This window comes from Dryobates pubescens, chromosome 11, assembly GCF_014839835.1.
Source record: "Dryobates pubescens isolate bDryPub1 chromosome 11, bDryPub1.pri, whole genome shotgun sequence".
NCBI lineage: Eukaryota > Metazoa > Chordata > Aves > Piciformes > Picidae > Dryobates > Dryobates pubescens.
The window spans coordinates 151,129-432,560 of NC_071622.1; the positions used below are offsets into that span (position 1 = coordinate 151,129).

Here is a 281,432-nt window from a genome sequence, read left to right on the forward strand (position 1 = left end):
AAGGTGGTGCTGGGCCAGGCCACGTGTGTTAAGGTTTTAGTGACTCGTAATAAAGTGAGGGACTCGCAGCTGGTATTTTGCCTTTGCCAGGCAACTTCTGACCCCCTGTAGCACAAAGAGTAAGGCTGATGATGTTGAGTTTCCCTCGGAAGGCAGTGCTTTGCTGGCTGCTGCTTGGATGACAAATTACTGTATCTAGATCACCGTATGAAAATGCTCCTTGGCCACTGTGCTCTCTCTGCCCGCTGCCCCTCAGTCGCTCACCTCTGGAGCTGAAAGGTTCATTGCATCAGTAGTCAGGTTTGTTCTGCTCACCTCTGTCCAGCTGTCTCTCTACCATGCGAGTGATCTTTAAACGGTTTCCAGCTTATGTCTGTATACAGCAACGAGCACTTAGAGCTGTGCCACGAGAAGAGAAACCTTACCAGGTGAAAGAGTTTTTCTCCAACGGTGCATTCTTTATATCAGAGCTGCGTCGCACCACCTCCTTGCCCACAGTGTGCTGGAAAGTAGAATCAAGTCAAATAAATGCCTTTTTAATTGTATCCTCTAGTATTCTAGCTGTAGGACAGTACTGTATGATACTTCTGTGAATGTAAGATACCCTGTACCCGCTTATGATATGTAGTAGTGACTGTGCTATACTGGAGCTGTTTTTAATAATGTTATTCTAGAGGTTTTTTTCCAGACAATGATTGAAAAAAGCTAATAAAAAGCACCAGGTACCACATCAGTAGCAGAACTTGCTGGGTTTCTTGCTGGGTTTTTCTTTGTTTCTCTTTTCCCTTTTTCTTTTTTACTTTATTTGGAAGGAAGAGTGAGTTGAGAGTCTAATGTGTATAATTTCGTTCAAATGACTGCAGAAGCTGGAAAGGCTGTTGCTGCTATTGATGCCCTAGTGAATTGCTGTTGGTTATCTTTTTATATAAATATATATATAATTTGAATTTTTGGAAACTAGCTGTGATGTCAACTTTGGAAAAAAAAAAGTATCCCACTTGTAGTGTGAGTTGGCATTGTACAGAAATTAACAGCCATATTGGTCTAGAAATGTTAAACTTAATTTTTTTTTCCATTTGTACAGGGGTAAGGCACTGTATTAAATATGTATGGTCTTATTTACATGGGTTTGATTACAGAACTAATAAAGTATTCTCTAAATAACGCTCCCGGGGTCCTCTCGTGATTAGCACAGCGCTGCGGGCTGCAGGCAGGCCACCCAAGCACCATGCACCGAGCCCGGAGCGTGCCCTGCAGCTGGGAGAAACAGACTCCTTCCTGTTTCACCTGGCCCTTCCCATCTTCTCCTCCAGTGCAGCTCCCTGGGGACACTGCTCTCTAGCTCTGGAAGGAGGCTGTCAGTTGTGATGGCAAGTCGATCCATCTCCAGCGTACTGGTGAGCTGCCTGGTGGTGGAGGTTTGTGCTTGCTTTTGTAGAGAAGAGCTTCTCATCAGAGCCCAGGGTGAACCCAGCTGGATGCTATCATTTTTGCTGGTGGGTGACTGCAGGTGCTGGCTGCACAGCAAGGGGCTGCTCAAGCAAGAGGTTTGCTTGATGTGAGCCTTCCCACGGACACGGGAGGCTTCCTTGTGCTCTTGCCGAGCTGCTCCCTTTCCACCTTGGCAAGCAGCACACAGATGCTTATCACAGTTACTGACTTGTGCCTCTCAGCACGGGGCTGTACCAGGGGCTAAGCATCCTGGCCTGCAGTTTTGGGGCTGAAGGCATCCCTGGCTCTCTGCCAGAGGGGGAGGGTAAGAGGCACCAGAGAGAACACCAGAAACCTCATGTTTGGTCTGAGAAGTAATATTCCTGCCTTGAGAGAAGAGGCTGGCTTGCACTCACCTCAGTGCAGGGGAAAGAGCCAGCTGAGGGTGGGGGTGTCGCTGCCAGCCCCATGGTGGTTCAGAGCAGGCAGAGCTGCTCATGCTTGGCTGGGTGGGAAGCAGTGATTTGGCAGCACCAGAGGAGCTGGAGCCCTCTCCTGTCAAGGCTGGTTCTTTCGGGGGGGGTTAGAACTGCAGCAATACAGAATGCTGTAATCCTGAAACGGAGCAGTGGACAGGAGTAACCTCTGAGTAGGTAACACCACAGGTTAATGGCCTTTTCTACAGGAACTGTACCAGCACAGCTGTGGTAAGGGCTTGGGGTGAGGAGGATGAAGGCTGTGGAACTATTTTGATCTATACGTGTGCTGTGAAAGTGCGTTATGCTGCTCTTCGCCTGTTTTGAGGTTGTCTTCTGCCTGCTTCATACAGGAAAGACTCCCTAAACATGGGAAATGTTTCACTGGACTCTCCTCTTTCTGAGGAAATGCTGCTAAAGGACTAAGCTTGAGTTCTCCAGTAAAAATGTAGAGAAGTCAAATCACAGAATGTTAGGGGTTGGAAGGGATCTCAAAGGTCATCCAGCCCAACCCTCCTGCTGAGCAGGATCACCGAGTGCGGATCACTCAAGATCTCACAGCCAGCTCTGGGAATGTACCAATTTGTTGGTGGTTTCTTGTGCTGAGCAGAACAAGCAGGCTCTTTCTGCAGAAACTTAATTAAAAGCCAGTGCCGGAGCACTCAGTGCATCCAGATAACCCGGGCTTGATGTGTGCCTCTCCAAAACGGCCCTGAAACACCCTGGCTGCCGCGGAGGCCAGGTTTGAGCTTTCAGTCACTGACCTTAGTTCATTGCATGTTCTGACGTTTAACCAGCAACCTTGCTCCTGCCCATTTATGCTGGGATAGATCTGGCTGGTTTGGTTTGAGTGGGATTTGGGGTGTAATCTCCCTCTCTTTTTTTTATTTATTCTAGGACTCTGGTCATCACAAACAATTGTGCTGAGCCTCCCATAAATTAGGGACCTGTTTTGTTTGGGGAACTGACCGTTTGGGGGCTTTCTTAACAATGATCAGTCTGAAAGAAAAACCTCAAATACCACAAAACAAACCTAACGGGATTTTTGTTTGCTGCTTTTCTCAAGGGTGGGAGCTCAACTGGTCAATGTGTGACTGGGGCCGGCTCCAGCACACACACACCCCCCCACCCCACCCCCCCTCTGTTCAGGCTGGCCTCCTGCTGGGACGCGGGAGGGGAGGGACTCTGGGCTTGTTTTCGAACAGCCAGTTAAGTAAAGCTGTGTATTCAGCGCTGTTCAGCTCCAGCCCAGCTCTCTGGAAATCCTGTGCACGCTGGCTTGTCTTCATTTATTTTAGTCAATTAAACGATGGACTTCCCAGCCTGAAAAGATCCCTCTGGTGCTGGCAGCAAGTGGGGAGGTGGGAAGGGCTGGGGCTGTCTTGCCTTTGGTGTCTCAGCTCACTGAGAATCCTTTGGTGCTGCTGCTCCGCAGGGACCTTCAGACAAGCCTTCCCTTTCATGCTGGGGCTTGACTCGTGTATCTGGGGAGCTGTGGCCCCATCCTGCTTTGGGACAGAAACCTCGGCGGCAGCTTTTCTGAGCCTTGGGCAGGCGCCTGCTTGCCCAGCTACCCCTGGATGGATTGGGTCAGCTGCCTGCCTTCCTCCTCTCGGCTGTGGTGGGTACATGACAGCCCCCTGCCTGCTACTGCCAACCACCCGTAGCTGCCTTCCTCTCTGGCTATGTTGCCCTGGACTTAGCCTTGTTTCTTTGCACCAGGGCCCAGACAGCTGCCCCTCCCAGATAGACTTCTGCAGCAGGACAGCCCATGATGAAGCAGCAGTTTATTGCAGCAGCTGTGTTCAGTCACGGTAAGTGTCCTCTCCCCATAGTGGGAGCAGGGAAGCCCAGACACATGTCCTTCTACACCCCTCAGGTGTCCTTGTCCTACCATCATGCACAGGGACAGTGGGGTGGTGAGGGTTTGCCAGGCTGCACGTTGGCAGCTGTGTGGGTGTATTGACTGACTGGGGGACACACCTTAGAATCATAGAATCAATAAGGTTGGAAAAGACCTCAAAGATCATCAAGTCCACCTTCACTCCTAGTAAGCATCCCAGCCCCATGCCAGCCCTGCCAAGGCGTGAGAAAGGTCCCACCCTATGCCCCCATGCCCCCTATGGTCTGTCCCATTCCCCCACCCTCCCCAGCCTGTTGCCGTGGTCTGGCAGGGCCCTTTCCCTGTTTCCCCCCCACCCGAGACTCACCAGGACCACCCTCACCGTGGAGCATGTGCTGCCTGCAGAGCGCACCCCCTTGTCTCCTGCCCCTCTAGAAGTGGTCAGAGCTGACTCCGGGCAGGTCCCAGCAGTGCTGTCTTCTCGCTGAGCAGCCCAACATTCTTGTGCTGTGGCAATAAGGAAGGGCTGCCTGTATCCCCAAATCCCTCCCTCCCTGTGCTGCCCTGCAGCCTTGGCCAGCCCAAGCCCCATCCCTGTCAGCTGGAGCTCTTTAATCTTTCCCATTTGGCAAATCTCTGGACTTTAGTTCTGAAGCTTTAATTCTGAGGCAATGTTGTGGCCAAGTCACAGTCCCTATTCACACTACAGAAAGGTGCTCCTAGGCACATCATGCCAGCAGCTGCCTCCCAAATACGGCATTTTCCTGGCCAAAGCTTCACACCTCTCTTCCTCAGCACCCTCAGCCTGTCAGTGCCTTGAGGGGGGGCTCCAGCCCATAAACCCCTCAGGAAACCCCAAGTTCAGAAAGACAAGGTGCAAGGTGGTGATGGGCAACATTAATTGTGCCAGGTTCCCATGCATCCCCTGGGGGATGTGGCTGCTGTTGCCCCATCTGCCCCAAAATCCAGGGAGGGAGGGAGGGAGGGGAAGAAAAAGCCTCCTATAAACTTTCTACAATAGTCACAATGATGTGCTCTGACCTGGCCCTGGTAGCTGTACATCGTGTGGCCGGGCAGGGCCTGGAAAGCTGAAGTGTGTGGCTGAGAGGGGCTGGGCATGCCCAGAGGCTGCTCAGCTGTGGGATGCTCTGCCAGCACTCCTCACCCCTGCTCTGTTAGCTTCTTTTTTTCCCCCAGTCAGATAAGGCTATGCAATTAGTGTCTGTACTCCCTGCTGCGTTCCCTCCTGCCAGATGATGGAGGGGGCTGAGCTCTGGGCTGCCACAGGGCACCAGCAATCTGGGATGCAGAAGGGCTTGAAGGCTCTCTGGAGGAGAGCTTGGCTCTGCAGGGCTGCTGTCCTCTAGGCCAGCCTGCACTGGGGAGGTCTCCCCACAACTGCTGCTTCTGGGGGAGGATCTGGGGGGCAGCAGCAATGCTCCTGCTTAGCTGGAGCCTGCAAACACAAACCATGGCCTCATAGCAGGGATCACTGCTTGCAACCAGGAAACACATTTATTTTCAGGTGGGTCCCTCTCAAACAGCCTCCCCTTTGCTCCCACTGCCAGCCCTGTCCAGCCTTTGCTATACCTTGACACACACCCCCCGCCACTACTGTAACTTCAGGATAGCTATGCTGGGTGCTCCCAGGGTATGCTAGCACAGCATAGGGCTGGGTACCACCATGGCACATCCAAACCATGCTGCAGCTGTGGAGAGGTGTTGCACTGGCTAGGCCAAGCTCTGGAGAAGCACTTAACCTCCCTCTGCTGCACTCAAGCATGACAGGATGTTGATGGAGGTGCCCGTGAAGATGTTGGTGGCCCTATCGTGTGCACTGGGCACTCCTGGCCAAGCTGGGGAGAGCTGAGGAGCAAAGTAGGATGCCAAGGCACGGATGGGAGTGGCAGGGGCTGAGCCAGCATGTCCCCAGCCCCAGCTCACGCACGGGAGAGGCGCACAGGGTAGGTGACCATGTTGAAGCTGTCCCAGGCAAAGAGCTGCCGCTCGGTGGGGTTGTAGTCCACCATGCTGAGGTAGCGGAAGCGATTCTGGAAGGGGATGCTGAGGGCCCGGCTGGCACCAGTGGCTGTGTCATAAGCGAAGTTGATGGTAGCATTGGGTGCCGAGTAGCTGCTGACGGTGTAGAGAGTGCCACAGATGACAAAGGAGTTGGCCACCCCCCGCTTGCGGATGTTGGTCTCCCAGGTCTGCTGGATGTCCAGCGTCTTGGGATTCAGCTTGGAGAGGACGATGGCTCCTCTGGCCTTCTCCGTGCTGTAGATCACCCAGAGCCCCGTCTCGTCCACCGCCAGATCGATGTCAGTGTAGCCGCCCCAGGCGTAAGGGTACTGCCCGTGGTAGCCAGCGCCGGGGATCTCTCTCCTCGGCCGTGACAGCCTCTTCCGCAGGTCGTATGCGGACCACGGCTCGGGAGCGGCGCGGCTGGAAGAAGAACCCCCCCGCGGTAGATGACGGCCCCCGTGCTCTCCAGGGTGCCGCGGCAAGATGTGCACCTTGTCGGGGGTAGCCGCGGGCCAGTTGCTCGGCTGCCTCGTACTGGAAGAGCTGCCGGACTTCCGTGCCCACCGCGTCCACGCGCCAGGTGGTCTCTCGGGTGAAGGGGGGCACGGGCTCGGGGTCCTTCATCCACACGCCATACTTTCCGGCGATGGACTCTGCCCGGCCGAAGACGGTCGGCTCCCCTACCCACACCAGCTCGCCGCAGCCTGCTCGGGGCGAGGAGGGGAGAGAAGGGGGGGGGGGGGGGGGGGGGGGATGTCACAGCTCGGCACGGCCCGGCTAGCCCCGCGCAGGGCCCCGTGGGGTGCGTGAGCCGGAGCACGGAGCCGCCCGGCCGTGCCCGTGGCGGTACCTGAGTCCTCGCCTCCCGGGCGGCCGGTCTCCTCCAGGAGCCGGGACACAGGCACCTCGGTCCTCTCCGACTGCAGCTCCTGGTAGGCGAGGGGCTGCGGGTCCCATCGGGGGGCTGTAGCAGGGCCAGGAGCAGCGTGAACAGGGGCTGAGCCAGCCCCACTCAGCTCTGTGCCTGCTTTCATCGCCATCGGGGGCTCCGCGCCAAATTATTGCCCCACAAAGCGCCAATGCCTTGGTCAGAAGCCCGGTGCCCCATCCCACTGTGTCAGGGCATATCCGTGACATGCTGACGGGGACCTCGCTTCGCAGCTGCTAACGCTGGTGCCCTCCCGGTGGTGAGGTTTAATACTTGCTGGCAAGAAACTCTAACCACCACCCCCCCCTAGATTAGTCTGGTCCCCTGCATGGCCCCTCTGCTGCGGGGCAAGTGATGGGATAGGGAGTACTCCAGTGGCAAGCCCTGATTTAGGGATCGGGGGGGGGGGGGTTAGCGCAATGGGTTGCGACACCTCACACCCCCGCACCCGGGTAGGGCCGATCTCTACAGCAGGTGAGCATCCCGCCGGGGTCCCCAGGAGCCGGGAACAGCAGTACGTAGTGACCAGCAAAAAGGGATTTAAACAGCGCCTGAAAGAGATGCGGCGGCGGGGACTCGGTGCCCCCGGCACTTACCTTTGCCAGGCGCCCGCGGTGGGTCGCGACCGGGCCCCTCCCCGCCGGGGAGGCAGCGGTTGGCCCGCAGCCGTGTGATCTCCTGGGCGCTGCTCTCCAGCCGCCTGCCTAGCTCCTCTTTTTCCCTCTCCAGCCTCCCCTTCTCCTCCTCCAGCCGGGACTTGGCCCGCAGCAACTCGCTGTAGGCAGCTTCCAGTCGAGAGGCTGAAGCTGTTTGCTGGGGATCCCATGCGTCCCCCGCCTCCTTTCCCCGCGGCCCCGAGCTCCCCATGCCCCGCTCCCAGCTCTCCAGCCGGCTCAGGCGGGCGGCAAGGGAAGCCAGCTCCGCCCGCAGCTCCAGCACGCCACCGGCATCGGGGCAGGCGGCCTCGACGGGGCTGGCTACCGAGAATGAGTAGGTGCAGCGGCCGTTGCTGTCATCGGCACGCCGGAGAAAAGCCTTCTCACCCCGGCAGCCCAGGGTCAACACCCCCCAGAAAAGCAGCAAAGCCCCCAGCATGACCTCGTACCGGCCGTGCCCTCGGCGCCTCCGCTCCGCCGCACGTCGGGCGCTGCCGCCCGCATTTATAGGACGGGCAGGAGGACGGCGGGGAGAGGGTCGGGGCAGCAGGGGGTGGGGGAACGGGACGGACGAGCCGGAACTTTCTAGATGCCTGCGGCGACGGCGGCTTTAGCCCAGTGGCAGCCGGCACAACACCCCTCACCCCCCCTGCAGCCCGCGGCCGCCGCTAGAGGCTTTGCTACCGGGGCCGTCTGCCAGGGGCGATGCCGGGGGCCGAGACGGCCGGGCTTTCCCTGCCAGCAGCGGGGAGCCGAGCTGGGAGCGCTGCCAGCGCCCGCGCTCCCGAGGCGGCGTGCCGCCGAGCTTCGGCTGCGGCCCCCGGCCGGCAGAGCCGCGGCTCCCGCCCCGGGACCAGCCCCGCCCCCCGGCATCGGTAGCTCGGCACTCGGCGCGGCGGGCGGAGCGCCGAGGCGGTCGATGAGACAGCTGCCTGGCCGCTGCCGCTGCACCGGCCATTTCCCGCCGGCCCGGCCCGAGGCGCAGCCCGGTAAGGGGGCTGCGGAGGGGGCTGTACCGCCGCAGGGGTGGGGGGCACCGGCAGTGTTTGCTAGTGGGGCGGACGGGAACGGCGAGGCCGGGCGAAAGCGCAGGCGCCGGGTACCGGCTGTTCTGCCATCACCCCTCTCCTGACATCCCTCCTCCCTGGGGCCGTTACGTGACCCCGTCCTGGGCCTATTTCGTTCTTCCTCCCTTCTTCTTCGCCTCACCCCTCCGAGTCTACCGGTGCGGGGCTCCGGCCGCCAGCGGGGCCCGCCGAGCACTCCCCGCGTTCTCCCGGGCCCCGGCGAGGCGGGACGCGCGTTTCGGGCTCCGAGCATCGAGGTGAGCCGGTCGTTGCCTGCACCTCCCCTGCAGGCTTTTCCTCCCGGGCAAGAAGCCGCATCTCCCGCAGGCAGAGACTATGCCCCCGAAATTCAAGCGGCACCTGAACGACGAGGAGGTGACGGGCTCGGTGAAGAGCGAGCGGGTGAGTGCCGGCGGGGCCGGCCCCGGTGCCGGGGGCCGCAGCGAGCCCTTGCTGACGTAGGGGTGCCCAGGGTAGGTGCCTGTAGCGGGCAGGTGAGTATTAAGATGCTTTGGGGACACTAAGGCTACTGGCATTGTCTCTTGTGCCATTCACTGCCGGGCTGGTGTGGGCTAAGCTCCATCTCCCTTTGCTGAAGCTGTCAGCCATGGCCCAGAAGCCCAAGAGAGTCACTGTTGATAGCAATATTTGATTAGTGAGGGGACTGTCTGTGCAGCAAGCCTGGTCTGTGTTTTAAAACAACCCACATTAGGAGATATGGCTGTTTTGAGAACCTGTTCCGGTTCCTTTTGGCTGCCTCTATGGCCTTGAGGTCCCCAGCGTGTTTCAGTCTCCTGCCTCTGCGCAGAGCTTGGCCTGGGCTCTCCTCCCCATGCAGCAGCTGAAGGACTCATGTGAAGTTACTCTGTGCTTCACACTGAAGTTTTCTCCTGTCACCAAGGTCTCCCGATGTTTCAGACTTTGCAATAGGGGTCAGGGTGATACAGTTGCTTGTTTCAGACCAGGTTTGTCCTGGGACCGTACTGTGCTAACCCCAAGCTTAGGCTGTAGTCCAAAGTGTTGTGACAACTCAGGATGGCTGTCAGGGAGAGGAAGGATCCTCTGTTGCCCAGAGCGATTTGCTCATCCCTTGAGGGAGCTGATGGCTGCAATGATTGCATGGTCTCCTGGCTTGCTTAAGTTGATTGAGCAAATGTGACAAGGTTGGAAAAGTAGGTAAGCTTCAAAATAAGAGCACGGTGCTTACAGGTGGGAGCCTGAGTTTATGCACAAGGGAAACAGCAGCTGCTGATATGCTTCTGTGCCTACCCATTTAAGGTGCCACTTCCCTTTCTTGAATCTTTTTAACCCTAAGTAGGTGTTACTGGAAGCCCTCAGCTTGGCTAGGAAATTTGTGCTGCCCTGGTATGAGGAATGAACTCTACTAACATCCAAAACTTTGAGGCTGAAGTGAGGTTGTGGGGTTGCTCTTGAAAATCATCCCTCGGATCATCTGATGGGGTGTCGTGAGGAGCCCTTTGGCACAAAGCAGAGGACCCACCAGCCCACTCTGCTTTACAGCCCAGCCATAGCCTTTGCCTAAGTTGGGGGTTTGGAAGAGCTGACTGCCCTGGATGTGCCATGCCTGCAGCCTGGTGTGTTTCTTTGCAGTTATCCTTCTTACACTTGCTGCTGTTGCAGCTGGAGAAACCAAATCCTCCAAGTCAGGAGTGGATCTGAATTCCCACACGGATGGGGTGCCCCAGGGTGGCTGCAGGCAATGCTGACGCATTTGGAGCAGCTGCTGTTGACAGAGCACAGTGCTGGGGGTCGTCCCTTGAGCAGAGAGGGCTTTTTTTCCACAGCTGGCCTGCACAGGGGCTCTGTCTACAGCTTTAAGAGCCTGGATGGGGCACTTGGTGCCATGGTTTAGTTGATTAGATAGTGTTGGATGATAGGTTGGATCTCAAAGGTCTTTTCCAACCTGGTTAATTCTATTCTATTGTATTCTTCCAAGGCAGGAGTCTGCTCTGCAGACACATTTGGCCCCTCCTGCGTCACAGGGAGTCGAATTTGTCCCTGGAACGGGGATCTGAGCCTGCGCAGGCAGCTGGCCGCTGACACAAACCCAGTTTGGCTCAGTGGCAGAGGCATGGTTGTCCCCGGCTGGAGCTGCAGGCCTGTGCTCTACAGGGGTGATAGCAGTGGTACGGAGACAGCCAGCTTAGCCCTTGGTCACGAGCAGAGAGAAGCAGCATGGCTCCAGACACCCAGGAACTGTGGCTGATCCTCCCCCAAGGAGGGCTTACATGTAGCCTGTAGCTGGAGGATGCTGGCTGCATCCTGAGGCCTGGAAACAGGTATGCAGGGGTGGCTGCTCACTGATGAGCTGCTCTGTGTTTTTCAGAGGAACCTGTTGGAGGAGGATTCAGATGAAGAGGAAGACTTTTTCTTGTGAGTTTCTGAATGGCTGTTGCAGGGAATGCAATGTGTTAACTGCCTGCTGCTCTGAGGCTGGAGGTGTCCAGTACCATACAGAGGGGGGCTTGGGAATCAAAGGCTTTGATTCCTTTGGGATGATCTCCCAGAGACTTGGCATTGAGTATGAATTCAGACTCACCAGGTGTGACTTCTCTAAGGTGGGATGGCTCACGTACCCTGAGACATAGGAGGGACTGCTGGGAGGCATGAGAGCAATCCTCTGTCCACCAGGCATTGATTCTCTCCTGCATATCTTTTGAAGTCTGGTTTAAAAACATCTTTTTGTTGTGCCTTCCATCCTGATTGCTTTCTCCTCTGCTTGCAGGAGAGGGCCTTCTGGACCAAGATTCGGACCCAGAAATGACAAGATCAGGCAGTAAGTTGTTGTTCCTCAGTGTCACAGAGATGTGAGCTCCTGCTGCTGTCTTACTATTTCTGTGTGGTTCTGAATATGAACATGGCTTGGCCTTGCTTGCTTTTAATTGATATTTCCTACCCTATGGCCCAGATAAGGGAAATCTCAGATTTGAATCAAGCTGTCAACAAACTGTGCATTAATAAGAGCTAAAGGGATAGGATTGTTTCACAGTAGCTTGGTGGAGTTTCTGAAGCCCTTGCTGTATGCTGCTGCTGACCTGTTGTGTGTTTTTTGTAAGGCTTTTTCCAGAGCATCAACCCTGAATTCTAACCTTTGCCAGCATCATTTTTGTTGTTGTTTGTTTTCTTGCTTCTTTTCTTCATCCTGTAAACTTGCTCCTCAGTGTTTCAAGAACCCAAGTGGTCAGGAGCATACCAGAAACATGCTTCGGGCAACAGCTGGCCTTTTGGACTCCTCTTCTCCAGATAAAAGCCTGATAAAAGTGACCTGGAGATGAGCAGTGACTCAGTGGGGTCAAAGCAGCTGGAAAACAGGAAGCTATTACAGCTGGAGGAGGATTGCTGACTGTATTAGGGCAAGAAGGAAGGAGTGGATGCTCTGGATCCTTCTCCCATCAAGTCACTTCCTGGGTGATGCTAGTTCTAGGCCCCAGTTTGTCCTGCCTCTTCCTACGAGTGATGTGATGGTGGTACCTCATGGAAAGGGGGGTGGATATTCACAGCCCCTAGTTTGCATTGCAGTGTTTCCTTTGCTGACCTCTGCAGAGCCAGAAGAGGGGTCTGTGTGGGGACCAGTGACCAGGCACTGCTCAGTGTTGCTCCTCAGCAGGGATTTTTCTCATGCCAGGAAGAAGCCAGCGCAGCTCTGAGATGACTCATGGCCAACGTCAGCGTCGGGCAGTGCTTGCTTCTGTGCCCACTTGCCACCTTACCTTGAGGGGCAAAGTGCACTGCAGTTAGTGAGGCAGTGCTCAGTCACTGCTTTTTCAGAGGCCTTCTGCTCCCTCCAGGGTGTGAGGGTGATGTTGGTGGAGGCACGCTGGTCTTCAGAGTAGGTCAGTGGGGATAAAGCCTCTCTTCTAGGGCAGGGCCATGCTTATCTGGCATGAATAAGAAGCATGAGAATTGGTTTTATGAGTGGGGTCCTGCTTCCATAAAAAGATGGAGAGGGGGTAACATCCTTCATCCTCCTCTGCCAGAAAGTAATTTCAGAGTGTCTTCTGCCTTCCCTGTGTAGTGAGAGGAAACAGGAGTTCTGTTCCTGCTGTCTTGGCCAGGCAGAAGGGAGTGGGGGCTTAGGTAGAGGACAGCACCACAGCTGTGAAGGGGAGAAAACCAAAAAGAGTTCACTGGGGAGCTGGCAGGCTCACAGGTGTGATGTGACAAATGCCAGCACGTGTAAGACTTGCCTGTTGCCAGGGATTGCCTGGCTGGAGTGGGCCTGGAATGGGATATGTCACTTGAGGCAGCGTGTGGCTACATCTGTCCAGTCTTTAGAGCACCTCTTACAAACCAGTCTCTATTTTCTGCTCTCATTAATGTCCATTGCTTTGCTTTATAAGCACTTGCAGCATTCAGCCCTCACTTCTTGTCTTGGAACTGCTCAAACCAGCCCTTGTGCTGCATGGATTGATGCCTGGTCTTGTAACCATGTAGCTTGCTCTGCTTTCAGCAAAGGAGAAAAAAGCTTGGGTTGCTGCTGAAACACTGTAAGGAAAAGACGTTTTAAGGAGGAATTTGAATATTTGGATTGCAGAGGCATGGTTGGGCAACCCTAGAAGGACTGTAGCTGTATGGGAGTGGAGGAACGAGGTGTGAAGAGAGGCGTAGAAGGAAACTGGATGGAGGATTGGGTGGAGGAAAAAGTGATAGGATTATGGGAGCAAAAGTGCAGAACATGTTGAATGTGAGGGGCAAGGCTGGAAACTTTTACTAGTTGTCCTTGCTAGCAAAAGGGTCAGGGTGGAGAGTATGGCAGCAGAGACCCTCCAGGCTGGCAAAGCTGCAGAAAGAGGTGGTGAGGGAACACTGCAAACCTCGTAGGGAAAAGAGGGGAGTTAGAGCCAGTAACAGCGACAGGAGGATTCATGGCAGACCTCTCCATGCTGTGTTTGTTCAGGCTCTGTTGTCCCAATAGCTGTTCAATCAGGAGGGATGCTCCTGTGGTAATTAAGTGGCAACATGGGATCCCTTAGGCTCCCTCTGAGACCTCCCTGCCCCTGAAAGGTAGCTTTTAACAGGCTTTTATCCACTTCCCCAAAGTTAGAAAGAGCAGGTAAAGGACAGAGAGCTGATACCTCTTCGGTGCCTTCACTTCCAAGCTTCATGAGAACTCCTCAACGTGTGTTGTGAGAGCTCTTAGTGCCTTTTCCAAGGAAGGTGAAATGCTCATCATCCACCTGGGTGTCTTTAGAATAGGAGCCTCTCATCACAGACCATCTTTTCAAACCCGCTATTAACATCACCCCCTTTTATGCGCTGCTTGACTGCCTTTGCTGCTGGTATTTCTGCTTTCAGGCAGCAGTGCTGCTTGATGTGGGTTTCTGCTTGCAGCGAGGATGAGGCTTGGCATGCTGCTGTGGTTCCTGGGGAGCCACGTCTTGGTCCCTGTGATTCCCTGGCGGTGCTGCTGAGGGTGGCCAGCACCCCTGGCCTCAGGGCATGGCCCCAGTGTCTCTGTCTGGCTGCAAGCCCCACATTATGTCCCAAGGAGGGGGAAGGTTTGGGGGATGGATTGAAGCTTCCCAGGGCCTGATCATTCGTTGCAAGGGTCTGGTTGTGCAGTGGACCCCAGCCATAGTCCAGGACTCCTTTGATACCAAAAGCATGTTGTTGGGCCCTGTCTGGTATAGTCTTTCCAATGAGGCTTAGGCTGCTGTCTTCCTCTCAACTGGGAGGAAACAGCAACCTAAACCCAGGGATTTGTGTCATGGTTCAGTGCTGATACCCTGTTCCTGAGGAGAGCAGGGCTGTCTGCTGGGCAGCCCCTCTGCAGAGGGCTGTGCCTTGGGGAGCAGAGTGCTGGCACTGTCTGTCTGGCTTGGCTCCCCATCCTGTTCCCTCTTCCCTGGGTTACTGCCACAGCGAGGGGTGCTTGGGTGTAATTTGCACCAAAATACACAGCACTATTAATACCACTGGGGTGGAAAATCCAAGTGTGTCATCCTGGCTGTAAACAGCCAGCTTGGAGACAAGCAGCAGCCTTGAGCAGCACATCCCATGGTCTGTGCAGGGCCTGTTTACAACATCTGAAGAATGCAGCACTGTTGTTAGCCCAACACCATGGCCAGCCCAGGGAGTTTTTCAGCAGCTAATTCCATGCAGCCAAAATGGAAAGGCTTATTCCTCCCGCTCTGGGCCCAGCAAAGCACAAGTTAGTTAAGAGGAGTCTAAACCTAGCTGAGCACCGCTGTGTCTCTTGTTGCTTTGCCAGTGTACACTTGCTGTCCTTGCTAAAAGCATCATGTTTGCAGCAATTAGTAAGGAGGAGGGTCACAGGAGATATATTTGATGCTTTTGCCTTGCTCCCTTTCCTGGCAGGTATCTATTCTACTTTATTTCTTCTCTTGGAAATCTGGCAGGGGTGAAGCAGATGAGATGTGTGTGTCAAAAGCCAATAGCTCCCTAACAGGAAAAACACTTTGCACTGGAGGATTCATTCTCTCTTGCTACATAAATGAGAAGATACCCTCTTCTCGATGCACCTTGAGTTTGCAGCCTCCAGCATGTGAAACCAGGGGGAAATTTTGAAGCTGCTGGCTAATGTGTAGGCTGGGCATCTTTCACCCCATCCTGGAGAGGCATTTTTCCCTCCCCCCAGGTTTTTCTGTCACATCAGATACCAAAAAGTGTTGGGGTGCTCAAATGTGTCTGTGTTCCGTGGGCACCTCAACACATGCAAGAGTTTAAGCCTTGGTTCATCTCTGTTCCCATTCCCCGTCGGTGAGATGTTCTCTTGGGGATGGATCACAGCACGCCCAGGCTATGGGCAGGCAGCAAAGGTGTGCCACATCTTGCCAGCAGCTCAGGTGAGATGCTTAAGCAGGCTGGGTCTGTGCTCCATATGCTGGTGCACACTAGAGCTGCCTGAAGTTGCATACCTGCCTGCTCTGCCTTAAACTCTTGAAAGTGCCCTGGGGTGCGGCAGCATGTCCAGGCTCTGACCTGTGCTGGTGGGGACGTGGAAGGCTTTGCATTACGCTGCACGTTCCTAGATACCTCGTAGCCTTGCGCGCTCCTGCTCCTTAGTCGTTACAAGGTAACTTGGTTACAAATCTGTTGTGGGAAGAAATCTCTTTGTTTTGGAGCCAGCAAACGGTTATAGAAACATTTACAAACTGCAAATGGCCTTCTGCCTGTGCAACTGCTGTCTGAGGCCTGAGTTTTGCCAAGCTGGCTCCAGTGGGACAGCAGATGTCTCTGCTTTTCCTCTCTTGCCCCAAGCCACAGCCGTGTTGTTGGCATCTCTGAGCTGGGACTTGTCTGCTGTGCTGAGGTGAGGAAAGCCCCTCGCAGAGCATGACTCTTCCTCGCCTACTGCCCCAAGGAGGGGCCACAGGACCGCACACGTCCTGCCTGGGGTGGACGCTTTGTTCCACAGGGTACTTCCACCTGTGCCCAGGCAGCATCTGCTTGAGTCCTCAGTGCCACCTTCTGCACCTTCCCCATGGTGGTAGCTCTGCTGCTCACCTCCTAACTTGTAAAACAAATGGATCAGAAGAGGCTTGTGGGCATGGGGCACATTCCTGCCGAGAGACACTGGGGATTATCTGTGCCTTTTTCCTCCAGATAAACTCCTAGCAGGCAGCTGCCCTCAGCGTGGAAGGCAGGAGCTGCCCCCACAGGGCGCAGATGAGTGCAGGGAGACCCCACTCCCATGTACCCTGTGATGCAGCCCAGGGAAGCAGGTTCCTTCCCTGCAGGATCCTAAATGAAGCAAATGTTCACATGCACTGCGGCAGTCCAGCGTGTGCCAGACAAGGGCTGCTGGGTCAGAAACTGCCTTCAGAGGGGCTGCCTGGTGTTGCAGCTCCAGAAGCTGCAGTGTAGTGAGCCCGACCTGAGATGCTAAGATGGGAAGCCCCTTCATCTTCAAATGCCTGGACCACTTCCTAGAGCTTTTAAGGGAGAAGAAAGCCTTTTCTTTCAGTGCCTTCCCTTGCCTCATTTTGGAATGCTCAATGTGAGCAGGGCATCTGCTTCTCCACTGGGACCACTGTTGCTTGGTGCAGCTGCTTCTTGTGTGTGTGTCTCGGTGCAAGTGTCTGCTCCATGAGAGGCACATACCTGCTATGGAGACAAGCTCACAATGACTTATTTCTCCTGTGTCTCTAATGAATGAATCAGAGGCATGGTGGCTAGGACAGGGCCTCGTCCTCACTCTGCAGGGCCCCATTGATTTGCCGTAGGCAAATTGCCCTCTCGCTGCCTCGGTTTCCTGGGCCATGGTGGGGGATGTGCTGTCCTGGTTGTACCAAGTACTCTGAGCACAGGTACTAGATAATGACTGTAAGTGGTGCAGCTGTGTCTGGGGTTCCTGTGAAAGCCTGATTAGGCAAATAACAGCATTGATCTCTTGCATCTGTGAGATGGCAGTGGGGAGGAGAAGGGTTTGTGTGGGTCCAGATAGGAAGATGATGTGACTGGATAATCTGGGGAATGGGATAGTATGGATCCTAAGCAGGCACCCACGAAAGATGAGGGGGTAGCAACCCTTCTTCCCTCTGGGGACACCAGTACCACGCTGTCAATAGGAGCTGCGTGGTTTTGGTAACAGAGAGAGCAGCCAGAACTCATTTGTGCTTATATTTAGCAAGTGCAGGATGCATTTTTATATGCTTCAAGTGCTTAAATGTGTTTTAATCAAGGCAACCTAAGTTGTCAAACCTGAGGCTTAGGCAGAGCGAGTGGCCTGGGAGCTATTTCTGTTCTGTTGCCCTGTGTGTAGCATTGCCTCCAAGATGCTGCTGTTGCCATTTGCTTTCTGGGAACAGTATGTCTTGAGCAATGTATTGTCTCCCTAGGGCCCCAAGAAATGTCTTACTTCTATCTTCAGGAAAATAAAAGTGTGTTAGCTCCAAAGTACACACCAGAATGGAGCAGTATTTTTCCACCAGGAGAATTTTTCTCTCTTACCAATGTGGAGTGAATAAATGCATTTATAATAACCCCGTGGGTATGATTTAGGCTACTGTTCACTGAAACAACTACCCACAGAGTTGCATAACCTGTGAGGAGATGGTTTGTAATAGATGGTTTAGTTCATATCAGCCATTTCTTTACTGACCTTTTGATGCCCCTGGAAAAGGGGGTTTCATTCAGCAGCTTTGTTCCTGGAGTGGGGAACATACCTTGCTTTGATTTCACTCCACTGCAAAGGTGCAGTGCAAGATTCTGTGATATCTGGAAAAGATAAGGTGCAGCTTTTATATGATTTTTTTTCCCTTTGTGAGCTCTGCCCATTGCCCACTGACAGCAATCAGGTGGCATTTGTGTGTTAATGCTTCTGCTGACTCCCCAGCACTCTCCTCGAGCCCCATGTGTTCTCTCGCCCTACCTGGGACTGCCAGAGACCCACCCCAGGTGATGCCATCCCTATGGCTTTCTCATCATTCCACCAACCTTCCTCCACTCTGTCCCTCACTGCTGCTCTCTTTGTTTTTTGTCATAAGCTCTCCATTCCTGCCAGGCTGGGCAGCCCTGAGTGGGGACTGATGCTGCAGCATAGCTGGTGGTGCTCACCCCTGCTCCTCACACTGCATTTGCTCTGCTCTAGTGTCCAGAACCAGGTGGATGAAGTCATTGATGTTATGCAGGAGAACATCACAAAGGTGATCGAACGAGGCGAGCGGCTGGATGACCTGCAGGATAAATCAGGTGTGACACTAAGTGCAGCTCCGCTGCCTCATTCCCCTGGTTGTCTTCTTCACTGCTCCACCAGGTGACCTGCTTTCAGCTCAGAAAGTGCCTAATCACAGACCTGGGCTTGTATTTCTGTCCTTACTGGGAGCACTTGCCCAGCCTTGGGTGCAGAACTGATTTTTCTGCCGACGCTGTCCTCTTCCCACCTCGGCCTCCCGCTGCTGGGTGCAGAGCAGCAGCTCGGGGGCGCTGGGTGCTGTGCTGCAGTCGGTCGTTCAAGCAGAGGTAGGTTGGTCTGTGTCTGAGCAGCCACGAGCACTGCAGCTCCCTGCTGGCACGCCTGGCAGACCCTGTGCTCAGAGGACAGCCAGCACAAAGGGGGCTCAGAGGGACTGGCAGGCCTGTGCATGCTGCGGCACACCGCTGTGGCTTTGATGAATCACACTGTGGCTGGGTTTATTGCCTGGAGCTCCGTGGGTGCTCTGCCGGTGCCGCTGAATCGCCTCCTGTCTTTCCTCCACAGAAAGTCTATCAGACAACGCCACAGCCTTCAGCAACAGAGCCAAGCAGCTGCGCAGACAGATGTGGTGGCGAGGCTGCAAGGTGAGCAAGAGCAGGAACAGGCAGGGCTGGCTGTGTGGAAGGGTGGCTACCTGCCCTCCCTAGGAGGGAATGGAGGGGCTTTACTTCCTGGTTGAAAAGGCTGGAAGGCAAAGGTCAAAGCAGCTACCCATGACACCCTGTGTCATGCTCCTCTGTGCTCCTCTTGCAGATGAAGGCAATCATAGCATTGGTGGCAGTCATTGTCCTGCTTGTGATCATTGGTGAGTAGCTCCAGATCACCCCAGCCATGTCTGGCATTGAAATACTTGTGGCACCCCGCACCATGAGCACCACTGTGGTGCTGTTGTCCCCAGGGGAGAGTACCTGAGCCACTCCTGTTGGACCCTGGTCTGCCTTAGAGTCCTAAATGGTGCCTGTAGACCACTCCATGCTGCTGTTCTGCAAGGTTTAAACACAGAGGGGCAGGCTCAAACCAAATTCTACTGACTGGGGCCAAAGAAAGCCAACGTTGCCCTGCCCTGATAGCATTGCACTGATTCAGGGTTGGCACTGACTGATCCTGAGGCTGGTGGGAGTAGATGGAAGAGTTCCAGACCAGAGCAATATCTCCCAAAGGCCTCTCCACATACATCAATCATCTTGCAATGGGTCTGCCCTCTGCAAACACTCCTCCCTGAAGTTCACAGGCTGCTTAATTTTCAGGAAGTAACTGTTGTGGCCTTGTTGGTCACTTTCCCTGCCATCTGCCCTTTCTGGTCTGTCTGGAGCTCCCCAGAGCAGAGATTTTGCTGCTGTTCTGAGCACACAGGTGGTAATGACCAGAGTCTGTTTCTTCCAGGCAGGAGTAATTCAGGCCTCTGCCTGCAGAACGATGTGCTCCAGCGTTCTAGGCAGCCCAGCACAGCTCTTCTGTGCCACTGGCTCCGGAGGGTATTTTCTCCCACCAGCTGTGGCTGGGGGGCACCTCTGTAACTGTTCTCATTTATTTTGGCAAACTCCTCGTGGTCTGTTGTCCTGCTGACACACAGCCTGCAGCAGGAGAGGCAGAGCTGGCAGAGAGAGAGACTGATGGAAAATCCCATCTGGTTTAGTTTTGGGAAGCTGGAAGGAGATGCAGATGGCAGGAAACGTTGTCTAGCAGCTGCAGGCAGCAGATTTCATTAGCATGGGCTTGGCAACACGCTTGCCCTCCCCTGCTGGGTTCATTCATTACAGAATGGGGAGATGTCTGCGTGGGGATGGTGTTGCTTGTGAAGGTGTATGGCTGAGAGCTTGTTTCTTTGTTTTTTCTAGTACCAATAGTCTTGAAGTACCACACCTGATGGGGCAGCTGGAGGCTTTGGTGGAGCTGGCACTGGGATAACCAAACTGCTGTGTAATTTAAGTGAGATATCTGTATATAGCTTGAAGTTGTTTTGCTCCAGGAAGCCAGGAGGCAGCAGCAAGTAGCCAGTTCTGAAAGTGTTTTAAGAACTGCCAAATGATTGTTACTTTTGTTTTTCTGGTTGAGTACCTGCTCCTGCAGCCAGAAATTTTTTTATAACAGAGGATTCCATTCCCAAACTGCCTGTTGTGTGGGATTTTGAGTCTCTTGTTTGGAGCTGGCTACTTGCCACTACAGTTTATCTGTATATATGGTCTAATATTTAATAAAAATACTACTACCATTTAAGCAGTTCCCTGCTGCCTGCTGTGGAATGCAGCAGGGACTCTGTCCTTTCAAAGCAAAGGAGAGGAGCAGCATAGCATTATCTTACAGGGAACAGACCCTTACAAGGGTGGTCTTCTCTTATTGAAAAAAAAGATAATGAAAAAGATTAGGTTTTGCAGTGCAGAAGACTTTCTGGTCCTGCCATGGGAATGCACAGGCTCAGTGTTTTCAGTATTGCTGCTTACAGCTGTAACTAAAGACATTCCAGTAAACCTATTTTTGACTGTACACCTGGAGTTCCTGCATGTCTTAATCATGTAGTGGAGGTCATTCAGGGCTCTCTGCTGCCAGGAGTCCCTGGGAAAGGGCTGTTGCAGTGTTTTCTTCACCATAAGGAAGAACTGTGTGTAAAGCCCAGCGATCAGCCCAGTGATACAAGAGACACAGCAGGGGGGCAGCAACTCTCCTGAAACCAGTCCAGGGTAAACAAGCCCAGTTCATACTCGGAACCCTTCCCCTGGCTCTGGTGGTTGTGGTCCTGCATGTCAGCCCTTTTCACTTCCTTGCAATCCAGTGGGCTGGGGGTTGTGCCCAGACAGATGCACTGCAGTGCTTGGGGAGGTGTAGGAGCCCCTGTGTTTGACTGAACAAGAGCTGAGCTCCTGCATCCATGGGTGAGGTTGTTGCATTTTAGCTGCCTCCATCCTTGGTCTTGGGTGCTGATGGCATTTCTGTCTGCTTCTCATTTTTGGGACCCTTGTTCCTTCCAGCCCCGAGTGTGGGACTTGAGCTGAGTCAAGACCAGGCTCTCCTGCTTCTTTTTGCTGTCTCTGATCTGATGAGAGAGAATTGTCCTGCTTAGTGTGTGTCTGAAGTAATGATGGAGAGGGGAAACGGTGCCCCAGAGAATTCCCTGTGCCATGTTCCACCCTCCTCTTCCAAACCTGCCCCCGGGATCTTGTACATAGTTTCCACCTGAGTGACTCTGTGGCTCCATGCAGAGAAGGGGATTAAAGCTGAGCACAGCAGGCTGGAGGGTGGGATGTGATTACAAGCTCTTCTTGCCCAACTGGAATGCAAACAGGGCTTTTCCCCTCTGCTGGCCCTGCTCTCTCCAGGTGGGAATTAGAAGGCCAAGCTGGGATTTTCCTCTTGGAAGTGTGACCTGGTTTTAAGATGATGAAGCCAATGTAAGGGATGAAAATCATCCTGCCTATACCTTTGGCTACTCTCCACTGGCAAAAGAACACAGAAGGTGGATGATGAGGGACAGGGTTAATTGCACTGAGCCTGCAGAAGGCCCATGCTGAGCCTGCTCTGGGCTGCCTGCTCGGGAAAGCTACACTCTCGCTGCTGGAGAGTCCTGTGAGTACATCTGCCTTTCGCTCCCAGTCCCACCTTGCTGCTGCCAGCCACAGAAGGACCTTGGTGCTGCAGCAGCATGTCGGGATTTCAGATCCCTGCTGGCATCAGGTCTGAGCAGCAGAAGTTAGTTTTGCAGTAGCTTGCTAGCTGGCTTTAAAGCTGGGCCGAGACCCTTGGAAAATGGATGCTGGTAGGATGAAGGCTTCATGTGCTGAAGAACTGTTACAGCTGCCAAATTTGGGGCTTGGTGCTGTGCCCTCCAGAGCCCTGTCCTTGCTTGCTTTGGTAGACCTCAGTTAGCAGCATGTCCTCAGGGAGAGCTTCCAGATACTGTTAAACTCCCTTCAGTGCAGGCACTGGTGTACCACCCTGAGAAGTGCCACTGTTACCACCATGACAGGAATGTGCTGCTTCCAACAGGCACAAACTTTTCTAGTTGACCTAGATCCATGGGAAATGAGGTGGCAAGGTTACTGCCCCTGACCCTCTGTGTCTTGTGCCTGCCTGGGACTCATGCTTCAGTAGCAGCAGGACTGGGCCAGGCCTGCTCCTGCTTTCCTCAACACCTTTGCCAGTGTGCTTTTGCAGCGTCTTCCATGGAGGTTGGGGCGCAAACAGTTGGACTTGAGATGCAGGGCAGGGAAAGCTACTGTGGCCAAAGCCTTCAGTGCACTTCAGGTTGCCAGAATGAGTTGATCAGGTTTAGGTCAACAAATGCTGGGGTTGTCCTGAGTACAGACCTCATGGGACCATCTCTGGCTATGAAAGACAGCAGCAAATCAACAGTCCTGGTCAGTAACTTTACAGTAATAGAATTTTACTGAGCAAGGGCTGGAGCACCTCTCCTGTGAGGACAGGCTGAGGGAGTTGGGCCTGTTCAGCCTGGAGAAGGGGAGGCTCTGGGGAGACCTTATAGTGGTGCTCCAGTGCCTGAAGGGGACTACAGGAAAGCTGGAGAGGGACTTTTTATAAGGGCCTCTGGTTACAGTGGCAATGGTTTTAAGCTAGAGAAGGGTAAAGTTAGATTAGACGTAAGGAAGAAACTCTTTACCATGAGGGTGGTGAGACATGGGAATGGGCTGCCCAGAGAAGTTGTGGATTCCTCATCCCTGGAAGTTTTTAAGACCAGGCTGGATGAGCCTTTGAGCAACCTGGTTGAGTGGGAGAGTCTCTGCCCATGGCAGGGGGATTGGAACTGGATGATCTTCCAACATATAAACCATGCCATGATTTTCATTCAAGGCTGAAAAGGCCATTACAGTGTCTGCTCTCGGGTGTACTACAGAGCAGTCCTTCTTTATGCTTCTTCAAGAAGCCATCATCTTTAGATTGCAGCCTGTGCCATCCCAGCCTGGACTGGAGGCCAAGAGAACTGTAGTGAGTGGCGAGGATTGTTGTTTTTATGGACTGTCTGTGTGCTTTGGAGTTGGTTTTTATTTAGATGTTGTGAAGGAGATTTTACAGCAAAAACACTTCTTTCACCCAAGTGCATGGTCTGTTTTCTCCATTCCCTCTTTGTAGCAGATAGACCTCTTCATTAGCTGCTGTTTTCCACATGATTGCATTTTTACAGGGAGCAGCATGTTTTGGCTGGAGCTGTGTTCCTCCCGCAGGGCTGGTTCCTCCTCCGAGGCTTGCTGGTACGACCCACGAGGGGAGACCGAAGGGTTCTCACGCCCAAGGGCAGAGGGCTGCAGGTGGGCAGAAGCATTTCCTTTCCCAAATCTGGGAACTGGGCGGACCAGAGGGGAAGAAGTCCACCCTGGGGAGTCCCCTTGGAGGAGCTTCTGGGGGGGTAACTGTGTGGGAGGAGGCAGCACAGGTAGCACAGCCAGAGCTCCCAGGGGCCCACTGTTTCTTACGGCAGTACTCCCCGTCGCTGCTTGGGTGCGGAGCAGCGGACGTCCCTGCCTCATTCCATTAGAGCACCACACTGGCAGCAGGGCCCATCTCTTGCCTCTCGAGTCCAGGTCTTGCTGCAGCTGCCAGCTGGACCTGCAAACTTCATTGCTCCCACAACAGAAATCTGGTGTCAAGAAGTGCAAAGGCTTGCCAGAGGTCGGGGAGTGAATAGCGGCAGGTCTTGGAGCACAATCTGTTGCCTAATTCCCCCGACAACGTGTGATTCCACTTCAGGGAAAACAGAGCGCGGCCCTCCAGCCCTGGCTGCCAACCGCTGGGGAAGTAAACAGGGAGGCGGCCAGCGGGGACACGGCCACCCCCCGCCCCGCTGGAGGAGCCAGCGCCTGCAGGCGGCGAGCGGCGGCAGGGCTGCCTCAGGCGCCGAGGAGCGCAGGCGCTGCCTGCGGCGGCTGACGGGGACAGAGGGGCAGGGCCGGGCCCCGCCCTCGCAACCGCCACGGCGACCCGCGCTCCTCTCGCGAGACTGCCCGGCACGGCCCCGAGCCGCCCGGCCCCGCACCGCCCCTCCCGCGGCACAACGGAAGTCCCGCCTCTATCGGGCAGAAGCAGCAGCCGCAGCCTTCCTATTGGCTGTGCGTTGCGGCGCGCGGTGCCGCCGGCGGCGCTGATTGGCAGCTCTGCGCGCGGGCGTGGGCGCGGGGTTGGGATGGCGGTGCCTGCCCGGCGGAGCCTGGTGTTCGTGACGGGCAACACCAAGAAGCTGGAGGAGGTAGGAGCTGGGGCAGTCGTGGCCTGGCCTGGCCCGGCCCGGCCCGGCTCGGCGGGGCCGGGGCCTGATAGTCGAGTTTCCCTCCGTTTTCCCGCTGCAGGTCACTCAGATCCTCGGAGACTCCTCTCCCTACACTCTGGTAGCGAAAAAAATTGACCGTAAGTTGGCGGCGGGACCTTGGGGGAACACTGGGCGCGACCCACTCCGGTTGTCGTTTTTCTCAGTGCCGGCCTTTGTGTCCGCAGTGCCCGAGTACCAGGGTGAGCCGGATGAGATCTCCGTGCAGAAGTGCCGCGAAGCCGCCCGGCAGGTCGCTTGCTTTCTCTTTTCCCTCTTCCCGCCAGTCAGAGCAGTGGTGTGCGCGGGACGACCGCAGCCCCGGCGGGTTGGGGGGCGGCTGGGGGCCTTGAGGCTTCTGACCTGGCCCTGGGGAGTGTTAGGATACCTCTGTGACTGGCCTGGCCTCTCTGCAGACCTGTCACTGGGCTTTTTCTGGTGTGTGCTGGGTGAGAGTGAGCTCTCGTTGGTGACACCGTGTTCAGGCAGTCCGGGTGCTGATCCTTTGGCCTCTTCTCGAGCAGCAGGAGGACACGGCACCTCCTTCAGACCAGCCCCAGTGGCAGAGAGACTGTTTTTCTGTCTGCTGGAGCTTCAGGGAGATCACCTTTCAGAGCTGTCTCTGGGATGGGAGCCTTAGAAGAACTAAGTGAGGGCTGGAACTCAAGGAAAACGCAGGACAGAGGCTTTCCCATTCCTTTCCCCTGGGAGGGCAGGGAGTGTTGAGCTCTGTCTGTTCATTTTTCTCCATGAGAGAGTTTTCTTATTGTTCTTTAGCTGGCCTGGGGGGAGCATGGTTAGGTTGTGTCTGTGGATTGCCTCTGAAGTAAAGAGCTGTAAGAGCTGGTGAACTTTTGTGATATTTCTGTTATCATGGCAACATGAGACTACAATAGAGCAAGACAACAGGGTTGGAGGCATTGCCTTCCTGTAGGTCTAATGTTTCCATTTCTTGGGCTTTTGCTGTAGGTTCAGGGACCTGTTATAGTAGAAGACACCTGCTTGTGCTTCAATGCCCTGGGGGGTCTTCCAGGGCCATACATGTAAGTAGGAAGGCACTTGTTTCACCTTTTGTGTCAGGAGTGCAGGCTGGCAGGGTGTGCTTCATGGGGCATTCTCCCTGTGCCGGGAGCGATAGGGTCCGGGAGTGATCGCTGGTCTGTTCCCTCAGCTTCATCATGCACCCCAGGACCTGGATTTCACACAGAATCACAGAACAGTAGGGACCTTGAAAGATCATCTGGTCCAACCCCCCTGCCAGGGCAGGATCACCTAGAGTAGGTCACACAGGAATGCATCCAGGTGGGTTTTGAATGTCTCCAGAGAAGGAGACTCCACACAAACTCTCTGGGCAGCCTGTTCCAGTGTTTTGCCACCCATCAGTGAAAAAGATTTAACTCTTCAAGCCCTGAGGTAGGTACAGGACAAGAGAGAGATCTGAATTGCTACCTCTGGCTCCCAATCTCTGGTGCCTGCTCTTGCAGCTAGCTGGGGAACCTGGGCTCACAGCATGCTTGGTGTAGCTAAGGCACTGTGTGTTTAAGCAGGACTCTGGGGTGAGCGCTTTGTAGTCAGTAACAAGATTATTGTTACAGTGTAACTCCTCTAATAAAATATTTCCTTGGCTCCTGGAATTAACTTTTGGTGTGATTAATATTTCCCAATTCTATCTGCTGAGGTAAGCAGAGACATGAAAGCTTTAAGTGAAGAAGCTGGCACTAGAGCTGAGTGTAAGGTGTGAACGAGTTGAGAAACGTGCTTCAGCACGTCAGTGCCCACAGCTGACAACTGGGTTATGTACACAGACCCCAGTACTGCAGCAGATTAAATACTCCTCTGCTGTTGTCACTGTGTGCTGTTCAGCTGAAGAGCCAAGGCTGTCATTGTTGGTAAACTGGTAAATAGTCCAGCATGAAGTACTTTGACAGCACATTTAAAAGGGACTTAAAAGGCTATGAAAACGTAGGCAATAAAAGCCTCAAGGATGCCTGCATTTCTGAGAAATAATAGAAAAAAATTAATCTTTCCTCTATTCTTCCTCTTCAGAAAATGGTTCCTGGAAAAACTCCAGCCAGAAGGTACTGCCTGCTGTACTGCTCTGCACATAACTCTGCTCTTTGCAGGTGGAACCCAGGCTGGGCTCTGCTGAGCATGCTTGCCCACTGCCCATTTCACATCTGTTCCCTTCCTGTCTGTTCCCTCGTGTGCTCACATTGTTTTGTTTCTGTGTTGTTTTCCCTCAGTAGCTTCAGCATCATGCCTGGATTTCCAGGCTCCTTGCCTCTGCAGGCTGGTGGCAGGGCCCGTGGAAACTTTTTATCTGTCAGTGTGACCTGGAAGACCCGCTGCTCCCTCTGGCTTCTGTGCAAGCCCTTCACTAATACTTGCCTGCCCTGGTGTGCAGTGACTGCCTTTCATCCCAGGGTTCTGAGTGTGACTGCAGCGCTACACTGGCATCATGAGCATAAGTTACACTAGCTCAGAGTAGGCATTACTCCTCTGTGGTGGCACTTGCTTGTTTCCTTCCACTCCTAAATTAATAGCAGGATGCTGCAGCTTCTGCTGTGTTAGGTCTGCAGCCCTGGCTTCAAGTCATGGGAGAGACTGGGCCAAACGAATCCTTGGTCCCCAGCTTTGTCACCTCCTGTAGCGAGCTCTTCCTGTCCCTTCTGCGGGAGCGCCGAGGGCTCCCCGCTCCGGCTGTGGGTGGGCGTGCTGCGCTCCGAGGGGACGGCCCTAACGCCCAGGTCCTTTCTGTGTCGCTCAGGCTTGTACAAGCTGCTGGCTGGCTTTGAAGACAAATCTGCCTACGCTCTCTGTACCTTTGCATTCAGCACTGGAAACCCGGAGGAGCCAGTGAAGCTGTTCAAAGGCCAGACTCACGTAGGTGGTGTGCTTGGGGGAGGGAACATACTGAGAGGAGGGCAGTAATGTTAATTTCAGAATGGTGTTGGCTCTCTTGAGGACAATTTTAGTGCCCCCTGGGTCACTGAATGCCCTCAGAGCTTGGGAACAGACAGAGGGAGAGTACAGCTGGTGGGTGATGAATGCTGCAGCCCTTTCCCCAGCTGTATGTACCAAACTCTGCACATTACCTCAGGCTTTTCAGCCCCCTTGTCTTCCCATGTGACTGTGAGGGAAGTGCTGCAAACCAGAGCTTACTGAGCTTTTTTGCTTTCTTGTGGCAGGGGCTGATAGTGGAGCCCAGAGGCCCCCGAGATTTTGGCTGGGATCCCTGCTTTCAGCCAGATGGCTACAACCAGACGTAAGTGGTGCTGTACCTACAGCTCTTCACCTAAGGAAAGCTAGGGTCGAGGTTGTGTGTGGGGAGGAACTGGCTTATGAGAGGATGGCAGGCAGAAAACAACCTCCTGTGGTGGGTTATAGGGAACTTCTGGATCAGGATGGGAGCTGCTGGCTTTGCCAGTGGGTCCCTACAGACACCCCTGCTGCAGCTGAGCGGGGAGACAGTGAGCAGAGGGGAGCCCTTGGTGACTGGAGGGCATGTGCTGCAGTATGTTTGCTGCTGAAACTTGTGGTTTCTCTTCCCCTCCAGCTACGCTGAACTGCCCAAGGCAGTGAAGAACTCAATCTCACACCGTTACAGAGCACTGAGTGAACTCTCTGCCTTCTTTCTTCAGAGCAACTCATCAGAGCCCTGCTCTGGCCCCAGCTAGCCTTCCTGGGCTGCGAACATGTTGTCCATATCACATACAGCCCTGGGAGAGCTCACATCTGCTGTGGGCTGCCATTAAAGCTGCTCCTTCTGAAGCAAGCCACTGATGCCTTTTTTGTGCCTGCACCCCCTCTCCCCCCCTTATTTTTGTTGCTTCATAAATGCTGTGCAGCCCAGCAGGCCTGGATTATTTAGGCTGCACGTTTGTGCCGCAAGGAGGGGGCCTTCCAGGGGCTGCTGTGCTTGGTAGGGCTCTGGCCTGGACCTGTGCAGACATTCCCTGCATCAGTTTTCTCTTGGGGAATCACAGAATCATTTAGGTTGGAAAAGACCTTTAAGATCATAAAGTCCAACCATTAACCTCGCACTTCCAAGTCACCACTAAACTGAGTGCTGCATCTGCATGGCTTTTAAATTCCTCCAAGGATGGTGACCACCACTTTCCTGGGCAGCCTGTTCCACGGCTTGACAAGCCTTTGGGTGAAACTTTTCTTAATATGGAATCTAAACTTCCTCTGATGCAACTCAAAGCAGTTTCTTCTTGTCCTGTTGCTTGTTAACTTGGGAGAAGAGGCCAGCACCCATCTCGCCAGCACCCCTCCTTTCAGGTAGTTGCAGAGCAAGAAGGTCTCCCCTCAGCCTCCTCTTCCCCAGGCTAAACAACCCCAGTTTCCTCAGGCACTCCTCACAGGACTTGTTTTCCAGACCTTTCCCCAGCTTTGCTCCAGCACCTCAATGCCCTTCTTCTAGTGAGGGGCCTGAAACTGAGCTCAGTATTCAAAGTGTGGTCTCACCAGTGTTGAGTACAGGGGGCAATCGCCTCCCTGCTCTTGCTGTCCACACCATTCCTGCTCTTTACCTTGGCCACCTGGGCACAGTGCTGGCTCATGTTCAGCCGGCTGTTGACAAGTATTCCCAGGTCTTTCTCTGCCGGGCAGCTTTCCAACTACTTCCCCAAGCCAGTAGCGTAGCGCAGCTTGTGAGCTCAGCGCTTGGCCCTGCTGAACCTCACTGGCCTCGGCTCATCGGTGCGGCCCAGAAACAGCAGAGCTCTGAGTCCAACAGAGTACCGAGACCCGAGCTGCCGGTACGCCCGCGGTGGCGGTGTCCCAGCGGACTGGTTCGCTCTCCGCCGGGCCCGGCAGGGGCTGCCGCTGGTGAGTGGTGCCGTGGGCGCGTGAGGCGGGCAGCCAATGGAAAGCGGCCGGGGGCAGAGGCAGCCAGTCGGCTGTGGGGCCGCGACATCCAATGGGTGCGCTGCGCAGCCGTGTGACGTCATCTGGCGGCGCCGTTCCACGTGCGGCGGGAGCGGCCGTGGGGCCGAGGTGGGCGCACCATGGAGCTGCTGCCCCGCAGCCCCGGCGACTTCGGATCGGCCCGGTACTGGGATCGGTTTTTCCGGCAGCGCGGGCAGCGCCCCTTCGAGTGGTACGGAGCTTTTCCGGAGCTCTGCCCCGTCCTGCACAAGTACGTCAGGCCCTGCGACAAGGTGAGCCCCGGGCCAGACTCCTGGGGGGAGAGCTCTGTGCTGCCGTGTCCCGGCTTAAAGTGCCGTCGTGTGCTGACACAGACCATGCGAAAACCCCGGTGTACCGCAGGAGAGACCCGCGCGTTGCCCTGAGACGAGGAGCTCTGGAAGCTCTGTGTGGAAAGTTAATCTTGGGGTCCTGCAGGGTGGGTTTGCTGGTGCCATGGGTGTGGTTTTCACAGAGGGTTCATGGCCGTGGCCAGCACTTGCTTGTAAAATGCTTTGTTGCACATTTTGAGGGTGTTCTCACCATCACATGCCTGTTGTGCTGTTCCCCAGGTTCTGGTGGTGGGCTGTGGGAACTCGGAGCTGAGTGAGCAGATGTACGATGTGGGGATGTGTGAGGGTATTGTGAACATTGACATCAGCGACGCAGTGATCCGTCAGATGCGAGAGCGGAGCGGCAGCAAGAGGCCCAAGATGAGCTACCTGGTGATGGATGTGTTCCAGATGGACTTCCCTGATGCCGAGTTTCAGGTGGTGTTGGACAAAGGCACACTGGATGCCATCCTCACGGATGAAGAGGAGGCTACTCTAGCCAAGGTGGACAAGATGTTTGCTGAGATCAGCCGGGTCCTGCAGGTGGGAGGGCGCTACCTCTGTGTCTCCTTGGCTCAAGCCCACGTGCTGAAGAAAGCAGTGGAATACTTCTCCCAGGAAGGCTGGGTCGTGCGTGTTCATCAGGTAGCCAGCAGCGGAGACAAGCAGCAGTTTGTCCTGCCTATCTTTGTCTACGTCATGACAAAGTTCAGGAAAATCCCAGGCTCGGCACCACGGATCCTGGAGATCTGCCCAGATGAGCAGCAGAAGCCGATGCGGGTGGAGAGCACGGAGCAGCTGGTGGCAGCAGTGAGGGACAGGCAGCATTATGCCCTGCTCCGCAGCCAGCTGAGTGGAACGCCCTGTGGGGAGCAGGTTGCCCTGGACCTGTGTGACAGAGAGAGCGGCAGGCCTCGCTACACACTGCACGTTGTTGACAGTCCCTCAGAGAAACCTTCCCGTGACAATCACTTTGCCATCTTCATCAGTGAGTAGAGCCTCTGCTGGCTGCAGTAGGATAGCGCCCTGCCCAGGAGCTGCAAAATGGCCACGGGTCCTGGCCCTGCTGACACAGAGCTGGAGACAGGAGTATCCTGCCTGGGTTGATGTTTTAGTTGTGGCTTTTTAGTGGGATGTGCTTGCCTGGTGGTGCAAAAGTTTGCTGGCTGAGCAGGTGCCCCTCTGGCAGCAGAGGGATGCTAGCTGCCCTGCCTCCAAGGTGGTGGCTTCCTGCCTTGATGCTGGTCACAGCCACCACAGTATGTCCTTGCAAAAAGAGCCCAGCAGGTGCAGCTGGAAAGGCTTTGCTGGTCTATGCAGGTGTCCTGACTTTCCAGGGTCAGGCTGCTTGGGGCTGCACTTCAGTTTTGTGCTTGCACCTCATGGCATTTGCCTCTGCCAGCAGCACTTAGCACAGCCTGGAGACGGGTTGTAAGGCTGTTGGCTACCTTCTTATAAGATGTGGCTTGTCCAGGCTCCCCAGAATGGGGAATGCCTTGGCTGTCATGATGGCTGCAAAGCACAGCTAAGGCACACAGAGTGGTACCTGCTTGTGATGTCTGCCATTTCTTACAGCTCCTCTCTTGGAAGCTGGGGTGGCACTGGGACTGGCACTGGCCCAGGCTGATGACAGCTCCTTCTGCAGTCCCACAGGGCAGAGAAACCGAGTGGCTCTTTGGGATGGAGGAAGGGCGGAAGCAGCTGGCCAGCAGCGCAGGCTTCAGGCGCCTGGTCACCGTGGCCCTGCACAGGGAACAGCACTACGAGGGCATGGCTGGCATCCAGGCGGAGCTGTCGGCGAAGGTGATGGAGCTGGCCCCGCCAGGCCTCCCTGCCCAGCAGCAGGTGAGCCCCACACGCTGCTCAGCTTCCTGAGGCTAGGGCCAGGCTGGCTGCCAACAGTGAATCCCTCTTCTCCAAGAGAGATGTAGCTGTAGTGTGTGAGCTGGCTCCCTGGGTGGGGAGGACACTGGTGTCAGCTGTAGCTCCTCAGTTTTCCCTCCAGCTGGCTGCCTTGGCTTGGAGGCAGGATTTGGGGTGTCTGTACGGCATGATTCAGTGTGAGGTTACTGCCCTGGAAAACCCAGCATCCCAGGAAAACCAGGCACTCTGAAACCCTGGGAGATCCAGCTCCTTCTTAGTCCTGCTTTTAACTTCTCCTGTTGCTTTTGTCTCCACCTTCCCACCCCAACTCCCCAAACCTGAACTCTTGCAAAAAGTCTTGGGGTGTTTGCTTGCTGTCCCCAGCACATATCATGGGAGGGAATCTGGTGTCCCACATGCTGCAGCTGCTTACAGCACATCTGTCTGCTCCTGCTTTGTGTCCACTTGTCCCAGCTCTTTAGCCGTGACAGGGACAGCAGGAGTGCCAGGGTCTGTTCCTGTGGCCTTTCCTTCCTCACACGGGCCCCTGTCCTCTCTGCAGGTGCCCTTCCTGTCCGTGGGAGGGGACATCGGGGTGCGGGCGGTGCGGCACCGTGGCAGCAGCCCCCTGAGCGGGGACTACGTGGTGGAGGACGTGAGGGGGGATGGCAGCTGCCACTTCCGGCGCCTCATCTTCCTCCGCAGCAGGAACGTGGTGCAGTCAGAGGCTCGACTGCTGCCCTCCCTGCCTCTCCAAGGTACATGGGACAAGGGAGAAGGAGCAGGGGCCAAGGATGACATTTTGGGGTGGCAGAGAGTGAGACCAATACACAAAGGAGATAAAAGTCCTGTTGAGACCTGCCAGCCTTGTCCCGGAGGAGCTCTAGAGCTGTTTTTACACTCTGCTGCTTGCTTTATGAGTGGGACAGAAGCTGGGAGTGTCTAGTCCCCAGAAAGCACACACCCCTGTCTCCCACCTTGCCCCTTAACAGCCAGTGTCTCCTGTTGTGTAGGCCAGAAGAAGCGGAGGAAGGACAAGAAGAAGCCCAGCCCTGCTGAGCCACCTGCGGCCGTCGACAAGAGCTACCTGTGCTGTGAGCACCACAAGGCCATGGTTGCTGGGCTCTGCCTGCTGGGGGGCCCCGACCCCCTCCCAGGTGAAGAGGCCAGTGGTGGGAGGCTGTGCTGAGGGCAGGCACCCCAGCACCTGGGGCAGGGTTTTCCTGGCCAAGTGGCCCCATGCAGCGTTCTGCAATAGCTTGGGGCTGGCAGGTGGGAGCAGGGCTGTCTTGGTGGCTCACTGGGTGCTCTCCCTTGGCAGGAACCCCTCTGGCGGTGCTGGTGGTGGGGCTCGGCGGGGGCAGCCTGCCTCTCTTCATCCACGACTACTTCTCACAGGCCCACGTGGCCGTGGTGGAGATTGACCCTTCCATGCTGGAGGTGGCTACAGGCTGGTTTGGCTTCTCCCCGGGTGACCGGCTGCAGGTGCATGTCTCGGATGGCCTGGACTACGTGGCCAAGCTGGCAGCTGAAGGTACCATCTTGTAGAGCATCCTGGGTGCCCTGCTGAGCCCAGTGGGTGACATGCTGGGCACCAGAGTCCTGGGCTGCTTTCACCCTCTGCTTCCCATTCCTGCTCATGTCCTGCCATGTGTGGCAAGCTCCAGCCTCCCCAGGCCTGTCTTTGCAAGCATGTGCAGGGGAGCTGAGGTTTTGCCTCTCACAGTGCTGAGGGCTGCAGCTGTCAGTGTTCCATGGAAAGACAAACCCTAGGAGAGAGAAGCAGCTGTAACACGGCAGAGGGGGCATCTGGAACCACCCCCCCCATTCATTGCTTCCCCACAGGGAGTGGCTCATCTCTGTCCCATGGGTTAACAAATCTCTGTGCTCCCTCCTGCAGCCCCAGCCCAGTATGATGCCATCATGTTTGATGTGGACAGCAAAGACCTCACAGTGGGGATGAGCTGCCCGCCCCCAGCCTTTGTGGAAAAGCCCTTCCTGCAGAAAGTTAAAACCATTCTCAAGCCAGAAGGTAGGAGGGGGGATCTGTCCATGCCCCTGCAGGCAGGCTGGCTGGTCCTGTGTGGGGTTTGAGTTATGAGGCAGTGCCACCATTCCTAACCCTGGACAACAGGAGCTGTGGCCAGGAGTGCTGCACGGCATCTGCCGCTCCTGGCAGCCCCGGATGGCCATTGTGACCTCAGGGAGCAGGGTGGGGCAGGTGGCCTGTGGCACTGCTGGCTCGGGCAGGCTGAGACGTCCCAGGGTGCCCAGAAGGGTTGTGGGAAGGCAGAGGGTGTAGGCGGTATCTGGGAACAGATCGTGTGGCCACCCACGACTCTGATGGTGGCAAGGACGTGGAGCTGGGCCAAGGGCACTGGGGGGGTGCTGGTACTCCTCGTGCTGCCACAGGAGAGTTTGCAGCAGGGTGGCACAGATTCTGCTGCGTTCCCGCAGGGAAGCAGGGAGCAGAACAATGTGTGCAGGCTGATTGAACTCCCATCTGTCTTGCCCCGCTGCAGGAGTGTTTCTGCTCAACCTGGTGTGCCGTGATGCCCAGCTGAAAGAGTCTGTCCTGGGCACCCTCAGGGAGGTCTTCCCCCTGCTCTACGCGCGCCGCATTGCAGGAGAAGTCAACGAGATCCTGTTCTGCCAGCCCAGCCCTGAGGCCCATCGGGACACTGCAGAGCTGGGGGCTCGTGCCCAGGCACTTGAAGGGGCCCTGCGGCAGCCTGGGTGCCCCTGGGACAGCTCCTACGTGCTGGCAGACATGCTGCAAGCCATCCAGATCCTCTGAGAGGGGCCCTGATACTGCTTGATGAGCGCTGTCCCTGTGTGGGTGCTGTGCCCCACAGCAGAGGGGTGCCCATGGCTGAGACTGCTGCCCTGGACGGGCTGGCAGTGTCCTGGGTCTGCCTGAAGGACGTGACTGGTGTGAAGAGCTGCTCCCTGCAGTGTGGCTTCCCAGGCAGGGCTCTGGGGGTGTGGGAGGCTGTGCATCCCAAGGGGTTACATAGAGTGGTGCGGGGAAGATGATGTGGGACTAACAGTACTTGGGTTTGGGTCTGTCCTCATTGCTTTCCCATTGTGGGAAAAGCATCCCTCCAGCCATCCCCTTCCTCTCAGCTCCTTCCCTCTGGTGCTGCCTCTCCCTGCATCTCCAGCATTCCTGGTCACAGGTCTCGGCAGAGCTCCAGCCCTGCCCCAGGCCTGGTTATGGATGCATGTGGGCTGAGAGCTGTGAAAATAAAAGTGGTCAGGGCTACTCTGAGCCCCCCAGTGCTTTGCTAGGTATATGTCTGGTATCCCTGGAAAAAAGAACAGTCGCCTCCCCTCCTTGGGACAGGCAGCTGCCTCTTGTACTCTGCTAGCCCCTCCCCATTTGCCTTCCTGAACTGGACTTCTCCATGTGCTTTCCCCTCTTCATCTCTCCAGTTGTGGCCCCTGTGAGCTGGGACCTGTAGTCCCCTGGTGGCACCCCAAGTCTTTTTCCCCTGTCCCCCTAGGCCAGCAGCAACCCAGCCCTGGGTACACCAGTCATCACCACAAAAAAGCAGCAGGAAAATGCCTGTTGGGGTGTTCCCACGGCTCCCCGTTCCTGCCCAGCCAGGCTTTCTGTCTCCTGAGGGTTTCAAAGCTCGGTTTCTCCCTGCGAGGTTTAGCTGAAGAGTTGACCCGTGTGTCCTGGCCTGTTACAGAGTAGCCCAACCACTTTGTTCCCATGTTCATCAGAAGTCATTCTGGGAGGCCTTGTCTTTCTCCCTTGCAACAGCTGGTACCAAACCGAGTCAGACATTGTACCAGAGCTTGCAGCCATCAAGGTGACAACCCGCTCAAGGACCATGACACTTTGCCATTGATCCTGCACCTTCACTCCTTGCTGCCTTCTGCTGCCAGCACCCTGAGCAAGGACATCTTTCTGGTAGCTGCTGCTCAGAGCAAACCTTCCCCAGCCACTTTTCCACAATGGAGGGTGGTAACACCACACTCAAAGCAGCTCCCTGAGGGATCTGACCTAGATGTTGACCTGGAGGCAACAGCAGCCACTGGAGGCATCGCTGCTGGAGTTGTCTTGCCAGCTTTGCAGCTTGTGCACCCTGTCCCATCAGGGTGTCGGTGAGCTGCTGCTCCTCATCCTGTGCCTCCTCAGCAGGACCCAGGTCTCCCTGACCTGCAGAAAACAGCCTTGTTCAGAAATTCAAGCGAGATTATGCATTAGCCAGAGGGTCTGCAGTTCCCCATGAAAAGGGTATCCCAAGGGCTCTTAGCCCTGAGCTGGTGGGGAACTGCTCTGTTCAGATTCCTTCTCTGCCTTACTCCCCTTCCCACAGAGGCACAAATCAGTGCCCTCCTTTCTCCCTGAGCTGACCCCCTTCTACACAGAGGGAGCAGAAGCCTTTTTAAAACGTGTTTCTGATGGTTCCTAGGCACAGGAGGGGAGAGCTGGCTCGCTCCCTCCCTCAGCTAAAGGATGGCAGTGTGGGCGCATGCCCTCTATATCACGCTCAGCACCCAGTGCTCAGGGCAGCACGTGGTTGCTGGTCAGCTGGACAGCCAAGGCTCCAGCTGGGTGGAAGTCTGCCTGCCCCCTTCAGCACTTTCTAAAGCTCCTTTGTGATGAGCATGTTTTTGAAAGGTGGCTATTATCCATTCACCGTACTGATGGCAAACTTCTCAACTGGAGCAGCAGTGCTGCATTTAGTCTATTTTTACCTTAGTCTTCAGTTCTCAGTTCCAGTGGCACAGGTTTGTATGTGTGCCCTTTATTTCTTCCCCAGGAGCTCATACAAAGGCTGTGTTCATCCCTGCCTTGTCCAGTCTTGCCTTTCTGTTGTGCTTCCTGATCGCTGCTCACGCCAGATCCTGGTAGACAAACAAAAGCCATCTATGAGCCATAATGTAAGGATGAAATCTGCCTCGCTGCAGCTGTCCTTGCAGCTACTGGCAGCCTGAGCTGGGTCTGGGAAGAGGTTTCAGCTAACAAATTGGCAAATTCAGGAGTGCTGCGAACACCTGAAAGCCTCTGCAGGTAAAATGCTCTCAGGCTGGAATAACTGATGTAAATATTTCTCTTCTGGCAGCCAAAACGTGCAGCTCATGTTTGGCAGCTGTGTTTCTGTTGAGTGCTTTGGCAATATACTCCTGTTTACATCCTTTACTTCTCACTTCCTGCCTTTGCAGGCTAGGCATGCTGTAAGTGGCAGGGTAGAAACAAGCACTGCTGTCACTTAGCAACCTCTGCTGGCTTCCAGATGTTGATTATTTTTTCCTTTCTGTATTTCCCAGCACAAAAAGAGATTTCTGTGTATCTCATTGCATGGTTTGGGTGTGAGGCTGTAGCCAGCTGGGGATGCTTCGGTTGGGTCCAGCCTGAATTCCTTCCAGAGCATTCTACCTGTGTCCTGCTACTGCTGCAGTGAGTCACAGGTGGTTCAGCCCTGAGTTTTGTGATCTCAGGTGGAGGGATGCAGCTGGTCATGCCTAGCCATGGAGACTCTTTGACCCAAGGTGACTGTGGCCAAGGATGGTGCTGCTGTGGGGGACCCTGTATGCACCCTGCATTGTATAATCCCCTTGGGTGTCACAGGTCTCTGCTTAGCAGGGCTGGAAGTGGCTAGGCTCACAGAAAGAGGATGGAGGGGGACAGGGGACATGCTGTTACCAGCTAAAGGTACATCCAGCAGCTGGGGGAGATGTTGTAGTAATAAAAGCCGCAGAAACTGAGTGCTGGGGCTGAGTCCTTCCCTGGGAAGAGCTCTATCAGGTTGAGCCTGGCCATGCTGGCTGGGGTTTCTGCTGCCACCTGGGCATGGCAGGGTCATAGCACAGCAAGGGCTGCAACAGCCACATCTTGGAAGGTGGAAGTGTCTGGGAATTGTTTTGTGCACGAAATTTTCTCTCAAGGAAGCATGTGCTTTGCCTGGCTTTGTGACCAAGGAAGCAGGAGAGCTGCCAGGCTGCAGGGAAGGGAGTATGGCTCTTTCCTGGGTGCTCAGGGCCACAAGGAAACATCTCTGTGGACTGCAATGCAGCATGGTGGGTTTTTTTCTACCCTGCAACTGGATGCACTGAATAAAAGGATGCAGCTAGAGGTCACAGGGCAGGAAAGAGGCCACCATGCTGGACAAGACAGGGAGCTGAGTGTCACTGTCTTGCAATCTGTGAGTCAGCAGCGCCACAGGCTTCAGAGAAGAGGCAGAAAGTGCCTCCTCTTTACAGGGGAATATGCTGCAGCCGCTGCTAATCACAGCTCTGCAGCCATTCTGGCTTTCTTTCACTGGCTTTAATTTTGTTTCTTACAGCTCCAAGATCTAAGTTCTCCTCCTGGCAGTTACACAGGCATAATGCTGACCAGCACCTTCATGCCAGCGCTGCGGAGCCAGGTGCTGCTGAGAGCCTGGGAGCTCCCCTGTGTACAGGGCTCCTTGCCCACACCTCCTCCTGCTTTGTGCTGCTCAGCTGCCTGAAAAGCTCTGCAGGGTTCCGGGTTTGTATCTGAAGCAAGAAGGAGGTGAGAGAAGTGCCTGGAGGGAAGAAGATCATGCATGAAGGAGCCTGCCTCTGTAAAACGTGTCCAGCAGGGAGGACAGAGCTCCCCTGGGGCCCTGCCTGCTCTCCTGGCAAGGCAGTATGCCTGGTGTTTCACTGCAGCCATCTGCACATTTCCTCTCTGGCAGCTTACATAGAACCCATTTTTCATGAAGGGAATGGCACTGGTGTGTGTTTGTAAAGCAGCCTTGGGACCTGATCCAACCGGCGTCAGTTTGAGCATCACACTGCTTGGTTAGGAAGAAATGCCTCTGGATGAGTTTGTGGGATCAGATGCTACAGCTGCACCCTGAACCAGACTGGTTTTGCCATATATTTTTCTGGAAGTCAGGGAAGGACAAAGTTGCTGTCCGTAGGCTTCATCTGCAATGCACTGGAGGCTTTGGCAGGGCTGAGGGCCCCAGGCAGGCTGTGTTGGAGCTGGTGACATCTGGAAGTGAGCAGAGCTGTGCTGATGGAGACAGTGATGCCAGTGTGCCACCCTGGGGAGCAGGGCACCCTTCCTGCTGTGCTGGGGAGAGGTGGTTGGCAAAGGTCTTCTCTCCTTGCTGAGTCTGTCACGTGGCTAAAGTAAATGATAAATACCGTGAGACACAACTGAGTGCAAGGTAAAAATAGAGCATGTTTAGCTGGCTAACCAGTGAGCAATGGAGCTCTGTGCTCCTGAGGATCATGCCTCATGCTCCCCAGGAAAATAGTTTCTTGCATGACTATGACACTGGTCTAGATCTTTCTTTTCAGGGTTATTCATTGCAAGAAGCTTTGCAGTGGTCTCTGTTAGTACTACCCCACTTTCCTTTAATGTGGCCACTCTGAATCTTTGCAAATTCAGAAAGCCAGGCTGGGCTCTGCATGGGGTTTTGGAACAAGGTGAAGTCAGAAAAAGCAGAGACCTGAAGATATGCTCAGATGCCTTTCCTCTCTTCACTGCTCTCTTGGAACTGTTGGAAAAACAAGCATCCTTGTGATACCACAAGCAAGCATAATGAAAATGTTCATGCTTTACCAGGAGGTGGGAAATCCTTACTTGGCTGCTCATGGCTTTCTGCTGTGAGGGAGAGTGGATTTTTGCAAGTGATGGAGTCAGAGGGTGAGTGTGGTCACTTCATGGCTCTAACTCAGCTTCAGCAGACCAAAAAGCATGGTTTGGAAACTTCCCAGACTCGTGGGAGTATCAAACTTTTCCTAATCATAGATGTTTCCTTGCTGTATTTTTTTTTTTAATTATGGAAGCCAACAAAGCTGCAATTTAAAGACCTCGTGAAAAGCATAGTTCCCTAGGTCATCAATCTGAAGGTGTGCACAGTGCTGCTCCTGAGGCACTGTGCCTTCTTAAATCCTCGTTTGTAGGGATGTGATCCTATTGCCAGGCTGCTCTTCTACCAATCTGAATTTTTCCAGTGGGGCAGCACAAAGTGCTCCAACACTCGGGTGGATTTGGCCAGCACACGGAGCTGTTCCTCCTAACTTCCAGCCTCTATGGAAAACCATGAACTGGAAGAAGGCCAGGCAGCTACTCTAGTGCCTCCTGGCATAGCCTATTCACTCAGGAGTGGAGAAAAAAACAATCATGCTGGTAATTGGCATAATTATGTCAATAGCCCCCAGGCTCCATCTAGATAGGAATGACTGTAAGGCTTTTCCCAGAGGGGGTGGTGCTGTGGAGGCGATCTAACTGCAGAGCCACTGCTAGAGAAACCTTCTCTGTGTTATACCAATTTAAAAACAGTTTAGCCACTCCGCAAGCTGCGCTCTTGTTTCCTGGGTTAGAAGTCAGTCTGCTGTAGAGAGTAATTTTTTAGAATTGAGAGCTCTAGCCAAGAAGTTTTGATAATCCTCCAGGTTGTTAGTAGCTGTCAGTCTGCGGGATGTTCGCAGTTCCCTTTTGTTTTGCTGTTCATGCTGAGTCAGGCTGGTGTCTGGTTTAATACAGAGGATAACTTTTATCACTGCAGTACTCCAAAGCTTCTGTTTTGGATAATTTTTCCTGTTGTGATTGCTGCCAGTAATCACAGGTAAGTCTCATCTCTGTTGTGGTGCCTATGCCTTTAGCTCAGCCTCAGTGTGCATTTTTAATTGAACCCATTTCAGTACTATGGCTCGGACCTTGTTACTGCTTCCCAGCCTGTTCCTCAGCCCCTCACATGCTACCAGCCTTGCTGGACCCAGCTTCTATGGCCTGCCCTGAGATGGTTTTGGTGAACTGCCTGTCTGACCATGGCAGCACTCCTGCCTGTGGCTGAACATTGGTGCCGCTTGCCAGTGTCCCTCATGTGCTGCAGGGATGGCTTCTGATGCTGTTCCCGTCATGGGGCCCAGCTCTTCCACGTGTGATAAACAGATATGGGAGGTAATTTTGCTTTAGCTAATTAGGGTATAGGCGAGCGGGAAGAATGTGAGGCTCCACCCCCGGGGTGGAAGTGGAGGGCATTTTGCGATCAGGTAAGGGACAACTGCATAGCAGTACTCAGGTCAGAAGTTTGAACCTGAGGCTTCAGCAACTGACCACCGGAGAGACCCCCCATCTGCCATGCAGCGACGGGAACTGAGGCTGCAGTGGCCAAATTCATGTTGTGGGGCAGGAGTGCTTCGTTCTTGGATCCGATCAGGATGTTGCGCGGGAAGGGGTTCTGTGACAAGGACGGCCCCCAGTAGGGGAAGGAAAAGTGTACGTAGGTCGGAGGGTGGCCCAGGCAGGTGCGGCCCTGCACTGGAGCTCACAGGATGCATTGCAGCCCTGCTCGCCAGGGGGACAGGGCGGGTGGCTGGGCTTGGCGCTCTCGGAGGAGATGGGCAGCGCAGGGGAAGTGTGGGCAGGTGTGTGGATGCGATGGAGGCGCGGCCCTCGCCGCCGAAGCGGCACGTGGGCCGGCGTGTCCACGCGTAGGGACGACGAGCCCGTTCGGCTGCTCAGGCACCGCGCCTGAGGGCTCCCCGAAAGCTTCAAGTCTGTGTCGGTGACCGGGTGGAGGCTCTGCCGGTGCCGGGCCGCCCACACCACGGACCCCCGGAGCTCCCGACCCGCTCGCACCGGCCGGGACCGCAGCGAGGAGGGGCGGGGCCTCACCGCCGAGTCCCCACCCCTGGCTGGGGGTGGGGCACATGCGCAGTGCGCGGCCCCTACCTGTCAACGGCGGAAAGGCGGGGAGGGGACGACGCGGCGGGATGGAGGGGCTCATCCCGCTCGTCAACCGGCTGCAGGATGCGTTCGCGGCGCTGGGCCAGAGCTGCCTGCTGGACCTGCCGCAGATTGCGGTGGTGGGCGGGCAGAGCGCCGGCAAGAGCTCGGTGCTAGAGAACTGCGTCTCCAGGTGAGGCGGCGGGCGCGACACCCTCCGCAGCCCCACCGGCGGCGCTCACCGTTCCGGCGGCTGCTCCCCGCTTCTAACGCTCTCCGCGCGCCCCCCTCCGCGCCGCATCCCCGTAGCGGCGACGGGAGGCCGGTGGCAAGGGGGAAACGGGGTGGGGTAAACGGAGAGGGGAAACGGGGCGGGGGGACGGGTTTCCGACTCCGTGCTGCCCGGGGATGCTTAGTGCGCTCCGCGGTGCCGCGGGGGCGGCGGGGCGGGCCCTGGCCCGGCGGCGTCCTTGATCTGCGTGCTGCAGAGAAGCCGCCGCAACTCCCTTGTGAGCACGGCCGTGTGCCCGGTGCGGGTGTCTTAACTGGTGTTTGGGCAAGGAATACGTTTGGAGCCCCAGATTCTCGCTGCAGTGCGCTTTGTGGATCTGTTCGGTTAACGGTTCTCAAACCTTCGCTGCACGCAGTTCTAATGTGCATATAGAGGTGCTAGCATCTTCCCTAAAAGTAAGGAAGGAGAGGAAGCCGGGCGACTGGGGTGGTGCTTTGGGTGGACAGACTATGTCCCTGACGATCTCCTGAGGTTAAACATGAGCTTCACTTGCTGCTTCGTAAAGTTCCTGCGGCGTTTGCTGCAGACGGCGTGCGGGCTGCTGGAGGGAGCGGGGGGGATTTCAGAGCGTAGCTGCAATCGCGAGGCAGCACGCAGGATCCGAAGGGCTGCCCTGTATCAGCAGCTGGGGAGCTTTCATACGCAGAGGTCTTCGTTAAAGGTGATATTAAATGCTGTGTCTCACCACAAGCTGGCCCGTGTGTCAGAGTGCAATAGCTCTGGATGTGCAGTATAAAAATCCCACACGGTTCTTTATCTCCAGGATTTACTGTGTTAAATGTCAGTGCTTCCTCCTCTTTCTACTTGAAGACTGTAGCTGATTACTGATGTTGACAGAACTGCCAGTCTCTCGAGCTTAAAAAGCACAAGCGAGAACCTCGGAAAACACGATTGGTCATCAGATTATTACCGTTTTCTTTAAACAACCCTTTAAAAAGTATTTTTGCAACCTTTTGACTCTTTGATCTGTGTATCCACAAAACTCTGAAAGCTGAGGAGGAAAAGCGTCTCTGTGAGGATATTTTGGTCCTTGTGGCAAGCTTTGTCGGGTGCAGCACCCACCTGTGATCACGGCTAAATGTGATGGGCTGTGAGCTGGTGTCTTTGTCTGGATCCAGCTGCTCTGATAGAAGATCTTACTTCTGCCGGATGCTTGTGCTTGCTCCCCTGATTGAGGCATCTGCTCCATCTGATTCGCAGGTGGAGCTGCTCCCTCCCGTGCAGCCCTCTCCCACCTCAGCCACCTGGAGCAAAACGAGAAAATGAGCAATTTGTCCTGATCTGGTCTGTTTGAACAAGAGGCTCCAACCAGCTGCATAAGTGAGATGTGCATATTTCTAGGAAGAATTATGGAGAAAAGCTAAGAACAATGACATTTTTTTTCACCAATGTAGTTAGCACCATGCAGCCTGCAAACACTGCGAGAGAGTCCCTTCAGCGAAGAGCTTACAGACTGCTGTGGAGCACCACAGTGTTTCTGTCACAGGGGATCTGAGATTTGGATTTTTCCAACTCTCTCTCTGAGTTCCACATCGTGGTTTTGCACAGCAACATTTTAAGATACAGAATCAGCTTATCTGTGGTACCTCCCTGCTTGCAAGTTGGGAGCCTGTTGCAAATGTGACATTAAAATGCCTAACTTCAGACCTATTCCATGAGAGCTGAGCAACTGTTTTAACTTGTGCCTTTCCTCCTGAGTAGGTATGTGTGGTTAGCAGATGTGTACTTGCCAAGCTGCAAGAACTTGATTGTGAATCCTCTGAACCAGATTAATAAATACCCAGGAGATCAGAGGAGCATTTTGCTTGTTGAATCAGCCTGTGGCTCTTCTGAGTAAGCCACAGGGCATTCCTCTTTGCACAGGATAATGAAGCTACTCGCTGCAAACAAGAAGTTTGTTATATCTGCATCTGTCCTCTGTGTTAAGGGCACATTTCATGATGTGTGTGAGTAACCCCAGGGTGAACACTGACTAATAGCAACACAGCTTTGAAACTGACATCAAAATAAAATGGTCCTAGCATTGCTCTGGAGTTTGAGCTTTAATCCTACTTTTTGTATTTGGGTTTTTGTGTGTTTTGTTGTTGTTGTTACTGTGTTGGCATTTTTTTACCACACAAATCATTGTCATTGGTAGATGTTGAACTCGGTATTCAAGATCTCTTCTCTTCAGGAATATCTGTAATTAGTAAGAGGAAGGCATGCTGTCCTCTATGTGGATGCCAGGGTCTTGCTACAAGCATGCTGTTGGCTGATAACCTGAATAATTGTTAGTGGTGCTCTAGTGAAGTTACTTAGGTTCTCCTTAACTTTAGGATCAGATTGCTGCCTGTAGCTTCTAGACCATTGTACTCATTTCAGCCCTTCACAGGGCCTTTCTTTGTGCAAGGAGGACTTTTTTCCCCCACTTTGATAGAGGAAACCTGTTTTCTAGCCTGCAGGTGGTATCAGAGTTGAGCTTCTTTATAGAGCCAAGCAGCCCAGGAAACATGTTGGACTATAGTGTTACCAACCAGCTATGCTAGAGTTTTCCAGAAGGGTTGTGGCTTGGGCATCATTCTGTAGGCTGGCAAATGGTTCTGGAAGTAGGATCCAAATCCTGTTATTGCTGAAGCTAGTGAATGACACAGCCATCGCTCTCCCCCGGGTGGCACCAAGCCTTGTTCAGGTGCACATAGCATCCTTAATTACCTAGAATACTGAGTGAATATCACAGAATCAACCAGGTTGGAAAAGACCTCAGAGATCATCAAGTCCAACCTGTTGCCTAATACCTCATGACAACTAAACCAGAGCTCCAAGTGCCACATCAAATCCTTTTTTGAACACCTCTAGGGATGGTAACTCCATCACCTCCCTGGGCAGCACATCCCAAGGGCAAATTACTCTTTCTGGGAAGAACAGTCTCCTCACCTCCAGCCTAAACCTCCCCTGGTGCAGCTTGAGACCTTGTCCTCTTGTTCTGGTGCTGGTTGCCTGGGAGAAGAGGCCAGCCCCTGCCTGTCTACAACCTCCCTTCAGGTTGTTGTATTTGTTGGTGCTGGTGTTGCATGAGGACGCGTGTTTGCCTTCTCCAGGAGCTGTGTGACATCCAGAACTATTTGTGGCAGTGTAGGCTGGCTTGGAATAAGGCTGGAGCGAGGCAGTGTCAACCCTCCCGAGGTAGCTCTTGTTGCTGCTATTTGGATTGGCATCTGCTAAGGTATTTAGAGTTTGCTCTTCCCTTACTGTTCCTCTGTGTGTAAGGAGATTGCTTCTTTTCATAGTCGAGGACTGTTTGAAGAGTTTCCTCTGAGGATTCTGGTTACATTTAAATGGAAAGAGATTCCAGAGAGCACCTGAGGACAGCACTCACTTCCCTTTATGGGTTAGACCTTCATGTGTTCTGTTCCAAACTGGAACTCATGGCACTTGTTTGAGGAAATTGTATTGTCTGAAGAGCAAACATTCTTACCTGCTTCTCTTTGTAATGGAAGTAAACGTGCCCTTAAAAATATTGAGCCCATGTTTGAAGGAAAGGATCTAATGCAACCTTCTAGTAGGAGTGGGTGGGAGAGAGATTGAGAAGCCCAGAGGGGAGGCAAATATCTAATCCTAACAGATTCCAGCTGGAGACGGGTACTTCTGGTTTTACTCCTTTGCCACAGATAAGTACAGGACCAGGACCTTGTATGTTGTTTGTCCTTTTCCAGCGTCTTGTCATTTGATAATAATAGGGTTGCTTAAAAGAAAGCTAATGGCAGGAAGCACTCACTTGGGAGAGAAAGCATTTTCCATTATTTCATGTATGCAAAACAGCTTTTAAGGTAATGAAAGGCACAGATGGCAACCCTCCTTGTCAGGGTCTCCTTCTCCAGATTTTAATCAGAACCTTATTTTATCCTTAAAAATAGAAAGAAATTAATAATTCGATTTCAAAACTGAAAGCTCTTTAGTTCCTACTCTGCTTAATACTGTCTAAACTGCACGTGGCCCAATAACTGCTTTAGAGGAGATCTGAACTCTCGATTGTAAGCCTGTCAGTCAGAATTAACCACGCACTTTCATTTTGAGAGCCTGAGAGCTAGTTTTGTAATACAGCTTTGCAGCTTTTTATCTGAGATGCTTTTGATAATCTTATGGCCACTGCATGCCATTTATCATGACATATGTGCTGATTTATTTTTTGTCTGTTTCTAAATGGTAGTTCCCTGTGTGCTCAGCTCATTCTTCTTTTGCTTGAGATGGCGGTTGTGAAAAGACTGTGTTGAGTCATTGGGGGAAGAAAAAGGACTCTGAATCTGGCTGCTGAAGCAGAGGATTAGTCCAAAGAAAGTAGACAGCTCCTTAGCTTGTCTGTTTCCTGGGGGAGACATAGTTAAAACTGATGCAGATATTTTATTCTTTTAGTCACTAGTCACCTCCAGAAAAACTCTTTTACAGTAAATTCTCCTCTTTTGTGAAGGAGGCACGAAACAGCTAAGCAGTTGGAGATGCAGGCTGAAATGTGGTGCTGTGCATTCTTAAGGATCTTCTGGAAATGAGAATCAGCCACTCCTTTTCCTGACTGATTAAGCCATTGTGCAGCTGTATCGAGTGTATCAGTGTATTTATCAAAGTTCTCTGGTGCACTGAAGGCAAGAATTGTTTCTCAGTGCTCTGTTAAATAGGAATAGCAGCAAATACCTCATTTGGGTTTCTTCCCCACATACTCTCTTGCATTTGGAGGCTGCAGAACAAACTTTAGGTAATGTAACAGGCAATTTTCTCCTTATTCAACTTGATTTTAATTTTATATGCACAGTGTCAATCTGTGTTAGAATTACATAGAATAAACCAGGTTGGAAGAGACCTTCAAGATCATCGCATCCAACCCATCAACCAATCCAACCCACCGAAACAACTAACCCATGGCACCAAGCACCCCAAACTTGCACAATTAGATGGGGTATCAATGCCCTAGTTTTGTCCTTCAGTGTAACTCACTTGTGGGGTTTAAGTTCATTTTTATATCAAGTCTTGAAAGCTGCTACATGCAAAGCAAAGCCAATGTGTAGTTAAAAGCAGGCATGCAAACAAGTGTGCTGACTTCTTAGAGTTTTGCCTTTCCCTCCATGTAAAGTGCCTGACCTGGCATCTAAGTTCAGTGTACCAAGCACTTTACAGAGATGTTAACTCAGCCTTTTTGTAAAGGAAGTGTACCTGTGAAATACCTCTGCCTATAGTCTTAATATGACTTGGACATACTGTGTATGGTGGTTGTAGTGATTTAGCGAACACAAGCTTCGCATGTGGAGTCTGACACCTAGACTCAAAAGCCTGCAAAAAGCAGCCCTCAGAAAAGTCCAGGCTGGTCTAGAGTGCCTTCTGAGCAATCAGTGCTACAGCTTCAGTGCCGGTTGTTATTGGCAATCCATCGAGGTACTGCAGACGGCTGCACACCTCTGACAATGTTCAAAGATGAGTAGTCATCTGCTGAGAGGTTTGTGTGGGTATTTTTTGTTTCTTTTCAGACCATAGGTATCCCCTTTACATAAACTTCTGCAATTCTTAATCCAGAGACCCTTCTGAAAATCCAACAGCTTGTCAGACCCTGGTCTCTTATAAAATGTTATAAATCCCAGTGCTCACTGCCTGCAGGAAGGAGCCTGTGCATGGGATTTTGTGGTGCAGAAAGCAACAGATAACAAGCACCATTGTTGCCTTGCTGTTTCCTGACCACCGCTGCTCCCGCCGCGGCTTTGGGCTCAAGTTACTTGCTTTTATAGAGGAAACAGAAACCAAGGCCTTCCAGTTTTGATAAATAGAAGTTAACAGTATGACTGCTTGGAAAGTCACTTGTAAGCATAGGGAGTGATGCTGCTGTGGCTTGCAGCAGAGAGGTAAGGACACTTCTCTGCCACCGCTTTACTGTATGGTCTCAGACTGGTTTGTAAACCTCACCTGCTTCCCTAATCACATGGCTAAGACTTGAGTCTTGGCTCTCTTGTAACTGAGTATATTCCTTTAAGTTGTGTGTATTCCTAAAGGAAGATGCTAGCATATATTCTTAATAAAATCCAGGGGTTATAGTCTGAAACTTGTTGTTAGGCATTCCTCTTCTTTGTGTGATGGCTGCTTTAGATATCTACAGGGCATTAAAACTGAGTGTCGGGTTCTGCTTTGAGCAGCTGAGATGCAGCAGTGTTTCCTCTTCCCCCAAAGTAGTTTAGCTTGTGCCTGTCACGTTGTGGGTAAGATCTTGACGTCTGCCTGTCACAGAGCTGTAGGACTACAGCTTAGTCATTGAGGGGTTGTGTTTGTGACTTGTTATCCATCAGCTGATCAGTGAGCAAACTGATGATATTCTTCTAAGTATTGACGGGTTTCTTAAACAGCGTCTGCCTAGACTGAAAGCACAGAGGAGCAGAATCCATTTTTGCCTTTTGTTTTGTTTTGTTGTTTTTTAAACAGTAAAGCACAATATAGGCCTTGTAGTAAATAGAAGCTTGTTAACTACCCTTGTTTGCTATGCTCATATGTAATGGGCTATTGGGAATCCCTTCAATGCTGTGTGTCTGCAGTGTAAAGCCTGAAGTGCAAATATGCTGAGAACAGGAAGTGAGCATTATTTAACTGTGACCTTGCATCTTTTTCTTCAACAAGTTGCACTGAGATGAACAAGGCAGCATTATTGAACTAGAGGGGAGCAAAATCCCATTTAACTGCATGCTGGGCTTTGATGTACTGCCAAGTACTGTTGTCTGTGATAGTCTCTGGGATGCAAGGGAGACTGTAGCTGTAGATAAGAGAGGTTTTCAACTGAAGTATCTGGCAATAATATCAGCTTTTATGATTTGTGTAACTTATGCTTTTAGTTCAGTACCTGGCTTGGTATTTCTGCATCCCAGTTCCCGTGCGAAATAACCAAGATTTCATTCTTCAGCAGTGCAGGAGACTTACTCTCAGCTCTGTTTTCCACTCTCAGAGATAATATTATCAAAGCTGGATATAATCGCAAGCACACAGTATTTTGTTTACTATTTATGGTGCAGATACTAAAAGATGTACACATATATTCAGTGGTACTTAGCTGTAGAGGATACTCTAGGATGGTCTGTGTGTAACTCACCTGCAGAGACTTGTCAGGGCTCTGTGTATTGAGCATGAGAACCACTGCAAGACATCTCTAGCCTCTGCTGCACAACAGTGAATGAAGTTGGCTATGTTCCAGAGCTGTTTATCAGCAAAGCTGTAGAATTTTTTAGCATAATCCATCTGAGGCAGTGTTGTGTCCTTGTGTGCTCACCTGTTAGTTTGTTCTGCTGCTAAACAAATGTTGACAGAGCATCCCCAAAGTCTGTCAGGTCCAGGGAACAGGCTGAAAAAGCTTAAGCTGACACCTCCAGCCTTAGGACTTTATTAGTGTCCTGGGAAATAGCAGCATACAACGCTGCTTTGGTCAGACTTCTAGTACAGAACAATTCTTAGGGTAATCAGTTTCTGGTGAGTTGAGAGATGTGAGATCAAAGCTGATACTAAATGTCAATGTTTAGCCTAACAGACCTTAGGTTGTCCTGGACAATACAATCAATTGTACATACTACAGGCTCAAAGAAGGGTGAACAGATAGGTAGAAGAGAATGAGGTGGCAAGAAAAGAAAAGTTGAGAGACTTGGGTTAGTTCTTTTGGAAACGTTCCTCTTCTGCTTTTCCTACACTAGCTGTCTGTCTGTAAATCCAGGCTCTGGGCTGAGAGGGACCTGGGGGTGCTGGTCGACGGTACACTGAACATGAGCCTGCAGTATGCCCAGGCAGCTAAGAGGGCCAATGGCATCCTGGCCTGCATCAGGAACAGTGTGGCCAGCAGGAGCAGGGAGGTCATTCTGCCCCTGTACACTGCACTGGTTAGGCCACACCTCGAGTCCTGTGTCCAGTTCTGGGCCCCTCAGTTTAGGAAGGAGGTTGACTTGCTGGAACGAGTCCAGAGAAGGGCAACAAAGTTGGTGAGGGGTTTGGAACATAAGCCCTACGAGGAGAGGCTGAGGGAGCTGGGGTTGCTTAGCCTGGAGAAGAGGAGACTCAGGGGGGACCTTATTACTCCCTACAACTACCTGAAGGGAGGTTGTAGACAGACGGATGTTGGTCTCTTCTCCCAGGCAGCCAGCACCAGAACAAGAGGACACAGTCTCAGGCTGTGCCAGGGGAGGTTCAGGCTGGATGTTAGGAAAAAGTTCTATACAGAGAGAGTGATTGCACATTGGAATGGGCTGCCTGGGGAGGTGGTGGAGTCCCCATCACTGGAGGTTTTCAGGAGAAGACTTGATGGGGTGCTGGGTGCCGTGGGTTAGTTGTTTGGGTGGTGTTGGATTGGTTGATGGGTTGGACGCGATGATCTTGAAGGTCTCTTCCAACCTGGTTTATTCTATGTATATTCTATGTATTGCAGTTTTCATTGTGTTTACATCCTGGAGGGAGCAGCAGAATTGGATGCATTTGTATTCCAGCTCTGCAATGGTCTGAAATGTATTGTGCCAAGAAAGGAAATTGTTTGACACCTGGTCCGCCGTAAAACAGGGAAATGTATTTTCACAATGCTGCTGAAGAGGCAAAGTGTTTTGGACTGGACTGGGATGTGGCATAGCTGAGCTTATTCTATACCATTGCTCGGAAAGTCTGTGCTCAGGACTATGATTTAGGAGGAAGGGCAGGAACTTATTTTGTCTGGGGTTTGATGACAACAGGGAAATTTGCCACATCTAAATGTTCTGCGGTGACAGAGTATCCAGTTCAAGTAATTATACAGTAGTTCACGTGGTGCAGCTGATGCCTGCAGTGTTAGGGACATGTTTGGCTTCCCATCCTTGCAATCAGATTTTAATTTTGTTTTAAATTCAGTTTATATTTGATTATATTATAAAGAAAACCTCTTTACTCACATACTTTCTAAAGAATCGTTGTTAATAGTATTTGACAGCTGTAGTTAGCCACCCCCCACCCTCCCCAATTATAGCACTGACAACAATTTAAAGTGAATGAAGATTTTTTTATTGTTCATTTCTTATTGAGGTACAAAATCTTGCTGCATTAGTATTCATCCTGAGGATGGATAGGCTTTTGGGCACCAGCGTCCTATGCAAATTAGTCCTTTCCTAAGAGCAAATGTATCTTGATGAGGGAGAATACAGTTGTCCTGCAAAGTGTGTTTTACTCTTTTCAGCACACAAATTCTGTGAATTGTTGGGTTTTGGGTTGTTTGGGTTTTGTGTGTGTGTGTTTTGTGGTTTCTTCCTCTCCAGCCCCCTGCTTGGAATTGATGGAGAGCACTGTTGGGCAGGAAATAGCAGAAGCTTTTGTAAAATCTTGAAAGAGAGAGAGGAAAAAGGGCATTTTCACAAATGGCATTAGGACGATGCAGCAAAGGTTTGGATGCCTGCCAGGGAGGACAGATGCATCGTGCATGCAGTGCCGACGAGCCTGCGCTGGGCAGCTTCCCCTGCTGTTCATACAGCCAGCCTACAGCCCCAGCACAATCACTGCAAACAGAGCACTCTTCATCCCACCACTGGGGTGGTTTTCCCTGGCACGTTTCCAGAGCTGGATGTGGCAGGTTTTTAGCATTACAAGCATTACTGAGACTTTAAACCTTTCTATCACATGAGAAGTATCTTTAATATCCGGAAGTGCTTGCCTTTTTCTGTGCAGAAACATGATGTGAGGTGCTGTCAAAATAGGACACTAGATTTAGGGTCCTAATAATGGTCTGTTCCTTCTTCAACTTCTGTTCAATGTCCCCTACTTTGGAGAACCTGTTGACTCCAGTCATGCTCAATAGACGGCTTCACTGCTGGGACTGGAGTAACCTTGGCGCTGATTTTCTGATAGCCCTTTAATATTTACTCTAATGAGGGAGATGTACTGCTGAGCAGAACTGATGCTGCTACTTGAAGAAAGTACCTTCCAGATACGAGAGAAGTATGACAGTGACTTTTACGACTGCTCTTCTCCAGTCTTCCGCATGAAGAGCAAATCTCAGGCTTTGCTTTCTCGCCTTAGCGGTGCTCTGAAATCGCTGCCATCTCATTTGGAGTTCTTCAAGGGCTTTAAAAAAATACCTTATTTCTCACCTTCAGAGTCAGTACTCACCACATTCCCATGGTGAGATCTGCTTCAGTTTGTTTATTTGTTGCATTTTCCTCTGGAATTTTGTATAGTTGGTTTCAAGTCTATAAAGGAGTAGCAAAGCGGAGAACCCAAGAGACATCTTAGGCTCTTAAGTTGCGGTGCTGTGTAAGATTATTTCTTAATTCTTCTTACTGACTCGATTTGTTTGCTTAGGTGGAAATGATGGGTAACTGGGATGTCACTGCTTTGGCTGATCAGTTCCAGCAGTTCAGAAATGGTGGTGAAGGACACTGCTGGGCTAGAAAATGACTTTCAAAGACACCAAGTTTATCCACTGTACATGAAAGGAAGAGGTAGTTTGCAATCCTGGGATGTCTGAATGCTCAGTTTCTCACCCCTAAGAACATACCCAAACTGCAAGGGCTGCAATGTGTAGTTTACTGCTCTTGAGTAGTGGACTGTATCTTGATTCAGCAGGTTAATTAAAATGTCCCAGTGGAGGCCAGGGACAAGCAGAGTCTCTCAGGGATCAGTTCTGGGACCAGGCTTGTTCAGCATCTTTGTGGGTGCCATGGACAGTGGCATTGAGTGCACCCTCAGCAAGTTTGCTGATGACACCAAGCTGTGTGATGCAGCAGACATGCTGGAGGGAAGGGATCCATCCAGAGGGACCTGGACAGGCTGGAGAGGTGGGCACAAGCCAACCTCATGAGGTTCAACGAGACCAAGTGCAGGGTCCTGCATCTGGGTCGAGGCAATCCCAGGCACAAACACAGCCTGGGCAGGGACTGGCTGGAAAGCAGCCCTGAGGAGAGAGACTTGGGGGTGCTGGTGGACAAGAAGCTCAACAGGAGCTCTCAGTGTGCACTTGCAGCCTAGAAAGTCAATCAGAGCCTGGGCTGCAGCAAGAGAAGAGTGGCCAGCAGGGCCAGGGAGGTGATTCTCCCCCTCTGCTCAGCTCTGGGGAGACCCCACCTGGAGTACTGCCTCCAGTTCTGGAGCCCCTATTACAAGAGGGATCTGGAGGTGCTGGAAGGTGTCCAGAGAAGGGCCAGGAGGATGAGCAGAGGGCTGGAGCACCTCTCCTATGAGGACAGACTGAAGGAGTTGGGGCTGTTCAGTCTGGAGAAGAGAAGGCTCCAAGGTGACCTAATTGTGGCCTTCCAGTACCCGAAGGGGGCTACAAGAAGGCTGGGGAGGGACTTCTTAAGATATCAGGTAGTGATAGGACTAGGGAGAATGGAATGAAGCTGGAGGTGGGGAGATTCAGGCTGGAGGTGAGGAGGAAGTTCTTCCCCATGAGAGTGGTGAAGCCCTGGAATGGGTTGTCCGGGGAGGTGATTTGGGCCCTGTCCCTGGAGGTGTTTAAGCCCAGGCTGGATGAGGCTCTGGCCAGGCTGATCTAGTGTGGGGTGTCCCTGCCCATGGCAGGGGGGTTGGAACTGGATGATCCTTGTGGTCCCTTCCAATCCTGACTGATTCTATGATCTCTCAGCTGGAGGAAGATTTACCTTCAGCTGAGATCAGACTTAATTGGAGGACTCGAACTAAGCACAGAAGAGTCCTGAGAAAGATGCCAGCATCTGTGCTGTGTGGTTTACAAAAAATCTCTGGGAAGATACCGAGTTTTAGGAGATCACTAAAAAGCCACAATCTCTGAATGCATTTAGCTTGCCTAGTAGTCCTAATTAAGAAGGCCATTGATCTTCAGTAAATATGATTAATTATTTTAGTACATCTTCATGTAAGCCCAGTTGTGTTAGGCTGACATTTTGCAGCCCTGAACAAAGCTGTGGGAGACTCTCCTGACTGACAGACACTGTGCCAAAACAAAAACCATTTGCCCTTCCGTAACTGATGAGGAGGTGAGGGATCAAGTACTGACTGGTAATAACAATTGAACTCTGTGCTTGGAGCTAATGAGGAAGAGCATCTATAGCCAAACAGCAATGTGATGTAGGAAGTGATTTCTACTACTGCATTACTGGAAAAGAAAAAGGTATGTGATTGAGAACACCCAAGCACAACAGAGATAGTGCCATAAAGCTTTTGTGACTCCTTAAAAATGTGTCCTGGGATTATCTTCGTGCTGTCATCTGGAGGGTGGAGGAATTGTGGTTCCAAATGCACTAAGGAAGAATAAACACAGTGGGGTAGTGTCAGTAATGACAACCCTGCTTTGAGAAAGTAGCTGACACAAATTTAACCCTGAAGAAAGCCTCTGCCTAAATGCAAAGTACACTTCCCATCACTCAGCCAGACTTTGTCCTGACAAACAAGTGTGGGGAAGGATCTGCTGCTGGATCCTCTGTGATGTTGGTGACTACATCGAGAGCAGGTGAGACGGAAAGAACTTGTCTGTCAACATAAGGCTTCAGATGTATAATTTTAGCATTAAGAGTTCTTTAGTTATAAATTAACTGATTTTGGTTTGTGGGTTTTAGAAAGTGAACTTGAGGAAAGAGTTCAGAAATTACCAATGTCTGTCCTTTGTAGGGTCACACTGGACCATGCCTTTCCCTCTTTTGCTCTTCTGTAGCGCTTTGCTCTTCCCTGTTCTGGTCTTTTGTGGCACTTTTCTTGGAGGCTTAAATATGGTAAGTACAAGAAAAGTGAAAGCCTTCTGCAGCACTTCTGTCTGGTGTCCATTTGCCCCTGGACTGGAAGATGCTTGGCTGTGTCGCCATGTGTAGGTGTTCCCTGTGAAACAGTGTTCTGTGGCACGAGATATGGCTGTCAGCTGCCAGCCTGAGCTACAAGGACTCCATGTGTGCCAGGCTGCACTTGCATAAAACAATAAACACTGCGTTGGAACAAAGCCCAGGAAAACTGTTGACTTTTGACACAATTGCTTCCTGTAGCAATGGAAGCTGCAGTCCTTGGCAAATCTTGGGAATAAAGGCTTGTGTGGCAGTGTTGTTCACAGGAGCAGCCTGTGGAATATGACCTTCCTGCACTTGATGGAAGGTTAGTGGAAAAGGTTTTGTAAGGAACATTGCCAGTGCTATTAGGCAAAACAGGGTAGACTTAGATGGGTTATTTGTGCTCTTCTGTAAGAGAATGGTGGCTTTCTTACCCTGAGCCACTCTTGTTTCTATCTGTTGTGGAAAATGGGGAGGCTTGTTTCCCACTCTTTAATTAGTGCAGCTACTGTGTCATCATTGACATTTTCTTCCATTATTTGACTTCCTGGATTCCTCTCATGAATGAATTAGTGATATCAGTATTATTGCCAGTTAATCACCATTTATCCTGTATAATACTGACCACGTTACTGATGACAGTGGGGAGCATTTCTCAGTGCTTTCCTGACAAAGGAAAGCAGATTTACTCTTTGGAAATTTTAATTAAGGTTTAAGTAGTGGATGCCTCGTTGCTCTTTGCGCAAACTGAAGATTGTTTTGTTTTGTCTGATTTTATTATTTTATTTTTTTAACATAGTAAGTATTGTTAGTGTGCTGGAGCTCCTAAATGAAAATCCCTCCCCTACCTGGAAAATCCCCCTTGGAATACATTATGTTTATATGTTGGTTGTTTGGGGTATGTTGTTTTCTTTGTACACTGTAGTCCTGCATTACAAGGAGACAGCTACCGAAGGAGCCTCTGTATAGTTTGCTTTTCAGCATTTCACTATGGTTAATGCCCTTTCTGAAAGTTGAAAGGGTGTCCTCATCTCTTCCCATTAATGACTTGCCTAGTTACTTTTTCAGCTTACAGCTTCCCGAGCCTCAGAGTGGGTGATATGGTAAAGGAAGGACAGTACACAGAGACATCAGCTTCCTTATTGGTTTTTTTCTTGCACTGGACTTGTCTGCTGTAGCACAGCTCAGAGCCTAACTGCCTTGTTATAATGAACTACTAAGGTGTTGGTATAGCCATTGAGAACTTTCACCTCCTCTGATAGCAGTTTTTGAGATGGGTTTTAGCAGGTCACATTCAAATTTGTAGCTGTTGAAAGAAAATGTTTTAGTAGATTCTGTGATGCTGATTCTGTGATCCTGTGGTACTTATCCTGATCTCTGATGCTGGCAATGAGCTGTACTGGAGCATGAAGACAGGATCATTTATATAATTAACATGTGAGTAGTTTTGTAGTTTTTAGGGTAAAAATTATTTGGCAGTGAAAATATTTTGCTCTTGAAAATATGTAGTGGCATTCTAACAATGAATGCATCCTAAAGTTGAAGAGTTTTTGAAGTGCTGTGCTGGAAGACGTGGCTCCTTGCACCTTGCTTGCGTGTGTTGTACTCAGTACTGGCTGGGCAGGCTCTGCCGCCGGGCTGCGGGCTGTGCTGTCACGGCCGGCCTGTGTAGCTGTCCGCAGAGTATTCTCTGCTGAAAATGCTCTGGGAATTCAGATGTAAAAAGTACTTTGATTCTTTATGTAGGATGCATGTCTTTTAGAGAAGCATATCTTAACTCCCAGCTTTATTCCTGCTCAGTTTCGTTCTTGTCTGCTCCACCTTGGAGTTGCTAAGTGGCCTTGCAGTGGTGCACACAAGTGCTTCACGAGCTCACCCCCCCAGCACAGCAGACAGCCCTTTGTCTCCTTCGTTGGTGTCTTTGTGTGCAAATTGTCAGGCGTGTCCTTTTTACTGGATGGATTCCTTTGCAGCCGCTTCGACTCTGATGTGCTTTTCCTCACAACTTTCCTAAACACATCTGTACAAACTGACCAAAAGGTTTGGAAAAGCAAAGGCATGAAACCTGTCCTTTAAAGAACATGTAGTGTGCCAAGCATTGAGGGGCATCATCCTTTTGGTCATAAAGAACCTTGCTAATTCACCTCTGTTCAGACCTATAAAATCTCATGCTGCTGAAGCCCCTCCCTCCCTCCCCTAGTTTTTTAACACCTCTTTCTTTAAGGATTTTTTTATTCAGGTAGATGTTTTAGGGAAAAATGAGGGTATGGTTTTATTGGCACCACAAATAAACTCTTTGTAGAAGTTTTCCATATCAAGGGGAGGGGGAAACGATCTGTGTCCTGTCTTGTGGGTGTCAAAGCAACATTTCTTTAGAAGCAGCTGTACAGCATTTAATCTGATTCCCTTACTGTAATGTGTTACAATGTTGTTTTTCCTGCAAAAGTGCAAGTTATGTCTCAGACATGAACTCCTTGACCCCCTTTTATTCTTATCCCTTGTAATTTTTTCCTTTTCAGGACTGTGGATCTGAAGCCTTACCATCTTCTGCTGCACACTCCGCAGTTTGCCCTCTCCCCAAGCGGCAGCCTCTCTCTGCTGCTTGCTGGAGCAGACCGTGGCCTTTCTGATAAGAGGTCCCTTTGCCACAGCAGGTATCACCTGCCATCAAGGTTTACTGTGCCGTAAGAGAACGTCAGGAAGGAAAATTGTTGTCCTGTGTCTCTTTCTAATGTTGCTGTTGAGGAAAGGTCATTGTGGCTTAAGTAGGAGTTGTGTTAGTGCAGTGCTCTTATCTCTGAATGTTACTTCATCTGAAGCACAAAATCAATACATCTTTGACTCCCTGAAGAAGGATTTTACTACCTCATGTGATACTGTGGAGTTTGATTTGTGTGATCAGTTTATTTTGAATGGCAATTCCTTTTAGCTTCTTGACAGAAAAAATATGTTTTTTCTAACTAAGATCTGAAATGTTTGAAAATCAAAGCCTGAAGCTGCCATCTCAATAGGTGCTTCCTGCATCCTGGCCTACTGTCATTTCAGTGCATACAGAGAGAGATGTTTTCATTAAAATGTTTTCCCTCTTCCCCATCAGAAAAGATCAGTAGGCAGCATTTCCCTGAGACACAGGCTCCTCTCTGTTGGTAACTATTGCAGTTGTGACAGACCTCTTGAAGGCCTGTGGCATCTCTAAGCTAGTTCTTGTGTCTTTTTCCTTGCTCAAGTGTTGTCAAGCATCACAGCAGATATAAATCAGTATGTGGGATTTTAATGTTTTTCATTGTCTTTGTTTCAGAGATAGCTTGAGTTCCCAATTAACAGTGCTTTTGCCTACAGATCTGTATTAGAGTATAGAATGTAATGAGCCAGCTTGTGTTTGAGCAGCCTCTCCTCTTTAGCTTTAGCATGAGCATGCAACCCAATCGCCCTGTAAGTACACATTAACAAGTGCTGAGAAGGTGAGACATTTTATCTGGAGATTAACATTATTTCATTCAGAATGCTGAGGACTTCGGGGGTGGTGTAGGGCACTGCTGACAGCCACTCTTGTTCCTCAGAGCCTTCTTTCTCGTGTGCTATTTTTTTTTTGTTCGGTTGGGAAAAAAGTCTTCAGATCTTGTGTGGTGGATAGGGTTGGCACGTTTCTCCTTTGCAGGCTGCTGTCACTTGTTACCTCTTTGGTAGCTGTGGCAGGAGGTCTACTGTTGTCACATTCCTGAGCCTGTCTTGACCTGGGACTCCTCAGATCTAATATCCTCTGACTTGCAGAAATAACAGCCTGGGGTCTGATGAAATATTTGCTTGCTTTATTTTCATAGATGTACCCTCTGGGCTTGCTTTAATCCTTGTAGATTTGTGTGCTGCCTTAAAGGAATTGCTGAAGTCAGGCATCTGTTAAATAGCACAAGGTCAGCATGAAGATATGCAAGGATAATAGCTAAGATATAGTTGCTCAAGTGACCTGAGGAGACCCATCTCAGCAGTTCTGCCTGAAAGGCAGACAGGGCTGTACCTTTCTTCCTTTGACTCTTTTGTCCTTCTCTCCATGCCTCCCAAACATACTGCACATTCCTGCCTTGCTTTAAAGTGCTTGTGAATCTGTTTACCTTTGAATTTTATTCTTCTGAAGATGCTTATTTGAAGGGACCACACTTAAAAGCCTCCCACTGAACCTCATGTCTAGTTGTGTAAGAGTTTAATAGGTATAGCAACTGGAGAAGACCCTGGGGAAAAAATGTCCATTATTTTGCGTTGGATTTCTGATCATTGGTTTTGCAGCTAAGGATTTTTCAGGGTTTCAGTTTCACAGAGTCTTTGAAGGCATGGAAAAGATGATGTGGTGCATAATGAGTTGCTATCTTTCGATTGTTTTCTGGTCCAAGGACACTCCCTCCTGGTATCCCAGAGTACTTCTGGGATCCAGCATTTTCTCACTAATGTCTCCGTGGTTGTGTTGCTAGAAGGGGTATTTGTGGATCTGAACAGGCAGAAGCTGAGTGTGAAAGTGTAGCTGCAGAGTGCTGGCAGTTTGATTTGCCCAGAGCTTTGGTGTGCTGTGTGAGAGTGCTTGTGGCCATATCCCCTGCAAATCAAGTACAGGACAAGGACTCAGCTATTTAGAGAGCCCTAGGAGTGTGGGCATGGCTTCAGGTACTCTAATGGTGCAAGGGGAGATTTGGAAATGTTCCATAGGATGGGCATGAAGAAAAGGAATTGGTAATGCCCCAGACAGTAATGTAGTTCTGATACATATTTGTCTCATGACTTGCTGCTCTCCCAAACCAAAACGAACAGCCTGACCTTCTACTAGTGTCTGAATCCATCCCCACCAGTTTTCCATTTTCATTCCAGCTGAAGGCGTAAGGGAGATTCCAAACTGGCCCAATACCTTATGTAACTGGAGAGTGCTTTCTGGGGAGTAACATTTTTTTGTAATGTTTCTAGGGATTTTCTTCCACGAGGTTCTGGAATTGTAACAAGACGACCGTTGGTCCTGCAACTCATCACTGCCAAAACAGGTAACCTCTCTCTCCCTTTGCTTTGGTGGCTTGACAAAGTGCTGATGTACTTCACCAGGAGGAAAAAAAAACATTTCTAGGAAAACTGAAGTGATGTGAAGAAAGGTGCAACGAGACTGTCTAGAACCTTCAGAGGCCTGCTGCTTCCAAACTGCGTGCTTAGGCTCAGCTAATCTCATTTTCCTTTCTGGGGAAACAGTAAAATCTGAATCCGAGAGCACACTGTAAATGTAATCCAAGATCAAACTTGAAGCAGTGGAGCAACATGATTACATGCAAAGTGTTTTAGAAATTAGCTTGGATTTATTAATGTTTTGGTGAGCTTTACAGTTGTATTAGTTAAGGCACCAAACCTGCCATACTTCTACCTTTAGCTTGTGCTCCAGTGCACACAGGTTTTATTCCACACAGCTTGGTTTTGTGACTTGTCTTTTGTGGTTGGGCTCACTGCACTAAGTAGAGCAGAAGGTAGACTGTGGGAGAGCAAGGCTTCTGTGTATTAGGGGTGCAGCTTGGAACCATCTTCTCTGGTCCTGTTACTGACACCAAGGAGCAGAGGCTGCTCCCTGCTTGCCCCAACATCCCTTCAGGTAGTCGTACAGAGCAATGAGGACTCCCCTCAGCCTCCTCTTCTCCAGGCTCAACACCCCCAGCTCCCTCAGCCCCTCCTCTCAGGTCATGCAAATTCACCAATTTACACTCGTCCAACAGGCACTTGATCTGCTGTTGTGTGGCTCATCTCCCCAGCATACATAAAAGCAGCTATGGTTCCCTGTTTGTTTTTTGGTTGTTTTGCTTCTGAACCACTGTAAGCAACAAGATCACCGCTTTACTATTGGCTTCTACTTAAAACAGTAAAAAAGTGAACTAACATCCAAACCAGCATTTAAAAACCACAAAGTGCTCTTTAAATTACCAACCATGATGAAGCTGGGGAAGAAACAAAATCGAAGTTGCCTGTAGAGCTTCAGTCTGTGCCTCTGTGCGAAGTGTAATTAAGTTTCTGTGTGCATTTGTTTTTCTCCTGAAAGGCCTCTTTGTTTTTCAGTAGGAAGGTAGACTTTGGCCTGCCTGGGCTCTGCTTTCTTTTCTTTTTTTTCTTTTCTTTTTTTCTTTTCTTTTTTTTCTTTTCTTTTTTCTTTTCTTTTTTCTTTTCTTTTTTCTTTTCTTTTTTCTTTTCTTTTTTCTTTTCCTTTTTTTCTTTTCTTTTTTCTTTTCTTTTTTCTTTTCTTTTTTCTTTTCTTTTTTCTTTTCTTTTTTCTTTTCTTTTTTTCTTTTCTTTTTTCTTTTCTTTTTTCTTTTCTTTTTTCTTTTCTTTTTTCTTTTCTTTTTTCTTTTCTTTTTTCTTTTCTTTTTTCTTTTCTTTTTTCTTTTCTTTTTTCTTTTCTTTTTTCTTTTCTTTTTTCTTTTCTTTTTCTTTTCTTTTTTCTTTTCTTTTTTCTTTTCTTTTTTCTTTTCTTTTTTCTTTTCTTTTTTCTTTTCTTTTTTTCTTTTCTTTTTTTCTTTTCTTTTTTCTTTTCTTTTTTCTTTTCTTTTTTGTTTTCTTTTTTCTTTTGTTTTTTCTTTTCTTTTTTCTTTTCTTTTTTCTTTTCTTTTTTCTTTGCTTTTTTCTTTTCTTTTTTCTTTTCTTTTTTCTTTTCTTTTTTCTTTTCTTTTTTCTTTTCTTTTTTCTTTTCTTTTTTCTTTTCTTTTTTCTTTTCTTTTTTCTTTTCTTTTTTTCTTTTCTTTTTTCTTTTCTTTTTTCTTTTCTTTTTTTCTTTTCTTTTTTTCTTTTCTTTTTTCTTTTCTTTTTTCTTTTCTTTTTTCTTTTCTTTTTTCTTTTCTTTTTTCTTTTCTTTTTTCTTTTCTTTTTTCTTTTCTATTTTCTTTTCTTTTTTTTCTTTTCTTTTTTCTTTTCTTTTTTGTTTTCTTTTTTCTTTTCTTTTTTTTCTTTTCTTTTTTTTCTTTTCTTTTTTTTTTTCTTTTCTTTTTTCCTTTTCTTTTTTCCTTTTCTTTTTTTCTTTTACCACCCAAACAACTAACCCACGGCACCTAGCACCCCATCCGGTCTCCTCCTGAACACCTCCAGTGATGGGGACTCCACCACCTCCCCAGGCAGCCCATTCCAATGTGCAATCACTCTCTCTGTATAGAACTTTTTCCTAACATCCAGCCTGAACCTCCCCTGGCACAGCCTGAGACTGTGTCCTCTTGTTCTGGTGCTGGCTGCCTGGGAGAAGAGACCAACATCCGTCTGTCTACAACCTCCCTTCAGGTAGTTGTAGAGAGTAATAAGGTCCCCCCTGAGTCTCCTCTTCTCCAGGCTAAGCAACCCCAGCTCCCTCAGCCTCTCCTCGTAGGGCTTATGTTCCAAACCCCTCACCAACTTTGTTGCTCTTCTCTGGACTCGTTCCAGCAAGTCAACCTCCTTCCTAAACTGAGGGGCTCAGAACTGGACACAGGACTCGAGGTGTGGCCTAACCAGTGCAGTGTACAGGGGCAGAATGACCTCCCTGCTCCTGCTGGCCACACTGTTCCTGATGCAGGCCAGGATGCCATTGGCCCTCTTAGCTGCCTGGGCACACTGCAGGCTCATGTTCAGTCTACCGTCGACCAGCACCCCCAGGTCCCTCTCTGCCTGGCCACTCTCCAGCCACTCTGACCCCAGCCTGTAGCACTGCATGGGGTTGCTGTGGCCAATGTGCAGCCCCTGGCACTTGGATGTGTTCAATCTCATGCCGTTGGACTCTGCCCATCTGCCCAGCCTGTCGAGGTCCCTCTGCAGAGCCCCTCTACCCTCCAGCAGATCAACTCCTGCCCCCAGCTTGGTGTCGTCAGCAAATTTACTGATGATGGACTCGATGTCCTCATCCAGATCATCAATAAAGATGTTAAAGAGCATGGGGCCCAGTACTGATCCCTGGGGCACACCACTGGTGACTGGCTGCCAGCTGGATGTGGCACTATTCACTACCACTCTCTGGGCTCAGCCTCCAGCCAGTTCCTAACCCATCGCAGTGTGCTCCCATCCAAGCCATGGGCTGACAGCTTGGCCAGGAGTTTGCTGTGGGGGACGGTGTCAAAGGCCTTGCTGAGGTCCAGGTAGACTACATCCACAGCCTGCCCCGCATCCACCAGGCAGGTCACCTGATCTGTCTCTGACAGAGCATGCAGAAATGCAGGAGTAAGGTCTAACTATGAAGAATCTTTTGTTTTGGAGCTGGAAAAAACAGATGAAGAGTGAAGCTTTATGCTTCATTCCTAACAAAATGGCTGAAGTGCAGGGACATGTGAATTACTGAGTGAGCTCTTGCATTCTGACCTCCAGTGGTTAGAATCACAGAATTGGAAGAAGTTCTATACAGAGAGAGTGATTGCCCATTGGAATGGGCTGCCTGGGGAGGTGGTGGAGTCACCATCATTGAAGGTGTTCAGGAGGAGACTTGATGGGGTGCTTGGTGCCATGGTTTAGTTGATTAGGTGGTGTTGGATTGGTTGATGGGTTGGACGTGATGAACTTGAAGGTCTCTTCCGACCTGGTTTATTCTATGTGATGTAATTCTATGTAATGAATTGTCAGGGCTGGAAGGCACCCCAAGGATCATCCACTTCCAACCCCCCTACCATGGATAGGGACATCTCACACTACCTCAGGTTTCTCAGAGCCACATCCAGCCTGGCCTTAAAAACTTCCAGTGATGAGGCTTCCACCACCTCCCTGGGCAACCTGTGCCAGTCTCTCACCACCCTCATGGGGAAGAATTTCTTCCTAATGTCTAACCTAAGTCTTCCCCTCCTTTAGCTTGGATCCGTTCTCCCCAATCCTATCACTCCCTGACATCCTAAAAAGTCCCTCCCCATCTTTATTGGAGCCCCCTGCAGATACTGGAAGGCCACAATGAGGTCTCCTGGAAGCCTTTTCCTCTCCAGATTGAACAACCCTAACTCCCTCAGTTTGTCCTCATAGCAGAGCAGCTTCAGCCCTCTGCTCATCCTCCTGGCCCTTCTCTGCACATGTTCCATCACCTCCATAAATACTTACTCTTAGACAGCCATCCCAAGCTCATCCCAACTGCTCTGTACTGCTCTCTTTTCTCAACTCATTGCTCCCCCTTGGTTAAGGGACATCTCCCTTTCTGGGATCTTCCCCATCAACACATTTGCACAGTAGGTTTCCATATAGGTGCCTTCTAAGCTGAAAAGAATTGCTTCATTACAACGTACAAAGTTCTAGAGAGCTGAGAGCTTCAGCCTGGTTTTGTGTTTCCTGAATGTCATGGCACTTTTCTTCCTTTGGGAAATGCTGTGTATTCCTTGTTTGGGATTAGATGCCATGACCTTTAAAATGCAAGCTTTAATTATTTTGTTACTTTCTTTAAACTTTGTTCTGCTTTTGGTGGTGAAATTCCAAATAAATTTTATCTTTTAAGCCAACTTTTTCCTCTCTGAGCTAATTTTAAAAATGAAAATAAAGAAAACTGCTCGGAGAATGCAGTGTTCTTTTACAGGAAGCAGATGCTGGACTGATTTTTATCATGTCTGTAATTATCAAAAATGTTATAGAAAGGAATTAAAGAACTGCATCAGGTTCTTGCTGCTGTAGCAAGATTAACTGATCTCTAATCCCAGCATCTTTCCTGACTCTTTAAAAGAGTGGCTGTTCTTAATCTGATAGTGTTCCTTGGGAGAGCTTTCTGCTCAGGCATGCAGGGATGACTGCAAGATAGTTCAGCAACATTTTGGAACTGGCTGGGAATCCTTTTGGAATGTGAATTTGATTGACAGAGGCGGTTCAATCTTCATTTACCTTGGAGTCGTGGCACTGAGGGATAGAGATTGGCAGCTGGGGCATTTATGCACACGCAACTAAGAGGAAACTTTGACCACTCATGATTAGGGTTGGATGTGTTACAGAAGGGTACAGAGGATTTGGGTTTGAGGAGATATGACACATCCAGGTGGAGAGCTGCTACTCCTCTGGATATGCAGCAAGCAAACAATTCAGTACTAAGAAACTGATCTGATGGAGTGGAGTGGTATTCGTTTCAGAATTTTGTTTGCTTCCTCTTTGAAAGGACTATGTAATTAGCACAAAGCTAATTGTAGTGACCTGCTGACCTTCTTTAATCACTAACACATTTGGCTGAGAAAGGCACCGTTCCTCCGTGGCTTCGTGCCATTTGCACTTCCACATCCATGTAAATACTGTGCTCTGCTGAAAGCCTGAAGGCAAAGGATTTCATTAAATGTTGGAACTGACAAGTCAGTCCTTAGTAGACTTTGGTTTTCATCCAAGTTTGATAGTGTGAGATATACCTAAGTGGAATATATGTCACTATTCAAAATATGGAGGTTAAAAATAGTTTACAGTTCTCTGAAGGACTCTGACTTGTTCTTGACTATCCTACTTCGAGTCTCCTGTGGGACTGCCTAGCTGCATTTCAAAGGAAATTGTAAGTGTGGCCTGTATTCAATAAATTACTGCACTGGTTAGAGGAGAGATGTTGGGGGGGGGGCGGGAAGAAAAACCTTAAATCTCTATCTTTTAAATATTCTGAGGCTCTAAGGTGGCTTTCTTCTTGCAGTGAGAGGCTGAAAAAAGTAGTTCATTGGCAGTCCTGTAGGCAAGGGTCAGCAATATTTCATTCTCACTCTTTATCTTGTTCTCAATTCAATTGCTCCTGTTCCACTGAAGAAAAATGGTGCAGAGGATACCTTGCTGGAAGAGAGAATTGAACCAAATGAGCCTGCAGTCTTTGTTCTGTAATAAACAGACCTCAGTTCTAGTACAGCAGCCGTGTTTCCAACTAAAAAGCCACCACTGAAAACAAATTCACATCTGACATCAAACCTGCTTAACAATACAAGTGCAGCTTCATATTCATCTCTGGTCACTGCATTTGGCTCCAGGCAATTCCACAGCACCAGGAATGTCTTGAGTCAAGTCCAAGAAGACTTCTGTGCCTTAGCTAGTCTGAGAAGGAGCTCAGAGTAGAGGAGGGTTTTGGAGAAAATAGTCCCATTTGGGAAGATGCAATTCGGTGACCTCTTAGAAGGTACGGGTGTGGGCAGGATGCTGCTAGCTGGGTGGCTGTCTGGAGAGGAGCTTCAGGCTTTACAGGGCATATGAGGTAGCTGTGATGAAGCAGCTTAGCCATTCGGAGGATGTACATGGTGGGAGTTCCACCTGCTCTTTGTGTGGGGGAGATGTTGGGTGTGAGGACAGTTTATTTTGTGGGAGTCTGGTGCTTGACTTCAGGTGAAAGATGTGCTGATTCTGTCAGTATTTGCTGCTGTGTAAGACAGAGGGAGCTTGCTCTGCCTGACCAGACAGCACTTCTTTTCAGTGCTGAACTGTTGTGATATTTCTGCCAGGCACAAGTGAGTGTGGAGTGCTGGCCTCTCACTTTCTTACTCGTGATTTCTTTGCAGGAGGAGGAGTCCACTGAGCATTCTGTAGTTGTGGTTCTAGAAGGACTTTTTCCCCTGTGTAACTTTAAGATGTAAGTGTTGGCACACAGCTGACCCAGGACAAGAATTTTAAGGCTGCATTAATTGTTCAGTAGTCTTGGAGCAAGATAGCTGCATTCTGTGTCAGTTAGCTTAGTTCCTTTTCAGGAGAAGTTCAGCTGGTGAGCTGTGGTGGTTTCTTGCTTTGTGTTGGCATGCCTGAATTTATATGTTAAAACCTATTTCTTAAACATTTCAAGTTTTTGTTTCACAAGTTTCAGTATGCTCCTTAGCTCTTTGATCAGCAAGATCAAATACTCTTTGTAGGAGTCAATCAATACTCAAAATCATGCTGCTTTGGGAAGGTAACGACTTGAAATACCTGAGAAGGTCTAGAGAGGTGATTTTTTGTTTGGTTGATTTGCTGTTTGGTGTCTCTGTTTCCACACATTCAATATAACCTGAGGCAACCAGGTTTTCCTCTTGCTGTGCTTTCTTCTGCCCATGGAATTGAAATAATTATCTAGATTTCTTGAGGCTGGGTGATGTGCTTGTCAATGACAACAAAAACCTACTTAGGTTTTGGCTGAAGCCTTCTGTAGGTCTTCTGGATGTTAAAAATACATATCCCGCTATATAAGTTCTGTTACTTGTTAAAGTATCTTGGCTCTAGGAGGGTTTTTTCCTCCTGTTATTTTTGGAGGAACTTCAGATTTTTTTCCATGGTCTTGCATTAGTTTCTTTGCTAACAAAGTGGCAGATTAACAGTTTTTGAGAATCATTCTTGAGATGAAGGTTTTTGAGATGAACGAACCACATGTGCAGTACCCACATTTGTTTCAGTTCGCTTCAGTAGAACTCCAAGTGGAATAAGTCACCATAAGTCACCATAAGACATTCTGACTGGGGTTTTTTCCCCTGAAGTCTTGCAGATGCTCTCTTGTGCTGAAGTGTTGAGCTTTAAGGTTAGTACCTTTTTGCTGTGAGACTACTTGACTCCTTAAGCATAGCCATCTTTTATTGCCATCTGGTGGCAAAACCAATCCTCTGACATAAAATGAAAAAAATATGGTTTCTAATTTCAGCTAACAAATGAGTTTAGAGACTCCATCAGCAGGAGGGCATTTGGAGATCTTCAAGGACAGACTAGAAAGGTGCCACAGTGCCAGTGGTTAGGGAGAGATCGAGCACTTTGCAGGGAAGAAGAAGGAAGACAGTGGCTGCTGTTTTCTAGCTCCCAGTCTGGCAGTTATTCAGATGATGGACAGGGATGCTGTGGAGACCAGTAAAGATGTGGGAGGTGTGTACCCCAAAAGATAAGAAGTGACATCATCATGGGGGAAAGGTGGTGAGTGGTGACACTTCCTGACACAGTGAAAGACTCATCACCTGAGTAGGACTGATGTGCTGGAAGAGGGATAGTGCTTCTGCTTTGAAACCTGAATTTCAGCTGTTAATGTAAGGCTGCAGAGACTGCAGATCTTCCTTGCTGCTGTTTGTCTCTCTGATTGTACTAGGAACAGTGCCTGGAGTAACCTGAGCTGGTGAGCAGGGACTGCTGAGGTCTGGCAGCACAGGTTTGAGGGCTCAGCCAGTTCTGTGTCAGTGCCCTCTAACAGGGTGTGGGACAAGTGGATCATACCCATGGATACTTTTACAAGTTTTACAAGTGGTTTTGCCTGGTTTGCTCCCATGGTCCTTGGCTAGTGCTCAGTGGCATCAGGGCAGAAGGAATTCCCTCATTGAAAGACAAGTGACAGAAGAATCAAAGTTCACTTTTGGGAAAAATAAATCTGCAATCAGCTATTAGCTAACAATCTAAAAGGTGCTTAAGATGAATAGCAGCCAAGACAAATTCATCGAGGGGAAAAAACCCCTTCACAGAATCACAGAGCTGTTGAGGCTGGAACAGACCTCTGAGATCATCCAGCCCAGCCCGTGACCTAACACCACCACCCCAACCAGACCATGGCACTGAGTGCCACATCCAATCTTGCCATAGACACCTCCAGGGATGGCAACTCCACCACCTCCCTTAGGCAGCCCATCCCAGTGTCTCATTGCCCTTTCCATCAGGAGGTGCTTCCTAAGATCCAGCCTAACCCTCCCCTGGCACAGCTTTGTATCAGTATAATTTATTTTTTTATAACAGAGTAGCAGGCTTGTGACTGAGGGCATGACAGGTGTCTTACCTTGGGGGCAGTAAGAGTTTTTAAATGATATTTTGTTTTTGTAATGTAATAAAGGATCTCAGGAAACATGGTCCAGAGAGGACTCCTGTAAGGTGGATGCAAGTTGCTTACAGAGTGAGAGGGAGATCCCTCCAGATTGAGTTCAGTATTTTGTACTGCTGACAGGATGACAGAGCAGAGTGTATTAAACTGGTATTTGGCAAATGCAACCAAGACTGTGAAATACTGGAGGGCAGAACTGGAATCCAAATTACTTGCCAAGGAAGAGAAATTCCCCCAAAGAAGCTAAAAACTGAGCTGGGGTAAGAGCTAGTATTTGACTGGCTAGTATTTGGCTGGCTTTCAGGAAAGGACCTGGGGCTCTCCTTGGGTCTCTGACTGAACAGAAGTAAATATTGTATGATACCTGCATCAACAGAAGTGCTGTTGTGAAGCTAGGGTGGGGCCAGACCCTCTGCAGTGGTGCCCAGTGATAGGGCAAGGGGCACTGAGCACAAACTAGAACACTGGGATTTCCACATGAAGGAAAGCTTCTTTACTTTGAGGGTGCTGGAGCACTGCAGCAAGCTGCCCAGAGAGGCTGCTCTGGAGGCTTTCAAAACCTGTCTGGATGTGATCCTGTGGAATATGTTTTGGTGACCCTGCTGTAGGAGGGGGGTTGGATTGGATGATCTCCACGGGTCACTTCCAGCATCCCGTGCTGGGATTCTGTGATATTAGAGCTCAGCCAAAGCACAGCTATAGCTAGAAAAGCATTTACTTAAGCGTGGTTTGGGTTTAGAGTACAAGTGTTGAGGAAGTGAGAAGCTGTTAAAAACATGAGTGTTTTTAAGTGATTTTATTTTCATTATGAACTAGTAGAAATGCACAGAGCTCCTTTGTTTAAAGCATGAGTAACCTGGGCTGTTAGTTTTTGGGAACAAGTGCTGGTCATCTTTTATGATACAGAACTTGAATTAATTTTCTTCAATGTAGTGAAAGGCAAATGCAATGGGATGAAAACTCAGAATCCGATCCACAGTCAGCTCCTTAGTCTGTTACTGTAAATGGTATCCATGTGAATCTTTCAGGTTGTTCCAGCAGATGACATGCTGAAGATGAAAGCAGTAAATCATATTCCCTTCAGCCTGATTTTTGACCCTTTCCAGTTGTAGGCTGGCGGTCATCCGTGCAGTTTTACCTATAGCATGTGCTGACATCCTTTTGTGCACACACATCTGAAGAATACAAGGGGCTTGAAAGTGGATGCCCAAGTCTAAAAGCTCATAAAACACAGTTCCTATTGACATTTTTCACAGAGTATGCTGAGTTTCTACACTGCAAAGGAAGGAAATTTACTGATTTCGATGAAGTTCGTCAGGAAATCGAAGTCGAAACGGATAGAGTAACAGGCATGAACAAAGGCATTTCTTCAGTGCCTATTAATTTGAGAATATATTCTCCACATGGTAGGTGAATTATTCTATTTTATATTTCTGTCATGTGGCTCTGTCTGTCTAGCTGTCTCCATTGGTATATGTTCTTACTGCTCAATCAGAAGTTTTCAGGAATGAAAAAAAAGGAAGGTGACTTGAACCAGAAGCAGAAAAATCTTTGATTTTCTTCTGCATTATGAAAGCAGGATATGGTGGAGAGGTGAGCTGGGCAGAGCGCAGCCTCTCTGTCCTGTCGGTATTCTCATTTAAAAGTGCTTGCACCCTGCATCAGGAGGGAGCCAGTCTCTGCCCTAGTCCATACATCATGAGGTAGTAACTCACTAGTAAGGACAAAGCACAGGAGATGGGATACTTAGTGGCAAAGCTTCAGATGGATTCCCTGATCAGTGATGTGGAAAGCCATTATGTCTCCTTGCCCTACTGGATGTTTACTGTTTGCTGTCACTAAAAATACATTCAGACAGTAATGGTGTTTGAAGCTGCTTTCTGTCACAGACCCCCCAGCACAGATCAAAGTTTCTTCCTCTGGTTGCCATCTCCCCAGCTTAATGACAGCAAGCTAGAGAAAATGTTTTGCATCGAATCTGTCTTGGATACAGGAGCAAAGTGCTATGTTTGACTGAAGCACTTCTATTTTTCTAACCACTTCATCTGATGTCTTCACTGCAAATCAAATGACAGAGTAAAATAAGAGGAGAGCTAATTAAAGAGATGCTGAACTTCCCTTTGATATACCATAAACAGCCTTGTCTCTAAACGTATGCCCCTGAGCTCTGCTATACAGATGTGGCATAGCTAACTGCAGAGGAGCTGAACTAAATGCCCAGCCTCAAAGCTTGTTTGTTGAAAGTGCTGACTCTAGGAGAAAAGGAAAATCTCCTGCCTAACATTTCTCTTTGTTTTATTAGACTCAGTCTTCTAGTTCAGCAACTGTTGCCTGTGTTAGCCAAATCCCAAGTACACTTCTGGTGTTTCATTTCCAGGAATCACATTTTTCTGCTGTGTCTGAAGCCCTGGTACCCAGTACTGGCTGAACAAGCTGGGATGCTTCTCGTTGGCATTGTGGCCTGTACCGAGTCAATCGTACTGAAGCAGAACAGGGGCTTGTTAATGGAGAAACCTTTTCATATTTCTTACTTTACAAAATAAAAAAAAAAAAAAAAACAAACCCCAACAACCCCCCCAAAACTGAACACCACAAACAAACCAGAAAAGCCCCCAAGCCACTAAGATAGTCCAAACCCCTTATGAACACTTCTGCTCTGAGGTAGGCTGGATAGCGAATTTTTACAATGTCTTCATTGGAGACACTGTTGGAAGCATGGCCAGAGAAGGTCTGCTCTGGCTGTAGGAGGAATGGTCTGTTGTCTGTGCTCAGAAAGCCACCTTCATTTCTCTAAGGACATTCTCCTATCCGGTTATAATGTTTAAAACACGAAATGGTGCTAATGAGTCCCGAGGCGAGAGGCCAGCAGTGGAACAAGTGTCATTTTCAGATGATATTTATGAATCTCTAAAGGTAATGATGTGGGATTTGATGTGGCAAAGGCTAGTCTGCAGCCAGACCTCTTTGGACATGTCTGGCGTGCGAGCTGGTTTCCTGATCCTGTGTTTTCCATGCAGTATTAAGCCTGACTCTTATCGACCTGCCGGGGATCACTAAAGTGCCAGTAGGGGATCAGCCTCCAGACATCGAGCAGCAGATCAGAGACATGATCATGCAGTTCATCTCTCGAGAAAACTGTCTGATACTGGCTGTGACTCCTGCTAACACTGATCTGGCCAACTCAGATGCACTGAAGTTAGCTAAGGAAGTGGACCCTCAAGGTAAGCATGATTGGATGTGACCACTTTTCGTTCTCTGGTGCAATACCATAAGTGGAAGCAATAGACTAACTCTTTCATGTAGTACACAATGTAGGTGTGTGTATGTACATTCTCACGCAGCCTTCAGCATCCCAGTAACTGTTTGTTATGGCAGCATTGTTCAGGTAACAATGCTGTAAAGCTGTTGGTAAATTTTTGTCACTGTCTCATTAGAATTTTCTGTAGTACCTAGCAAAAGGGACTGTGGTGCTGATGGGATTTCTGAACACTTGCACCATGAATTTGACACGATCCTATCGTGGGAATGCTGAGCCCTGCTGAAGAGATCTGGCGAGCACATTTCAGCCATGATCTCTTCCAGCCATACTGTAACTTGTGTTTGCAGCTGGTGCTGTGTGAGGCAAGCTTTGGAGAACATCACATATCTGTTGTGACATAACTGCAAGAAGTGATTGTTCCTCCTGAACAGAAATGATTCTTCACTATCTTTTCCTCCTGTCTCCACCCTGGAGGCCTTAGGACCATCGGTGTGATCACAAAACTGGATCTGATGGATGAAGGGACAGATGCAAGAGAAATTCTAGAGAACAAACTACTCCCTCTCCGCAGAGGTGAGAATGGTCAAGTGCTATATTCTTTGCAGTCTGGAAGGTGGTTTGGATAAGGGTGATGCTTGGGAGTCCTGGAGGTGCATCAAAGTCTATGCTGGACTCTGTGACTTCCTAGCTGGTTATCATTACCTGTTCAGCGAATGTACAAGGCAGCTGTACTATAAATACCCTGCAAGTACAATAATGGTTTTTTTGGACCTGGAAAACCTGCATGTTCCAGAGGAAGCAAGAAATGTCAGCACAAATTGTTAACCAGGGTTCTCTTCTGTGCCATGTTGCTGTTGCTTGTACTGGAAGAAACTTTCTGGTTTCTTGCACATGACAGAAGCATCACACCTTTGGTCATTTCACTGTAAACCAAGTTTTGAGCCCTTCCAGAATTGTTCCATGTGATTGTTCTGGCAGCTACTGCCACATACTGTTAACAAAATCAAGAATTCTTGAATCTAATTGTAATTTATTGGTGAGATCGCCATCTCCTCCCACAAAGCACCTTGGCTCAGCAAGTGAGAAGAATTTTTTTCCTGTATTTTGCTAGTGCTATATAATTTATCTGTGCAGACCTGTGTGTTTGGTTTTGCTTTGGAATTTTTATTTGTTTGTTTGTTTTTGAAGTGGTTTCTTCAGGGTACACCAAAGTTTGTTCCATTTCTGTATTTGAGTTGGTGGTTTAAAAGGAACTACACGTAAACATGATGAAAAGTCTAGACACTGTTAAGGTCATTGCAGTCCTTGTAAACAGCATCTGAAATGCTTATATGGTTTGAACCAAGGCAGTCTAGTGCTGTTCAGTGTGAATTCAGTAGCTTCATTAACTTAGCCATTGGTTTTGTATTGGTTTAGGTTATATTGGTGTTGTAAACAGAAGCCAGAAGGACATTGATGGGAAGAAGGACATAAAGGCAGCTCTTCTAGCAGAAAGGAAATTCTTTCTTTCCCATTCAGCATATAGACACATGGCAGATCGGATGGGGACACCATACCTCCAAAAAGTTCTAAACCAGGTAAAACTTGAAGGCTGGTGAGATGCAGCTTCTATAATCACAGAATTGTCATGGTTGAAAGGCACCCTGAGGATCATCCAGTTCCAACCCCCCTGCCATAGGCAGGGACACCTCATACTACAACAGGTTGCTCACAGCCACATCCAGCCTGGCCTGCAAAACCTCCAGGGATGAGGCTCCCTGGGCAACCTGTGCCAGTCTCTCACCACCCTCATGGGGAACAACTTCTTCCTGACATCCAATCTGAATCTACCCATTTCTGGTTTTGCTCCACCCCCCCGCAGTCCTATCACTTCCTGACACCCTCAAAAATCCCTCCCCAGTTTTCTTGTAGCCACCTTCAGATTCTGGAAGGCCACAAGATGGTCTCCTGGGAGCCTTCTCCTCTCCAGACTGAACAGCCCCAGCTCCCTCAGTCTGTCTCCTGCTCCAGCCCTCTGCTCACCCTCGTGGCCCTTCTCTGGACAGGAGAAGGGTAGATGTAAAATCGTTATTAAAATGGATTTTGGTCAGTGAACCTCAGTTACTCTTTCTTGCTTTTGACCTCCTTAATTTTCACAAAGTAATAAGAAGGCTGTGTGTTACATGTAGCATACAAACACTTACTGTGAGATGTAGTTTGTGACTATTACTGACAGTTCTGGACTCCTCTCTTCCCTTAAATACTGATTATGAACATAAAATTTAAGATTTGCCACCCTCCTGGCAGCCTGCAATCTGACCTCTTAATTATTACTTCTTTTTTTTTTTTTTTTTCCCTACTATAACAGAAATTTCAGAATTCAAAGTTAGATATTGCAGGGGAAAGAAGAAGACATTCTTAGAAATCTTATACCTGAGGATTCCCTGTGTGCCTGTGCTTTCCAAAATGTACACTTCATTGTAGTTTTTAATAGAAACAACCTACTGTGTACTACTGGGATAAATGACAAACATATTAATCAGAAGGCTTTGTTCAGCCAACCTTCAGTTTTGCCCAAACCATTAGTTAATTTCTGTGAGTCCATACCAAATTGTGTCATATCACAGCTTCCTTCAGCAGAAATGGGCTTATTTCCCAGTTATTCGGAGCAGGAACCCATGGAATCAAAGAATGTTAGGGGCTGGAAGGGACCTTGAAAGATCATCCAGTCCAACCCCCCTGCCAGAGCAGGAGTACCTAGAGCAGATCACACAGAAACACATCCAGGTGGGTTTTGAATATTTCCAGGGAGGGAGACTCCACAGCCTGTTCCAGTGCTCTGTCACCTTCACATCCTCCTTTGTCATATCTTCCTCTGGAGACTCAGGGGTCTGGGTAAGTTTACTGTCCTACAACAGACTTGGAGGAGCATATCATTCTCCTCATCACTTTGGCTATCTTTGTGTCTTTGGCTATCACTCTTTTTGTAGTGCCCTCCCTTAGCTGGGATAGCATTCATCCCTAATGGTGATGCCTCTTGGCAGGTTTAAAGAGGAGAAGATCAAGCCATGCCTTCCCCTCTAAAATTACTGGTAGTGCTATGATCTTTACTGTATTTTTAAAACTTGGTTTATCAGCTGAGCAGTGCTCTTGGCCTTCCTACAAATCAAACTTTATAGTGCTTTTTTTCCAGTTTGCTGTCAAATTGCAAATGGACAAAGACCAGGTCAGCCTGGCTTTGTCCATGTTGGACAGCAGCTGGGAACAACAGAGAAGTTTATTAAGGTAGGAAATTAAGTGGCTGGCCTGCTTAATTTCTTACTGAAGTGACTTGCAGCTGCAACTTGACAGCCAGGTTATGGCATGCTCTGGACTCGCTCAGAGGAATGCTAATGCCATTTATTGGTGCCTCAGAACTGAAGTCTTCAGCAGGATGCAGGAAAAGTGCTTATGCCCTGCAATTTTTTTCTGTGGATGGTTTACCTCCTTTTATTTCTTGAAAGTTTAATCCATATGTCATAGTTATGAGACTGAAGCATGAGCTGCATATACCTTTGGACTCTCTTATCTGTCCTGACTTAGAATCATCAAATGGCTTGGGTTGGAATGAATCTCAAAGATCATCCAGTTTCAACTCAATACCCTTCACCAGGCCATGCCACTCAAGGCCCCGTCCAACCCACCCTCAAACTCCTCCAAAGAGGGGGCACCCACAGCCTACCTGTGCAACCTGCTTCAATGTCTCACCACCCTCACTGCAAAGAATTTCTCCCTAATAGCCAGTCTAAATCCATTTCACAATGATGCACTTGATAGCTGCACCATTAAGGTTAGCTCATGCAGAGAATTTATCCTATTTGTTCTATTTAATGACCTTCATATTAGCAGAGATTTTTTTGTACAAATGCAGAGAAGCAACAGAAGCCTGGCACACAACTTGGGGGTGAACACAGCCTTAAGTTGGGTTATGTACTGCTAACTTTTTTAATGAGGAGTTCTTTAAATTTACATATTTCAATCTGAACTGTTGGTCTGTTGTTGGTATTACCATGTGTAGAGTATTAAATGTGGAGAGATCTGCTTGACTTTCATCCCCGAGACGTTAACCCCTTGCTAGTGTTTGCGGTTTCAGGTAGTAGTTCCTCTTCCGTGTATCCACAAGGTGGTGCTCCAGGGAAAACCCAGCTGCTGATTTTTGTGCCTGTCTCTGCTGAACATCTCTTGGTTTGAGTTTACATAAGACATTGGTATATGGCATTCATCGTTTATAGCTTGTCTGACTGGGGATAGAATAAGGTTTCCAGCATAGTGTAAGAAATCTGCCTTGGTTTTAATTAAAGAACAGGTACAGTGCATGAGAAATTATGGCACAGGAAAGACATTGGTATTGTTGCTGAAACACATTGCAACATGTATGTGCAAAACTAAGTTAAGCATAAGTCTAGCTAGCTTTTTACTGCTCTTCTTCAGGTGGGTTAGTATTATTTTGTTGTTGGTTTTGTAACAGGGCTCAGTGAGTCAGAGGGTGAAGGAGTAAAAAAAGTCTCTTTATAATGTGTATTAAAAAATGATAGTGTTGCTCTTTAACAGCCTCCAATGCTTCAAAGATCAAAAGGAACTACAGTGGTAAACTAGCAGAGGTCATGGCTGGTATGCTTGGCAGTCAGAAAGAAATGGCTGTGCTCTTGCTTTCATCTTTACTAAAAGTAAAAGGACTTTTACTTACTTTTTAGCAACTTACCAATCATATTCGGGACACCCTGCCGGCCTTCAGAAGCAAACTCCAGGGCCAGCTGCTTTCTATAGAGCATGAAGTAGAGGTATACAAAAACTTCAGACCAGAAGATCCAACCAGAAAAACGAAAGCCTTACTGCAGTGAGTGTCCACTCTCTCATCTGCTTCTCTATTTTGTATAAGTTTCTTTTGTCTCTCTCTCTTTTTCTTTCTTCCCGATGAGTGTAAATGTAAAAGTTAGGATACGCTTAAGGATTCTGTGCTCGATGTTCCAGAATGCTTTATTTACTTTACAATTTCAGCAGAGTTTTCCCTATAATAATTTTAGTAATCTTAGAAAAGAGAGAAAGCAAAACAGAAAAAGGTACAAAGATGGGCAACAGAAGTGATCAAAGGTAAGAAACACCTTCTGATACTATAGACACATTCTTTGACCTACCAAACATCTCCAAGGGGAAGAGATTCTGTTAGAAGTCTGGGAGCAGAATTGAGAATGCTTCTTTTTCCAGGACAAAAACCTGACTCTCCAAAAGAACTCAAAGATGGTGAGATAAGAGTTAATCATAGATGATAGTCCTTTGTGTGATGTGCCCCTAATCCACAGAGCCCTTTGCTGCAGGAGCTGATAATCTTGTGCTTTCAGAAAGCAGCTAGGCAGATTCATGGGATGAGAAAGACATTCAAGGTTAGTAAGTGCAAGGACAAATTCCTGCTGCATGGAATCCACAAATAGCAATTTATTGAGGCCAAGGGAGTGTTCTGGGGAAATATAACTGTGTGCTTGCTCTGCTGTTGGTGTCTGTTGTGAAATGGTGTTTCACTGCAGTCCAGCCATTTTTATGTGCAAGTGTATTGGGGTGAGCAACAACCTCTTCCTTGCTGTTTGCCTCTTAGCACTCGCTAGCATTGAAACAGGTGTGTGATGTGATGTGCCACCTGTGCTTCTGTGAAAGCTGACCTGGCAGATACTGACCCTTTGGGCTCAAGAAGTCATGGACTTGAATACTGTTGTTTGTCAGAGGAATTGCAGCTATTTCTGGAGCCACGTTGTTACCACAAGCACTGACCTCGAAAGCTTTGTCACTGCTGAAGCCACTGCCCAGTTTGAGACTCATCCACAAAATAAGTCTGTCTGATGAGACTGATAACACTCTTGTAGAGTGATGGAACAGAGATGGCTGTTCATCAGCCTTTGAATGCAGTGGGTGTGGAATTAGCACCCTTTCTTTATTGTGGTTTTAGCACTAAGGGGAAAAGACAGTGTTGACATTTGAGGTTGAAGCCCAGTTACCACCTGCTGCTTTGCTTCATGCCACTTCCTTATTTGGTCTATTTCCAGAGATGTTTGGTACACAGTATTGTGTATGTTTTGTTCCCTTCCACCTGAAAGGGCTGACATTTTCTCTCTCTTTGTTGTTGTGTTTAAATTGTAGCCATCTGCAGCCACTTCGACGTTCATCTGTGATTAAAATTTACCTCTTGAGAGAGGAAGCATATAAAGGAAGAGAGAGAGGGATGTAAAGTGTACCTGTCTCTTCTCTCTATTTTCACATTCCTGCTTTGAATGATTTCCTAAGTTTTCAGCCTCCTTTGTGCTCTGGCATCAATGGTGATAGCACTGGATTGTGAAAATACTGAAGTTCTGGTCAGGATTCCTTTTCCTTTTATTAGGAGTCCGATCACCTGTACTGGAGAGGCTTTTGTGAGCCATTTGAAGACTCTTGATTTACTTCTTGTTTTTGTGACAGCTGTGTCCAAAAGAGGATGCACAAGTCTGTCCCTTATGACTTCATTTCAGATATTTTGGTTGCAAAACCAGAGTGATACTAACTTTGACTATTCCATGTCAATATAACACAGATAGATGTTTGTTTTGTTTGGGTTTGGGTTGGTTTTTTTTTGTTTGCTTGGGGTTTTTTTGTCACTCAGCATATTTGGTGACTTAATTGCTTGAAGCACATATATGAAATGTTGTGAATTGTTAGGTGTTGCTGGTATCTCATGCGTGTTCTACTACTGTGGCATGTTAGAAAGGAAAAAGAATTGAATTCTGTTCTAAGCAAAGTCATCTTTCTCAATGCTTCTCTGCGTAGTTTTTTCCCCAATTGCTTCATTGTAAGTAGGTGCTACAGGAAAAAAATCTTTTGTCAGTAAAAAGTTCTCACTTTCTGTTTTTCTTTTGGGGTGTGTAAAGTAACATAGCCTGAACCCTTTCCTCTGATTCTTGGGAACAAGTTCCATAATACATATATACCCCCAAACATAGTATCATAGAATCAGGGTTGGAAGGGTACCACAAGGATCATCCAGTTCCAACCCCCCCTGCCATGGGCAGGGACACCCCACACTAGATCAGCCTGGCCAGAGCCTCATCCAGCCTGGGCTTAAACACCTCCAGGGATGGGACCCCAACCACCTCCCTGGACAAACCATTCCAGGGCTTCAGCACTCTCATGGTGAAGAACTTCCTCCTCACCTCCAGCCTGAATCTCCCCACCCCCAGCTTCATTCCATTCCCCCTGTCCTATCACTGCCTGATATCCTGAGAAGTCCCTCTCCAGCCTTCCTGTAGGCTTCATCCTGCTACATCTGCTACATCCTACATCTGCTTCACCTCACCCCATGTGATCTGAAGTTTCTGCAATCCTTTTAAAAAATTAATTGTTGTTACAGATTCTTTTGTCAGTTCTTGCACAAGTTTTAACAGGCACCACCACTCACATAGTACTGAAGCCAGAGTTGGTAACTGATGTACTTAAATGGTTGTGTATGTTTGTTTTTCTCCCCTCCTGTGACATTTAGGATGGTACAGCAGTTTTCAGTGGACTTTGAGAAAAGAATTGAAGGATCAGGAGATCAGGTTGATACATTGGAACTGTCAGGAGGTGCCAAAATCAATCGTATTTTCCATGAGCGTTTTCCTTTTGAACTAGTGAAGGTATTTATCCAGCTTGCTGGTGTGCTTTGTGTTTTATTTGTATGCTCTTATATTCATGCTGATGTCAAGGTAAGGTCTGATTGGAAGAACCTGCTCTTAACTGTGGAAGAAATTACATGAAGTTATGATTGAAACTTTTGACTTAACTTCCAGGTTTGGATATTGAGATATCCATGCTAAGAATGCTGAAATGTAGGGATGAGAATATAATTATAGTCCGAGTTCTTACTATTTTCCATAATTCCTTATTGGCTTATGACAAATAGCATCTTCCTTCTTGTTAGGCGAGGCAGGCAAACAACTGCAATTGGTAAATTTTAAGTTGCTGTATTCAAGAAGCTAGTGCCCAGTAAAATTAGAGTTATGGAAGGGGCCATTTTCTGTGCTTTCTGCTTCCTGTGTTCAATGCATTAGGTCAAAGTCAGCTTTCAGCCCTACCCTTTCACAGTGGGAGGTGAAGCAGAAGCAAATTTGGAGTTTTGAGAAAACATGTCTTCTCTTGATATATCTCTTCTTGCTTATTTGTCTTCTGGGTTACAGAACAGAGTCCTAGTGGAGTGTGAACTAATGAAACCTGGTTTCCTATGAGTCTGTGTTACATATTCCTCAATTTTTCTTTCCATGTGCACTGTGCTGTGTGTCTGGTCCCCATATTTGTACACTTTTTCTAAGCTTTCTTTCCTATGGCTGGTTCCAGGGTCTAGATGTGGTAGGTCAGCTGGTAGTCCAAGGGAACAGCTGACAGGTGGGTAGTGACCCTTCTGCTTGTGACAACACTAACTACTCTTCCAGCTAGCTGGCTTGCAAGAAGTGCACAGAAAAGCTGCATCACTGCCTAACTGAAACCACTCCTCTCTTAGACTTGTTTGAAAAATAGTAGAATGAGAGGGGAGACTGAACAGACCGTAATCACAGGAGTAAACAGGCCGTAATCACAGAAGTTGAAACACTTTAGGAAATTTGGTTTAAAAAAATCCCCAAAACCAAAAAAAAGTTGCATCTTCCAAATCCTGTTTCTGGCTTACTTTATGAACTCTGCAGAACTGTTGCAGCTGCTGGTCTATCTGGAATGGAAGGCTGCATCACGTTCGACAGCCCTACTGCTGCACGTACCCTTGCCAGTTGCGCTTGTCTGTCTCCCAGTCACATCGGAGAGGTGATGTTAACGTGCCTCCTCTGACTCGGTGCCCTGTGCTTTCCTATCTCTAGATGGAGTTCAACGAGAAGGAGCTGCGCAGAGAAATCAGCTATGCCATCAAGAACATACATGGTATCAGGCAAGTGCCGCCACGTTCCCAAGCCCACCCCCAGTGTGTGTCCTTTGTAACCTGCGTGCATGCTGGCAATCGATGGCTGGACCAGGTTCCTGACTGTCCTGGTTGTGAGCCACCAGCTGCCCAGGGCAAGAGGGCAGAAAAGATATCTGTTTCTCTCCCAAGGACTAAATATTGGGAATATAGTTTAGGGGTGAACCTTGCAAGGCAGGGTCCTGGGTTGGCCTTGGTGATCCTGAGGGTCTTCTCCAGCCTGAATGTTTCTGTGATTCTGTGATAAGAGTGCTGCACGCGGATGGGACGTTCCAGTGGAAATCCTATTTGCAAACATGTACAACAGAATTCAGGCAGAAGGAACACATTCACAGCCTAGACTCAGTCCTTCACTGGGGCCTACCAGCCAAAGCTTTCCAGAGCCTTCCTGAAACCTGCACCCCCCTCAGCCCAAGAGCAGACAGCACTGCCCTCCCTTACAGTCAGGCCCTCTGCAGGCTTAGTTGTGGCATAGCTGGAAATTCCCTGCCAGCCCACAAGCCATGTCCCCCCAGACCATGAGATAATGACGTGTGCTCTTCCCCAGGTGGAGAGAGGAGGGAGATGCTGGCTGTACGCTCCCTTAAATAGATGGATACCATGAAGGGGAGTAGAGTAACAGTGCAGTGTTTGATCTTTTCCGGTCACTGATGGAAAGGTCTTGATGAGCAATTTATGGTAGTGCACTGATAGTTTGGGGCATGTTTTCATAATTTGCTTTCTAATATAACTTATCTGCCAGGATAGACCTTTGCATGCACTGTTTGGACAAGTAAGGTTTATTTGTTTAGAACTGGTTCTGTGAGGTTTCTGTTGTACTGGTTCACATATATCCTGCAGTGATCAAATGAAATTTTCCATGTAGGAGTCTGATTAACACAGCTATAGGATTCTTGTGCAAGGGATTGTACGTGGGCTGGTGCAGCTGCCGCTCGTCCTTTCTCTAAGGTTCGATATGCTGCTGAAGGGGCTTTACTGCATTGTATCAGTACTGTTTAGATGTCTCACAGTCATCTTTAAGTAGTAAGGCATGCTCCTACTTTGATATTCGTACTGCAAATGGTGCTGTTTATTAGAGAAAGCAGCAAACTTAGCTCTGTGGAAGTCTGCTTGTGTAGGGATTGTCGCCTGGCTGTAAGCCTCTGAAAATGGAGATATGAGCAATTCAGTAAAAACAATCTTCCTTGCTGAATGTTTTTATTGCTGTCTTACATGTTCTTTTATGTCCACAGAACGGGCTTGTTTACTCCAGATATGGCATTTGAGGCCATTGTTAAAAAACAGATAGTCAAGCTGAAAGGACCTTGCCTAAAAAGTGTGGATCTGGTGATGCAAGAGTTAATCAACACTGTCAAGAAGTGCACCAAAAAGGTAATGTAACTAAAATGTAGTGGTATGGTCGATAATATAAAGCCTGCCTTACACTTGATGGTATTACAAGAGATTTCTGATCTCTGCTCAGGGTGTAGGGTGGCCTAATGGTAGCAAATACAGGATCAGTTCTGAGGTGTAAGCACAGGTATGCTGAAGTTGCTGAGAAATTTCCTGTCGCATCCCTTGTGTTCTGACTCAGGCAGAATTTTTTGGTACCAGTGAGCAGGTGAAGGAGCCATTTCTAAAGACAAGAACGGCTGACAATAGTTTTTTTTTTTGTCAGGGCAGCAGATTCTTTGCAGTATTTTGAGCGGTTTCCAGATTTTTTTACTTCTGTCAGAATTTGGAAAGCGTGCCACTAGAAGTAACTGTCCAGATTTCCCCCCCCCCCCCAGTATTACTTGCCAAACTTACCACTGTTTAGCAGTTTAAGTACTGTTACCCAGATGTAAAGATGTTGCCACGAGGTGGAGCCTTCAAAGTACTAGAAACGTTTTCTTTGTTTAAAGCCTCACTCTGGAATTAGGCACAGTAGAAGAGAGAAGCATGGGAAAACCTCACCCAAGGCTGATAAACTGTGTTTCAGATGTCCAAAGTGTCTTTTCCTTGGTGTTCACAGCAACAATCCGAGGGCTTAGGTCTCCAGTTTTTCTGGGAAATGACTATTAACAGCAAGTAAGGATTGCCTTGTAGAGTGGCCAACCTTTAGCCCAAGCTTCACAAGCATTGCTTTCTTCCAGAGAGGAAAGCTGGAGGCTTCTCTGTTTGTATTCTACTGAAGCCACCCTGCAAGTGTAAATTTCTATTAATTTTGCTTTTCAGTTGGCAACATATCCAAGATTGTGTGAGGAAACAGAAAGAATTGTTGCTGGTTACATTCGTGAAAGAGAAGAGAAGACCAAGGATCAGGTGAGAATAAGTAGGTGACCTAACTGCCTGGGGAAGTCTGCAAGAGGAAAGTTCTTATGTACAAAGTGCAGTAAGGGAATAAAAGATTCAATCCCACCCTTTAACTGCAGCGAGGCCCACAAGCAATTGAACTGGAACATTTGTGGGAGTGACAAACTTTCCTTCAAGCTTAAAAGTGTTAAACCCACCCCCCCACTCACCCCACCCCCCCAAACAATGCAGACAAACTTGTTTAGAACATTCATCACCCAGCTAAGTGCTCCAAATCCAGGAAACTTCAAAGCTTAGATTATGTGAGAAAATCCACTGGAAGTGGAAACAGGAGTTGTTGTCTGGAGAGTGCAGAGTGTGGGGAAGAAGAGCTAGGCAGAGCTCCTGAGTGGTTTTGGACTTCTGTCTCTCTACCCATTTCCCTGTGCAAGCTTGGGGACTGTGTCCTGCTTCTTTTCCTTTAACATACACTGTGCCTGAAGTCTTCAACAGCTTTCCATAAAATCGTATTTGCTGGGCTTGTACTTGCAGGGAGTTCTACTTTGCACACTCAGTTATTTAAAAAATTGGAAGAGCCATTTCCCAGCGCAATGTGCAAAATACTGGCTTCCTGAAATGCCAAGACCTGGCCAAATAGGTTATTGACATGTATCCACATCATTAATTACACTTTTGGCAGTTATCATTAGTAAATCAAAACACCAGTGAGATTTTTGGAGGTAGGAGCTAGACCCAAATCCCAACTATCTTTTGCTTTGAGCAAGACGTGTGATATCTCCTGGAAATGATGGAGAATCTGGGAGGGATTCTGTGTTTGAGGAGCTGTGCAGAAACAACTATATACACTTTGTAGGGATTAAATGGTAACAATAGGTTTCTTCCTTGCTCCCTGCTGGCAAACGGAAGTCTGAAAAAGTGGAGAAGTGCAGTCTCATGCATGTTCAAGAGGCTGTTTAAGAGTGGGAGTGAATTTCAGTGTTTTGGCAAGTTCTTTGCTGAGTTAAACTATCAAGTTTGAGTCAAAATGTGCCTCTGAGCTATTGAAGGACTGGCAAGTGCTAAGTACATCAGCCATTCATTCTGTTACTTCATTGACTAGCCCATTTCTCAAGCCAGAAGTATGCACCAGGGTAGCTGCCTGTATGTGGACTGTAGACTTTCTGGGCCAGAGCTGGCTTGCCTGTCACTTTTTTGTGTATTGCCTAAAATAAGGGCACCTAAATTTTCTTTACAGTTCACATTTCTTGCTGTGAATAGAAATATATTAACTTGTGAAATGTGGAGCTATGTTATATGTAATTGAACTCTCTCTGCCCATGTACGATTGATCTTAATGAAGTGGGCAAGGGCCAAGGTAGTGAAAAATGAGGTCTGTCAGGAAAAAAAAGATACGAAGGGGAAATAACTCTTCTGTATTCTAGCATATCAAACAAGCACATGAACAGAAGTGGTGGCATTTTGAAACTATTGATTGTTTTGGCTTGAATGATTACGAAAGCAATATTCAATAATGCAGAAAACTTAGAAGTTCTGTTCTGTTCTCCCTTCCTTTTCCTCAAATTCTCTCTCCCACCTTTCCCATTCTTTTTTTCTCCTGTTTTCTCCAATAGGTGCTGTTGCTGATTGATATCCAGGTTTCTTACATCAACACCAACCATGAAGACTTCATTGGCTTTGCAAAGTATGTATATAGAGGCTTTGTTATAAACACACTGTCTGTTGGGGTTGGTTTGGGATTTTTTTTGTTTTTATTTTGGGGTTGGGTTTTTTGTTTGGTTGGTTTTTTTCTCCTTGTTTTAGTTAAGCTGAAAACACAAGTCCTGAAATGTGACAGTGTAGATGCTGGCTGTGAAGTCCCAAACATGTAGGATCATGTTCTCTCTCGATATACACAATGTTTAAACTCTGTCCCACTTGTAGGGCACTCTCTACTCCAGTTCACAACCCTGGTTTCACTGAAGCTAAAGCTTACATCTTGGTCTGGAATCACATTCCTATTGGGAAGCAGCTCTGGCAAGCTGGTGCCCTCACTATATGTTTTAGGACCACAGAAACGTATAACATTGGTGGTCTCTCCACATTGTTGCTAGGGCAGATTTGGGGAGCTGTGATTCTGTGTGAGAGAGTTTTGCTCAGAGTAAGGGATGTCACTGAATTGTTATTGTGCCTGCTGTTTGGCTGTAGAGAATAATAGTAGCTGAATGCCCTGAGGGCCTAGTTTGACGTTCTCCTCTGTTAATTGAAACGGCTGTGAGAATGTTCTCCAGTGCGTTCTCCCTCAGCTTCCAGCAATTGTGCCTTAGGGACTTCATACCAACATTTTGACACCAGTAAAAACATTAAAGATGTCTTCACTCTTTGAAGAATAAATGTTCCTTCAGTCATGTTTATGCGTTATTTGTCGTAACCGTGTTTGGAAACACAACAGGTTTCATCCATGTGGGATTCTAGCAACAAAGTTTGGCACTACAGTGCATATTATGCCATGGCCCATTCTAGCTGGCTCTGTGAAGGAAGGTCTCCTCCTTTGTCAGGATGCCTTGAAGGCTTCAAACATGGAGTTCAGTAAGCTGAGAGGGAAGAAGGCAAAGCCAGTTTGTTTGTGTTTGATTTGAGCAACTTTCTCTAGGATTGTTTGCAGGTCCTAGATAGCTTTATCAGTTCACTTGACAAATGGCAGGATGTTGTAGGAATGGTAGCTGGCCTTCTAGGGGTCAAGATAACAAGCTGCCTGCTATTTACTTCTCTTCATCCTTTTCTGACAGGAAAAAGCCTACTAAAACCACTCCATATATATTCATGATGTGTGTTGTGACCTGAAGAAGTCACATAGTGCAGCCTCCTGCTCATGGGAGGATCAATGCTGAGTTCAGACCAGGTTACTCAGGCCTTTGTCCAATCAGATCTGAAAAACTCTAAAACTGGAGATTCTCCAACCTGTCTGTGCAGCCTGTCCCAGTGCTTGCTTCTCCTCAAGCCTTTGCCTTGTCAATATGGAACCTTGTACATTTTATAGCCTTGGGTTCTGGAGTGCCAGGCATACCTGGAGCTGTTCCATTGTTCCTACCCTGGTAAAATCCCACTTGTAGATGTCGCTGCTGGGCCCCATGGTCAAGTCTGTGGTCCTCACTGCTGTCTTTGCCAAGGAGTTGTGATGCCTGAGTTCAATTTGTTGGGAAAGCTGCTTCCTCTTTTGCCAACTGAGATCCAGACATCCCAGCTGCTTTGCACAGGGCATAAGCAGGTACAGTGTGATGTGAATTGAATTGAGAAGGATTTAAGGATGCAAATATTTAGAACAACTTTGCATAGTTATGAAATGGTGAAATCTTGGAATAATAATGTCTGTCTCATTTAGCAGAGTGAGTAGTAAAATGTTGGGATTTGGTTTGTTTCCAGCTGTAGTCACTTAGACAGGTGCTTCAATGCAGGTAACGAGTAATTTCTATTTAGAAGGGTAAATAGAGGACCGGTTGCTGGGCTGTTGTAAAAGGCATGAGTGTCTCAGTATGATGCTAGTGTTCTAATTAGCTTTCCTAAGGCAATAAAAGAAAAAAGAAAACCAAACAAGCCAAAATGACCAAAGAAACACCCCCAAAATCCCCAACCCCTGCTACCACAACCAAACCAGAAGAATGTCAGTTGTTTCCTGAAGCTGCCCCATGTGTGTTTCTCAGGCAGACTGGAATGGGTGAGGGGTCAGTGCTGTGTGTTCTGTGTGCATGTTACTTCATCAGGATTTATGCACCAAAGCTTATGCAACTCAGACAGGCATGAGAGACATGTGGTGTTATTTGGTCAGAAGGATCTGGATGATTGAGAGCTAAGCCCAGTGAACAGGCACATGGAATAAACATCCTTGTGGATTTTCTCACAGGCAGCATGTGGACTGCTGGTTTGATAGAGTATGGTCCAGAGGGCAAGATCAGAGTTGGAAAAAGCGCTGAGTTAGGTGCTTCATCAGTTCTTTGGACCAGCAGCTGTGCACAAATGAGTTGCAGGATTGACCCATGGGCTGGGATCCAAGCACGTATTTTTTGGTTACCCTTTGAGAGCCACATTTGTAGCTGATCTAGTATACATGCCTTTTTTCCTTCAGTTCAGTGCCTGCTGAAATGGTCTAAACTAACCCAAACAACACTTCTGTCACCAGTGGCCACTCTTGTGGCCGAGTAGCCAAAGCCTGCTTTCTGAACACTTTTCTCCTTTCCAACAATATTTTAATCTCGGCCCAACACTTACAAACCACGAGATAATGCAAATGCTTTTAGAGTTAATGGCAGCTCACACGTTTTTAAGGCCAGAATGTGTTCTGTTTCAGTAACTAGTATTACCAATGTTCAAGAATTGAACAAAATACTTTAAATATGGTTAGATTTCAAATATACTCTGTTCTTATATGATTGCAGCTTTGTGGTGGCTTCATCTGTTGGTTATATTTACACCCTCAAAATGTGTATAAACATTAGAATAATCTCCACGACAAACTGTCAAGACAAAGCTATTAAGAAGCTTCCTACAGGGGAGGATTTTGTTGTTCTGAGCCAATAAGAGAAATGGTTTGTTTTTTGAATATTTATAGAGGTTAATGTTTCCAAAGTTACCCCCATAAGCCATAATTTCTTTTTGCTTTTAGTAACCTTTACCAATCCACGTAGAATGTTGTTGTTACTCTGGTTTTCTCTGCTGGATTCAGAAGTAACTGTTGCTGCTAAAACCTGTTCCTCGGGAACTGGCTTAGTTGGAGTTTCTTCAGCGTAACTCTTCTCCTCTGCTTCCCTTAGTGCCCAACAAAGAAGCAGTCAGGTTAACAAAAGTGCAGTGGGAAATCAGGTAGGCACCTAACAGAGAATGGATGCTGGCATGTGCAAGTTAATCCAAGCTGTTTGGTTTTCTTGGCTGCATTTATTTGTTGTGAGTGTATCATTCACTTTTTCTGCTTCAAACATCTATAAAAAGCATCATCATTGCCTCCTTTTACCAAAGTTTTCAGAGCCACCTGACTTCCACTGGTGCCATCACTTATCATTTAATATTTCTGCTACTGCTTGCACTGCTGGGGAGAGTCTCTCCTCCCATGCCACTTGGTGCATTGAATCTTTTTTCACGTGACACGTCACTGCATTTTGTCATTAACTGCAAACTTGTGAATTTCAGAAGCCAAACTGCTGGTGAGTACTTGCTTGTGTGTGCTTTCTCATAGCCATTTACTAGCTTTCAGTGTTCACAGCTTAAGAGGCAATCCAGCAAGCAAAAGTGAATTTGCCTTTACCTCTCTTCTGCAAACTTCTGGTTGACTTCACAAAGGTGTTGAACCCAGCTTAACCGGTTGTTGCCCTCAGAATAATTAGCATTTTCACTGAGATGTGTTAATGAAATTATTTGTGTGTTTCTTTCTGTCACAAAAAACCTGGGACTGATTCTGTGAGATGCTAAGTGCTCCTGAGCTCTGCTTCTTGCTTTGCTTTCGTATGAGCCAGAGGTGCTTCGTACTTTACAGGATCAGTCTTCTGTTTTCGTATGAGATGAAAGTAATGAAAATGCTACAACTTTGAGGGTTTCTGCTCGCTGTGAGGGTTTTGCAAAGTCTGAAACAGAAAGAAAACATTATGGAATTAGTATGTAATTTAAAAGGAAAAAAAGAATTTGACTAAAACCAAGACAATAAAATTTTGTACGAGTAATTACTGTTATTGAACATCTTTCTGAGGTGCAGTTTGGTCAAACAGTGCTCAGGAGGTGAAAGGTTTTCAAATGTGATCACTGAGCTAAGATCCTGCAGGTCTTGTCCCCCAGATAAACCTGACATTTCAGAGTCTCTTGTTCTGATGTTGTAAATGAGAGTGCTAGCTTTGTTTGTAAACTTAGTCATCTTTGGGGATAGAAATCCAACTTCTTCCCCCCTCCAAGAGATGGCTAATTATTTTTGAGATGTTGAAATAATCCGTCAGCTTCTTGGATGTGGTGGTCCCCTGCAGCCTGACCACTGCAAGTGGCATTTTTGGTGTAATGTATAGTTTGGACCAAAATGAAAAAAAGAAAAAACAAACAAACAAAACCCCAACAAAACACCAAAGCTGATAAATCTAACCACAGAAATTCCTTCAAAGAATAGCTTCTCCCTGCCAAGGAGAGATTTCCTCCTTATCTAGCTGTGCTGGAACATGTGTCAAACACAACAGCCAGCATCACTTTGGAGTGTCCCAGAGAAGGGAAGTCAACCAATTATCTGACTCCCCAAAAATGCACAAGTGAAATGAATGATATTTTAATTAAGTGACTGTGTTGTCTGTACAGCAGTTGAGACAAAGCTTGGTGTTTTAAAATTAATGCTGCAACTCGATTGATTTTTGCATCAAGGACTTTGCTGAACCTTTTATTCTGAAGACTGTAAACCTTTGTTTGTAAATTAATTGTTTGGAGTTGAAAAGAATGAGAAAATGTTTCTGAAATAAAACTTCATTTTTGCAATTTGCTATTGCAGGGAACCAATCTACCGCCTTCAAGGCAAATTGTACGAGCTAAGTTCTGTAAGCTTTATTGTTGCTTTTTCATTTAGCTTCTCAGAGGGCCAAGTTTGTCTCTAACTCATTGGTTTGTTCAATACTCGCTACTAAACTAGTTAATGTTAAACTGTCCTGTCTATAACACTTCTCAACAAAGTGTAATTGCAGTTCATCACTTAACTGCTACTAACTTGCTGTTACAAGTATGAACTAGTGTCACTTAAAATGTAGAAAACTCACTATTTTTATAATTTACTGAATTTTTCAAACTAAAATGACTAATTGGTGTTTATTTTATTATACAACTGGAAAGCAGTTTCTATCTGGTTTCGGTGCCTCTATGCATAGTAAACCTCTTTTGGCAAGGTGAGCAAACAGGTTTCTGGTAATCCAAGGGAAGCATTAGCTCTGTGGGTAAATGAACGTGCTGTTTATGGGTGCAGGTACTGTTCTTGCTATGTTGCTTATATAAAGGAATTACTTCTGATAGAAAAATAAGTGAGTTTATTAATACAACTTAGAAGCATTCAAAGGCATTTTAGTATTCTTCTCATAGCACCAGGACAGTCAGTGTGGCTTGGACAGACTCTTTGCTAACCCTTCCACTTCATGAGTAAATAAATATGTGAATGCCTTTAATATTACTAATTAGAATTAATTGTCTAAACAGCAGTTAATTTGATAACAAGTTACTCCTGGTTCAGTGATGGCTAGGTGTGAGCAGTAAATCTCTGTACCATGTGCATTCTTTCCTAATCTCTGTGATGAGAGCCTACAAACTTTTCCAGCCTGGCACATCACCAGGTTACACTGGTTACCATTTCAAACGAAGTTCAACGATGCTTACGCTCAACAAAGGAAAAGGGACTAGGCAGCATTGACTCTGACAGCAGCCAAATTCAGTCTCTGGGGAGGTCAAGATCATGAACTTTCCCCCACACAGGGGGATGCTCATTTACGATTCATTGCTTTTCTTTTTCGTAGCTTGCTTTATCTGGCATGATGCAGATAACCATTTCCCTGGATCTCAGAATTAAGATGGGTGCAGCAAAATTGCATTTTTGGAAGAAGTGTAATGCCAGTTCCTCTTAACATGTTTTGCTCCTTTTCCCTCTCACTTTTCCACTCCTCTAATTTATCCTCTCATGCTTAATCTTTGGCCTTTTCTTTTGTTTGTTTCTTTTTCCTTTGCTACCGCCTGAGGTTTTGACCTGACTCCACAAAGTTTCTTTTTAAGCCGCAGGTTAGTCTGTCTTCTAATTTGCTTGCAATGACCAGTGTGATGCTTGGTTTTACACAGCACACTAGCAAGATCTGGTTCCTGAAAGCTGACCCATCCTTAACTGTGTATTTGGTGTGCTAAGATTTGTTTTGGTGACTAAAATTTAGTGATTGAAACTCCCTTTCATGATAAATCTTTGCAGATGAAAGTGTCATTGCTCTGTGTGCCTGATACTCTGTGAGAATGCAAAATATTCAACTTAGAGATTATATATAATTTATACAAAATTCTGGTTTGTGTTTTCCTTCTGTGGCAAAATCATCTCCTGTGCTTGAAGTAGCTCCTGTAATTGGAGAAAGGCCTTAATCTGAACTGTGATTTTTCAAGTCACTGTCCAAGGGATCTGAGGGTTTGAGTTCCAGCCTCTATTACAGTGTGACACCATCAATCTGATTCACTTGTCTGGACACAAGCAGCATCCAGACCCCATCAGTTGGCCTGAACTATAGTGCCAGTAAGTAATTTCCCCCTAGTAACTCCTTTTCTCTTTTTAGTCATGCTTGGGAGCATACTTTGCTGCTACTTTTTCTTCAAAGACACTTAGATCCCATTACCTTGCATGACCCAAGGGAAAAAGATGTTTACAGAATTTTTTTCAACTATGGTGATGGGAATTTTGCCATGGTCAGTGAGATGGTTATGAAAAAATCCTGACAAGGCTGTTCTACAGAGAAATGTCAGAATGTTTGCCCATGGCCAATCACACGAGGCTAAATTGTGACGTATCCTTGAATGAAACATGCAGCTGTTGACTTTTCACCTTCCCAAGATGAGAGAAGTATTCTGTTCTCAGTGGCCTTTAATTATACTTACCTTTTAGGCTATGATTTCTTCATGATTTACCTAATCATCCCAGTCTTTGTTTAACTACATTTGGAAGCATGTTGCAGGTTTTCACTACTAGGTACTTTGCTTCAGTAAAAAATAATTTTTTCTTTAAAGGAGATGTGTTTAGGTCTTAAGCCACTATCATTATTTTTAAGTTATGTGCTATATTGCACAGTGATTTATTGTGCATTGGGGAAGCAATGTCACAAGATCTTGGCTGAGTTCAGTATCAAACAGATCTGATCTGTTTCTGCTCTGACATTTGTCAAATCCCAGTGAAATACTGTATGAGGATTCTGCTCTAATCTGCTGTTCCTTGTTAGCCTCTGTAATGCAAGGTCTTCATATTTGAACCCAAAGAGCTTGTAAGGATGCCTCACAGAGTAATCTTTGCAATTTTGATTCTCTCAATCTGCTTACTATTTGGTTGTTAGGGGAGTGGTTAGAAGGTAGAGTAGTGCTGGGGGTTGTGTTGTGTTCAAAAGTATTTCAGTGGAGTTATGTAGCACAGTTTGAGCTGTGTTAACTCAGCAAATGCTGCTGCTTATATTATTGTGGAAGTAGCTGGTCTCACGATGTTGACATTTGTGCTTTTGCCTGCCTAGTCATTTTCACTTCTCGCTCACCTTCCTAGAAATTATCTTTCAGGTACTTCTTTTAAAGAAATTCATCACTTTCTGATTCTCGGATGTATTTCTTTTACAAATACCTTACTTGATTTACTGGCGCAAGTCATGTAGCAATGCATAATATGGACTTACTGTGTCAGATCCTGCTTTCCTGTTTATCCCTGAAGTGCTGGAGAATAACAACAACAGATATGATTTGGGTTTTGTGCAGCTGAACTATCAGACAGTGACTTCCTTCTCAGTAGTTCGTGTACATTCATACCCTCTAGGTTTCATTTTTCACCAGGTTAGGTGTCGGGGCCCTGAAGGAAGGAACTGTGTCATCTCTTCTTCATCCTGTGCATGGGGTCTGACTGCCGGCTGGAATATTGTCTTCACTAGCTTCTGGCAGTGCCCATGGTTTTCACCTTCCTGAAGCTCATAACTCATGTCACTACTATCCGGTTTGCACTGAGTGACATTTAGAAATGTGATAGAAAATAGCGGAATGAATGTCTTCAGTGCAAGCCAGCCAGTAAATGAGCTACTGACAAGACTACTGAAATGCACTGCTTTCATTTTCCAAGCTGAAGTGCCATACAACATAGCTAACACAACAGATTTACAAACCCAACCCCCTCTCCCCACTGGAGATTTTTGAACTTGAAAATCTCTTTGAAAACCCTTATTGCTTACTGTCCATGGAAGGACATTTATTTCTAGATTAGAGCTTGAGCTTATTTTTGAGAAACTGGCTGGAGTCTGAGATGTAATCCAGCTTCTCTGGAAAGTACAACTGTGTTGCTTATTCTCACTTTGTTTTGCTCTTAAACCTTGGTCTAATATCTCTTTTCCCCCCTTGATCCCCACACTGATACTGAGTAGTTTCAAAGTGTAACTTTTTGTGTGGTTAACAACATGCCTGGGAAACAGGAACAATCCAGTGAAAAGGACATGAGGTTTACCACACACTAAGATCATCTTCTCCCTCTTGATGTCCCCTGGAACTGCTTCCAAGTATTTTGGATAATTGTGATCTGTTGTAGTGCCCAGGACATTGCAGTGAACACGGTACCCTGTTTGCCCAGGGGAATGTAGACAAACTGGTCTAGGCGTTTGCATGTGAAAAATATCAAGATACTGTTAGAACTTGATGCCCTGCTTTGTCCTGCCGTGTTCTGTGGGAATGACAGGTGGATCTAATCCTCAGCACATAGGATTGTTGAGGGAAGAACTTCCTTTACAAAACAGTGACCCATGTTTGTATTAGCAAGTCAGCTTGTTCCCATCCACACCCTGGGATGGTTATGCATCTATGGGGAGATGTCCTGGACTGGAGCAAGACAGCCTTCTGGAGCTACACTAGAAGTATTGAAAGCTTCATGGCACTTTAAATGGCTTGTATAGTTTAAACTCTTGACTTGGTCTGTTGTGAGACCTCTTTCACAAATGCATTCTTGTCAATTTGAGAGAATTTGACCTGCATTAACAAGCTGCAAAGTCTGTGGTAATGATGAGGGAAGCACTGAACAGAACAAGTAGGGATACTGTTTCTCTTCCCGTTTAGGTGCTCATCACCTGTAAGGTTCTTAAGCATGCTACTAGAGTGTTTCTTACTGGTTTGCTTCTAGAAACCACCTCTTAAACCCCACTGTGACATCTGCCTTCAAATCTTTTCCCCACTTTAAGATGTGTGTGCAGACCAGTTTTCAGTGTTGTGCTGGCCTGGCTGCCTGTGCTTCCACGTGGATTAAGTGCTTTAGAGGGGCCAGCACAGCATTTTCAGTTGCAGACAGCATGGTTCAAGAGCATCCTCTCACAGCCCCTAGTTTCAGTTTCTTTGTAACATGGGAATAACCGCCTTGGCACATTTGTTGTGAAGCATTTTGTCTACTGTACAAAGGTAGCTCACTTTGAGTGTTTGAGGAACTTTAATTTTCTGAATTTTTCCTAAAATTCCTTCCATTTGCATAGTTCAGAGCAGAAAAAAAACCGAAACCAGCTTGGTTCCACAACGTATTCTGTGCCAGCAGCTGCCTGAAAACCAGTACATTGGCTGTGTATGCATGCTGCTTGTTTCCTTCAATAGACATTGTAAAGTAAAACCAGGATTTGATGAGCAATCAGGTTCATGTCAGCTTGCACTTGGACAAGCATTCCATGGCTATCTGGACTCACTAATGCCCCCTCTCCACTTCTGTCTTCCTACTCCCCCCCCGAACATAAATACTGAAAGTAGTGACACACTTCTGCAGAAACCTTTGTGTTACAGGCTGTGCTACACCCTTGAGTCTCTCCACAGGAGTCATGTCCAGTTTTCTCATAGCTTACTGAGTCTTCAGAGCCAAGCTAGTGCTTTCTTAGTGATTTGCTTACAGGCTGAAACCCCAGAGTCTGTTTTTGGACCATGAGGGGTTTTCTCACCCTGCTGGCCTGATCAGTAGTGAGTGGGGAAATGGTACTTTGGATTCTGTGCTTTGCCAGTGCTTTAACCAACTTTTCAGGAGCAACTTCTGATCTCTTTCTTTGGTCCAGTTATAAAATATAACTTAAACTCTTGCTCTGTGCAGTATCAAAGTTGTTTTTTTTCAGGGAGCTTACATGACTGTGCATGCTGAATGGGAGTGAATTTCAGTTCTGGAACTTTTGTAGATAACAAGGAATAGATACAGAGCAATGCTTTTCACTGGCTGGCTGCTGATTTTGGAGTTACCAGTCTGGTAAAGCCCTGGGAGAGGAATGTCACAGTCTCGTATGCTTCTCTAAAAGCAAGAGGAGGCTCATGGTTGATCACACAAATCTGTGCTTGTGTGAGTTGCTGAGAGAGTTCTGAAGGGGTTCTCTAAGCACTTCTTCCATCTCAATGCTTCTTAGGCAAGTAAAGGGTGTTGCTGTGGGGAGAAATGGAATGGCTGAGGTTCCCTGCATCTGTGTGATAGGAAGGGAAATTGAAAGATTCTTTATGATGCATAAACTGGTTCTCATGACCATTTGCTCTTCTTCATGTCTGAAGTTGTCATTCGCCTTCAGTTTTCTTTTGCTCCCCTTTGTCTTAGCGTGCTGTAGCCTCCTGGCTAGTTATAGGTATGCTGTTTCCCTCGGTTCTTTCATCTTTGGCTTGTATCTATTTTATAAAGTCCCACTTTACTCATTTTCCCCCTGATTTTTATTGGTGTCCTAGGTGTTGATTTTTCCCCCCTCTTTTAATCTCTTCTACCCTGTAAGAGGGAAATAGCTCTCCTGTATCTCTCCTTACCACGTCCTGTCTGAATTTCAAATTAACTGCAGAAGATCTCTCCACTTTGTAACTCGATTCAACCCCTTCTGAAAATTCCCTGTGCATGCCAGAAGACACTCACTTTGCCTGAATCGAGATGCTTTTCCTAGTATCCAGATGTACACGTGCCCTTAACAATTGGGCTAGAACAGAGTAGTCATGTATAAAGTTTATGGACTTTTACAATGTGTTATTACACAGCAAATGAATATCTCCAAATTTAGATGATCCATATCACCCTCATACTTGCTTTTAAGTACATCATGATACTACTTAGGCTTGTCTCTTTCTCCACCTTTTCTTTTTTTCTTGACTGAAAACACTATATTCACTTGTTTGTTTTGTTTTCTTGAATGCTAGGAACCAACAAAAGCCTTTGGTTTTGCCAGAGACTGAAAATATGCACTTGTTCTTTGGTTTATTTAGCAAGTCTTTCTTTAAAAGAATGAATGCAGGAGCAGAATTATGCCAAGTGTGTAAGGAGCTAAACTTGTGTCTGACTGCACCTCTGCACAGGTGATCCGGAAAGGCTGGCTGACCATCAACAATATTGGCATCATGAAAGGAGGATCCAAGGAATACTGGTTCGTTCTGACTGCAGAAAGCTTGTCCTGGTATAAAGATGATGAGGTAAGGATTGGAGGAATTTTTCCTACTGTGGAAAAAAAACACTCCAGCATTTATTCAGTCTTATGATTTCACCTTAAAACATGGAATCAGCTTGTGGAGACGTGAACTGAAAGAATGTTTTAAGGTATTACCTGTGTTCTTTAAATTCTCTGGGTTTGGTTTAGGAGGAATGCTCAGAAACTTCTGTTGAAGTGTTCGTATCATAAATACAAGATATTTGTGTGGAGGTATTTTTGTTTGGGTTTTTGTTTGTTTTATTTTTTCCTCTCTTCCTGTGGTTTTCACATATTGGTATTTAAAAAAGGAAGAAAGAATTAAAACAAAAAAGCTGTTTTGGAATGTTCTGGTTGTAGTTCTATGCCTGTTTGAGCTACTCTTGCACAGCTAATGGAAGTAAGCTGATCATAACTTGTCTAGGTAGTTACTTCTAAAAGTAACTACAGGGATCGATTTGATGGTAACAACTGCTCTCTGTCCTCACATTCTGAGAGGATGAAAAGCCTGTCTGCAGATTCTGTAGGTATGGATTTTCAAATTTGATAAAACACCTTGGTAAGAAATGTCACTGCACATCAGCAAAGCTGTGGTGAGTGGCAAGAGGACTGGAAAAAGCGTTTCTATGATAAGCAGGACATCCAGGTTGCTCATTTTATTGGATATGTTTTTAGGTAGCTTTTCCATTCTGATTTGCTCTACGATTTGATTATTCTGTCTTGGGAAAGAGTTCACAAAGTTGTGTTGGGTTTTTTTAATTATTTTTTATCTGGGTCTTCGGCAATAGCTCTTGGAACATTAGTGAACTGTTTGAGATACTTTCTGAAGATGGTCAAAGCCACAGCTTGACCATCAGGTTAATCAAAAGACCAGTGACTTGTTTCAGAAACAGAGCTACTGGCTTCTGAAAATAGAGAAGCAAATATTTGATCTCCTGGCTGAATTCCAGTTTTTGTAATTACACTTTTCTCCTTAAAACGTTCTCCTCTCTTTCAGCTTGGTTTGGTAGTTGTCACATCCTGTTCTCAGATGATTACTGAAATGGCTGCATGCTGTTGTATTTCCACCCTAGTAAGATATGAAGTCTTCAGTGATGTGTGAGGTGATACCCATGTTTATGTGTCTGGGCTGTGCCTGGGCTCAGAACGGCTGTGCACGCCGTGAGGTCGTAAGGAGTTCAGATCTGTGCCTCCCGCTCGGGCTGGTCACTGCTGCAGTCTTTGCACAGTAGCAAGAGCCTCTCCATTGCAGCTGGGGAAGATGCGGAGAATCAGGTCTCACCTTTGATCTCCTGCCACAGAGAGGAGTTCTTTCCCCCTGCACCTCTAGCCCTGAACAACAAAGGTTGTAGCAGCTATGTGTACCAGTGAGCTCTGGCAAAGTACTTCACAAAGCCAGAGCGCTAGCTAGGAGCTTTAGGGCTGTGTAGGCTGTGTACCCCCTCTAGTGTAAGCTGAGCCCATTTTCCGTAGTCCGGAATTTACTCTGAGAAAATCACTCTCTGAATGCGAGTGGTTGCATGCTAGTGCCATTAAAAGGGTGTAAATGATTTCCCTGACTTGTGAGCTGCAGCTTTTTCAAGCGAAGGGTCCACAGTGGAGTGCATTTTGAAGCAAGTTACTTTGGTAAAAGATTTCAGAATTTATTGGGTGATATCAGGATCACAAAAGAAATGATTTGTTTCTGGGTTTTGTTGCTGCTTAAAGATACAAAAGTATTTTGTTCTGGGATGGGAATCAGTAATTAAGAATGCTTTTTAGCCTTGTGATTATGGAAATACCAAGTTGATGGTTGAACAGCCTGGGTAAGGCATTGTTTAGTATTAGTGGCATATATACTAATCTGAGTCAATTGCTGGTCCTGCATTCAGTTGCTTGCATTCGTAGGTTTGTTGTGTGACCAGTACATGACTTTGTCCTTTTCCACTTGCTTCAAATCAAGCAAAGTGTGCACCACTTTGAGGCTATTGTAAATGAGTGCAAATATAGCACGTGCATCCACCTCACAAATGACAGCTTTTCCTTTGGAGCGTATTCCCTGTACTACTAACTAAAATAGCATAAGGCATGCCTACACGAAACCAAAGATCAAATCTAAGCATATTAGCTCTTGGTTGTTGCTCCTTTGGTAGGTAGCGCAAAAAGCTGTCAGCTTTCGTGCTGAGGCTCATTTGAGAGTCCACATCCAAGTTGGAAGTTTGCAATAGGATAAGACGGACTTTGGGAGTGTGGAATGCCACGCTGGCTTGGGAATCCAAAAGCTCCTTGTTGGGAAAGTGCTGCAGCATTGTTACTACAGGGCATGGCCAAAGTACATTGTGGGTTTTTTCTAGTGGTGGTTTTTTCTTTGTTTGTTTGTTTTGATTTTTCTTTTTTATTATTTATTATTATTTCACTGACATTGTTGGTGTTGGCCAAGTTGGGTTCTAGAACTTCTAAAACTTTGAAATTTACATTTATTAGGAAAATTCTCTTTAGTGTTATTCCCAAATGTAATACTTTCATTCTGTGTCAGTAGGGAAGGATGTTGTTGTCAGCATCCAGTGGTAGATGCAGTCTGTATTATAATTTCACAGTTCATTCCCAAGTATAAAAATAAATAAATCTGTGTGGTTTGGGAAGGAGATATGAAAACAAGTGAGGAAGTGAGAGAATGGAAAGGTGAGAAGTTATTCTAAGGTCTAACTTTGTGTCTGATGGTAGAATTAATTTGCCACACAACAAGCTGCTCTCGGTTCCTGTGGCCAGCAGGGATGCTGGTGATTTCTACACCGACAATAACCTAATAACGCAGGTTGCTTGACTTGTGCCTGGGAAGTCAGTGGGAGGACGAAACACACAGTGGTGCCGCAAGGCTGCGTACGAACAAAACTGGTGTTAGCGAGTGAATGAGAACAACTAGGAAAAGAGTACTATAGCAAGCACAGTAAAAATTTCAGCAGTGGGTTTTATTGTCTTTTATAGGCAGTGTTGATTTGACTCTAGGTGGGTTGCAGTACGCGGCTTGGTTACTGACCGGCCGTCTGGGATCCAGAGTGACTCTTGGCTGGAGCTGCTGGTGAAGATGCTCTGGTGTCTCAGAGCGCTTTCCCACTGGCGGCTGTCCCTCAGGCTGGGTTGTCATGCGACTGCCTGTCTGTGCCTGCTGTACAGGTGAGAGGATGTTCTGCACAGCAAGTGTAGACAGGCAGACACATGACAACTCCGTCCAGCCAGTCCCTTGGAGCCGTCACCGCTGGTGTGCAACAGTTTGTACCATTCCAGTTTGGGGGGGGGGCTTTGAGAGGGGAACACACATAACAGAATTAAACTTTAAAACATTGGGAGCTGCAGAACAAGAACAGAACTTGATTTTATTTGGAAAATAAGCACTTTGTTACATCGGTTCTCATCGTGCCGACATGTGTCGGAGACGCGATTTCACCACACCGGTCACATCGAACATTTGGAAAACGAAAGGGTGGAAGTCATGGTTTATTTTATATGCAACTCATACAGGGTTGTGCCTGCATACTGTACTCACTCACAGCAGTCTAGCCAGATGTTTCTGCTCTTCTTGGAAGCACAGAAATACTGGAGTTCAAGATAAAGGATATGTTTACACAGTACATATTTTCTAGGAGCAGATAAGTACAATAATCTCGCATGTTAGAAATAAAAGTCAGTCTGTGTAAATGGAGGAAGCCATGTGCACATTCGCCAGTTGAAAGGAACATGCTGGAAAGAAAACTGGTTGCATTTTGTATCTTTTTTTTTGCTGATGTGTTAAAGCTATGCACTTTCAGTGATACTGTAGTGCTTTGCTTTGCATGTTATTTAAGGTTAGCTGTCTCTCGAAATCTGTACTTTCTATGGAAACAAAACAACTTTGTAAAGCTTCAGTAATGTTTCAGTTAAACAGAGGCTATGCTACAGATCAAAAAGTTTGTGAATAGCGCCATGCTGCTTCGCTAAACTTTCCTGTTTATAAAATAATGCACAGGGACTGTACTGCAGTCTAGCAGTGACATTTGCAACATCACTGAGCTGCTGCTTCAGAAAGTATGAAACACGTTGGAAGCTTAAAGGGGGGGCGGGGGGGTGGGGGGTAATCATTGCAATACTTTTCCATGCAGATTAAATGATTCAGTGTTATAAGGGTGTTTTAATATCACCATTGCTCGCTAGTGCCTCCATAGGTAAGCAATAAAGTTGTGCATTCAAACCCTTCTCAAGCATAGCCTATACAGAATAGTAGCAAAAGACATTCCAGCCTGAAAACTGATTATAAAAGGGATGCATTTACCAAAAGGCTAAGGGGGGGGGGGGGTGGGGGGTTTGTGTGGAGGTTTTAAATGTGACCCCTAATAAATGAATATGTAATTATTCCAGCGTTCTACCAATAATCATTAATTTTACCTAAATAAAAATACACATTTTAGCTCCTATACAGTCAAAGTGTACAAAATAAGTTTATTCTATGAAGAATTTTTTTCTTGTATCTAACAAGCTGGAATAAGACATCTTAAAAGAATGAAGGAAGCACGGAAGATGACTAGCGAATTCAGACATGAAAAGCATTAATTGTGAAGCATTAAATATTCTTGCTTTAACTTTGTGATATGCTCAATTGTTGCAGCTTTAAGTGAAATTTGCAGTGCATGCTTTATGTTGGCATGTCTTCCTACCCGCCTGACCATTTTGCTTTTCTTTAAAAGTGGCAAATCAGAGGTACTTCTAAAACTTGTTTTATATATTTTGCCAAACGGAATGGCTGCGTGTAGTTGTTAAAACAAAGACCTTTAATCTGCGAGAAAATCAGCTTCTATGTTCTGTATCCTTGAAATAGCAAAGAGATGTGCAGTAAAATCCATTGGCAACCCGTGCGGTATAGAAGGGTCGGGGCAACAAAAGCGTGCATTTTAATTAATAGGTTTTCTATTAACAACTGTCAGGGAAATTAGTCTGGGAGTAAAAGTTGTAAGTGGAAAGATTGTGTGGTCTTTCTAGTAACTGCACGAGGAGAACTCATCAGAGTATCAACAAAGAGCTTTAAATCTTGCACTGAGGCAAATTTATTTTGGCTACCACTAGCTGAATGATTTTGGGTGCTGCATCTGCTCAGTCAATTCATCGAGTCGGTAAAGGGCTTGAGAATGTTTCCAAATACTTGTAGCAACAAAAGAACACTCTTGTGATTGCCAATAATGTATTTACAGAAACCTATGCTAAGGATCTGACTTTAAATATTGGTGGCTTGGAAACAGAGTTCAGAATTGTATTCTCTCCAGCTGTGATCAGGACTTTGTATTTAAGGGCAGGTTGTTATTTTTAGATACTCTCTTGCAGAGCAGCCTAAACTGCAGTGCTGAGGTACAGTAGCATTATTCAGGAAAGTTTCATTCTGAACTCTGGCATTTCCTGTCGTTTTGTAGCTTTCATCCTGACCCATAAGGGGTGGTGGTGGTTGTTGTTTGGTTTTCTTTTAAATTTTTTTTTTAATTACAGTCTAAGCAGCAAAGTCTTTTGCAAGTCAAAGTAAAATTAAATTCTTGATTAAAATGTATCAAGTTAAAACATAAGCACTCTAAGATTTGGGGTTATATATTTTCCAATCTGCTTAACAGATTTTGATTAAGAGATTATAATAATAATAATATTAATTAAACAGTCTATTTAGAAGTTTGGAAATTTTATGTAACTATTTTGGATGTTAATATATTTGCCACCTAGCAGTGGCACTTGGGTGGTCTGCAGACAAGTCTGTGGACGCACGGTGATAGTACAGGAAAGAGGACAAGGAGTGTGGAGAGGGTAGCAGTGGCTTTCAGTCTTCCGAAAGCACAGATGTGTTAAATAAGGCTGGAAATGGTAATATAGAAGATAACATGCAACTTAATGACAAAGCAGGGAAATGTCAAATTACATGGGGTTTTTAAAGTAACTGAGTTTTTTTCTTACATGTGGATGCTTATTTGTTCTATATTTGTTTCTGAAAAATTACTTTCCCCCTCCCCCCTTTTACATTATAAGAATATATAGAAAAAGTTAGAAATATTTTTCTTTCTCATCCTCTTATAATTCTGTTGGGTATTCTAAAATCATGCTTCCTAAAGGTAAAAGAAAATCCATTGTATTGAAGCACCCAGCTATTTAAATGTTCATATTGACCTTAATTTGCTTTTCCCGTTTTCGTGCATTCTCTGCTAATACGAGCTTCATACGACAGGCTTAGGCAATGAGCTAGTCCTGGTTCTACAGAGCTCTCTCACCATGATTTAGCATACACTGGACCATTGCAGAAGTAATATTTATTTCTTTGTGTTGTGGGTTTGGGTTTTTTGGTGGTCGTTCTTAGTTTGATTTTTTTTTTTTTTCCCCCTTGAAATATTTTTACACAGCTCTCCTGTTTGCTGACATGCATATTTAAAGCCTCTTGGTTTATAGCTATGGAACTCTTCTGTATGGTTATGGTCAATCAGAACTTGTTTCAACCAGCTCTGTTTGAAGGACCAGAGAATCATTTAATTCACTTTGAAAATGTTTTGATTATGGAGCTGAAGCAGATATGCTTCCTTATTCACTCCTAACAATACAGGCTTTCTTTCCCTATCTGTTGCTTTGCATGCTGCATTCCCCCCCCACACCCTCCCTCCCGCCTCCTTTCCAAGCCCCATGCCAAGGGGGCCTCCTAGATCTCAGCCTTACAGTCTAAAAATGCAACTTTGAGGAGTCATGGGTATATGGGAGGGGAATCACTTCCTAAATCCAGAAAGGTCATTTAAAATAAAGATTAATGCAAATAGTGGACTAGAGATAAGAGAAGCACTGGCTCCGTGTGTTTTCATTGTCTTTGCTTATTTAGCAGAAGTTAACGCAAGCTATCTTCAGCAGTATTTTCACTGAGAGCTTCTTACAGCCTGGATAACAGCAATTCCTTTCTTAATTTCTAAATGAGAGTTATAAAAGTAGCTATGCAGGTAAGCACTGGTTAGACAACAGTATTTGCAAACAGTCATGTCCCCCTTGAAATCATCACTGAGTGATTTTCTTAACGAGATTTGGAAACTTTTCCTACTCCTGAAGAAAAATCTAAGGCACAAAACTTTCCAGATTTGCTATGCCTGAAGCAGCAATCACAATTACAGACAGACTGAGAAATGGTAATGCAAGTTTGAATCCCATTCCATTCCTTTAACTTCTTCCTCTCTCTTCAGGTTTTCTATTAACAACTGCCTTGAGTTGTGTGTTCTAACTCCATGTTAAAGCAGAAGGATTCCATCTACTCATACTACTATGCTACTGCTGATTTCATCCTAAAGATAATCTTCCACAGACTAGAGGAAGAGAGGATGAATAACCTCTAAGTGTATTTATACATTAACAAAGAATTCTAGAAGTCAAAATAGGTAAGTTTTGATGGGAGGCTAAAGGAAATGCCTGCGCTAGTTCTTGCGTTGTAGGCTTTCAAGACAGCCGCTATAGGCACAGTCACACAAGTGCTATGCAACCATCTCCCCCCCATAGGACTTCTATTGACTATTGAAGGAGCAATGGAAAAGCTAATAATAAGTATTTGTCAAAAATAAACCGTACAGCTCCAAGGCTGTATAAAAAATACAGCATGCATTCTACAGAACTGACTGGTTATAATGATGGTGGCTGCATGTTGATGCTAATTCTTTTTATAGCATAGCTATTCAAAGCCTTCCTGGCAGTAATCAGCACCATATAGATGGCTTTTTTGCCTGGTTGCAGTAGTTTGTTACTAGTGTTAACTTCGGGGGAGCTGACTCTGTAGCTCGGCTGGTATCAAATTGCAGTCCAGGCTTTTTGTATTATTTTGTCCGTGGGGATTTCATTCAGCCTGAGGGGTTTTTTCCCCTACCAGGACAACTGGAAATTCACCAAAGCAAACTTCTGCATTCGTTTACAAATTCCATTTTTATCAGTGGGATTCAGGACAAAGTCACTTAGCATTTTGAATGTTAGAAGAAATATCAGAGATCCAAAGTATGCAGCAATCAATCGCTGCTGATCGCTTCTATGCCACGGCCAGCCAGGTATCGTGATGGAAAGCTGTTTGTTCTGGTCTATTTACTGTTTGGGGTTATTTTTAGTTTTTTCCATCACATTCTGAACTTTCAGAGGCAATTTTTTCCTGACAGTTAAAGAATTGGCATTCTACACGGCAGAAGCCTAGCACGGAATGATCAAAGTTTTCCTATGGTTTCCCTCCCATTCTTCATCAGCACATACAGCATAGCTTTCTTGCAAAGAAGTTTCAGCTGCATATAAAAAAATCTAAGTACAGCTCTCCCCAGAGTGATATAATAGATTTTTACAATAATTTAAGATAATATTCATGCATTCTTTTATATTATTTTATTACCTTAAGAGAAAATAATTTCTCAAAATTGATCTTCAGGATCTACTCAGAATACATACTTCTAGCAAGCCTATTCTGCTTAAAAAAACCCATAAATATACTCCTTAAATATTTATACTGATTGCTTCAAGTTAAAAAAATTAATATTAAATTTACCTTGATAGTTTGTGGGGGAAAAAAAAGCTTTATTTTAAATTTAAAAAATAAAAAAGAAAAAAATAAATAAAATTAAAAAGCAGTGAGCGACTACCTCTACTCTTGAACACTTCTCTAGGTAGGATACCTCTAGGCAATATACCTCTCTCGTTTCTTGCATAGGTTTTAGTAAACCATCAGAGCTCCATCTTTCTTGCAGTGATGACTGGAGGAAGGGGGGAGGGGAGTCACCTAGGTTCGCCAGGTCATAGGCCAGGTGTTCTTCCAAAGTAGGCCTTACCAGAATGTCTTCCCCGCTTTATTCTGAAGTCCTCCTTTTTCACAGTGTCCCTTAGCGTTTCTTATTCCCTAGTGTGCAAAACCTGTGAAGAAAAATACTGTATATGAGATCTGAAAGGAGCAATGACTGTCTTCTCCTTGGCAATAGCGACTCGCGTCCCCAATAGTCCATGCCGCCGCTCTCCCTTGCCCAGTCTAACCAATGTGCAGACTACTGTACAACAGCATTGTCCTGAACAGGTAGTCTGAACACTGGGGCGACGGAGCAGGATCTCCGGACGCGTCTATTTATTTATTTTAAATCCTCTTTTAGTCTCGGGGAAGAACTGCCTTCCTGCATCACGAGTTGTGCTCGGCTCTCCCTCACACTCTGCAGCACTCACTGAAACACACTGAAGTGCTGTGATTTCCAGTCTTGACGTGGCACATTTGCAGCAGACTGGGGATCTGGCAATGAATTTAGGACCAGGAAAAGGGGGAGGGCTGGGCCTGAGAGTCCATATATGGGATGATGTCACCCTGGGGAGGTTTGGGTATGCACTGTGCCGCTGGTGAGACCGCTAGAATTGCCTGCTCTCAGACATGGGTCTGTGTATAAAATGGTACCAGATGTTTTAGTGTAATGTTAAGCAGTCATTTCATCTTCAGGCCAGATTTTTTTCTTCAACTGGGCAGGAAGTGGGCCCCAGTATGGAAAAGCTGTAAAAAGTCAAGATGTACAGTTTCACTGCAGCCAACGGAGAGCGAGCTAATGTAGGCGCAGGATCTGCTGGTTTGTGAAGGCTGAAAAACTGAATTTATAGAAAGGGTTCTGCTCAGGAAGCTATTGCAATAAGCCAGTGCTTATTTTCTTTCTTTTTAATGACTCTAGTTGTGCTTTTCTGTTTTGGCATTTCAGACCAAGAAAAGGGCAAATAGGTTCATTTTTTCTTGGAACTGTCAGCAGCATGCAGGCTGCCGAGACTTGAACAGTAATTAGAGTTACTTCCTGAAAGTGAAGCCCCCATGAAAAGTCTGGAGAAATGTTCTTTGTCATAGCCTCTACATGAGTAATTAGTTCCACATGTGGCCTTCCTATTTCCCTTCAGCTATTTTGGCTGGCTGGTTGAATACTTTGCTATAGCTCAAGACTTAAAGAAGCTTTAAAGTTTTCATTTCAAGTATCCACTGTGAAAATAGCTATTTCTGGTGTCATAATAAATTGCTTCTGGTAGATCAGTGCTATTAGGCCTGGCATTGTTTTTCACTGGTAACCCTGCTGGTCCCATTTTCCTTTTAATGGTGCTTGGTGGAATTATCCTGCTGAATTTTATCTTTGATGTTTACCAGATCTATTGAATTTTGCCAAGTATGACTTTACCGTAGATTTTAAGATATTCTCCCCACAGGCAGCTCTCCTTGTCCTCCTGTAGTTCTTTTCCTTTGTTACTCATGATGTGGAATCAAAGTGTTGCCTTAGCCCATGGTCTGAACCCACAGCTAACATCCATTTAGGTCTTCTGAAGCCAAACCTGGAGGTGTCTGTGCCTAGGTCTGTATACACACTGTATGGAATTGTCGCTAGTAGCTTTATTTTATCTCTGCCTAGAAGTCTGGGGCAAATGTCTGAGGCAAATGGAAGTATATTCTGCAAGGTAGATCTCCAGCAACTCCCTCGGCAGGAATGGGTGTAGGTCTAAATGTGTGCTGTGAGCTCTGGTGATCTAAATAACTTCTGTGCGATTTGGTTCTTCCTAGACGACAGCAGGTTCTGTGAGAGCCATAGCTCCTAGAGGCACACACAGGGCAGGTTACAGAACTGTAACTTCAGGGCGGATGAATGCAATAAAGTTGGATGCCAAAGAAGCTGGATTCAGAGTCTCAGGCCAATGAAAAGCAAAAGTGACCTTCAGGCTGCTTTGCAGTGGTGGCAGGCCAAGTGCTGTGTGTCTGTTTCAGATTGCACATCCGATTCTACCATTTGGATTACAGTAGGCTAGTGTGTGTCCAAGAAGTGGTGGGGGTTCTTTTTTTCATTGGCTAAGGCAGAGGTTTGAAGAAGCTGGAGAAAGAAGTTTAGCAGCTCTCTTAGACACGGCCGCACCATGTCAGTGTGAATTGGTGGGCAAGAGCTTCCGGAGGTAGAGCCCTTGCAACGGAGAAAGGAGAATGCACCAGCAAAAGCCAGGAGGGCTTCCAGTCCTGCATGTGTAGGAGCTGCCTTTGTTATAGTCCCATTTGGCACTTGCCTGTGGAAGAAGAATATGATTTTGGAAATACTGAGTAGTGTGAGATGTGTTTTTGAGCAGGACCCTCAGTAGAATTGGTCAGATTTTCCTCAGAGAGGAACTGTCAGGGATGAATGGCTGTGCGCGCCACCGAGAGCAAGAAATGTCTTGTGCAGACAAGATAGTGGTTCAGGGATCTCCTTTCCATGCCAGCAGAAGGTGAGGAAGGCTGAGTAAAAGAGGGAATATGTAAATGAGTCAAGCCAGTTTAGGGCCTGAGGGAAGTGAAGTTTTCGACCTTACTGATGTGTGCAGCAGCATTATCTGGGGAATTGTTCCCGAGGTGGTTAAACACAAACAGAATGTCTCACCACAGCATGGCCTGGAAACTCGTTCCCTGTAAGTTTTGTTTCCTGGCAAAAGCAGATCTTCAGAGGAACAGTGTACAAGAACAGGGCGTTTGGGTAGTTCTGGGAGCCCAGGAAGATGCTAAAGCCTTGTCAGTGAGGACCTCTAATACAATGCAAAACTATTCAGAACTCTTATGTACGTTTTCTTTTTCTTCTCAGGGCTTCTCAGCTAGCTGCACTCATCTGTGTTAGACATTTAGGTCCAATCGCTCCCTTTCCACTTGATCATTGTTTGGAAAGGAATAGACCCAAAAAGCAGTCAGTGTCTCCATTCCTTCTGATAGATACCAAGGTCAGGCCAGACTTGAACTATTTGAAACCTTCCACTAAATAGCTCCCTAGTTATAAGTGCAGGACTGAAAAGTGCTTCTGCTCAGCTTCTGAGGCTCTCATGTAGCTGTAGTTCCTTAACTGGTGGCCTACTTTCATCAGTGCAGTAGTCTTGACTCAGAGAGTTGATAACAATAATGAGAGCTTATCGTAAGTGCCTTCCAAAGGTGGTGATAAGCTTTCATTCCTCATGAATTTATCATCTTGCTTATGTATCTGTCATGCCTATGAACTCGGTCTAATAATTAAGCCTGAAATATTTGATTTTTAACTTGGTGGAAACTAAGGATTTGGAAAAGTCCATCTTCTTCATTAACTGCTGTTTGGAGAGCTACCATGAAGTAAGAAAATGGCTGCATTTCTGCTTGACGGTTTTCTTTTCCTGGCAGACAGCAGTGTAATGCCAGACCATCCTTCATACTCAGCGTGATGGGCATCTTTGAAATGGTAATGCAGCGCGATGGCTAGCATGGGAGCTGTAGGCTTCACCTTGTTTGTAAGGCATTCTAGGCTGCTTTTAGACCAGTGAAGTGCCTGAAATGCTGCTAATGTGCTTTGTTGTTGTTACTGCAGAAAGTGTCTGGGCAACTCTAAATTCGGTATTGCTGTTTTTCAGAAGCTCTAGATGCAATCCAGGAAATTACAGAGCAGTAAGCAGGATGTCTGCTGCTGATAAATGAGTTGAAATAATATCAGACAATTGAACATAGTTATTTTTGAAATGCTGCAAGAGAAGGTTGTCTGCCATGATTTGGTTTAGGTTTTTGTGCACACTCAGCAGTAAAGGTTAACCCTTTTCAGCACTCAGTAAGCTAAATTGTGATTTAAGAGGACTAGAAACAGGTAGGCACAAGACACAAGGAACAGTACAGACAGGCTGTCACTGGCATCATAGCAAAAAACCCAACACTTGGAAAACTACCTGCAGGGGCTGATTTTGGAGCTGAGTGAACAAAGCGAGCAGAGAATTAAATGCCAATGAGAGTCAAGTAATGCAAAGTAGTAGTCTTTATTTGTAGAAAGCCCCCTGAGTTACACTGTGAAGTTAAGTTCACTTTTCTCCAGAATGCTTGGGATATGGATGCAAAAGAGGGAGAGAAGAGGTGAGGGTGGAGAAAGCATCAACACGTGAGATGAAAGTAACTAATTTCTTCTTGCTTCTATATTTTTTTGGCTTTCTGTTAATCAGTGCATATCACTGATGGTTGGGCAAGGTCTAATGCAGTCTTGCAATCCTGACTCACGAAGTTTTAACACCCCCACACTCCCCACCCCACCCCCAAAAAAAGTAAAAATGAAAAGTGTTCATTTTGACAATTTTATTGCTTCTGGCCAACGCACAGAGGAATGATCTGTGCCTGCAGGCAGCTGTGCCCGTTGTTAGAAGAGCCTATTTTTGAAGTGTGCTGCTGGTTTTTGAGCTTGTACCATCATTCTCCTCTATGGATTGCATTCATGATGTCTGAAATAATTGCAAATTGCAATTGATCAGCGCTGCCTGAAGCCCTCCTTTGGTTGGGCACCCTTGTATGAAGGTTGTAATGGTTGCTGAGCCATGTATGTGCACAGTTTTGGGAGCAGTCTTGCCGTGGTGCTGCAGGTAATAATTTGCTCTTCTATGTGCTGGATAATGTTCCAGCCTAATGTCCCTCAGTTGTGAGTTCCTGTGAGTAAAACATAATGGACAGGTGAAAACTATAGGCTTTAAGCACTATCTTCCCTGTTCCAACTCCTTTCTGTTCCCCTATCCCTTTTTCACTTACCCGCTTCTGTCCTTTCCCTCCTCATTAGACATAAAACTTGGATAATTTTGTATATTTACTTTCCCACCTACTCTGGAGCCTTTCTGTCCCCAGTCTCACTTTTCTGCTCTGCATATGTGCTTTACCTCACACTTTGAGATGGTGGGAGAGAAATGACTGGGGAGAAAGCAGAGCTGAAAAGCATCAGTCCAGCTATTTTGTGCATAACAGTGTTGAAATTCCTCACAAGTTTGGGAGCCTGTGTTTCTTACTGCCTTTCTAGCCAGTGGTCAAAGTTGACCAATGTATAATTGGAAATGTTGGAAATTAACCAGAGTACCATAAAGCAGGAATTTTCATACATGAGTGACTTTTGTGCTCGCTGTATATTTTCCAGCTTACATTTTTTGCATGCACTCATGCATGTATGTGAACATCTGAACTGATTTTTGGACAATGAGTTGGTTTTAAGGAGCCATGTGTGCTTAGCACAGTGGTAACAAGTGATTGTAATGTCGGGCAACAATCAGATTGCATAGAGATTATTTCATTCCTGCTAAAACAAATAGCTGCCTTGTTGGATTGTTGTGGCCTAATGGGAGGTATCCTCTCTGCCTGTCATGTTTTTCTTCAGGAAAAGAACAGGATATGGAATAGCTTTGACATTTCCTTAGTCATTGCTTACTCATACACAACACACAATTAGTGGAGATGCAAAATTAGCTGAGCTAAGTTAATTTTCAGAGTGGTGGTGAAGAGCATGATATGCCCTGGATTAACACTGTCTTCTTTCTCGACTGCTGTGCTCTCCTCAGACTTTGTTTTAGCCCTGAAGCACATTAGTGTTAAGCTTTTAGACCCTTTATAAAACCCAGATGTGCAGATGAACCAAGTGTTCTTTTTCCCCACTCAGACTCGAATGATTCAGTCAGGTTACCACATCACTGAAAATCATTGCTTCTCTCACAGAAGATGTCACTTCTGCTATGAAGTGATTGTAGTATTCAGCAAAGCAAAGTAAGTGGACAATAAAAGGGGATGAAGCATTTGAGTGAGTGTGAGGCCATGTTGTTTACTGCTTAACCAAAGCAGAAATATAGAATGGATAAACTTGCAATGTTTTTTATTTCCTTTTTCATTCCTTTCTAGAGAGGGAAAAAAAAAGAAGTGCTGGAAAATAGAGCTGCCTGGGCAACCAGAAGTGTGTAGGTTACAGAAGTTTCTAGCTTAAAATCTAGTTTAAAATGGGTTTAAACTGATAGTTTTGTCTAATTAGAATTTGGGGATTGGTTACCCCTCCAACATATTTTTATGAACATTCTTCTGCCCAGATGAGAGATGAGTTTGTTGTTACTTTTGTGTTGGGGGGGTTGTGGTTTTTTTTCCTCTGGCAAAATGTTGTGTTGCAGCTATTTCTATGTTTCAGTAACATAATACACTCTGGGGGCAGATCTTGGAGATCTTTGGCTCTAATGAATACCAGTCACGTGAGGGCAAACACATGATTTATTGCTCGAGTATATTTTCAATAGTAATGCCTGGAGAATTTTTTAGCTGGGGGAGGGAAGAGAAGGATGCAGTTGAAAGAAATTAGTGGCAAAGTGATGTTAACTCTCACCTCTGTTCAGGCCTGTGGTTTGCAATGCCAACATTGTGAATGATCCCAAAACATAAACATCCATCCTTTTCACATTTAAGAGCAGTCTCCAGGGAGCTGTGTTGTAGAAGCAGATTTTAAAATGCACACCAGCAATATTGCTCAGGGCCTCTAAAACTGAAAGCCATTTCTTCTAGTATTTATTGTCTTTGGCAGGACTCTTATCCTCTCTTTATATTAACTGCTGCATGAAGTGTCCTCTTTGTCTTGCCAAAACTTCTGTTCATGATATAAGTTTTTCATAGGTTGACTTGCTTTTGATAAAGGCTTAACAATAACAAGCCAGGTTCTTGAATGTGAAACTGAGAGTCGCTTTCCTGAGGCTGAATATTGAAGTCTGTCCTTTGTGCTGTGCAGAAATGTGTGGTCTCAAAAGAGGCGACTGTCAAAGAGCCTCAGCGTAATTGTATTGCTCCAGCTCCAAGGAACGCTCCGAGTGCACCCATGCAACAGAACCATTCATCCTCCTTTACGACTGAGCTCTAAATCACATTGCCAAAGATTAGTAAGTTGTGTCCAAGGAGCAGTCATGTTATATTTTGTCTGGCTTTTCCTGTAGGTTCTGAAGATTTAATCACCTGCTTTTGCTATCTGACTTGAGTATGTAGGGATGAATATTCCAATTAGAATTGAGGGCCAACATCCAGGCGGTTTGATTGTTTTAAAATTTTGAGGTGTCCTGTGAGATCTGATTTCCACAAAATGGTCATGGGAACTGATGCTCCCAGGCATAACTTACAGACTGGATTTTGTAGGGAAGTTGCTTCTTGACAACGTGTGAAACATTAGAGTCAACAAATAAACGTTAGGAGTCAAGAAACAAACATAATTTTTTATTACAGTACCCTGATGTTTACAGTTGTTCTTTTTATCAGTGTCTTCCAGGAAGAGAGGTTTCCAAAGGGCTCATTATCACTCTCCTGTATATTCCACTTAACAAGAACAAGAAGTTATGTGTCACCTGAGCATCTGTAGCTAAAAATATGATTCTGTCCTGCATTCATGGCAGCATGTGTTGGTTGTGGTTAGTCAGTTAAGCAAGCTGTGGTTTATCAGTTGAAAACTCTGACAAAACTGAGGTGCTAATGGATTTTTCTGTCTGTTATTTACTTCATTTGGTTGCTTTTACAAATAAAGTTGTAGTGCTTTGCCTTAGCTGTAGCTTTACATGCAATACAAGCAGAGGTGTGTTTATTGTGGCTTCACTGATGTCATCTTAGCACTTGGGAAAAGCTGTCTTCTAGAACCTGCAAGCCATGGTGCCGGCCAGGTAGGTATTTCTGACTATTGAACGTCACCCCACTGTCTAAATTTACTGCAGCTACAAAGCAGTAGTTGAGTAAAACATACCCCGTTCAGGCATGTTGTATTCATGGTACAGTTTCCTTTTCTCAAATGACAAAGCATTTTCAGATGTTTGTCTAAGTTCTAGAGAAACTAAACAAGTTACTGAGATAGTTTGTGAGATGGAGCTGTGGGAGAGAGCCTATGAAAAGCCTTTTAAGAGTAAATTGGTTCAGGTCCCTTTCTTCCTGGATCTTCTTAATCATAGGGAATGCTTTAAAACTGTTTGCTATGACAGACACCTCAATTGATGGCTCTTGGCTCACACTCTTCAGAACTCAAGAAATTCTTTCCCCTCCTCATTATGATCTGAAGAGCAACAACTTTTGCAAGGTAGAACCCAGGAATAGTGTTCCTTCTTTGAAGTCCCTTTTTCCACTTCAGGATTGTTTTCTGCTGGATCTTTCATGACTCCTCTCTTCCCATCCATGTTCTTGCTAGGCTGATCTCTACTCTATAATCTCTCACTGACAATAACTACATATTGATCTGTTCTTTTCATGGAAGTCTCCATAGCTTCATTCCAGGTCTTCCTCTGATGGAAAGACCTTTCCTTGGCCATACAGAATTTCCCCCTCTGCTGTCCAACTGAGTACTTCATCCTAAGAGAGCAAACACTTCACAGGAGTGTTTTGTGTATGACACTTCAGTCTCTTGAGGATCTGATCTTGATTTAAAAACAAACTCCTCAAAACCAGCAACAAGCTTTCCATCCACACCTCTCGCAGGGTGCTGCTGTAATGTGCTGTAACGCCTGAGATCAACTCCCCTGTGCTGTTGCTGACAGTTCATGTACCTGCAGTGGTTTCCTTTGTTGCTTTAGAGACTTGTACCCGATCTGTGAATCTTGGTACCTTCTGAAGATTGCCTAGAGTTTTGGGATGAAGTAGACAACTACGTCCTTCATTCCCTAGTGGACCTTCTGGCATCTGACCTTCTGTCATCTTTTAATCCATTTATGAGGTGTGTTTATTGAATGTGTCTCTTCCTAAAGCCTTACAAAAGCTTTTATGGTTGAGCAATGAACCAAAGCGTTGCCTTGTGTTGGGAATTGTATGGGGAATGCAGAAAAGGCAGAAGCAGCAGCAACATTTTATAGCTATTAATGTGGCTTAGAATATTATTCACAGATGATATGCTTGTAGGGTGAGACCTGAAAAAGCAGTTAAGTGGGCAAGTCTGAGAGAGACCCAGGAAAGTCGTGAGTATAGATGCTTGAAACAAAGATGCCTAAGTACACTGCTGAAAAATCTCTGCAGCCAGGCAGGTTTCACCAACCTGACCGAGCTGAGTATCTTTACTGCAGAAAAAGTGCACTTAATGGTGTCTGTATATATATATATATAAAAGAAAATAGACTTCAGAGCACAATGTTATTTTGCAGTAGTTTCTCATCTAGGATCTGTTCTGGAGTATTTCAACAAGGCTTTTAATTGTTACTAGATGTGTTGGTCTTCTATGTATCTTGTAGAAGTTCAACCATTTCAGCTTTTTGTGACCTGTAATACATGTCAGGTGGTTACATGGAGGAAATTGCACAGCACCATCAGTCTCGCAGCACTCACCATCCAGGTTGCAACCAAAGCACGTTGTGCAAGCTGTTTGCATTCAGTTCTGATCCCCAATTTTCAGTTATCTCCACAAATTCAGAGTATCAGACACCTGTGTTGTGTACTTGTATACAGAGGAAGAAGGTGGTTAGACTGTGTGCCTCATAGATCAGGCCTGGCTGAGAAAAAACAGGGAGATGTACTGGGTTATTCCACAGCTTCCCTCTACAGGTGGACCTGTGTGCTTCTTGGAATGTGGAGATCACTGAACAAAGAAAGTATTCAACAATAGATTCAACAATAAAAATTAGCAAACTGGAAGGAGTTGTCAAGGATCTGAAGATCCTCTGAAAGCAAATTCAGTTTGGAAAACTGGAAACTTGGAAGAGAAATAATAGGGGAGTGCAAGGGAATAATCAGTGAAAAGGTTTACTTATGCAAATTTGGCTTTGTTTGGAAATGAACTTATTGTGAGGACTCTGGGATTAGAAGGTGTCCCAAGCCTTCAGTACTTGCTGCTCTGTTAGCAACCTGATGTAGCTGGATTTCAGGGTCAGCAGGTTGAACAGAACTATAGACTTGTGTGGGGATGCAAGACCTGTTACTAGACTCGAGTGCAGAGGACGCTGTACAGACTGCTAGGTTAGCAAGTACAAAAATCAGCAATTACATCCATCCATCATATATTCATGTGCTTCACCTGGGGATTTTGTTTTGTTGTGTGTGGTTGGTTGGTTTTGCTTGGTTGCTTTTTTCTTTTCAGTTTTCTGCTGACTGCTTCTTTCCCTAGGTAATGTTGTTGTTGTTGTTGTTGAATCAGCAAAACTTCCTTTTCTTCTTTTAACTTGTCAGAGAATTCTCAGTCCACAAGTCTCCATCAAAATGAGACGTTCATAACAGGTGACCTTTGTGTTCCTGATTTTTGTGAACAGGCACATAAATACACGGTGGTGAGCACCACTGAAAATAGAGCCTGTGTCTGTCAGGTAGTATATGCTCAGCCCATGCTTGTGCACTTCCTCTCAGTGAAAAAATACTGCCCTGATTTTCCTAAGTTTTGCTAAACTCAGTCTTAGCTTCTACCTTGCAGCTATGGCATACTCAAGTGTCTTGTCTTTGCAAGAAGGTATGTGCTGTTCTGCTGTGCTAACCAAGTAATGCATCTTGGGCCCATCCTCTCCTACTTGGGTTTTACCTTGAAGAGGAAAAAGGGAAGGTGCTCCAATTTTTCTGCTGTTTCAGTTTTGCATCTCACTTATGCCTCCCTTAGAACAGATTTTAAAGGGAAGGAAATACAAACAATTGTGAACTTGTGGTAACAGCAAATGCTTCTGATAAACAGCAGCTCATCATTCATTCTCTTCCATTGACATGTAAATCCCTTGGGAGTATCTATGGAAAGAAGGAGCTTTCTGCTTTGTAAACCTCTCTTGGTATCGATAGAAACATGGCATGCTTGCCTTGGTGTTTGCATGTCACCAGGAACCACTGAGAAAGAAGGGGGGAAAAAGCGTAGGCTATGAGGAGTAGAAAGAAAAGATATGTGTTATGTAAACAGAGTCAGAAGCAGCTTGGCAGTAATTGTTTGAATCAGCAAGGAAAGCTGAAAATATAATGGTTATGGAGACTTCCTGGCAGAAGTAGTATTTATTGGCTGGGTTTAGTGTAGCACGGAGCACAGCTACTAGGTAAAAGTTGTTAGCAGTGGAAAACTCTGTACATTGGGAACAGGCATAAAATGCAACAAGCTGTGTGGCGTGGACCAGACTTAATATGCCTGAAAACAGAAAACACTGCGGCAGGTTCACACAGACACAGCCAGCATCCTTGGAAGGTGCATATTTTAAACATCCTGATTTGTTAGCTAGCTCCAGGGGTGCTTCTTAGGAGTAATTTACCCTAACGAGATAGAGCACAGAGGTATTGCAGCATTTTCGTGCACAGAGTGTCTCCTGACTCCTGTGCTGACAAGATTCTGAAAGTAGACTTCAGATCTGAATTTGTGGGAGGGATTTCTTCGTTGACTGCCTATGAAACATTGCATGAAGGAAAATAGAAGCCATATGCAATTCACTACACAGATCTGTTTTTCATTTAAATCTTTTCCTGTATTGTATTTTCTGCTAGTAGAAGGGAGAGAAGCAAACTGCTGGATGAAGCTTAAAATAAAAGGCAGTGTGGGGTTTGGTCGCTTTCTGTTTTTAACCTGATTTAAAAATGTGTTTGCTCAGTAGTATAATTTCACATAGGAGTCCACAGAAGGAGAACAATCTGTATGAAGTACGCTGGAACATCTGGTGTGTGAAGTCTTAGTGGGCTGAACCGATAAGGTATCAACCGAAGTGCCAGGCTGCTGAGTTAATAGAGCTGTACCTTTCCAGCAGTGGCATCATAATGTACAAGTTTTGATGAGCTCTGCATGCAGAACTTAAAGACGTAGTAGTCTCTAATACCCTTCAAAACAATCCTTGATCCAGTGTGGAGTTGTGGAAAATTTCACCATGTCTGAAAACAGTCCAGTAGTCTCAGGGTTTGGGGTTTTCTTTTTTTTTCCCTTTCCTTTTTTTTCCTTCCTTTTCCCCTAGTTTTGAACAAAAGTTCAGTTTTTAAAAGTTCACTGAGTCTCTTTAGCACCGAGGCAGTCTCTTGGTTTTTAGCACAGAGCCTGGGAAAAGAAGCGCCTCAGGACAAATAACACAGAATACAGCACTTTTTAAAAAGGGGAAAAAAAATAAAGCTGAGCTTTTTAATGTATTGGATATGTTATACTTCAAGATCAGTCTGTGAATGAAGGACTTAACTGGCTTGAAAGGGAAGTCGTGAAGATGATCTGCCTCTTGGACTCTTTGGAAGCGGTACAAAATGGAGCTCTTCAGCGATAATTACCAGGTGCTCAGCAGCCTGTGTGTGCGCACGGCAAACCTCTCATTTGTGCAGTGCTTTCAAGCCGTGCTATCCAGCACTGCAAACAGCCTGGTAAGGAATCTCTTTCGTTTGCTCAGGGTAGTAGTGAAGATGAAGCAAAGGAGAGGGATCCCTAGATCCACTTTTCTTAGATTTCCAAGGCTCACATTGTCTCGATCTGCTCGCAGGATAACCACACCACCATAAAGGAACACTGCACGCCTTTGAAACTCTTTCTGCACCTCCCATTTGCTGCACAGATTAAGGAAGGTTGAAGCACCAGATTCAGCTGCTAGATGTCTTTAAAGAGACTTTCAGTACTTTAATGTAACTACTATAAGATTGTTAAAACCACTTCCGAGCACTAGGAATGTGTGGCTCGAATGGCAGCACACTTTTTATGCGATGGAAAGCTGCACCGAGAGGCACTGGGCTCACAAAAGCCATCAGAGGGACTTTTAGAAAGCCTCAGCAGATTGCATGCTGATGATGCTGCTGTCATGCAGTTGGTTGCAATCTGGCTTGATTTAATTACCAGCAAAGACCTGAAGGCACACAAGGGCATGGCCGAAAAGCAAGTCAGAGACACTGTTGAATGTTTTTGCTGCTTTGTCAGTGTCGCACTCAGAGTATTTGAATTCTGAGCAGGAAGAGAAGTGGGAATGTGAGTCAATGGAATGTAACTCTGAATTCCTGCTCTTTCTAACGTTGATTGCAGGAGAGAATTGTTTCCACCTCAAAAAAGATGTTAATAAGAAATACCTAATTCCTGTATTTGCCTTTTTTCTTTCCCTTCCCTTTTATTTATTTCTAAAACACACTGAGATTCCTGCCCTGTCAGTGTAGGTGCAGCATAGTGTGGGGTCGGTGCAGCCAAAGCCTCATAGAAAACCATGCATGGGGGGTGGGGGGGAAGGATACTTTAATTTGTGCAGTAATAAAGTGCCAAGTGGAGATGTAATTATTGCATCCTAGTGACTTTTAGACAAAGCATGTAAGATCTTATTTTGATTGCTATATAATAACCTGTAAGCATTCTGCTCCTCAAAAAGCCCTAATTAAAGCACTCTAACAGAATTATGTTAACCCTTGGGGTACCTCATTCCCATTCAATGTTCTCTGCTTGTGCCTTTAAGTTGTAAGCACTTCAAAGTATTGATCGTCTCTGGGTGCATCCAAATCTCAGTGTAGAGGATGTGAATCTGAGTCACTGAATTCAGATCCCACTGTAACAAAAATATTCACCGCCAATACTATGAGCATTTGGCTTGTGTCCTGTTCCACAAAATCTCTTTGGGCTTTAGAAGTTTTCTTTTGGGCTCCTTAGTTTTGCAGGGATGAGAAATGTTTTGTTTTTCACATTGGGTGAATCACTTTGGTCTGATGTCTTCCAGGTAGCTAGAGAGAAACATGTTTTTCTGTGGAAAATTTAACTGTTTGAATGCATTTGAATTATCTGAAATGTTATTTATATGCTTTCCACCTGTTGAGAATTATTTGTGGTGTGCTTTTAGCTTTCATTCATCATCCAAGCCTCTGTTTTGAAACTTCATATTTGGCATGCTCTGAGGTATTGAAAAGCTGTTGCCTTGACTGGGAAAACCAATCATGGCCATTAAAAACAAACAGGCAAACAAAAAAAACCCCAACAAACCAAACCAACACATTCTGGGTGGTGACCTTCCCTTCTTCACTTTGAAGATTCACCAGGCATTTGATTACATAGTCAGCACGCTGCTATTTTGGAAGTCTCAGTTATGGTTATGTGCATTCAGTTCCAGGGCTGTTGGTGTTTTGCTCATTCAGAAAAGGGCTTACAGAAAATTTCCTGTGAAAGATTGCAAGCTTGTATGAATCTCCATGTAATGTGACTCTTTGTTTTTATGACTACAGTTTGTCTGCTTATTACACCATTTCCTTTCCCGTTTTAAGTACTGCACATATCTTGCAATTGTAACAGCATCGTAACACAGGACTTGAAACAAACATTGGAGTTGCTCAGTCATAGGAGACAGAGTAATTTATAAAGGCAGTATTTAATGACATGAAAAGGAGTGACCATAATAGACTGTCAGGTGTCTCTGCTTACACAGCCTGCTCAGAAACTGCAATGCCACTGTCCTCCCAACAACCACATCATCCCTGCAAGTTACCTTGTTCTTAAAGCAAACTGGGTCAGTGAAGAACTCAGCTCTCACTGCAGCTGGTGCTCCAAAGGGATGGTGTAGCCCATTGTGAGGTCTGTGTAAGTCTCTTCTCCTAAGACTGAGATGGTGCTCTGCATGTCCACGTACAGTGCTTCATGTAAGGAGAAATCAGTGAGGTCTGGTTTGCATTGGTCTGTTTTTTTCACAAGTTGTTAGTTTTCATTGTGGTATAGACTTGAGGATTTAAAGACACAATGATAATGATTCCTTTCACAGGAGATGATGCAGAGAAAGCATTAGCTCAAGAAAGATAGGATGGAAGGAAGCTTCGTAATTCACCAATGTTGAAATATTTAGAAGTATTAAATGTGTTTATTGATGCTAACAAGTTGGGAATAAGCAGTATGATTGCAGTGAAAATTGAATCAAGATTTTTGTCTATGTCCCCTACTTGTATGACCTTGAGCAAATTCTTTCTGCTTTGGTTTCCCTTTTCTGTAAAGCCTTCAGAAGAAGACTGTGTTATAGTGCAACACAAAGTGCTTGGCTGGAGCTGCAGTGAAACAGTAACAAAAACAGGTAGTAGGGACTGTTTGGAGATATGCAAGATGTGCTAAGTATGCAGTGGGAGATGGATTGTGTATAAGTTATCTTCTTTAGGCTCTAAGATTGAATTCTGTCCCACAAAATCTCCTGTGGTGTCCCCTTTATGGTGGCTCCCAGAAATCCTTCAAATGGCTAAAGGAAGGAATAACCCTCTTGACCAGGATGTTGCCTCAGTCTTAGGAGAAGAGGTTTACAGTTTGGACACAGCCTGGTCTTGGAATATAATCTGTCACTGATTCTGGACCTTTCCATCTGTAAATGTTGTCTCGGACTGGTTTGGCCCTCAATGAAGTGGATTCAGTGGACTATTCTTTGTCATGTGGCCTGTAGGCTGTATTTTTGAATCTGTCTTGTTGAAAACATGTTGCTTGTGACACCTCTCACGCAATCTACTGAACCGACTCTGCCAAGCTAATTTTGTTCCCTTCTCGGAACTGGAGAGGTGTTTCCCTGTCCAGGAGGCGAGGAATGACTTCCTCCAGGTCTCAGTAGTTCTTTCCCTTCTAGCTATCTTTATCATACTACCGTCATCATTTATCAGTCTCTTACTCCAGGGACCTTCAAGTCCTTCCCCCAGTGATTTTTTTTTCCTCTTTCACTGTCTTATCTGCAAGGCACAGTCTCCTGAGAATTGCCATCCATAAGATGTAATACCTCAATTCTTTCTGCGCCCGGTCCCTTTACTCCCCAGCACCAATTTAACCATTTCTGCACTCTTCTCCTTCATGTCCAGCATGTGTCAGTCACATCAAAGTTTAGTGGTGTTTAGCCCTGTTGCTTTAGTTATGCTTCACCAGGATTTTACCGAATCTTCCTTGCCTGTAGCATTACTCCAGCTCTCAAGGATGACTACCCTGACTCTTGTTATTCCTTTCAAACTTTTCTGTCCTCCCCACAGATATCTCACCAATACATTCAAGGGGTTTAATAGTTCATTCACTGTGCATAGAAATAAAAAGCACCACCAGAAGGATTGTTCAAGACAAAGTAACTACTAATGTGCCAAAAAGGTTTGGGTTGTTGTGGTTTTTTCTCAGATGAGATTGAGTTACCAGTAGATTGTTTTCAATAAGAAATAACTGATCTAAACAAAGAATGTTTCTCTCAGGACTTTGGTTTATGTGGTGTCTCAAGTCGCTCAAATGTGATGGACTTGAACATTCTGCTGGGGATCTCTTTATTTATCTTTTTTTTTTTTTTTCTTGTTGTTTTGTTGGTTTTCACTCAATTGATCACAGAAGAAAAGTAGTTTGCAGCCAGTCTGTCATAATCCAAGACCTTGATATACCACATGTAGTTGAGTTTGGAGAGGAGAACCTGTGGAAATCATTCCTGGCTTGTTCACCTAATTGCAGCTGCAGTCTCATCTCCCACAGAATCTCCTTTTACACTGAGGTTACATTTATCATCACTACCTATCATAATTCCAGTATTTTAGAATAATTAATAGAAATGTCTGCTAAAGGCCAAAAAATGCATGGGAAATTCCTTTTAAATGGTATATGTGGATGTAATTAAAGAAAAACATTCTCTAGAGCCAGGAAGTCAGAAATGAGGCTTTACTTTATGGTATCGATGGTAACATCAGGGAGAGCTATTAAACATATGCCCAATTTATGGTCTTCTGTGAAGAATCAGATATTTTACACCATGCTCCATGCTTTATGAAGGCGTTGGTGATTCATTCTTTCAATGCAGCTCTGCTGATAGATGTGATTTTTGTTCTCTTTTATTGCGTATCTGAACTTGCCTCTCTGACCAAGTCTATTGGAGACAGAGCCCATGGTCTGTTGTGCAGTGTATCCTGACACCTTACTGTAGGTAAATCACAACTGATTTGCCTGTGTTTACCCACATTTGGACTCTCTGTCCTAAGGTAATTTTGTGACTTAATTTGCAGTAATAATGTTACACCTGATGTGAGGTCAAAAGAAGTGTGGATCCTAAGTGGAGGAAACTGAAATTGTTTGTGTGTCTCCTCAGAGTAAATGTTATTGGTCTCATCTTGTGCTTAGTTTCCAGGTTAATATTTCTGTGAAGAAAGGGAAAGTGATGTCTGTGTTCTAAAACAGCAGAAAAGATGCTGACAAAATACTGTCAGGTGGAAGGAGATTGGAGAAGCGTGCATAAAGTTTTTCTCAGCATCTTTTTTTGATGCTTTTCCTTTACTGTACTGACATAGACTCCACTTTCCCTTTCTTGGGAAGGAAGACTGGGTGAAGGAGCAGTGGAGACTCGTGTGGAAGAGGTGGCACTGCAAGTCTTAGTAGATGTTGGTAGAAGACCATAAGGAGCCTAAATAATATTGTTGGCCTGACAAAAATCTACGTGTGACACCTTTGACGATAAAAATTCAACTTGTTAATAGCAGCTAAGTTCTCCAAGGGTTTGGGGCACAAATGCAGGTGTTGGACCCTGAAAGAGCATTCAAAGGTTGGAGTAGGTGTGCCTGAAGACCTTGTTAGCTGATTAAGAAATGAAGACGTTGATGTTTAGTTGATCCTGCAGCCTTGGCTAGGTGGCTGCTTAGTAATGAACAATGCCAGTTCTGTCTTGCATTGTGTGGAAACACAGATCATCAAAATTCACACTTTGTGCCTGTTGTACCTGAAGATGTTTACCTTGAACTGGTTTGAGCATGTGAAGGTCATTGCATGAACACTCTGATCAGGCAATTAAAGGTTAGCCCTAAGAAGCCCTTTCTATATTTTCATTACTGTTCAAACTGATTTGCTAATATTGTTCTGAACAATGTTGATTTTAAATCAAAGCTGGTGCTCGGGGATTTTGTTGGAAAATCCTGCTTTCCTGTCCTATAATAATCTCTTAGAGGCTTTGAAAATGAATTGCTTTGTTATTACTTTTCAGCAAAGAAGTTACATATTGAGGCCATTGCTAAAGCACAGTTATGCATATTAACAGCAATCTGTACTTGCTTCCACACTGCTTTTGTGATAAAATCCCATTTAACCTGAAAATGCTGCATTCTAGTTTCTATTGTGACCCACTGCATGCCAGGTTTTGAAAATTCCTGAATGAATTGCACTTTTGGAGACCTGCTTACCTGCTTCCAGTAGAAATGAGAACCTCAGCTTACCTGAAGCATTTAGTCTGTTTAGTGAAAACCATGAATTTGTTGAGGGATAACCTCCTTCTGAACTCTGCCCCAGCATCTTCCCAGTGTCAAAGGGAAAGTCTAAGCGTTTCTGCAAGTGCTGTATAGCATGGAAAGCAGCTAGAAGAGATGGGTATTCAGGGAAATACCACACCTCTGTTTGTGTTCTGCTCAGTGCTGACTTAATTATTTGTCATTTGGATTCTCATTTTACTGCTTTCTTCTGCTCGCTGCCCTGCTAACTCACATAGCTGGGAGGGTAAAACAGTAAGAGCTGTTGAATGAGCTGGATTTAGGTGAGTACCTGAAATCGTGGGACACATGTGACCTTTGGAGATGTGGCAGAGATCCCCAGCTGAGTTGGCAGGATTTTCCTCCATGAGCTGTCAAAGTGGAATTAATGGGACCTGGTAATATAGGACCATTCAGTGTAGTTTTATGGTTGGTTTTCAAAATGGAGCCCTGGTTTACTGATCAGTGTTTTTAGCTGCCTAAGAAATCTGCTTGGGGGCTATGGAGTAAAAGTATCTTATCTGTATTAATCCAGTGCCACCTGCTGAGCCAGCAACTGCACTGTCCACTGTCTCTTTCCTGATTGTAGAGTTGTGTTGAGCCAAGCTGATACTCTGATAGTGTAACTCAGGTGTGAAAACTACTGCCTCTGAAGCCATGCTTCTGGAAATGTGTAAGAGGCATTTTCTGGTTTGTGTTTTCAAGTTATATTGCTTAAATTTTGTGTCTTCTCCTGCAACTAAGAACTTCTCCTTTACTTATACATCATCACATTCTCCAGTAGCTTTAAAGGCAAGACAGAGCTTATTTTATGCATTACTGTTTTCCTTATATTCTTTGTGGGGCTGCAATTAAAATGTTGTTTGCTATAGGTTGCCCTTCAACCCCCACCCCCACACTTCTTAATTGTTCACTTGGAGCTCAGAGAACATAGTTCATTGTTAGGAAGAAAGAGAATTATTCAGACAGCTTGGTCAATCAGTGTGCAGCTTGTTTTAATTTTTACACTGCCTCTATTGTGTGGAAAATATGACTTACATGATAGTGCAACCATGAACCGAAAATGTGACAATGCTTCATCCATACAATAAGGGAGTTTCAGACATGGCCTGTGTACTTTTGAATGATGCTGTAACGTAAACTGTTGCAGCGTTCTTTAGGTGTATGCTGTACACCTATCACAAGCAAGAAACGGACATGAAAGGAACATTGTTTGCCAAGTCAAGCACTCAGAAGCTAGGAAATGCTGGATTTATGGTTGTTTGTGCAAATGTAAGTCTCCACTCTTGTATGTGCTTTCAGCAGGAGAAAGCATGCAGATGGTGTGTGAGTGAGCAGGAGCCTGTGGAAAAGCAGTGCACAATCACGTAATCAGATACTTAATCACAATGCATGTGCATCTGGAGCGGAATTAAGGTTGTGTGTGCAGCCATAAATCTGACATCCTCTGGCTCTCAGGTACTTGATGTTGAAAGAATTTAATTGACGTTGCAGCATGTGTTGGTTATAGGTATGATTTCCTAACTCTGTAAGTAAAAGGCTGAAGTACTTCATGCAACTGTTAAGGTTGGCTGCAGCCCTAAAGATGGAAGTTCAGGGTGAGGGGCTGAACTTCACATCTGGTTCAGCTCTTCAGTAACACAGCATGAGCTACTTCAGGCTGGAGCAGCACAGTGCTGGGGACATCAGTTATGCTTGCCCCAGTAATTAACCCACTGCAACTGCAATCACTCTCCCTGCCTTTTGGACCTTCAGCACTGCAATGGAGGAGCCTTAGGGATTAGCGGTGGTGGCTGGCAGAGTGAGAGAGTTGTCTCTGTGCAGTGGCAATTAATTGCCAGATTCAGGTATGGTGGCCATGAGGAGTGCCAAACCCAATCTCCTGGCCTTCTGAATGAAAAGAAGTGGAGCAGAATTTTGTGTGTTGGGGGGGGAGGAAAAAAAGCTCATAGCTTGAGGAGGTGGTTTTTGGTTTCTTTTTTTCTACTATGTATTATCAAAAGCCTACTACAAACTGCAGAGATTTGAGAGATCTTCAAATATATATCCGCAAGATGGATTCATAGCGGGAAATGTGAGGGAGTTAAAATATTTCAGATTACTATCCTCTGCTAAATTTCAGATGGTGTGCCCAGATTGACTACTTTACAGTGCATTAAGACTTTTGGAAAAGGGTAAGTGGTTGTAAGATGGTTCCAGTTCAACTGACCTTCAGTGAATAGTTCATCAAACCTGGTGGGTAATTGCTCAAAAATGTCACAGCCATCTTGCACAAGGCAAGCCACCCCAAAACAACCTGCCGCTGTCCAGCTGTTCCTGCCAGCAGCTAACTGCTTTTGGAAAAGCTTTGTAAACCGGGCACAGTTCAGCTCCCTTGTCATCCTGCCTTGACAGCTACATCACAACACAGAACTGCCTTGTGCTCTTGGAGTGCAAGTGGCATCTGAGCATCCAGTGCTGTACTTGGGTCAGAAAGCTGCAGTCCAGTGAGTGGATTCTTGGCCTCCGACCCCTTGCTTTTTAATACATCACCTCAGTTCTGTTGCTCTCGTGTGGAAGTGCGCTGATCAGAAGTGTAATGTGAAACTGATTTTGCAAAACAATAAATTGCAGAGAGCTTGAGGAAACAGGTGGCTTTGGTTAGTAAATGGCACATAAAACACAAAACATCAGTAAATGGAAGTCTTGGCCCCAGGAGAGGAGAAGTGGTGTTTTAGCCCCCTTGCTTTCCCCATTCTGGTGATTGGCTTAAGCCGGCTCGCCTTTGGCCCCAAAGGAGGCTGTTGTAGCAGCCTGGAATAGCCAGAGACTGCAGGAGCCCAGTCACAACCTTCCTGTCCGCGCTTGCTGAGGGCTGTAAATAGCAAGTTACAGCAGCAAGGAGCTCGAGCTGCACATGGGAGTCCCTCAGATGCGGGGAGGGATTTCCCAGGGTGTGAGATTTGCCAGCTCTGTGACCCTGTTAGCAGCCAGTGGCATGATCTGCTATGTTATCTGGACTCCTTTGAGGCTGTACAGCACTCCTCTTCCTCGTGCTGGCATATTGTTCACAAAGACAAATGGAATCATACCAACAAAAACTGAAGCCAGCAACAAAAACCCAAAGCAAGAACCAGAAAACTCCGAGGAAAAATGAAACATTTAAAAAAATGCTTCCTTTGCAATTTGCACTGAATAACTTTCCATAAACTCAGACTGACTGTGGTAAGAAAGCGTAGCTGGTACGGAGTGAAGCTCCCCAGTTTGCTGCATGTGGTAAGGAGGATGGTTGCTTCAGCCCTTACTGTACCAGAGATGTATAAATGTAAATTGTGTGTTCTGAACTGGAGCTCTCTTTAATGTTGACTTCTAGCTGTGTTGCAGCTAAAGCCGTGCCCAGATCCAAGGCTGCAGACGCTCACACACAATTAATCTCACAAATTTATGAATGCCAGAGCATGCAGCAAAACGAAAACAACTGGAGGAATGTATAAGGAGAAGAATTGGACTGTATCCAGACGTGCATGTGTAAAACATCACCAGCTGACTCCTCCCCCATATCCTGTCTGAAGAGAGGAATTTTTGCAAAAATAAGCTGGGGTTATTTGAAAGAAGTTGTGGTGTTTGAATGAAATCTAATAGGCAGGATTACTGGTAATTAGGTACATTCTTGGGGTTTTTTGGTTTGGTTTGGTTCCTCCCCCCCCCACCCAGTTCTTTTAGTATCATCGAATTTAGCAGACGCATTGCCAGTTCCAGTGCTGGAGCTGGGGATTTCACTGCACGGATTGGAGCTGCAGGGGAGAAGAGGAGAGTCACGAGGGGTTTATGAGTCTGTGTGGTGTGCACTCTAAATCTGATGATTAGCCACAGTCAGTTGTCTATCAGGATATTTGTGTAGCGAAGGCTGGTTGAGAGGCAGAGGGACACTTGAAATATCTTACATAGAGAGACTTTACTAAACTGGCAAACAACAGCAGCAAAGCAGAAACGGCCCTTCCCCGTGTTGTATTTGCAGAGTGGAGTAGAATGAGAGTGACAAACATTCTCTTCCCTGGATTTTGTGACACGGCCGGCTCGCGGTGGCAGAGGACTCGCAGTGTACGCAGTTAGGGACAGTGTCTTTCCTCTCAGCCACAACTGTCTACTTTCTGACAGATCTGCAGTTACAGCAGGGAAGGGAAGAAACAGGGAAGGGAAGGAGAAAAGTCTAGCCTGGAAAAGTCAACTTTTGCTTTGTTGATTGTTACCTTTTTAAAGAAGCTAAACTCACCATTCCCCTTTGATGCACTTCTCACATTCTTCCTCTTCCCTAAACATCATTGCCCACCTTTAAATACTTGTGTGCTTTCTCAGCACAAGCTTTTCCTAGACATTTTGCAACACTTATTTTTTTCCCCAAATTAAAATAGCAGGAACCTTGGCTGAGTTTCACAAAACACCCTCACAGGCTTGCTCTACTGTCTTATGTTTACTTTGGTTCTATACCCAAATAAGTTGAGAAAAAAGAAAGAAATAGTACTGAATCTCCTTAAAAGCTGCAATTGATACTTACTGTGGGGAAGACTCGTAATGTTCTGATTCTTGTTCTAGTCCTTGCTCACACAGCAGTGTCCCTGAAGCCAAGGACATGAAAATAAGAAATTCTTTGGGGTTTGGACCACGAGGCTCTAGCCACCTCCCTCCACAAAAGCCTTTATCACAGAAGCACTCTCTGCCGATTTCTTTTCACCAAACCTTGGTTTGCATTTCAACCTTTGTTTTAGCTCTGCTTAAAAGGGAGTTGAAGCAATATTATAATTTGGCTTCTGCTGAAGAAATGGGTTAGAAATTTAGGCTTTCTGTGCCTCAAGTAGTTTGGCTTTTTTTACCCCTTCTCCCCTCCCCCTCTAATGGAAGAGGGACATGCTAAGCTGTCCAGGCAGACTCATATATTTGCCAGAGATGTAAATTCTTGCACTTAAACTGAACAAGCACAGAGGCACAATACTGCTTTTACACCAGGTATGATATTGCCAGACACGAATCTGATTTCACAGAATACATTTTTGGGCTTGGTGTCACAGTGTTTCCACCAGAATCGAGTGAGAGCTATTTTTGAGGAATAGCAATAGTCCTTGGATAAAGAACCCCAGAGGTTCATCTCAAAATGCTTCATAGTTGGAAAGACTCTTAACAAAAATAAATTAATGCAGAGTTGCCACAGGTTGTCGTGTTGGTTCGCTGAAGCTGCAGCAGCTGTGGAGGTGAGATGGAGTTGCCTTGGCAACAGCACATATTGTATAACAGTACCACACCACCATCAAACCAGGGAGGTGAGAAGCAGTTTAAAAGCCTTACTAAAGTTTTACGATATGTCTGCTACGTTTGCAGCCTTGTGGTTGGCTGAGCTTACCCAGCTCAGCCTTCCTGGAGCCCAGAAAGCTCAGCTGCTGAATGCTGGTCAGTGAAGAAAGGGGAGGGAAAAAGTACTAATTTGTGTTGTTTAGGGTTTGTTTTTTCCTAAGTGCTAAAGTTAAGCTGTCTCTGTTTAACTGTTCCTGTTGATTATGCTCACAGTGCAGAGTTACTGCTGTACGTAAATGCATTTTTCTCTCCTTTTTGTACCGAGGGTGACTGGTTCTTTCCTCTGCACAGCTTTTGGTAATGAAAGCAGGCGATACTTAGAAAAATCAATTAAAACTTGGCAAAGAAAGTCCCTAAACATGTAATTAGCCTTGGTTGCATTGCAAATTTTGGGCAAAATCCCTAAAGCGCTCCAACGGTGAGGCCTCATCTTTTGTGACAACACCTGGGTGCTGTGCTCTTTCCCATTTGCTTGGTTTCCAACCCTTTGTGCTTCCCACAGCTATTCAGTTTAACAGAATATGTAATCACCTCCAACCACATTACTCACGAGGGATATCTGTTGCATGCCCCACCCTGTAAAACATACATTGAATAAGAGAACTTAGAATCTGTTCCTCCAAAAGATCTTCAAGGCTCTGCTCAGCACTTCTGTACTAACAAGCATGTGTCTTGGTGGAGTGATTGGTCTGGGAAAATGTTCACCTGAACCATTTCACTTCTTTTTTGGTGAATTTTGACAAAGATTCAGAGCACCTTGAGTCTTTTCTTGGAGTGGTAGTTAGGTGACTTTAGCTAGAAACCAGGCAAACCCAGTGACTAAGTTATTTCATGCTTCTAAACTTATATTTGAAAACAAAACAAAAACCCCAGGATCAAAGCCCTGGTATCAACCTTGCAAGCAGCAAGAGGAGCAAATGTTGTGAAAACTGCAAATCACAGCCACCTGGTGAAAGAAGGGAGTCCCACGTGACTTACAGAACTGCCTTAGCTGCAATGTCCAAAAAGCAAACTTGCAAGAGGCTGCCCAAAGCACTAGTTAATAATTACTGCATACAGCTTGGAGTTGGCCTGGGTCCTGCTGTGCTGTTGGATCCTCTCATGGGTTCATACATACCACAGTGGTTATTGAATGCTTTTCCAAGGTCTATTGTATGTTCTTCCCCGTGGGACTTGGTGCCTCTAGTGTTGAGCTGTGGAACTATTTAACAAAGCTGTGTCAGCAGCAGGTATGGGAGCGTTTCTGCAGGGATCTCAGGCCCTCTGTGGCTTCAGCTGCTTTTAAGTGTGACACAGATCTGATGCCTGGAACCTGCTCTAGCTTCAGAATATTTTGTGGAAGTGATTTGAGTTGACAGAGTGACTTGCTGCTTCTATTCTTTAGAATCAGAGGGTGTTCAAAAGGCATTTCTCTTGCTCATGTGTATTTTTGAGGACTGCCTTGCACATTCAGTGTCCTGGTGAGCCAGGAGAGGCTGAAGGTGTGTCCTTGGGCACAGTTTGCTCAACTGTCATACTTGGAGCAAGGGCAGGCTGGATTGTGACTGTTCGTTGAGAGCTGTTGTGGAAATGAAAGCACTGCAATCTCACCTTACAGCTACCTGTGCTGAAAGTCAGGGCTCACTAACTTGAGTCCAGCTTCTTGGAAACAAGTCTGTGCTGCTTCCAGATCTGGCTCAGTATCTTTGTTCAGTCTCTCCCTGTGCAGGACGATACCACACTGACATTAATCACTTTGGCAGGCTTCCTGCATTTCCTTCTGGGTGTCCTTAACACAGGTGACCCTTTATTCAATGTTCTTGCATTGGTCACTTTAGCAAACGACAGTTGATGTTTGGGAATTTTGAAGACTAGGAAGAAGAATCTTTCCTCAGTCTAGACTTCAAAGCCTGTTGAACTATTTATCCTAAGCACTACTTTGTTCCTAGCAGAGGTAGTTTTGTTGTGTAGTTGCACAGCTTGACACTCCATACTTAAGTGAGGCTGCGTGGAGGCAAGTCTTAAAACAGTTATGGGTTTGTAAATAATCCTCAGTTTTTCCTAACGTGATATGATTTTGCAGCCTTTGAAGTAGTGTCTAGCTGCAACATGAGAGGAAAGAGCATGTTACTGGAAGACTGCCAGATGACCTCCAAACTTCTAGTCAACATGATAAGAATTGTTAGCCCTTGGGGCATGAAGTATTTTTACAGTGCTAGTTCAAAATATTCTCTGGAGGCTCCCACAATGATGATCATGGTTCTGTCACTAGTCTTGAGTTTCACAGAATCACAGAATTGTCAGGGCTGGAAGGGACCTCAAGAATCAGCCAGCTCCAGCTCCCCTGCCATGGGCAGGGACACCTCACACCACAGCAGGTTGCTCACAGCCACATCCAGCTTGGCTGCAAACACCTCCAGGGATGAGGCTTCCACCACCTCCCTGGGCAACCTGTGCCAATCTCTCACCACCCTCATGGAGAACAACTTCTTCCTAACATCCAATCTGAATTTTCTCAGTTCTAGTTTTCCTCCATCCCCCCCGACTCCTATCACTCCCTGACACCCTCAAAAATCCCTCCCCAGCTTTCTTGTAGCCTCCTTCTGTGCTCATAGGAGAGCTGCTCCAGCCCTCTGCTCATCCTCGTGGCCCTTCTCTGGACACCTTCCAGCACCTCCAGATGTTTCCTGTAACAGGGGCTCCAGAATTGGATGCAATGCTCCAGGTGGGCCCTCAGCAGAGCAGTGTAGATTTTAGCAGTAGGCTGACCATATCTGCATCTCTCAGGCCTGCCTAATGCCTTTTGCTCCTGTTGCATCTTAGACCCACGTGTTTGTGTATTTTTACCAGGCGCTGGGATATGACTGAGTTCTACTGAGCTATTTCACTTGATTAACCACAAGTATCAGACCTAGTAACTGTAGCATTTTTTGGCTGAAATGTTTTGTGACGTGCTTGTTTGGGTTGCTTGGGTGAGCAAGTTAGCCTATTACCCAGTTGTTTTGAACAAATAGTTTGACTTGGGGAAGAGATTTTCTGTTAACCAAGGCAACCAAATTACTGCCTTGGCACTCAGAACATGACGTACATAGCAGAGCAAAAACTATTGGGACAGGGATCAGAAAACTGATTAGTACATCCCACTGTTGTCACACAGGTTTCTGTGTTCTGGACAGGAGCAGATTTGGGTTTTGTTTGTTTGTTTGTTTTTGTTTTCCATACAGCTTGGCTATTTTTGAATTGTTGATAACTGTCCGTTGGGGAATGGGGCAGTAGATGCTCTCCTTTGTCACTCTTTTCCATTTGTTTAGGGATTATCTTACTCAGATCCTTAAACTGGTGTTTGAATTCGGTCTGTGTCACTAACAGCAAGTGAGAGAGGATGATATTTGAACACTCTTGTTTTGCTGAGACCACAGCTGCAATCCTGTGTCCAGTTCTGGGCTCCCCAGTTCAAGAGAGACAGAGACCTGCTGGAGAGAGTCCAAGGGAGAGCCAGGAGGATGCTTAGGGGACTTGAGCATCTCCCCTGTGAAGAGACTGAGGGCCCTGGGGCTGTTTAGTCTGGAGAGGAGAAGGCTGAGAGGGATCTGATCAATGTCTATCCATATCTGAGGGGTGGGGAACAAGCTCTTTTGGTGGTGCACAGCAATAAGCCAAGGACCAATGGATACAAACTGGAACAGAGAAGGTTTCAGCTCAACATGAGGAGAAACTTCTTCGCAGTGAGGGTGACAGAGCCCTGGAGCAGGCTGCCCAGGGGGGTTGTGGAGCCTCCTTCTCTGGAGACTTTCCAGCCCCACCTGGAGGCATTCCTGGGTGGACTGCCCTGGGTGATGCTGCGCTGGCAGGGGGCTGGACTGGGTGATCTCTGGAGGTTCCTTCCACCCTCTCATGTTCTGTGATTCTGTGAATGCTTTCTTTTGCATCAATGTCCTTTCTCTGCCAGTGCTGAGGGTGCAGACTGCCATCTGCCCATGCAGTAGATAAGAGCTGTTGTATCATCCACTAGTTCCCTTGTATTTGAGGTCTTGCTGTCTGTAGAGATGGTTGTCATCAGCACTGGAGTTAACATCCCCTCTCCTTGAGAAAGTCAATATGTATCAGTTAGGATCCATAGCTCATGGGATTGAGGTGTAATGACCATCTTGGCATATCTAAGTGGAGTAGAATGAGAGTAGTCCTGAAGCCTTCTGCCTCTGGAACAGCAATTATGCTCTGGCTGCCACCACTGAAGCTTCCATAGGTGCAAGTGGGAACAGCCAGGCAATTAGTGAGTATGCAGCCCTTAACTCTGCCAGCAGTGGTATAATACCTACCGTAGAACAGATGTGCAGTGAAGTGCTGTGTGTGCCCTGGGGATGGAGATGAGTATGGATGTGTGTGCAGCCTGTCTGCAAGAGCTTTGACTGTGCTGCCTGGCTTCTGGGGATCCTGAAGAGTGCCCATGGTGGTCTTGGTTAGGGAAGTTTTCCCAGTGGTAAATGAGTATTGCTAGGGAAGTGCTGTCACGGAACACACCTGTTGAACTGATTGCAAAAATGTGAGGCCCCAGCAAAATTAACACAGGGAAACAGGGACTAGAAAGAAAGCATTTAACTATGAGTTGGGGGTCTGTTAAAGTCAAATTTGTCATTTTCCCATCCATAGAGTCACTTAGTAAGGCAGAGATACTACACACGGCATGGGGATGGTAAAAAGATCATCCTAGCAGATCACAATGGCTCCACCCTGAAAAGGAGAGTTTTGCAAGTAGGAATGTTCTTCTTTGATGTGACAGTGTAGGAGGAGTTGTTGTGGATGAGATAGGTGACAGGACTGGGTACAGGATCTCTTCTGGGTTTCGGTATTTGTATAGCTTCTACTCAGCCCTCGGCTATTAACAAAAGTCATGAAAACAGAATCAGCATGAGTAGCTTTTATGTGGTACATCATCTTTTATGAGGGGCATCCCACGTGCTAATCTGTGTTTCTAAGCAGATCTACTGTGCTGCCTGTTTATCCAAATGTTTTGGTTTTGGTTTCCCCCTTTTGCATTGCCCTTCTAATTTTATTAGCTCTCTCTTGTTAGCCAGGTAAACTCAGGGTAGCGTTCAAATGTCCTGCAAGACAGAATAGCCTGGTAACTAAAACAGAAGTGAAAAGCTGTGATTCTCTTCCTGTTTCTGCTGTTTATCTTGTTGTTAAACTCACTGCACGGAGATGCTGGCAGTGTAAAATCAAGCTTGAATCTGTGATTTTGTTATGTTAGATGTAGACAAAACCTAGTGACCGAGCTAAGGAAAGCAAAATCTCTTCTTTTGACATTGTGTATTTGACAGCATGTTGAAAAGCAGTAATTCCTGAATCAGGTCAGTGTGTCAGGAAAGGAGCAAGTGCTGGATGCTAAAAAGGAGCTAAATGGAATGAACTGCTTCAGTCCCCACGGCAGACAGCTGGCCAGCATTTGGCCCACTCTCTGATGTTAGGAAACATTATTTGCCCTGCATCAGTCCTCTTTTTCTTTTCTAATGCAGCTGGGGGCATCCATAGGAAAGGATTCATGGAATCACACCAAATTCTTAGTCTCAATGCATCAGGGGATGTCCTAGCTTAAGTGTGTGCTTTGTTTGGAAACCTTTGTTTATCAGCCTTCACAAAGGACATGCAAGAGTCAGTCACCTCTTTGATTCCATCTTCTGTTTATGTTGGAAGAAACAATATTCATGAACATAGACAATTATTTTTAAAGCTACAGAATGGTAGTTGAGTGCTTAGAGGTAGAAACTTGTCCTGCTGCCCATACTATTGGTTGTGTTCGTTTCAAATGAAAACATCAGATCAATGTCTCTGATTGCAGACCCTCTCACCCATAAAATATCCTGGATCTTTCCTGTAAGATTCCTGTTTAGTAATGAATGTTTAGAGAGCGTGCTTAGAACCTCTGTGCAATGCATAAAGGGAAAAGTGAATAGTGCCTAAGCATCTAAATGCTGGTGCTCAACAGTGGGTTAAAAATGCTGCACGGTTTTGGTAACTTAAAAGTCCTGAAGGGTGGGTGGAGTGTCTAGGGGACAGGGGTTTACTAACCCTTCGTTGTGCAGCTGAAATGCAAGAAGACTGAAGTAATGACCAGCAAGAAAGTGGATTCTTGGGAAGCTGTGTTTGATGAAGCCTGTTTAAAAACCTCTTCTGAGCAAAAGAGATGTGGTGTTTTCAGCTGCAGGAGGAGCAAGGATTTAAACTGTTTCCCAACCACTAGCTGCTTCTTGTAAATACTGCAGAAAAAGCAAGAACAGCTTTAAAGAGTTAGGAAAGCTCATTAGCAACCGGTTGCCAAAATAGCTGTTCCTACATACCGAAGTTAGAATAATCATCTTAAATGAAGGATGGCTTTTACATCTGGTTTGGAATCTGGAAATAAGTCGATACAGACACACTCAGTGGACAGTTTAATTGCTGTAATAAATTTGCAGTAAACCTTGTGGAAATAATATTGTCTTTTTTCACTGTGAAGATGTGTGCATCGTAAAGAGAAGCTTGCTTCCTCCTCTGTCCCGTTGTTGACAACTACACATTTTCAGTTAGATTTTTGTAATGGATAGCTACACAGAAGAAATCCCAGCTCTGTGAAAAGCTGTGGAAAATGTAGGCACCCACAGAGGTGGTCAGTAAGCTGTGCTGGTAACAACAGGGACCCTTGGAAGAAAGGCCTTTTTATTATGCTTTTCCAAAATAGCCTCTGAAGATTCCACACGAGTGCTTTGTGGGAGAGCATTCCACACTGTGGGAGCAGAACAAGTGCCTTTAGGCATCTGAGGTCAAAATGTGACAAGGACTTCAAACATTTGTACTTGGGTTTCTCCCTGCTGATGAAGAAAATGCTTCAACAGTTTAGGAAAAGATTATACAGCAAGTTTAATCATCCAGCCCTTACTTTAAGTGTTGGGGCAAGTCACGTGAGATGGAGGATTTAAAGCTCTCTAATATTTCCATGGTGACCTTCTTTGCTGTGTGCAGTGCACATGTTCCCATAGCCTTCATGTAAGACATGTGAAACGATGCTTTTCTGCAGATTATTTGCTGCTGAGATGATGGACCAACACCCCACCCTAGCAAATGGAAAAGACGAGTAGCTACTCCTGGGCTAGGCTGGGACCCAGTCAGAAGGGGATAAAGGAAGCTGTGCTATGCTGTTTCCCAGAGCCTTGACCCCTTTGTTTTTTGGAGCAGAGCCAGCTGCTGACCTCTTCTCTGTAAGATGAAGGTGGCTGCATGCATCGAGTCTCCTGCTTAGCTGGGCTTGCTGTTGCTTGTGGAAAGCAGAGGCCCATCTTCTCTGAGTTTGGTTTGTGCTGGCAGCTTATTCTGCAGACTAACAGCTCTCATGCTGGGCAAGTGTGGGATGCTGTTGCCTTTCAGCCCTGCACTGGTAAGTAGTTCACAGGATGTTATAGTTGCACCATTCCTAGTAAACTGAGCTCTTTAGTTCTGTCATTAGAGCCTTTGTCTCATGCCTCTGTCTCAAGCACCTCTGCCAAGGCCTAACATACTGCTCTGAGCACCTTCCTGAGGAGCAGGGCACGGGAGCTGGGACTTCAAAATAAAGTTCAAAATAAAGAAGGAGCTAGCAGATACAAGTAGGCCACAATTGCCTACAGTGGCCACAATTGCCTGCACTGAAGCAGAGCAGAGAAGAAAGGAGAATGTGCTTAAACCAGCAAAGCATCTCTGAGTTAGGCTGTGTTTGGTGAAGACTGCCTGTCCTCTTAACAGCAAAGGTGCTAGCTGCAGTGTGAGTGGGAGTAGGGCTTACTGCCAAGTACCTCATGTGCTTTTAAAGTCAGGTTTGCTTTCTGTGCATGCAGTGTAATCTAGATAAGAGGCTTACACACACCGGTCGTGGAGTTTTCACGCTTGTGACTTTAATGACTCCAAACTGAGGCACTTGAGGGAGCTGAAACAATGGGAGGGCGGTTATTGAACTTAGCACTTTCTTTAACTTCACTGTAATCACTCTTACTGCTGCTTAGGCTTTTTAGTGAAGAGTGATGTAGAAGAGGATTGACTACCAGAGCTTTCTCAGCATTGTTTGTCAAAAGGTCTCCCCTCAACAAAGCAGCAGGCCAGCTTTATGTATGGTGTCCTTCGCTTAGGTAAAACACCTCCAATACAGAATGTCAAGTCCTGTACTGTGAATCATCACAGTGATCACTGAAAGTCACAGCGATGATGTTTGTCCTAGCTGGCTCCAGGAACGATCAGAACATCTCTCTCCCTATTTGGTGGCACCAATAAATGTGCTTTTGATATGAAAGATGATGCTTTCCCAGTTATCTTCTATCTGACTTCCTAAGCAGGAATGTAAAGATATGTCAGTTTTCCAGATTCTGCGAAGGATTTCCACTAGGTCTTTGTTAAATCAATTAAGTAATAATCTTGAATCTGTACTGAAAATTTCTAGTGTCTCCTGTTTATTCTCATGTGCCATTTGAGAGTCAGTCCACAGACATTTTACGTACATAGAATACATACATAGAATAAACCAGGTTGGAAGAGACCTTCAAGATCACCGCGTCCAACCCATCAACCAATCCAACACCACCCAAACAACTAACCCACGGCACCAAGCACCCCATCAAGTCTCCTCCTGAAAACCTCCAGTGATGGCGACTCCACCACCTCCCCAGGCAGCCCATTCCAATGGGCAATCACTCTTTCTGTTTTAGATACCTGTGGAGCAGTTCCTTGCATAACCCTTTCCTAATCTTACTCCAACCTCTACAGCCTCTAGTCCATGTCCATGTGTTGTCAGTCGGTCTTTCTGCAATCTCATTTTTATCTTTGAGATACTCTGAACTGCTTTAAAGTCCTCCTTCCTAGTTTCTTCTCCTCCACACCCCCACCTCCCTTTTAGGATATGGATAAATAGGGAACAAGTGTTGTAATTCTGTAATTAACAGGTTGGTTGTTTTGGGTTTGGTTTGTGTTCTGTTTGTTAGGTGTTTTTCCCCCTTAAAGACAGTGCAGGTTCGTTGTGGATGCGTGTGTGAGGGCAGTGTGGATTTTCTTTGTGAGATATGTTGAGAATTTATAACCTAATTCAAATTAATTAGATATGTGTTTTTATAAAACTGGCATCAGTCAATTTTGTGCTAAATGATCCTAATAATGAAGGTCTTTTCAGCTGTGTTTAAGCTCAGGGAATTTAGAACCTAGTGGTAATTAGAGTCCAATCATTTTAGATGAAGAGGCATACCCTGTTGCCAGGGTAACATCTCCTCCTTTTCATTGAGCATAACAGAAGTTCCATGCTGTGCTTCTCTTGGAGATGATCTGGTGTCCTGAGGGGTGTCCTAGTGTTCTGGAGGGGGCTGGCCTTGTGGGTATGTCTCCTGAAAGTATCAGAGGCTGCTGCTTTGGCATCTTTGCTTACCTTCTTAGGAGGAGGTGGTGTCTGTTTGGTAAGACTGCACCACATGGTTTGGGTCAAGCAGTGGCCCTCGCTGCAGGAAGTCCCCAGAGGCAGTGGTCTTTCTCCACGCACAATCCGTGGCTGAGGTCATCTTTGCATTTCAGTGGTTTGTATCTTCAAAAACACTTCTTGCACCAAATGTCCTCAGCAGCAGATGTGAAGGGTGAGCAGGGAACTGAAAAGAACTGGAAGGAAAGCAAGGGGAGTTGGGGTTCACCTGTAAAGACTCTGCAGCTGCCAAATGAATTTGATTTTGAAATCTCAGCTTTGTGTTCTGAGACTGAAGTGTGTTTTTCCCTTGGCTGAATTAGGTTCTCTCTCTCTCCATTTCTGAAGTGCAATTTCAGGGCAGATTGAAATGTATTTGAAGTATTCTGTTTCCATTAGGGAATGTGAATTTCCTCTAACTGTAAATTTTCCAGGCTTCTAACACTTGGGTTCAGTAGGACTTTTTATTTATTTATTTATTTATTTATTTTTACTTCAAAGAGGTTGTGGAGTCTCCTCCTCTGGAGACTTTCAAAGCCAACCTGGATGTATTCCTGTGTGGCCTGCCCTGGGTGATCCTTCTTCAGCTGGGGGCTTGGACTGGGTGATCTCTGGAGGTCCCTTCCAACCTCTGACATTCTGTGATTCTACAATTTTTATTCATAGTTGTTGTTAGTTATGGCAGTAGTCGTGTCATGTATTTTATTCAAACATAACTGCATTTAGCCTGCCCTATTGATATGGGTTCCACCACCCCCCCAAGTCGTCCCCCCCCCCCCAGGAAATTACTAGTAATTATATTGTTTGCTAGTGTGTAATTATCCTTATTTCAAGCTGTTTCAATGTGTTAGGTTATTAAATGTTTCACCCGAGTCTACGCTGCCAGCCAATGCAGCTGTGATGACCTTGGGAGTATTCTCAAAGGGAAGAGAGTTCAGTGACACGAATGGATTGTGAAGGGAAGCTGTGGTGGTTTGAAAGGAAAGGCTCTGCTTTCCCTCCCCCACTGAGAAAGAGACCACGGCTAAACCCAGTTGGAGAAATGAGATTATATTTTACAAGGAAACAGATTATATGTAACACAACAAATACAGGTATTTTACAGTATATACAGGAATATACAGCCAATGAACTCAACCAGAAACCAGACCCCCCACAGAGGGGGCTTCCCCCTGTGCCCCCTTCACCCCCCTACCTCCCTTCTCCCCCAAAGAGGTAGAAGAAGAGACGAGGACGGTTAACAGGGCAGGAAAGGAATAAAGGCCTTGCACAGGGAGTTAGTATCTTATCTTAGTTGGCCAGAATCCCAGAAGCAGATCCAGCCAAGAGGGACAGCGAAGGAAGGAAGACTGAGAGAAAGTTCCCAGCTCCCCCGGGTCCAATCTGACCTCCCACAATCCTTGGCCAATGAAATTCGTTTAGAATACCAAAATATTTTACAAACATTTAGCCAGTGTGCCCCTTTCTTAAAGGCACAGCGTCAAACGGCCACAATCCACCCCTTCTAAACAATTTCATTGGTCGTTCACACTGTCCATCCAATCGGAAACAATATTTGCAGTTCGTGAGTAAAGTTCATAGTCCGTTCCGGCTATACTCAGATGTAGACAATTCATAAGTCCAAAAAAGTCAGGAAATAAGAGAATGGAAACCAGCTTGTCTCTCCGCAGACGAAGTGAAGAAAAGGCAAACAGGAACACAGGGACTCTCAGTTGACTCAGGGCTCTCAGGGTTCGTGCACTGTAGATTCCTCAGGGATTCTTCCTTTGGGCGCGTTGTAGCTGTACAGCAGTCTGAAATTAAGCTCTTTCAGCTAACGTTAAATTTCTTTGTGGAATACACTGAATTTGACCATTCTCCTGCATTACCCAATAAGTGTGACCCGGACCTTCTGCTGAAACCACCCCTCGGACAGGTTTAGCCTCTCCTGAGGGTGAAAATACCCAAACAGTTTTACCTAACAGATTCTTTTCTCTAACAACAGGAACTCTATCACCTTCTACTCTCCGTAGCAGATCAGAATGTGCAGGTCCAGCTCGGTTCACTGAACCTCTACTATTCACCAGCCAGGTTGCTTGTGCTAAATGTTTCTCCCAGTTTTTCAAAGATCCACCTCCCATGGCTTTGAGAGTGGTCTTCAACAAACCGTTGTAGCGTTCAATCTTCCCTGCAGCTGGTGCATAGTAAGGAATGTGGAAAATCCACTCAATACCGTGCTCTTTTGCCCAGCTCTTTACAAGGTTGTTCTTGAAATGAGTTCCGTTGTCTGACTCAATCCTCTCTGGAGTTCCGTGTCTCCACAGGATCTGTCTCTCCAGACCCAGAATGGTGTTGCATGCAGTTGCATGTGGTAAGTGCAGAATGGATTGGAGAAAATCAGATTGCCAAACAGAATGTTTCAGTAGCTGGTAGGTAGACTTGGAATATTTTTAATGAACATTTTATTTCAGTATTTTTGAGGCGGGGGGGAACTGGCCGGAAAGGTTTCCTTTGTACCACAGTTCTAAAATTGTCTTGCATGGGCAACTTTGCAACATGCTCTCCTCCCTCCTTCCTAGCTTTGGGTGGCTTGAGCACAACGTGGGTGGGGAAAATGTTTGACTACAATGTTCTCCATTGCTTTAGAACACAATTCAAGATTATTTCTGTTGATATTAGGGACCAGGGGCAAGGGCTTGGACTGGATGGTCTTTGGAGGTCCTTTCTGGCCCCTAACCTTCTGTGATCAATTCTGTGTAACTGTGTCTAAAGTTGACTCATGGACTACTAATGAGACTGCTTATGCTAGTAAGGTTTAGCTGCATGAATTCAGTTTTCAGAATCAATCTTAGGATGAATTTATATGTGGAAAATTCAAAACTTGGGAGTTGCAGCACATGGTAGCTTGTTTCATGATTCTGGATCCCTTACTGGAGTTTGTACCTCTATTGCTGAGTTAGTTATCTTCTTTTCAGTTGGACTTCGGTTGCCACCGTGGCTCTTTCACATTGGAACACTCTCAGTGTGTCACTGTTAGAAAACAGTTGGGATTCATTTTTTCCAGCAGCAGTTCCTTGTTGAGTGCAGTATCTGTAAAAGCTAAAGACATTAAGGAGTGGTGGAGTCTATCTTTCAGAGCACAAGCACGGAGCAATACGAGTGTTTTGACATCGTGTTTAAAGAAAGGGAAAAAAAAGAAATCATGGAATTTGGTTTCCTGCCCAGAACTTTGACTGTCTGGGAATTCAGAGCTATATGTCAATGTTATGTAGAATTGGTGTAGGTGCTTTGGAGTGCTTCTTTCTAACAGTGGCCTGCAAGTCTAGGGCCAGTGAGTTGATAGTCTTGCAATTACTTGGAGGCAGGAGTGGGGAAGACCTTCAGGAAGTGCTGTGTTTCCTAATGAAATACCTCCCTTTTTTCCAGACAAGTAGAGGTGTTCTCTTTCTCATCTGTAATACAACTGTGTACTATAAACACTGAGTGTCTCTGCAGGCGTGTTTCAACTTTGAGATGTCAGTATGCCTCTTTTCTTGTCTTCTGTGTTTGTAAGGCAGCCATTACCTCTTGCATTGCCATTGCTCGTTTATCCCTTCTGAAACTCCTGGAGGCTTTCTAAGATTTGTACATTTAATAGGTTCTTTGAAACAACTGAGGATAGCTGCATCCAGTTCTGGAGCCCCTATTACAAGAAAGATCTGGAAGTGCTGGAAGGTGTCCAGAGAAGGGCCATGAGGATCAGCAGAGAGGGCAGGAGCTGCTCTGCTATGGAGACAGACTGAGGGAGTTGGGGTTGTTCAGTCTGGAGAGGAGAAGGCTCCCAGAGACCTAATTGTGGCCTTCCAGTATCTGCAGGGGGCTACAAGAAAGCTGGGGAGGGACTTTTGAGGGCATCAAGGAGTGGGGGGGATGGAGCAGAACTAGAAATGGGTGGATTCAGATTGGAGGTTAGGAAGAAGTTGTTCCCCCTGAGGGTGGTGAGAGACTGGCAAAGGTTGCCCAGGGAGGTGATGGCAGCCTCATCCCTGGAGTTGTTTGCAGCCAGACTGGATGTGGCTGTGAGCAACCTGCTGTAGTGTGAGGTGTCCCTGGCCATGGCAGGGGGTTGGAACTGGCTGAGCCTTGAGGTCCCTTCCAGCCCTGACAATTCTGTGATTCTATGTATGGACAGTTCTGCAGGAGGGAAAAAAAAAAAGAACATGATGAAGATAGTTCTTGCAGCTATTTTGATTGTTGGTTCATTTTACTTCTTAGGAAAGAGCTCCTTCCCTAATTGTATTCTTGGAGAGTCCAACTGACAGTACCATAGCAGAGATGATTAAGTGACTGCAGGTGTTTGTCATCCCAGCACAACTTCTCGTCTACACAATGGTGTAATCCACTTGTATTTTCCGCCTTAAGAGAGCAGTGTGGAACTAAAGAGGGTGTTAGATATGAATCAGACTAATACTTGATTGCAAGTGTCCCAGCAAGGGAGAACTGGAATTCTTGAAGGATGATGTTATTTTGTACACAGAAGACATGACATCTTTTTAAATGTCACAGCAAGACAAGGTTTGGGCTTAGTTTGGTTTGGAAGACACACAAAGTAGAAAGACCATTACAAATATTTTGAAATTATTAGTGAGGATGTTAGAACACAACTGCAATATTCTTAATCTAGCAGCTACCGAAGACCTCCCCCACCATGCAGGACCAAGGGCAATGCCGCCTTCTCCCAGGTGCTGCCACTCTTGAGAGATACTCTCATTGCCCTGTTTGTGTGCTCATTGCTCCAAGCAGCTCCTTAGGGTCTCTGGTTGACTGAGACTTCGTGGCTGCATTGAATCTGGCAGCCAGCAGCATCCCAGATGTTACCTCCTGACTCCAGCACCCCCTTCCCTCTGGTGCCTCTCGCGCTGCACAGTGGCAGTCCTGCTTTGTTCATAGCTCTTGGCTGCGGCAGTGCACAATCTGGCTCCTAGCAGAAGCCTCTGGTTGTCACCTCCCATTTAGTGAAGCTAATACCACATGACTGAAGATTTCCTTTAAGTTTATGCTTGCAGAGCATTCCACTAGCCTGTTTCTTAGCTATGTGCTCTGCTCTAGCTGGCTGCAAAGCATCGCTTTGGATAATCTGGACATAAACATTGTCTGCCTTGGGCCTTCTGTGGCAGTGTTTGGCAGTCTCTCCAACTTGGGCATATGGGCACTGTCCCGTCACTCTGATTCTGCAAGGACACAAGGGTGATCATGTATGGAACTAACAAAGGTGATCTGGCAGTACATGAATCAAGTTCTGCCATCACACAAAAGGGTGGTGATGACATTGGACCAGCTGTGGTTATTTCTGGCTGCGGATGGCTCTTCCCTTCCAGAGGTGCTGCTCTAAGATTCCCCAGACTGTGGTACCTCCATCTGAGTTCATCATCTGCCATGGTATTTAAAGGGAACCTGTGGCCAAGGCAGTAGAATTTGTCACTCTGTTTCACATGTTGTATAAGGTAAAGCATAAGCTCGACTTACTTTTCTCTTAGAGTGATAGTGGAACCTACTGGTGACATACCCTGAGAAGTAATTTCTGTCTTTAGATGGCTACAGTCTAGAGACAACTTAAGCTTGGTTTGAGGAAAAACTTTGGACATAAGCTTTGGGAGTGTTTCAGTCTAGGATAGTTTCATGGAAACAGTCTTCCTGATGGATGTTTCTAGGGAGGCTTCAATCTAATAGCTATTAGTTTCCCAGGATGGAGGGCTGGAGGTTTTCTTGCACATCACCATAATTATTTTAGGATATACTTTGCCAGATTCTGAGATACATTTCAAAACCTGCTCCCTTGAAGATTTGATGGCATGTGTCACATAGTGGTTGATGGTAACGTTCTTTATATGAAGTAGAGATTGCTTTTATTGCCGTGACCCTTTCATACCTGCCCAGGTCACAGGAAAATCTCTGGGAGTCATGGTCAGGCCATAGATCAAGCAGGCAGGTGCTATTGGTTTTAAGCTGAGGGAGAGTAGAATTAGACTGGATCTTAAGAAGAACTTCTTCAGTATGAGGGTGGTGAGACTCTGGAATAGATTGCCCAGGGAGGCTGTGGATGCATCCTTTCTGGGGGTGTTCAAGGCCAGGTTGGATGAGGCTTTGAGCAACTGAGTCTAGTTGAGAGGTGTCCCTGCCTATGGCAGGGAGGTTGGAGCAGATGATCTCTGAGGTCCCTTCCAACCTGAGCCATTCTAGGAAATAGTGCTTGATGATTATGGTGTATTCAATTTTATTTATTACAGGAACAGCCCCAGGGCTACTTCTTTTGCCAAAAATACCCAGAAATGTTGTTGTGACAGAGCAAGCAGGTGGTTCTCTCACTCTTTTGTCACAATTCAACAGTTTGTGTTTGATGAAATTAAGAAGCCAGAGTATATTTATACATATTATGTAGAGCAAGGAGGGGGGATATCTCGAGACAGTCGTCTCAGAAGTTAATGTTTCCACGATCCAAGTATCGTAGCTTGCTTTAATTAAATCAGGAAGGAAGAAGAAAGCTGAAATGTACCTTTGAAAAATTGTTGCAATGAAAACTTTTGAAAGGGGGGGGGGGAAGTCTTGACACCAGGAGCTCTGTCATAGCAGAGCTCCTCTCGGATGTCTGGGAAAAGCCTTACACTTCTGGGATGCTTTCCAAAATATTTTCAGTGACCATTGCCACAGGCCTGAACTTCTTAATGCAGTTTGCAGTAACCTCCACCACAGTGAAACTGATGACTGTCTGAAAGCTCTTAATGATAACAAGCAAGGAGGGCAGCAGAAATGCCATAAACTAATTTGTGTTGTGTATGTTTTGTTGCATCTTCAGGAGTTTTGCAGAGACAGATGTGCTGCTTCAGGACGACCCTACTGAAAGGGTTTTTACATGATTATGTAATGGCATATTCATCACTTTGATTTCAGTAAGAAGCATTTCTTTCCCCACACACGTGTGTGCAAGCACAGAGGATCTGTGGTCTCTCCAGATACTTCACTTGGTACCCAAAGAAAAGCATCTCCTGCTTTCCACCCTTGGAGCTTTCCTAGAGTTCACTTCATAGGAACTGAAATGCATTCAATAGCTGGAAGAGTTCAAGAAGAGCTTTCCCAGCAGAAAACAATGGTCCTGTCGCAAAAGTCTCTCTGCTTCATGCACCTACCAAGGAATTTCAGGAGGCTTATTAATGAGAGGCTCTCTTGTTGTGTGCACAGTAAGGGAGTCCAGGAAGCTGCAAATGCAGTTAAACTTACTGTTGTCTTTGTTTAATCTTAACTTGGTATTCCTAATGCAAAAGATCATTAGAACTGGAGAGGTTCATCCACCCAGACCATCACCATCTCAAGACTGAAATCTGAGCTGCACTTCTATTCAGAGAATAGATTCCAGGAGTTAGGTTTTTCCTTCAAATGAAACAATGCTCCCCACAGCACACAGGTGTGTGCGTGCACGTCTTCCTGGAGGGATCTTTATGCACACACACACAAATGTAATAAGCAACTGTACAAATGGAAACCCATACCCGACCGAAAAGCCAGATGTCCCAGGCACTCTAACACAATCTTGGCTACCCATGGTTTACATCAAGATACAGATCAAGGTGTGGAACCAGTTACCTTACGGTGATGTGCCGCTGGCACAGACACGCTGCACAAAGCCTCTCTTCCTGCGCTCTCGCTCCCACAAACCACTGTGATTGTTGGATGATTCACAGCAGGTGAGGAACAACAGTTAAAACCTTGAGCTCCAGTAGAGGAAAACCAAGCTGTCAGAGGCAGGCTTCACTGCAAGGGATAAAAAGACAGAAGGTTCCCCTTTACCTTTGGAGCTAGATGGACCCAGCAGAATTTGTCCAGACTGTCAACTGGTTCATCAGTGGGGGCTTTCTCTCAGTTTCCAATGCCAGCACTTCAGTTCAGAGGAATTGCTGGCTTCTTTCCCAGACAAGATTTCCCAAATTCAAACTGACCTTTCAAGATCCTAACTAATAGGAGCTAAACAGAGATTTCCTCTTCATCAGGCACTTTCTCAGATTGATCCTTTTACTGACAGCATGTCCCCACAGCACAAACCAGTGAAAGACCAGCCCTTCCACTTGTGATAATAAACACCCTTTGGAAGAGGAGCAGTCTTACAGCATGGTGAATTTGTTATACATGCCAGAAACTATTACCCTTCTGTTTGATGCATTAATTAGATAAAGGCACAGGGAGGACTGGTGAAATAACTCACTTTTCCCCTTCTTACTAACTTTTTAAATCCAGGCATTTGAGCTCTTCACTGATGCAATGGGATGCCTGCTCAGCCACCCCTCATTCTTGAGGCAAATGAGAGATGGGCAATGGGAAAGCTCTTTATCTGGGTGCCACAATGTGGGGACTGCTGCGCAGGCAGCAACTCGGTGAAGTTAGCTTGATGCAGCAGGTTTGTTAGCTCGCACTTAAGGGTCAGGTTGATTGCTTATTACAGCACTCTCCAGGAAGTGGGGAGTCTGGTGGTTCATCATTGTATGCTGTGCCTGTCCTCTCCTCCAGGCAAGGAGGAGAGATTCAGGGCTGCCCAGGTCTGGGCAGGTGGATTGTGAAGTTCTGCTCTGGTGTTTGCCGTATGAGCAGCTTCAGCACCTTATAACCCCCTCTCAATTAAAGCTGTACATTTGTTCTGCAAAATAACTAGGAGACAGATCCTGTATTGGTCCCCCTTGTGAAGGCCTGAAGTGTAGAAGGATAGTGGACTCCTTTCAAGAAAGACACCAGTGACCATTTCTTGAAAGGATCAAGTATTTCAAACAGGAGGAGCAGCTGAGGGAACTGAGCTTCTTCAGTCTGGAGAAAAGGAGGCTGTGGGGAGACCTTCTCATTCTTCATTCTCTACCTGAAAGGAGGCTGTGGCAAGATGGGAATCAGTCTCTTAGCCTTAGCAACGGGTGATGGGAAGAGAGGAAATGGCCTCAAGTTGCACCAAGGGAGGTTTAGATTGGGTATTAGAAAGGTATTACTGAAAGGGTTTTCAAACACTGGAACAGGCTCCCCATGGAGGTGGTTGAACCCCATCCCTGCAGTTGTTTAGAAGACACGGAGATGTCATGCTGAGAGCTGTGGTTTTAGCACCAGAATTGGGAGAGTTAGATAATGATTGAATTGGATGATCTTAAAGGTCTCTTGCAACCAAAACGATTCTATGGTAAGTACAGGGTTGTGAAGTCTTGAAGTTCTGTTCCTGAAGAACTTTGGGCAGGAGAAGGGTGCAGAAACAAATATAATATCAGTTCTTGAAAGAGAAGAACACAAGAATGTTGTGAATTTAACATGAATGGCTGATTCAGCATTAGCATCAGGTTTACTCTCATGTCTGAATGCAGAAGAAACAGCAGAGACCAAACATGCCTCTTGAATATTTTGTTTTAATAATATACTGGGAGAAAAGGTACTACAAGACTGGGGGGGAAATTGCAAGTGGCAGGCGTACACATAATTTCCTAGAAAGGATATTACAAATGCAACATAGAAAAAGATAAGAATTCAAACCTGAAATCTCCATGTAGGAGCTGACTGTGGGAGTCTGGGGCAGTAGTGCATAAGTGGAAGGAACACGGTCTTCTCATCTGCAACTTATTAGGTATTCTTTTACTATACTTTTCATTACAATCTTAGAATGTTTAAGCATGCCTCCCCCCCCACTAAAGCAGCTCCTTCTTCATTTTATAGGCAGCTTAGAGTTGGGTTTTTCTACAGCTGTACCATGAGCACACATTACAAAGTCGTCTGTATGAAAATAAATGGCTTTGTTTTTCTTCAAACATTTGCAATACTGTGCAAGTATCTCATGGGTCAGCGCTAGGCCTGGATCACTAATGTGGGTGCAAACACAGAGCAGGGCAGTGTCGGCCTGAAGATCTAGTTCAGAATGCCAACCTTCTTGTCTGCTGTTCCCGAGCTGTAATTCAAAGCCCTCTCTCCTTGGCTTATGATTTTGAAGTAGTTCAGTATTTTGCCTCATCAATGCCTAATACTCTTAAAGCCTAATGCCAATGGGAGAAGCATTTCATGGAGCTCTGTATTGCTATCAGTGTGCAGTAGTTGCTCTTGAGAGAGTAACTTTCCCAGTGTGCCCTGGACTTCCAGTTGGGACTCTGATTTCTTTGAACTTGTGGTCCCCACAGTAAGCAGAGGCAGATTTTGTTTGGTGTCATGACACCCCAGCTGGAAACTGGTGTTCTAAGAAGGAGGTGGTGTTTGCTCAGTTCCCTGTGATGTAACTGACAGTGCCATTAGGCTAAGGTTTGGGCTCAAGCTTGCCTCTCAGAATCTGAGCATCATATGCTTGAATTGTCCTGCATGAATTTTGCTTCTATTCTTCAGGATACCAAATGGGGAGTAAAGTTTGTCCCGCATGGAGCTGTTGTACAGCAGTGACAAATAAAAGTAAGAATCACCTTTGGTAACTAGAAGGAGCTGAAATAATGTAACAACCTCTTGTCTTTGAAGCTAAGGAATTCTGTTCCCCTTCTAAAGCTGTAAGCTAACATAATTTCTAAAGTTTCCTTCTTCTCTTGCTCTGATGGATCCTATAAAATTCCAAAAGCAGAGAGTGATTTCTGCCTCTGGCTGAAAATGAAGTTCATTAGCTTGAAAGTGGTGGCTGAGACCTTGCTGAGGGGGAAGGGGACTCCTCTTGTATTTTCTGCATCCCTTGTGCCATTTGGGACTTGAGCAGTATTTATTTTTAGTCCATTTAAACACTGCAGAAGGAAGGGTCAGTTGTAATATGGCATATTTACATCATGCTGTCAGATCCTGGCAGCTTGCTTGCCTGCCAGAGAACAGAACTAGTCCATTAAGGATGTGAGTGCTACTTATACCCAGGAGTGGTGAAACGTCGTCTGGAGGGTGGGAAGGCCTCCCCAGGCTAGCAAGTGGTTTGTTTTTCTAAGGTGCATTATGGGGAAATTTTTTTTTCATATGTCATAGAGCTAGGAATGGACCTTGCTACCTCCTGCTTTTAACTTCTCTGCTCTGTACAGAAAAAAGAGAGGCAAGGCCTCTACAGGAGATCAGCATGTGCTGGTTTTCCCCTTGTGTCATGCTGAAGTTCTCTGCCCCATTATAAAAATAAAAATCTATAAATAAAAAAGAACAAATGCTGAGGGGTACAAACTGGACCCACAGTTATGTGCATGTCATCACTTGCAGAAGTGTGCCTAGCCCCATTCCTCCCAGGCTTCATACGTTCCCTGTTTCTTATGCTGTCAGCCTCTCAGTTTGGGAAACAGGCACAGACAGCCTGGAGTGGAGCTTTGTGTGCCCTGCCGTAACAAAACATTGAATTAGCTGTAGCTGAAATGATTTTGGGCTTATCTTAAAAGGGCTCCATTTAAATTTTACCCTCCTCTTTGTTTAAAAAAGAAAAAAAGACAAGAAAAAGCAAGCTGGTAAGGATTTTGCCATGCTTTAGTGCCACAGTATTACCCTCTCCTGGAATGAAGCAGTATTCAGGTCTGATCTCTCGTGTGTGCCATGCTGTCTCTGTCAGCTTCAAGCACAGGCACCCTATGATTTCCCTTTCTTGGAAACTGCTCTGTCTCAGCATGTGGGTAGAAGGCCATGTAAACAAATACCAACCACTTCTTAGCCTCCAGTAGGCATTTCCTTTTTCCTGGTGGCTACAGAAGAAACACTTTCTCACAGCTTGGCATCAAACATTTATAAAACTTTCCTGCTTGTGCAATTTTTGTTTCAACAATCAGATTCTTGGTGCAGATTTTTCATCAGTTTCCTTTTGTACTCCTCATGGTTGCTTGGTGTGTCAGTAAATAGTGTCTGTCCAGGCAAACACTTCATCAGAATCTGCTTAAGTTTCTGGTATTTGAATAGTGAATCACTGCGAGGCTGTTCTGTAACAGTGAAAGCTAAGTTTGAAAGAATAAAAATGAAGCTCGTGTGTTTTTCTTTCTTTGTTCTGGTGGAATAAATAACCTGGATATGTCTGCTCAAAAGATTTTGTTTGTTTTGTATAACCTGTCTTAAATGTTTAAAATAGAAACCCCAGTGCCTTACCTGACCACGCAGACCAGCTTTCACCTGAAAAAAACCCCTACTGTCAATACAAAGTGTAACATCCCCTGAAGCCACGCGGCTTTCCCTGCGCCTGTCGCCTGCCACAGCAGCGAAGGTAACACGTTGTTACCTGCGAGACGCCGCCAGGACATATGTTTATCATAGCAATAAAAATCAGTACTGGGGGACAGTGTACTTCTCATTTTTATACATCAATATCTGATTGATAGGTTTTATAGTTTCATTTTCTACTATTTGTGTATCTTTAAACTGGTGAATTGTAATTTGTGTAGTTTTTATTTACCTCGGTGGTAATACTGAATGGGGGGCAGTGTGCACCCCCTTCAGGGAGAGCCCCAGCAGTCCAGACCATGTCTGCCCTGGAGGCAGAAGAGAGATATGAACTGTGAATACTTACAGCCTGGGAAGGATCTGGGCTCCTTCATTGGAGTTGTTAGGTGAGAGAGTGAAAGACTGTCTGTATGCGTGACCTCTGATGGGTAACAATTTCTAGCGCAGCTGAGCTAGAGGCAGTTTGAAAGTCCATCAGGGCTCTTCTTGTGTCAGTACTCCCACACTGGATTTGGTAACTTCAGTGTTCAACAAAACAAGTCAGCAGAAGCCATGCTTTTCCAGAAGGGCCTTTGAAATATCTCTTTCCTCTGCTAAGGCCTCTTTCGAAGCTCTCTAGGAAAGGGAGCTGTTGTTGGACACATCACTGTGTTTTTATAGCTTCACTCGCAGATATATTCTCATCCAGTTTGCTTTTGCAATCTGCTGAAGCTTAGCCAAGTTGAATTGCATCTGCCCTTGCAGTACACACATCTCACTCTAGCTAGGACTTCATCCAGTTCTGTGCAGTGGAAGTTACTTTTGTGTATTTCTTCTAGGAAATATGTACTGAGAAAAATGAGCCTCAGTTTGGTTTGTTACTTTTGCCCCGTTTCATCGCCAGGGGAGGTTTAGGTTGGATGCTAGGAAGAAATTCTATACAGAGAGAGTGATTGCCCATTGGAATGTGCTGCCTGGGGAGGTGGTGGAGTCACCATCACTGGAGGTGTTCAGGAGGAGACTTGATGGGGTGCTTGGTGCCATGGGTTAGTTGATTAGGTGGTGTTGGATTGGTTGATGGGTTGGACGTGATGATCTTGAAGGTCTCTCCCAACCTGGTTATTATTATCATTATCATAATCATTATTATTATCATTATTATTATCATTATTATTATCATCACAGGCACATTTCTTCCTTGAGTCAGGGTTCTCCAGTAAGTGCAGTGGGTGCTAGGCTTCACAGCTAGGTCTGGTGATGGCTGGACAGACACACTGCACAAATTCCAGGGCATAAAAGCCCTCCTCACTTCACTGCTGCTAAGGTAATGGACCCAACCTTAACAGCACTCTACTGGCCTTCGGAAGCTGTTAAACTCTGCGCTGGCTTAGTTGCCTTGTCAGCAGTTTCACTGTGATGTGAAACACCAGAAGGGGTGTGAGGATGTTGCCCCTCTTGTCTTTGGGTCGTACCAGGGGCATTTTCAGAACAAAATGTTTTGGCATCATACAGTAGCTTAAAAGTGTTACTAGTCCTTAATTTGGAACGACATGCAGCAAAAAGCCTGGAAGAGGTGAAACTGTAGTGACTGTGCTGTGAATAAGAATGTGCTGTAAATGAGAGTTGTGAGGAAAATGCTAAAGAAGCTGCCTAGAGCAAGAACAAATCTGTGATTCCTGCTGTCTGCAGGAACAAGCTGGTTAGAAGCTGGGTTTGTTTGTGTAAGGTATGTATAAAATCTCAGTGGTGGTGTTATTTCAATTGATCAGTGTGATTGTTGTATGTTCCACCGTAGGAATGAAGACTTCTCCCTGGGATCATCCGATGCCACCCTTAATTAGTAACAGTAATTTAGTTTGAGATTGCTTTTCTGTCCTAATTTGCAGCAGCTGCTATGCAGACATGGTGAAAGTGTTCTGTATCGATCAGATGCTTCTAGTGTTTGCTTTGTGTCATTATAAGTCTGACCTTTCTCTTAGGATTCAGAGGAGTGAAGATAATAGATGTAGCTGCTTGGGGGTGTTTGAGATGGAATGCTTTTAGTTAGGAAATGTTTTAAAAGGGTCAGTGAAAAACAACTGGAATTGAGGTCTCATTTCTGTTGCAGGTCTGTCTGTGAGAGATAAGCAGACATTTCGACTTTGGGCATTCTCTTATGATCATAAACTTACTGAAAGCATTGCCAAGTAATGAGAGCTTGCTGGGATCCTTGAGACTTCTCACATGCTGTTGTTTTAATCTCTTTTTTTCCTTTTTTTTCCCTAGGAAAAAGAGAAGAAATACATGCTGCCCTTGGACAACCTGAAAGTGCGTGACGTTGAGAAGAGCTTCATGTCTAGCAAACACATCTTTGCCTTGTTTAACACGGAGCAGAGGTGAGGGAAGATGCTGCTCTGCAGATACTGCAGTAAACCTGGTTCTAAGCTGGACATTTGAATAACTGGGAGTGCAGTTCTGGTATTTCCACTGTGTTGAGTGAACAGAGACCTTGATACTCTTGATGTATCTGCTGCTTTGTTGTTGCATAACCGCAGGATGAAAGGTTAGTGTCCTTCTAGGCTCTTGTGGGGTGAAAGAGCTCTGTGATTAGTCACCTAGGTCTTTTTAGTCATCTAGTTCTTCTGTATGACTGAACTATCATCTCCTGATCCAAGTGTTGTTTTCTTTGGCAGTCACCTAGGCTTACCAAAACAGTAATGACTCCTGTACCTTGTGACTAGATTCAGTTGCTGTAAATCACCAAATTGTCATTGCATTTCACTTTCTCCAGTGGAATATCTTGCCTGGCTGTAATCTTGGGAGTCTTTCTGTTGTTTGGGTTTAAATACTGCTGAATGGAGAACAAATGAGATTCCTTTGCGTCACTTATTAGTAGAACCTTTGCTTTGTAGCATTTGTCTCATGCTTTTCCTTTCAGGCTCCATCCTCTGATTTAAGTGGTGTGGTACTCTGTGGCAGCCTGCTCCTGCTGCACAGCCAATTCAGATTACTGGGCACAAATAAGCCAAGAAAACACGACAGCACTTAAAGCCATACAAGGGACCTGTAAAGCAGTTTGTGGTTGGGCTTTTTTTTAACTGAATAGGAGAGTGGCATTTGCAGGTGTCTCAGTGGAACTGTATTTCAGCAGATAAGGTGCTTAAAGACTCTTTTTTCAGGAAAATAAGTTAAGCTAATTATAGTAATATCAGGGATCCCCCCAGGTGCCCTTGTTGTCTTCATCTCTTCTGCTGGATCCCTTCACACCTGCGACCCCTTGCATCACCAAAGCTTGACAATACATTCTGATGTTGTTCAAGAGGATGAAGGCTGGATGTGGCTCCCTGCAGGCCAGCTGTTGTTGCTTCTGAACTGGCTAGAAACAGTCAATAGTCCTTTCAGAAGCAAGGACTGCCCCTCCCTCCTGCAAAGCAAAAGCAAAGCACAGGATTTCTGGGTTGTCAAGTTTCTACTGGCCCCAGAAACATGAGGACACAATGTGAGTCTTGCTCTGAACCACCCCAGGAAGGCTTTGCCTGCATCTGCTGACATCTCAGCTAGCCTACATGTGGACATTGTCTGCCAGGAGATGCCCTTTGGAAGTATGTCACACACATTCTTGCTGGGAATAAGATTTCAGACACTTGGCTGCTTGCATTTTGGGAACGCAGCAAAAACTTTTGAATACCTTTTCTTGTTTTCAAAAACATAAATTATCTTCAGATGCTGTATGGAAATCAGTGTGGTTCTGACTGCTCTGCTGTAGATGTATGAAATGTGCCAATGCTGCATCATACATCAGTCAAGAGAGATGGCTTTGTCCTGGCAGCTTGATATCAGCTGTCCATATGAAGCTCTTTCCATGAGAAATGTCTTAATTTGAGCTCATCGTTACTGACTTCCAGTAACCACTGAGCTCTGTGCAAATGCAAGAGAAGCCTGCATTTGCATGGGCAAGTTTGAGTTGTGTTTGGGCTGTATTTGGGTGCACATCCACATCCTCACTGGATCCTCATACAGAGGGGACTGCGCAGATTTCAACATCAGATGTCTGAAATGTTTGCCGTGTCTGTAGTAACCCTGCCCATGTGGGCTGGGAGAAGACCCTGCAGCATTTGCAAGCTGCTCTAAAAACATCTTTATGTCTACATGGGCATGTCAGGACGTGACAGCACAGTGATAACAAAATATGTTGGAAGAGGCTGTTTATGGAGACAGACTTCCACCTTTAAAGGAGGCAGAAGTTGGTCTTGAAATGTTTATCAGATTCTAATGACAAAGTCAATTTCTCTGTTGCCAGAAACCAGCTGATTTTTGATGTTCTTAAAAACCTGCCTCTGGCACAAATTGGTGAAAACCAATCTAGTATCACTTTCCACTGGTCTCCTGAATCCATAGATTGTGTCAGCAGAAGCAGGATATTTGGGCTTGAGTAAAGTGGCCTGGCCCTCAGCTATGGACTGTGGTCCCTGTCCCAGATTCTTAGGGAAAGTGGAAGAGGGTATCAGCAATAGGAAATCTTGTTGGTTTGCTTTCTGTTAACCCATTGATTTCTGGTGTTTGAATCGGGGGCCATGAGAATATGGCTTGCTTTGCAAAATTAATGTGAAAATGAACTTCATTTCTGGTTAGGGCTTTTTGTTGCTGGTCGGTTGGGAAGTTTTTGGTAGTTTTGTTTGGGTGGGTGGGTTTTTGTACTTGGGTGGTGGTGGGTTTTTTGTTTTGTTGGGGTTTTTTTTAGGGTGAGTAGTTGGGGGGGTTAATTAAAAACACCTTAGCAACTGAGAGAAAAATTAACTTTCTTGTTCTGAGTTTGCCCACTGAGGGTTCTGGTTATGGAACCATTTTGCTGTTTAAGATGTAGGTCATTAAAGAACAAAGGCACAATCATCTGTTCCAGCTCCCACCATAGCATGCAGATTATTCTGTATCTTTCCCCCCCCCCCCCCCACTTTCCATAATCTGCCGCTTTTTTACTGGTTTTTGTCATTGGCTGTGCAAACTTTCTTAATGTTCAATTAAAGGTTTTTTGTTTTCAAGCAAAATCCCTTTAGGAGAAGAATTTTAATAAGCTTGTTCTCCTTTTCCTTCCCTTCGCTGCATAGGTATTTGCTACAGCCATATGGTTCTGATCCTCTACATTTCAATAGTTTCCTGGATTATGCACTGCATTTTTTCCATTTATGAAAACCTTTCCAGTTCTGAAATACAGTTACCAGGAAAACGCTCATTTCGCTGCATGGAAGGAAAAACCATCTTGAGCTAGCTGAGGCTGGGGGATAGATGCCGAAGGAAACTAACAGTATCTGTCAGTTTGATTTACTGCAGAAGTCAACAGTGCTCTGACAGGAATCAAATGTGACTTGGTAATGCATAGTAAATGGAGACTGTGACGATTGATTTCACAGCGAAGATAAATTCTCATGAAATGAACGTAATTGCATGCTTATGAAAAGGCTGCATTGTGAAACAATCAAATTCTTTTCCTGTTACTTTCTAATTAAAATTAAAGGGAATAAAACAACAAACAACAACAATCTCCCCCCTCCCCCCCCCAAAGCCAACAACAACAAAACCCCAAAACAACCTAGGGGAAAAAAAAAGAAGGAAAACTCTCGGTGTGAAACAGAGATAGCGCTGCTTGAAGAACGGGAGGGTGAGGTTTCTTTTTCAGCAAACTGATTTATCTAAAGCCTTTTTCCTGGGCTCAGCTGCTGAATGGAATTCTGCACTTTCCTTACTTTGGACAGCACTAGATAGTAACCCAAAATAGGTTACAGTGAGTGCCCTTTGACTCCTGGATCATTTTTTACCGTGCCCATATACACAGGTCTGTCTTTAAGAACTAAAGTTGAGCTGTATGATCCAGCAGGATGTGTCTAAAGTTCAGGCTGTCAGGGAAGTGAGGGCTCTTTTGTGCTGATCATCCTTTTCTCCTCCACAGCTGACTTCTGGTAAGTCTTTTAGACCAGCAAAGAGAGCAAATACATTCAAAGTATATGAAAACAGTTCTGCCATAGGAAAAAGCCTACTGTTTGCAGTGCTGCTGTAGAACTGAATGTGAAGTTGTGTAGATGTAGCCACTGGTTGACTTCCTTAGGTAGAGCTAAGAAAGGAGAGAGGGTTTTGTCAGCTCCTGTGCTTACCTACCCTAGATCAACCTGTGATGTCCTCCTTGATGAATGGGTAAGACTCCTGGGGGGAGTTAAAAACCAAACCAAACAAATTCTGCCCATCCCAGAAAGTTTACTTTCCTTCTAGGGTTTCATTCCCAACACTTTGCCTATTCCCCATGTATTTACTGCAAAAATAATTTGCTAATTGGTGCTTCTTTTTCTCTTAGGTAGGTAGGTGGTGTAGTCTGGGGCAGGAATCGTAATGTTGGCCGTGCCTGCCTGTAGAAGCTATGCAGCAGTCCCATCTCTCCACACTGGAGAAGACCAACCAGTCACTGTTTGTCTTGACTTTGCCCCATGGGCAACAGGATCCAGGCTGCACTGCTTTACTACATACATCCTGTGCTGTTCCGAAGTAATCCTTTGCAGCAGAGTAGTTGCACTTGCCTGATTTCTTAGTCAGTAAATGATAGTACGGTATTGCAACTCTAAATATCAGTCTTCTTCTAAGTAAAGGAGAGTTGATAGGTAAAAACTCTCTTCTTTAGCTTCAAGCAGATAAAAAGCTTCCTTTCTATATCTTCTCCAGATCGAGAGAGGTTAATTCTTTCTCTTCTGTGGGATAAGCATTTCTTACTAGGTAAAGGTTTTGGGGGCCATAAAATGGTAGTAGGCTGAAATGCTGAGGTAGTGAATTTTCAGACCTTTCTTACCGATACTGGAAGTAGCAACTGTACAGAGAGTTACCTGATGGAGAGTCCTGTATCAGCAGTCTTTTGCAGGAAGCTCTCTTCCTTTTCAGACTATTCCTTTCCTTAGAGCCAAAAGAAACAGAACCAGTGTGTGACATGCTCACTTCCTTGCAGGGGAAGATCCCACCAGGTCTCCCTGTCTTTTACTTTCTTGCCCAACCAGGATCCAAATGAGACTGAATAATGGTGCTGCTTTCCTCCTCTCTATGGTTCTATATGACAGGGGGATGTGAGGAGCAAATTCAAAGCACTGTTCCTGTTTGCCTTCACAAGAATCCTCAGGTTCCTGAGAGCTAAATACCTCTCAGTAATCATGAAGCAATGTGACAGAATTTGCCATCCTTGCATGAGAGCTTACAGTCTGAGGCAGGCTCATTGTAGAAACAGATCCTTAATCTGAGAAACAGATGAATGTCAAGAGGAGAGCAACCAAAAGGAATTTTTGAGGGCACACAATAGGACTGGAAATAGAACTGCCAGATGATAAATTTTAGCTACTGGCTCCAGAGTACACTCTGTCAGGAATCACATTGCACAAGAAACTGTCTTGTCTAGCAGGACCCAGAAAAGTAACTTATGTCTGCTAAGTGAAAGCATTTCTTCTGGGTGCATGCTGTTGGCTGAGTCTTGCTGTAGAAGGGGATGGAGCACAAATCTTCCCTGGGATTCCAAGTGCACTAGAGCTCTAAGTACTGAATTCCTTCATGTGGACAACAACTGGTTAACTGCTACCCATGTATAAGGGAAATTGGGCAAGAGCCAAAACTAAGGGAACTAGTGAAAGGAGACCAGGTCAGAGGAGGTGTTGGATGGAAGCCAGGCTAGAGGAGTGAGCCTAAGATGAAATGTATGTTTAGTTACTGTTTGTGAATTACTCAGAAAGCTAAGCCCCAGGAAGAGCTGGACTGTAAGCTATTCAGAGCCCTCTCTGTTAGAAATGGAAGAATCAGAATCTATTTAATTAAAACCCCCCACAAATTTAATCCAGAAAAAATCTGCTAGTGTTTGTTTACAAACTTGTAAGAAGCTGGTGAGGACAATATTTAAGAATAGGAAAAATGTGCAAGCCCAAGGAACAAATGGCCTTTATCCCCCAAATCCCTTCCATTAAATTAGAAAAGAAAAGAAAAGAAAAGAAAAGAAAAGAAAAGAAAAGAAAAGAAAAGAAAAGAAAAGAAAAGAAAAAGAAGTGGTGGGGTTTTGTGTGTGTGGTTTCTGTTTTAATATTTCCTTTTTAGCATTATTGCCAAGGGTTCTTTCTATTGTAAATAAAAAACACTATGGTGGGTAGGTGGTTCAGGTGTAGAGGATTAGAACTGGTTCTCAGGGGAACGAAAGAGCAGTGCCAAGCCCATCCCATCAGTATGATAATTGCACCTAAATGATGGGGTGGGATCTGAAACATTACTGACACCTACCCAAGGCAGGGAGTAGGTCTGGAAAACTTGACTCAGTGTGCAGGGCAGCTTCACTGTGCAAGGCCTGGGTCCCATTGCCCCATCCAGAGAAGCAGAGGGCTGGAGCAGGAGGCTGTGCTCCCTCTGTGTGTGATGAAGCACTGACGGCTGTCAGCAGCTTTTGCGTCTGTGTGGCCCCAAGGCAGGTTCCAAACAGGCTTCCACCCCTCACCACAAAAACGACCAAACTTTCTTCTCCAGGGAGTTATGGAATATTTTAGTGCCAGTTACTGTTACTGCTGCAGATTTTGGCCTATGTGATGTTAGTTTTGGCTGCAGCTCTGTTCTGGATCACATGCAGAACTCCAGATACGATACTTCATTGTCCAGCCTCGGCTCTACACTTCTCAGCATCTCTTCTGTTCACTTGCACCTTAGGATTGTGGGGGTTATGTGTGTGAACTTGAAAAGATCCGTCTACTTCTGGGAGGCCACTCACATGAGCTAGGTGGTAAAATCCTGAAGTGCAGTTATTTCATGACAGTGTCTCTGAGATTGTCACTTTGGCTTTCCTAGATAGTAAGAAAAAGTCCTGAGAGAGGTGTGTAATTACCTGTAATTAGCATTCCCACCGGGCTGATATGCCGTGGCAGAAAACCTTAGTCACTGCTAACTCGGAGCAGATGCAATTTGCCTTTCTTTAAAATATATGATTTGCAGAGCTTCTAGGAGAGCTTTCTCACAGGGCAATACTGAAAGCAGCCATTTTGGCATTGCAGGTGTCTGTGATGGGAGACAAAGACAGCTTGAATAAGCAAAGGGTCTGTGTCCACTGAGATGTTCTAGATCCAACTCAGCCAAAAAGCTGTCTGCGTATAGTTGTGTGTGGCTGTGCACAGACATTGTCTGGGTTTGAGGAGAGATTGAGGGAGCTGGGGTTGCTTAGTCTGGAGAGGAGGAGACTCAGGGGTGACCTTATTGCTCTCTACAACTACCTGAAGGGGGGTTGTAGTGAGGCAAAGGTTGGTCTCTTCTCCCAGGCAACCAGTACCAGAACAAGAGGACACAGTCTCAGGCTGTGTCAGGGGAGGTTTAGGCTGGAGGTTAGGAGGAAGTTTTACACAGAGAGAGTGATTGCCCATTGGAATGGGCTGCCTGAGGAGGTGGTGGGGTCGCCGTCGCTGGGGGTGTTCAGGGCGAGGCTTGACAGGGTGCTTGGTTGTATGGTTTAGTTGATTGGATAGTGTTGGATGATAGGTTGGACATGATGATCTCGAAGGTCTCTTCCAACCTGGTTAATTCTATTCTATTCTATTCTATTCTACAGTGCTTGCCCTTAAAATCTTCCAGGTTTGCTGGAGTTAAATATCTAACCTTGATGGTATTAAGGAAGTGCAGGACATACTATAGCTCTCGAGGTCCAGCAGCTGAGTGTGCTCAGATAGCAAGCAGTTCTGATGTGCAGGACCTACTGGTGTTGCCTCCCCAGTAGCTGGCAACTAGAAAGCTCTTTGTCGGTGATTTTCAGTCGTGTGCTATTTGCCTGTTGCCTCCTGGGCTCTATATTTCTGGTAGTTTATGCACAATTAAACCTTCTCTCTGCAATGTTGACAGCCCAGGCTTCAGGACCCAGAGGGACAGGAATCTCAGTAAGGCACAGCTGGGCTCAGTCTCCAGACCTGCCTGACACTTCCCCTTTTTTGTACACTTCCATATTCCTTACTCCATTCCTGTGTTTTCATGTTAGGTTTCTTCTGTCCTGGGAAGGGCTTAAAGAAACACATATGGACAATGTAAAGGTCATTTCTGCATTAGAAAGCTCATGGTAGGCTCTGAAATATATGAGGGAAAGGAATCCAGCATGCTGGAAACAAAGGTGATGATAATGAAGTGAAGAAGGTGCTAGATAAGCAGAGTTACAGCTGAGTGTCCTGAGGGAGGAACCATTTCAGAACTGGAAATGCTTTTAGTCCAATTGCCTGTTTGTCCCCATACACAATTCTGTTGGGGTTTGGGCTTTCTTCTTGTTACTGAGGTTACAGTTTGGTTGTTTGGTTGGGGGTTGGTTTGTTCTTTCCCCCTGGAATGCAGCTCTTGAGGTTTATTTACCTGGAGTATAACAAAATCTGCAGATAAGTAATGCTAACCTTTTGTATGATGCTAATTTCCAGTCTTGCCACTGCAGACACATTTTCAGGTGCCGTGCAGGCTGTTAAATGATGGTGAGACTCTCAGGGAGGAAGCAGCACAGGTAGATGTGGTACATGCCTGCAGCTTTGCATGTGGCGTCCCTGCTCATGTGTTCACATTTTAGAGATGTTAAACACTCACTTTGTTCTGCTCTGGTGAGACCTTACCTGCACTACTGTGTCCAGGTCTGGAACCCTCAATAGAGGAAGGACATGGACCTGATGGAGAGGGTCAGTTCCTGGAGGGGACTACAGGGAAGATGGAGGAAGACTGTTTGCAAAGGCCTGCAGGGACAGGATGAGGAGCAATGGCTTCAAACTAGAGAAGGGCAGATTTAGGTTGGAGATTAAGGAGGAAGTTCTTTACCATGAGGGTAGTGGAACACTGGAACAGGTTGCTCAGGGAGGTGGTGGAGGGTCCTTCCCTGGTGAGGCCTTCAAGGTGAGGCTGGGCAGGGCTCTGGGCAACCTGATCTAGTGGAGGATGTCCCTGCTGAGTGCAGGGGGATGGACTGGATGAGCTTTGGATGTCCTATGACCCAAATCGTTCTGTGATTCTATGATGCAAGGGAAATACTGCACACAAGCTGTACTTCTAGGCATGTTCCCATTTGCTGTTCTGTACTGTATCTGTTTCATTTCTGCAGCCCTTTACATTTAAAGATGTCTGAATATCAACAAGATCTGTATTGCAGAGTTCATCTTTTTGCTTCTTGGTATCCTGTATTATATCATTCTCTTTGATGGATAACATCCCACTTAGATGTTGCAGAGATGACAATGAGAACATGCCTTCACTGTCTCCCATATGGAGTAAGTAGGTGAGGATTGACTAGTAACTGTTTCTGTGCTGATACCTTCAGCAAGAAGAGTGGGAGTGAGAACAACCCAGAAAATGTGAACTGTTTTCAGGAAGGGTTTTACAGCTTTCCATGGACTCCAGCAGACTCCTAACGAGTAAACCATGCTAATGTGTTGGTGCCACCAGTCACAGGAAAAGGACAGCCTCTTTCCAGAAATTACTCTGGCTTTTTTTTTCCCTTCAAAAAATTCTTGTGCCTATGAGCTTCTCTGGAAGAAAGAATGGCAAAGGAAGTATAGAAGCAAGGAATCTAATTTGGGAGGCAAGCATCCATTTTCCTGCCCTGCTGTAAGCTCCTCAAGTTCTGGCTCAGTGTGTGTGTGTCCTTCAGTTCCTCACTTATGCTGAAATGTGTCTCTGGTGATGGTGGTGGGGGAAGATTAGCTACGCAGAATAGTGGAGCTCTCGGATACTGCAGGTAAGAAGCCTTGCAGAGCTGCTGACATCAGCTGCTTGGCCATAAGCTGTCTGTCCCTAGACCTATGAAAAGCCTTGACAGGGAGACAGGAACACAGGGCTGTGGGAGGTGGTGGAAGCCTCATGCCTCGAGGTTTTGAAGGCCAGGCTGGATGTGGCTGAGAGCAACCTGATCTAGTGTGAGGTGTCCCTGCCCATGGCAGGGAGGTTGGAACTGGATGATCCCTGAGGTCCCTTCCAACCCTGGCAATTTGTGATGCTGTGACCACTAGCCCCCATGTGCGCAAGATCCCTTTCTGGCTGAGATCCCTTTTTGTACAGCTATGCTTCATGCAGCAAGTCACAAAATGCCAAAAGGTTTAATATATAACATGACAGTCCTGAGAAAATGCTTTCACAAGCTGCTGTCATGTTGGTTTGCACTTGTAGATAAGTCTTTCTGGAACTTCCCTTTAGTTATGTTTCACAGCATTTATTTGCTCTATTGTTATTTTTAGTCATCTTTCCTCAGAGCACCCTTTTACCATTGCAGTTTCCTAGTTCTTCAGAGTTATAGCTGCTTACTTAACTTAGCCAAAAATCTTATCTCACTGTTTCTTCTAACAATATTTCCCCCCCCCGCCCCCCGCCAAGTTTCATTTCACTTCTCTTTATTTCTTTGAGTTCTTTGTTTTGTTTAGTAAACGTGGACTTGGAGTTCCAAAATGTTGCAAACTGAATCAAATTCAAGTGGTCTGTCACCAGTTTAAGAGAATGGCATCTGAAGACCTTGTCCAGGCAATTATTTGCCTTAAGGCAGGATCAGTACATTTGGAGTCAGGGGAGAAAAAGGTTTAATTTTGCATCTCTTGTCAATAAAAAAGTTAAAAATCTGCAGAGCTTTCAATCATTCATACTGTCAATGGCTTAGCCTAGACTGTGAGACCTGACCCTCTAGTGTCTCTTTGTCCCTTTGTGGGCTGGCCTGGGAAGGAAGCACAAGTGTGCTGGCTGCCCTGAGCAGCACTGCAGCATGTTCTGGTGGCATCTTCCATCTGAATGCTTGCAAGGAACAGTGAGAGCTGGGTTCTCAGCACACCTGCCTGGCTGCTCAGAGGCAGCCACTGAAATTGGTGAGAATGGCATCAGCAATGAAAGGAAATATGAGTATGTCCTTTATTCTTTGCAGTTTTGAATGCAGTCCATAAGCCTGCTAGAAATACCTGATGTGCCTCTGGTCAGGGGTGGCTGTGCTCTGATTGTTACGCTGTGATTTGATAGCTGATAATGTAATGATTAGGTGTCCCCCTTCTCCACAGCTTGCTAAGGAAAGAAAGCAGTCTGATGGTGATGGAAGAGTGATTCTTGTGTAGCTGTTAAGATCTAACAAAATGTGGTTTCCTAACCTTTGTCAGCTAAGCTTGTGGACTTTCTCCTGGAAGTGCTGTTAGCTGACACCTTGATAGCTGTCTGGTCTGTACATAGAATTTGAATTCAGAAACTAATGGCTAAACCATAAGGGGAAAAACCTGTTCTGCTCATTGGAGAGCTTAGAAGTGCCACCTTCCTACAGGCATATTTTCCCTCCTTTCTCTCTTCTCCCATGAAGTGATTCCCTCTATCTATCTATGTGAGTTATCTGTGAGAGGTGCAATTTAAACGCATCCCAATTTTCTTGCTATGGCAGCAGGCATCAGAGGTGTGTTTTGCTTGTTTAAAACACCTGATTGTCCTTGTTCACTTTCCCCTGGTGATGCATGAAAGCTACAAAGGGTATCAAATGCAACAAAAGGATTTGGCATGGGAAGAAGTTGCATAATTTATTCTTTTGCTACTGATTGGTTCCAGCGATCAGTCACAAGACGTGAGGTTTTACTGGCGTGTCTTAATGTGTTTGTCCTCTGCACCATACCAGCCTTTATTATCCTAAGAGCCCTCCATTTTGGCCAGAGCTGGACAACTTGCTTTCATGTTGTTTCCTGGTGCTTTCAGATGGTTATTCTTTCCAGAGCGGTGAGACAGAGCATTCTGAGACATTTTGAAGGGCTCCATGTAATGATGAAACAAGCACCTGTCCCACAAAAGCTCTTGTCCGACACGATCACCAAGTCATTTGTGATCCCTGAGGATTTTAATCTCAAGTGCTGTGTGCATGGTAGAGAGCAGCCAAATGCTGCATTTACAGTGTGGTGCTCTTTGTTCTAGGAATGTTTACAAGGATTACCGCTTCCTCGAGCTCGCCTGCGACTCTCAAGAGGAGGTGGATAGCTGGAAGGCCTCTCTGCTGCGAGCTGGTGTCTATCCTGATAAATCTGCAGTAAGTGAACTGCTCAGTGCTGCTCCAGTAGCTGCTCCTTGTGAGTCAGAACAAACCCTCAGGTCGTCTGGGTACAGACAAGCGTCTGCAGACAGCTCAAGAAATGGCAGCCTTGCCCTTCTACCCTTCTCTAGTACCTTTGAAATACTCCTGGTGAAATATTTTAGGATCAACTAGCATATCAAGACTCAATATAAAAAAACAAACCCAAACTAAAATAAACCAAACAACCCCCCCAGAAAAACCCAAGCCCAACCAAAAACCACCACCACCAAGAACAAAACCAACAAAAAACCTCAAACGACCAACTCTCCCCCAAAAATCCAGACCTTTCAAAATGTTTTTCACTAGATCTGAGCAGCTTGGGGTTTCATGAGCCTCATTGTTTCTGTTACCATCTTCTAGGGTAAGGATGTGCCTTGAAGAGTTTGTTGCCTTAAGCTTTGCATGGCAGAAGGGGCAGAAGCCTTCCAGGCGATCGTGTATATTTATTTTCTTGATCTGTGGCAGGGGTTTTGTGTATGAAACACATGCCAAACCTTTCCAAAGGCAATTTCATTCAGCTAATCATCATGCAGAGCAAACTGAACAGGAAACAGCAAAAAGGCCTCTATTAATTTAGCAGAAAGGACAGAAGCTGAGAACCTGAATATGCCAAACAACTAAGCCCAAAAAATATGAAAAGGTAATGTTGGTATTTAATATCAAGTAAAGGTTTGAGGAGCTGCATCCATGGAGAAGACTTGAAGAGCAAAATTCCCTGTCATATGGAAGTTTCTTTTGACAGTTTTTGTAATGCATGCTTCACCATTCCTTAAGTCTGCTGATCCACTAGATTCCTTCAGCAGGAGATCTGTTCTGAGGGATGATGCTTGGGCCTTATGGAACTGGCTGCTCTTCCTGCTTGTTTGTTATGGGAAGGGTTCCTTGAGTCAAGCTGTCTCCTGTCTCTTCATCTGCCTTGAGTTTCCCTTAGACTTGTGATACCTCCATGGCTTCCAGTGTGATTCTGTCTGCATCTCCTCTGGCTGCTCTTTAAGCAAACAGCCCTTAGCTTCCACTCACCATATGGAATTTCAAGGCTACCATCAGAAGATAAATCGGAGAGTCCTTGAACTTCTGCATTCCCCTATTGCTCAAGGAATAAACAGTGATGATGTTGATGATGTTTTAAGAATACTTCACACACTAATTAAACAGGGGACCTATCAGATGTCTAAGACTTTACCTTTTTAAATAATAAAAAATTGGGTGCCTCTCCAGTATGTTGCCTGTCCAGGTAGATCAGTTCCTACCCGAGGCCATCAGAAGGCATTATGCAAGGATAAGTTATGAGAGGTTACCTAATTAATAACTAGGAACAACATTCTGTGGTGTTGGTTTCTTTTCTTGCTCGGGTTTTGATAATGAAAGCCTGTTGCTGCCTCTGGTTTGACCTTGTGTTCTGTGGCATGTTTCTCTCATTCGTGTATCTGTCACTTTATCTTCAAACAAGACAGACTGGTTGGATTTCTAAACTTCTGTCTTTCTGTTTCTCCCTTGCTCCCCCTCCCCCCCCCCCCCAAAGTATTTTGTATTCAAAATATGTTTATAAAGAATTGGTTTTGTTTAAAGTTGGTCTGTCAAAGGAGTCCTAGATACAAGATAAGAGACTTCCTTGAAAGTCAGAAGTAGAAGGGATTTAAAATTCAGTTCTCCTTGGAGCTGGAATTCTCTTTACATTGCAAAAAGAGTGAATATTGTTGTTCCCAACCCCTGGAGTTTGACATTGACCCAGCAGTCAATCAAGCTGTTCAGGAAAGATGCTTGGTGCCCCTCTAGTCTTGCAAAGCACTTTGTTCTTACAGGACTAGGGTTCCAAATGTGGCCTGTAAGTCTGATATTCAAGAACTGAGTTCTGCAGAGTGAAGGCTCCAGGTCCCAGGGTACCTTGAAAGCTATAGTGGAACTTAAATAAAAATCAGCAGAATTTCATTAGAATCTTGTTCCTTCTCAGTTTCCTACCTCCCTCTTTACAATATGTGATAGCTTCAGAACACCTCCTCCAGCCTTTTATTCTCCTTCAGAGATTGAGAGACCATGTTTCAGTGTAAGAGACTGCCAGGAAATGGCAGCAGCTTGCATTTACTTCAGTGCTTCCCCACAACTTTGCAATCCTGCAGTTAAAAAGGCAAAGAGGAACTGCAGTCCCTTCCAGACAGACCTTCTTGCTCTTTTTCATGTGCAAGTCACAGCTGGTGACTTTGAGTATGCAAGGTCTTGGCCCCAGGGTTAGAAAAATTACTGCTTAGAAATGAAAAATAGATGACCAGTGCTGTAAAGCTGGAGTAGGGCAGTGGTGAGGCTGCCTGCTTCTGTAACTGCCAGAGCACCGTGAGCAGCCTGCAATCTGGAAGCCAAGCTGTGTGCTTTCAGCCACACTTCTGCTGCCCACGTACAAGGACACTGATGTAAAACCCAACACAGTTGCCCCTAGCTATGTTCCTCTGCAGTGGCAGGAAAAGTAGGGATTTGTCACAGAATTAAAGAGATTTCTTCTGAATTCTCACCAGGGGCGAATCTCTCAACTAAGAAATATTAATTTTGCTGTTGGGTTTTTTTAGTAGTGCCGCTTAAAATCGCGTGAGCACAGTAATAATGGAGCTCAGTGCTTGCTGCTGCTGCTGTGAAGTCTGTGTTACTAATTTAATCCTGTAAGCTAAGTCCAAGGTTGCAGATCCTTAATTTATCTTTTTCTTTTTTTTTTTTTTCCTAAACTAATCTCATTAATTTATTAGAATTAAAGACCAGCTATCAGTCCATTCCTCCCTTTGTTTTGCCTGCCTTCCCTGCCCCTCCATGCACGGGGAGGCATACTCACATCCATACATTCCACTGTCTTTAATCACCCCTCAGTGCTGCTCCACGAGCCCCAGACTTCTTTTACCGTTTGCCAAGTCACCTCCTTCCCCCAGGAGATTTGCTTTTGTCAAGGTGTGGGATTTGACAGCTACCCAGATAGCAAGGAATCTGTGTTTTCATTCTCCCAATGCACATGCAAGTCAGCTTGCTTGATACAAATCACACTGTGGCCAGTTCACTTTGGAACGGGATATCCATTTGCCAGCTGACTTTCCTGCTGGCTCTCTGCACTGATGCATCCAAAACCCTCCTTTTTAAAAATGGCTACAACTTTGTGACTAACTTTTCCAGCCTCTATTTCTCAGCTGCAGGCTGGTGTTTACTTTGGCTGACTTCCCACTGTATAATATACACCGCTCAAGCCAGCTCATGGCAAAACTCACAATTAAGGAAAAAAAAGAGCAGCACAGATGTTTGCCATAACTTGCTTTGCACACTTCACCTTGCTAGCACCATCCATGCTTTTCCCTCTCTCACCTAGTGCCATCCCCTCTTCCTTTTTATTGTTAACCTAAAAGTTCAATATTTGCTTTTTAAAAAGCACTGGCTCGTGGAACTTTCCCTGCATTGGGACGCTGTGGGGAGTGGCTGTCCTGCAAGGGTGAGCAGACACGTTCAGCGCCTTGCTTTGCGTACTGCAACTTACCAGTGCACCAAAATCCCTCTGGCTCCCATCCCAACCCTCAGTTATTTCAGGCCTCATTTTCTTCTCCCTTGCGTTAGTGTCCACTGACTTCCCAGGAGCTGCTCCTGATTTACAGAAAGGAAGCAAAAGTGGAATGGGAATGTTTGTATAGAGAGGAAATTTTGGAAGGCAGTGAGAATTTACAACTTTGCCCAACGTTTTAAATCCTTTGTGAGCGTTGTGTGCTCCCCTGGAAGCTGTCTAACTAAAAGATTCAGTGAATGTTCTTTGAGTCAGCTCCTCCTTTGGCCTGAGCTGTTTCCAGAACTGTGTGACTGAGGCTGAATGCATGCAAAATTAACGTATCTAATGTTTCTTCTTTTTCTCTCTCTTTCCTCCCTGCTGCAAAGGGGAACAACAGAGTAAGTTGCCTTTCACAAAATCCTTTCGTATCCTGTCTCAAAGGTTTTGTCAGGAAAGTTGGTTTGGCTCTTAGCTCACACAGCCATTGCCTGCATCCCCTGAACAGCAAACCCTATTAAAATGTAGGTGCAACAGCATCTTCTAGAAACCTCTTACTGGCCCTTTCTTTTAATTTCAGGGGAGGAGATGTGTTCAGTGTTGCTGAGTGTTGTTTCTTTAAGGTGGTTCAGCATACTATAAAATGATATTGGGACCCAGGATTATGAAGGTATAATAATAAAGGCCTTCTGAGGAAGGGTTACTACAGTCTGATGAAACTCATTACAGCTGGATTTTTTGACCATACATCAAAGCTTGTATTAATGGGCAGTTATAAAAACCCAGCACTAAAGCCTTAAATAACAGATTTGCTGGTGTTGTTGGCTAAGCTGAACTAGATCAGTGTACTGGCTTTGAAGGTGCCTTAAAATGGATGGAGGAGGGTGGGGTCAACATTTGACTTGGCTTCTAGACCCTTGATGTGTTCCAGCTGGACAGCAGCAGAAGGGTGTGGGGTGTGGAGAGAGAGAACTGAAATATGCATGCTTGGGTTTTTTCTGAAAGTAAGCAGCACATAAAAAGAGTTTTGCTGATGTTGTTCTGATAAACTAACAATCAAACAGTTCCCAGGGTTAGAGCTTCTCAATGCCACTTTTACTGAGCTTAAGAATGGAAATTGCACATCCCACACTTTGGAATATGATGCAGAGAGAGTTTGTCATACCATGGAAAGAAGTTCTACAGCTTTTGTGCTGCCTTTTCCCCCCCTTCTTCCTGTTTTGGTATATTAACCCTTAAGAAGATATATCTGGAGCATCAAGATACCTCAGAGCCAGTGTTTAAATTAGACGCTGAATAACTGCCTGGAGCATCTTATTGTGAGCTTGAAGCATTTCTTGGGTGTTTGGGAAAGAGTCACATAGATTTTAAATGTCCTGAAGGTTGTGGAATTTTGTCTGCTTTTAATTTTTGTATTTCTAAGACTTTGGGACCACTTCTGTCTTCATAGTAACCATGCTCAGAAGCACCAAAAACCTTTCGTTTGGTTGGCTTGCCTGAGAAAAGGGTCTCTTAGTGTTGGGCAGGGTGGTGTTAAAAGAAGTGGTGTATTGATGGCATGGAAAGAGGGACTTTACACAGGAGGCAGTGTGAAATGTAAATGTTGACTGTGTACACTAAAATGTCAAGGTAGTGTTCAGAACATTGCTTTATGATATGCTGACTTAAGGCTTTGCTGCTGCAGCGGGTGCTGAGCTGATCTCCAGAGGAAAGACATTAGACTGTAGATGCTCTGTCAAGGGAAGTGGGCATAGATGGGGCACCAAAGAGCTATTGGGGCTGGCAGAAACAGGAAGGCAGGAGTCTGTTCTCCAGAGACTGGAGCTGTGATGTGCTCCAGGGAGGATGCAACTGACATAGCACCTGACATAGAGTTAGTTGCCTCCATAAGGCAGGATACCCATAAGTAAGTGTAGGGGGAACCTGTGATGTGTGAGGGCTGGGGAAGCTGCTAGCTCTTCTTTCACTCTGAGCAAAGGGCAATTCTTACTGTAGGTTCAAAAATGTTTTCCCTCTGGGCTAGGCTGTCAGCCAGAAGGTAACTCCAAAAGAAATCTCCAGAAAGCCATTCTGATCCTTGGACCTAGTTCCTTGTAAGGATTCTTGTATCTTCCTCTGTGCCATCGTCCCCCACTTCTCTTTCAGATAAGTCACTCATGCTGGATTTTGGAGCTTACATTACCCCTTTTAGACAGAATTAACCTGCAGCTGCCTGCTGACATTTCTGTACCTAGTGATGTGGAAAATGAAATGATTAAACTTGAGAGCTGAGAAGACTTCTTTTAAGAAGAGGTTGGGGGAAGAGAGAAATGACAGATTAAGGAGGAGGATGGCTTCTCTTATGCAGCTTTATGCTGCAAAGCTGCATAATCTTTCCTTACTGTCCTGGTTCACATTTACTGGGTAGCTAGCAGAGGTGGAACCCCTCCTGCTACTGCTGCCCAGGGTGGCATTTGTACCGTGCATCACACTCTACATAAAGGTCCTCTACCTACCCATCCACTCAGAGTGTGGCTGCTTTTTATCTCTACCTTCAGCTTTACACTCTTAGATTTGCAAAAGTAAAAAGAAACATTGGACTAATGAGTTCCTAAGAAGGAGGGGAAGGGAAGTGAAGAGGGTTTATAATCATCAGCAGACTACTAGTCATTTTTAATTTTGCTTTTTATTGTTTCACAGTCATTAATTGAGATTTCTCACACAGCTAAAGATGAATAGATCTATAAAAGGGTTTGTTGGATAAAATCTGTAAAAGGGTCGTGTGGAATGAGGTAATGGAGACCTACCTCATTCAGCAAGCACATGTTGGCAAGCCTCTTCTTACTAATATTAAACCTGAACTCCACTCTGCAGTCTTGCACAGAGGAAGAGAGGAATATTCCACAGAGCAGTGCAGCCTCAGCCCAGATACTGAAGAGAGAAGAGTTGAACGCTGCCTAGTGTCTGAAGCCACCATTGTGGTTTTTCTTCCTCCCCTGTTCATCTGCATCACTCTCATTTTAAAAAAAAAAGGTAATAAAACCCCTCCTCCCCACAGCAGCCCTCCGGAGCCTGCTGCTTGAAAACCACAGCAAACCCTGCGACGCTCTCCTGAGGGCCAGCTTCAGTGCGCTGCTAACTCTGCCAGGTTAGAAGATTAGACAGAAGTTGTATCCTCAGGCTGTTTGGATATCAAATCCCTAGGCACCCAAGCAGCAGAACAACAGGAACAAACCCCAGCCCACACAGCGACACTTCTTAGCATAAAAAACTCGCCTGTCTTGTGTCATCCTGAAGCCCTGGGTCAGCCAATCACCTCTGCCCAATCTGGAGCATCCAGCACTGATGCTGAGCTCAGATTTGAGAAAATTCACCATGTAAAACAAAAAATCCGATCACTTCTTGTGGATAAAGTGACTACAAAGTTCCTGTCTTCTAATTATTCCTTATATGGTAGTTAGGTTATGGCTGGACTTAATGATGTCTTTTCCAATCTTAATTTCACTACTCTGCTTGCTGACAGACTGCAAAAGATGCAGAACTGAGGTGTGGGGATTCTGTACTTGCATCTCAGGTAGCAGAGTTGTCCCAGTGCAGATAAGACTGCACATGGGAACGTGCACTGGAGATCAAGTCAGTTCATTTAATTTAGTTTGAATTTTCTCTTGAGGAAGACAGAATTCCCTTTGAAAGGAGAAGGAAAAGATTTCTGTGCCAGGTCAGCTTGCATGTTAGCCCTTAAAATACTCTTTGCTGACATATTAATTGCTTAGATTGAAGTCTTTCTTTTTTTCATTTTTTTCTTTTCTGAGGGAGGGTCATTTTGCTAAACCCAGATTCCAGATCAGCTCCTTCATTAGGAGGACCAGATGTCCTCCTGTCTCTTGAGACAGTCCTGGAAAATGGGAACTTAGTTAAGTCAGGATACTCACTCTACCTACATACATGAGAAGAGCTCTGCTGGTGAATCTGCTTCACGGTTAGCTATGAACATGTCCTGCAGATACAGTGCCAGGAGCCTCATGTGCCTCTGTGTTGAAATAAGGCTCTGAAGCTTTCTTTTTCAGACTCAGCCATGTTACTGAAGGCTCTTCATTTAGCTCCCAGACATAAACTCTGAGTCAGCCAGTCACCGGCTGTGCTGATGCTCTACAAGTGTCCCAGCCAGATTCAAACTGAAAGTGTTTCTGCTCGGGGGGTGCTGGAGGCTGTGTTGGAGTTAAGTTCTTAAACTAGAAAATGCGAAGCCTCCTTTGGGTTTGTTGCACAGCAGCAAGCTGAAAAGCAAACTGCTGATCTGTCAGAGGGTGAAACAGTGTAGACAGAAGTGTGAACTGTGCAGCCTCTGGGTTTGCTTTCTTTTCCCTTCTTGTTTTGTTAAAAAACCCTCAACAAACCAACCAGCTAATATCTTTTAGACAAGCAAGGACTGCAGGAAAAGAAGAACCTGCTTCAGATATGACTAAAATGGGCTGCAGGCCAACTGGGTTTAAAAATTAACTTTCACACGAAGTGTTACATTTTTATTTATGTATTTTTTTAAGTGGAAAGATGCCATAGTTGTATAGACAGTGCTCCAGCCATTGCTCTGAACAGAGCTGAGCTTGACAGCGCAGCCACAGTGCTGAGGGGCAGCGCGAGGAGGCAGGGAGCATGCGCACGCACGCTGGGTGTCCGACATACAGGGAGGAAAGGAAATGGCAGGCAGCTTTTCAGACCCTTGCTTGCTAACCTCACTGTTTGTTTGCAAGGCTGTGAACAAATATTTCAGATAAAATCCCTTGTCTTGTTCTCCTAGATATTCGCTGGTTCAAAGAACTGGATGCAACCCTTGAACCCAAATATTCCCTAAGAAACAGATCCCTGGTTTATATTCTTGTAAGAGTCAAATATTTACTGGCAAGAGAGAGTTAAAAAAGTGCTGGGGAGGGGGTGGGGGAAGGCATTCATGATATTGCATCAGTTGTGCTGACTGTAACAAGATGCAGGCTAAGGGACTGAATGATTTCAAAACCAGTCCCGGCAAAGCTGGCAACTGCCTGTGGCAGGGGTCGGGGGTTCAGTGGCTGTCCCAGGGCTTGACGTTTCTGCTCTTCAGTGGCACTGCTGACATTAAGCAAACTCCAGGAAGCTTAGAAAGGAGCAAACATCTTTTATTTCTGAGCTGTGTTCATGGTGGGCTCTTGACTGTGAGCTGTGTTCATGGTGGGCTCTTGACTGTGCTTTTGGCAAGCCATCCACATATTGAAAATATTGTAAAGCTCTTTGTTCTTTTTGGTGCAGCTGATTTTTGAACCACTAATACCTGCAGCCTGTGCCTCCAGGTCTCAGAATGGCAGCAGCTGGGAAGGTCTGATTGCTACAGGGCAGCAGTATGGAGTTATCCATGAGGGGCATCTGGCAGAAGGGGAAAAAGTCACAGGTGGCACGAGGCTTCGAGACGATCCTGAGATGCCTCCCTTGTCTCCTAAGGCAGTAATTGCGCAAAGACCTACTCCCAAGCAGTACAAGGGAGTAAATAAAAATCTGAAACACTTTTTTTTTCTGCCAAAAACATCACCAGACTCACCCTTCCATAGCATTTACAGTGTAACAGGAAATGTAGTCATTGGACATGAGGGTGGAGAGCAGCTGGTGTATGGCCAGACACTTCATTCTTCTGATTTATATGGGAAAACAAAATGATCAGGAGAAACTGAATGCTGTTTGATTCCATTTTGGAGAAAACCTAACATATGTGATCTCTAGTCTGACACATAGTTCATCCTGAATTACTTTAGCCTTTCCTACCTATCACTTTTTCATGGAAATAGGCCATGATTGGTCAGAGTGGCTGGAGAGCTGCCAAACAGAGAGGGACCTGGGGGTGCTGATTGACACTCGCCTAAACATGAGCCAGCAGTGTGCCCAGGGGGCCAAGAGGGCCAAGGGCATCCTGGCCTGCATTAGGAATAGTGTGGCCAGCAGGAGCAGGGAGGTCATTGTGCCCCTGTACTCTGCATTGGTTAGGCTGCACCTTGAGTCCTGTGTCCAGTTCTGGGCCCCTCAGTTTAAGAAGGACATCGAGACACTTGAAGGTGTCCAGAGAAGGGCAACAAGGCTGGGGAGAGGCCTTGAGCACAGCCCTGTGAGGAGAGGCTGAGGGAGCTGGGGTTGTTTAGCCTGGAGAAGAGAAGGATCAGAGGTGACCTCATTGCCCTTTACAACTACCTGAAAGGTGATTGTAGACAGGACGGGATTGGTCTCTTCTCCCAGGCAACCAGCACCAGAACAAGGGGACACAGTCTCAAGCTGTGCCAGGGGAGGTTTAGACTCGAGGTGAGGAAAAGGTTCTTCACTGAGCGAGTCGTTCGTCATTGGGATGTGCTGCCCAGGGAGGTGGTGGAGTCACCGTCCCTGGAGGTGTTCAAGGGGAGATTGGACGTGGCACTTGGTGCCATGGTCTAGTCGTGAGGTCTGTTGGGACAGGTTGGACTTGATGATCCTTGGGGTCTCTTCCAACCTTTGTGATACTGTGATACTGTGTGATACTATAACCGCTTCCCACGTGCCGAGTCAGACTCGGGTCCTGCTCTGTGCATGAAATCCTCCATTCTGAAGCTTCTTTCTTCACTCCTGTAACTCTCCTCCTGTGATCCCTTGTGCCTCTGTTCTGTGGTCACCCCTCTGCTTCTGCCCCCCCTGCTTCCCAGCTTCATTGTGGCCTTTGTCCTTCTGTTTGTTGTTGTGTGACACCTGATATTCCACGTGCACTGATCTGGCAGAACTGGGGTTTCCCACTCTGGACGTTGTGTGGTGTTCAGTCAGTGTGCTTCTGTGGTGACTTGAATGCCTTTGCTCCTAAGACTCCTGTTCTTGCAGTTGAGAAACAAGTGATCTTACTCCATTTCCTTTGCATTCTTTCCCTTTTAAACTCACCCTCTGCTTTTGGTCTTTTATAACCAAGTTACTTCTAATTCAAAGAGAGAATTCTATGTCATTGATGGTGCTGCTAAGCTAAAATAACATATGTTAAGTGATTTGGGTAGGTGTAAGCTCTGGGTTGGGTAGACACAAAATTACCATGAGCTGTTTGACACTGAGTGTAAGGCCCATACCAGACCCTTTACAAAGCAGTAGCTCAAACTTTCCAGTCACATTTGTTGCACAGTGTTATCTTGATCTGTCCAACACCTGAAGTTTCTGTACTGGGTGGCAGCATACCCAAGGGCATGTAGGGAAGTCTGCTAAAGACACTAACATAGAGCATGGAAGAGACAATTGACATTAGCTTTATGCAGTGTAATTTGGCTTTCATCTGTATTGTGGTTTAAAACTTGACTTTATCTGCAGACCTACATATTCACCAGTGGAACCAGGAACCTCCATATAGTGAACAGAAGCCTTTTCACTCACAGCTGGCCCTAGCTGTGTTCTACAAACAGTGTGTACAATTAGTCTGTAGTTGCTCAGGGCCATGGTCTGGAAACAACTGCTTTACCACAGTTCTAAATTAGAGTCATTGAAGGTTATCTGGCTGATTCTGAGTGCATCTTCTAAGGAACACTGAGGGATATTGCCCTTAGCTCTGCTGTGCAGACAGTGAGCAGAATGGCAGGGGCCACCCTTTTATCTGCTTCTGCAGCAGCATGCAGTCAGGCATCCTCAAATCACTCAGCCTGTCTTTTGCACCACCTGTAACCTGAGATGTGGCTGCAAAGACTCAAGAGATGTGAAGTTTTCCTGCCAGCTCTGTGCAGGGATTTCTATGGTCACAGTTCCTTGCTGTTCCTCAGCTGAGGGCTTTGATGTTAGTTTCAGTCTGACTCTATGAACAGTGACACCAGCAGGCAGCCTCGGATGTGTTGGTGTCTAGAGCTGTGGGGTTACATATGGTCCAGAGCTGGTATGCTTATTTGAGGGTCAAAGTATGTCTCTATATGTACATACAAGTAATCCCTGTACCATCATTTGTGGGACTTCCTCCCTTCTAGAGCAATGGCTTCAGCCTAAGGACTCACTGCAGATTAAAATGTTGACGTTAAGGCTATCAGTGAGCAGAATGTTCAGCACTGTCTGCAGTCCTTAGCACCGTCTGTGTTGCCCTTGGTACTGTGACAATCAAGGCTTCTGCTTCAGGAAGCTCATCCTTCACCTGTCTTCAACAGTGAAAGCATCACCTCTCCCTGCGTGCTCCCGGTTACACGCTGCCCTGCAGCATGCTGCTCTTCACCCGGTGAGTGAACACACATGATCAGAAATGGCTTTATGGTAGCAATGCAGCTCATGGGCAGTTTGGAAGATGGGCATGGTGGAGGCAATGGCATCAACTTCCAGAGTCAGAATTTGCACTCCTCATGAGTGGGTGTGTTGCTCTTAGTGCTGTATGGGATTCTTGAACCATTGTTTTCCCCGTGCTTTCTCTAGTCTGATTAGTGTCCAGCTAAAATGAAGTTCTCCTTTCCTAGAGCCAGCGCTGGCAGGGTCTGACTGGGGCTGTCGTTTCTACCCCATGGTGTATTTCTTTTATTTAGTTCCATCTCATTTGCACAGTTTCTTTTGTAAGGCACAGCATGATGCCTTTCCAGCAGCTGGGTTTAATAGTGTGAATAGATACTATTTGTCTAGAAGCTGCAGTCATGGACCAGGATCCTACTTTGCAAACTTAGAGTGAAAAGATGGTTCCTTGCAGTCAAAGGAAGGCATGAGAGAGTCGATGAATAATTTATGGAGCAGTGCCCTGTGTGTGTGATTTGTGAACGATTTGTCACCATCCCCTGAGTGACTCTGGGAATGGAGACCCTTGAGGCAAACTACCTGCTTGTCACTGCTCTGACTAGCAGAGGCCATGGCATCCAGGATTATGTTGTTCCTAATGAATTCCCTAATGAAGGAGCATGATTTCTTTCGTGGGAGCTCTCTGTTCAGGGCTAGAAAGCAGTGTTGTGAGTGGCTTGGAGTAGGTTTGGCAAGATGTCTTCAGATGTCTGTCTTTGACATCTTTTGAGTATGCAGTGATTTCTTTCTGCCTGTCTTTTAAGAACAAATGGTGAATATCCTCCTGTTGTGCTTGTTTACCAGACTCTCTTCAACTGATCTCTCAGTCTGAGTCTGTGCCCTTACCTGGTCCTTGAAGTGTGACTGGGAATTTGCTCAAGTGGTTTGTTGGGTCACTTGGTCAAGAATCAGTAATCCTTGTGAACTGACCCAGATGTAAGCATGATTATGAAGTTCTCCATCCTTCCACTTCAAGGATTTTACCCAAGACAGAGTGAGAGTGTGTGTGTCTTGAAGGGGTTTTCTTTAGTCTATACAAGTACCAACATTCTCCTATCAAAATGTAGATCTTTCTGGTGTGATCCACTGGGGAACCACAGGTGTTTCTAGGAATCTGTGCTTGTTCCTTCCAAATGTGCATCTCTTGACTGGAGACTACTTCACTCTCCTTTTGTAGACAGTTGGTCCTTGGTTCTGAGTGCCAGCTTCCTGGGTAATTGCCTGTGGGCAGCGTTACAGTAAAGCAAGACAACTACAATGGGGCACTTAAACACGCATCTGCTCTCTGGAAAGGCTCAAGAACTGCCATGAAAGATAAAAGGATGGAACACTACTCGGTGTGCCCTGTTCCCCTTTTGTGTGTCGGTGGGTTTTCAGGCAAAGCCATTCCTGCCTGTGCTCTTTCTGGTCGAATCTGCTGTTTTGGATGCTGGAGTGGCTTACCTGACCTGAAAGCTGCTCCTGTTTTAAAGCAGTTACTTGCAGCTGCAGTTTGCCTGTGCAAAGCTCTTGTTTCTTCAGTGCTGGTGGGCTTTAAGCTGCTCTTTCATAACTTTTTATAAAACATATTCCATCATATACAGAAGAGCAGTAAGCTGTCCACCAGAATTTACAGATAGTCACAAATACCTGAAAGATTGTCCCAAATATCCTGTTCCTTCCAGATTTAATCCCCAAATGACAATAGAAAAACATAGTTCAATGATCAATGGTATCCTTTTCTGCTGAGCATTTTGGTAAAAACACTGCTTTACTATGGTAACTCCACAGCCCCTTGGGAAGGGCTTTTCAGCTCTTTGCTTTGACAACTTTCTGGCTATATCCTGGAAAATTTCTGGAGTCTGCTATGGATCCATAGCAAGAGAAAATATGGGGAGCAGAATAAACTAAAACACACCACATTCAGTATGAAAAGGAATAGCTTTGAGCAGGGGAGGCTTCCAGTGCAAATTGAAATGTCCACATTCACACTTAACAAGATGAAAACTCCTTGGAGAGTGAGGTAGAATTACTGAGGAGTTGGTACCAGTTTTCCACTCCATCCTACTGGGCATGTGTGAAAGCTAAGTGGCTTTGCTGCAGAACCTCAGCTCTGCTTGACACAGAAAGCTTTTGTTAATGTTCATACCTGCAATCTCCAGCAGCAGAAGTTTTTTGAGTCAGCCCAAGTTGAAGCATCACAACATTCAGATCTGGTCATCTGTTTTGCAGCCACTGTCATGTCTCTTATTTTTATGAACTTACTTCACTGAGCTCATGGTCTCTCTGCCTGAACACAGCTAGCCAACACACGAGAGGCTTCCAAAGTGTTGTGCTAATTAACAAAAAAAGAGAGAGAGAGAAAGAAAAATAAATGAAATTAAAGAAAAAGCCCCTAACAGCCGAGGCAGCTCTCCATGACCAGTTCCATCCATGCCCCCTTTGGACAGGGTACCATGTCTTGCACAGCCTGCCGTGTGCCCGATAAGGTGTTCCAGAGGGGCCGCGCCTGCAGCCAGCTTTCCTTTCAGTTTCTTTGGGTGTAGCACAGCAGCATCTTTAGGTATAAAAGATGCTGCATGGATTGAAATCCAAGCAGTTATACACCTTGAGAATATGACTGCTTGTAGCCAACAGAGAAGCACTCTCCAGTGCAGTGTTCTCTGCACAGCTCTCCCCAGTGTGTGTTAGCCACGCCGTACAAGAGCTGCAGTGAGGCAGACTCTGCAAGCAGCCACGGCAGCTTTGTACTGGGTTTTGGGTTTCCCAAAGAGAGCTGTGCACAGTAGGTCGTTCTGCTGCCAAAGGTTTTATCCCGTGGACTGAGTATCGTAAGGGAACAGACACCACCGTCTTCATGTGTTTTTAGACATGTTATTTACTGGGGTTTCCCTGAAGAAAGCTGCAGGATTCTTTCCTTATGAGTCACTAACCAAGTGATTGTTTTTATATAAACTTCCCTTCAGCTGGGCAGAGTTGGAACACAGTGTCTTCTGCTCCTTCTGGCATCTGACTTTTCATTTCTTTTAACGGTTGTTCCTGGAGCCAACAGGATGGTTTGAACCCCATGGCCTCCCCTGCACCCTTTCTGAGCTCCATATTCTTGAGAATCCCTGGTCCAGCCGGTTGAAGTGCTGGTGGCAATGGCTATTTGTGTGTCATTCCACTGCTGAGCTTTCTACCTTGCAGTGCTTTTTCAACTCTGCCCCTTGTGTGTGGCATAGGGACAGTGTGCTGTTGATGTTAGCCAAACTGGAGTTTGCTTTTCATGTGCTGGAACTAAACCAAAAGGTTGATGCTTGGCTTCAGTGGCATAAAGGTAAAAGCTGTAAGGTGCTTTGTTCCATGGTGGAAATCGCTGATGCTGGAAAGACACATGCCCTGAATCCTCTCCCACTCTCTTTCAGTGGCTGCAGCAGGTATTGCCAGCCAAGTGGTGCAGTCACTTTTAATTACCTCCTTCCACTGTTTTTGATTTGAAGCCCAACTGATGGCGCCAGGGGCTGAACCGCGGGGAGATCTCCAGGCAGCTCCTGCCTGTGTCAGGCAATCTTGCCAGGCAGATGTTCTACAGCCCATTGCACTTCTTTGACATGTTCTTGTCTTCATTATTACATCATTATTATTATTTTAGCCTAAGATGGTAGTGAAGTTGGAATCCAGTATCTGTAGTGCACTTGTGCATGTGAAGTGCCAGGTTGTGCTCACCAATTTCTCTTTCGCTCCCTGGCCTCACTTCATATTTCTACTCTGCTTATCCATGTAGTCACGTGTGTAGCCATGTGTGTCCAAAGACACGTGTGTTTGACCTCCCAGGTAACAACACATGCTGCATATACAGATGTGTTAAAATGCATGGCATCATTGTAAACCAAGAAGCATGCAGAGTTCTTGGAGTCTTTTTCACAGCCCGGGACTGGGGTTCTTTATTTTCACAGGAACAGGAACGGTTTAGCTGGAATGAAAATGTTCATTGCACTGCGTCGTTAGCTACAGGCAATCCTCACTTCAAGCCTAGTTCATTTTTCATGCTAAACCTCTAATAGTGTGACTATTAATCAACATGCAGGATGAACTTCTGGGGCTGAGAGCTCGTCTGCATGCCTGTAATTTAAGCTGAACTCTTTTTTTTTCTTTTTCCCTTATGAAAGGAAGGTAGCCAGGAAATAAATTATATTTTAAAGAGTTCACCTCCCTCTCACCCCCATCTACCATTCCCCTTCTGATAAACACCCCAAAAGTTTTCACTAGACAAATAATGAGATTTAGCTGGAGTAGCAGATCCTCAGATGTGTCACTTGATCCTGCAATAATTCTGCACAGCAACCTTCCGTTAGCTGAGGTTCGTCACTGACACAGTGATTGTCCCAGGTGTGGTATTTAGTACCAAGTGTCCATTCCAACTTGCTTTTAGCAATGTAAATGTTGATTTTAGGAACTCAGATATTTGCTTCCCTTCTCTACTGCATGGAAGCTGTAACCAGCAGCCCACACGATAATGGTCAGCTGTTTACCTGCCTCTTCATCTGCCAGCTCTTCCCACACAAGGGTCATGCCCTCTTGCCATGCCGGATGAAGGCTTCTAAAAGTGTGACAGAAGGGAACAAGTCAAGCCATGAGAGCAGCTTGCTGTACTGACAGGGACAATTTCTGTTTGCCCCTCCTCCACTCTTTATGGCCAGGCCCCTACATACCAGCTTGCAGAAGGTGAAGATTCAGAGGTCTGATCCTCCGGTTCAGAGAGAGGAATCACACTGGGACTGCCACTTCGCTACTCAGGTCTGAGCATGCTCCCTGAATCACTCTGCACAGACCTGTGGAACATGCAGTCATCTCCAGCCTCCACTAAGAAAGTGCTACAACAGTCTCCATGCCTAGTGGCTTCTTAAGAAAAATCTTTTCCAAAGGCCACAGTGCTGTTTTCCCAGGCCTGGTAAGCAGCAGAAGCAGCTTTGGGTCAATCAGCATGGGCATGGGAGTTTTCAGAGACTGCTAACCAGGTATCTTTGCTCTTTCCTCCCAGATACACTCCCCAGCTTAATGGGAGAGCTGATGCAGAGCCTTTTCCAGCTTGGAGGCAGGGGAATAGAGTTTGGAACATGGACAAGGACCTTGTAGGGCAGGAAGGAAGAGAGCCATATAGTTCATGTAAGATGCAGAGCTATTTCAGTTTAACTGTTGAGGGCTCTCAAAGACTGCAGTACTCTACCCTGTAAAGACTGAAATGGGGTTTCAGTTTGTGATAAAATCCTCCTGTTCTGGGCATGCAGTTTAATTTTACCCTGCAGGAAATAAGGAAGCAGCCTGGGGAAAAAAGGAAATGTGCCTTTCACCAGAAGGCAATAGCAGGGGTACCATACCAGTATAGTCTCTACTGGATGTGCACTGCTCATAACAGAGACCATTTGCCCTTTTCATGGCCACATTACAGCAGTGTCTCAGAATTATCCAAGGCTCAGTTAGAGGTGTTTGAACTTTCTTTGTCTTGTTATTGCTAGCTGATGAGCTCCCAGTCCCACACAGCAGCAGTCATTAGTCTGTCAGCATATAACTATTATTTTATCCTGTTTCTGTTTTTCCAATCCTTGAAGTCATCCATGTCTTCCAGGACACTGTTCAGTCCCTTGTTGTGTTGACAGTACCTCACAATTTTGTGTCATGGGCAGAAGCAAAGCATTTTCTCCTTTGACTTTATCAGCTATCCCATAATACAGCCTGTGATTCCAGGCCATGGTCTTTGCTCCCCGCCACCTTTGCTGCTGGCCTGGCCACTGACTGGCTTTCCTTTTCAGGGCTTTCAGGTTCAGTTCTCATTCCTCTTCCAATCGTAAATTGTGTTCTCTCAGGCCATCTGGTCTGTTAGTAAGCCTTCAGTTTCTCCAGCCCTGGTCATTCATGGCTGATGTGAAGCATGGTTCACATGGGTGTAGGTTTTCCTGCCAATAAGCATTGCCCCTGCACACGGTACCTGCGTGTGGCTGCGACAGCTGGAGGTGTTGGTAGGCATTTGAATTCAGACTGTGCTGGGTTACACTGAGGTGTGTCTCTGTCAAAGCCCAGAGAGTATGAGGCACAAATGAGAATTGTTTAATGTGGAATATGTACTTATCAATTGAACCAAAAAAGGTCTGCAGCCTCTCAGATGCCTTGTCAACGCTTCATGTCTCGGATTGTGTGCTGTCCACAAATGGTGGTGTTAACCTTTTCTAGTCCACGCTGGACACGTGAAAAATCAGTGCTTTGTTGTGTTTGCATGGGATCTTTGTTCTCTGTGATTAATGGTCCACTAACAGTGTCCAACACAAGTTCAGTGCAGTGCACAAAGTGTCTTTGATGCCAGACATTCTACAGTGCTGTGCAGAAACTAAAGCTAATAGTTGTAAGCCTCAGAGGGCTGGAATGTTTTCAATTTACTTTCAAACAAATGACTTTATTGTGCCATTTTCACATGGGAGTAAATTCCACAGCTTTAGTGCCACATTAGGCAAAACTTTTTTACCTGCTGATTTCTGTTTATACTTGGAGAAAAGAAATTAACCTTGGTTAGAGATTGGCAGGAATAGGACAGGACTATTAAACTTGGTGGGAATTTTGCCAGGGGCTTTGCTGGGAGCAAAGTGGGATGCAGGAGTACAGGATGTAGTTGAAGGATGATTTGTGGTGCAGAGCAGAGTTCAGGAATTCCATGTGCCTAAAAATCAAACTCATGAAGAGCACCTGTAGGAAAAGATTTAAAACTTGTTTTGCCACTCCTGAACTGTAAGAAAGTAGTTGCTGTAGTCTGAGTAAATGCTGGTGGATGTCGGGAGGAAGATTCCTAGTGGCCGCAGCTGGAGATAGACAAGGCCCAGCTCCTGATAGTAACAATTCTCAAGTAAGTAATGGGCACCTGTACCAGTAAAGGAGTGACATCTCTTGACCTCAGGGAGAGAAAGGGTCTTGGAACTCGCTGCATTGCTGTTGTAATGGTAAAGGTTTTCTGCCCAAGGCAGGGAAGTTTTGGAAGAATGAGTCTTTAGTGCTTATAGGATGGTCCAGTACCATGGCTCTGTGAAAACATAAACCACTTGCAAAATGCCTAAGCAGGGAACATGGATCCATTCAGCATTGCTCCACATGGGAGACTCTCTGATGCTCTAAGGGCCTCTAAGTCTTTTGGTAGCTGTAGTGGAACACCCATTCCAGCAACGCCTTTTGATTAAAACCTGAATGTGCTTTAATTACTAACAGAACCAAAGCCACTAGATTTATTTTTTAACTAACTGCTCACTAGGTCTTTTTTAATATTGCATCTGTTTTACAAGGCGTTTGTTTCATGCCTGTTCCGTGGGTCTATTGCTTTGTAAATCCATCAGCAATCAAGAGATGGGCTGGGTTTTGGTGTGGCTGATGTCTGCACTTTCACTCTGCCCATCTACACATCACCAGTATGTTTTGTTACATGTCACTGCATGGCAATCCAAAAGGAAAAACAATAAACATGTAATGCTTAGGTAAATACAACTCTAGAAACTGGACAAATAAATCCACTGGCCTGAAAATGGCAGTAGAGCCTTTTGTCTTCCTCTGAGGTTTCTAATCACTGTCTGGTCTTTCCCAAAACAACAGCTCATCTCTGTGCAGTGACCTCCCAGAAAACCTCACCTCGGCTGCAAAATGAACAATGTAAGTGGTGCAAGCAGTTCTGCAGTGTCCTCAAAGCCCTGCAGCCATTGCTGCTGCTGCAGCCTCTGGAGGAAGATACACCTAAGGCTTCTGTAGACTGTCAAGAACGATAGTGGGGAAAGGCCCAAAAGCTACTTCCTCATTAACTTGTGAGGCAGGGTCAGCCTGTTGAGGTGGTTCCTCCTCACTTGGTAGCTGTTGTCCTTTTTTTTTAAAAAAAAAAAGAAAAAAACACCCAACATAAAATGTATGTTGACCACTACTGAAAAGAAGCCACCACGGGTACAGAGCACCACAGCTTTGCAGAGCCAAATGCCACCAGGAGTCAACACTGACTTCAGGAGCATTACTCGGCAGCACAAAGGCAATGCCAGTTCCTTCCAAGGTCATGCCTGTATGTGGTTTAGTTCCATGAGCAGAACCATTGTATTACAAATATGGTTTTTTCTATGAAGTCTAAGATGTGCTTTAGGAGTCGTTGTACAGCCTCTCCCCATGTAGCCGGGAGGAAACCAGTGTGGGAGTGGGCAGGATCACTTTGCCAGGCTGAATGTTCCTGGGCAGCAGCTCTTCATCGTGTCCCAGCAGCAGGTGACCAGCTGCCCTCTTCAAATGGGAAACATAACTGTGGTAAGGGAACATTACCAGGGCCTGAGCTGTGTTGGCTTTCCAGACTGGGTAGAGTCAGGAGCAATTATACGCTGATGCCTAAGACCCTTCAGACTCTAACCAAGCTGCTTCCTGCCCATCGGGAAAGGCAAGCTCTTCCCTTGCAGAATGTTGTGGGAAAAGAGAGGAGGAGGGAAGATGTTGCTTCAGTGGAAGCATCTCATCTCCTTTGTCTCCCAAATGCCTGTCTACAGTGCTTAAAGGTGGCTTCCTGGGGGACAGCGATTTGGCAGGCAGACTGGCAGGGAACATGTGCTCTGAAGCCAGAGTGTCTCAAGTGAAATGATACCAGGCAGGTCTTAATAATCCATGAGTCTTAATATGGCCATAAGGTTATAAATTCAGGGATTTTGACCTCAAAGTCACTGAGTATGTTTTAAAATAGCTCACCCATCCTCATTTTATCACTTCATATACTCTGACTCAATTCTGGAACCTGGGTCTGTCCCATCTAGCAGGGGAATGCTGTAATTAAGATCAGTTTTGAAAGGCTGTTCTCTCTTAGCTTACGGCAGAATAAGGCTTTATGTATTTTGCAGGAGATTATAAACAATTCCTTGGCTAAAATTAGCAGCAAAAAGGGAGCCCCAGTTCTTTCCTGCACTGTGGTTTGTACCACAAAGACTTAGTGTTTTTAGATCATGACAGAGCTCTCTAAAAACCTTGAAAGCATATTATGGATGTGTCACTTTGGCTCGGTTGAGAATAGTCTCACCTCTAAGCCATGAGTTCAAGTTCCATGCCTGCCCTTGGACTTAGCCATCTCACAATAATTTTATTACAGAAAACATTTTAAAATAGAACCATAAGGGAAGAAGAGTGAAACTGTTGTATCTGTGAGGCACTAAGTCACTGGGGATGATAAGTTAAAGCACTGCTCTTACCAGCCAGCTTTGCTCAGCAGACATAAACCCTCTAAGAGAGAAGGGCTAGTCCTAGTGGTGTGGCAGAATTTTCTCCTCTTGACAAAAACTCTTCTAATCCTGGACACTGTGTGCACAGCTGAGTGTTACCTGTCTGAAACAAGTTCCATTTTCATCGTGCTACCACAGGCATGGGGTTCCTTGATTGCTGCGCAAGAGCTGAAAAATGAGTCTCAACTTTACCGTTTGCTGATGACCAACAACAGAAGTGAAAATGCCACAGGTAATTAAAGTTAATCTGTGAAAATATCTAACTGAAGTGCGAGGTTAGGGTTGTGTGTGGCAACAGTAAAGCCATGTGACCTTACCTGCAGAGGTAAACTCCATATTGTGTCTGCTTGGACCTCCGGCTGGATGTCCTTTAACTTCCCCATAGAGAGGAGAACAGAGTGACCTAGAACATGAGGTGTTTGTTAGTTGGTTACAGACGTGTGCTGTCGTACCAGAATCTCACCTTCTCTTAAATACAATTTGCTTTCATTTTAGGGAGGGGAAAGCAAAAATCTTTCATTGTCTACTGACTTTGTAGAACACTTGGGGAGGTTTTGGCTTATTTATACAGAACAGAAGCCTTGTCATAAAGCAATACCTAACTTTATTTGGCCCAGGATTAGGGGCAGCACACAACTGCTCACAACTGATTTCTTCTCCTGAAAATAATTTTTCCCAATAATTCTCAGTTTCCATTCTGATGACATGAATCCAAAATGCTCCTGGATGGACTTTCCTTTGTAACACTTCAGTAAAGCTCTTGGTGCTTTCAGATCTGTTTTGAGGCTCTTCTACAAATAGAATAGAATAGAATTAACTAGGTTGGAAAAGACCGTCAAGATCATCAAGTCCAACCCATCACCCAAGACCATGTAGTCAACTAAACCATGGCACCAAGTGCCTCATCCAGGCTCTTCCTGAACACCTCCAATGTTGGTGACTCCACCACCTCCCTGGGCAGCACATTCCAATGGCCAATTACTCTTTCTGGGAAGAACTTCTTCCTAACATCCAGCCTGAACTTCCCCTGGCACAGCTTGAGAGTGTGTCCTCTTGTTCTGGTGCTGGGTGCCTGGGAGAAGAGACCAACCCCCACCTGGCTACAACCTCCCTTCAGGTATGAATGTTGCTGTTCAAATGTTTGCTGCAAACTTCCAGTAGTTTTAAAAGGGGAGTATGGCTGATGGGTGATCTTTGGTGCTCTACTGGGGTAAGAGTACCTACCTGGATTTGTAGACCACTGCCACCCTGCTTGAGGGAGGGCTTATGGAAAACCCATTAATGTGTATGAGAGCTTTGAATCTTAGGACCAAAATCACCAAATGAAATGTGTCCAAGGTATGTTTGGCATATGACTAACAGCTGAGGAAGGTAGATTGGTCTGTGTAAGATGCTGGTGGTTCCTGTATGTTCACTTGCTAAATTAGATTAAATGCATTCCTGTGATTAATTATTTTCAGATAAACAGTTACTGCTACAGAGACTGTGAGAAGTAGGGCAAGAGCTGGTGGACATAATCCCATCTCGGGGCAGGAATGTTGGCCCACATAGTCACGTCTGGGATGCGGGTGGGGTGCCCTGTGCAAGACCTGGGATTCAAGGTGAGGGTCTGTCAAAACTCGGGGTAAAGGGTGGGCTAACCAGATAGTGTAGAGGGGAAGGCATCCACAAGACAGATGTCTGCACTAAGATGTGGCTCATGCTGGGAGAAAAAGATTGAGAATCCTTCCTGTAGAGCCTGGCTTAGCAGTGCTGCTGGAATACGAGGCAGAGGGGAAAGGAAATGGTGCCGCTCCAGAGCACAGGGATCCAACTGTGTGAAATCAGTGTGGGTGCCATTAAAATGCCATCTTCCTCTCCCTTCCCCTTTCCTTCCTCCCTCCCTCCCTCTCTGCTGTCAGCCTGGCTGAGGAAAAGTCAAATAATGTACGACTGTGTTCCTTGGCATCACAACTGCGATTTCCCTTTAGGGGCTTCAAACTTGAGAATGGGAGGTTTTAAATCTTGCTGATTCGTGCTGTTCCAGCAAGCATATGTGTGAGCAGAAAGAACAATGCCAGTTCAAAGCAGAAATCACAAGTGAGAAATCATTGCTGCTAAATCAGGTGTTGCAGAGGCCAGTGGAAAAATCAGACACTAAGAAAAGTAGGAAATGGCTTTGTTTAGAGCTGGGAAGGTTAACGAGAAGGAATTAAAGTGCTCTCTGTGTATTCGGCCCCTAAGGATTCGAGCTAAGTTAGAGGGATTTATTTACTGATTATCCAGACTACACAACTGGCAATAAGATTAAGTGAGGAATTTGGGAACACGCTGACATTTCTGATTTGCATCATTTACTGTGGAGATCATTTGTCGGTGCTGCGCTGAGCTTGTGGTGAACCAGGGCTTAGTCTGGCCCAGCAGAGATGGATCTGGTACTTCTCATGGCTTGAGGGACATGGGGGTGAGAACAGTTGAATGTCCTCTCTGCCTCTCGGAGAGGAAACATCCAGTTTGTCCAGGTGCTTATCAGAGGAGAATTTCAGAGTATTTTCCTAGACATCATTAATTATGGGCAAGAGTGCAGTTCCAGGTGACACATTACATTAGATCAACTAAAGGCAAGGCTCTCATTTACAGAGCCTCTGCACTGGACGCTGTGCAGAGCTCCCCTGCTGCAAGGCAGGGACGCATGCTGCCCTTCTCCTCTTGCACTCAGTGCCTCGGAACCAGGCTGCTGAGTACCCAAATGTTACCATCTCAGCTGGAAGGAATGAAGGGGGACCACTGAATAGTGGTTCAGTACAAGAGCTAGGGAAAGATGGAACTTTTTTATCCTTTATTCTGGGTGCCTACCTTTAAAATGGTCATATTTTGTGAAAACCATCCAACTCTTGTGTATTCTACACATGGACAGGTGACATCACAAGGTGTGCTTTAAACAGGTAAACTTGGGCAGTGTGTTTCACCAAGCCACTGTCCATGCACTGAGCACTTACTCGCCCTATTTTGATCTCATAAAATACGACAATTCCTTGTCCCTATAAGGGACAGCCAAGACTTCTGCACTGTTGCTGGAATCAGGAAGGTATTGTTAGTGACTCTCTTGCCTGGTTACTGCAAAGTAAAAGTCCTCAACAGTGATCAGTTCTGCCAGTGTTTCATCTAAGAATGGTTTTGGTAAGGAGGTAGATAACTGAGATGAAAGGCAAGGTGTTATTTCAGCCTTCATGATGACTCTTCATACTTCTCTGATCAGCATCACGGATGACTAATTCTCCTGTTTTCATCATCTTTGGTAGAAGCTCCAAGGCTTCTGTTTGTTTCCTTTCTTAGGGGAATGGCATACCACAGCCAGCAACTTTAATCCTTTAATCTTCAGATGTCCAGTTGAGGCCTCCACCCATTGATTACCTCCTCTCACAGAAACTGATCCTGGTCCCTTCACAAATGATGTCCCTTGCTGGATCAGACTGTTGTCTCTGGGAATGTAGTTCATCCATTTGCTAAAAAGAGCACCATAAATTTCAGCCTGAACGTATTCTGGGCTAATCATCACATTTCAACTCTTCATCATCGTGACTCACCATTATTTGAGACTTCCTGATCTCTGCTGGCCTCCTTCTCTGAAATAATGGCAAATATCACACCAATAACATCTCACATCCAAGATTAATTTTTTTCCTAATATGCTCTTATAAATATGGGGCACTTCATGGGTTGTTATGACAAGGAAATTCTTTGACTGAGAAGTTTGCAAATTCCAAAGTACTATTTGTTTTATAAACAAAGGTGCTGTTTTCTTTATGCCAGCTTCTTTCTGCTTTCCCTTGTCCAGCAGTCTGTTCTGAAAGGCATGAAGCAGCTGTTGGCCCTGAATCAAAACTTGCAGCGCAGGGAGTGTTATATAAAAGTCCTTTGTGTGAGAGATGTACATGGCAGCAAATGGTGGAACTGGAGTATGGATTCTCTGAGGGGAGATGGCCAGCCATGACAATGGTTTCTCTTTTATTTGATTTTTGCAACAAGTAGGAGATATTGCAGTGTCTGCCTTTTCAGAAACACCTTTTCTCTTGCAGTGTTGTGAGACTGTCATTTCATGCCACCCTGCTGGATGGAAGGGCTCTAAGAGGTTGTTTAGTTCTTCCCCTGCCTCAAGGAATGATCTCTGTAGGGATCTCTGCTATCCCTGAGGAATCTTGGCCTAGTCTTTGGAGGAGATTCTGCAGCTCTCCTTGTCCATCTGTTTCTGTGATTCACTTTTCCTACCATATAACACCAGCCATACATTTGTTTGACATCTTTTCCTACCTGCAAAGACATTAATCTTTCACCTTCCACAGGTGGTTTCTTCTGAACTCACCAGTCCCAACTGATCTTAGCTTTTCTTTTCACCCCGAGCATCATCTGCTACAGTTTCCCTTCAAAAGGTGCCACAAATGTCTCCTTGTGTGAATAAGCAGAATAGGATGCACAATCCTTGTACTGATTTCTTAACAGCAAGACATTGTTGACCAGTGCTCTGTTTACATTGCACTGCAGCCACAGTCTTTCCTCTGCTCTTTAAGTGGCTACCCTCATGCTGTATGTTTATAACTGACTTACTCCTGACCAAGTTGAGTATTTTCTATTCATAATTAATTTAATCTAGATTTTTAAATCTATTTATCCAAATCTTTGTGAATGCTGATCCTGCCATCTAACATATTTACTTCCCTTTCTAGTTTCTTCTCATCTGTAAATGTAATAAGCACAGACTATAATCCACCATCCTGAGAATTAAGGCATTCATAAGCACGTTAAAAATTACAGCCCATATCAAAGTCATCTTGATAGCGTTTTCCAGTTGGGCAGTGAACCACTGGCAGCTTTTCTATGGAAGTGAGCATCCAACCAGTAACTGCAGGAGAGCTCACTTCCACAGTGAGAATGTCACTTGAGGCTGTGTCAAAAAGCTCTACTGAAGGCTGAAAAGTGTGACATCTAATGGTAATACCTTACCCATAAGATCGGACTCCCTGCTCTAAAGAGAGATTGGACTGATTCGATGTGACTAGCTGGCAACCTGTTAAGAACTATTATGACAAAAGTAACTCCAAATGTGTCAGAGTTCTGGTGATACTTTCCTTTCTGTCTCATAGTTCCAAAACAGCTTCTTGGGTGAGGAAGGCAGGGGGAGAGCCTCACATGGGGTTTGGATGTTTGGGGTGGTTGGAGCTATGCAAATATCTGAGGAGCAGGGTGTAATTCAGCAGAAGGTTTTAGCTAATAGTCTGTACTGTACAATGTCTGCAACCACAAAGGAGAATCTAAGCAGATGACTGTTTAAACTAATCCAGAGAGTTAAATACTTCTCAGTTAAACTCAGCCTGGCTATATCTTTCTTCTCCGTGGGTATGAAGTGAGAGACACCGTGTGTGTATGGGAAGATGAATTGTAACCTCTGCTTAGAGCGCTGCCAGGCTGCTAATGAAAGCTCAGGAGCTGAAAGGGGCAGGCTGTGGGTGGCTCAGTAAGGCAACAGCAGTACAAAGTCAGGAGATGCTGAAAGCATGGAAGAGTGTGGCAGAGTCACCCTCTGCGAGGCAAAAGGACGGCGTCCAAGCTACCCGGGAAGTGTTCTTTTTCCGCTGCTTGCTTTGTTGTAAATACACAAAAGTAATCTATTGTCATTTAGTTGTGGTTCCTTCCAGTAAGAAAACCTCACTGTGGGAAGCCATCATGTGGTTTCAGCAGTCCTCTGGCAAAAGGCACGCTATGTACAGCTGAGTGGCTTAGCTAAACTGTATGAGCTGCATGAAGCTGCAGTTAGGAAAGTGTATCAAGAAATCAGATGTAATGATTCAGGAAAAAGCAGAGGGCATCAGGGCAGCTGCAGTCTGCTGAGTGTTGGTGCATTGCAGGGAAAAAACATACTTGGAGAGGAATAGATAAAGCAGATTATAAATTCTGCAGCTGTGAATGAAAACAGAGTCTGGAAGGAATGCTTCACTTTCAGGTGGTGCTGGTTGTTAGGAACTTGCATCTGTAGATCAAAGATGCAAAGGCAGCTTTTAAATGGTTGGTTTCTCACTGCAGCCATGGACTTGCTCTTAGCATACAGAGCACTGCTTTGCTGCTGCTTTGACTTTTACCCTCTAGTCAGCCACCTTCCAGTCCGTTTCCTCTCATCATTTTTAATGGAATGCCTTTTTGATTACAGAAAATTGCTTGATACACTGCTGTCATGAAAATGCTAGACAAACGCTCCTTCTTGGAACTGACATCAGGAATGTTATACAAGGCATTCTTAAATATGCTGGCAGCTGCCCTGAATGTAATGAAATCATGGAAATTAGAAGCATTGCACTCTCTGTGTGGCCAGCCCAGGACTGGCTGCAGTATGTTACCAGTTTTACTGTCAATTTCAGAAGGAATCACTTCTGAATTCTTCCTGGAATGTTCTTCAACATGATTACAGTTCCCACAATCAAGGATATTTGCCTGATAGTGTGAGGTACTGGTCCTTTTTTCTTCTTTTTTGACTGTACACAGTCCCTCATGCCTGCATCCCTGTGTGCCACACTGAGCCGTCCCTCTTGCAGCAGAGAGCTTATGGTCTTCAGAAGCCTGGTAACTGGTAGAAAAGCAAATGTAGGGTGAGACCCTGTTCCCACTGCAGCCAGCAGGGAAGTCCCCACGAACTTAAGTGGCTTGGATTTCACATACAGCTTTTAGTCTTCACTCGTGTGGCACCCATTAATCCTTAATACATTTGTAAAACAGAAGGTATCTAAATGCAGGATAGATAGAGGGGCAGCAATTATGCAGGCTGTGTTTCACTAGCACCTCTCCATGCAAGGATCACAAAGCTTAAGGTGAGACCTGCTGCAGAGCATAAGGAATAGGAATTACTGCAATTCTTCTCAAGTGCAGAGAAGGTAGAAGGGAAGGACCCTCTCTCTGTAGCAATGTATGTGTAGGTATAAATGGAAGCATCCTCCTGGTTTCTCTTACCTTCCCTTCATTTGTGGTGGGGTTTTTTTTATAGCCACCCCTTCACCATAGCTTTGGTCAATTTTCATCAGATATTCAGAATTTGAATTTTCCAGGATGAATCTTCTTTCCATTACCTGGTTTTTGGCTGTCTAGAGTCTTCTATAATTTCTTTGTTGGAGGCATAAGAAAGTTTCTAAAGCTGCAGTTGTGTTAATTTGTTGTTGTAGTAGTAATAATAATAATATTCCATTCCTGGCAAAAACTAGCAGCATTATTAAGCAAGAGTCAGCTGAGCAAAAACTTAGCCCAGATTCACTTGCTATTGCCAATACTTGCTGTTAGAACTAGCAAGTCTGGCTCAAGGATGAGGAGCACTGAAGGGATGGTGGCCACCAGACACCTACTTCCTATTTCCAGCTTCTTCATTCTCCTTTTCTGTTCCTCATGAATGTTCTGTAGAGGATTGGTCAGAGAGATGCAAGAGCTTTGCTGCTCATTCTGGTTTGCATTTATTCACTGCAATGTATTTGTACAACGCTTTCTAGGATGCAGAGTGGCAAGGACTCGGGCTGAGGGCTGGCTTGCACCAAAGGCAGAGTCACTGAGATCCTCAGTGAGGAGAGCAGCTGTTTTGAAAGGGTGCCCTGGAGATGGGGTAGGGCATCTACATCCCCGGGGTCACCCTGTGATGCCAAGTTCCACTGGGCAGCCTCACTCTCAGCTGTTGCTGTTGGCACAGTGCAGAGACAGCTTACAAAAGAGAGCCTGGTAACATGTGTAGGTGTACTGCAGAGCACAGAAATCTGTTAGAAGCAGACTTCCATCTGCATGATGTGATGCAAACAAGATGGTTTCTGGCATGAAAAGCCTTCAGTTGAGACATCAAATCATTAAGAATCCCATAATAAATTACTGTAAGCTCAGGGAAGACTGATCTTTTTCTATTTCAGAGACAATACATCAACAATATGCAGGCAGCTCTCTTGCAGCTTCAAAGAGGCAGAGTCCTGCAGTAGTGTCCCCTGTCTGTAAATATCACCTGTGAGCCTGTATGTAAAAGGTTAAATGTTTGCAGACTGTTACCCTTTGCCTTAAAGATCAGAGACAAATTACTATTTTTACTTTGCATTCTCTTGATGAGAATAATGATAAACATCTGTCACTCTGCTGCTTAGCCAGCTAGGACTCTTACTGCAATCTGTAATTTTAAACAGTAAAGAGGAAAACAAAAACAAAAAAAGGAAAGAAAAGGGAGAAAAACCCATGGACAAACTGCACTTTCTATACACAGTGAAAAGAAAAGAAAGAGAGAGAAATCCCATGCAGGGGAGCTGGGAAGGGGACATTTTCAGAGTGCAGTTCCTTGGCTGAAACCTGTGGGCAGATGATAGATGTTTGATTTTCCATTCATTTGGTATTTTGTAGGGGAAACTACAGTTGGTTTCTTTTCAGACATGGAGGCTAAGGGAAATACTCCATCTGCATGCTGTGACATTTTGGCATGTGCAGTTTATTAACAGAACGATTAGGGCTGATGTGGCAGTGTGTCTACTGGTGTTACAGGATGGAGAATGCTGTTTCCATCCAGAGCTCTTTCAGTGTCCTCCCCAGTCCCAACGTTTTAAGGAAAAGCCTCTGCAGTGACATGTTTGGGTGTCTGGCTCTAATGGTCTCTTCTCTAGTGGGGTAGCTGCTGGTTTCAGCTGCTGCAGAGATCTGTGGAGCACCAGTTGTGCAAATTGCAGCTAAACACTATGTTGTAAAGGGAGCTGTGCTGACAGGGGTCTGGCTGGTATCTAAGCATTTCTGGTTTCTGTGTTACTCACTTTTTGCAAGCGCTTTCTCTTTGTGTTGCGTTGCCAGGTACCAAGAGAACAGGTTCAGATTTTACAGCTGGTGCTAACATGGCTTTGGTGGTCATTTTCAGGGAGGTGTATTATATGTCAGCTTAGGGAAAGAGCATTGTTCTTTGTGCTTTCCAGGCTGAAATTTCATTCTTTTGCATCTTCAAGCCTCAGAAAGCAGCTTGATTTTCACTGAAAGGCTCCTTTCCTTTTTTCAGGTTTTCTTATATTTATACAGGCCAGAGCAGAGCAAAGTATTTACCTTTTTAGCTTCCAGTTAAAGTTCCTGCTATTTTCTTTAATTAGGTCAGCTGTTTACATACAAAGAAGGGTTTTTTTCTGTCCAATTAAAAAGAGACCTCTCATGTGTAATCCAGCCTGTTATGCCAAGCTTTGAGCACTGGAACCAAGGATGCTTTTGCTGTTATGCTTCATAAACCCTTTGTTTACGTAGGTGCTGCTCACCTCTAACAAACTTGGAGGCCAAACTGTGGAATTTGTCACAACTGACTCAGTCTTAAATAACAAGGATGGGTTTTAGCCATAGTGGGGTAAAAGTCAAAATCCATATTTGTGGTGCTGCTTTCCTGCATGGGTCAGGCTGGCTGAGTCTGAGTGGTAGAAGATTTGGTAACGAGTATTGCAGTAAGTGATCTGAGAGAATTTCTTGGGCTTTCATTTGCCACCTTGGTCTGAAAAGTCTCTTTAATACAAAATCTGTGTGCAAATGTGTAATGTACTTTGTCAATTTCATATTGCATGAACCTCCAGAAGTGCAGATTTCATGACACTAAACAGGACAGTGCTTCACATTTTAACTTCCAGACATTCTTTGTGTGAATTACATTGCCGGATTGCTCAGTGTAAATCCAGATTCCCTCCCAGTATACTTCCAGTTTATTGTAGTCTGAAAGTCTTGACTTTTCTTCCCTTCTTTTTCCTGTGTAGACTGAAAATGAGGAGAATGGCCAAGCAGACAATTTTTCAATGGATCCCCAGCTGGAGAGACAGGTGGAGACGATTCGAAATCTTGTGGACTCCTACATGTCTATTATCAACAAATGTATCCGAGACCTGATACCCAAAACAATCATGCACCTCATGATCAACAACGTAGGTACCAGCCAGGGTTCTAACTTGTTTTAACAGACCTGTGTAATCCCTTCCTCTCAAATGCAGGATTCTTGAATATAGCAGCAGCAGCACCTTCTGAAGGGAAGAACATGCTCCCACTAATGCCACATTTGCAGACAAAATATCTTCCAAGGTAGTAGAAGGTTCTGCAGCCTTCTGAAAGGCTGGCACACTGCCTCAAGTGCCTACTCCAAGATGACAAAGATTGAGTTTAATTATATCCTAATCAGAATATGTTAGCTTTTAAAGGGAAATCAAGGATGATTTTGTTGTTGTTTTCATCCTGTCTTGCTTTTGATGTAACAGGAATGAGGAGTTGGGAGAGCAGCAGAGCAGGGCTATGCTTGCTTGATCTTCACTCTGCACCTGCTTCTCATGGTGTCCTAAAGCAGTTCCTACTTTATTTGGGTTTCTCTATATTTTCAGGTTACTATTTTCAAGGCATAATGTTGTTTAGCTAAGCAGATGTGGTGGTTTGATTTAGTGCGTGTGCCTTTCTTACGTATGAAGATGAAAGAAATGGCTTTGAGATATCACTGGTTTATCACTGTGCTAGGATCTCAGCCTTCACCTCCTGGCAGAGGTCTGAATGGGCCTTGCTGAAAGCTAAGCCTCATATTAATGCTACTGCTACCATATGCATTAACAGTGGAGAGCACAGCTCCTGTTAGCTGTGGGGAGCACCTTTTCTGCCAGGTCATCAAACCCATCAGTCCTTACAATACACAGTAACACAAATCTGGGTAGGGGTAGCATTTGCTTTTAACTCAGGGATGCCTCTAGCCTTTGCCTGATGGATTTCATTAGCACTGTGGAATTTGTGTGGCACTTAAGATTTAGGTGGTTGGGCAGGAAATTTCCTGGTACATATAACATGAGAACAAGAGAGATTCCATTGACTTCTTTAGGCACAGGGGAGTCAGCCTCCCAGTCCTGCTCTGCTCATGGGTACCTTTTTACCAATGAACATGGACTCATGGGTGAGGACTTCCACAAAAGAACATGGGAGCAGTGGAACCGTTCCTTTTGTCCTGAAGTCAGCCAGGCACTCGACTTTATAAGGGTGAGCATGTTTGCTCTGCTCTTTCCAGATCACAGCTAGCAGCTTGCTGCTTTGACTTTGCACAGCTTCAGGCTGGACTTTAGTTCTCATTTCATAAACTGCAGAGTTCAGTGAGGAGTTCCTTTTGAAAGCTGACATTAAATTTTCTGCCACTCACCTCCTCATATGGAATAGCTTAAGAGTCTCTGAAGTGTGTGCTTTACTCAGAAGCAGAATACTGTAAGATTTTCTACTTTCAGTCTCATCAGCTGTTAGTTACATCATCAAAGTCTGTCATGCTGGCTGACCATGGTACACAGAAACAACAGACTTACAACATCACCCACCTTTCAGCTGACCTCATAGTCCCTAGCTCACCAGCATGCCCAAATACAGCTTGGATGTCCACCTTCATCCTAGACTTCCAATCTGTGGCAAAGAATCAAAACATGTTAAAGGGTTGTGAAGAGTGAGACTACAAATTTTAACACACTTTGTTCTGTGCAACATAGGCAGTAAAGTAGCAAAGCAGAAAAAACTGCTCAAATGTTTAGATTTTAAAATCGGTGCTACTAAGAAAGAGAAAGAAATGCTTGGACTGAGACTGCTGAGCCACAACTAAGTGGTGTGCAAATTGCTGCAAAGCAGTGGAGTTGTGATGAACAGTGGGTCCTGCTCAGCTGTGTGTGTTTTCCTTGGAGTCTTCAGAAGTCCAACCCATCCATCAGCAGTTCAGTGAAAACACCCTCCCTCTGCATCAGCATATTCTGTACTTGCTGCTGCCCCATCACGTTGCCTCCAAAATGCTGGAAACAAATCGATCCCAAAGAGTTTGTTTCCATGACAACCATAACCTCCCAAGTACTCCTAGAACTTACTTTCTACTTTGTGGGCCTGCAAATGAGCACTTACAGTTCAAGGGAAGTATCAGATTCAAACTCAGTACACAGAAAATTAGATGCTGTCCCTGAGCATACTTTGAGGCCTAAGCCTAGACTGCTGTATTCCAAATGCATCTCTTATTCTGCCCTTAGGGTGGATGTTGATTACCTTAAAAGAAAATACATTTACCACACAGACCTGCATTGAGTTACCATTAGCAATTCAAATATGCCCAAACAAAACACACATTTCTGGGTGCCCAGGTATCACAGACCATACCCGAAGGGTGGCCTTAAGCTAGACAGTGTGTGCCCCTTAAGCTGATAGTAATCTTGGCTGAGTAGAAAAACTCCAAAGTACTTGTTACTACTGAGCTTAAGGGATGGGTTGTGTTTGCATTTGAGACAGTGATGTACATTGTAGTCTGCTCACTGAGGACTGACGTTTCCAGCCCATCTCACTCCACTCCAGAGGGACAGGGCAGGCTTTTGGGGCATTGGTGTTTCAGATGCTTGCTGTGGTTCAGGTTTGACTGCAGGTCTGTGAAGGAAAATGTTTGAAACTGTTCCCCTGAAGCTTTCTGTTTTCTAGAAAGGAGCAGAGGTGTGAGTAAATGTCACTTTCCCTTCTTTTTCCAAGCTGAAGAAAGTGACTGTTGCGGAAGATCTTCCCCTGTCTGGTACAGTGCATCTGACTGCAGAAGGCAGGAGGTTGATCCCAGAACCATCCTTAACACATCAGCCTTTCCCTTCCAGAAGAATGGAGGGAGTTACTTGAGTCTCCTGCTAATGGCAGACAGTGATCTCTCTTGATAATTGCCACAGGCTGATTATTTTCAAACAGATATTTGTGGTTTAACAATGCCTTTACAATCAGCTCTGGCCTTAATCTAATTTTAGGATGATGACTTTTTTTTTGAAGTGTTGCCATTGAAATGCACATTTCATCGAGTAGAATGTGATGCTGTTTAACTATGATATCTGTTTTTAATGTGGAGTGTTTGGCAGTCATGAGGAAAGTAGTGTACTCTGGCTCTTGATCAGTACCATCTACTGGAAAACAGCATGAGACTCATGGAAAAGTTTTGCAGGCTTTGCTGAGAATTTGTGCATCTCCTGTCATACGTGAATGGGAAATGACAGCCGAGCCCAGACAATGTGGTTTTGTTTCCCTGTAACGTCTGTCCTGGGCTTCTTTTCATTGCTAGGTGACCATCAAGGGTCCCATGCCTGGGCAGCTTGACTGCTCCTATTGACCTTGTCTGAACAAAAACATTGCCACAGTCTAAATGTTAGGATTTCAGTTGATGGTACTGAACTAGCACAAGCCCATCTGCAAATGGAGCTCAGGTTTATGTAATCAGGATCTTGAGAATGTATTATGGTTAGTATCTCCAGCTCTAAAAAACTTTATAGAGCAAAAAGCCAGGTGAGAAAGAGATCAGAACAGCAATGAAAGTCTCAAATGCAAGGTTTTAGTAGGTCAGCAGTTGGTTTATTTGCCACTGCCTTATTTAATCAGAGTACTTCTAGCTTTTTATCTCTCTAATGTAGCCCAGGTTTCCATAACCAGGGCAAGCATAGCAGGAAATCAATACAGTAAATCAGATTACTTGGAGACTTCTCCCTTCAGTTTGAAAGCCTGTGGATGGGATATTTAGAATCTGACAGCGTTTTTGGAGATGAAAGATGCCATCTGCAGTAAAGTAAACTGTTGCTATGAAAATAATTGGCAGAGGTGTTATAATGCTGGGAAATTCCCAGGAGAATTTAGTATCTGATGGAAAAGCTAATAGCCTGCACTTACCCCTCAGTCAGCCATTCAGAACTGGACCAAAATGCCAGCTGGCTCCTGGGAGTGGTTGGGAAGCCTGTGTCAAATGAACTGTAAGCATAGATGTCACCTTACAGCTTGAGACCTTAACTCCAACCATTTAAAGTGTTTCAAAGACAGAGCAAAAGAAGGGCACAGTGCATTATGGAGCTATTGCACAAGCCCATCTTATCCTCATGATGCGAGTCCTTGGCTCCTGGTGTGGCTTTGTAACTGCGTTGAGCCCGTCTGCTTGGAGGCGGCTGCTAAAAGGTCCTCTCTATCCATTTCCAGCTGCTCTGCCCAGCTGTGTCTGCCAGCCTTTCCCTCAGCTGCAGCTAGACCTCAGCATGCTCCACCATCAGCTCCGTCCAAGTTCAGCATTTTCAGGTCCCTGATCTGACCTAACAAAAACTGCATGACCAGCAGAACTGATGTGGCAGTAGGACAGACCAATTAAGTTGAGAGAATGTCTTTCCTGGTTCCATGCATCTCACACTCGGTTTGCTCAGCAGTGTATTTTCAGGAGGCTTTTATTGTTGTTCATTTGTTTGCTGGAGTTTTGTTTTGTCTGATGAAACAGGTGAAGGAATTTATCAATGCAGAGCTCTTGGCTCACTTGTATTCTTCTGAGGACCAGAACACTCTGATGGAGGAGTCCGCCGAGCAGGCGCAGAGGCGCGATGAGATGCTCCGCATGTACCAAGCGCTGAAGGAAGCCCTAGCAATCATCGGGGACATCAGCACCAGCACTGTCTCCACCCCTGCACCCCCTCCCGTCGATGACTCCTGGCTTCAGCAGGCCCGCAGGTAAGGGTCCCCAGATCTCTATTGCAAGGAAATCCAGGACAGGCAGATGTTGGCAGCAGCAGCAGCTCCCTCCCTGCCCGTCTGTGGGAGCGGTACCTCTTCTTTGCCTCAATTTTTTCTAGCAGGACAGAATGTCTTCCAGACAGCTGGCCTGCAGAGCTGGCAGAAGGAGTTAGGGAGCAGCATAGTCTTCCTCTGTTCCAGAATGGGGTAGTTGGTGATCTGCTTAGCCACTTGGATCCCCACAAGTCCATGGGACCGGATGGGATCCATCCCAGGGTGCTGAGAGAGCTGGCAGATGTGCTGGCCAAGCCGCTCTCCATCATTTTTCAGCAGTCCTGGCTCACTGGAGAGATCCCAGATGACTGGAAGCTGCCAACGTGGTGCCCATCCACAAGAAGGGCCGGTTGGATGAGCCAGGGAATTATAGACCTGTCAGCCTGACCTCAGTGCCAGGCAAGATCATGGAACAGGGCATCTTGAGTGCAGTCACACAGCACTTGGAGGATGGCCAAGGGATCAGGCCCAGCCAGCATGGGTTTAGGAAGGGCAGGTCCTGCCTGACCAACCTGATCTCCTTCTATGATCAGGTGACTGCCTGGTGGATGTGGGGCAGGCTGTGGATGTAGTCTACCTGGACCTCAGCAAGGCCTTTGACACCGTCCCCCACAGCAAACTCCTGGCCAAGCTGTCAGCCCATGGCTTGGATGGGAGCACACTGCGATGGGTTAGGAACTGGCTGGAGGCTGAGCCCAGAGAGTGGTGGTGAATGGTGCCACAGCCAGCTGGCAGCCAGTCACCAGTGGTGTGCCCCAGGGATCAGTGCTGGGCCCCATGCTCTTTAACATCTTTATTGATGATCTGGATGAGGACATCGAGTCCATCATCAGTAAATTTGCTGACGACACCAAGCTGGGGGCAGGAGTTGATCTGCTGGAGGGTAGAGAGGCTCTGCAGAGGGACCTGGACAGGCTGGGCAGATGGGCAGAGTCCAACGGCATGAGATTTAACACATCCAAGTGCCGGGTTCTGCACATTGGCCACAGCAACCCCATGCAGAGCTACAGGCTGGGGTCAGAGTGGCTGGAGAGCAGTCAGGCTGAGAGGGACCTGGGGGTGCTGGTTGACGGTAGACTGAACATGAGCCTGCAGTGTGCCCAGGCAGCTAAGAGGGCCAATGGCATCCTGGCCTGCATCAGGAACAGTGGGGCCAGCAGGAGCAGGGAGGTCATTCTGCCCCTGTACACTGCACTGGTTAGGCCACACCTCGAGTACTGTGTGCAGTTCTGGGCCCCTCAGTTTAGGAAGGAGGTTGACTTGCTGGAGCGTGTCCAGAAAAGGGCAACAAGGTTGGTGAGGGGCTTGGAGCACAGCCCTGTGAGGAGAGGCTGAGGGAGCTGGGGTTGCTTAGTCTGGAGAAGAGGAGACTCAGGGGTGACCTTATTACTCTCTACAACTACCTGAAGGGGGGTTGTAGACAGGCAGAGGTTGGTCTCTTCTCCCAGGCAACCAGTACCAGAACAAGAGGACACAGTCTCAGGCTGTGTCAGGGGAGGTTTAGGCTGGAGGTTAGGAGGAAGTTTTACACAGAGAGAGTGATTGCCCACTGGAATGGGCTGCCTGAGGAGGTGGTGGGGTCGCCGTCGCTGGGGGTGTTCAGGGCGAGGCTTGACAGGATGCTTGGTTGTATGGTTTAGTTGATTGGGTAGTGTTGGATGATAGGTTGGACACGATGATCTCGAAGGTCTCTTCCAACCTGGTTAATTCTATCCTATTCTATTCTATTCTATTCTATTCTAGATCTTTACTGACACCTGAAGGGGCTATGTGAAGGCTGCAGAGGGACTGTTTGCAAAGGCTTGTGGTGATAGGATCAGGGCAATGGTTTTAAATTAGAGAAGAGTGGATTTAGATTGGAGGTTAGGAGGAGGTTCTTTACCATGAGGGTAGTTGAACACTGGAACAGGTTGCCCAGGGAGGTAGTTGAGGCCCTTGGACACGTTCAAGGTCAGGCTCGACAGGGCTCTGGGCAGCCTGACCTAATGGAGGATGTCCCTTCTCACTACAAGGGAGTTGGACTAGATGATGTTTGGAGGTTCCTTCCAACACAAACTCTATGATACTATGGCATTGGTGAGTGAAAGCAAAACATTTCCCACATATATTCTATGGATACACATGTGAACAACAGACAGGATATTTGCCTTGCAGAAGGCATCCAAAGGGTTTATAGCTTGCCCCATCCTTCATAAGCAGCTGCTCCTGCCACCCCAATTGTGCATCCACGAGGCCTCTTCTTTCAAGCAATTACAAGAATTCATTATCTCAGCTCCATGTCCTAGAATATCCACTCAACATTGTTAGAACTCTGATCCTTTACATTTACTTCTTTGCTTGAGTGTTTATTTCTATCATGAGGCTGGAGGAAAGGTAAGTGTGATGCTCTGACACTGACAGCAAAGGAAAACACCAAGAACAGAGGATTGTCATAGCCACAAAAAGGGGTTAATTTCTGATTTTATATTTTGAAGAACACCCAGAAGCTGACTTGAACTTCTGAATGTCTTACATCTCTGCTGTTTCGCTAGATCACCACCTCCAAGTCCCTCAACTCCGAGGAGGCCTACGTTAAACAATCCCCCAACCAGACCTTTATCTGGCCGAGGACCTGCTCCTGCCATCCCATCTCCTGGCCCTCAGTCAGGGGCGCCCCCAGTCCCATTCCGCCCAGGACCACTGCCTCCATTTCCCGGCGGTGGCGAAGCCCTTGGAGGACCTCCTCAGGTTCCCTCTCGGCCGACCCGGGCTCCTCCCAGCGTCCCCAGGTAAGCTCTGATCTCCCTGGCGGCAGGCATGGTTCTCTCCCCCCAGCACTACAGACAGGTCCTGCACTGGCTTGGGAAGCTGAGCACCATGGCTGAGCAAGTCTCTGCAACAAAGCAAAACTGCACTCCCTGCAGAGAGGCAAAGACATTTTGGGGAATCAGGTTTTAGCACAGACAGGAGCTGGGGGCAGGGAACAGAAAGAGCTTTTATGGGGGAAAAAACAATTCTGGTTCCTTCCAGTCAGTTTGAAGACACAAGATTTCTTACATTGAGAATCCCTCCTCTGGCTGTGTCCTACCCACACTGGGGTTCACAGACACAGAGAGGTCATCTACCCCACCACCAAGGCTGGGGCAAGGGTACAGCTCCTCACTTCTGCTGTTCTGACTCCTCAGCAGCAGGAGGAATGTCTCTTCTGGGAGCCAGCAACACCAATCCTCTAGAACTAGTGTGACGGGCTGATAGCATTCTGAGTTGTATTCCACAGTGCACGACACTTGCATTCAGCTGACAAGAGTCCCCAGCTGGCTAACAGTGTCGCTCACACGGCACAAAGCGATCAGCTAAGGAACAGGAGTTTTGTGGCCACATCATTTCCTTTTCTTCCCTTTCCATTTATCAGTACTTTCTAAAGTAGCTCTGTATTATTTTGTGTGGCATGAACTGCTTTTTAATATAAGTTGTCATGAAAAAAAGTCCTTAATATTTCTTTTCACGCTCATACATATAACCATTCATATAAAAATAATTTATGTATATCTATGTACGAAAGCCTCCAAATCAGAGGGCTTTGGTAGCTTCCTCACTTGGGAGATGCAGATTAGGCAATGCTGGAACAAAGGGGTTTCTCCATTCCAAATTAACTGTTACATTAAAGTTAGTCACAGTTTGCAAAAACAAAGAAACAATGCCCAATCCTCAGCAGTTAAACAGAAAGGAAAGGAAAACGTGCACATCGTCAGCTTGGGAAATGGCAATGAGAAGAGAACCTGTGGGGAAAATCTTCCTTTTGGAGGGGGGAGATCTGCTGCCGCTGTCAGCAAGTTAAACCCGAGGCTCGGTTTCTAGCGTAGTTACTCTGTAACACGGGGAATAAATCAGAAAGGTCTATCAGAGGAATGAAGTGTTCCTAGGTATTTGCTGTAGATGGCATCAGTGCCCAGCCATGAAGTGTGCTCTTTCACCTTGGTGGGTATCTCACTGCTTGCAGCAGGGCCACTGGGGACCAATCCAGGACTGTCTTTCTGGGTACTAAACCTTGTGCAAAAGGGAAGAAGCCCAACCATCATCCCCTTGCTGGGAGAGCCTGGGGCTGAGCTGAAGGGCACTGGCCCCAGTCTTTCCCCTGTGCCTTTATCAGAGGATAAATCACATCCTAGACAGAGAAATGAGGTCCAGTGTGTCGTCAGTTGTACTGCTGGAGAGAACCATAGCTTCCTGCTGTATCTCACCTTGCCGTGCCAATGAGCATGTCTCCTTTGTCCTGCCTGGCTGTGGTTGTGCATGAACATTGCTTTCCTGAGGTGCCTTGCCAAGAGCATGTCTGGTGCTAAAGTGGTAGGGGGGATGGAGACCAGAAAGGGAACGTTCTAGAGCACAAGAGACCCTCGGGTAAGCAGCCTGCGAGCAGCTCAGCTCAGGAGTGCCGCTGGTGGCACGCAGAGCAGTGGCTGGTAAAGGAGGGCAGTGTTTGTGCAGTGCTGGAGCTGGAGCGATAATGGAGTGTATGACTGCTTGACATTTTTGTGGAAGAAAATATCTGCAATACACATCTGCTGGACTGGATCCTAGATGTCTGTTTTAGAGCTATGAAAGCCTCAGATGTAAAAAAATAAAACTCAAACTCTCAGCTGCCTGAGAATGAAGGAAGGGTTTTGCCTTTTTGCTGAAACTTCAGGTTTCTCCTGCTGACTAAACTCAGAGAGAGGAAATCCCAGGGAAGGGGCTGCAGGGGAAATCACCTGAGGGGGACAGTGTGGCCAGCTCCTGCGCCTATTAAATGTTTCTTTTGAGCCCTGGAATTTCTGCTACGCTTGGTCTGGTTTTAATAACAGCCTTTGCAGGATCATAGGAAATTGACTCAGAAAATGGGTCTGAGATATTAAAAGGAAAGGGAAGGGGGGGGGGGGGGGGGGGGGGGGGGGGGGGGGGGAAGGCTTTTGAGGAAGAGTTCTTGTGGAAACTTGAGCTTTCTCCGTGACTTGTTTTTGAACTGAGGCTCTGTGCTCTCTCTGCCACCATTTTCTGCAATGATTCCTTGAAGAGTCAGAATCTCTCCTACCTAGGGAAACAGTTTAGCTTCCTGAGAGGAAAGTTGTGTTTTTAAAGTTCATCTGGCTTTCCAGAGGATCTTTTTGTGGCAGTCACTGTCACGTGGAGCTGAAGCTCCTTACATGCTGAAGAAATGTATGCTTTGTGTTTTCTCCTGTTCCACCTTAAAATGAAAAAAAAATCATGTTTGGGGGTCAGACTTGGAGCATCCTGTTCCAAGGAGTGACCGAGCACGTATCTGAACAACTGGGCACTGTATAGTGAGATGCATCTCTTCAAATAATTTCCCCCTCTACTTTATTAACATTCAAAGAACTGTACAGAAATGGTTGGCTCTTGGCATTTTCTCACTGCTGCTCACTTACTGCACAGGGAAAGGAAAAGAGGTAGGGGAGCTCTGCTCTGATTCTAAAGCTGGTTTGGGTTATGTGCTCTGAATATTTCTGTAAGGAAACAGAAACTATTTGCATGATACATGCCTCTTTTAAATAATCCCACTTGAGGTGGGTGGATCTCTCCCAGCAAAGCCTGTGAGTAAAGGCCCCTGGCTTTAAGGGCTCCATGCCAAAGCATATATGATTTGTGAAATACTTCTTGCTGCCAGAATTTAGATATTCCCTCACTCTCTTAAAAGGCTGCAGTAGTATTTTGAAAGAAAATGCAGCTGTATGCCTGCTTTAGTAAAATGGCTTTAAGCTAGCACTAGAACCTCTTTAGCCTACCATGATGTGTGTTGTCCTGCCTGTTTAGAAAGCCTGATCTTGACCAATTTTAGTTCTACTCTGGATGCCTTGATTTATGGCTTTTAAATGTCCTGAATGGGAATCTCAGCTTTGCCACAAAGAAAACAATTGAATTGGAAATGTTCTTCTCTTGGCAGCAGAGTCCGTGGTGCTATTGGGGTGGGAGGGTGCTCCCTTGCTCTCTCTTGTGTCCTGCTCTGCAGTGCTACTGTGGATGCATGAAGCCTTTCCCAATGAAGGGAGAGCATTACTTATTTTGCCATTAAAGCACACATGATGTGCAACTCTGGGACCTGGTTAAATGGGGGCCTTGAGGGGCTAGACCATCTGCTCCAGCAGGCAGGAACATCAATGGCCTTGAGCACACTGGTGTCACCCTCAGGCTTGCTAGTGCTTAGTCCCTGGGGACTAAGGGTGGTCTTCACACGTGAGGCAATCAGCAGGGAGGGAATTCATGTTGTGCTGTTCATGAACAGTCACAGACTGCCTACAATTGACTTCAAACTACAGCCAGCACAGAAGGGGGGTGGCTGCTCTGCAGCTATGTTTTATTATGCCACCGAGGCTAATTCTATGGCCTGTTGTGTTTGCAGCTAACCTACATTGTAAGCCTGATGGCTTACACATATTTCTGCCAACCCACCACAAAAAATACTTATGTTGGACAGTAGTTACAGTTAGAAATTCCCAGACAAAGCTAGAAGCACTGCTGAAAGCACCACTGCCTGACACTTCCTGGTCCACGGCCTCTGTGCTCAGCTCTGCGATGGACAGGTACCAACCACTAAGCTTTCTGTGATGCATTTTTACAGATTAGAGTTCTTTGGAAAGATTCAATGTAATGTCTAGCCCTGTGCACTGTATGAGAAGAGGATCCCTTGTAAAAATTGCATGTGATCTTCTGATGACAATCTGCCATAGTGTATAGGCATGCAAGGCCAGAGAGTTATCCTGCCTTAGCCTGGCAATCTCCTCTCTATGAAGTTTGGCCTTGCAGCCTTAAAAGCTTACCCTGCTGTATTTTTGAATGGAATATAAATGCTAACCCAATATTGCATCAGACTCTTCTGGCAGGATGAGTAAGTGCCCACCTTAAAGCATTCACACGATGAGTTGGATGATCTCAGTCCGAACACCCAAGCAGAAGAGCACAGCTCTGTCCAGCAGCAGCACCCATCTGTCCTCTTGAAAGTTATTTTCTAAAAGCATAATCAGCAATCAGAAGTGTTGCACACAAGCAAAGAAACAGAAATGCTCTCTGGAGGGATTTCAAAATCCTGCTGAATTTCAGAGCAAAGAGAAAGCCAAAGAATAACTAATCTGTCCTGCATCACTAATCTATCCTGCATCTCCTGTCTGTGATCAAATACTGCTACACAGGTGATGCAAAGCCCCAGCCCATCACAGAGGGGATACTGCTCTTCCTGCATATGTTTCCACTCTACCTGGCCAAGGACCCCAAAAGCACAAGGCTTCTGAGAATGCCAGTTGTTCTCTGTGAGTCCTGCCCCAGGGAAGGACACTCCTGTGTAATTTGTTACCAGACTAATTTGCATTGCTTGTCGAAATGCATACCTGGGAATATGTTCCTCTTGCTGCTGGCTGCTTCAACAAGGAGAATCCATTTGTCTTCTCTTATCTCTGATACAGGACTTCTGCTTTCCCTCATCTTCCACTAGCTCCTTTATCACTATTTTGTTTTCATTTTTGTCTGCCTTTCCCTTGCTGTCCCTTTCTTGACCATCTTGTTTGCTTCCTTTCTCACCTCTTCCCTTCACTTGGTTTCCTGCCTGGTACATTTGTCTCTCTTCCCTCCTTTCTTTTTCACTGTCTTCTCTTTGTTTCTTTCCAACTTATCCCTTCCCTGGCACCTTTGCAAATCTGTCTCCTGCTCCATGCATTTCTGTCTTTCAAAGTTTTTCAGACAGCTTGCAAACCAGAAAATGCAGTATGTGGCAATCTTTCTTAACAGAAGCCTGGTGGCAGTGGCTGTGCCAACCACTAGAAATGCTATCTGCACTACTCAGGGTAAGCATCCTGCCCATGTGCAAAACCAGCTGAGGACTGGGCATCTTACCTGAGCTCACCTGGCAGCTTCAGTCCTAACAGAAGCAATGACAGAATTAGAATGGACAACTATTGGAGGATGAATATTGGAGGGATTGGGCAGAAAGCAGGTCACAGCAGGTTTTAAAAACATGTAAACTGTCAGAGTACAGCAGCCTTTGTGGTTTCATTATAATTGTGCAATACTGATCTTAGGAGAAGCCTGGAATGGCATTTGCACAGAGCTGATTCTTAGCTGCCTGACTGTAACGCTGCGAGAGACACAGTAGGGTTTTCACTTCTGCTCCGGGAGCTTCACCCCTCCCTGTATCCAAACGGATGGCTTTGTTCTGGACTGGCAACAGCATTCCATTAACTGCCTTCATACACCCCTCCTCCAGATGACTGTCCTGAAGCTCAACTTAAAGTTCATGGGATGGCAGACATTGCAGCCTCGGCGCTCTGTTGCCACTAACTCTCAACAAACATCAGCATCATCTTGTATCAGCCAGAGGCAGGCTTTCCATGCCTCCCCTGGTCTGGGAATTCCCTGATGGGCAGGACACTGTCACAAAGGCATGGGAAGGGTCACTTGCTTTACCTGTAGTTGATGTTTGAGCCCATTTGTTGTATCTCAGGTAGTTTGGTCATCTTTAGCATTGTTCCTGAGCTACTCACCCCTGCCCTATTCCACACAAAATTGCTTTTAAAACAAGGTGAACTAGGAGAGATCCATTCAACTGGGGCTCTTGCAAGTTACTTTCAAAGCTCAGCAACAAGAATCAGGCTGGGAAATGGCTTTTCATTACTCTTGGCTTTTCATCACTCTCAGTGTAGACCAGTCCCATGTGATGGAGAAGGGTAAGCAAAAATGATGCAAGAGAGAGAGAATAAGACAGGAAAAGAAAGAACCTGCAACAAGCTGAAAGAAAGGATTTTTCAGCAAAGCTTTCCTGTGTTATTCCTTAGCCTTTTCTCTCTCAAGATACTGCTAGTAGAAGGAAGCTTTCCTTGAAAAAGGAATTGGAGTCAAATAGTAGATGTTGTTTGCCAGCAGTGCAGGAACCTGAAGATGTGTTTTGTCCCCAGAAATTGTTTAATCTCATAACAGAGTAGTTTAATGAAGGTTACCATGAAGAGCATGCAGGCTTGCAGCAAGGGTGTTTAGCAGGAAATGGGATGCCTTTTTGAGAAAGAGCGGGCAGTACAGCAGTCTGTTTCTAGCCTTCCTTATGCTAGGAGAGAAAACATGACAGTAAATATAGAGCAAGCATTGATGCTTTGAACTTCCTGAACTTGCAGGCATCTTGAAAGGCTCTCTTTGAAACTCTGCCGTACCCTGCAAGCTGTATTGGATCCTCAGTGAATGAGGGCACTCAATGGCTACACAAACAGTGGCCCTGAGAATCACTTTAGTTGTCATCATGGACAAGAAGAGGTGCAGTTCCACCTGAGAACCAGGACTTATGCTCCTTTCTTGCACCAAGAAGAGAAGAGAAACAAAAAGGCTGAGGAAGGTCAGCGGTGAGCAGGAAGGATAACAGAATGGGCAGAAGTAGCTGTGGTGCTCAAAAGACAGGGTACATGGTGGACACTGATGCTGCACAGGATAGCTAAACACAGAGCAGTACACAAGAGCTGAGCTTCTATGCAAAGAGTAGATGTTCCTCCTGCTGGTTTTGTGGGTCTTGTGTTGTCATCTTCTGTGGGCAGAGGAAGGTAGAGCAGCATTCTGAGTGTATCACTTAGCACTCCTGATTCTCTCTCCTTTCACAGGCAGTTTTGATCCTTTTGACCATCCTAGGGTTTCTAAAAGGTTCCTGAGGTATTCTGAACCTCTTTGCTTTGTATGAAGTCTTTCACTGAAGTCTGGCACAGGGGAACCTCAATACCTGATGTTTTCAAACAGCCTTAGCATTTGAATGAATGGAGATTCATCTTGCTTCATTGTAGAGGTGACTAGTGGAAGGGCGCATCCTTCCCATTCACTCTTCTGTTCCTTTCATTTAAAAGAAATAGGTATGGGATAAACCAGCATAATCCAAAAACTTCAGCCTGCTTATGCTTAGCACAAAATTTCTGCCCCTGAGAGAGGAGGTGGGTCATTTGAAAGTGAGGTTCTCTGGCTGGCTGTGCAAGTATCTGGCAGTACAGTTGCAGCACACCCTCTGTGCATTAGTGGAGCCTGATACATATATGCTGCAGAACTGGCATGCATCCTCAAACACTGAGCTTTGTGCATCAGTGCTTCTGGTCCTGGCTTGCCTGTGGTAGTAGTCATAGAATCCTAAAATGCATTGGGCTGGAAGGGACCTTCTCAGCATGGCTTCATAGCAGAGTGCTCTGGAACTGCTCCATCAGGTCCACATTGGTTTTGTGTTGAGGTCCCCAGAGCTGGACACAGTACTGCAGGCAAGGTCTCACTCCTGTGGGCATGTTTACCAGAGACATTTTGTCTTTGACAAAAATGACATTTTTCAGTATAGAAACAAATCTGAGAAATGTTCACCCTCTCAGACCATTCCCTCAGGCTAAGGACCATGTCAGATTCCCCAATTACTTCTTCCTCTCATCACCACTGAATACTGTTTGTTGTATCTCCCATCATCACCTCCTGATCCTTGTCCAGAATTCCTGCTTTAATCCTCTTCACTTTATCACCCTTTTTCTGCTTTTCCTATTTTCTTATGACCTGTGTCACTACTGTCAAGTGCCTTTCCCTGTCTTGGTTTTCCCCTCAAGAACCTTCCTCATGAGTGGATGTTCAGGAGGCTGCAGTAGCCATGCTGCATCTGCTGTAGGCCAGAAAGAGGTTAAGGTATGCACAGACTGCAGACTAACACTAAGCAGGCCTGCAAGCCATGTCTCACCTCTGTTCTTTAACCGTGGTGGCTACAGGAGGTTTACTTCTGGTTTGGATTTTCTGGAGGTTGAGAGGTACCATATGAAACACAGGTTGATGCAAGAACTGGGAGAAGTAGGGGATAAGCTGCGTGGCTCTTCCAGGATCTCATGGAAAAGAGAGGGTAGCTTGTAAAAATAAAATCAAAGCATTATCACCACCCCAAGAAGCTACTTGGTCTCTCTAAAGGATCATCCAAACAAGAAATATTTCCTCACCTGAACTAAGTGACTCTCCTAACCTCTTCTTGTACATCTCACATCCAGATTTGTATCATTACCTGAAATAAAACTTGTCTGCAGTCAGACTTAAAGCCACTTAGAGCTTTTGTTTGAATACTTTCTGGTTAACTTCTCCAGCGTCACGCCGGAGTGCTCCGAGAGGGCTGCTACAGGGAGAGCCAGATGATGGAAAAGGGAGGGAGCCTTTTGTTTACCATTTCAGATCTGTAGGCTGTACTGTAGAATGTGCCTGCCTCCTGCCAGTGTTCTCTGGTGGTCACAAGCAAACAAGAATGTAAAATGGAAGTGGGGATGAAAGCCTTTTATTTAGAAGGCCGTTAGCTGTGCTCCAGGAGGAGAAGCCATCTTCTGCAGAGGGGCCTCCCGTGGTAATTACAGCCAGGCTCTACTGAAAGCGTGTTTTGTGGACTCTGTGTGGGGAGCGATAGCACTTCTCACAAGGCAATGCCTGAAGAGCTCCCATGTGTTTCTGATCGAGCTTCAAGTCTAGACTTGCTTTATTTAGTTTCTTTTGCACTGCATTTGCCTAACTAAAGCTTTTAGGAGATCTTTTAAAGCTGGAAAACTGGGGTGTGCAGCTTAGGTTAAAAATAAATGTAAAACTTTTCCTTGTTTTACAAAGCCTTTGCACGGGGGTACGAGTAACCCTCTGCTCAAAACCCCACTGAGCTCTTCAAAGGAGGAGTCTCTGCAGCAACATCAGGAGGTTATTAAATACATACTTGGTCCACAATTTTCATTGGTAAATTCTTTATGTCTGCTTAATGTGTGCTAGTTAGAAGAACTGATTCTTTCTGCAGACTCGTTTACTCAACCCTGGGGACCTATGATCCCCTGCCCCTTTAGCACTAACTTTTACAAACACTGTTTTCCTTTTTTTTTAATAATTAGAAAAAAAAGGCACAACAGACTGAGCAGCCCCTTAAAGGGGCCAGGCACTGGGACTCGGCCCCAGAACTCGCAACCCGGCTGAAATGTTGGAGACAATAAGCAAAGTGGAGTTACTGCAGCTGTGACATTTTTATAAGGAGCTTTCTGTGAACCGGGAGCTGCCTTTGGGGCCCGGCAGCAGCTCGGCACCGGCAGCAGCTCAGGCCGGGGCCGTCGCAGTCCAGCCGGCAGGGCAGCCACAGCGTCCAGGCCAGCCCCACCGCTATCATCCCCTGGCCTCAGACTAAACATTGAATTGGGCTTAGTCACACGGTTAGTCACTGCCATGGCAGGGAGTGCGGAGCGGGGGCCTGGGGGAGGTTATTTGCCTCTGGCTTCCCCTCGCTCGCGTCCAGAGGCAGGCAGCAGCTCCCTCTGCTGCTCCGCGCTCCGGTCGCTGCCGGTCGCTCCGCACTGCGCCGCATTCGCAGCGCCTGTGGCTCTCCTTTATGTAACTCTGCTCAGGAAGCAGCGGTGCCGACAGCACGGCAGGCTTCCCGCAAGCCTGCGGGGTCTGGAGGTGCCTAGAGCAGAGGGGAAGGTGGGACGACATCTGCAAGGGGCAGTGCAGTGCTGGATGTCGCGGGGTGTCAGGCTGGGCGTCCAGCCTCCTGCCCCCACGTCCGGGGAGTGTTTGCACTCCCAGCCCCTGCTCCGGGTGTGAAGGAGTGGCAGAGACGGGACACATGTGGCTTGACCTCTCCTCCTGTCTTTGGGGTTAGATTTCTGTTGGGGGTGGAGAAGTCTGAATCCTAGTCTTGGCATGAAAATGTTCACATAATGACTTGTCCCCTTGACAGGACAATCTCATGACAGGCAACTTCTGTGCTTGTCCTTTCCTTCCCTTTGACTTGAGCTCTGGTTAACAGCGAAAATGTAGCTCAGACCTGACTGTGGTTCAAATCAACTGATTATATCCAGGAAATCTTCCCACTGTGCTCTCCAGTTTCTAGTCTGCTGGGCTAAATAGCAGTTTGAGTAAATTACATTATCTGAACCCAGCGTGCTGCATCCAACCTGGTATGAAAACGCATGCTGGCGCTTGGCTCTTTTAAATTTGATATGAAGACAGCTGTGTGCATTTCCCCTGTTTGTAAATTGTACACACATGATACGATGTTTTCAGTAAGCACTAAACAATGCAATGTGAGGCATTCCAACAAAGGAATAATTTAATGTAACCCAGCAGAAAAGCAGAGCCTCAGAAGTGGTTCTTTATGGAACTACGGATTTTGGAAACGGGTCCAGAAGACCTACACTGGAGCAGCACAAGAAACAATAGTTAACATAGGAACAGTTGTTGTTGTTGGGGGGGGTGTTTGTACCAAAAAATACACCATGAAGAAATTATATTTTGTCTATTTTTTTAAAAACTTGTTGATTTTCTTGAAGGCTTCATTGGCACATTTGGTATTTGTTCCATGTTGGGGATTAAAACTCCCACTTCTTCATCAAGAGAACATTGTCGTGCAAGATGCACTCTGAGCCAAGCCAGGCTTTTCTTTGTCAAGTGCAAAGTTATCTCTCATGTTATGTTCTGGTTCAAAGGAGATGAACACAGTTGCATCCTTTTCATTTTCTGTTTAGCTTGCAGAGTGAGACATGTTTCTCCAGAGACAGAGCTGTTCCTCCTCTCGCAGGTGAAGGACAGTGTGAGAGAGAGCTGTATGGTTGTTCTGGGCCGTTAATGAGATCCACTGGAGGTGGATGAGAACGGCAGAGCCCTGGGCGCCCCACCTTGCTGCAGCCCTGGGTCTGTGCCTCTCTTAGAGCAGCTGTGCGCTCTTGTGGTGATCTGGGCTGTGTAAGGGATAAAGAGAGAGCTTAAAGAAAATGGGGAGCAAAACGACTGTGTAAGTAAGGGGCTGGAATAACTGCAGCGACAAAACCTCGCTGGAGGGTGCTGAACGGCTAGCTAAGGGAGCAGGCTGGCTGTGAGGAGCAGTGTCTAAGGTATATTTATACAGCACAAAGCAGTGCTAGTGCAGGTGCTGGAGGCCAGACAGGTCTTGTCACTGCTTTGCTCAGCAGTGGGATGTTTTAGCCCAGGTGGAATGGAGCATTAACAAAATGCTCTGTGTAGCTAAACTGATGCAGTTATCTCTCTGCAGCTCTGATATGAACCATGTACCCTAAATACACACAGAAATGTAGGAGGCACATATCTAGCTACAAAGCATTTGTCTACAATTCCAGTACAGTTGGTTTGTTATAGATGGATGAACTGAGGGAGGGGAGGGTCTCAGCCTCAACTATCTCTGTTCAGCTTGGACTGAGCTTCCACTCAGGTGGAAAACACCTGGGGATTCACTGCTCTTGCACTGTGGTCCCTTATCTGATGATGCCATAGTCTGAATTGAAATGCAGGGGTTTCAGTACACAGGAGTGAATCAGCTGTTGGAAATAGGGCAATAAAGACCCAAAAGCCTTCCAAAAAAATCTCGCACTCCCTTATCCTTCACCAAAGCTGACAGAGGAAGGCACTAGTGGTAAATGAGCCAATCCAGACTCTGTAGCCACAACTGGCATATTTGTAACTAGCCATTGATGGAAAGCTTGAAATCTGTACTTCAAATTCAGGCACACTAGTGTACCTCCAGCTGCTCCAACTGTGCAGGAAGCTGCAGGTTTTCTGCTTCTGCAAACATCAGCTGAAGTTGCTGCAGGCTGTCTTCCCAAACCCAGCTGTCCGCTCTGAAATGTGCCTGTGAGTCCACTCTGGCTGTCCAGGCTGGGACTGACCTCTGAAAACAGAGGACTCCTGATCCTCCCCTGGTGATTTCTGTGGCGCAAGAAGGTAACCGTGTCTGGAGAACACCCAGGCTGGCTGGTGTGTGAGAGGGCTGCACGGCATGCACGTGTCCCTCCTGCAGGGGCGTGGGGCTGTCATGCTGCAGTGCATGCAGATTGTGGTGCTGTGCAGCGTGTGCATGCAGATTGTGGTGCTGAGCAGCGTGTGCAGCATGTGCACAGCCAGAGCCAGCTTTGTTCTCAGTCTTTGTGCTTACTGTTTCTTCTCTTTTTCTCTCTAGTCGAAGACCACCCCCTTCACCTACTCGGCCCACTGTAATTCGTCCATTTGATTCATCCCTGTTAGACTAGGAGGAGTGGCTGGCATGTCATTCATTCTTAACCAAACACCTGGGAACAAATTGCTTGGTAACTGTTGCAATAACCAATGTATAGTCGCATGTCTGGACATCCATAGGCAAGTAACCAATTTTACTGATATACTCTGTCCACTCTGCATTGTTGATGAAGTCTTCAGTGTTTTGGGAAGGTCTGTGCTGCCTTGACTGCTCCGTTTGCAGTAGCTGATGTTAGCTAACTCACTGACACCTGTCCGCACCCGGGCAACCGTACAGCAGTTGGAGGGCTTGACTTTACCTGTGTTTCTGTTGATTTGATCTGCTTCTGGTTTTTCACCCTATCTGGAAAGAATCTTGCTTTAATTTGTACATCTCAGGTTTTCTGTTGTTTGGACTCAGAGAGTGATGCCCATTTTCTCTTTAAATGCTTAAACTGGGCAAAGAACAGCCATGTGGTTTCTTACCAAGCTCTTCTGAAGGCCTTCTTTCAAGAAGGTAGCTGGATGGCTGCTTCTCCTATAATTTCTCTTTATCCAAAGTCTCGTTTTTAAGGAATGTTGTTGAACAGGAAGGGTGTGTATGGGACAATGTATGCCTTGCTTTATTTCCACACTGCCAGCTGACTTGCAGAGTTGGTTGGGTGGCTGGTTAAGAGCCAGTCTGTAGTGGCTCAGCTTGCAGGGCTCAGTGTGGCGTTGTCTCACCCTGCAGCAAGGATGTGAGAGGGTGGTTTGAAGAGCCAGTAGGTGACAGCAGTGTGTGCCAGCTTGCTTTGTGCTTGCTCATGTTCATACTCCCACTGAACGCCTGGGAAGCTGTGAGGGTATGCGAGTGCATGTAAAACATTTCAGAGTACTGCACGGCTGGATCCAGGCAGCTGAGCCTTGGTTTTGTGAAACAGAGGGCAATATAGATACAGATATGTCTGCAGCTGGAAATGGGCTACTGCTCCTCTGCATACTGTGAGCCAATTCACAGAGCTATGGCCTGGAGTTGCATCTGAACTTTCCAAGGGTCCAGTTTGGATTTGAGGTATTTGCTCACTCCAGTTGGTAAAGTTCCATTATGCCTTCTGTGTAAAGAGTTTTATCTCTGCATCACTTGAAGTCCTGCACACCTTGGATTAAGGTCGCTTTAGCCAATGAGGTACTGAGAACTGCTGAGCTGTGAGAAGTCCTGGCAATGGATTATGGTAGCAGATGTGCACTTGCAGAGGTCCTCTCTGCCTATTGTTCTGCACTTTGTATACAAAACCCTTTTGTCTTAACTGCATTACTTTAAACACTTAGGGTCAGTGTCAGCCTTGCAGCTTGAAACTGAGTTAACAGAATTCAATTAGAGACTCATTTGGCCAAATTTCTTTAGAAAATATTAATGTTCTTACAATTATGGTTACAGATCCCTAGGCAAAGCAGTTGGTGGTTGCAAGGGCCCCTGGTATAATCAGTCTAATAAGCTGTATTTACTGAGACTGCATGCAGGGCTCCTGCCTGCTGTAACCCCATGGTTAGGAAGAATCCAATCAGAGCCACAACAAATGGGGATTTAGCCTATGAAGTACTCCCAGACTGCTGATTAGCTGTGCTCACCACTGAAGCAAATCATGTTCCAGCTTGCACAAAAGAGACAGGCTTGGGAAAGCATCATGATTTGTGTGTTAGCTTAACTTTAATTTCCTGTCAACCTCGTACTTGTGACACACCTGGGGAGGCTAGAGGTCAGCATCCGAGGCACAATGGAGACAGAGTTTGACACAGCACTGGCATCTTAGTGATCTTAGAGGACTGCCTAAGGGGCCAGTGTTTGTTTGGAGAACAGGCCCACATCTCCCTGCCAAGTGCACAGAATCAGCTTTCGAAGGAAAAAACAGGCTGTGTTGCAAAGCCAGTTACAGGTATGTTCATTTCTGCTGCCAAAGAAGAGAAGGCTTGGATGACTTCTCCTGTGTTCCACGCAGCTTTCTACTGTGCAGCTTGCTCTGCTGCAACATGCACTGCATGTACTGGGTGTGCTTTTAGCAGTGGCCATTAGCCCATGCAGTTGCACAGCCACCAAACCGGTGTAGAGCTTATCAGAACTCTGTTACTGACGGGCAGCTGCCTGCTGCGGGAAAGCCAGGAAGGTCACTTTAACCCCACGTGCTGATACTCACTCAGTGCTTCCACAAGGCAGTGGTCTGGGTTAATCCCATCCTGCCCCAAGCGCTCTTAATTGTCTAAGATCCCTTAGTTCAATGGAAAGAGGAGGTACTTCAGGCCAGCTGTGTGGTAGGTGAGGGTGGCAATGTTAGCAAGTGAGGAGCCTCTCTTAGATGACACAGGGCCAGGCCTAAAAACATGCCTGAAAATCTGCTGTACCTGGGGGTCCTTCATTTACTTTAATGACAGTTTCTGTCAAGCATAAGGAAGTAGGTAGCACAATTCATTGCTGCCCTTAACTCTGCTCCTTAAGAAATTGTCTTTCTCAGCAGTAATCCTGAATTAGGGTGGGTTGACCCTAGGAGGTGGAGGAGGAGGCAGTGAGGTGCCTGTGGCCCCACTGTCTGCACCATCTGGTTCTGTGCTCAGCGGTGAGGTTGCAGGACACAGCTGCACAGCCCTCCCTTCCCCTTCCTCTGCATCCTCATTCAGGTGACATCTAAACCTGGCCTGTGCCCTAAATGCAAGAACTTAAGGTGTGCAGGTTAATGATTACCCTTGAGCACTGATCCAGAGCTAGACGATTCAAGATCTAACTGCTTGCATCTACGCTTTTCAGAGTGAACTACAGGGATTAGGAAACAGGCTAAGTGCTTCCCAAGAAATTGCCACATCCAGTTGAATAAGTGCTGTCCTCCCAGCCTTGGCCTGTGCCCTCCTGCTGTACAGTGCCTGCAACAAGTTTGTCCTGCTCGCTCCTGGTGCTGGGGAGCCGGTGTCTTTGCCATCCCTTGTTCTCAGAAGAGCAGCCCTGGCAGCAACTCGATCCATGCCTGAAGGACAGCAGGACAAGTACCCTGTGGGTCTGCTAGAGGGACTGGCTGCCTCCGGCTGGCCACTGCCCCCTCTGCAGACGCTCACACAGAGTGAGCAAAGCCTGAGATCCCATGGCTGAGAAGTGCAGGCTGCTCTCCCGTTCTTTGGTTCCCTCTGGCAAAGCTCAGGAGGTTGCCAGAGAGCAGTGCAGACTCCCATTGGGTAACAGCAGGGCTTCTGGTGGTATGTGAGGTGTGTAATTAGCAAAGCTTCAGGAGAGTGCCCACCTAGCACTGCATTTAGGCTAAGCCTGGGTCTCTATGCCTAGAGAACAGGTTCCACCTCACCTCGTGGTGGCTGAGTGGCAGCTGAGGAGCTTGTGCATGCCTGTGGATAGCTCCCAGCCTTCTGGGCTCAAAGGATCTTGAGCCAGGATTGGAGAGATTGTATGTTCAGTGACAAGGCTGATGTACATAGTTCCTGTGTGCTTATGTTATTGGTGCTCTTGCTGCACGTTCTGAGTAAGCCCCATCCAGGTAGATCATTTATGGTAATTACAGGAGATACACTGTAGATGCTGGCACCTCCTGTTAGAGCATAACATAGAAAATCCTCTGGCCTGCAGACAGCTCCACTAACCACCCTGTGTGCAGCACTACTGAGGCTACTTCTGTCCTAAAAGATCCAAGCCTCCTGAAGTGGAGGCAGACCTGTTTTGCACCTGTGACTCGGGGAGGCGTCCGACCTCTTGACGTGCTTATGGCACAATTCCTCCTGCTATGGCATCGAACCTCCTCCCCAGGCTGGAGCAGAGCAGCTCCCTTGTGCAAATGAGTGTTACTCTGCCTGTCTTTCCTCTTGCTTTGTCTGCAGGCGAGCTGATACCGACGTCTCCTCTCGTCCAGACAGCCCTCCGCACTTGCTTGATGTATGACTTGTCCCTGCCCTGCCGGCGTCTGCTTTGCTGCCTCTCTGCTTTCCCAGGACTCTAAACCATGACTTCTTTTTGTAAGAAGCAAACACTTAATTTCTTTCTGAATTTTTCTCTGTATGTTAATGCCCTACTTCACACGAGCCAAACCATCTGCCTGGGGTTTCATCTGTGTATCATCTCTAAATGCTTCCTGGTGTTGACCTCTGAGCACAGCAAGTCGGTTCCCAAAGCCACGCTCGTTACTGAGCGCTCCTTACACCTGCTGTAAAAATGTTATGCTGCATTTCTGAACCTGAAATAAACTGTAACTCTTGATGGGCTTTTATTATTCCTCTCTGGATGAGCATGAGTGGTCTGTCTCTCGCACCACCATCTCAGCACACCGCGCTCCACCTCTGCTGGCCTGCAGCGAGGGTGTGTCAGAGCTGCACGTTGCCCTGAGCTCAGTGGAGCTGTCCTTGAAGTGGGAGATGGGGAGGTGTACTCCATGGGAAGCATTCAGGCTGCTGCCCTGTGAGGGGCTCAAGAGTGCCACAGAGACATTTTGCTGAGAGATGGATGAATGTTTGTCAAGCAGTGTCTGGTACTCACTTCACTGCTGGGGAACCCATGGTTTTGGGGCAGCTCAGAGCAGAGTAGAAGGCGAAGCTGACTCCTCCAGAGCAGGAGCTGGGGTAAAAGTGCATGTATATGCATTATGTCTGGAAGGGATTTCCCCCTGGAGTGGCTGTGTACGAATGTGCAGATGTCTCTGTTACTCAATTCCTCTTTCAGATCAGTGAGCCAAGGAACTGGGATTGGTGCTTGGAGGAGATGGTCTGCACAGCATGAGAAGCACAACAGCTTCTTAGGGGGGAGGATGTTTCTTACTGAGTGTGGCAGCCATTAGGTTGGTCCTCTGACAGGTTTTGGGATAGGGGGAAGCAAAGAGTAGGATGAACAAAGCAGCAGCACCTCCCTTGTGTTTGCTTGCTTGCTGTCACAATTGGAGACTTGTCTTTTTTGATAGCCTGCAGTGGCTATGCCTGGGGCAGCCTGTGCCTTCCCCCTCAGTGCACAGCAGTGTCACACGTGTCCCATCCAGCTGGAGCACGTTACGGACCCTGTGTGAGTGTGGCTCCTGGCACGCTGGTCAGCAACAGCTCAGCAGCTCTCTGCTGGGTAACAGGAAGAGCACCCACGCTCCTCTGACCTTTGCACAGGGCCATCAGCTGCCAAGGGTCTCTCCTCTAGGGCTGGCAATGGATTCACTGCACTGTCATCACCCACGTTGCTAATCTTCCCCAGCAGTGCTCCCTCCAGATACCTCTGCAGCCCCTTGGCCTTCTCATTTGGATCAGCCTTGATTTCAGCAGAAGCCCGCTAGAAAGGGTCTGCTCCAAGAACAGTGTTTGAAGCAGGCAGTGGTGCAATTTTTGAGGCTGGCTGGGAAAAAGCTTTTCCAGAGGATGCTATCTGCTGCAAGAAAATGAGAAGGCCTCTGACCAGCAACCTCCAGGCTGGCTGTGACTGTCCCCAGTGCTCTGGCGCCAGCCAGGCAGATGGGAAGGGTGAGGGTGGAAGCCGAGGCTGTGTTGGTAGCCAGCTGATGCTAATCTTGCTCTTGCTCTTTTCCTTCATGTGCATGTTCTGGGCCTTTTGCTCCTAACCCCTTTGATTAAGATCATTTTGTTTATGAGTGGATTTATTGTCCCTTGGCCTTTTGCTTTCACTCTCTGTCCCTGCCCCTTCCCCTCCATTTTGGGTCATTTTTTGCCTTTTTCCTAGGCGGCCTCCACCAGCTGTTCCAGGAAGATCATCCTAGCACACACATTTCTTGTTATATACACTCTGTCCTTTTTCTTTGTCCAAGGTTATCTTTAATTTGCACCAGCCAATTTGTAAAGGAAAGATTTTATTTTCAGATGTCAACGAAAAGTCTCTGCATATAAAGAACACTGACATTCTCACCCAGAACCCCAACCCCAGTGTGCGCTGGTTTTGTATTGAAGCCTCAAATGGAGCCGTTCACACCCCGTGGAAGAAACTGTCTGGGCTCTGTCAAGACTCCCACTCCACAAGGTGGTGGAAGAAAGGGCACTCTGTTGGGATCCCACTACTGCTTCTGAATTCCTTGACCACCAGGACTGCTCTGTGTAAATGCTTTGGCTCAGCACTAGCAGGAAGAACAGCCAGCTGCTGCTAAAGTATGTCCAACACCACAGCAGCAGCACCTGGCTGAGTGGGAAGTCAAAGGAGAAGATTGCAGAAGGCTCCAAACTGATGAGTCTGCAAAATTATAAATAAATCACAGCTGCTCTGACCTTTTTTTAATTTAAGCTAAACCTCTGAATTCTTTGTGAGCCAACCTCATTGGATCATCTGAGCCCAAAGAGCTGTGAGTAGCTACCTCTGGGATTCCCAATGTGTCTGTCCCCATGGGAAAGGTCAAATCTGGGATTTAAGATTCAGAGGGTGTGCTTGTTTGGGGTGCCAGAGAAGTACATGAAGAGCTAGTCTGAAAAAAAGGGAAATGCAGAGTTTTGCTGACTTTTTCCCTTCCCCCAGGGAGGGATATCTCACAAACCACGCAGGTAAATGAGGTGGTGCTGCACAGGTACAGACTGGGGGCACAATGCAGCATCCGATTCCAGCCTGTTTCAGTAGCACAACCAAGACATTTCCTCCCAGTAGGAAGTTCAGGGTGAGAGGGAGCTGCAGTGGTGCTGCTCAGGGGGTGGGGGCAGGTCTGCAGCTTCTTGTGTGGGGAGGGAGCCTGACAACCACAGCCTGGGCTTGATTTCAAGCCAGCTTTGCTGAATTCAGGCAGCTCCTCTTGTTGCAGCTGATTTAGCTCCATGCTGATCTCTGGTATGCCCAGGGAGCTGCTGAGCCACCTGCACGTGATAGTGAATGCCAGACACGGGGTTTGCTCAGATTATAAAGGGGTGCAAGGCCAGGCAGCTGCAGACTCTCACTTAGACTTTGTCTTTTGGTAGAGTACAAGAAACAGCAATGGTATTAGTAAAAAGGGGGGAAAAAACCTCCAAGTGCAGCAGCTCTTAGAAGAGGGAGTTAAACAATCATTCCTGCTGGACCTTTGGAACTAGGAACTGCTGCAGCTGGAAAGCACAGAGTGTGCCCTGGGGAAAGGGAGAAACAGAGCCTCCTAGCAGTCCCATCAACAGCTGTCCCAAGAGTGGGGGATGAGCAGGGGAACTCTGGCTGTGGAATTCATCACAGTCAGGTACTGAGGAATAAATTCACCACAATCAGGCACTGAGGAATAAAAACCTCAGCAGACTTCAGGAGTTGTGTATTTTCAGGATTACTGCAGAAGCAACAGCATTGGCATCCACCAAGCCCTTGAGGAGGCTCTGGCCATGCTTCACCCATCAGGTAAGAGGGGATGGGAAGAGGCTGGATTTCACAAGCTGTTTTTCGTTCAGGTTGTTCAAAAGTCTGTTCCTCGTTGGGAGAAGCTCTCACTGCGTTCTCTCTGGGATAAGGCATGGTACTGGCAGATGAACCAACAGCACTTGTGTGGCCTTACCTCTAGCACCCCAACCAGGAGCTGCTGCTGCCCTTCTGGCTGCCAGCTGGCCTCCATTCAGTAGATTCAAAGGCACAGAATTCATTCTGGGGGCATTTTATGGTGTTAAACCTTTCACAGAAACCTCTACCTTGTTCTGAAACATTTGATAACAATTATTGTGGGGACTCAGGACCTCATGGGTTTGGGGTAGCTGTTCCTAAAATCTCCTAGGTAGAAAGAGAAGAGCGTTGGTGTGCTGGGAAGCCTTGGCATAGTGCTCAGCATCAGGGTGACTTGCTGAAGCTGTTCAGCCTTGCCTGTGCTGCTTTCCCCCTGCCATGTTCTGTGGCCAAGGGTGTGCACCAGCTGGTGCCATTCCATGTCCTAGGCTGCTTTTCCATGGATGGGTTAGGATGGTTTCCCGATTGTTGCTGTTGCCTCTCACATCAGAAAGCTGGGAAAAGCTTAGTGATTACTGTGGGACTTGAAGAGATAGAAAGGTCTTGCCTTCAAAGACTAAAGCTTCACTCTTTCCAGGCTTCCAGATGCAGGCCCCCTGGGGGGGAGGGACATGGCCCCCTGACAGCAGTGTGGGTGGCTGATGCTTGCCTTCCTCTGCAGCAGGGACCGTAGATGGGAGCTTCCAAAGTGCATGTGTCAGCAGCTCCCCCAGGAGCAAGGCTTATCCCCAGCCAGTTTACAATTGCTTGCATTTGGGCAGCTTCTAATCAACAGAAAGTGTCCCACTGAAGCACTTGGATCTCAGTGGTCCTGCACTTGCTGGTAATGTAACACTGAACTCTTTAGAGGTGGTTGGTGAGGATTTGTCTGCATGCAGATGGAGCAGGACCTGTTTCTTTGGTCTCAGCCTGTGCTTCATCAGAGAAGCTGCAGACCTTCAGGTAATGAAAGCTTAGAAGGCAGCCAGCCTCACTGCTGGGCTGGATGTGGAGTTGTGGCAGAGGTGTTCTGCAGAGGATATCCTAACCTCAGGCCTGAAGATGTAATGGCCAGCCACTGAACATCCTAAATACCTCAGCAGCAGTGCAGAGCACGTGTCCTCAGCAGGTCAGAGAAGGCCAAAGGAAACTGCTTGGCCTTTGTGACTCCTATGGTCCCTGTGTCTCTCTTGCACTTTTCTCTCCTTCCAAGTCCCTTTGTGTGTGCAGGCCATGGACTGGGCTTTACATTTTCATCTCCCAGGTTAGGGAGAGCAGGGTATCTGTGTGGGCAAGCTGAGGTGAGGGCTAAGCTTTTTCCCAGATCTCTGGACAAGGACTGAGGTTAAGGAGGTGAAGTGAAGGAGCTGGGTGGAGCAGAGACACCTGGGGCTGTGGGCTGGGCTGAAACTGCCTGCAGGGGGCTGGATGGGACACATCCTGCCTGCAGCTGGGCAGACTGTCCTGCTGCATCTACCAAAGCCCAGGGCGTCAGCACAGGTGAGCTGCTGGGTTCCAGCTGTGGCTGAGGTGGCACTGGCAGGCTGTGCCCATCTCCACCCAGGGTGTCTGCACTTTTCCTAACCCAGAGCTGGTTCTGAGAGTTTGAATTTGGGAAGAGTATTTTTGGGGAAGTATTTCCCCTTAGGGGGAAAGGGTGCAGCAGAAACTGCTTTCTGGTAGCCTCCACCATGAGAGGAGCCAGGCAGGCAGGATGTGATTTGCACTCAGGCCTTGCCCCACCGATGGGCTCCGCGAATGGGCTGTGAACGGCAGCGTTACAATGGCATCAGCCCAGCCCGCGGTGGGACATCCTGGCTGCTGATCCACTTTCTGCGAAGCCTCTGAGAGAGTAAACAGTCTGCTTGCCGAGGGGCTGGGAAATGTCATCCTGACCGTGAGCATCTGGCTCCTCTGTGCTCCCTGCGCGGCTGCAGCACGGGCTCTGAACTTCCACAGGTTTTAATTAAACCCAAACCGAGATGTAGTCATCACCATGACGACAGCAGCAACATTTCACGCTTGGCAAGAGCGCTAACAAAGCACTGGAGGTGTTGGGGACTCCGCTGGGGCTTGCTCATTTCCGAGAAAGTCGGAGGAGGGCACGGCAAGCTCCCGCTCGCCGGGGTGAGCCGCCGGTGCTCAGCGGGCTGGGGTGCATCCAGGAGGAAGCGGAGCTGCTGCAGCGCTGGGTTGCCAGAGAGGTTCCCTGAAAACCTGGGGGACTCCAGATGCATCCCTGTGGGGTGCAGCTGGAGCAGCTGTGTCTGTTCCTTCCCTCTCACGGTGCTGGCTCTGTGTGCTCTGCTCCTCACAGTGCCCAGGCTGCATGGCTGGGCTGCCGAGGGATGGTGCCAGATGGGAGCAGGGACAGGGAAAGCAGAGGAAGCCCTCCTGGCACCTGGGCCGGCCGCTCTTCCAGCGCGACTTGCTTGCCAAGGGCGCCCTCTGTTGCGGTGTGTGCCGTGCTCGACAGCCAGCCACCGGACAGGCAGACAGACACGGGACTGCACCTCACTGGGCCCTGCCCCTGTTGCAGCCCCCTGGCATCTCCCCAGCTGGTAGGTGCACCCCTGCGGGTCTCTGTTGTGCTGATCCCTCTGGCCAGCGCCACCCCTGGGGGAGGGGTAAGGGGCAGGAGGAAGGCATCTTGCCCCCTCACCTTCCTCTTGGCTGCAGGATTTTGGGTGATGTAGTGTCTGGCACTGCTGTGAGGCTGTTCTGGCACTGGTGACCAGAGGGGTGCAGGTCAGCAGAGCTCTACACCGCACCCATCCCAGGTGCTCAGTCCTGCAGGTCTAGCAGCAGCCACCACCCTGCACCTCCACTCTGCCCACACTACCCCACCCAGCCCTCTCTCCCCCCAGACCTCTCGGGGAAGTGCTGTTACTCCTCATAGCAAGCATCGTGGTCCCTGGGGCCGAGGACCTCCATGGGCATGTTGTGAGGCACAGCTGACCCAAACATGCAGCTGTGTGCAGGGGATGCACACCCCCTCTGTGCCCACCCCCAGTGCAGCTCGGGGTCTGTGCGGGCAAAGCGCTGTCACGCTGCCTGCGCCCCGGGCTGCTGCACGGACCAGCCACGCTGGGCTTCCACTCCTTCCTTCGCCAGAACCGAGCAGGTCAGATCTGGAAACATGCTGAGGGGAATGCAAGCACGGTGTCCCCTGCTGTGTGAGAGGCTTTATTGGGCTGGTGGCCTTGTCCTGGGGCTGTCCCCCAGCAAGGGCTTTGCACTGCTCACAGGAGAGAAGGTCCCTTCCTCACTTTGGGCCAGGCCTACATGAGGAATCTGGAGAGGTCCTCCTTGATCTCAGCTTCATCCCAGGGTCCGTGGATGTTGTCCTTCAGCAGCTGAAGGCGGATGAGGCAGTAAGGGCAGAGGCAGGAGACGGCAAGCAGCAGCGAGGCGAAGAGCACCGCGCCCACCCTGGAGACGGTGGCCAGCGCCAGCAGCGCTGCCAGGGCAAAGAGCAGAGTCACCCCCACGTAGCAGGGGGGCATCTGGGCCTTCAGCTTCTGCTGCAGCATGGGCCAGAGGGCGAAGATCTGCATGGCGAAGGTGACCATGACGAAGGCGTGGAGGGAGCGCGGCAGGCGGGAGGCCAGGCACACGGAGGCGAAGATGGCCATGTTGAGGGACAGCGTGCTGGAGACGATGGCAGCGCTGGCGCCGTAGTCGAAGAAGATAAGGTGCCCGAGGAGCATCAGGGCCGACATGGCGTAGATGGTGTCCGTGCTGATGGACTCCGTCAGCGTCTTCAGCACCGGCGAGAAGCCGTAGGTGAAGGCGGCGAACACCAGCGTGCTCTTGAGGTCCGCCCAGCGCGTCCGGCCGCTCTGCCGCCGCCCGGCACCGCCGTCCACGGCGTCGAAGAGCACATACCCGAGCAGGGAGGAGAGCAGCGCCGCGCCGAAAAGCCCCTGCGGGCTCAGCATCCCGGCGTCCATGTACCACCAGGTGACGACGAAGACGCAGACGCTGCAGAGCTGCTGCACCACCGCTCCCGACTGGAAGACGACGGCCCGGTACCGGTACTGCCGGGCGCGCACGTTCTTCCGCAGCTCCTCCAGGAACCGCTGATCCACGTAGTTATCGGGGAAGGGCTGCCGCTCGTACAGCACCTTCTGCCACCGCCGCCCGGGCACCGGCTCCATCCCCCCCGCACCGGGCAGGGGGTGCCGCTCCGCCGCCCCCGCTGACGCCCCGCAGGCCCCGGGCTGGGCCCGGCCGCCGCAGTCTCCGCCGGCCCCCGGTGGCGGCGCAAGGGCCGCCGGGCGCTCGGGGCTGCCACCTGCCGGCGGGAGCCCGCACCCACGGGGCGCCGCGCCCCGGAACGGCGGCGCGGCGGCGCGGGGAGGCTTAGCTGCGGGCCAGCTCCGAACCGGGATTCTGGGCATCCGGGGTGCCACAGCCCTAATCCCGCACCCGGGCTTCTGCTCGGCCTCCTTGCTCTGCCCGTCCCCAGAAGGGGCGAGGGGCAGCTGCGGCAGGTGCTGCCGGCCGGAGGCTCCTGGCGGTGAAGCACTGTCCCGGGTGTCCCCATGCCTGGGAACGACCCATGCCAGATTGGATGGGGCTCTGAGCAACCTGCTCTAGCTGGAGAGGTCCCTGCCCACTGCAGGGGGGTTGGACTGGGTGACCTTATAATGTCCTTTCCAACCCAATCCAGTCTGTGATTCTATGATACTGAAAGGAGAGCTCTCCCTGCTGTGGCTTCCACACTTTCTGTACCCACACGTGGTGGTAAAAAGCTGCTGGGGCATCCTCTGGCAGCCCCCATGTGCCATCCTGAAGCAGGCATCAAGAAGGGCACAGCTGGTTGGTGGGGTTTGGTCTGCTCCTCTCTGCTTAGACATTCCTGCGTGAGTGCAGCCCTGCTGCTCAGCAAGTGGCCCCAGCCCTTGGCACAAGTCCTGCTGCTCCGGCCCCAGCAGGATGCCTGCTTTTCTGGCCAAACCAGGCTCCAGCACCCCTGTGGGTGTGATACTGTGAGCACAGGTCCCCGTCCCCTGCAGCTCCTGGCTGCTGGCAGCTTGGTCCTGCCCTGCTCCCCAGGCCTGCCAGCCCTGTAGGGACCCCATCTCCTGTGCTGCCCATCCCCTCGCCCAAGGGACTGAGCTGGTGTGCAGCGAGGGGAGTGGGGAACAAGAAGAGATGAGGGGAGGCTTTGCAGAGGCAAGAGGAGTTTACCACAAGTCTGTGTTTGTTTGTGCTCAGGTCAGAGCCTTCCCAGCCCAGGAGAGGTGCTTGCTGCAGAGGAGCTGCTTACTTTGGCCTCACTCAAGAGGCCTCAGCCTGGGATAGAGAAGCCTCAAACACTGCCCTGTCTGTGCTTCAGGAAGGGGCATTCGTGGCTGCTCTGTCACGGGGGAGCAAGCGAAGAGCTGAGAGCTGTTTTCCCTTCTCATGGGCAGGAGCCAGCCAGAGCCTGCCACAGGGACACCACAAGCAGGACCCCACCTCCTCCACGTATGTGCAGAGCAGCAGGTAACCCCCCTGCTGCTTGTGTGCCTTTGAGGGACACCTCAGGCTGAGACACCCCCTGGTGACATCTGAAATGTGCCTTGTGCCAGCTCTCTATCACTGCACTTCCCCCAGGACAGGAGGGGCTGCTCACCCAGTGCAGGTACCCCACACTAAGGGGCAAAGCTGGCAGCTTGCAAGCCAGGCTGGAGCTGGACTCAGTCCCAGCTGCCCTAGGCAAAAGCCCCCAGCCCTGCACAAAGCCACCTGTGTGGCTCCGTGTGGTGCCCGCAGGGACAGGGAGTGCTGCCAGCTGCCGCGCTTGCTGGCGCTGCCTCGGGGCCCAGGGCCTGGGAACTCAGGGCTCTGCACGAAATGCTGCTCTCCCAGCATCACAGAGTAAAGCTGGGGCACGTAAGAGGAAAAGCTCAGGGGCAGTGCGCCCTTCCTGCTTCCCAGAGAAGTTCTGTGGCAGAGGGGTGCCACCTCCCCTGGGCGCAGGCAGGATGAGGCTGTGCTCTTGCCAGTGGCTTATGTCAGATTTGGTGTGACTTGGCTCTTGGGCATCACCATGATGCTCTGGGCACTGGCACCAGTGGGCTGGGGCACAACGCTGCCTCGATGTGGCCAGGCCAGTCTGGAAACCCCATGGGGAGAGAATAGACACAAGGGTGCCCCTGGAGATCTCCTCTGCTGGGAGCCACCACAGCTCCCCTGGGAGGCAGGGAGAGGAAGGAGATTGCTGCTTCTCGGCTCACAGCATCCCCACGTGGTGTGGCAAAGCCAAGCTCCTCCGGGAGATGCCAGCACAGCAGCGGTAGCCCCCCACGGGGTGCCCAGATGTCCTGCACCCTTGGCAGTGCCAACCAAGTGTCAAGCCCCACAGGGCCTTGTGCTCACCTGGTGCTTGGGAGACCCCAGGGGGCTCCAGTGCGAGGCAGCTGCTGTGCTGTGGCCGTGTCCCTGCCTGGGGGACAGTGTGTGCTGTGCCCTGCCGTGATGGGAAGGTACCACCCACAGTGCAAAGGGCAGCTCGGCCCTGCCCAGCCCAGACTTTGCCTGCCAGGAGCCACTGCCCTGTCTGCACAGACTTACCACGGGACTGCCACGTCACCCGCAGGGCCACCTGCCCTCTGCAGCCACCTGCCACCCTCCTGAGGCCGTGGGGCTGGCAGAGCTCTCTTGGCAACGGCAAGCAGGAGCTAAGGTCACGGAGGCCTTTGTGAGCAGCTTGATGCCTGCAGCAGGACCTCCCTCACCTCATGCTCAGGTGTCCCCAGGGGCCCCTGGCCACGGGGGAAGCTGCAGGCTGGCAGTGCTGAGCCCCTCTGGGAACGCAGCAAGGAGCAGCTGCACACTGCAGCACTGCAGACTCCATGCGTGCTGGGGGCTGGCTTGCTGTGCCCTGCCCTTCACAGGGGATGCCACTGCAAGTTGGTTTAGTGTCTGCCAGGCTCCAAATGTTTGCATACACTGCTAGGGCTGCGTGGGAAGCAGGCTGGAAAAGGTGAGAGGCTGGGATGGCAATAGCTGTGACTGACCTGGGCCTGCGCTGGAGATATTTGAATAGCAAAGTACCAAGGGGCACTGCACCCCCCCGCGGTGCCAGCTGCCTGCAGCTGTGTCTGCTGCCCCCCAGGCTGGGACCCTCACTGGTGCTGCAGAGGTACAGCACACCCTGCTCGGGCCGTGGGCTCGCCTGAGGCTGCAGGGATGAGGGCAGACCCTGCACCTCTCCATGCGTCTCAGCTGGGCTCTTGCCCCGCATCTGGCTTCTCCCCCGCCGGGGACAGGGCTGCCCCAGCGGCACGTCTGCAGTGCTGCTGGCCGTTTGCTGCATCCTTCTGCTGTCCCTCTGCGGCAGAGCTGTGCTGCCTGTGCTGGGCTGCGGTGGTGAAGCTGTGCCGAGGCCTCCTGCGGGTGCAGTGATGACCACTTGGGTCCCGTTCTCTGCCCAGCGATCCCCCAGCCCCCCGCAGGAATGTTGTGCAGGGGCAGATCGGCGCAGCTCCGCTGCGAGTTTTCCCACGCCCGGAGACTGTCTCCTACCTTAAATGGCCCTGCGGCAGGGGCTGTGTCTGCTCCCTGCAGCCACCTACTGAAGGCTTTGTTAGATTCAGTCCCCCGCAGGCAGGGGGACAGCACCAACCCAGCGCCTCGCAGCTGGGCTGAGCCCTGGTGGGGGGCAGGGAGATGCTGGGGCACGCAGAGCTGGTTGCCCTAGGGTCTCCCACAGCAGTGCTTGGGGGAATACAGTGCTGCTCCAGCTCACCCAAGCAGCTCCCTTCCCTGCCTGAAGGTCAGATTTCCTGGGTACAGGTCCACACCCTGGTCCCAGGTGGGCCTGGGCCACCAGCAGTGGCATACCCTGGGCAGAGCTGCCCTTGCTGTGGGCAGCCTGTGTCACCAAGGGCTGCTTCTGGGCCCCCTCAGGCACAGCTCCTGCCCATGGCTCACTGCCCAGACCCAGCTGAAGCTGCCCAGACTCCTGAGCCCTCTCACCCTTCGCATCTTCCACCTCCCAGGAAGCCTCCCTGCGAGCTTGGTTGAGGGAGGCTTTGTCCCATATGGGCTCTTCAGAGACGCCACTGGCCCTAGCCATGTGCTGCAGTTGTGTTGCTGCATCCAGGGCAGGGTGCATGCCACGATGCCCACAGGCCTCCATCGTGAGGGTGGACAACATGGGAGCACCAGGAGCTCCTGGTAAGGATGTCACCAGGTCCAGAGTCAGAGCTCCCTGTCCCAGGCAGGTCATTTCCAGAGTACAGCCTGCCCTGTGGAGAGGAGCTCGGCCCAGGGTGCAAGCCAGGACCTTTCTGGAGATCTCCTGGAGGCATTTCTGGGTGAGCAGCCCCTGTCCAGGACAGAGAGGACCTTAATCCTAGTAAGTCACTTGCTTTTTCTCTCGTGGCAGCATCCCAGGTGCATGGGGGACAGGCTGGGTAAGACACAGGGGCTTTCAGGGGAGAATAAGGGTGGTGGGAAGAGAGGCATAGCAGCCAGGGACAGGAGAAACTCGTTAGCCTGCCAGGCAATGAGCTGAGCTGAGGAGGTGCCCTGGCTGCTGGAGAGACACAGCAACGCTGCTCAGGGCTGGGGAAGGGCTATCCCGAAACGGGGCTGGGTCTGAGGAGCCTGAGCTGCACCAACACCTGCCGGGGGAGGTGTGGGATTTCCTGAGCCTGTGGCAGGGGAAAAGGCTGGGAAGGCTGTGTGGAGTTGGGTTGAGGAACTGGGGCAGGAGAGATGTGATGTGGCAAGAATGCTCATGATGGCAGGGCTGTGACCCCTGGAAGACAGCCTCCAGGGGGGCTGTGAAACTGAGCTCCCTCGGTCCTGGCATTCCCCAGCGGTCAGCAGGACTGGTGAAGTCCTGTGGCAAAAGGTCCTCCCCACCGCCCACAGCAGGCTGCAGGGGGAGGGACAAAGCATCCCAGGCAGGGTCCTGGCCAGCTCCAGGGCAGTGAGTCAGTAAGGTCCTGTTTTGTAGGGGAACTCCGTGGAGGTGCAGCTGTCACCTAGTGAGGAAGTTCTTGGCTTTTAATCTGCTTACAAACAAACATAAACCCCCCACAAAAAACAACCAAACAAACCCAACCAAACACCAGCACAGCTACAACAGAGAAACAAGCAAGCCACCTTTGACACATCCCTGGCACAAAGACACAGGGAGCAAGCCAGACCCTGGGATAAAACCCTAAACCCTACCTCTGGGACCTGCGTGGGAAGCTGGAAGATGAAAAATGGCAGAGGTTCAAGAGTTGGGAGTGAGGAAGGTCTCATGGTTCACATGGGTGCCCCTGAGACCTGGCCACGACAGAGGGGGCTCAGAGCCAGGCAGAGGAAATCTCTGCACGCCGGGCTGTGCTCCTTGAGGGCTGTGCGGGGGTCTGAGCCCCTGCACGCCGGGCTGTGCTCCTTGAGGGCTGTGCGGGGGTCTGAGCCCCTGCACGCCGGGCTGTGCTCCTTGAGGGCTGTGCGGGGGTCTGAGCCCCTGCACGCCGGGCTGTGCTCCTTGAGGGCTGTGCGGGGGTCTGAGCCCCTGCACGCCGGGCTGTGCTCCTTGAGGGCTGTGCGGGGGTCTGAGCCCCTGCACGCCGGGCTGTGCTCCTTGAGGGCTGTGCGGGGTCTGAGCCCCTGCACGCCGGGCTGTGCTCCTTGAGGGCTGTGCGGGGGTCTGAGCCCCTGCACGCCGGGCTGTGCTCCTTGAGGGCTGTGCGGGGGTCTGAGCCCCTGCACGCCGGGCTGTGCTCCTTGAGGGCTGTGCGGGGGTCTGAGCCCCTGCACGCCGGGCTGTGCTCCTTGAGGGCTGTGCGGGGGTCTGAGCCCCTGCACGCCGGGCTGTGCTCCTTGAGGGCTGTGCTCCTTGAGGGCTGTGCGGGGGTCTGAGCCCCTGCACACCGGGCTGGGGCTGTGCTCCTTGAGGGCTGTGCGGGGGTCTGAGCCCCTGCACGCCGGGCTGTGCTCCTTGAGGGCTGTGCGGGGTCTGAGCCCCTGCACGCCGGGCTGTGCTCCTTGAGGGCTGTGCGGGGGTCTGAGCCCCTGCACGCCGGGCTGTGCTCCTTGAGGGCTGTGCGGGGGTCTGAGCCCCTGCACGCCGGGCTGTGCTCCTTGAGGGCTGTGCGGGGGTCTGAGCCCCTGCACGCTGTCCCTGCCACACCTCCTCAGTGCTGTTGAGAGCTGTGGCACTTGGCCACTCTCTGCCCGAGCCAGACTTCCAGGCTCTTTCAGGCAGGATTGGTGCTGGCTGGCTGCAGATCAGAGAAGCTGCTCTGTCCCTGCACCAGGTCACACAGCCCCTGCCAAGTGTCACTGTGTGCCCCTGCCCCAGCCACTGCTCCTTGGCGCCGTCACACACTGCTGTGCTGGCCCGTGCCCACCCGTGCCGGCCCAGGCTAAGTAAACCTCACTTGGCTCTGCACAGAGCAAGCACTGTTGTGCCCTGGCCCCCAGCTCTCCCTCAGCTGGTCCCTGTGAGCACAGCCACTGCCTGGCACAGTGCCCCCGGGTTTGAAGGAGGGATGTGGGAGCAGCACTCAGTGTCTGTGCAGGGGGTGTGCAGGACCCACGCTGGGGGCTACAGACACAGGGCCCTCCCTGTGGGCCAGCGCGGCAGCCGCAGCCTGGCAAAACCACGGCAGGAGCAGGACCGCCAGGGCAAACTTCACCCCTGCTGCACAGCCCAGGGGTGAAACCCTGCACGGCAGGGGGACCTCCCTGAGTGCCGAGAGAGCAATTGCCCGCTCGGCCGGAGGCACAGCTGCTGCTCCGTGGTTGTGCAAGCAAAGCCATTCCAGCCCCGCCGGCTTTTTTCGCGCAGCTTGTTCCTGCTTGGTGTCAGCTGCAAAAGAGATAGAAGACATCGAGGACTTTGCAGAAGCTTCACCCTGGTTTGCTGGATTCTCTCCTGCAAGCGGTTAAGGGTTCATCTAAAGTTGGAGGAAACCCTCTGGAGCAATCTTGCAATTTATAGCTTTTCCTTTGCTAAATAAGAAATGGCCAGGAAATTAAACAGGAAATTGTGTCTGGAAGGAGCAAAAGTTGTGTGGCCAGAACCTGTTTGCAAAAGATTTGCTTTATTTTAACCAGCAAGGTGCCAAGATCAATGGTCAGAGGAGGAAGGAGTTTGTGCAAAGGAAATCACCTGTGAAAAACAAACCCACCTGGGAAAAGAAGAAGCCTTTGTGGAGAGCAGGTGGGGACAATGGGAGAAAAAGCTCAGCATCTGCAGCCACCACATGCTGGGAGGTGCTGAAAGACAAAGGCCCAGGGTGTAAACCAGGGTCAGGTGTTTCTCCAGAAGTTAAATTGTGCTCCACATCTCTGGGAGGTACTCCACAGCCTGCACAACACTCTGAGGTCCTCTGGAGTGTCAGAATGCAACAGGCAAGCACTGTGCTGTCACTGCACAGGGGCTGCAGGGAAAACAGCAGCACCTTGGCTTTCCTCCTGCTCAGAAACACTGCACCGAGGTGGCCCTCAGGTGGGCACCTGCAGCTCTCCCTGCCTGGCATGCTGAGCACCTTGGCTTGGCATTTATCCCTGGCCAGCAGCATGATGCTCATACCAGTCCCAGCATGACCTGTGGTGCTCTGAATGCTGGCAGCCTTCTGCCTGTTGTGTTGGCACTGCAGGCAGGGAGAGTCCTTCCTGCCCAGGGTGTGCAGGTGACGTGGCCCAGTGGGTGACGTGGTGGCTGCAGCTCACCCCACAGCAGGGCTGACCCTCTCTGGAACTGCATCAGCTCAGCCTTCTGGGACCTGGCCAAGAGAATGCCAAGCCCCTGCTGCTGCAGAGGTGCAGCACTGCTTGAGAGCCCCATGCAAACACTGTCTCCCAGGTGCCCCTGGGCTGGGCTGTGGGTCCATTATGGCTTCTGCTTGGCAGACTGGCTATTCTGTGGGGGTTTTAGCACTGTGCTGCCCGTGTTATCAGTGGCTGAAAACAAGCCTGGCAAGTATGTGGGCAGGTCAGAAGTGATGAGTCAAAACCTCTGGCTGCTGTGTCAGGCTCTCCAGGCAGGTGCTCCTGGGTACTGACTCGAAGAGGCTTTTCTCTGCTCAGTCACTGTAGGGGTTTCCTGGAAGTGATCTGTCCTCTGTGACAGCTCCTTAGCTGTGTTTGGTCTAAGCTGTATGTGATCAGTCCCCAGCTGGTGACAGCACCGTGGCATGCAGGAGCTGTGCCAGTTGAGAGCAGCCACGTGCAGTGAGCAAGTGTGGCTTCACCACCTCTTCCTCTGCTCTTGGTGAGGAGGCTGAGGAGTTACTGCCCTTGGAGCACAGCAGAGGCTGACCATGGAGATGATCCCAGCTGTAAGCTGTGCTGTGGCCCTGCACAAACCATCCCCTGCCAGCACCACAGCAGAGGGCTAAGCAACGTTCTCCTGCTCTTACAGCAGACAGCTAAGCAGTTCCTTAAACCTCTGGTGCTTTCTGACTAGATTTCTCTACTGCCCTTCTCCTGGCCGTGCACAGGGCTTGTGGACAGCGCTGTGCTGCTGGGACTGGGAAGTGCTCTCTCTGTGCTGGGTGAGTTGGTCGTGGTTGGAGGCAGGACACCAAGTGTGCAGGTGTGTGCCTTACCTGGCATCTCCTTCTGCCAACACGCTGCTCTCACTTGAAGAAGCAACCCTATCTCTGGCAGCATCCATGAAGGAGAGGAATCCTGTGTGCTGCCCCAGGGGTCATGTCCCAGCAGAGGGAGGCAGCTGAGGCTGACACTTGCGTTGTTCTGCCTGTCTGCAGCATCTCCAGCCCCAGAAGGGGACATCTGGAGCACCCCCTGATGTGGTTAAGCAGCTGCAGGTGGGACATGTGCTGCTGCTCCCACAGCTCGGGGAACTCCCCACCACCGAGGCAGCTCCCTGGGCAGTGTGGAGGTGCACCCCAGAGCTTTCTGCACCCTTGCTGCTCTGTGTGCCCCTGCTGTGACTCTCTGAGGCTTGGCTGGTCCCTCCACGCATTTCTGCTCGTAACCTTCCCAAGGATGGGCATACGGCCACGGGTCCATGCTGCCGCTTTGCCCTGCAAAAGGCTGCCGAAACCCTGCTGGCAAGGTGCTGGCTCCTGCCCCGCCGGTGCCGCGGAGCAGCTCGTCGGTGTTTTCCTCGCTCCCGTCCCCGGCGGGGCAGCCTCCGTACCTGCCCGCTGCCGGGTGAGAGGAGCTGGCCGCGCAGCTGCGGTGCTGGGGCAGCCAAGCTCGCTGCCGGCGGGCTCTGCGGTGGGCACTGCTGGCAGGCACACAGCAAAGCTGCCCGCTGCCACGCACCCCCTCCTGACCTGTGCCGTGCTTTTACCGGCCCGCTTGCCTCTGCCAGAGGACCCCACGGGCTCCTTCAGCCTGCCCGTGACGTGCACGGGGGTTTCCATTCAGCCTGACAAGTCACAGGCTCATCCAGTGGCTTCTGGCTGAGCTGCAAGCTACAGAGCAGTGGGTGCTGCTTTGGACCCCGTGCCGTTATCCCCCCGCTCTCCAAAGAGACACGGTGGGGATCTGCCCGGGACCCTCCCGTGACAGCCCTCTCCTCAGGCACTGCAGCACAGGCTGTTTCTGCCACAGGGCAGCCCAGGGTTTGCTGGCCAGGGGCTTTCAAGCCCAGGCTCTGTGGAGCTGTGGCACACAGCTGGAGCTTCTCCCTCGTCCTTCCCCCGCCGTGTGCTGGCACGCAGGCCTGCCTGCTCTCCGTGGCACATGCCTGGTGCTAATGAAAGCACAGGGGGGGCAATCAGGACAAGAACAAAGACTCTCCACAGGTTTCCACTGCTGGCTGGGAACGTTCATCTGCAGCTGGCTGACTGCAGTCACGCCACCCAGCAGCAGCAGGCTGAGCCCCACGGGCGCCCTGCTGCTGTTCGGGAGCCCTCCTGGCTGGCTGCAAGGAAGGGCTCATGGGGCTGGGGCTCCTCTGTGAGCTGGGAGGGCCCTGCTCGGCACGGGATGCCTGGATTCACACCCTGCCACCGGCTCCCTCTGGGCCAGGCCAGAGTCCTGAGAGTTTCCAGCGTGGCATGCTGGTGACTAATGCACCTGTGCCTCCCAGGGCTGCCACAGTGCCCTGGCACAGCAGCACTCCTGCCAGCTCCCCGAGGCTCTGCTCACATGCAGTGGCAGCAGCACCCCAGAGCCAGGGACGGTGCTTTAGCCAGGGTGGGCTGCAGGGGTGCAGCTCCTGCTGTTGTAGCTGTGTCAAGGCCATGTTACACTGCCGTGCTTCAGATGCACAAGCTTAGGCCTGGCTGTGCAGGATCCCTGCTGTTCCGACAGTAACTGTTGTGGTTTTCTGAAGGCTGCCCAGTACCAGGAGCGGCACCCTGGGCCTCAGCACCCCCAGATGCCCAGACCCGGCTTACAGCTGCCTGGCCAAGCACCGGCGCTGTGCAGGAGGGGGGTGGGGATGAGAGGCGCTCCCTTTAGCGGCCTGAGGCCAACCCCGGCTGGGCTCCGGCTGCCAGAATGAGCAGACGCGCGCGGCCGCGCCTCGAGCGCGCCGCTGGCACTTCACGTGCCGACAAGCACGGCCCAGGCTGCCATCCAGCGCAGCCTAAGGCCAGCAGCGCCCCACGCCCCGCCTCAGGCCGCCTGTAAAATGGCCGCCAGCGACCCGCGCGCGGCAGTGGACCCCACCGCCTCACCCGCCCGAGACTACAGCTCCCAGCAGACCCCGCGCGGCCCGCCCCGCCGCTTCTCTAGGTGTTTCTGCTGGGGGCCTAGGCCGACGCCCAATCAGCGCTCGGCTCTGTGGGGCAGCCCGCAGAGAAGCCTGATCAAAAAAATTTTAGAAACACCGCACGTGGAAGATCCTTTCTTTCAAGTGTCCCTCCCACCGGAGGTAATGAAGTTCCTCGCGCTTCCCGCGGCCTCAGGGTTTGCTGTCACCGACGTTTATTACTATGGCGATTTCCCTTTAACGTCTTGTTTCACGCGGAGGCCTCACAGAGGTCCTTGGAGAGGCGGGGAAAGGGACGGCCGCTCTTTCGATTCGCCGCCGTGCCGGAAGGGAAAGAGCCAATCTGCGCCGGCAAGGGGGGGGTGGAAGGCGGAGCCACATGGAGAGCTGCAGGCCATTGGTGACGGCGGAGGAGGGGGGCGTGGCGCGGCGCCGCGGAGGGTGACGCGTATCCTTCCAGCTCAGCGCGTGAAGGGAGCAGGGGCGAGGGGGAGGGGCTCGCCCCGGCGGGTAGTAACGGCCGCGCTCGCGCTGCCGAGTGTCGCGTTGCGTCGCAGCCGCGCCGGGGAGGGAGGGGCTGCCCCCCGGCCGCTCTGTCCCAGTGCCCGCCGCTCCGCTCCTCGCTCGCCTCCCGCCGTGCTTCTGCCTGGGAGGATGCGCCGCCTCTGCCCGGCCGCCGCAGGTAGACGGGGAAGACGATGAGGGAGCCGCCCCGCCGGTTTCTGGCCCTGGGCTCCTGCCTCTTCCTCTGCGCCCTGCTCTGGTGAGTCTCGCTGCTGGCTCTCCCTGTCGTGGTGGGGGAAGCTCTTCCGTGGTCTCCCGAGGGCGGGGAGTGCTGGTCCCTTCCAGGCTTTTGGGGGGAAAAGCGGCGGTAGGGGAACTTGCCGCCGGGCCCGCCGGCAGCCGTGCTGCCGCCACCCTCCCCGGCCGCCGGGGACCCCAGGCCTGGCGAGCCGTTTGGTGCTGGGGAGCAGCGCCCTGGTGGGGCGGCGCGGCGCGGGAAGTGGCGATGGAGATGGTGCTGTCGGGGGAAGGTGCTGGCAGCGCGCGGGGCTGCGGTGAGGGGCAGGCAGGGAGCAGCTTTCGGGAGCGTAGCTCGCTCCTGTGAGCGATGGTCACTCGCCTCCCTGAAAACAAGCGGTGTCAGGCGTGGAGTTAGTCCCCGAGTATCAGGGGTTCAGAACGACACCGCACGTCTCTTGTATGCGTTTTGCTGGCGCTGTGTTTTTATCAGGAAGGCTTATCTGCTTTTCCAGTTTCAGGAGGAACTCTGGCAGTGTTCTCTGGAAGACCACGGAGCTGCCTTCTTGAAGCGGGTCTGTCTGTCACTGCCTAGAGTCGGGCTAGATTGAAGCCAGCGGGCCAGAGCGTGTTGTGTTGGTTACGTCTTTGAAAGCGGTGGTTTTGTCGTGATTGTTTTAGCTATATCATGTTCTTGCATCTTCTGTTTGCTCTCTTTTCAAACTTCCTTAATATGTGGCATCTATTTGAACACAGATGTTGAAAGAATATATTTCTGTATGGTAAGTCCTAAGCTTCTTAAACTTTGGCCTTCTTTGATCTCCATGACTCAGTGTTTGAGAAATGGTAGCCAGTTTCAACAGCAGACTGCAAATACAGAGAATGGAACAGCAGCAGTTGTTGGAGGTAGCTGTGTATCTGGTGTGTGACTTCAGTACATTTCCTGTAAATTGTTTGAATAATCTATTAAAGAAAAAAAAGAAGTTGCAATAGTCTTGAAATTGTGGGTTGTCTCACAGTTGTTTCTAGTTGGATGGAGAAGCATGAGCCCAGAGGTCACTGTGCAGCAGCTCTTGCGACTCAGGTGCTGACACTTGCATTACTGGGTGGTTCATACAATCCCGGAGCAAATTTGGCTTGTGTCATCCCATTTCGGGGTTTAGAAGACAACAGTGTGTTCAAGCCCCTCTTGGACTCACTTTTATCTTTACATTTAGCATGAGTGCAAGAAAGCTACTGGCTGTATAGGTTCGATAGCTGTGAACCTGATGAACTGCCCCTAGACAGCTTTTCCTTTGCTTGTGGGACAGCTAAGTTTCTTGTCACATAAAGATCTCCTTGTACAGCTGGAATTCTTATTGGGGAAAACAGTTCTTGCTTGTTGTATCTTGAAGGCTGATAACCTGGTTTCTGCCTGGGGGGAATTTTGGTTAGAGTAAGTTTTTGTTGCTGTATTCTTAGCCTGCTGTTATAAAGGAACTGTTTAAGGAGCAGTTCAGGCATCTGTTCCATGGAGATAAAGACATGTGTTCAACTAAGCTGTTGAAACAGTATACTTCTCTGTAGAGCTTAGGCAACGTCTGTGTTCATCTTGGGAGAAAAATTGAGCTGACTTGTGCTTTTCTTGCTCTTTAACTCAGAATCTGCACTGGAGTATTTCAGTGCTGTTACTTTTAAATCCCCCAGCGTTCAGATGGTGTTCACCCTGCGTGCCCTGGCTGCTATTGGTTAAAGAACTAGTGAGTTAGGTGCCGGCAGAGGTGGGACTCTAGTTTCCCGGTCTCTGCCCAAACATCCCTTCACACGGGAGTTTAAAATCCTCCGTCTGCAGGGTGGCGTTGCAACTTGCTTGATTTTCTGTTGCCCTGCCGGGGCTGTAGTCAGGTCTCAGCTGTACTCATTGCTGCGTTGTGGCTGGACTATGTAATGTGATAACCTGTGGCACATTCTTCCTAAAAAGATAAGCAGCGACTTTGTTCGTAAAAGCGGTTGAGTAACTTTAAGTAGTAAAGTGACGGCTTTGTTATAAATGTTGACACATGTGACAGTGTTGTCTTTGTAAAGTTCGTTGTCTGGAAATGCAGTCTCCAAAGGACTCGATGGCAAGAAGCCCTTTTCTCAAAGGTAAAACTGGTGGTCAACGTGTTAGAAACAAAAAAGCAGGGGAGGGAAACCCAGAAGACAAAAGAGAGTTGCTGAAAGAATGCTGTTAGGGCTATTGAGGTGCTCTTTGGTTTTAAATGCGGGTTTGTTTCTTTGAGACCAAGCTTAAAACAGAGGTTTATCTCCCACAGTGCTTTCTAAAGCTTTTCTGAGGAAGTTGCTTCAATGGAGAAGTACCAAAAATCAAGTGTGGTGAGGGGGGAATTTATTTGACTTTCCTGAACTGGGAGGTGTTTAAAAAGATGTCATCCTTGAAGTGAAACATGTGACTGTGTTACTGGGAAATGTACTACAGCCCCAGAAGCTCAGGGACTTCTTAGCCCCGTCGTTTCAGTGAAGGCAACGTGATCCTCTTTGGGAGTGCAGGATCAGAGTGTTACTGGTACTTGAGGCTTTCTGAAGCTGGAACAAACACAGGTCTCTGACAACCCTGAGCCAGCAAGGATGTTCCAGGTAGTTTAAATACTTTGGAGGTAAGACTTAGGAATACAGTGCTCTAAAAATAATATGCCTCTGTGCCAGTGGAGCTTCAACTGTGCAGGATAAATGGCTCCTGCTGGCCTGAATCTACAAATTCCTTTTTTGATGCTTGTTAAGCCTGTTGTGTGGATGGTCATGATCTAAAACATACTTTACAAACTTGTAGTGCTTGGTAGTTTGACAATATACAGAGCTGAATAAGTGGAGTAGGTTGAAAAGCTGATGGGAATGCTAGTCCGATCTGAACTGAGGCTGTGACAGTTGTTTGAAGAGTAACCTGTGTAAACTGACCTGGCAGCAGCTTTTGCCTGCTGTGAGCTGCACTTGCAAAGTGTTTGCTATGGGTTTAATAAAGAAATCATGCCTGTGCCAATTTGTCCTTCTCATTCATTCTATCCCGGGAAGTGCTTTATACATCCTGATCTACTTAGCTTTTATGAGCCCTTTTGTTATCCTTGAGTTTACAGTAAGTAGAAGGAAGATAGGGATAAATGCATGTGCCCATCAGAATTGTTTCATTGTCATCATGCTGCATCAGCAAAGTAAGGCTTGTGTCAAAGTCACTGAGCAGCAGGATGTGTTGTTGCTGGTGAGAGCCCTGGCCTCACAGCTCTGACTCCCGAGCTTGTAATGAGTGTACCCTGACGTTGGCGAGGGTCAGACTGGGTCAGTGGCATAGCCAGCAACAGCTGGAGCCTGGGTACAAGCACATTGGAAAGGGGTAGAGCCTGATGCTGCTTTGTTTTCCCAGCTGTTAAAGTGAAGATGTATGTGAATTTTAACGAGAGAAGATATTTCTAGTGCTGGTTTGTTTACAGTTTTCTATGTTTTCAAAGGTGTGCTTGTTGAAAGCTGCTGAGAAAACCCCCAGTGCTTTGCTGTCAGTGTGGTGACATCCCTGGCGTTTGTCTTGCTGCTCCTGTCCTATGCAGGCAAGCCAGGTCAGAGATCACAGAAATAGGTTTTGCTAATTGAGCACTGATTGGCCCCATTACTGACTTTCTGTTTAAACCTTAAGCTTGCACCCGTTAACAGAAAGGTGTTGAGAGCCAGTGTAACATGCCTCTTACACTCTGCTGAAAAGAAGATGTCTGTGGTGTGTGCCCTGGTGATCTGGATGGAACTGCTCATGTTAGGGTTGGTACAAAGCTGCACTGGAACTCTTGGAGCCTTAAAAACGAAATTTGAACATTCCTAGTTTGCAGCCTGCTCAAATGGAAGGTGTGGTGTGCAAGCTGAGGCTCTGGTGTCTTATGTAAAACAATGCTTGACCCAATTAATTATTGAATATTTACCTTCTGAAACTATTTGAAAATCAGCAGAGTGTTTTCATGCAGTACCTCCTGAAAGATGTGTCCTAGAAACATCACATTTGTTTGCTGTGCAAGCAGTGCACTGGAGTGGCACTCGCCTCCTCCTCCTGAGGTTGCTCGGTTGCCTGCTGCAACGAGATGTGCCTCACTTGGGCACTTAATGGCAACTTTTCATGTCTTTCTCTAACCTGTTCTTAGTTCTTTTCCACTTTGCTCTTCTCTCACAATACTTTTGGCCTTTTTTTTCCCCCTCTTGTCTTTGTATTCGTTTTAGTTTTTGGTTAATTCTGTGCCTTTTTTCAAGGGGAGAATGTACAGGGTCTTTGAAAGTTACCACTCAGAGGTGCTGCAGCTTGAAGAGGGTCTTGGTTCTGTGCATTAAAATCTTTGGCTGAGAACAGGGTAAGAATGAACTGCAAGTTTAAAAACTTTCTTGGTGAAAATACTGAGCCAGGCACAACAGACAAACTGATCTCAAAGTTAGTGTAAAGAACTTCTTGCTTGAGTGGAAATCTTAATATAAATGATTTAAACTGGGTTGGAATATCATTAAAGGCTTCCAACAGTTCAGAATTAGCTCAGGTACTCAGAGTAACCTCCTTGGCTTGGCTGAGGGTGGGAATGGTAATCAAGCTGTTGCCGAAGTCCTTTAAAGAAGTCTATTAAAAATACATTATGAAATGTCTGGGAGCTAGGTGATAGCAGCTTTACAGTGATCTAGGGCAAAATTCATGTTACTAAATTTATGCTGAAATTCCACTTCTTGGCACTGTGTTCTGCTGTGTTGTATTTGCAGTGAGTTTCGAGCATGGGAAGCTGGTGCAGAGCAGCAGCTGCTGCTTCTGAACCTGCTGTTGCAGGATTGTCTGTGTAGACAAGCTGGTGAACCTATGTGATGAGGAGCATCTTCAGGGCTGTGTAAGACATTGCTCCAGGCTCTGAAAGCCTTAGAGCTTCCTCACCGCTCATGTTGTCCTGTAGTCTTGCTGCTCAGCATGAGCTGTTGTTTCCCCAGAACACATTCTTTCCTCCAAGCTCACCTGCTGAAGGTAGTAACTAGAGTTTGGCAATGCAGGGAGATTCTGTTAAGCTGCAATCTTCAGTGCAGTGTTGCAGAAGTCATTCTTGGGAACAAACTAGGAACCGCCCGTTCCTTTGAGTATGTCCCAAGAGACACCTTCTGAGGGCTGAGGTTTGTACCCTCTGCCTGAAATTGGGCACTCCTTTGAAGAAAGGAGTATGAGGTCTGTGTTTCAGTGTTACTTTGCAGCATACATCTAATACAGGCTGTTGTCTGTTACGAGCACTGTTTGAAAACACAGAATTTCAGTGCTGGGAGGGTGGCTGTTACCTCAGCAGCCTTTTCTGGGGAAGGATGAGACTAGTACTGGTAGCACTGTTAGAAAGGAAGGGAGAGGTTTCCCACTGTTAGTCCTCACCTTTGGTTTCTATTGGTTAACTTAGGGCAGTCCTGAACAAATTGTGTGTTCTCCATCTGCCTTCTTGGATCTTTATATCCCTGTATGCACTGGCTCAAAGCTGACTCTTTCCCCTCCTGCCGGAAGTTACTGGCATGTGTCAAGAGCAGATGGGGGGATGCAGAGGGAAATGTGGCTGGAGCTGGGATGCAGGAAATGGGTGCAATCTGATGGAGTAGATAGTGCAACTGTAACCTTGTTTTGCAGTCTCTGCAAGCTAATGCATTTGACATGCTGAAAGCAGTATTTTAAACTGGTGTTTGGAATCTCATTGTCTGAAGCAATGAAATTCAGTATTGTCAGAAGCATCTTTGTGCCAGTCCCTGCTGAATAAGGGAAGTGACTGTCTCTTTGTGCCACATTCCAGTTAGACAGTTTGGAGAGTGTGCTCTTTGCAAAGAGTGGGCAGGGTCTGCAGAACTTGTCTATTTGTGAAATACAAGGCATTGGTAAAGGATTTGCAAAACCCTCCCACTTCCCCTTGCTTTGGGGCAGTTGTCCAGCATGTGAGTGAAGTTAGTGGGCAGTTGTAGTAATTGAGATGTAATTGCTACCTTGCTGTCGGTATCCTTGCACAGCCTGCATCTGTAGGTCTCAGCAGCTGCTGTTCTCCCTTAGAGGCTCATGATCACTTACAATTCTTAGCAAGGCGCGGTGCTCTTCTGTGGTGATAAGTAGCTTATAAACAAATGGCCTGTGTTTTGTTTTCATGGTTTTTCATTGTTTTTCAACACTTCTTTCCACTTCACCAGCAGGAAGGAGTGTTGTCTGGGGAGATTGTGCTGAAGCGGTGCCTCAGAGTTTTCCTCTTCTGACTGAAACAATCTCAGTTCTCAAAGTCCAGTCTTCATTTTCTGAGTGATTTACTTTGGCCTGCAGGCCCTTTTGAATACAAGTCTCTCTTGTTGAACTATTGAGAGAGAGACTGATCTGCAAAGTTCCTGGGGAGAGGGTGAGTGTTCCCTCCTTTTGCTGTTGTCTCTGCATTGCCAGAGGTTGGAAGGCAGGCTTCTGTTGACTCCAGAGCCTGCTTGTGGGTCTGCTGCGCTCTTACTCTTACAGAGCCTTCTTTCTCTTTGACAGTTAGGCTAGTAATGGCAGGCTTACAAGACTTTCTTAAAAGCAGAAGATATTTTTCTGCCTTTTTTGCCCTTTCATAGCTCCTCCCCCCCAATTAATCCATACTAAATGATTCTGTGACCAAGAAGATAAGTGTTAACCAACAAGCAGGCACCTCTTCCTCTTTCACAGACCTACTTTGCCAGTTCTCTGGCTCTAGGCCCAAAACTTAGCTGTCTTCTCTTGCGCTGCCCTATTCTGAACTGATCCTGTGAATGCTTTCAGTAGACATCTTCATCTTCCCCCTCAGCTGTTGACTAAAAGCCACATCGTTGGCGCAGCTGCACCCCTTGGGAGTACAGCCCTCAAAGGTGCAGAAGGGGCCAGTGGGCATGCTGGAGAGGCTGTTGCTTGTGCATTCAAGGAGGGCTCGATTATCAGTGCACTAGTGGTAGCTTCCTTTTCTTTTCCCTTAGCTTGAAATTCTGTTCTGCTCTCACAGGTGTCCACTGTAAATTGTTTCTAACTGCTTCGGTCTCTGGTACCCAGAAATAGGCCTTGCTTGGGAGGAACTTAAGAAAAATCATTTGGGAGAGAGATGTGTTTGAACTGAATCTTGTGGAAGGGTTTTTGTATGAAGTCTGGAAGGGAAAGCTTAGGCTGGTTTCCTCTGGTGATACCTAATGTGGAAAACCTGCTCTTACCTGGAGACTTTGCTAATTTGATTTTTTGGTAAGCATAACTTGTTTAATTTTTTTTCTTGCCACTTGTTTCTTTTCTGCTTGATTTTGGTGCTTGTCAAAAGGGTTATCAGTAGCTTCATTATCTGATAGTCTGCGGCCTTCGTCATAATTGCTGAGTTTGAGCCAACTTAGAGTTGGACAGACTTTCACATGGCATCTATGCTTCACTTTCACCCCCTGCTCCTAGGAGTGTCAGCCTGTTCTTTTCAAAAGCCATCAGCAGACCGTGGCTAATGGTATGGCAGTGAGTGTGCTGTGCCATTCAGGCAGGGCTGAGCAGGCTTTCTGCCTCAGAGAGCCACACTGTGTGCCTGACCTGTGAAGAGCAACGATTCCACATGCACACACCCTCACCCCCCACCCCTCCTGTGTCTGGGCTTGCAGCTCTTTCCTGTTGGATTTGTTCATATCAAGCTGAAAAATGAGCAGCATGTTAGAGAAAATGGCTTTTGAACCACACTCATGATACCAACAGACTTGTGCTTAAATTGTTGTTCTTCTGAGTTTAGCAGTGTCTGCTGTTTTCAGTCATACTTAGCAAAAATGGAATTACTGAGAACTTCTGGGGTGATGTAAGTCACTAACTGTTCCTTATGTGTTTGGAACAAGCTCTGTAAGTTTCTCCACCATTAACATCCTTTCAAGACATACCTTGTACCTCAGACAGTACATCTAGTAACTCACCTCCAGGACCATTTGGGCATTAGATCTGCTTGCTTCCAAGGCAGCACTGAAATACTGATCTCTTGTGATGAGAAGGGAAGGATGTGTTCTCAGATGCAGAAGCTGATGAGCTTTCCCTGGCCCTGCTATGCAGGGTTACTAGAGGCAAATCCTGTTCTCTGTGAACTGACAGCTAGGTTTTCGTGTTCATTGTCTAGCTGCACCTAGAGAAATGCAGTTTCTTTCTTCATTGTGTGCTGTGTGACTTAACAGCCTGTGGCTGAAGAAGCCTGTTGAATAAGTATGCAAAATGTGAAAAGAGAAAAGGAAAAGAGCAGTAATGGTGCAGATAAGGTGAGTAGTTTAACTTCTCACAGAGTGCCTGGTCCTGCCTGGCTTTGTGTTCTTAACCTTCTGTCAGAGCTTGACGGCAGCAGTTGCCATCTGCCTGCTGCGGCAGGGCTCAGGCTGTCCTGTGGGTGCCTGCATACACAAAATGAATTCACAGTGCCCTCCCTTGCTTCGAGGGCTCTTGGGAGACTGGAGGCACTGTGTTTGAGACAGAAGAATGTCTGAGAATGAGCAGATCAGATCTTGGATGAAGGTTGTCAGAATCCATTAAATCTCCGAGCTGGCCAAGCATGTGCCTCTAAAAGCTGCAATCATGTTGCACAGAGCAGGCTTGGTGCAGCAGACCCATGGGTGCATGCCTCTTGTGCTGAGGGGCTTTTGTGGCTGCAAGTTCTGAAGTAGTTATTTATGGGGTTGTGAAAATACACCTTGTGTCTTACAGTGCTGATTCACAGCCAAGGATCCCTTTCCTTTCCTACAGTTAAGGGACTTGGTGTTGCTCTGTACAGCTCACTGAAGATGCCCCCTGAGTGTGAGCAAAACAGAAGTCACATTTATGTGCGTGGATAATGAAGGGGTGGAATGAGCTGCACCATGTTCTGTAGAACTTTTCTCTTGTATTTCTATGACGAACTAGGGAGGTGGGAGGGAGAGACCAGGGGTACTGGAATTAAGAGCATGAGGAAGTTTCTTCTTGCAATGATTGAAACCACTTTTCAGGAAAATAACTACCTCAAAGTATTTGCATAGCTAGCTGTCAATAGGAGAGCTGCACTGGAAGTCTGATGGATGTGGTTTAGCTTGAGTTCAGTAAAGCATTTGGCAGTCTCCCACAGCATCCTTGCAGCTAAACTGGGGCAGTGTGGTCTGGATGATGTGGATTGTGAGGTGGATGGAAACTGGTTGAGGGAAAGAAGTCAGAGTTGTGGTCAATGGGACTGAGTCTAGTTGGAGGCCTGTGTCTAGTGGAATCCCTCAGAGATTGGTGCTGAGACTGGTACCGTTCAGTACATTTATCAATGCCTCTGTGTTCCAGTGTGAGCTGCTCTGGCAGGAGGGTTGGACTGGATGATCTTTTGAGGCCCTAACATTCTGTGATTCTGTCATTTCATTTCATCCCTTAAACATATGTCTTGTGCTTAGGATGAGAGAGGTTTGGTGGCAAACAGTGCAAATGACTAAGTGCATGGTGGGATGGGGATTTCAGATGTGTGAGAATGCAGACCCCTCAGGCTCAGCTGAACTGTGAGGATTTGTACTCACCACAGTGTTTTTCATACCACAGTATCACCAAAGTTGGAAGAGACCTCAAGGATCGAGTCCAACCTGTCACCACAGACCTCATGACTAGGCCATGGCACCAAGTGCCTCGTCCAGTCTCCTCTTGAACACCTCCAGGGACGGTGACTCCACCACCTCCCTGGGCAGCACATCCCAGTGGCAAATGACTCTCTCAGTGAAGAACTTTCTCCTCACCTCGAGTCTAAACTTCCCCTGGCACAGCTTGAGACTCTTTCCATACTCTTCAGTGCTTTACTTTGCCATAACTGCAGCAGCCTCTGCTTGATTGGAACCCTTACCTCAGATGAGAGGAATTGCTGAGGTGCAGTGGGGCTGAAACAGACCTGGGACATCTTATTTGCCCCTCACCAGAATAGTATGTGAGGTCCAACAAGTTGCTTGTGCACTGTTTCCTGCTCTTATGGAGGGTATCATACCTGGATTTAGAGTGGCTCATGTCTTGCTAACCCTCTCTGCTGATATGGGTGGAAGAGGAGCAGTAGGTTTATAGCTCTACAACAAAACTGGGATGTTGTTGCCTACAACCTGAAGAAGCAGTGTCTCTGTGTGTGCATGTATGCATGAAATTGGCTTTAGGACTAGACTGGTCTGCTGCAGTGTGGGCTCCTTTTTAGTGGAGGACTCTACACTGTGTATACTTTCCAATGAAGTTGGTCACCGAGTTTTTAAGACAGGTGGTAATTCAAGTTCTAAATGCTAGGCTGATCCCAGTGGTGTAAGCAGACCTGACCTACCAATGCTCTTGCTGTTGAGGCTGGCTTAGTTTTCAAAAGCTGTGTCAGAAGGTTGCTTAAAGATGTGCTGTAGATCTGTCTCAGCAGGAGGGGGCAGCCTGTTTTCAGGGTGCAGAGTGGTATTTGTGTGACTTGCTGGGGAGGTCATAGTGATCACCTAGCTGCCAGTATTGCCTGGAAAGGTGCTTGGCTTTGAAGTGGAAGGTGACTGTGATGTTCAGGTACTGTTGAAAACTCCACTAAAAGCTCAATTGGCATAGCATATTGCTGGACTTATGTGAAGTCTGCATGAAGACCTTTGCTGGCCTTTGGGCCCCTAAGCCTAGTGGTTCACTGTGTGGGTGTTACCTAGGATGTGAGGAGCCATGCACTGAGCAGCAACAGCAGTTCTGCTGCAAATGTTTGTGTAGAAGTTGGCTGGTTTGCTACAGAAATAACTCCCTTTCTACTTAGAACAACTGTTCAGACTGGAAGTGCAGAATGAATCTCTGTGAAGGTTGTAGCTAAAACCAGCACCTGGTTTGTCATTTGCCTTATGTCCTCATGGGGCTTTGCCCGTTCTCTTAGATGTGCTTGGTGAATTCTCTTGGGTTTGACCAGTACAGGGAAGTAATGAGCTTTATGTTCTTAAGCTGTGGCTTTGTTTTGCATAGTAATAACCATTGCTAAAGAGATCCCATTGCTATAGGACAAAGGATATAGTTGATAGAGATTATTTCTAGCTTGTGGTAATTTAATTTGTCAGCTCCCACTTGTGACCTGGTATCACCCCTGTTACTGTTGTGCTGATGCTTTTTGTCTTCTAAAAGTAGTAACTTGTATTCTGTTGACCAGTTTCTTCACTGTGAGTCCTCTGATGGTTTTGATAATGAGGTACCTGGGAGCTGTATGTGCTTATCTGTATTGTTAGGCATTGCATGGAAACAGTGGAAAGAAGCTGAGGGTATTTTGGAATGCTTGTTTCACACCAAGACTGACTCTAGTTTTCTTTTCTTTTGAAACAGCTTTCCTGTTTGGCATGTCTTTTGTAAAGACAGTCTGTCATCAGCAGTGCAGTATGCTTCAGGTGATGCCTGTGCCCTGGCAAATGAGGATGAAAATACCCAGGAAAAGGTATGCTGAATCAATCCTGTTCAACAGCTACTCGGTCTGATTTGAGATTAAATTACCTCCCCCCCCATAATTTATACTGTAATTCATAAAGCCTTCTTGGCCAGAAGGTTCATTGTACTGAGCTGCTCTGTGAACAGAGATGTTCCAAAGTGTTTGCTTTCCTTTGTTGCAGTTATGACAGTGCAGTGCAGCTGGTTGGTTTGTGTATGGGCAACAAACGGCAGAGTTAGTAATGGTAGCTCTCTCTCTTGGTGCCATGTGTCAGAAGTGGTCATCAGGGATTGCATGTGGCTTGTCAGAGACCATAAGAGATGATGCCCTGGATAAGTCTAGGTCAGAGTATGCCAGTTGCATCTGTTGTGCTAAAAACCCAGTGTGCAAATGGTTGCTGTCCTGAATAGAAGACTTAAGGTTAATTGTTTTAAGTCAGTATTTATCACTTTGTTTCCTCCTGTTGAATGGCAATTAACAGCACTAAAATATGCATGTCAAACTAATGACCAAGGCTCTGTCCTTTTCCTTATTTGTTATTCAGCACTTGAGGTTAAATGGAGTTCAACCATCCCACCCTGATTAACTCATCAGGAGCTCCTGCATACTGCAGTTTGGTAGTGAGTTCCCAAGCTGGTGAGCAGTATCAGAAGGTCATGCTGATGTCATTCACTTTTGTACAAAGGCAAGGAGTCAGACTTGTGAGAAGCAGGGGTAGTCCTGATGTTATTGGTCTCATTGCCTCCATCAGTAAGTAGTAATGCTAATTGTGGTCCTCATTCCCAGAAAGCTTTAATATGCTACATCAAACCTGGACAATGTTTAGCCTGACCAGGAAAAAAAACCCCAATTATAACTATTGTCTGTCTTAAGCATTTTTCCAGAGGGTAGCTATCCTTTTGCCAGCTTGGGTGAGCAAATAGCATTCCTTCCTGTTCTGCTGTATGCCTGAAAAGTCCTGCTCAGGTGTAATGGCTCATGTAACAAAACTGGAAATGCCAAGTAAGCTTTGAGACTGGGAAGCCACTGTTGTGTTTTCCCGCTTTTCTGCAATACTCTTCCCTTCATCCTCTGGGCCTGGCTGCATTAAGAGATTTCTGGACTTAAGCTCAAAGATGTGAAATCTCATACATTATACTGTACTTCTTATTCATGAAAGAAAAGTCTCTTGGGTGTATGGGGAATCTTAAGCCTATGTCTCTTAACTAGGCTGCTGGAGCTGTCTCAGAGAGCAGCCTTGCAGCTCTTGATCAGTTGTCTCTTGAGGCATTGATGCTATTTATTCCAGGGACTAGGGTGTGAGCTAATGATACTTGGGGGAGATGTTGCTGAGCTGCTGTCTTTAAGATGTGCCTGCTCACATTTGTGTTTCCTGCTTTGCCAGTGTGTGCCTTAGCTTTCTCAAATCCATCTGATCATGTAATCTGGTATGGCATAGCAGCCTCTCACAGGATTTTAGATGGCCCTTACAAGACAAGGGGTGTGTAAATTCCACCAGATTTCTTGTCACCTTTTGAAGTACTGCTCAAAAATAACTTGTGTAAGTTGTAGTCGCAGCTTAGAGTCTTGAGGAGCAAGTAAATTCTTGTTAGTACTACAGTCTGGGTTTAAAGCTCTGCTCTCAAGTGTTCTTATTTGTGAATCACTGCACTGATGGTAAGTCTTTGTCAAAGAGAAAGTAACTTTAAAAGAGTCCAGCAGATGTGGAATTAGTCTAGTTTTGATGATCTGCTGTGACTGAAATGTGCCAAGGTTTATTTTTAATGGTTGCTAGTTGCAAGTCATCAGTAGGCTGGAGAGGGCAAGTTTCCTCCTGTTTTGGGGCAGCAAGGGGGATCCCTTGACATGAGATCCTATCAGAATGATTAACTTTCCTTGGCACACCAACAGAATGATTCTAGGCTGTCTTTCCTGGGAAGATTTAACTGAATTGCTTCAATGGGCTTTAATCCTTGTCCAGGTGAGAGTTTAAACATGTGGCCAGTTGCTATGGAGATTGGTGTAGCTCAGCTGCATGTTGATACTTTGGTGGTAAAGGTCTGCACCTAGTACTTGGCCTATGCCAAAGGGAACTCCCCTTACTAGAACAGAGAGCCTGTTTTACTGATGCTTGCTCTTGGTTTACCTTTACACTAGAGGGAAGAGGCTGGCCCCAGGCTGGGGTCTGACCGTGCAGACTCCAGTACACAGAGTTCTACAGAAGAGCTGCTTGTTGATCTTGCAAAACCTGACCAGGCAAGACTTTTATTTCATTTACTATGTACATTCCTCAAATGCTTCTTGATTTCAGTCTTTCCTTTTGGTTATCTAAAGCTCGTGGCAGCCATCGATCACATTTCGCTGGCATGCAGGGCTGCTGTCAGACTCATGTTTCCAGTGAAGGATAAAATGTGGGAGCTGACAGGTCTTGTGCTGCCCATGTGCATATGTAATAAGAGTCATTTAATCGTTGTAGGTAGTGACTACATCTTGTAAGATAGATTAAAATTGGATGCTGTAGGTATGGATGTCTCTCTGTAGATAAAGCAAAACTCCTTACTGAGGTCTCTTGTGCACATCAGGCTTGGTGATCACAGCAGTCCAGTTAGTGTCATCCTTCATGGCTCCCGTTTGGGTCATTTCCTTGTTGAAATGGAAAGGGGGTTGTGTTTCAGTTGTATGTCAGTGCTTGATGTCAAATGTTACAAAGACCACTGTTAGAGAGGATTTGTGTGTTGTGGATTACATGACAACATACATGGGATGTGCTTCTGAGTATATACTGCACGGGCTAGATATGTAACTCTCTTACTGGTAAAACATTCCAGACCTGTTCAGTTAGATGACTGAGTAATCCAGCTGGTGCCCAGAGGCTCTCCTTGAAGAGTATTTTCCATTGCTCCAAGAGTCAGTGTGGCCTGTTTGGATGCTTGTGTGCTTTCCAGATTTAGAAAGCCTCCTTTTGATTATGCTGTGCAAGGGTTTAGGAGAACTGAAGACCAGAATAAATAAGACTCAAAATTATTAGACTCTCAAAAGTGAGAAGCAATTTATCCCTTTCTTCAGTTACAATGGAATGGACTTCTGAATGGTTTTGGACCTCTGTTTGAGTGATAAAATTGACAGCCTTCCCCAAAATGAAACTGAGGCTGAAAAGAGAAAGCATAGATTCTATGACCATGGAGCATGCAAACAGAGGAATGCATTTCATGCTGAAACACTCAAGCATGTGTTCTTGAGGCTGTCTCTTTGCAGAAGTGGGTGGGTGAGGAAGCTCTTGCACAAACTTTTCTCCAGTTAATATTTTTACACTTCTACTGCAGACTACAGAATAGTGTTGCTCCTACCCTGGAGTAGCACTGAATACCACCTGGGTTTAGGAAGAAAGCAAAATACCTGGGAAACATTTTTCTGCCTGTTCTTTAGGTTCATTGATGACAGGAATCTGTGCTGTTAAAACTACCACAGCAGATGTTACTGCATGAATGCTTTTGCTGTTCAAGTTGTGAAAAGTCTGTTCCTCTGATGTTTTCCTAGACTACAGACATGAGTGAAGCTGGCCAACCTGAAGTTCAGACTCCACCTTCAGCAGATTTAAATAAAGCTTCTTCTAGCATAGTTGCAAGCACTGAAAACATTTCCAGTTCACCTACCTCAGAGATGCCTGCAGTCTCACAGCCTGAGTAAGTTTTGAGGTTATTTGTATGCATTGTTTTGGCCTTTGGGAGAGCATGGCTTACTTTGATATCATTCAAAGGGCTACTTAGTGAGGTTAGATTCTTCTGCTGCACTTAGATTTTTATGGTGTCAGTGCTAATGGAACATGCCACTTACTCAGTGTGTGGATTGAGGTGTGTACCTGCACAGAGTGTCATGTTATTGCCAGTATCAGTTTCCTAGCTGCTATTCTGGCAGAAAAACGTCCAGCTGCTTACATGTGCTAAATAATCTGTGCTGTGGAAGCCCCCAGCTCTTTAGGATTTCTGGCCTTTCACATCTGTGCTAACAAGTATCAAAGCTGCTTCAGTGATGCTTCTGCTTTGTTTTTAGGAAGAACTTTGCATGATTTTATTTCAGGCCTTACACCAGAACAGTCTTAAAGGTCTGATTTTGACAGACTTTTGATGAAACAGCAAATTTTAGTACCCATGCAGCCATGGCAGTTTGCAATTGTGGTGTCAGTGTCTGGATTTCTGTGTTGCAGAGCTACCTCTGCTGGAGGCAGTCTTCAGTTGTGCTTAGTTTTGTGCCTCTGTTTTGTGGAATGCTGTGCTGTCAAGTGTTAACTTGAGTATGGGAATCCATGTGTTTGCTTCTACTGTGACAGTTCTCCTGGAGGTTATAATGTGTACTAAGGGGAATATATTCTTCTGATTATCTGTTGACAAAGCTCTGATATTTTGGTAGATAAACATTCAACACATGAAAAATCAAGTAGGCTTCTCCTCAGTGGTGTGGTGGTGTTCTGGTTGTGGTGGTGGGTTTTTAATGGTCCAGTTTTTCTGCTTTACCAGATTTAGTTTCTTCACCACAGGAAAGGTCTGGAAATTTTTGTTGCTTGATCTTACCCTGTGTGCTAAGCAAGATCAAGTACTTTGGTACATCCTAACTATCTTCAACTGCAAATATCCAGCAATCAAGTTTCTCAAATTTGTAGTTCTAATCAAAAGTGGGGTTTCAGTAGGGATTTTGTAGCGCTTGTTGACTACTGCACTGTGTAAATGCATTTTAAACCCTGCTGTTGTCAGTCCAAACTATTTTTACCTTGCAGGGAGTATTTTCCAGTGGAGCATTTATTGTAGCTTTTCTATCCAGACCTAATTTGGGGAAACACATTGAAAAACAACCTGACAACCTCTTCTAGCTGCAAGTGAAGAGAGCACCCATACATAGTGGGCTTGCTAATGCACTTGAGTAATTAAGGCAAAGCCACTGACAAAGTATTCAAAGGGGAGGGGATGCTGCAGTTTTTAGGGCTTGTGCTGCTTGCCTCCTGCAAAAATTAATTACTCAAGGCCCTCTGGGTGCACTCTGATAGGAGAGTATTTTTAAGTCCATACCTGTGCCATATTTACTTGGTAGTTATTCAAAGTGTCATCTACCCACCCAGGTCAGGAATATGTGGAGCTCTTCAATTGTGGTGATTGACCTCCCTTCAGTCATTGAAGTGTTCCATGCAGAGCTGAACTCTGCATCTCAGATGTATGCCTGTTGGGGTGTTCAGAGAAACTGCTCCCTGCTTGTAGCTAATGAATTCTTAGATTCCTAGTAGTTGTTAGATTTTGCTACTTAGCAAAAAGCCTTGACTGCCTGTGAGGGGTTTTGTTTTTAATGTTGTGGGAGTTGTTGTTTAAGAAGTACTGAAATTGGCTCCCTGGGTGTGTTGTGGTTGCTTCTGTTGGCAATTGCTGCAGCTGGAGTCAAGAAGATCCCTTTTTAAGTTGCTGACATGCTGTTTGTGTTTTGGCATCTCTGCCATGTTATTGGATTAACCTAGTTTGCTGTGGGCACTGTAGAAAGCTTATGTTGAAGTTTAGGAGGCAGGATAAAGCCCTTACTGAGATCTGGTTTATAGCCTAAATGTGGAAGTCATCTCTGCAGTGGGTAAGTAAGGACAGTCACTGACGTTGCCAACTGGGAGTGACTTGCCCATCTTCTGCCCACCCCTTGCAGCCTTTCTGGAGAGAGGCTTTATTTTCAGTTTCTGCCTTGGATTTGTCTGATTAAGTGTTCTGCCTTTCTGGGAGAGAAGTAGTAAAGGGAGTGGGCTGATTTAGCTAGGGTGGGCTGCTGGTGCAGCTTGGATGATGGTCTGCTGGTTTACCTCACTTTTATTGCAGTAGGAAAAAAGAGTAGTGCAAAGGAGGGATTGTGGCTGGCTGTACTGTACAGCACTATGCCACTCCTTTTCTCCTAGTTTTAGCCAAGTGCTATTCTGATTGTTGCCCACTGGCTTGAGAACATTAGGAGCTTTTAGTGATGGACTCAGTCTTGTTTTGATTCCTTTGAAAAGGAAAATTGCTGGCAGCTGGGTAACTCTGAAGCTGTTCTTAATTTGTAGTGATGATGGGAAACATTGTCCTTCCCAGTGTTTGGTTAGATGCTTTGTGTTCCTTTGAGACAAACAGTCTGGAAAAGGAAATTCCATTCTTGCATGGGTACAGCTGAGAATGCAGTTCCACAAAGCAGAGCATTCTGCATTCCTCTTTCCTGATTTATTTCTGTAAGACTGTATTTAAAAGCTTTCAAATAGCTGTGGTGTTGTGGTTGGTTAGTGGGGTGGGTTGTGTTACCAGAAGGGTAAAGCCCATATTATTTCTTTTCCCTCAGTGCAATACAAGATTCCAGTGCTGATATCCCTGTAGTCAGCTCCAGTGAAACTGAGCAGTCAGAACCTGACTGTGATATTGGTGGAACACTTGAGGCTGAATTGCAGAGTGAACCTTCCTCTTTTGTCAGTCCCCCAGAAAGGTGAGTGTTGACATTTTAAACAGATTGTGAGTTTGAATCATTTAAAAGTAATTGTTCTTTTCTGCCCTGGATGCCAGCACACACTTGTGTGTGTTTGCTTATCTTCAGATTTGTGTGATTAATATTGCCTGTGGCTGATAATGTGATTGGCTTATAGGTGCTAATAGTATGAAAACTTTCAGCCTTGCAGGGCAGCATATAGAGAACATATCATCCTCACATGGCAAGGGAAAGAAGACAAAATCAGAGTTTGAGTCAAAGGTTTCAGCACCTGAGAAGGGGACAGATGAGCAAAAGTCTGCTCTGAATGCCTCAGAGAACTTAAAAAGGGAGGTAAGCATTACTGGTACCTGCTTGGGACACAGGAGCTTAATGCCCTCTGTTAGGTTGTCACCATTGTGAAAGACGAATGATGACCATCTGATAGCCCCTCTGTGAATGCACAGCACTCCCATTCTGAGCACTGTGTGTTGCCATCTCCACAAGGGAGAAAAACTGGGAGAGAAGGGCAGCAAGCTTGATCCATTGGCACAGAACAGGTTTCTGAGCTAAGTCTCTTAAGATATGACTTGGGGAAATCAAATAAAACTATCTGAAGTGGAATTCAGAGGAAATCTTCACGTAACAGAAAACCAGATGAGACTTCCCCAGGATGCTGTGGATGCTTCAACTTTTGCATAGGTTTAAAAGAAACAACAACACAACCCCAAAACAAAACCCAAACCCCACAACAAACATCTGGAGGCTGTTGCGTGGTCTGGGTAAGTTTGTAGAAGTCTGAGGTCTGGCTCTTGACTGAGTCAGGAAATTCCTGAATAGCAAGCAGATGGCTGGAGGCAAAGATGACAGTTGGAGGAAAGAGAAAGCATTTGGGGTTTGTTTTATTCTTTCCTAGATCAGTTATTCAGCCACTGTTTGTGGGATATTGAGCTAGACAGGTGGTCTCTGCTTAACTGTGGGAGTGCTTCTGTGCTGCTCTGTGAGGCACTTCCTGAAGCTTCCATTTTGCAGGTGGGTAAGGAACAAGCCAGGTCTCAGCAGTGCCATGCTTTGCTTGTTCAGGTTCCTGTGGGGGTTGAACTGCCACTGGTAACTTTATTTTCTGAGATCACTGAGCAGAATACAGTGTGCTTTAAAACAATCCTATACAGCCAGGAAAAGCCTTCTAGAGAACTTACTACAAGCAAATTGCTGTAAGCCACTACTGTGGAAAAACCCCAAAAGCCAAGATTGTCTTTCTTCACCCCAATGCTTTGAGTGCAATTTGAGTCATTAGGGTATTGACTTGATGCCGTAGTTAAGCAGCAGCATGATTTGGCATTGCTTACTTAAGAGGTCTGACTTAACACTTTCTTCATAGTCCAAAGAGGATCTTGTGTCCTGAGCTTTCTTGGGAGAAGGAGAGAGAGGTGTTTTTAGGCCTGCTCATTTCTAAATAGACGCGAGGATGTATTTGTGTGCAATGTCTAGAATTCTGTTGCAGTGTACTCAGGTGGGCTTGGCTCTGGTTGAGGGCTTTCAGCTATAGAACTGTGGTATAATTCTTGCTTTCACTGCAGAGAAATGATCAACCTGCCAAGAAGTCATTCTGGTAACTACCTATAAAATGTGGTCTACAAAATAACCTCTACTTGATGTGCCTAGAACAGCTTTTTGCACGGCTGGTGATGTGCTGGAAGTTAGCTTGTACAATGGGGAAGCTGACTTGAGATGGTATAGCATATGCTTAATTGAAAGGGGTTTCTGCTTTGTCAGGCAACTCCAAAACATTATTTCTTTGGTCACTGAACAGTAAAACATTTTAAAATAGTATCTTGTTCTGCTGTTTGAGGTTTGGAGAAACTCCTGGAGACCTCTGGAGTTCTGTCATGACCAGCATTCATATTTGAAGAGTTCTGCTACAAAAACTTTTTCTCCTTAGGAGGAAAGAACAAAAATCCATAAGGAAAGATGTTTTGAGACAAAAGGATTGTTTTACTTAGTGTATGGAGCCCCAAAAATGACCCAAATCTCAGTGAGAGAATGCACAATCCTGTCAGGAAACAATCACATGTCTCTTGGGGCCCCGGGCCTGCCTTGGCGGCAAGTTTTCAGCATGGGCTCAAATGGTGCATCTGCTGCTGAGTTGGTATTATTTTTAGCTTCTTTTTTTTAAGCATTGAAGTTCATCTGTATTTCATGGCTCCTGAGACACATTCACAGTTGATGCTTTGTTCTTTTGCAGAAAGACTATAAGAAAACAGGAGAAATTGACCCTACATCAGTGATGACCCCAAAGGACCCTGGAGACATTCCGACATTTGATGAATGGAAGAAGAAAGTCATGGAAGTGGAGAAAGAAAAGAGTAAGCTTAGGATTCCTTGGTTTGGTCTAATTACAGACCACTTGCATCTTCACAAAAATCATGTGTGACTAGGGAAACTGTCTGCTGTGCAGCCTGCAACAGCACTAGACAATTAATAGCAGTTACTGTAGAAAAGCAGTGAGCAGAAGTTCCATGGAAGTGCAAATGCTGTCTGTGGTGGTTGCAGTAGCAGTATTTCTCGTCCCTAGGTCAGTCAATGCACCCTTCTGCAGCTGGTGGGCAGCATGCCACAAAAAAAGTCCAGAAGAACAGAAATAACTACGCCTCCGTAGAGTGCGGTGCCAAGATTTTGGCAGCGAATCCGGAAGCCAAGGTAAGCATTACTGTGCGTTCTTCCAGTTTACTCTTAGGCAAGTAGTGGTGCAAAGTGCTGTAAGTGGAAACTGAACACTGATTTCTGAAGTAATCTTTTTATGGTCAGGTTTATTGTGATTTTTGATTCACAAAATATGGGACATCAACCTAAGTGAATCTGGAAGGGGGAGAAGAGTCTTAGTACTGAAACCAAGCAACTGAACAAAGTTGTATTAAGCAGCTCACTGCAGTACATAGCCTGTGGCTGTCCCAGGTAACACAGCATACTGTCTGCTGCCTGGTAGCCTCCTTAGATTTGTGAGACTTGGCATTAGTCTAAACAGCTAATATGAAACTTTGGAGAGAGGGGAAAACCTCTTGGTGCTGGGTTAGTATCAACCATACAGTCTAAAATACTAATTCTCTTCTTGCTACAGAGCACTTCTGCTATTTTGATGGAAAACATGGACCTTTACATGCTAAATCCTTGCAGTACTAAAATCTGGTAGGTTGCTGAGGCTTGCTTGTGTGACAGGAGTGAGTATCACTTCCCCTGTGGGACTGACATAACATGGTGTGTTTCTGACTGATTTGTGTCTGTGAAGAACTTTGGATTTACAGAATCACCAAGGTTGGAAGAGACCTCAAAGATCAAGTCCAACCTACTTAGTTGATACCTGAACAGAATAGAATGTTGTCTGCCTTTTTTTCTTACTGGACCTAACCAACTGTCTCCTGAATGCAAGATTAGTATAGATGCTTTATGATGTCCCCCATAGAACTCTGCCTGTGGTGTTGAGAAGGTTAAGGGTTCCCCTTCATTCACTTCAGTATTTGTGGGTTTTCCATCATTAATGACTTTACAGAAGAGAGTTCTGGTAAAGACTTTTCTTTCCCCAGCTGTCAATTACTTCCAGGACACATAATCAGAATGTACCATATACTAACTGCTGTTTCAGGTGGGGTTTGAATGGTGTTTGCTATCCTCAGTTATTAGTTCTGTGACTTGTTGCTTTTGAGCACAAGATGAGGAAGCTCTGTAGGTGCAGGTGTTGCTGAGATGTGCAGGGAAATACCACTAGTGATTTTGAAGGGAGCAGCAAGTAATGCCTCCATATTGTACAGCATTTCATATTGTTCTTTTACACCCAGTGAAAGATGCAGTAACAAGGTGAGGGCCTGAGGGCTGCAATTGCAGAAGGAAGAGTGCTTTTGAAACAAATCTCTTGTTTCTCTTCAAGGTTTGTTATCGAGCTCTGTGAACCAGTCCAAGTAAAGCAGTTCGACATTGCAAACCATGAATTGTTCTCCTCCACTCCCAAAGACTTCCTGGTGTCTATTAGTGACAGGTATGTGGTCAAAGCTCACCCTTCTGAGGGACACATGAAGGATGAGTGTTCAGCAGACGGCCTCACCAAACATGGTCTCTGTGTGCCTCTTGCTGTGCGAAGTGGGATTGTGAAACTGTACGGATTTTTTGCTGGATGTTATCAGTTTCAGCACTTTTTCTCATGGAAGGGACAACTGTGAGGTCGTAGAACACATGGCTTGAGTTCTTTCCATGCTTCCTGTGTTGTTGTGGCATGTGAAAGAGGAGAGACTGGACCCAAGGCATCAACCCCCACTTGCTGCTTCGGCGCTTCAAACGCGTAGATTCTGATTTCCAGCGCTTGGGCTGCTGCCTGCTTCCAGCTCTGGTTTGCTCACTTCTTTTGCTGCTTGCATACAGTAATATTTGCAATCTGCCACTTGGGTGTCATGTTGCTCAGTGTTCATCTGAGGTAACTTTTTTCCATTCCAGAACCTCTGCTGCAGGCTGGATTTCAGTAGTTGGATCCAGTATAGGGTTTCATGCTTCAAGGACTCGCACGCTGTTTCCACTGTGTGAAGAGATACTGCTGAGGTTTTGTGTTGTGCTGAGCTTTATCTTGCAAGTCCTCTCTCCACAAGCACATTGCTGCTATCTTGCAAGTGAAAGAAAAAGGGAAGGGAAAAAAAAGCAAAAGCCCTTTTTCTGTGAAAAGATGCTTTGGGAAACTTCAGCAGATGCCTGTGAACAGTAGGTTCTTTCATTTCTTTTAGCTGATTCCATTGTTTCTTTTTTAGGTACCCAACGAACAAATGGATTAAATTAGGTACTTTCCATGCCAGAGATGAGAGAAATGTCCAAAGCTTTCCTCTGGATGAACAGATGTATGCAAAATATGTTAAGGTAAAGGGTGGATTTGCTGTGCTTACTCTATACACCAGCATCCTGAGAAGCATCTTATCAAAGCATGCCCTGCCATGAGCAGTGCTGGTTTGCTTAGTGGCAGTGGCCCTTCTGTGACTGTCCATGTACTAAACCTTCTCAGGCAATCACCAGTATGTTGCCTTTCTCACAAAGGTGACAGGATCTGGAGAACATTTGATGCCCAAGCACGTACCTTGTGTCCAAGGACATATTTAGTTGATACCTGAATAGAATAGAATGTTGTCTGCCTGTTTTCTTACTTGACTTAACCAACTGTCTCCTGAATGTAAGATCAGAAGTTTTGACCTATTTTGACTCTTGGCTGTACTTGCTTGGTGCATATATATGTAAAATGTGTGTGCATATATATAAAAAATATTTTATATATATATATAAAATATCTGTGGTATGTGTACACAATCACACTCCCTGGAGCACAGATTGAAATATGCCCCTTTTTTGGGTACCGTTGTGCCAGTATTCTGCTATGCAGTTTAAAGTGAACCTGAAAGAGTAAGCATTTGAATTCTGCTTCCTGTCAGTAGTCTCTAAGTGCAGTTTTGCAGTTACTTAATCAAAACTGTGACTCATGGGAGTTACTTAGGTTACTGCTACTGCAGGTCTTGCCATGATCTCTCTGCCTTCAAAATAACTGAGCAAGCTCTTCCCTCAGGAGCCTCTGAATAAAATTCTGTCAACAGTGTGGTACTTGGACTGATATGAAAGCTAATGTGGGACCTAGTGGAGGTCTGAATTCAAATAAGGTACAAACCTTTTAGGTCCTCTAAGTGATGTTACCTTCCAGTTGTGGTGCTGCCAACAAAACAATTGTGCTGCTGAATGACAGTTGGTGCTTCAGAGAAGCACCAGCTGTGAATGATAGTTACCTAACTTCTCCACCCAGGAATTCTGCATGAGTCACAGGATGAAGAGTTCATTTGAAATTCTGCTTTAATTAATTAATTTAATTCTGGCTGAATTAATGCCCTAAGGTAGCTTGTTGGAGTGCTAGGTTCACCCTAGGTGCTTCAGCCCTTAGTCTCTTGGCAGATGGAGTGTTCTGCCTCGGGAGTGTCCATTTTCAAAGGGTCATCCTCACAATGTCTTTACTTTGTACCCCAGAAAGTAAGCAAGCCGAGGTGTGCCTAGCCTACAGGTTTTTGAAGAGGCTTGATGAAGTTGTATCCAAAGTGATGGAAATTTTTTGTAAGAGTGCTTTTATGGGAATAGTTTCATGACCTCACTTGCAGATCATTCGTTAGTTGTCTGCATGCTGGCTTAATAAATGTGTTTTATCTTGCAAGGTGGCTTAGACTGATTAAATAGCAGTGTGTAGTCAAGCTCTCTCTAGAAATACACATCTGACAGAAGATTCCAAATGTATCATTAATTTATATGAGTGCTGCTGGAAGAAAATGTATAGAGGATCTGAAGCAGACTACACTGAATGTGAAGCAGCAGTACACAGTGTCTGCTGTGAAGGGAGTTTTCCTTTGCAGCCACTTTCTGTAATCTGTGCTCTTTAAGGGGGGAACAAATACACTTACCACTTAACACACTTAGGTGTTCTGTCTGCAATAATGCTGCCTAGAAAAATTGAATAACTGAAGTTCATTAATAAACCCCTTGCTGCTTGTTACTTTTAATCTGCAAAGGTACAAGAGCTAAATGACATCTTGCTACCCAGGTCAGATGAAGTAGCATTGCAGCTTCATCCTTCGTAATTAGTTGTCTTGGCCAGTTGTAGTACTGAATTAAACCCAAGCAACCTGTAATTGCCTGTGGCATGTGTTCATCCTTTTGTACTGACATCTTTTTTTTTCTCTCTTCCTTTCTTGCTTCAGATGTTCATCAAGTACATAAAGGTTAGCAAACTCTTCTTTTGGAATGATAAATGCATGGGGCTTGGGGTGCTCTCTGCTGTGACTCATCACTTTAATGCATGGCAAGAACAACCTTTCAAAGTCTTTGCTGCTGTGGGCGATTTACAAATCTCTTGAGTAAAAGGTTGCAATTTCAAGGTTGGATTTGTCTGAAGTGCACTTCTGACTCTGGGGCTTTGGAGTTTTAAGTACCTTTTGTTCTTCAGGTGGAGCTGATATCGCACTTTGGATCGGAACATTTTTGTCCTTTAAGTCTTATAAGGTAATCTCTCAAGTGTTGTGTTCATCTTTCTACCTGACTGCAGTGGGGATGAGTGTTGCAGTGGCGATTGGACAACTTCTGTTTTCATCTTATTTGCAAATACTGAATTGAAGCAGCTGCCTAACTTCTCTGATTCCCATCTGTTTAAAGAAGCTTTGTCTTTTGCTCTGATTCTCCTGTACATAAGGAGCAGTTTATATTTGCAGGGAGTGTTAGGGAAACAGGAGCCTGAGCAGCCTTACAGGAGCCTTTTGGGAAGCTGTTGTGTCTCTTGCTATCCCAGGCACATGCAGTTAGCAATGTCTGGAATGTCTCAATCAGGATAACTGTGTGTAATTCAGAGAGTAATCAACCTCTCTGCTGCTTGGAAAAAAAAAGAAGTTCAAAGGCAAAATTAGAGGTGTAAAAGCTCCTGGAGGTCTTGAGCCAAGGAAGTCTAGATACCAGTTCAAATTAAAAAGGAGAAAAAGTCCCAGAATTACTAGAATTAAAAACAGGATTGTGTTTTGGTGCAGCATTTGAAAGTATTCAGTGGTCTTTGTGGGTAAGTGTGAGAAGATAAGCATGCCTTCTGCTTTGTTTCCTTAACTGAAAGCAACCATTGCTTATCTAATGTATTTGCTACCCAACTTTGTTGAGTCTTTGCATGATTGATGGACTAATAGTAGGTATTTACTTTTAAAACTTTCTTCAAGGGTATTTGGTACAAGCATGGTTGAAGAGTACGAAGAGATAGCGGATTCCCAGTATCAGTCTGAGCGACAAGAACTCTTTGATGAAGACTATGGTAGGCAAACGTCTGCTTCCTTTGCTGTTCAGACATCTTCTGCTACTCACATGGCTCTTTGCTTGCCTGGGGTAAAGGATTGTCAAATTTACTCCTAGTGCTGACAGTGTTTCAGCACTTTGGGGCTTACCCAGCCATCCTTTTAAGTTTTGATGTATTGTAACTCTTTGGAGGGTTACTTGAACATGCTGGAAGTAAGTCTGTTTGGCTTACCTTTCACTCCTCCACATGTACTGACAGCAGTTAAGGAGACCTGAAACAATCAAAGCAGCTGACACAAAATAGCTTTATGCTTGGTGTCCATAGCCTATTTTCCTGAGACTCTGTGATCAGTGCTGCAAGCTGCTTGTTTGGGCTTGCAGACTTTGTATGGAAAGAAATAGGAGAACCTCCAGCCCTCGCAAGGAAGAGCAGGATAAACATGTGAAACTCAATGAGGTGTTGCTGCATCTGTGTCATGAATCCTGGGGAAACTGAATCTTGAACCCTGAATCTCCTTGGGATTCTCCTTGCCTGGGGCTTGGTATTTCTATATATAATGGCTGACCTTTAGCTTTGTTTCTGTAGTTTTACTTTCACATTGTCAGATGACAGCTGAATGAAATGTTGAAGCATTTGTCTCATAGTCATAAGTGTTCTTCTTTATACCTAGATTATCCACTGGATTACAGTACAGGGGAAGAAAAATCTTCCAAAAACCTCCTTGGTTCTGCTACAAGTGAGTATGTTACTGTGCTGAAACAAAATGAGCTAGTTCTAAATGCAGGGAGATTTTTGTCATGCAGCAGCTATGACTTCCTGACTTTTCTGCCGAATTTGTTGTGACTCCTATTTAATTGCACAGGATCAAGCAGTAGCAGTTTTGAAGCTGGGGCATTGTTCTGAAAGTCTAAAAATAGAGCTTTCCACATCTCTTTGTAAACTTCACCTTCTGTACTTCAGGATCCTGGGTATTTAGTATAATGACCATTGCATAGGGCTGTAAACAAGTGGTACTAAAGTGCTGTAGAACCACAATCATTCACAACTTGGAGAGCTGCCTTACCTAGGGGAGGCAATAGGCAGTTTTGTTTGATACAGCTTGAAAGGAAGGGATGGAGATCAGTTTCAGAGAAGGCTTTATGCAAATGTTGCTTCTGTGCTCTTCATAAGAGCTGTATTTTGGGGGGGCTTGAGAGGGAGTTCTTGACTGTCTCTTGTGGGTTTTCCATGGGGAAACCTCCAAGTGTGGGGTTAAGAACACTTGGCTGTCCAGGTTCAATAAGCATTCCCAACTGCTGAATTATTTAGGAGAACATCAAGTGTCAAACAACTTCCAAAGAGTTCTTGCACTGTAGTACTCTTCCTTCTGTCCCGGTTAGTGAGATGTAGATTTGCACCCAAAGTGAATGCTGGCTGGGCTTAGGCTTTCCTTGTACTGCAGTGGATCAGAGCTGCAGAGGTCTTTGCTACTGTTTCCTAGAACGTAGTTGTCACTTGGATCAAAAGGGTCATGGAGAGGAATATTGCACAGTCTAGAGCAGTTTTCAAGGGGGAGTAGTGGAAAAAGCCATTTATTTTACGTGCTCTCCTCTCACAGATGAGGGAAAGCAGTGCCTGCCTCCTTGACACTCTTTGCCTCTTGTTCTCTGGCTTTCAGAGTTTGTCTTGGAACTGTCTTGATGAGGCTTATTCACATGTTCTGTCTGCAAGTGCAGTATTGCAAGTGGGTTTTTTGCTGTCTAAAAAAAATGCCAAAACTGTGTGTTAGAATAGGAAGGCTGTGATGAAAGGTTTGAAGTGTCTGTTAGTGACGGTGCTGTAGAAGTGCAGCTGAGCGCTGAAACATTGCTGTGGTCGTTAGTTTGTTTGGCTGGTGGATATGGCGAGTGAGACCTTTCATCTCTGGCAGGGTACTCAGTGGCCTTGTTTTTAAGGAATACTGAGTTCTAGGTGTCTGTGTGTGCTTTTAGTGTTGGTTTTTTAATGTGCCTGTGGACAAATGAGGTGGACTTCCAGCTTGCATTTTGTTTGTCTTGAACAGTGAGGAAGAGGGTCTCCTGAGGAGGAGAGAGTGGGCTTCAGATAGCTGCCCTCACAGATCAAACCAGATCAGCTCACTGTTCTTCCTCCTGCTGTTCTTCTCAGCTGGCAGGCTTCTCCCCCTTTTTCCACTTCTCAGTAACAGCACATCATTCCTCCCTGAAGCTTAATGCCTGCTGTTCATCATGACTTTTTGAAGGCGGCAGCCCTGGATCAGAACTGTGGGGCAGTATTGTAGTGTCTGACCTGTTTTGGAGGAAAGGCAGACCCAAGGCTCTGAACAGAGCTTCCTGAAGTTTAAGAAATGTGGCATTTCTTCTCAAATGCTTCTCTGACTTGATGAAGTTATCCATGTGACACAGGACAGGTGTGTGTTGATGGGTGGGGGAGAAATGAGCAAAATTGGGATGGGCTTTGCTTGTCTGTAAGAAGATGCCCTTTCCTGTGTGGAGAGGAAGTAAGCCTGGCAACATTCTCAGTACAAAGACCGGGGGGTGCTGTATCCAATCCATCTGCTGGCACAGGCCAGAGCCTCTTTGCATTTACTTCTGTGATTTTGTTAAAAATAACTTTATTTAACAGATACTTAATAAATCTAAGCCAGACCTGTGGATCCTCAGTATGGTTTTCCTCCAGTTGCCTTAACTGATCTAAATGGCATTCAAGTGCCAGATTATAAGTTGTAGAATTCATCTTCAAATTTTCAACTTTTGTAGAGCTGTCACTTTGCAACAGTATCAGAGATGAAAGTCAGATTGGGTGTTCTGGAGGGAGGCATGATGTGAAATGACAGAGTCCAGCTTTATGCTGTGGGCACCCTGTGCTCAAAGGCAGGATTCTGTCCTGGTCATTTAACAAATGACATCTACTGAGTCACTTCTTCAGTGCTGTGGGGACAAATGATCCAATGTGTCTTTATTGGAGCTCCTCTGTTTGAATATTTAAGCTGGAAATTTCTGACTTGGGACCTTCTGCAGCAGTTCACACACTCAGGTTGCCAGAAAATTCCATGCTTAAGTATTCTTCTGTTTGTCTTGCTGTTCCTTGCTTTCAGGTAGTACTTCTGTTGCTTTAATGGCTGGCTGGCAAAAGTTGGCTGTGGGTTTTCAGAGACCGGTTTCTAGCTTATAAATTCAGCCTTTAAAACCAGCAGATGTATCCACTCTGATACAATGGCCAGCTTATTTATTTTCTTGATGGCCCTATGGTGTGATGAGCTTCAAGCAAGTGTTATGGGATGGATTGCTCAGTGGTGCTCATCTCTGGGTCCTTTGACTATGTCCTCTGAGCTGTTGTCTCTTTTAGATGCTATCCTGAGTATGGTGAATATTGCTGCTAACATGCTTGGAGCCAAAACTGAAGAGTCACCTGAAGCTGAAGGTAGTTTTCAAGTTAATTTTTTTTTTTAGATGACAGACCCTTTTTATTGCAATTCTTTGGTGAGGAGTTGAATGGTCTGTGTTTAAATGACTTTTTCACCCTTTATGACATACCTGATTACTGCCATAGCACTTTTGTCCTACTGACTGGTAAAAGTGGACCAAAGATTGCTGAACTTGCTGAGAGGGAAACCACCACAAAGATCTTTACTCCTGGTATTTACCCAGCTTCAGTTGTGAAGTCTAACTTGCAGCTTCTGCCTGGAAATGTTTTGAGACTGTAGCTTTGTATGCATAAACCATCAGCAGCACTTTCATTAAGATAGCTTTGACTGACATTTGCAGCTAATCTGTTTTAGTTTAACTACATCACCAAGAGCCAAATCCACAAAACAAGCAACCCAAACAAACCCAAATGCCAAACAAACAGCAAGGGAAAAACCAAACACCAAACCCCCCCAAAAACACAACAACAAGCTAGCCACAAAATTCATTGACAATGAGGATGGTTCTTCAGTGCTTATGTTCACATCTTCCTCCTTCCTGCAGCAGGGAACAAAAGCGTGTCTGAAAATGTCACTGCCACCCCTGCAACTTCAACAGCTGCACCAAGGCTGCCTGAACCAACTCCTGTCCCTTCACCAGAGTGAGTGATTTGTCTTGGGGTAGTTTGTGGTTGTTTTAAAGCGTGTTCCTAGCAGAGTAACGTGTGCCAGTCTGGATCCTTTGGCAGTAGAATGCTCAGGTGTGGCACTTACTGCCCTGAGTTAAGAGGTAGGAAATTGGTGAAACCTGTAGTATGGTCTTGTGCTCACCAGAGCAGTGTACCTTGAGGTTTAGGCAACTGTTGCAACATATCATAAGGGAAGTGGCTACAAACTAACTGCAGTGATGCATCACTAAGTCTCCATTGTTTGTTGTTTGGAAGTGTCTCACTGTACACTGACTGTATCCAGGCTGGCCCCTGGTCACTGCAATAAGATTTGCTAACGCTCTAGCAGCAGGCATATGAACCTGTTGAAGTAACATTCTGTCTCTAACTCTTTGGTTGCAGACTTGTTACTAAAGAGATCCTACAGATAGATAAAGAGCAACTAACTGTGGATTCCACCAAAGAAAGTCCTATTGTTCAGCTAGTACAAGAGTATGAGGAAGACACGAGCCAGTCAACGATAACCTTGCTGCCCAGTGATGATCAGGAAGAGGAGGCATCCACATGGTTTGAACTGGAAACAGAGAAGTACTGCTGTGACATGGCAACAGTGTGTTGTGTTTCCACCTTTTCAGAGTACCTGTTGAAGTGGTGCTCGGTTGCAGCAGCTGTGTGCCGGCAGCATGGTAAAGCTGGAGGTAAACAAGGGCAAGATGACACTGCTGGTGTTCAGCAGCCACAGGCAGTTCTGACCGAGTCTGTACATCCGTCAGCAGATGAGCCTCTGCCTGAGCAAGCAGCCAGCCAAGCTGAGAGACCATCTGGAACTCCTGTGGCAGTCGACTTCAGCAGCGCGGTCCATGAGGAGGTCAGTAACGACACCATAGATTCAGTCGAGCTGGAACCCAGCCATCCTCAGACCGTCTCTCAGTCCCTCCTCTTAGAAGTCACTTCTGAAGTGAAGCCATTGCCAACAACAGACATTGTGTTGGAGCCTGCAAAAGAAGATGCAGGCCGGGCAGCAGCAAGGGTGACTCCCCCAGTGGATGTAGCTGACATCAGTGCAGAAACAGAGCAGGCTGAGAGCTCTGTTGCAGAAGAAAAGCCTCTGGCTTCTGAGACCAGTGTGGCCACTGAGGTAAAGGAGATGAGCACAAAAGAGATTGTGGCCACTCCAGTGATTGCAAGTCCTGCAGACACTGCTCTTCAGCCTGAACATACAGTGGGGACTCCAGCCAGTGATGCTGGGGAAGGAAAGGAGAGTGCTCCAGACGTGCAAAAACCTGTTCAGCCTCCTGCGGAATCTTCTGTGTCTGCCGAAACAAAGGAGGAGGATCAGGCAACTGAGGAAGCTTTAATGGCGATTCAGGTCTCAGGGGGACCACAGAGAACAGCTACAGACTTCTATGCTGAGCTGCAGAATTCAACAGACCTGGGCTATGCCAATGGGAATCTTGTTCATGGGTCTAATCAAAAGGAGTCTGTCTTCATGCGCCTCAACAACCGCATCAAAGCCCTGGAGGTGAACATGTCTCTCAGCAGCCGCTACCTGGAAGAGCTTAGCCAGAGGTATGTGTGAGGAAGAGTGGCAGGAGTCTGCCATAGCTAAACGTCATGGCTGGCCAGCTCTGCAGGGGGTGGACACAAAGTAGTACAGTGAAAGCGGGGTCCAACGTAAAGCAGGGCTTAAAGCTTGCTGGGAAGTGAGAAATGCCTAATCCTGGGTATCTGATCTAGATGTGCGAGGGTGGTAGGGCTGCCCTGGCTGTGTCTGGGATACAGCCACATGGATTGTTTGGAGGAGCAGTGCTGTGGGGTTTTAAAAGGATAAGGTGTTGCCAGGGTGTAAGCACTAATCCTTCTGACAAAGGGGCACATCCTGGTGTTAAACTGAAGGGCAGAGAATTACAGTGCTGCCTTTGCTACGTGGTTTATTTCCACTTCAACTGCTGTGTTACCTGTAGTATTACTTGGTGAAGACGGCATGGAGAAGGAGCCAAGACCTTGCTGTGAACAGTGTAGATCCATCACCTGTGGTGCTGCTCAGTCACAAGAGAATAGAAAATGTACCTGTTTCAGGAGTGATTCCAAGGAAGGGCTCTGTTCTATTTACTGCTGTGCTGTCTGTCTTGGCAGTCAGGCTTTGGAGAGAACTCTGCATAGTGAGCTGGAGTAAATTGGTGCTGAGCTCTGAGGTGTTGAAATGGGTTTGATTTTTAACCTTGGGGGGGAGAACCAACACACACAACTCTAGGAAGAGACACGTCCGTTTTGTGTGTGAAACTTCAAAGGAAAAAGCACTCAGTGTTTACATTTGTGTGAACAAGGAGAAGTTTCCTGCTGAAGACAGCTCTAGTGCTGAGGAGGTTTGTGAAGGAGCATTTCAGACCTCTGCTCTCTGTTGCAGGTACCGCAAGCAAATGGAGGAAATGCAGAAGGCTTTCAATAAAACAATAATAAAACTCCAGAACACCTCAAGAATAGCAGAGGAGCAGGTATGGTTTGCTGGAGTGCTTAACTCTTCTGCCAGTTAGGGAAGTTCACTTTGAGGAAAGAATTGCCAGAAGTTGGAGACTTTGTTCCAGGGGCAGATGTATTTATCTTCTTGTTAGCTGCCTGTCTGCAGGGTCAGCAGCCACATTCCTGCAGTGTTCCAACCCTTGACTCCAGCAGTGGAAGTGTGGCCATGTGGAGCGTGTGTGTGACTGGTGCTGCCTAAGCAGCTCCAGGTGTTGCATGCCAGTGTTGCTGCGGAGCTGCTGTGCCTGCAGGGCTCCTGGCTGTGTCAGAGAAGCCTGACTCAGTGTGTGTGACTGTGACTGACTGGCAGGGCCTCTGCTCTCTCCGCAGGACCAGCGGCAGACGGAGGCCATCCAGCTGCTGCAGGCACAGCTCACCAACGTCACGCAGCTGGTGCACAACCTGTCAGCAACTGTGGCAGACCTCAAACGAGAGGTAATTACACTCCAGTGGCCTGGGAGAGGGGCACAAATGTATGCCGGGGGCTGTAGTGAGCTCTGAGAGCTTGTCCGTAGCGGTGGTTTCAGCCTGCTTGAGCTGCCAGCCAAGGGAAGAGGCTAGTGGGAGGGGGGCTGGAACTGCATGGTCTTTGAGGTCCCTTCCAACCCTGACAATTCTGTGAAGAGGGGAAAGTTTGAGTAGCTTAAGCTGTTCTGTGCACAGCAGTGCTGATACTAGGCTGTACTACTAGCCCCAGGATTGTAGTCTGAGCAAACAATAAAAATACAGTTTAGGTAGAGTAACTTAATGTCTCAGACTCCCTGTAGTGCAATGGAATTGACACTGTTCTGTGAAATGGTTCTTGATGAAATTAGGCTGATCACTGACTTGGGGAGGGCAATAATGGGATCTGCACATGAGGCATGTCAGAGGGATTGGTGAAGTTGATGCTTAAGAACCTCTCTGGCACTTGCTGCATTATATAACCAGTTGTATGGCATGACTGTGAGCTTCGTCACGAGCCATTGAGCCATTCCCTGTCCGTAACAAGTGCCTCAAACTCTTGCAGGTGTCTGATCGCCAGACGTACCTGGTGATTGCCCTGCTGCTCTGCGTCACCCTGGGCCTGGTGCTGTGTGTGCAGCGCTGCAGGGGCCCTTCTCGCTTCTGTGATGATTACCTCTCCAGAATTCCCAAAAGCAATCACTACCCCAGCCCCAAAAGGTAATGTGTTTGTACTTGAAACTTCATTGTTCCTGCACCTTGAATTGGTATTTCATGTCCAGTGTTCAAGGTCACTTCCAGCCTGAGCCACTCTGAGATTGCTGAATCTGCTGGGGCTAGCAATCTGCTTCAGCTCCGAGTCATCTTACTGCAGATTGATGGCATAAAGCCACTGCTGCTCCAAAGAGGATGGTCCCCTCCTTAGGGGCATGTTGTAGCAGCCACACTGAACATGCCTTGATAGCTTGCTGCAAATACACAGCACTGTGCTTGTCAGGCTGTCTTGGGCAGCTCAGTGAGTAATTGTCCTTCTGCCACAGATGTTTCTTAATGAAAAATGTGACCAAGTCCTGAGAACCAAGTGTCTATGAAACCTTTGGCTTTTCTTCCTAGGTGTTTTTCCTCCTATGATGATATGAATTTGAAAAGAAGAACTTCTCTTCCCCTGGTCAGATCCCAGTCTTTCCAGCTAGCTGGTAAAGAAGGTATTAGTGCCATATCATACATCTGGTCCCTAATGTCCCTCCTGGTGCTGTGCAGTGTGTGTGCTACTGCTCAGGGTGTGGGAATGGAACAGCAAGTTGATGGCAAAGCACACTGCATTATGGCAGTGCATGTGTATGTTCTGGAGGAGAAGATGGTTCATGAGCAAGGTACTGACTGCTCTCTAATGTCCCTCCTGGTGCTGTGCAGTGTGTGAGAATGGAACTGCAAGTTGATGGCAAAGCACACTGGATTATAGCAGTGCATGTGCACCTGCTGGAGAAGCTGGGTCATGAGCCACCAGATGCTTGCAGAACTGTGCAGAGTGATGCTCGAGTCTTTGCTATCATTTATGCTCTGCAGATGTTTTCTTGGGTTGGTAGCAAGCACTGGGGGCCAGAGCCATGCAGCCTGCAAACATGTCCTTGTAGATTAGTTGTCTTTTTTGATGGTGGCTGGTTTTTTTAATGCCATATGTGGAAAGTCTGCCCCAGTGCCAAGAAGTCACAATAGCCAGTCTTTGAAACCTGGCAGATGTCTGGGATCCAGATTCATTAACTCTCTCAAGAAAATGTAGCCTGCTTGTCTTGGTGCTGAGGTTGCACTCGGGACAGCTGAGTGCCATTCCTTAGACCATGCCTATCGTGCAAACCAGAGGTGGTGCAGAACATGGTCAACCACCACATCTGCAGCTGGCACTGCTTTTCTGGGTCTGGCAAACTTGCTTCACTGGTTGGCACTGGGAATAAAGCTGCTGAGTTGGGAATGTGTTGCTGTAGAGACGTGCTGCAGGCATAGACTTTGCTGCTTTGGTTTGTTTTTCAGTACCACATTGTTGTTGTTGTTGTTCTTTGGGGTTTTCCTTTGGGTTCTTTTCTTTTTTTCTTCTGAATTTTCTGCTTCAGCCTGGAAGAATGATTTACAAAGCCCTGATGAGGGAATGCCAAGCTGGTCTCATGTCAGTCTGAACATCTGTGTCCTTGATAGGTACTTGTGCTTCTAGTATCTGTCCTTTCCTGGGCAGGCTGCACATCAAACAATTCTGTCGGTAGCTGTTGGTGTAGAACCTGATGTGGTGGCTACTGTTCCTTGTCCCCAGAGGGTGTTCTCTCCTATGGCCTAAGCAGGAGGTCAAGCTCTCCCAAGTGCCTGTCACTGACAGCTGCTGTGGCAGCGCAGGGAAATTCCTCTGTGTGTTGTCTTCACTTGCAGTGCTGGTGTGTTTTGCCTCCACTCCGTTAATGGGAGCAAAACCGTGTGCCAGAAGTGGAATACTTTGCCCTGCTCTCGTGTTCAGAAGGGTGGCGCTGTCAGGGCTGCTCAACTGATGTTCTCTCTCTTACAGTGGACCCAGAGGACCTGTACATTGTGGAGCCCCTGAAGTTCTCCCCAGAGAAGAAGGTAGGGTGGCTGTGAGGAGGGCAGGCTGAGCTGAGTGTGTTTCTGCTGGCAGGTGGTGCCCGGCTCAGCCGCTCTGCCCTGCAGCACCTTAGGCTTGGGTGTGATGCTCTGCCTCGCAGCCCCTGACTCTCTGTCTGCTTCTGGTTCCAGAAAAAGCGTTGCAAGTACAAAAGTGAAAAAATAGAGACTCTGAAGCCAGCAGCAGAGCCTCTGCACCCCATAGCCAACGGGGAGGTTAAAGGAAGGAAGCTGTTCACCAACCAGAGGGACTTCTCTAACATTGGGGAGGTTTATCACTCTTCCTACAAGGGCCCTCCGTCCGAAGGGAGCTCTGAAACCTCGTCACAGTCTGAGGAGTCCTATTTCTGTGGCATTTCAGCTTGCACAAGTCTGTGCAATGGACAGGCCCAAAAGACAAAGACTGAGAAGAGGGCTGTGAAACGGAGACGGTCTAAAGTGTCCGAGCAAGGGAAGCTCATCAAAACTCTGATACAGACTAAGTCGGGGTCGATGCCGAGCCTGCATGACATCATGAAAGGAAACAAAGACATCACAGTGGGCACACTTGGTGTCACCACAGTCTCTGGACAAATCTAAACGTAGCTGAGCTTCTCAAACAGGAGAGCCTTTGTTCGTTTGAGAACAGCCTGTGGTATTCGGTGGGCGGACAGTGGGAGACCAAGAGCTCAACTAATTGGAAAGCATTCAGAAATTTGGTTTCTGCCTTTTTAAATGGATGGGATTGTGTCAATCTTGGCTATAAGCTGCAGCATTACAAGGCTGATCATTTCCTATGAGAACAGCTCGGGGGGAGGGAGAGCAGGGGTCATTTTATAAAGGTTTTTTTTCACAGTTCCTAGGGCAGAGATTTTTTGAAACCCAGTTTGTTGGGTGGAATAGGGATAAAAGCCTAATCCTCTTCCTTCAGCTTTGTTCCTATTTCTTGCACCTTCCCATATTTATGTGCCTTTTGTCTATTTATAATGCCACTGGAAGAGGGGAGATAGAATTGTTTGTCATTGGATTTCTTTTGTAATTTCTCTAGCTTTTTTTGAAGATGCAACACTACAGTGCTGTAAGGGATGTGTTGGCCTCCAGCTGGACTCAGCAACGTGGGCTGGATACTGTAATCATACTAACCGTTGGACCTGCCTTGACCAGGCTCTGGTTTTGCAAACTCCCTTGAGGAGAATCCCTCCCCCGGGGCACTGGTGACCCTCTCTGCTCCCAGCTCCCTGTGCCGTCTGTTGTACTCAGGGGCAGCGCTGGCTCCGGGATCTCCTCTGCGCGGTGGAGTCCTGGGCCACCAAATGCCTTTGTTATCCAAACTGTCTGCTGTACCTCTCTGAGGGAAGGGAATGGGGAAGGCTCTGGTGCCTGTGCTGGGAGCCCGGCAGAGAGCTCAGCTGAAGAACACATCTGTGGCAGCTGGGTCCCTCTCTGAGCCAGCCCTGGGTGGGCTGAGTTTGCACAGCCTGGAAGTCTGGGCAGTCAGGCTGGTTCCGAGCAGGTATTGCCATAAGGTTTGCTTTTGTATTGGCTAACAAGTGTGCAGTCTGTGTGGCTGGTGTTTCATAGCCAGGTGTGCTTTCTCTTGACTGTGACTGTATTTGGGTCCTCTAGGATGTGTGAGTGCTACGATGCTGAGTGTGCAGCCGAGTGAGTGGAGCAAGAGGTTATTCCTTTTGGCAGGTGTTACAGGTTCGCCTTGTAGGAAATGAGTTAACTTATTGAGCACTTTTAGTGGTACCCTTTTTAACAGATCCAAATGCCTTTCCTGGGTATTGTATGTAATGTGACTTATTTAAAGCCTTTGGTTTTTTTGCTGCTTCCTTGTTAGTTTGAGTACTTTAAGGTGATGTGCTTTTGGAGTTGATCTGCACAATTAGCCAGTCGGAGCACAGGAGCCGTTGGACAGCGTGACTTCAGAGGAGCTTCAAACCTGGATGAGGAGAACACAGCACCTGAGCGCAGCATACAGTGTTGTGGGACAAGAGTATGTAACTACAGAGCTGTAGTGCCATTAGAAACTGTGAATTTCCAAATAAATCTGAACACTTTGTCTTTCACTTGCTGGTATTTTTTCCTTTGGAAGTGAAAGCTGTGGCTTAAATTATTTGAGGAGGACTGGACTTGGAGTTTCAGTCCAGGGCTGGGCATGGAGGTGCTTTGGCCACAGCACGGAGTTGATAAACACATTTCAGCCTAGGTGTGTGTGGCTCTTCAAAATAAGAAAAAGGGAGGTGGGCTGAGGGAAGCTGAAGGCTGAGTGCTGCCTTCTTTGGAAGTTCAGCAATCGTGTCCATGTACAACTGCTGGGAGAGGTTTCCAGCAGCTCTCAGGTCACATCCTGATCTGGGGGATCCTGAGAAGTAGTAACTGTCTGAGAGTGACTGCATGAAATGGCCTCCTGACACTCAGAGCTAAGGTTTGTGAAGGGTATAGAAGGCCATAACAAGAGGGAGTTACTGATCACTTCAAACCAGAGTTTTCACCTTGGAGTGTGCCGCTTGCTCTTCAGTTATTTCTAGCAAACACAGCAGCCAAAGTCACCAGCACTGCAACATCTCCTTGTCAGATGAGACCTGCTCAGCCCTCCTCTCTTGCTGGAGTGTCTGGAAGTGCTCCCTCATAGTGCTATGGTTTGGAAGTGGTTGAATGTGGGGCTTGCTGAGGGGGTGGGGGGTGCTAGGGGTGTGGAGGTGGTTTTCTCATGCTGGGGGAGTTTCTGGCTTCCTGACCTTCCTCTTCATACCTCACTTGTAGGAAGCGTTCACTGCCCTGACAGTCAGGGAGCTGTCGGTAAGAAGCAGCTCGAGCTGGACGTGACTGAGTTCTGCAGACAGCCCATCCCCAGCACCTGGTTATAAACCAAAGACTCTCAGACCTAGAATATGCTGATAGGTGTAGAATGAGGCCAAATGAGCTGTGGTGCAGTATGCAGGCAAGAAATATGTCACTCGGGTTTGGGTTTGCTTCATCCTGGGCAGCCTGGAAGCGTTAGATGCGTGCAGACTGGGTGTGAAACTGAAGCTGGTGGTGGTCATATCTTTTATCACTTAGATAGTGTGAGAGTATGGGACAGGCATGGTTGCATTTCCTGGAAGCAGCGTTCTGTGGATGGCCAGAAACTCCTCCTCAGCCTTCTCTTTTGCTGTAATGGACAACTTGTGCTGTGTATGTTTGCTTCCTCGGCTGGATTACCCCAGGGCACCAGGGAGCAAGCTTTGAAGCTCATTGGACCTGAACAGCCAAGGGGTTCAGCAGCACCCCCAGTGCTTCCTCACAAGAGGAATGCTTCGTGTTTATAAAGGCATCCCCAGTCCCTCTCAGGAAAGGGATACTTGGCCTTGAACTGGAACAGCTTTCTGCCAGCACCCTTCTGCTGATGTGATCTGGTTTACACCTGAGATGCAGGTTGTGCATCTTTAACTTCCAAGTTAACCATTTCAGATGGGAAATGAAAGTGCTTTCTGAAACAGCCTTTTAATACCCCATGCTCTCTGTCTTAAAAATGGAGCATGACTTAGATCTGACAAGGTGCTGCCCTCTGTGGAAAAATATCAGCCATAAATCTTGTCCTGTGATGAGAACACAGGAAGCAAGCTGTGGGAATAAGGCAATGCCTTAAATGGACAGAGCAGAGGTCTGTGGTGAGAATGTGGCTTGAGGCCACCTGGCTTCACACTTCTCTTGCTGGAGATGTGGCAGGTGCTGTAAGGGGCAGGTAGCACAGGCCAGAAACTTCTGAGTAGGTTTCCTGTGTTCCAAGACTTGAGAAGGCCTCAGAGTATTCCCAGTTCTGAAAGTGTGCCCCACGTCAGTGGACAGAAGTGATGTCATGGGCTGTGTGGGTTCTCTTTCCTGAGCACTGCTGACTGCTCCTAGGCTCCTGCTGAGCCAGAGGCAGCATTTCTTGTGTGGATTCTGCGGGTGTGATGTGGAGCAAGGGCACTGCACACCCTGCAAGCTTTGCCAGTACTTCTAAGTGGCTAGTGGAAACTTGGGTGGCATGGTGAAAAATGTCAGCCTAGTTTTGTGGTGCCAGGGGCCTGGAGATGGCTGCTGGCGGCAGCGAGTCCTGAGACTGGAGCACAGCTATTGCAGAGTGCCTGGTGGTGTGTCAGCCAGGGAGACCTTCCTCTTCTCAGGCTGTTCCCTGACTGCTTCAGCTATGTCTAGCTCTGAACCTCCCAGCTGGAGTGTGTGCTGCACTTCAGCTGCTGAGAGCCAGCATCTAGGGGAAGCAATGGAGCTGGCTGCTCTGGCAAACACAGGCTGCTCCTCCTGGCAGAGGTCTGAACCACAGCTTCCACCTGCTGCTGCCGTGCTCTTAATTACCTGTAACTCCTTCTCTTCAAAAGCAGCCCCCACACAACCAGAGGCTCTGAAAGTCAAGTCCCCATTGCCTTGTGTTAAGTCTTTCATGTGGGTTCTTGAGTAATTTTTTACTTCCAGTTTTGTTACTCTCTCCCTGACTCTAGCTTCCAAAAACAGGATCTTGGAGGTAATCAAGTCTCCTGCTCAGACTGTGTGGAGAGAATAGCTTCTGATGGCCAAGTCCTGTGGTGTGGATGCTTGGGAGGAGGGCCTGGTCCACCTTGTGACAGTGCATACTGAGGCTGGGGAGCTGTCAAACACCACAAAGTCGGCATGTGTGCAGGCTTGAGGGTGGCATCCTTGCAGTCCTTGGGCAGGTCCTGAGCCAGAGGCCAAAACCCGTGTGAGCAACGTGAAGGCTTCCACGGGAGCAGGGACAGTCGCAGGCACTCTCGCTGCAGGAGTGACTGGCCTTGATTGCTGAAATAAAGCATTTGGGATTCCCATTCTGGTGCTTCCTCTGTACAGCCTGCTGTTTCTGAAGCATGCAAACCACCAGCTGTGTGGTGCTGGTAAGCAGCTCACCCAGGAGCTGTGTGGCTTCTGCTTCTGTCAGATGTGAGATGAAAGCAGAGGGCAGAGCTCGGCCTGCCTCACCCCCAGCGGAACATGTTTGTGTCGCAGCAGCTGGAACAGTGTCAAGCCTGACCACAAAGTGCTGTGGGCAGGCCACGAAGCAGCACATCTCTCATCTGGAAACACTGAGTGTCAAACAGCAGCAGGTGCTGCAGAAGGCATCCCTGGGCTTTGAGGCAGCTGGAGGAGAATTCGTGTGCCCTGAGCTTGTTCAGATAGAAGGTGTTCAGGAGAGGACAGCGAAACTCACAAGTCACTTACACATCCCCTCTCTGCTTTAAGAGTAGTCGTTTGATGATGAGCTACCAAGGAGCTTTCTGCTGCCTTGCTCAAGTCTCACTGCTCTCTCTAAGAGAGCCTGTGAGCTGCAGCTGCTTCTGCCTGTGCTGGTTTTCATGCTGTAAGTCACTGACTAAATCATAGGCTGGAGTGTGGCTTTTGGTGGGGAATGGATTCTGTGCTTCCATCTTGAGGCTGGCTTTTCCCATTGTCAGTTGTCCTGGGTTAACACAGCCCAATCCCACACAGAATCACAGAATGTCAGGGGGTGGAAGGGACTCCAAAATATCATCTGGTCCAACCTCCCTGCTAGGACAGGGTCACCTAGAGTAGGGCAGGCAGGAACACATCCAGGTGCATTTTGAATGTCTCCAGAGGAGGAGACTCCACAGCCACTCTGGGCAGCCTGCTCCAGTGTTTTGTCACCCTCTCGGTGAGAAAGTTCTTCCTGATGTTCACATGGAGCCTCCAGTTCTCCAGCTTGTCCCCCACACAGCCAGGAAGGAAAAGTAACACAAGCCCCTCTGGGCTGAGCTAAGGAAGGTAGTGATCCAACACACAGCTCCTTTAGCCTGTGTGCAGGACAGTGCACGTCCCCCTGACCCACAGCCAGTCCAGCAGGAGCTACCAATGCCCCCAGCAGGAAACCAGAAGCAGCACCTGGCACACCCTGACCTTCAAGCCCTGTGATGCCTTGCTCCAGCCAGCACTTCTGTTGTGAAGCTGGCATGAGAGCAGCGTGGCACAGCAGCAGATTCACCTCATCCCAGGACACAGGTGGAGGCTGCTGGGTCTTCTGTAGATTCACATCAGGAATCCTTCTCTGGGTTTTGGGTTGGTGGTGGTGTCCCCCCCCAAAAATAACTGGAAGCAACTAATTAATATCTTCTGTTAGTCATAATCTGACACTGCTGAAACATCAAGGTTGTGTGGATGGCTTGTGAAGGACCTGTAGGATGGGGAAGTCAGGTTGAAGGTCCCCTGAGGTTTTGGGAAGCTGTGGGGTCAGGGTGCTTGGTACCTGAGACTGGCTCTCTGTATGCCACACTTATGCCAGAAGGCCTGAATTTGCTCAGTGACAGATGAGCTGTGACCCTGGTGGAGCTCGGGAAGGATCTCAAGGTAGATCTCAACCAGTTTTGTTGTTGGGTGTTTTGTGTTTGGGGTTTTGTGTTGCATTATTTGTTGGGTGGTTTTGTTTCTTTCATGGGCTGGGAGCTGCTGCCTGGGGCAGGTGTGGGTCATGCTCAGGGGTTGTGAATGCAGTTCTGGGGAGCCCCCAGGGAGGGCAGGAAATCAACCTTTGCACATTTGCTGTGGCCTTCTGGCAAGTGCTGAGCAGCCTCAGCACCTTGCTCCCTTTGTCTCCCAGCACCAAGGTGCTGTCTGTTCTGAAATGAGCTACCTCAGATGTTCCAGCAGTAGTTCCCATCACCTCGTGTGACTCTGCCTCACTTCCTTGCTCTTATTACAGATGCAATAATGAACTTTTGCTTTCAATTCTTCTCAGCTGCCTTGGCTCCTTCCCTTCTTGGATTCTCTCTTGCCTTGTGTCAGAGCCCTGTAACTTCTGCTGAGCCCAGGGCTGCTGTTGGAATCATGGCAGAGAGAACAAAGCATCTTGCTCGCTGGAGGAAGAGGAGAGCCATGTTAAGGACTGCAACACCAGGCCAGAGCCATTAGAGACAGCTTTTGGAACCCATCCTTGAGTGTGACTTGGTGAGTGTGTCTCGTGAGCTGCTGGCTCCAAGCCATGGCTTCACAGGTGCTAGAGCTGCTTCTAGCAAAGAGCAGTTGTTGAGGAAATGAAAAGCATCGCCCTTGGCTGGGAAACTGAACTGTTGAGGTAAGAACCTGTCACCAAGAGTGACATGAAGATGCCATCACAAGTGCAAGGGCTGTGGGGGTTCTGGTGTCTCCCAGGCCCTTTGGAAGCCTTGCTGGGTGGAGACAGCTCTCTCAAACACCCACCCCAGTGTCCTGTCAAAAATCCATGTCTGCTACACAAAACCTTTTCAGCTTTCAGTCTCAGTGGCTCACTGGGAGGGATTTTTTTCCTGAGGGGTTCAAGAGCCCTTAGCTCTGGGAAGTGTCCCACTTCACACAGGTTGTTCACATGCTGTCTGTCCATCCCTCTTTGCCCAATTACTCCTGAGTGGACCAAGCAGAATGCCTTTGCCATCCCACAGCTATTGCAGCTTCTTCTTGAGCCCCTCTGAAGTTGAACATGAACTTGCAGTGCAGGTTCTGGGACAATCTGCAGCTGCCTAGTGCTCTGTGTGAGCTCTGGGAGCCGCAGGGCTTTCCCTGCTGGAGGCTGATGTCCAGCTGCACAGCCTCCTTATCAGTACCAGAGCTGCACCTGCTTTCTGGGGTGTTGTCTGCTATTGAAGAGGTTTGGTCTGCAGGCTTTTTTTCTAGACTTGTCCTGATTACACTCTCTGTCCTCATGGTTACTTAGGGTCTCTCACCAGTTGTCTTAACCTGCATATACTACTGGTGTCATGCTTTGGTTGTCTTTCTCCCTGTCTGTGGTAACAGTGCTGAAGCAGAGCTGTGTGGAGGACAATCCTGGTGGAAAACCAGCAGCTGTGTCCTGGATGATGCTCTCAGTTACCCTTTCTCCCCCCCCCACCCCAGTGAGCACTAAATGGTTGCCATCCCTGCTGCCAGTGACAGCTCATCCTTGCTGGGTTTGCAGCAGCTGCCTCTCCAGGCTCTGCTGGCACACTTCAGCTTGCTACCAGGAAGGGGTTTTGAGACTGTTAGTGTCTCAGCTTGACGTTTTGAGTCCTGTGTTTGAATGCAAATGACTTTCAGCCACTTCTCTGGTTGTTCTTGGGTGTAACTTATGCAGCCCTGTGGCTCTCCACTAGTCACTGGTGTGACAGGAAATGTTTGTCCATCACTTTCAGACAGACACATATCTGACTCTGTCCACAGCCTGGTGAGAAGTGTTCACAGAAACCACACAGATGTGGCTCTTCAGGACACAGCTTCGTGGCCATGGCAGTGTAGGGTGACAGTTGGGCTTGATGATCTGAGAGAGCTTCACCTACACAGAGGTTCACACTTGCAGGTTTTTCTTAGTTTTCTTTTCTAGCCAAGTGTTTAACCTGGGCTGTGCTCAGGTCCTGCTTGCTCTGGTGTGCTTCCAGAGGCTCACTCTGTTGTCCTTCAATCTGCCAACACAAGCCTGTAGCTGCTGGCTGATTCTCTTTGCTGTCAACACAACAGTGTGTGTCAGTAATGAGAGTTCACCCCTCTCCTCTGGGGGTGAGCTGGGCATGGAGGAGTTCTGAACAAATCCTCTCCTTCTCTCCATGTATCAGTGGCTTGCCCTTGGGTTGTGACAAAGCATGGAAGAGGTTTCCATATGAAAATGCTCCCTCCTGTGTAAAAGACATAAGGCTGCTGAGAACAGAATGTGCACCTTGCAGAGGTGCAGGTGCACTGGGCAGAGAGGGGGATAGAGAGGTGGTGGATAGACAAACTTGACACCCCTGTTGTCCTCCACATGTCATCCTTTCCTGCCCAGCTCTCCTTGCTCCACGTCCTAGGAGAGATCAACCTTATCTAAACTCTTTCTCTGGGCCTTCTAGCAAAAGAGATTCACAGGACATAAGCATCTGCCCCCAGCAAGTTGTCCTGCTGCTCTTTCAAGAGCCTTGTTAGTGCTGTGTGTTGCTTGGGCATTCAGGAAGCCAGCAGACTGGAGCCTGCAGGCACCATGCCGTGCTGCAGGGGCACAGCCCTGCCTGCCACTGTCTTCCAGACTGCATCATCCTGGTGAGCTCTGATGGGAGACAGGGGAGGCAGAGCAACCAGCACAGCAGTGTGTGCTAGGAAGGAAGAGGTGCTGGGGAGCATGCTATGCGCCAACAGTGATCCTTGGCTGGCAAAGCAGCCCCAGCCTCTGGCTTGCCACACTGTGTGGGATTAGCAGCATCTTGAGCTGGGCATCTGAAACAGAATATGCAGTGGGCATGGCTGGAATGGCTTCCATTGGTTTCATCATCTCTGCTCTCTCAGCCACCTGTAAGAAACATCACTTCATGAAAGTAGGAAGCAGGGGGTGAGAAATAATTACACTTCTGACGTTTAAGGGAAACTGCAACTGTGCCTTGAATCCCACCAAGATGCTCTCTCTGCATTAAACAGTCAGTGTGAGGAAAAAAACTTGAGTGGCCTCTCTCCAGGCAAAGCTGTGAGCATGACTGGAAATGCTTGTCAGCAATGCCTCTGACCCCGAGGAAGCCCTTGGGCTTCAGCCCCTGAGCCATCCCTGTGTTTTACAGCACGTGAATGGGCCACAGAGGGTGTTCAACAGGAACTCCTTGAAGCCCATGTCTGTGGTGCAAAGAGCCCCAGGCACGCTGTGCTGGCTGCTTTGAGAGCAAGGCACTGGCAGCTGAGCAAGGAGCCTGAGTGGGTGGCAAGTCCTCCTCTGTGTGGCTCAGGTGCCCACAGCAGCAGGGCTGGGCTGGTGGAAAGTGTGCTGGCAGGATCAGAGTGTGCTTCTCCAACCATCCTGCTGCC

General features: G+C 47.1%; 7 protein-coding genes across 10 annotated transcripts; 5 read left to right on the forward strand and 2 right to left on the reverse strand.

The window, feature by feature from the left end:
* Positions 1-5,357: 5,357 nt before the first annotated feature.
* Positions 5,358-8,016, reverse strand: MYOC (myocilin). The gene is given in 4 exon segments (XM_054165609.1): positions 5,358-6,167; positions 6,169-6,479; positions 6,626-6,739; positions 7,300-8,016. Coding segments are annotated over 4 exon segments (1,401 nt in total). The 5' UTR covers positions 7,799-8,016; the 3' UTR covers positions 5,358-5,690.
* A 222-nt stretch (positions 8,017-8,238) lies between these two features.
* VAMP4 (vesicle associated membrane protein 4) lies at positions 8,239-20,661 on the forward strand. The gene is made up of 8 exons (XM_054165611.1): positions 8,239-8,348; positions 8,717-8,828; positions 10,774-10,820; positions 11,173-11,223; positions 18,001-18,101; positions 18,610-18,689; positions 18,859-18,910; positions 19,944-20,661. Exons 2-8 carry the CDS (start codon positions 8,763-8,765, stop codon positions 19,970-19,972), a joined length of 426 nt encoding a protein of 141 aa, XP_054021586.1. The 5' UTR covers positions 8,239-8,348; positions 8,717-8,762; the 3' UTR covers positions 19,973-20,661.
* A 3,531-nt stretch (positions 20,662-24,192) lies between these two features.
* ITPA (inosine triphosphatase) lies at positions 24,193-29,942 on the forward strand. Of its 2 annotated transcripts, none has more exons than XM_054165610.1 (8): positions 24,193-24,298; positions 24,399-24,456; positions 24,544-24,608; positions 25,325-25,398; positions 26,402-26,433; positions 27,123-27,238; positions 27,544-27,620; positions 29,839-29,942. In XM_054165610.1, exons 1-8 carry the CDS (start codon positions 24,236-24,238, stop codon positions 29,870-29,872), a joined length of 519 nt encoding a protein of 172 aa, XP_054021585.1. In that variant the 5' UTR covers positions 24,193-24,235; the 3' UTR covers positions 29,873-29,942. The 2 variants fall into 2 exon arrangements, with proteins under 2 accessions (XP_054021585.1, XP_009896552.2); XM_009898250.2 differs by lacking the exon at positions 29,839-29,942 and adding an exon at positions 27,912-28,152.
* On the forward strand, positions 29,330-34,741 carry METTL13 (methyltransferase 13, eEF1A lysine and N-terminal methyltransferase). Its single transcript, XM_009898247.2, has 8 exons — positions 29,330-29,520; positions 29,839-30,586; positions 31,244-31,443; positions 32,024-32,219; positions 32,475-32,618; positions 32,783-32,995; positions 33,362-33,493; positions 33,984-34,741. Exons 1-8 carry the CDS (start codon positions 29,368-29,370, stop codon positions 34,256-34,258), a joined length of 2,061 nt encoding a protein of 686 aa, XP_009896549.2. The 5' UTR covers positions 29,330-29,367; the 3' UTR covers positions 34,259-34,741.
* A 6,395-nt stretch (positions 34,742-41,136) lies between these two features.
* Positions 41,137-214,128, forward strand: DNM3 (dynamin 3). 3 transcript variants are annotated; one of them, XM_054165603.1, is made up of 22 exons: positions 41,137-41,321; positions 59,093-59,166; positions 69,086-69,235; positions 70,847-71,050; positions 71,563-71,661; positions 72,505-72,665; positions 75,801-75,943; positions 78,605-78,740; positions 79,950-80,017; positions 81,280-81,418; positions 82,244-82,330; positions 83,932-84,002; positions 87,106-87,154; positions 88,806-88,835; positions 95,339-95,452; positions 151,371-151,480; positions 163,002-163,113; positions 167,050-167,061; positions 193,872-194,036; positions 198,377-198,603; positions 201,192-201,428; positions 213,596-214,128. In XM_054165603.1, exons 1-22 carry the CDS (start codon positions 41,176-41,178, stop codon positions 213,663-213,665), a joined length of 2,604 nt encoding a protein of 867 aa, XP_054021578.1. In that variant the 5' UTR covers positions 41,137-41,175; the 3' UTR covers positions 213,666-214,128. The 3 variants fall into 3 exon arrangements, with proteins under 3 accessions (XP_054021578.1, XP_054021576.1, XP_054021577.1); XM_054165601.1 differs by lacking the exon at positions 88,806-88,835; XM_054165602.1 differs by lacking the exons at positions 88,806-88,835; positions 167,050-167,061.
* A 10,043-nt stretch (positions 214,129-224,171) lies between these two features.
* On the reverse strand, positions 224,172-225,293 carry PIGC (phosphatidylinositol glycan anchor biosynthesis class C). Its single transcript, XM_009898272.2, has one exon. It carries the CDS (start codon positions 225,151-225,153, stop codon positions 224,275-224,277), a length of 879 nt encoding a protein of 292 aa, XP_009896574.2. The 5' UTR covers positions 225,154-225,293; the 3' UTR covers positions 224,172-224,274.
* Positions 225,294-249,962: 24,669 nt separating this feature from the next.
* Positions 249,963-272,820, forward strand: SUCO (SUN domain containing ossification factor). The gene is made up of 21 exons (XM_009898246.2): positions 249,963-249,997; positions 251,279-251,424; positions 254,072-254,212; positions 254,395-254,545; positions 256,437-256,557; positions 256,767-256,891; positions 257,310-257,377; positions 258,114-258,221; positions 258,979-259,084; positions 261,195-261,250; positions 261,946-262,037; positions 262,690-262,755; positions 265,365-265,439; positions 265,988-266,084; positions 266,493-267,659; positions 268,498-268,585; positions 268,941-269,045; positions 269,620-269,774; positions 270,168-270,259; positions 271,603-271,658; positions 271,809-272,820. Exons 2-21 carry the CDS (start codon positions 251,288-251,290, stop codon positions 272,253-272,255), a joined length of 3,453 nt encoding a protein of 1,150 aa, XP_009896548.1. The 5' UTR covers positions 249,963-249,997; positions 251,279-251,287; the 3' UTR covers positions 272,256-272,820.
* Positions 272,821-281,432: the final 8,612 nt, after the last annotated feature.

What these genes read in the sequence shown, in the direction of transcription:
- METTL13 (XM_009898247.2), top strand. Translation starts at nt 29,368, where the DNA reads ATGGAGCTGCTGCCCCGCAGCCCCGGCGACTTCGGATCGGCCCGGTAC. An exon ending in ACGTCAGGCCCTGCGACAAG is followed by an intron (nt 29,521 to 29,838) that starts GTGAGCCCCGGG and finishes GCTGTTCCCCAG; the next exon opens with GTTCTGGTGGTGGGCTGTGG. An exon ending in GCCCTCCCTGCCTCTCCAAG is followed by an intron (nt 32,220 to 32,474) that starts GTACATGGGACA and finishes CCTGTTGTGTAG; the next exon opens with GCCAGAAGAAGCGGAGGAAG.
- DNM3 (XM_054165603.1), top strand. Translation starts at nt 41,176, where the DNA reads ATGGAGGGGCTCATCCCGCTCGTCAACCGGCTGCAGGATGCGTTCGCG. An exon ending in GAGAATATATTCTCCACATG is followed by an intron (nt 69,236 to 70,846) that starts GTAGGTGAATTA and finishes TTTTCCATGCAG; the next exon opens with TATTAAGCCTGACTCTTATC. An exon ending in TGCACCTCATGATCAACAAC is followed by an intron (nt 194,037 to 198,376) that starts GTAGGTACCAGC and finishes CTGATGAAACAG; the next exon opens with GTGAAGGAATTTATCAATGC.
- ITPA (XM_009898250.2), top strand. Translation starts at nt 24,236, where the DNA reads ATGGCGGTGCCTGCCCGGCGGAGCCTGGTGTTCGTGACGGGCAACACC. An exon ending in ACACCAAGAAGCTGGAGGAG is followed by an intron (nt 24,299 to 24,398) that starts GTAGGAGCTGGG and finishes TTCCCGCTGCAG; the next exon opens with GTCACTCAGATCCTCGGAGA. An exon ending in TGTTCAAAGGCCAGACTCAC is followed by an intron (nt 27,239 to 27,543) that starts GTAGGTGGTGTG and finishes TTCTTGTGGCAG; the next exon opens with GGGCTGATAGTGGAGCCCAG.
- SUCO (XM_009898246.2), top strand. Translation starts at nt 251,288, where the DNA reads ATGAGTGAAGCTGGCCAACCTGAAGTTCAGACTCCACCTTCAGCAGAT. An exon ending in CTGGTGTCTATTAGTGACAG is followed by an intron (nt 258,222 to 258,978) that starts GTATGTGGTCAA and finishes TTTCTTTTTTAG; the next exon opens with GTACCCAACGAACAAATGGA. An exon ending in CCAGCTAGCTGGTAAAGAAG is followed by an intron (nt 270,260 to 271,602) that starts GTATTAGTGCCA and finishes TCTCTCTTACAG; the next exon opens with TGGACCCAGAGGACCTGTAC.
- VAMP4 (XM_054165611.1), top strand. Translation starts at nt 8,763, where the DNA reads ATGCCCCCGAAATTCAAGCGGCACCTGAACGACGAGGAGGTGACGGGC. An exon ending in GCTCGGTGAAGAGCGAGCGG is followed by an intron (nt 8,829 to 10,773) that starts GTGAGTGCCGGC and finishes TGTGTTTTTCAG; the next exon opens with AGGAACCTGTTGGAGGAGGA. An exon ending in AGAAATGACAAGATCAGGCA is followed by an intron (nt 11,224 to 18,000) that starts GTAAGTTGTTGT and finishes GCTCTGCTCTAG; the next exon opens with TGTCCAGAACCAGGTGGATG.
- PIGC (XM_009898272.2), bottom strand. Translation starts at nt 225,153, where the DNA reads ATGGAGCCGGTGCCCGGGCGGCGGTGGCAGAAGGTGCTGTACGAGCGG.